General features: G+C 40.3%; 3 protein-coding genes and 1 long non-coding RNA gene across 15 annotated transcripts; 1 reads left to right on the forward strand and 3 right to left on the reverse strand.

Annotated features, from left to right (window-relative positions):
* Positions 1-607: 607 nt before the first annotated feature.
* Positions 608-6,049, reverse strand: LOC126042327 (uncharacterized). The gene is made up of 3 exons (XR_007507108.1): positions 5,905-6,049; positions 3,495-3,668; positions 608-2,101 (listed from the first exon to the last, which is right to left on the reverse strand). It is a non-coding gene; the product is annotated as an uncharacterized LOC126042327 (long non-coding RNA).
* A 1,490-nt stretch (positions 6,050-7,539) lies between these two features.
* Positions 7,540-10,638, forward strand: CCN1 (cellular communication network factor 1). Its single transcript, XM_049807489.1, has 5 exons — positions 7,540-7,773; positions 7,914-8,130; positions 8,491-8,838; positions 8,981-9,183; positions 9,294-10,638. Exons 1-5 carry the CDS (start codon positions 7,540-7,542, stop codon positions 9,591-9,593), a joined length of 1,302 nt encoding a protein of 433 aa, XP_049663446.1. The 3' UTR covers positions 9,594-10,638.
* A 193-nt stretch (positions 10,639-10,831) lies between these two features.
* On the reverse strand, positions 10,832-57,030 carry ZNHIT6 (zinc finger HIT-type containing 6). Of its 8 annotated transcripts, none has more exons than XR_007506904.1 (11): positions 56,909-57,030; positions 55,261-55,326; positions 55,067-55,173; positions 54,896-54,981; positions 53,449-53,552; positions 44,088-44,156; positions 43,205-43,285; positions 42,611-42,691; positions 36,755-36,840; positions 24,178-24,302; positions 19,132-19,908 (listed from the first exon to the last, which is right to left on the reverse strand). XR_007506904.1 is itself a non-coding variant. In XM_049807490.1 (10 exons), the coding sequence occupies exons 1-10, from the start codon at positions 56,974-56,976 to the stop codon at positions 13,217-13,219; spliced, it is 963 nt and encodes a 320-aa protein (XP_049663447.1). In that variant the 5' UTR covers positions 56,977-57,030; the 3' UTR covers positions 10,832-13,216. The 8 variants fall into 8 exon arrangements, 4 of the variants coding, with proteins under 4 accessions (XP_049663447.1, XP_049663448.1, XP_049663449.1 ...); XR_007506903.1 differs by having other exon boundaries at positions 36,719-36,840; XR_007506906.1 differs by lacking the exon at positions 19,132-19,908 and adding an exon at positions 24,899-25,004 and having other exon boundaries at positions 24,226-24,302; positions 36,755-36,796.
* Positions 57,031-58,278: 1,248 nt separating this feature from the next.
* Positions 58,279-210,174, reverse strand: COL24A1 (collagen type XXIV alpha 1 chain). 5 transcript variants are annotated; one of them, XM_049809384.1, is made up of 60 exons: positions 209,925-210,174; positions 203,189-203,250; positions 195,308-196,608; positions 187,227-187,280; positions 183,798-183,851; positions 180,183-180,236; positions 177,968-178,021; positions 170,954-170,998; positions 168,611-168,664; positions 167,349-167,393; positions 165,093-165,146; positions 164,347-164,391; positions 159,219-159,272; positions 156,626-156,670; positions 151,621-151,674; positions 151,485-151,529; positions 151,038-151,091; positions 150,381-150,434; positions 148,686-148,739; positions 138,839-138,892; positions 134,320-134,373; positions 132,888-132,932; positions 127,271-127,324; positions 126,150-126,194; positions 113,872-113,925; positions 111,929-111,982; positions 110,298-110,351; positions 109,477-109,530; positions 101,152-101,205; positions 100,814-100,858; positions 100,653-100,697; positions 99,370-99,423; positions 96,339-96,392; positions 95,366-95,419; positions 95,089-95,142; positions 93,711-93,764; positions 93,020-93,127; positions 89,940-89,993; positions 89,372-89,479; positions 88,249-88,302; positions 87,381-87,434; positions 86,056-86,112; positions 84,250-84,303; positions 83,662-83,715; positions 83,502-83,555; positions 81,308-81,361; positions 79,452-79,559; positions 76,805-76,912; positions 75,236-75,343; positions 75,095-75,148; positions 74,737-74,799; positions 73,453-73,506; positions 71,878-71,913; positions 66,262-66,297; positions 66,139-66,165; positions 65,009-65,074; positions 64,128-64,296; positions 62,654-62,763; positions 61,372-61,587; positions 58,279-59,692 (listed from the first exon to the last, which is right to left on the reverse strand). In XM_049809384.1, exons 1-60 carry the CDS (start codon positions 209,978-209,980, stop codon positions 59,546-59,548), a joined length of 5,073 nt encoding a protein of 1,690 aa, XP_049665341.1. In that variant the 5' UTR covers positions 209,981-210,174; the 3' UTR covers positions 58,279-59,545. The 5 variants fall into 5 exon arrangements, 4 of the variants coding, with proteins under 4 accessions (XP_049665341.1, XP_049665342.1, XP_049665343.1 ...); XM_049809385.1 differs by lacking the exons at positions 132,888-132,932; positions 134,320-134,373; XM_049809386.1 differs by lacking the exons at positions 150,381-150,434; positions 151,038-151,091; positions 151,485-151,529; positions 151,621-151,674.
* Positions 210,175-251,463: the final 41,289 nt, after the last annotated feature.

Below are 251,463 nucleotides of genomic sequence, written 5' to 3' on the forward strand. Positions count from 1 at the left end.
AGTAGCTGACTCTGTACAAAAGGATACAGACAAGTGCAAAGAGTTAGAAGAGTAACAACACACAAGCAAACTTCTCTGAAAGTAAATAGCCGCCAGCCAGCACTAATTTTCTTTTATGATTAACCTAACAGCTAGCTTTTAATGCTTGCTCCATGCAGAAGAGCTCCTGCTTTCATCTCACCACTGACACGAGGAGTCATAATTTCTGTACAACAACAGGAAAAGAGACGTTAATGCAATCATAAAAAAGTCTCCGCACCAAAGTAGTCTGCTGATAGCCCGTGCTAACCTTTTACTTCCTGAGGACATCGGTCCCTGGGAAAACAGCGGGCAGCAGACAGGTTTCCTGGCTGACACAAAGAGATGTCCTTCTCCCCGTGGGGCTGCGCAAGCCGCTGGGCTCCTCGCTCCTGGCTGCCGGATGGAGCCCACGCTGGAGGACCCTTTCGCAGAGCAGCCCACCAGCTCCCGCCAGCCACCTCCCTCCAGTTTTATTTTAGCCCCCAGCAGAGATAAGGTGAGGAAGAGATTCCATTCACATAGTTTCTTCTTCACTCCCCTAGAAAAATCACCCCAACCAGCTCGGCAGCACAAGACACATCTTTCAGATTTGGATGCTAATCAAGTCTCGAGACGGTTTAGCACTTCTCCCTAATCGCAGGCACGTAACACTGGGATGGGCAGCTATTTGCACATTCTTGGATCGTAACTCCACAAACATTCTTAGAGCACATACATGATCTGTTGGCTGCCTGCAAGTCCTCCCTATCTGCAAGGATGACATCGTGTCTACTTATTTGTCTGCTATTGATTTTTTCACTACACTATCATGGACTAGAAGCGATGGGCACAAGCCAGAGAACAGCGCAAGGAACTGATCTCTAGCATCAGAGTAGCCCTGGAGGAGGTCGTGGCTGGCTTCCTTGCATCGGTTAGCTCCTATGTGCCATAAAAATAAGCGTGCACAACAGAGAACACAGCTAGCTGTCACTGCAAGGTGCTCACGTAACATATCGATAGGCAAAGGGTAAGAGCCCAGACGGGACAGAATGGAAATGAACAGTAACACAGCAAACACAACTAAGGTCTCACCGTGGTTTAATAAGCTTGTGTACGTAGCAGAGAATGAGTAATGATTTTGGACAAAGCCAATAGGCACCTCAGGGGATTCTGAAATTAATCCTGTGACATTTCCAGCAGCTAGCCTGGAAAGCGCAGTAAGTGACAGAATTCACTGTGCGGCAGAGCACGTTCAGCATCCTGCCAAATCAGGCCTCCCCTCCTATTTGCATGCAAGGAAAAAAAAAATATTAATCGATGCTCATTTTTTTTTTCAAGAAAATAGCTACAAAAGCGCGTTCTTAAAATCAAAGGCTAGGCAAGTCCTTTGAATGTCCATGTATCGGTGACAAGAAACTGTTCCATCAGGCCATGAAGAGCAGGGAGGGAGGGAAAGCATCAGAGGGAAGGCAGAGGGTTCCCCTAGCTTTGACACAGGCCAACCTTAAGGAAATGCAGCTGTGATTATTAACTGTAATGAAACAAAACACACTGGGGGAAAGAAGAATTTGCCATGTATTTCAAATGCAGAAAAAGAAAACAAACAACCCAACCCGAACGTACCGAAGGGAGCGTATTCTGGGGCACACAACACAGATAAAAGCAGGAGGCAGTTGTCTCCGAGGTGCAGTTAAGCTGTAGACTGAGGCAGACAGCAGATGACAACCATTATGGACCACAGCCTGGAAATGTGCTTTGATCAAGGATTTCTCGGGCACAACCTGATTCACTGCAATCAGGTTCAGCTAGCTCCAATAACTCCTTGCACTCATGAGCAATTTTCTTTTGAGCTTGCTCATTTTGTCTTAACGGATGTCAGTTCGCATGCATTGCTCCACTGGGAAATCCTGCACTCTGAGGACCAAAGTTTAAAGTTAAGAAGAAGTTTCTACTGAGGTCATTTGGGATGATTAACTCTCTGGGGTGGGATCTCTGTCCAGGACCTTCATCTCCGCTGACGCTGGGAAAGAACCGGTGTATGCTCCTGATGCCTCAGCCTCCTTCGCAAAACTCAGGAGACACAGCTGCGAAAATTTTTTTTCTAGAATATATAAAGACATTTCAGGCTATATTGCTATCATTTGCAAGCTACATCACTGCATGGGATGAAAACAATAGACATGACTAAGAAATCCACGTGCGGCCAGGTGCTAGCTAGGACCACCTAATTTTTTTTTAATTTTTTTTTTTTTGTGGCATGGAGAGCCAAAGCCCATAATAGCCTTTTCATTGCAAACTTCAGCTATAGGGATGTGCTTGATGCAAACTGCATCTTCTGAATGTAGCCCAGTGTTGAAGGACACACGCATGAGAGTAGGTGAATATATGTAAGTAATCCACCTGCCTCACTGAGGAAACAGTAGTGGCTGGTACTAATGCCAGATCCTTGAATGACAGTGGCAAAAGTATTTTGAGTCTCTGACTGGGCAGGAGGAACGAGCAGGAGCTGGCTGTATCTGCTTTGCATTTCTGCATCCAGCTTGGGGTGAGAAAGCCATGCAGTACGTACTGCCAGTCAGCGGTTCAACAGGAACACACTGACCGTCAGCAGGGATGCTTCTTGCCTCCGTTATGCTGCTACATCCCTTTATATCTGTGTAGGGTGTATCTGCATAGCGGTGCGGTTCACACATGAAAGCAGCAATGAGCACAACTGAATACTACATCACATTTTCCTTCTCCGTTTCCCTGCAGGGTTAGTTTCCCCTTCCACTTTCACACAATGAGAACCTCTGCGACACCTTGACAGCAGCCAGAGGAAAACGCAGCGCACCGACAAAGCAAAGCGCCTCTCCGCGCACAAATACTGCAAACCAAAACCCCTCAAACGTTGGAAACCACAGGCAAGGCACAGACTGTACGAAAACTGACAGGCACAAGCATAGCTGAAGGGAGGGCAGCAGGGAAGAGGAAGAAAACAAATAGGAAATGCCATACTCAAAGGAATTCAGCATAAACTCTGAGCAAATCAAAGCAAGAAAAAAAAAAATCTGAACCCACTTGAATTTTAGCTGCTGAAGCCTTCTGGCTACTCGGCCGCTCTGCCTGTGCGTCGCTATGCTTAATTTGCCCCACTGGATTTGCACCTCCTGTGAGTGACTGAGAGGAGCCATTGACTCTGGGAGGACTGATTTAGAGCAGCAGGAACCAGCGGCCTGGCAGGGGCTGCAGGAGAGGCCCAGCCCAAGGTAGGTAAACACTAGAAGAGGGAAGGCCACAGGGAAAAAAGACTGCAACAGGGAAAAGAAGAAGAAAGAGGAGGAGAGATGGAAGAAACGTGCGGCGAAGGATGGGCAGAGGAAAAAGAGAACGCGAAAGAGCAAATTAAACATGGTACAAACAAAGGGCTGGCCGCTGGATTTAATAAGATCTTTCTCCAGAATCCACACGGTTGGAAACCTCTGCCGTGCTCTGGTTTGGTGCTGGATACTTACTGTCCGTGGGAGCACCAGTACCCGGAGGAGCCTCTGTCCTATACAGCACTTCACGCTGCTCCGCAGTCCCTATGCACAGCCACGAAAAACTGACACTGTGTGGAGGGAAGATAAACCAGGTTTTTTTCCTTGATTTGTTTCTCCGGAAAGCCCTGTCCCTGGAGAGACGCAGGCCTGTGAAAATGACAGGATATACTCAGTAAATCTGTAATACCTGCTACGCGAGCCAACTGTTTCAAATTCCTGCTTTGCATTAGCCAAGCTCCCAGCAGACTTTACCTGACAAACGGCAATTGCCTATGGGACAAGAAGTGAGGAGCCAGTAAAATACTCTTCATGACGCGAAGCGGGGAGTATTTCCCAGTTCACTTAGGACAACAAAGGTCTGGAACAGTACGTTACACTGAACAAAACCTTCAAAAAGGAAGATACTCCAAACTTCTTCCTGTTTCCTGACATACATGCAGGAGATGTAGGCACAGCCTGGAAGGTAAATGCTGGGTCACAGTTTGTGACAGGGAAACGTGTGCAGGGAAAGCCTATGAAAGGGTCACAGTCTAACCCGAACTCCAAAGAAACTTAACCCATCTCAAGTGTTGTCAGCTACTTGAAATTCAGGACAGGTTTGTTAAAAGGTGCTTCAAAGCTTTCAAAGTGACCTTTTTTTGAGCAAATGTAGGTTCAGTTACAGTTTCCCATCAAAGTTGTGTGAATGTGCGGTAGGACGCGAAACCAAGTGAGAAAAGGTGCTATTCATGGACTTTTCCTGTAGCATTTGCTGAATGTTGTGAAAGTCATAGATCAAAGCAAAACGCTTGCGTGCGTGTCCTTAAATTAGATGTAATTAAATAAATAAACAAGTGTTTGCATAAATCCCTGAAAAGCAGAAGTGGCCAATTTAACCACGCATCGGTGTGCTAGCTTCTTCCGCTTTTTCAACATTTTTGAAAATTTTTGAAAATTTTCCTTAATCAGGGTGTGTTGAATCACAAACTTGTTCCTCCTGATCACAATGCTGCTGTGTAAAGAGTCATCCCGGGAAAGCAGTACCGGTCAGATTCTCCATCAGAAAACCACTTTAGAGTTTTAAAACTGAAGTACCACAGGACAAAACCCCATCCATACACCTAGAAACCGAAGGGAAGCCCGGCGTACTGGATAGCTCGGAGTCTGGAAAGAGGACGGAGCCCTGCTCCTCCTCGTCACCAGCTGGGGCTCAGCCAAATCAGTAGGGATGGAAAGTCGTTACTAGCATTACTGGCAACCAGCGAAGTTCGCCGGTGGTCTCTGTCCAATTCTTAATGGACACATAAATACCTCCTGTCATCAGAAATGGCACTAAATGGTATACATTGGCAGTCTCGGGAGATAGCTGCGTGTAACTAAAGACCGAATTTCCCTTTCGGCTATTGTCCTTTCCGGTCAAATTTTGAGGCACACGAGCGACGAAGAAACCCACTGCCGCCTTCTGAAGAGCAACTTCTGGGCAAAGGGGCGCGGAGCTTTCACCCCATCACCTTTCCCAAACCACAAAACCGCCACAAAGTAAACCATCAGCCTGATTTACTTGAATGAAAACCACGAAGAGAATAAATTTGGGGGGGGGACGGGACGGGACGGGACGAACGCCCCACAACGGCGGGAGCTCTCCGTCGGGCCCGGCCTGGGGACGGGCCTGCCCGCTCCGGGGACCCGAGTCCTTCTGCCCGGCACGGCCACCGCCGCGGGGACATCCCCGGGGCAGCGGGAGGACGGGGCCGCGCTCCGCGGCCCGGCCCCGGCCCCGGCCCCGGCGTCCCCTCGGACGGGGACCGCCACCGCGCTGCCCCCCACCCCCCCCTCCCCTCCGGGGTCACGGCGTCCCCCCGCGCGGAGCGGCCGCCCCGCCCCGTCCCGCCCCGTCCCGCCGGTGCCGCTGCGGGGAGGGCCGACCCAGACGGGCTGTCTCCACCGGCCCCGCTGCCTCCCCCGGGGCTGGAGCCGCTCAGAGAAAGATGCACGTCGGCGAGGTGAAACAAAACGGTGTATGTTTTTGGAAAGTCCGCCGTAAGGGCGTCGGGCCGCCGCTGCCGGCCGAGGACAGGGGCCCTATTGTGCGAACCCCCCCACCCCCCCCCCGCCACACACACACCCCCCGCCCCGGGTCGCCTGCGCCTCCCTGGCAGCCGGCGTCCCCCCTTTCCCGCGCTCCTCCGGCCGCGGCCCCGTCCCGGAGCAGCGCTCCCAGGACCACAACAGACCCCCTTTTTCTGCGGCTCCGCCGAGGTCCAACAAGGCCGCCTTATTGTTCCTGCCGGTACTGAAACACGGAGCAAAACGCCGGGCGGACGGACGGACGGACGGACGGACGCACCCGCGCCCCCCCCCCGGCCCCTGCGCGGAGGGAGCAGCCCCCGGGAGCTGCACTTACCCGCAGCCGTGGGCACCGTCCCCGCGAAACGGTCCTTTCTGTCACCCTTTCGGCCGCGGCACCGGGCGGGCGGCGAGACGTCGGGGCTTCGCCGCTGCTTCCCCTCCCTCCGTGCCCATCCTTCCCGAGCGGCGCGCACAGACACTTGCTGTATGGAAATGCTACGCAGACAGGTTAATCACATCCCCCTCCTCTTCGCATCCCCTCCCTCTCCACTGTCTCCCTCGCCCCCCCCTCCCCTCCCCCCCCCCCGCTTTTCAGGGGCTTTGGAGGATTTTTTGCAAAGTTTCGCCTCTCTGAATCTGCTCCTCCACCGTCCGGCCTCGAAGGCGACCGAATTAAAAACAAAACAAAACAAAACAAAACAAAAAAACCCCCAAACCCAAACCCCAACCAAAACCAACCCCGAACTCGTCTTAGGGACAATAATCTCATTTGCAAAGAAAAATCCCTGGAATGGGGACTTATTGTAACGCCGTTGGGTAGCAGACTCAACTGCTGGGCTTTTTTCAATAAAGGAGCAAACTGCAGTAGAACGCCAGTTGGCTCCTCCAGCGCAGTTCTCCTAAATCATGATAGACAGATTGCGTGAAAAACAGGAATTCCAAAGAATTTCCTGCCCTGGGAACAGAAGTTAAGGCTATATTTAACAACATCTGAAGCTGTCAAGAATGCTTTGTGGTTGGATAACAGAGCAGAAAAATGTGAAAAATGCGGGCTACTGCTATACCAAATATGGAAATATTGTTACGTCTGGTGTCTAAATCCCCATCTGGAAACGCTTACGGCCATGAAAAGAAAAGACGCCACAACAGAAGCTAAAACTCTCCTCCCCGACCCCAAATCTTAAACTTCCACAAGGAAACACTACCCGAGGACGCCCAGCTCGGGCGGGGGACGCCGAACCCGGCGCTCCGCGGGCTGAAGGAGGAGGGCTGGCCGCCGCTGCCGGCCGCAGAGCCGGGCGCCCCGGTGCGCCCTTCGCATGGCGGGGCTGCCCCGTCCCGCCTCGCCCTCCCGCAGCGGCGGCGGCGGCACCCACAAAACGCCGGGCACCGCCGGGTCACCGCCCGCAGCGTGTAACGAATGTGACGCCGCCCCGCAAAGCGGCGCCGCGGTCGGTCTCGCAGCGGCTGGGGGAGGAAGGGGGGGGGGGGGGGGCGGGAGGGCGCCGGACAGATGTGTGCAGATGTGTGCAGATGTGTATGTGTACCTCCGTCGCCGCTGGCAGGGCGGGCGGGCGCTGGGGCCGCCCGCGGCCAGCTCCTGCAGGGCACCCAGCGGCACGGCCCCCCGAGGCGCACGGCTCCTCCGTTTCAACACCCCCGTCCTGAGGTGCACCTGCAGGGATAACGGGGGAAAACCCCACAGCCCGGCAGCCCCGTAGCGGGGAGCGGCCCGTCCCACGCCGAAACCTCCCACCCCCGCCCCGCTCCCCCCGGGGCGCGCGGGGGAGCCCCGGCGGGGCCCGGCGGGGGCGGGCGGCCGAGGGAGGAGGAGGAGGAGGAGGAGGAGGAGGGCGGGAGGCGGGGGACCCCCCGCGGCAGGGCCGCCGCCAGCGGCCGCCGTGCCGGGAGACGGGACGGGACGGGGCGGGGCGGGGCGGCCGCGCCGCGCGCCAGCCGCATTCCTGGGATGCCGCGAGCGCTGGACGCGGCCGCGGCCCGGAACGCGCGACGTCAGCGCCGCGGCGCACGCGGCGGCCCCGCGCCCTATATAAGGCGGTCGCGCCCGCCGCTGCCTCAGACCGCGCCGGCCCCGCTCCCGCTCGCCGCCTCCCGCCGTCCCTCGCTCCCGCCGGCGCTAGACATGGGCTCCGCGGGCACCCGCCCCGCTCTGGCGGCCGCCCTCCTCTGCCTGGCCCGCCTGGTAAGTGCCGCCGCTCTTGCCCCGGAGCCGCGGGGGGTGGGGGGGGTGTGTGGGGGGGGGGGGGAGGAGGCGGCGGCGGCGGCGGGTCGCTCCGCCCGGCTCCGCTCCCGGCACTCACCGGCCCCCGCTCCGCTCCGCAGGCTCTGGGCTCGCCCTGCCCCGCCGTCTGCCAGTGCCCGGCGGCCGCGCCGCATTGCGCCCCGGGCGTGGGGCTGGTGCCGGACGGCTGCGGCTGCTGCAAGGTCTGCGCCAAGCAGCTGAACGAGGACTGCAGCCGGGCGCAGCCCTGCGACCACACCAAGGGGCTGGAGTGCAACTTCGGCGCCAGCCCCGCCGCGCTGAAGGGCATCTGCAGAGGTAAGCGGCTCGCCCTCCGGCTCCCCCGGGAGACAAAAAAAACCACCCCGACACCCGGTCCCCGAAGCGCCGGGGTTCAGTAACTTCGAGCCCATGTATGGTTATGCTTTGTTGTCGGTAGCTTGGCAGAAAGGCACATGACTTCAGCGGTCTGGAATGCGATTCAGTATGTCTGGGCTCCGCGAAACGCACATAAGGAAAAGTGATTCCTGACTAACTTATTGTTCGGGCCCCGCGTCTCCGGGGGGGCTGTAGGGAGCTCCGCCGTAAATCGAGTTTAACAGACCAGCACGTACCTGTGCTTGAGCGAGCGATCCCCGCCGCTGACCCCCTCCTCTCCCTCCCTGTTGATCTCTGCAGCCCAGTCCGAGGGGAGACCGTGCGAATATAACTCCAAAATCTACCAGAACGGCGAAAGCTTCCAGCCGAACTGTAAACACCAGTGTACGTGCATAGATGGAGCTGTGGGCTGCATCCCGCTCTGCCCGCAAGAGCTCTCGCTTCCTAACCTGGGCTGCCCCAGCCCCAGGCTGGTCAAAGTCCCCGGGCAGTGCTGCGAAGAGTGGGTCTGCGACGAAAGCAAGGATGCGCTGGATGAGCTGGAAGGCTTCTTCAGCAAAGAGTTTGGTCTGGATGATTCTGAAGGCGAGCTAACCAGGAACAACGAGCTGATTGCCGTTGTGAAGGGGGGCCTCAAGATGCTACCTGGTGAGTATGGGCTAGTCTGTGTGACGGTGACAGCGAAGGGGAGGAGGCGGGAGGATGGCTGTGCGACTCCTTAGACCCCGATGGAAAGAAAGGAATGCAGCGAGAGGACACGGTTAGGCTAAGCCCTCCTTTTCTCTTCCAGTTTTTGGCTCCGAGCCACAAAGCCGAGCTTTTGAGAATCCCAAATGCATTGTGCAGACCACCTCCTGGTCCCAGTGCTCAAAGACGTGTGGAACTGGCATCTCCACGAGGGTTACCAACGACAATCCCGACTGCAAGCTCATCAAAGAGACCAGGATATGTGAAGTGAGGCCATGTGGCCAGCCTAGCTATGCCTCCCTAAAGGTAAATACAGACTCCTCCGGTGCTCCTCTTCTTTCCAGTCTGCTTCGGGTGGAGGGTGAAGGCTGGAGAAGAATCTCCTGCTAATGGTATTATTGCCTCTCCTTTTGCAGAAGGGGAAAAAATGTACCAAGACTAAGAAGTCCCCATCCCCAGTGAAGTTTACCTATGCCGGATGCTCCAGCGTGAAGAAGTACCGCCCCAAGTACTGTGGCTCCTGTGTGGATGGCAGGTGCTGCACGCCCCAGCAGACCAGGACTGTCAAGATCAGGTTCCGCTGCGATGATGGGGAAACCTTCACCAAGAGCGTCATGATGATCCAGTCCTGCCGATGCAACTACAACTGTCCGCATGCGAATGAAGCTTATCCCTACTACAGACTAGTCAATGACATTCACAAATTTAGGGACTAAGTTGTGTTGGGGGTGGGATGCTAAACAGAATTTTGAAGTAACCAGCCATGGAGGAAGGACCTTTGATGGAAATGGTGCCTTGCCCATTTGAGGGCAACAGTGACATGTTCCAAGAGTGCACTGTGCAACTGGACACTAATGCAACAGAGATTTAAGCATACTTAAAGCTTCATAGTACTGGAGCAACTTTACTGCTTCTTTTTGGAGCACCTTATCTAATTATGTACTGTTTTCTGTTTGTAAGTGATCAGATAAATGTTTTGTTCCGGTTATAAAAACTTCTTTTGATCCTGTTCAATTTAACACTATTGCTTCTCCCCTCTCCCTCCATCTTCTCCCACCCTTTCCCAACCAACTTGGAAGTTACATTCCTTCCTGAGGTGGGCACTTGTGGGGTGTTCACAGTGGCAGCTATTGTGTACCAACTGTAGTTTAATGGCAAACAGAAATCAGTTGTTTTAAAGCTGAGTATTTTATTTATCAAACTGTAGCTTTTTTTGTTTTTCCTTGAGTTTGTTTTGGGTTTTTTTTTTGTTTTTTTGTTTTTTTTTTTTTAACCCCTTCCAGCCCCTGTAATACTGGAATAAGTTGTAAATGATTTTAATTTTATATTCAATGAATTGAAAGATTTATTTATGGAATTAAGCATTTAATAAAGAAATATTTACCTAGCTACTCTTAGTAGAGCATTCTGATGGGCAACAGACTTATATCCAGCAAATGCAAGAGCTTTCTGTGAAAACTTTTGACTTCTGAAAATTAAAACAAGCTCTACTACAGCTGCAGCAATGAACTAAAAAGCTGAGTCTAATTCTTCGGGTAAATGACGTTTCTGAAGTGGTTGGTGTATGCAGTCTGCAACCCCATGCTCTAGAAAGTATTTACAGAAGAAGCTTCTCAGCATTGAAAGCAAATGTTTGATAGAAAGACTGAAATGTTAATTAGACTGTCAGATCACTCAAACTGTCCTGGAATTTGCAACATAAGGTACTTCATTAGAATGCAGTGCATGCACAGTGATGTTGAACATTGGGGTGGAAGTGGTCGTCAGGTCTCGCATTTTTTGGTGGCTGCTTTTTGCAAATTAATACATTGCTGTGGCAGAAGAATGTTTCCTACGGTCTGCAGGAGGTAGTTTGCTTTCACTAAATTCAAATTAAATGAGCTTGAAGCAATGACTTTTGTTAATCCTAATAACCCAGTGATGAAAAGTAAACATACTGTTAACAGGAGAAGAATGTGAGGAATTTCAAGTACTTCTCCAACAGAGTAAAAGGCAAAGCAGCTACTCTTCCTCACCTCCCCTTCCCACTTTTTAAATATGTAATTACACTTTATACTGTGGGACACAGATGACATTTGGCTAACCGAGGGAGTCGTAAGGTAGCTAGCTGGCATGCGGTAGGAAAATGACATTTAAAAAAATGGACTAGACTAGGATCTGAGAAAGCGGCATCAAACATTTGTATTATTCTGGCTAGCATAAAGCTGTGCTGCAGACAAGACCGAAAGGAAACCTGCACCAGGGTTGGGTTTTTTTCCCCTCCTCCTTGTGACTGGTTGGTTCTCTGGCAAAATACCCTCTCATAGTCTTTAGTAAGAAAGCTACTTCTCATAAAAACCAGAAACTGATTTTGAGGTTTTAGAATTGTGAAGGGCTGTCATCCAGTGTCAGAGGCAGAAGTGGTTAAGAGTCAACTTTTTATTAGATTAGACATAAATATTTCAATAAAATAAATGGCCAAATATCTCAGAAGCTTATCTCTGGCAGCTAATGCTTTGCCTGAGAAATTACAGCCATCTCTCTTCTGCTCAGTCAAGTTCTCTCCCCGAAGGCATTCAAAACTTGAGCTGTTTTGGAATTCACCACCTGGCCACCAGCCTCAGCTGTACCTAAACTTGTCTGTACAGTTATTTGTTGACAGTAAAAGTGTAAAATGTGGTGAAGCACTTCTGTTTGGCTTCTACGTACATTTAGCACTGAACATTTCACTACATCAGCTGCTCACTGAGAAATCATCAGGTTAACCTGTCAGGTTATTGCGTGGAGAGAGGAAGAGGAATACACTGCCCACAGACACACAGCAGCTGCATGCGCATTCCTCGCCATCCCCACTGTCGGTTATACTTGAGTGACACCCATCCTCAAACCAGCGTAAGTAACAGTTCCTCGAAAAATTACATATACATGTGACTATGCTGTGTGCGTAGACTCTATGTCTGTAATGTGCACACCGCATACAAACCGAAGTGGCTCTTCCAACTTCTGCCTAAAGTGGGGCTCTAGCTAGGCCCTGGATTTTACAGCCTGCACTTTGGGCTTTGCATGTTTCATCGAGTAGAGGGATGGTTCTGTAATCTGCTCAGTAGAAAAACGTGCTGTTGGGAGAGCAAGGGCTGCAGAGGCACATCAGGCAAACATAAGAGTAAAATATACTAAATGAAATTATCCCGCTGTGAAGAGGGGGAATGAGCCCCGCTAAAACGAACCGCAAGTCTTCCAGAGCTGGGATCTCACACCAACTGATCGTCGCCCATACAGTCCTCTCTTCACGTTTTCGCATTTCACAATTACGCGGCAAAACTACTAAACCCCACAATTCCCAATACCGCAAAAGCAATCACCGTCATTTTCTGTCCATCACCTTTGCGCTCGCTTTGAAATCTCTCTATCCTCTGTCGTCCCCGCAGAAAGAACCCTAGATACTAGGCACGAAAATGTAACTGATAAAAGCGTGGGTTCCTTTAAGCGCAGTCAGCAGGGCTTACAGGTAAGGTCAACGAGCACGACTATAATCTTATTTCTTGGCCAAGCCCTCCAACGTCGGTGTCTGTCCTCAGGAAGACCACGGGAAGATGAGGAGTGGGGACCGGAGTGAACAGCGGACGTGACGAGCGGCAGCAGGTTTTCAGCACGTCCCAACGCCCGGCCACCAGAGCGGTTCAGACCCTGCCAGCAAAGCCACCCGCGCCGCGGGGAGCTCCCCCGAGCCGGCCGGACAGCGGAGCACTCCTGGCCACGCCACGGGGCCGAGCGGCACGGTGCAGCCCCGGCTCCGGCCGCCCCCCCGGTCCTTCGGCTCTCTCTTCTTACGCTGCTCCCATTAGTCACGGAGCACCCCCGGCCCCACCAGCCGGCCTGGGGCGAGTGCCGGGGTCAGCCGAGGATGGGCCGCGGCGGCCCGGGGCAGCGGCTGTGCCACCGCGCGGTCTCTTAGGACCGGGGACCGCGCAGCCTCGTAGGGGACGCGCGTAGTTGCAGGGGTTTGGCGGCGGTCAGCTCTAGCTATCGGAGCGGGGTCACACACACAGGCGTCCCCGCTCACGCAGGCAGCGCAGCGACGACGACGTCCCTGCCTCCTCAGGCGCTGCACCACAGGAGACGCAGTAAAAGCAGGGGTATGCAGAAAAGGGACTTCCGCAACTGCATTAAGTCCTCGCTCCTGGGGTGCTGCTTGCCCACTCTTCTGAACGAGCAGCAGACGGAGCAAAGGCCAACTTCTGACCGACAGCGGGACAGCCAAGCTGCTAACTAACCCTCGCTGAGCTGAGCCACGAGAACCTCTACACTCCATATATAAACCACCGCCGAGCCCGCAGCATAGCAGCCCCCGCTGGGCTGGCTAACCCTCCAGGGGACACCTCCTGGGAATCAGGCCCGTCTCCCCACTACTGCGGGGAAGCCAGTGGGCTGCGCCGCAACAGGCAGAGACACCACGGATCAGCAGGATTGCCGCGGGAGGCCTTCCAGAGCTCACTGTCCACCGAGGCTGCACGAATCCCCCACAGGTCTTGAGGTCTGAAACAAGAAAGTTTGCAGTGAGCAGACTTTCGGGGCTGGAAGTCAAGCCTACCTACCTACCTACCTACCTACACAGAAGCAGTTAAATGTGTCACACCAGCAGCTTGCTCTTGCCAGATGCTTGCCCATCTGAGCTGATCCTGCAGAAAAGCACTTGGACGCACATGCGCATTTTCATTTACTCCTCTTTAATCAGTGGAACTATTTCCGTGCAGTGGCCAGAGTGCTTAGCACACAGCAAGCGAAGGCTGTGTAGTTTTACCGGCTGCTCTGCCTCAAGCCTATTTTTTCATGTAGACATGTCCCTGTTTCCATCATCACAATTTTTTTCTCCACATTACATAGCCACATATAAAACAGCACATAGAAACGTGGAGGTGCCACAGTGAAAGCAGTAACATACAAGCAGCTTTGGAGATACCTGTAAATACATTTCAATTCGTGAACAACTGAACTGCATTGAACTGCAGTTGAGACTTGGCATCTAGAAAATGCAAATGCCGTAGAAGACTTCAACCAACAAAATGATACCATAAGCATGTCTGTATTATCCTGTAAAGACCAAACACCAAGAAACTGAATAGATGGTATCCAGCATGCTATGATGATTTTTTTTTTCCCCCCAGAAAAACTACAGAGCTGTGACTCCTACATACACAATTTATATTGGAGAAGATCCTGAGAGACCCCAAGGCACGATTCACATAGGCAACTTCATCCGTCTTGAATTACAACCACTTACGGGCTGGAATGCAGCAACTGTCCAGGAGGAAAAGATTACACAAGATTTTGTAAGGTTTTCGTTTACTAAACAGAAGAAATTTAAAGGTAGGGTGCATAGATTTGCCCAGATGGGAATCTAGCTAGGACACACACATTAACAACTTCACCTCATGATGAATGGACGTTCAATAAGAATGAAGGGACTTCATTATAAATATCGGTTAAACAGTCAGCAGTGTAGTCCAGCAATATTTTGAGAACACGGGTTAAACACCAGATCAAAAGAAGCCCAGTATATCAGCTGAGTCAAAGACACCAGTTTCTCTGAAGCTACTGATTTCCTTCAGCATCTCAAACCAAGAAGGTTAGATCCTAATTAGTTCATGAATTTGACAAAATCGGACATCAAGACATCACGGCTGTAAAACCAGCAAGTCTATTAATGAGAACTTAAAACAGGAAAATACGTTTTGTTACACAGAAGCAGATACTTGTGCTGTAGTGGAACAATCCCATTAAAACCAATATGGATGACCAAGCACAGCAGCAAGTAGAGGTTGGGGAAGAAAGGTCAACAAAGAGACACCGCTGAGAGTTTAGATAGTGAAGGGGACTTCTCAGGCAAGCTGTTAATGCCACCCCATCTGCTCTTTTTCCTGAATATCTATATCTCATCCACCAACTTAATTTTTACCTCACTTGGGCATCTCTCTACTCCCTCTCGGCACTCTTGACAAAATGGACAAGTTCTGGGGCTACAATACGATTCAGTAGAAAACCTGGAAGCAAGGAGTGGAAAGGCAGCAGCAGCTTTCACAGTCACTTCTTCCTCCTTGAGGCAGAACTGGGATGACAGGAAGAAAGTGGCAATGTGATTTTTTAAAAACACTTTTGCTTTCTCTGCCAGCTGGAGTCATGCAGGAACCAGCCAGCTCCCAGCGTGGTAATTTGTTCTCTAAATCAAGACTCTCTCCCCCCTCTCATTTCTATCCCTGCTTCTTTGGCAGATTATTTTTAACCCATTCTGAACTGCCATGCAACCCTGCAAACAGCTGTACTGATGTAAGTGATGCAAAAAGAAGCCTAATGAAAAAGGATTAGATAAATATGAGGACTACTGTGCCAGTTTAAAAAATGACAACAACAACAAAAAATCCACTGTTGCTATCACTAGTAGAAGCCAGGGAGTCCAGAAAGACTTCCCCTTGCCCCAAAGGTAGGCAGGGCTCTAGTTGCTTTCCATATTTTATCACTCTATTGATTTTTTCTCTGCCAAAACGCCTACTACAGTAAGATAGCCTGGAAATGCTTTTCGGCAGAAGTTAGGAGTGGTGAAATCAGGCCAAGCCAGGGGAACTTTGCTTCCAAAACAAAAAGATGTTACAACGCACAGAGCCAGTGAGGGAAAGAAGCTCTTGCAATAAAAGCATCATTAGACCTAAGTCACTGTCCGATGGGTCGCCAAGACCCAGCAGAACACAGTGTGAACACATTTCTGTTATCAAATCACAGACAGGCAGGCAGCAAAATAACTATCCTTGTTTTTTTTTCCTGGTTGTACATGTCACCTGCAACTTCTCTTTCAGTTTCAGTATTTATTTCAAGTTGGTTTTGCTGCCATTTCTTGTTTGTCTTGCATACATGTGACTTCCTTCCATGTCACCACAAATTTCCACCAAATAAAACCATATGCACTGCCATAGCAACATTTTAATACAAACACAGGGTAATCTTTGTTCACTGAAGTACACAGTTGTTCTTTTTTTTCTCTTATTAACAGAACCTGCATCTGCATACAGTTTAACTGAATGTCATAGCAACAACATAAACACAAATCCAAGATATTTTTTCCTTTGGAGGGAGGAAGAATAAATGTTTTCAGGAAAAGAGCGTGGGACTTAAGAAAGCAGAATGAAATGTTTGTGACCAAATATGGCCTGAAGTTACATCATCACAGCTGTATATTTACTCTTTGAAAGCCTGCTCTTGCAAGGTGTTATACATTCTCAGTTCCTACAGATGTCAATAGAGAACAGCCGTATCTGCCTAGCAGGGCAAGGTCTGAATCACAGCTACACTTAAATGCAACACATAGGCGGGACTTGCTATCGGCACTATGGTGAACTGAGAAATTTATGTACTTTAATAGACTAGAGTACATGTTCTACACAGTAAACAGTTTTACTCCTAATGCAAAGTAAAACCGCACTGTTTGTCTGAAGTCACAAATATTGGTCCGGCATGCCTCTAAGACCTAACGCCAAACACACACTTTGCAGCATGACCCTCTTCTCTATGGACCAACAACTCCTAATGTGGAGATAAATACAGTAAAACCTAGACTTCAGATGTGTTCATTCAAAACTTAGCTGTTATGCTGACAGGGGGTATAATGTTGTTTACCAATGACAACTCAGCAACTTATGCCTCATACCCCCAAGAAGTTATACAAAAAAGGAAAAGAACCAAGTTCTCTCATATGGCTGACTCAATCCTACCTCTCAGCTATTGCTATGCGCTTAGCTATGCTCTATTTTTGTCCTTTATAGCTTGTGAAAGGGATGACTTCATTAAGCTTTTAATTTTTTTAAGCAGCATGTTCATTCAGGACAAGAGCCTTTATTCCTTGCTTTGTAAGCTGATGGTCCTTCAGCTCAAGCATACTGTGAGGGTTCAGGGTTTGAAACCTGAAAAGTCTAAACATTAAAAGAAATGCCATAACAATGCTACACACAAAGAGCTTGTTCCTTCTGTGACAAGTAGTTTATAGAGGAAAATAAGAGAGTAAGCGTAGTAGGCATGAAATCAAGCACTCGGCGCAAGCTGGTGTTGAATGATGAAGATTAAAACAACATCACACAGTTTTCATTCACAGACGTCATCTGTGCTGAATCAAGGCAGTCCTGTAGGGATCCTCGTATAATATGATTACAATAGTATGTTTTCAAAATGGACAGAACTGAAGTCTTCCAGGCAGCCTCAGCTCCATGTCTTAAATATCAAGTGCTTGACCAGAAATTTAAAACCACAGCTTTTAAAGATGCATTTTCTTTCTCCAGTTTATTACAAGATGCTCGTTCTGGGTTAAGTCACTCAGAAAGGAACTGAAAACTTCCCCTAACTGCCTATGAAAGCGTTAAAAACCATCTGCCTAGCCAAGAAGTGCATAAACTTTGATTAAATCAGTAACCTTATTATTATGAATTACCACTGTTGCAGCTGTGCTTATACACAACACATTCAGTGGGACTTGCTATCAGCACTACCGTGAACTTAGAAATTTATGTACTTTTTTAGACTAGAGTACATGTCACCTGGCAGCGGTAAGGCTGTGCATTTAGCCAGAGACCATTGTTTTGATTCATTTTTATAAACAAAAATGGAAAAAGTTTAGCAAAACTGCATAAAAATACCTGAATTCCATCTTGGCTTGCATTTGATGAATCACCACTGCTCAAACCAGTGTAACTGTTAACAAAACTAAATAAAAAGAGGTAAATAGTAACCTGGGAATGAATGGCAAATGCTACTACCAAGGTCTTTTACTTTCAATTTGATTAACTCTGGAAGATGACTCCCAGCTTTGGGAAGTTTCAGTTCTAGTAACCACCACAGGAATGCTCCTTAATTGTTTTTTAAAACCTTCTTTAAGGTAGGAAAAGATTTAAATCTGAAGGATAGATTTAACAGCATCTTGATTTAGAAAACAAGTTGCATTTGACTCACAAGGAAGCTTAAACTAGATTTATGTAAGTAAAAAAGGCAGACAAACCCTTTCATACAATTAATGAAAACCTCCAAGACTGTAGGAAAGTAATGCAAATCACTAATCTGTGTTCCTCAGCCAAAGACTAATCACACACACATGCAGATCAACACATATTTGCAGCACTCTCATTTCCACTGTGCACTATGAATCTTAACAGAAATGCTATGCTTTTACTCCAGATGAAACATTTTCTGGCAAATGAACTGTGGCAGTTTTGCTGTTCTGCTCTTTTTATCGATGTTATTATGAACGAGTTCAAGACTGGTTTAAAGTAATTTGTGGCTACCAAGTCAGCGTGCCGTAATCACTGATTAGGAAAAGCTTATTCACTTTCACTGAACTGAAAAAATATGAAAGCAGCACCTACAGCTAGGAATCCTGGTCCTTTAAAAAGGGTTAAAAAAACAAACATTGAAACAAGAGGTGGGCAGAGGACCAACAATGACTAAAAAAGAAAATACAGCCCAGGTGGCTACTGCCAGGCAAGAAGAAAAACTTCCCTGTTTTACCAGGGGTTGCAAAACACATGAGGGAAAGGACACGTGATACTACTGTGAGAAAAAATAGTATGTGACTACAAAAGTCTGATGCTCTTTTCAAACTTCAGTAGCTAGATGTCATTTTTAATGACAATTTGTTTGCAAAAGTGTGAAAAAAAATATTCTAAAACTCTGAACATCCAAAAAATCCTCTCCACGCAGCATGACTGGTAAGGAACCAACAGCCTGGTGCCCTGAAGCCTAGACTGAGAGTCTGGAAGCCCAAGCCCTCTCCCATGTTGGTGCCATGACCTCCTGTCACGTCAACAAGTTCCTTCACTGCTTTCCATTGTCTTTCTACCTGTAATGACTGAAAAAACACCTCCATGGCAGTTTAGTGTGCATCCTGTGCCACCAACTTTTGTCACAAAAGGTGCTAGTCTCAAGCAGGAGACAGACTGGGGTAACAACCTCACAGAGCTGTTTACAAAGCGATCATGTCCTTAAGACTTTACAGGTTCTGACTTAGCTAGACCCTTGCAAACTAACCCCAAGTGCCTGTGCTGATTCCTGAGAACTCCCTGGTGCAAGTGTGCAGAGCGGCCCACCTGTCTCACACCGCTCACAGCACACGCTGTTCTCATCCTCCAACAGACCCCACAGACACAGGGGACTTCGATACAGTGCTAAGTGGTCTGGGATCTAGAAATCTTATCAGAAGTTAGCAACAGATTTGTATTGTCAGCAGATGATACAGTACAGGACTTGTTTTTTAAGGTTTATTTGTTTTTAAGTAGGTAAATTTAGTTGATACTTCAGTAAATATTTACAATATCTGGCTTCAGCAGGTAAACTAGTAATATGAGATGAATAACAGAACAAGATGCAACCAAGTAAGAAAAAAAAAAAGCATTGCACCAGGCACCAAATTGTCACCACAGAATATTAAAGTCAGGAGGTAAGACCATCTGCAGCAGCTCAGCATGACAAAGAAATAACCTAAAAGAAAATTAATCTAATGAAACATCAGTGGTTTTTTCCAGTAAGTTTAAGCATTAAGACTCAAATCCATGTAAAAATACAAATATGTGATCAGATATTTAAACTCAGAAATCAGACACTCAGCTGTTCGGGTAAAAGGAAAAAAAGAATATTGCTGAAACTAACTTGGAAACTTTAAATTTGAGTCACCCTGATTTATTAAAGATACATGGACAAAAGGCTGCAATTAAATAAGAATATAATTTTTTCTGGAACCAGCAATTCCCCATCTCTTTATTTACATCTCTAAATATGCGTTTCTAAATCCAAAAATAGGCTGGTAGTTTGGAAGTGCTGCCTTTAGTGAAGGAAGCCAAACCAAGCCTCTGAATACACAGTTGTATAAAAAAAGATTAAATTAAATTAAAGAAAAAAATATAAAATGCTCATTCCACCCTCTTCTCTCAAAGAACCATCATGAACTGTCCCGAATTTCCCCTTCTTCCATAGATGAAAGGGATGAACTTTCACTGTCCGAGTTCTCTGTACGTTCACTGGCATCTGAGGGTGTAGGACACAAACAAAAAACAAGCAAGCAATTAGTTTCAGCAATGTTGTTTGCTCATCAAACAAAAGCAGTTTCGTACTTTCTTTTCCTTTTAATCACACTTTCCTTGAGGACAGCTATTTGATCAGACATAACCAGTCTTGTAACATGGGATAAAGCCCTAGGTAGGACCTTGTTGTTGAAGGAGAAAGCAAGACAATATTGAGAATTTCTTTCAGTTTTTAAATCTTGGTCTTTCAGTCAAGTAGATAAGCAGAGTATCCCACACAAAACTCTTAATCCACTGAGACTTTCAAACTGTTCTCTTGGCTTATTTGTTTTCAATGTTGTTTTCTGGGTTGCTACAAACATATATCACAACTGTAATGAATTACATATCATTTACACTTTTATTAGCATTTCAGTTAAGATGAGGAACTACTCAGAAATTCTAAACGGAAATGGAAAATTAAGATGATGCACCTATGTGCTCCTTCTACATGTTCCAGCATCCCAAAGATGGTGTTAAGCTGCGTGAATCCGTGAGCTAAGGCTGATGAGGTTAAAGGTGCACAGTAACTTCTGCTTTAAGACACAGCTGTCGTGCTCTGCTGAGATTGTATTGTGAAGCACTCATTTCCCAAACTGGTCTTGAGCCTCACACCCCGAGACTCCTTCTTTAACAAGCACTGACCCCAGTCACCTTGTGCTGAGGTCACCAAATGCCACTGGTCAGCGGCACTCAAGCACCACAAAAATAAACTACAGCAAAGTAGGCCCATGATTCACACTCTGCTCTCATTGTTATTTCCAGTATTTGATTTGACTACGAATTTAAAGAAGTTTTTGAGCATTTAGGAAACATTATGAACAGGGAGCTGATGAAGTATAGTTACTGTCTTGTCAAGATAAGTTCTACAGCTGGCAAACATAGATAACACATAGGACACAGTGTGCACCTGTACAATTTCAGTGGAATTTGTTCAAGAAAATAGAAGCATTTCACCCAGAAACATTGGAGGTCACATTTTGTCTACACTAAATCTAGTGTATAATCAATTAACATTTATATGCCAGATATGTACTGAGTAATGCACAAAGTAAGGATTGTTTTTGCCCCTAAGTCCTGTGAAAGCTTCTATAATCCCCTACTATCTTCAGCCATGACTGACCTTGTATGCTGCAATCGGAGCACCTGTAGTTTTTGCTATAAGCAAGTCAAGCATCAAAACATCGCATAAAAGAACATGGCAATCTTCTGACTCACAGCGAAGCTCAACAGACAAATTTTAGCTTTAGTTTAGTCTGTTACAGTAAGCCTTATTTAACAGGAATTACAGATTGTCTTCACTCAAAAAGAACATATTTTTGTGGTGTTGATAGCATTGCCTATAAATTAAGGTTGCCCAATCCTTCCCACCATAAAGCTGTCTGCAGTTTACTTATAATGTAAAATTTGAACTCTGTGTTTAAATTTTTTAGTGCCAGTTTCCATCCTCAATCATTATTTTTCTTATTTTTTGGAAAGTTTCAACCAAAATACTTCAGCCATTTCTGAGAACAAGGCTAGGAGAAACAGGCTTTGTCCTCATTATATTCTAGCAGTTTGTCTTTGAAGGTGCGCGGCTCTAGCTCTTCGCCAGTCTTTGGGGGTAGTAACTTGAACTGCAGGGGAATGGTGATCTTTCCCCAGCATGTGCCTATTGCTGTGGCTATGAAAACTTGCGTCTGTTCTTCCTGGGGAAGGGGGGAGATCTGAGATTGCTCAGTAAAGAAACATCATTTTAGCAGTTAAATCCCACAAGACTTTGTTTCTTGTACTAGCCTGTGTCCTTTGTAAACAGACCCTGGAGGGCTATGGTAGTTTGGAGCCCCCATGCTCCGGCAGACACCCTGCCAGACATCCACTCATCAATGCGGCAGCTGTTTGCCTGGAATGCAAAAGGGAGGTCAGCCGGACAGGCGCTCTGAGACAACTGTCCCTCTGGGTGCACATGCAGAAGGCAGAAAGGAAAGGCAGTATTGGTAGAGATAGGATAAGCAAGAGCAGGATGGATGGCTTAGGAGGAGCATGCAACTGATAGAAAAAGCCATACATGGTGAAGAAACTGGACTGCAAGAAACGCACAAGATGCTGCAGCAGAAAGGTCACTTCTTGGGAGATGGGCGTGGGCTGAAGTACCCCTCTGATTACAACAGACTTCTCCCTGGAGAGTCCGGAGGTGAACCCAAGATTTCCACTCTTAGCAATTATCTGTGAATGCAACTGGCACAGCAAACTACTCTTTTTTTCTCTTTTATTCTTTAAAGATGACACACCACAGAAGAGCACAATGATTGTGCCACACTTCAACAAAAGTGGTATTTTGTCTTCGAGTGGAGTAACAGCAACAAAAAAGCCCACCTACTTTTATATTAATGTTCTGAACATGCTTTTCCTGAAAGAATATGGAGTTACTGTGGCAGGCGTCCACTCTTAACAGAAAAAGCTTCAAGAACACAGGGTCCAAACCAAACTCAAAGCTGAAGTTAAGTGTTAATATGTTAGCTAAGAAAATGTACAAAAATAAATGATGATAAATGTTGTGAAAATCATGCTATTTTTGCTATTAGCTATAATCTTTTGCTATGTTATACCCAAGACATCTCAACAGGGAGCTATGCACTTGATTTTTATGGAATCTATAGAAACAGTTAAAAAAAGAAAAAAGATTAAGAAAATTAATGGTTCCCAAAACCTGAAATAGCTGCCAGCGTTCCCTGAATACCAGCTTCAGGGATGACTGCTAACTGAATGATCCCTGCAGCAAGAGGAAGGTTACCGTCTTGAAGATACACACTTGCACTGCCCTGTGACAGAGCTGTCGGCGCTTCCTCAGCTACTTCTACTCTGCCCTTTTACAGAATCAGCTAGTTGCTGCGGCAGCACAACCTCAAAACATAGTTGTTCAATCAACACTTACTTGAATCTATACTCTTAAAAGTACAACCTCTCTACTAGCTCAGAAGACAATCACAACCACTCTATTCAGATTAAGTCTATGAGTCAATCAATTTTAATTCCCTCCTGACATCTAAATCATAGCGGTAGGACTGACTACTGAAAAGCAAGGGACCTAGATCAATAAATAATGGACAAACTGTAAGTACCTAGTTCCCTTGTACCCCAGTATATATATGTGCACTCGTAGGGTGCATATCAGAGGACCTAGTTGCTCAGACAAAACTCCTACCTTCACCCCTGGCAGGGTGCCTCACTCCCAGGAGCTCTTGCAGTGCATAGCACAAGAAATGTTTGCATGCCATTTCTTTGAGAGCAGATTGCTCTAATGGATCACTTAGTGTCATCTAGGCAGAACAGCCAAGATCGATGAATGTTTGATATCACTGGCACAATATTCTCAGTCTCACATTTATTCAGCCAAATTATATACATATAGAGCCATGATCGAGTTGCCACAGGGCAATAGCCATTGCAAATGTATTTCAAAGCTTTTCCTCAGAATCTGTAAAAATTACAGACTGGCCCATCACTGAAAAGTATGGAATTTCATAACTAAGGAGGCTAGCTGGAGGACTATGAGACAAGGGAACGGATTCCCTGTATCAGCAGCTGCAGAAAGTGAAGGCAGGACATCAAGCCTTTATACTGGGGAGAAAGATGGAAGATGGAAATTAACTTCAAAACTAGAGTACAAATTCCTGCTAGACCTAGACTCTCCTGTAAGTTAACTCCAAGATGAAAGTTCTCGCTCAACTAAGTACTTTTTGAAAGATAACACTGTCCTTTTAAGCCACCTGAAAAGCTACCTTGCCATTACGATTTCTAATAACTATTCTGTAATTCAGAATTATCTATCCAATGTTAGGTGTTAGGCTAGGAAATAAAGGTGAATGATTCCTTTGTATGATTAGCAGGCTTACTTAAAACTCAACTTCCCCAGACAGCTTTGACCTTCTAGAAATAACCAACTCTGTCAAACTTTGCTATACACAAAACTTAGCTGAAGTCTGAAAAGTTGTTCTACCTTAGTGGCTAAAACTATACAAAAAAGGAATCAAGCACCCATAAGCAAAGTTAGGAAAAACACATACAATACAGCTTATGGATGTAAGCCATCAGAGCATTCACAACAGCTTTTTTTATAGCAATCTTTTAGATTCAGAGGGAAATAAAAGACATACTGCATATTCCTGGCATTATTAATAGGAGTATCCTTAATTATTGTTTATTTAACTAAAACATCTAAGTATAGCATAACAGGAAATAAATATATGCTTACCTTGGCCAAGAACCACCATGTCATTCTTCAATGTTTTCAAGACCACAAATAATGTTGGATACTCAATTATTACTTTGCCTTTCAAATTGTCCAGGAGGCTTCTACTGGCATCCAATTCATTGTACCTTAAAAGTAACAGGGAAATTTATTTTGGATTTTAATACTACCAAGGACATAATGTACACTTGGAGGCAGGGAGGGGGAACACTTTTGGGCAATTCACAGGATTTTCAGATGATATGATGTTCAGAATAATTACTTTATGATTCAAATTACATATCCAGTCTTATTATCAACTTCATTTTTTTTTAAACCATCCTCGCATCTAAGCATAAGAACAAGAGGAGAATCAAAGTCAAATATATGTTTTATGAGTTCTTAATGAGTATCTTTACCAAGACTGAATATGGACATAGGGTTATCAAAATGGATATATTTGCTAAAACCAGATTCTAAATTAAAAATAACACTTAATGTTCTACTTATGGGCTTTAACACTACAGGTTTAATTTACATAGTTAGTAGTGTACCTTATTTAACATGTTTGCTTATGAATTATCAGTGAAGTACTGGGAAGATGAAATAAAAAGCATATCTGAACAACTACTAAAGCAAAGGTATATTGGAAGCACTTAGAACTCTGGTTTTGTAGAAGGGTGGGCTCCGATACCCAGAACATTGGGGCAATAATTTCTAAAAGACTAAGCAAATCTCTGCTTACAGCACCATCTGCAAGAAACTCCTTGTAGAAATCTTGTATGTGTGTGCTACAAGGGGCGCATGACTTGGATGAGCAGTCCCTTCCCAGAAAAGGGCTCCTCTTCACCCTGGAGGGTGAAGCCAGGTACATAGCAAATGATGCCACAGTAATAAGAAGTAACTGAGCATCTTCTCCATAACTATTTCCTAGAACTGTAATATTCTCTCCCAACTCTCTAACTGGAAACCTGGACATGGGATTTTGGAGAAAGGAAGGGATATTTCAAAGCCCTCTGAAAGAGACACCCTGTTGCTTTCACTTGCTGTAACTGTGGCATCCAACAGATGCTCTGATATTATTACACTGCAATCTGAGTTATGCAATTCTTTCTGTAATCAGCATTATTAAATTACTACTAAGCTATTGTATCAGTTAAAGGCAAATGAAGTTCAAAACCAAAATAAACTGTAGGCAATAAGTGGAGTACTTCCCATAGCTGCTTTACCTCCTCTGATCATTAACATATTATGCAGTTGGGTTTTCTTTTGCCAAAAACAACACTGGATGGGTGAAGGAAATTATATACTTTATGATTTACAGTAATATGTGATTAAGAACAGTATATCAGAGGAGTCAGCACACAAGAATAATATTGAAGGTAAAACAGGATTTGAGTTCTTGGGATTTAAGGGAAACTTAAGTTTGAGCAAAAACTATTTCTCTCTCATATTCAACTTCAATCATCATGAAAATATTTGGTTTCATGTTTCTCTCAACCCAAAGTAATTATGACCTCTTCTTACTGAAATCCTTTAAAAGGGATAACAGTATATTACATTTCTTATTGAATGAATGCATTCATAACTTGTGGATTAACACACATGAACAGAAACATATTTACTTCTTTATTTACAGTACTCTAAATGCAAAGTATGGCAATACCTTTCCTTTGGCAAGGACCTCAACACATTCTTTTCTGGTTAAGCAAACATTTACCACCAAGAGGCTAAAGTAATTCACATGCCACAATACAGTTTCCATTATCTCATGTTTTAGACAAAACATCTTTAGCATCCAGCTTGGCATAAGATAAAACATTTGTACTTAAAACTATTTTATGATAGTAAATTACTGAAGTGTTAGATCACCAAGGCAGAGCTTTATCTTTTTTGTTTTTAAAGTAAATTTTATTGGCTGACAGTGACAGAGAAAATATCTAAACGTTTAGTGCATAATGTGGGCTGAAAACTTCAGGGAGAATATAACAAAGGAGCTTAATACTTCCCTTTTTTAAACTTTGCTGCTATTGTCTATGCTATCCAAAAGACCTCAGTCTACCACATTCCCCACTTTATACACAAGTGCAAGTTGAGGTTTTCTGCTAATCCACCTGACAACCTCTTCCTTGACTGTGCATGCTTAAAAGACCTCAAAAGAAAATTAATACTTGTCACTCAATTCCAAAGTCTAATAAAGGATGGCTCCTGAGCAAGACTCAAGGTTCTCTCTGAAAGACCTTGTCATGATAAAAACCTTCCCAATTTTATCCTAGACCCAGAACAAAGTCATACATCAGAGGGTGAACAACACAGACCTATGGGCAGTAGAAGGCTGCCCTGCAAGGCTTTTCCAGAAGCCTATATACACACACAATTTCAATTTTTACTTATGAAAAGGCTAGACCTGTTTGGAGAAAAATGAAAAGAGATGGTGTTTTTACAAGCCTTGTAACTTCCTGTATTGATTGTTCACCAGGACAAGCTAAGGATGTAGGGTAACACTGGAATGCAGGTCCTCCCATGTACTTGCGGGGAAGTGGTCTCATCACAGGTAGCAGACGGAGCAGGGAGAACCTGGTAATCAGATATTACCAGCTATTCCTTTACCACCATTTTTAGCTACTCATCCTCTATCACTGGGACTGCATAGCCTGCTCAGTAAGAACCCATAACTAACTGCAACCTTCTTGAGGCTCTTCCTTCACTGTGCATTTCAAGTGACAACCCAGTAAAATGAATGACAACCAGCGTAAGTCTGTTCTGTCACTCAGACCTTTCCATGCTCCAGGCCCAGTTGCAGGAATCAACTGAACCTGTGGTCCTAAACAAGCTCCTTCAGCCCTTCATGACAGGATGGATTTGAAGATAAGCCTGGCTCCAAATGAACTATCCACCCTGACAGAACCATTGCCTTAACACCCCATCTTCACATCTTTCTTTTAAACCCCCTGCTTTCTCTTTTCTCCCACTGCGCAGTTCATACATATTATCTGCGCTACAGCTTCCCGATCTCTGTATTCAGTGGGACTTCTCTTTGTACCCTTCTCTCTCAATCTTCTTTCTTCCCTGGTATTTACTTCCCACATATTTTCTCTCTCCCTTCCACACATTCCCTCAGCCTCCTTGTCCAACACCCACCATCTAATAATACACTTTCCTGATTATTTTCTTGCCCCAAGCAAGGCTTTATGCCCATGTCACGAAACAAGAAATAGGCCTGGATTTCTTCTTAATAAGACAACTCCATTTATAAGGACCACAAAGACACAATCTTGGCAGACAACAGCTTTTGATTTTAGCTGGAATGAAATAACAATAACTGCTTTTTAAAGGACAAAAATTAAATAAAATTTGCCTGCCAGCAGGCAGTTTAAAAGCCTACAAAAATTGTGACAATTGAGAAAATTTAACAAGATTCAGCAATCCCACATCAGTTCCCACATAATCTGTTACAGTCACTCTACGAATGGCTTTGTTACCTTTCACAAAATGCTGAAATTAATGTGGCTCTGCATTTCTGATAGCATCTATGAGTTTCTGCAAAGGCTAGTTTCACTATCTATAGTTATTCCACCACCTTCCAGGAATTCAACAATTCAGACTCCTAATCTGTCTCCCACAGGCAGGAATGCCGTATTAGGTCACTGCATCACAACAAGCTCCCCTCAAATGGAGCCTGTGGCTATCATCGCAGTGGCGTAACTTGTCTCCACGAATTCAGACAGCAGGAAATTCCCTGCTGATCAGGTTTTCCTGAATGTCATCTACAGGAACTTTGATTTTAATAATAATAAAGAAAAATTGGCAATCTGTAATTAAAGATAAATTGTAACCATGTTATTTAATTTTGTCTTCTAGACACCGAAAAGAGAACAAACAAGTTTTAACCATCTAAATAATTGTAAATATTACTAAAATGCATAGTTGTATAATGACGTTCATAATTTTCCTGTGAGAGAGATCAACTAAAACCCTTGCGCATATTTTAAACAAAGATGATTTTTCTTCCTAGAACTGAGTGGAAACGTCGAGGTATTTACTTGGCGTAATTCAGATACCATAAATCATGCTATCTATTTTGGGCCTCGTCCTAAAAATCCACAATCAAACTTCTGTTAACTTATGGGAAGAATGAAGATTTCACCCCCCACACCAACAAAAGAGGGTAGCATTTCTGCATTTGCCTAGAAGAGAGCAAAGACTGGGCACAGCATTTAAAGTCTCTCCCAAGCACTCATTCTGAAGTGCTGCAGCACAGCAAAGATAATAACTAACAGATGGACTTTCATTCCTAAGTGGTGAATAACCTCTTCGTGTGGTTATGATTTGGTGAACATGGAAGTAGTGAAATGCACTCTTGAATTAGGTATAAAACAAAAGTCGTACGGCAGAAAGTAAACACAATATATTGAAACAATGCATGATTTTTATATTTAACTTTGTCACTAGAATTCTGACATTCCAAAAATCTGGAACACAGTGAATTTTGATAGTCCGTATGTGCGAAAAAATTAGAAAATTAAATGAGCAAAAAAGCAGAGACCTTAGAAGCAAAAAAAGGAAATGACTTGCCATAACAATTCCTTTATAACTAATTCTTATCAACAGTGGAACAATATGAAAGACTACTCTGCCTGAACACTCTTTTAAGGAAGGGGGATGGGAACCAAGTTCAAGTTAATATTTTAATATGAAAAAAAAATTATACTACAGTTTACACAAATATTTTAAAACCTGCTAGCTCCTCATTCCACTCTCGGTCTACGGTTTTTCTCCCAGTCTAGGACCTCCATAATTTGCCTCAACAAATGCTCACGAACCTCTCCTCCATATTGTCGATAACTATATAGCTCAAACCATATCCATACAGACCAGATGCCTAGCCAATTCCTCTCCACGTCAGATCCCCATCTTAAGTAACACATCCATCACAGATGTCCTTTTTCTGAAAAAATGAGGACAAGAAACCTTCTCTTATCAACCAGTTGGCTCACAAGTCCTGCTAGGAACCAACTGAAAAAGCACAGGAAGAAAAGTTGCCAGCATACCAAAAAGCATCTCAGACATATCACCATCTCGTAACTATACCTACATACACAGAATCCATAAAGGTACTTCCAAATTAACAAGAAACCCATGAAGCTCTTCCTTTTCCTTGCCATATTTCAGCCATAGATCATCCTCAAAGAGCATATTAAGACACGCTGCAACAATCTGCAATCTCTTCTCTTTCATGGGCTGTAAGAGGCCCTTCCACTAGGGAAATCTAAGAACAGCTGAAAACTAAAGTGTAAAATGGGGAAGAAAAAAAAACAAAACAAAAAAAATTAAAACCAACCCCCAAAACACAAAACCCCTCTTCTCACAAACATATTCCAGAAAGTCAGAACATCCTGGAAGAAAAGAAAGTAACACCCAGGTGAAGATAGCAGGAACACCAATTGTCACCTAAATTATTTCACACAACAGTAGATGTCCAGAAAGATTTAATGGCTTGTTCACTTTTACCCCAGAAAATACACGAAATAGTTAATGGAAAGAAGAGATAAGCAAAATAAGACTACAAGTATGTCACCATAGAAGCACAAAGGCTGTCCCTGTTTAAACCTCTTGAGAATGAGGCAATTGCACAAAGAGAAAAACACAGTAAAAGTTGTTTAATGACAACCACGGAAAAATATATCAATTGATGGCAAAACCCATAAAGCAGATAAGGCATCTGCTGCAACAATTTAGAGGACTGAGCATTATGGGTGATGTGGTAAAAGGATTCAGGATGCACAATAATGATCTAAAGATTAACTGAAGTACAAACCATTCTGCATCTTTTAGTTATGGGAGAAAGTACGACAAAACAGAAGGAAAATGTGAAACTAGCAAATGTCAGTTTCTTGGATTTGGTAGAATTTGGTTCAAAGAATACAGCAGTAAAGTGATACTGAATTTCAAGAAAGCAAATACTTTCCCCATCTCATAAGACATAATGAAAAGAAGTAACAAAATCCGGCAGCAAGTAAAGATGCTATAATTCAAGTGTATCACGGCAATAGTCCTTTACACATGCAGGAATTTACTTACTTTGCGAAAGCCAGGCAGCTTTACAAACTGCTTAAAAGCTCAAGGTTTACAAATCTTTAAGTGCTATAGAGAGACATACTGAAAAAGGGTATACTACTATACGACTGAGATAAAAACCCCAAAACAGCCTAATGAGTTAACGATAGCCAGAAGGCCTAAAGGGAATATGAAATTGCACAAGGGAAAAGTTATTAAGAGAGTGGGTTGACTACTGAAGATGAATGCCTGAAGTTTCAAAAACTGAAAAGATATTAGTGGCATCTTCAGTACATGTGAAAGCTGTGGGTGGTTCCCCCAAAATACAGGGAAGTCAAAACATGTAACTGGTACCCATTAATAAGATACTGGCATGATCACGGAAAAAAAGCAAATTTCATAAGTCTACTTTAATTACAGTGTTCTGTTACACAGCCTCATGAAACTGTATTTACATTACTGTAAATAATTTTACAGGTGGGGGGGGTGTACCAAGGAATACCAAAGGATGCAATGAAAAACTCTTAATACACCAAATTCAGAAAACTAAAAGATCAAATCTCATTTGACAAATCAACATAAGTAAGCAGAGCACTGATAAAATAAACAAGAAGTATAAAACTGATGAGAAATCAGTCCTTGTAAATTGGCAATACTTTTTTTTAATACACTTGGGTTATTCTAGTGAACCTCCACTTCAGGAACAAGAAGGATTGATACTTCTGTAATTTCGGATCCCTAGATAGCAAATTATAACTTCTAAATTTATCTCATATGGAGATAGCCTGAATACCTCTAACACTCTCTACTAAATGGTGGAAACATAGCCACAAATTTATACTTATTTGCATGGGAATCACAGTGCCATAAACCTTCCATTAAGGGGTTACTAATGCTTTACAATGAAAAGGAAAGCTATGAAACAAAGAAAACAAATTATTTTCTTGGCAAACAAGCAGGAAGGTCAATTCCCTCCTTGGCAAGGTTGAAACAATCAGCCCTAGCTCATTTCCGTCAGGAAAGAGAAAAAACAGGGATTCCCCTTTGGCAGCATCAGGAGGAAATAACAGGTTTTCTCCTTGCTGACTGGAACATGAAGAGGTTTTCCTCTTGTATTGGGTTTGTACTGCAAGGTTTTGGTAAGTGGAGGGGGGCTACAGGGGTGGTTTTTGTGAGAAGCTGCTAGAAGCTTCCCCATGTCCAACAGAGCCAACACCAGCCGGCTCTAAGACGGACCTGCTGCCGGCCAAGGCCGAGCCCATCAGTGACGGTGGTAATGCCTCTGGGATAACAGATTTAAGAAGGGGAAAATGTTGCTGCACAACAGAAACGGCAGCCAGAGACAGGAGTGAGAACATGTAAGAGAAACAACCCTGCAGACCCTCAGGTCAGTGAAGAAGGAGGGGGAGGAGATGCTCCAGGCGTCGGAGCAGAGGTTCCCCTGCAGCCCGTGGGGAAGACCCTGGTGAGGCAGGCTGTCCCCCTGCAGCCCAGGGAGGTCCACGGTGGAGCAGATCTCCACCTGCAGCCCAGGGAGGACCCCACGCTGGAGCAGGGGGATTCCCGCAGGAGGCTGTGACCCCGTGGGAACCCCGCGCTGGAGCAGGCTCCTGGCAGGACCTGTGGTGCCTGAAGGACTGCATGGCATGGAAGGGACACATGCTGGAGCAGTTCGTGAAGAACTGCAGCCCATGAGAAGGACCCACATTGGAGAAGTTCACGGAGAACTGTCTCCCATGGGAGGGACCCCACCCTGGGGCAGGGGAAGAGTGTGAGGAGTCCTGTCCCTTAGGAGGAAGGAGCAGCAGAGACAATGTGTGATGAACTGACTGTAAACCCCACTCCCCCTCCCCCTGTGCCGGTGGGGAGGGGTGGGGGGGTAGGTAGAGAATTCAGGAGTGAAGCTGTGCCCAGGAAGAAGAGAGGGGTGGGGGGAAGGTGTTTTAAGATTTGGTTTTATTTCTCATTACCCTACTCTGGTTTGATTGGCAATAAATTGAGTTAATTTTCCCTAAGTCTGTTTTGCCCGTGACAGTAACTGGTGAGTGACCTCTCCCTGCCCTTATCTCAACCCACAAGCCTTTTGTTATATTTTCTCTCCCCTGGCCAGCTGAGGAGGGGGAGTGGCAGAGAGGCTTTGGTGGGCACCTGGTGTCCAACCAGGGTAAACCCACCACAGCTCTACTCCGCCTTTGTGAAAACCTTGATGCCTACGCTGCCATGTTTCACAGTGCTGCAGCTTCCAAGTTCAGCCTACCACTTCGACTGCCCACAAAGGAGTTTATACCTTTGCTCCTAGAAGCCTCTTACTGCAGCCTCCCCTTGCTGCCTGGTGCCCAAAATTGAGAAACACAGCTAACTTTAAGTCAGCATCTCACTGTGTCTTTTTCTTCCAAGAAATGAGCAGCAAATCCTCTATTTCTTTAAGAAAAATATTTTAACAGCAACCCTGACAGATACAGTTGAATTAAACCCCTCGATACATCTCACAACACTTATGCTAGATTGGAATAGGACAAATAGTTTGAACGTTAGTTTTGCTCTACAGCCCATTTTTACCAGCTTCTTCCCCCAGCCAAGGAGCAACAGATTATTCAACAGGGTTTTTCCAACTGCAGTCTTTTCTTGGACTTCATAGCCTGTCTTCTTGCCTTCAAGTCTGTCTTGTATGTGCATGCTATGCAGTACACGGACTTCCATGAAGGCATTTTCCACACTATGCCTATGGTACATAGTATATACCTACAGGGAACTTCCTCTTTAGTCCCTAGTAGAGATGGTGGGCTGGAACAAACTGCAAGCATTGTTCTTTAAACAGCCTTTCCTAGATGCACATTTCCTCAAAGAAAGGAGAGAAAATCTGCCTGTGCATATGCTGTGTATGCTGCTCCCATGCTTCAAACCCAGTTATGATGCAGAAAAGAGGCTACAGTTTTGTGTTTTAGAATTTGGGGTCTGCCTACCTGCTTAGCAAGCATGAAGGGTCTGAAGGTCTTCAGGTCTGCCTGTGGTGCTTACAGACCACCACTAGACAACTAGACAGGACAAACCACCAGCTGAAGCCAACACTAACACTTTTATTGTTACCTCATCCTCCATCTCTTTACTTACTCCCATATTCTTCCTCTGTAAGTGGTCTGGATCTAACTTGCTGCAATATAGACAGCAAAATTTTGGAGCAGAGGCTGTAATTTCAAATACATCTTTGTGCAATAGATGTCTCAGTCAGCAACTCTCTAGCTGGGATACTCCAGAAACCCTAATGCAATACCATTGATTATAAAACAGTTAATCCAAAAGAATTCAGCATGGGTTACAAAACGCTGAATTGTTACTTTAAAAAACAGGCGCCTACTGGTTCATAAAGGAATCTACTTCAAGAAAAAAAATGAATGATTGCTCAAGATAGTAAGATGGATAAATTCTGGGTTTTTTTGAAATCATCCCCAAAATCTTCTCAAAGGTCAAGTAATTGTAGTCAGACATCATCAACATTCAGCTATGCATGCTACAGATTCAGATCATACACACTTCTTATACTCAGCAATGACTAGTTTTCTGCTTTCCATCTATGTTAATACAGGATTTCAATGAAAAACCTAAGTAGACAGAAAGGAAAAGTAACTATTTTTTACAGTGAAAGCTGTGTATCCTGGCATCTGTTGCTCTGCATTGCTTTTGTCAGCAGAGAGACTGATGTTCAGATAAAGAAGGAGCATGTGAAAAATGACACTGAAATGGCTGCAGTAACAAAACTAGAAACCCTGAAATGACCTACAAGAAAATGTAACAAAGTATTCAGTAGGAAAAGCTGAAGTTTTAATAAAAAACCCCTCCAAAACAAAACCCAACACTCTGGGAAAAAACAGCAGCAAGTATTAATACACAGGAGTGCTGTGTTTAAGAAACAGACTACAGACCAAATTCTATTTCCCCTTGAACAGTACAAAGTCGCCAGAGCCTGACTACAGTTGTGCAGTGAAGAATGACTATTGTAAGCTAGCTCCCTGCTTTTGTAAAGCTGGCAGAGCTGCTTTTGTGCCAGCTGCTGCAAGCTAGAGAGGAGTAATGAATTCTACTGTCAATCTTCTGCTGGCACAGGTTAAAGCCAGTTTGGGGTCTGTTCCAACTCATGCCAAGGCCAGCAGTTCAGCCAGGGATTTGTATCCTTAATTCCTGTCTCATGTATACCACATACTACACAAATGGGAAAAGAAATTGCTTCTTAAGTAAGACTAGAGAATCCTAAATAAACCACCCCACACTTTTCAACATTTGCAGAAAATGCAGAGGAGGAAATAATGCTCGACATGTGCCAATTCTAGCGCATTTGTTTTGCTAGATGAAGTAGTATTTTTGAAATGAGGTTGTAATATGATGATAAAAAGAACTGATCCATGCACCACACTAATAGCAGTGACTTTTTAAAGCAACTGAGTTATGTATGAAAAGCAGAAAGCAAAGACTACAGGCTCTGTTGGTTTTACATGGAGTTATTCACAAATCATAATGCAGAAGGAAGTGCCCTAGGAAGACAGTATGAAAAATTAAGGAAAACACTAACACTATCAATACTTGAGGCTATCTGGAACATATTTAAATACAACAGTTTTTGATAATCTTAAAATCACTGACAAAACAGATATCTAATAGACATTTTTAATGACAGGAAAATAAATAATCCAATATAAATACTACATTTAAAAAGATTTAGTTCCATTACATTTATATTACTCTCTGAATTCCAAGATGATTTTCTAAAAGTCTGTTGGCATATTGGCACACACTAAAGCAAAAAACTTACTTCTTCCTAAGCCTACTGTGACTACTGCGACCTACTAATGTGATCTAACCCTTAGTTATTTAAAAACAATAGAGTACAAAAGAAAATTCTCTTTGAGCACAGAACTCAGTCATCCAAGGAAATAACTCTCATTTCTGCCAGCTGATCTTGAGACAGGGAAGTGCTCCAAAATTACTAACATCATCCAGCCTTCTGGGAAGTAACTGCATTGGATCAGTTAAAGCAAAGTAAGTGTTCACCACCATAAAGCAATGGCATTTAGTAAAGAACCTCTGATACTTGTTTAGGAGATTTTCCTCCCCGTGATCCACAAGAATTAAGTGGCAAACATGCCAGTATTCTCATGTGCACCAGCCAATGTCACCACAGAAAGTAAGAAGCCCCTTGATGTTGGAACTGGTACAAAAATGCTTTTGGTATTTTTGGCTGAGTAATTGAAGCATGAGCTGCATGAGTACTACCGATATAAAAAACAATGCTACAACTGATTCTATACGCATCCCTGTATGGCATGGCAGTTTTACAACAGGAAAGCTACAGGATACAGTCTGGTACTGCTCTGTACTCCAGTTCTTTGAAGAATATGGTCCACTGAAAGCAGTGGGCTTTGCAAAGCTAAGGCCTACCAGACTACATTTTCCAAGCACCTAAATATTCTATCAGTGCTACTGATATTTTCGAATCCCAAAAAGTCTTCTACAACAAATTATTCTTAAATAGATTCTTAAGTAGATTAAAATATCTACTATAAGTACAAGTCTGTTGCAGTTATTTCTCTTCTAGAAATAGGATCATCTTATATGATAAGGATGAGTAAATAACCTTTTCATTAAATACCTGTAGTTATGAAAAAAATAATAACTTTGACCATTAACCTACTTATAGCAAAGGATCTGTTGGATTTAGGAATTCTTTTTTTGGGGGGTTGGTTTGGGTGTTGTGTTTTGTTTTTTTTTTTTTTTTTTTTTTTTTTTTTTTACACAAAGCCTAATAAGGCAATTCTCAGGAAAATAAGAAGGTGTATTTCCCAAACCAGATTGTATAATTTGGCAGCTGCATCTTTCCTTTCCTTAGTGGAAAAAGCAATACTGTTACCATATGAAGTCACTTTGAAGGCATCCCAAAAAAAGGACTGAAGACAGTCAGGACACTAATTTATCCTGAAGAAAGAAAAGACTACTTTATGAAAGAATGTAGACTGTAAAAATCATCCAAGAGGCCAGCAGTTAAACCTTTCTTGGAATAGTTACAGCTGAGGAGAGAATGGACACCAACCACCAACTAAATATTGCGTAACAGGTGATAGAGGCAAGCACCACCAAACGGAAAACTATTATAACCTATTCAAATGCAGATTTTTTCCAAACCAAGGTTTTAAAGGAAGAAGAGAGTTGTGTAACACTCGTTTTTCAAAAACTCCTTCATAAGTTTCCTTATAAAGTAAGTGCAGTTAATGAGAAGACCATCAAGTGGTGTAGCAGTTACAGTGTTCTAGAGCATTAGGTGACAGGCAGGGAGGAGAGGACATGAAGACAGATTATGCTTTAGGTTACTCCAAGTAATTGTGGAGTGCTACCCATTCATACTGAAAGCAATTCTTAAAAGCTGGTTTTAGAGAAGACAGAAATAAGCGCTTATCACAAAGTTCTCTAAGAACCGTCACCACTGATGATAAAAAGCATGTAGCAAGAAGCAAGCAAGCACCATGTTGTTTGGCAGCTATCCATGATATCTGCACACCTGTGGATTTATCCAGTTGCTTTCTGAAGTTCTGCAGAACTCCTGTGAGGAAGCAGAAATCTGTATTACATGGCCAATTTATACTTCTGGAGAAAGAAAAAAGAAAAACCAAAAAATTTAAAGCATTCTGCAAAGGACCTTCAAACTAAAAGGGCCATTTGCTGTGAAACACAGAAAACAGCCAAAACTAAACCACAAACTCCTGTTTCATAAACAATTGCAGGAAATACTGAAATCCTTCTGTAACATACTTAAAACTAGAAGACTAACATTTTAAAACCCATAATAATCCTGCTTAGATGTTCTCTGAAACACCATTGCACTTCCTCAATAACACGTAATTGTAACTATGAAAAGTACTTTTTTCAAAAGGTTTTTACTAAGCCTAAAACCAACATCCGATTCAAAAACATATATTTACAGCCTTTCTAGTATCTAGTGCTTGTGGAGAAGGAATTTTTCTGGTCGGCACAGGGGATGTTTTGGATAACAGAACATTCATGTAGACTTGCATGTATTAGTAGACTACACCAATCCTACTCCTCCAGCCTGCCCAGACTGATGGAAGAGGATTTTGCCATACAGAAACATACAGTCTAAAAATCACACAGAATGAGGTGGCGCAGGATGAGAAATTACTCTGAGCTGACAGTAGCACTCAAGGCTACACAAACCAGCAGTTAACAGCTCCCCACTGTTAAAGAAATGTGGATAAATAAATGTGAGAGAGCTCTGTCTGTGCTCAGCTTTTGTTCCATAATGAACACCACTAAGCAGCAAGCCAGTCTCGTTTCAATTGCAAGTACTTCCACTGCAGTTCCAGGTATTGATTTATAGAATGAGAGCCATAAACCTCAAATTAATTTAACTGGGGGGAGGGAGGGAGCCAAAAGGAGAAGAAATCAAAATAAATTCTCTCTTACTTAACTGTAATGCAACTACAGTAAAAATTTAAATTCCCTCATAGAGCCTTTGTCACAACAACTACACTGTGCTGAGAGTGCCTGCTGGCAGAGACACAGCTTATGTCGACAGAAGATGCTTTTCTGCTGACATAGCAGCCCCATCATTTCAAACAAACTTTGTTCGTTCCTTTCAGAAGAGGTATTTTCTTTCAATATGCTGCTTCCTTGACCTGCCTTCACTGCCACAGCTGGGCCTGCTCCACCAACTTATATGAACAGATTCACATAATTTCCAAGTGATGAATTGCATTTCTCAAGTCAAAACACTTTTCTATTTTAACTTTGTACAGTTCTTTTTAAACTTCACATTCACTAAGTGGGATAAATACCAATTACTGTGACTTTGTTATCAACCAACATAGCTGATTCTGGGAATACCAATGAGGCTCAAACTTAAGGATACTTAATTAATATAGTTTAACTTCAAGAAAAAGAATTATTGTCTCAACAAATCTGTAAGATAAGGAAGCATTATGCAGATTTCAGGAGAGGAAAATGGTTAAGTAACAAAAGAAACGGATGAGCACAAAAGACAGTCCACTTTTGATATTAAATTGGTTCTTTCCCAAGCCACGTATGCAACTTACATACTCTACTTCAAAAGATTAAAAGGTGAACTTTACCTGCTATTACAAAAGCAATTTTTCCTTCTTTTCTAAAAAAGGAAGTATGAAAAACCAAGCACTAAAATATCACGAAAAACCCACCTGTGTATACTTTATTTTTAAAATACAAATGACTATTCAAGATCATTGCTTGAATACTGCCTTTCCTATCACATACTGCAAGATGATGTACAGCAGTAACATACCGAATGCATTTTCAGTTTTTGCTGCCATTAACTTGAGTTAATTACTTGAGAAGCGGACAGAGCTTGTTCATGCTCTGGGAACCTGTCCTAAATACCGCTTTTAAAAGATGAGCAGAAGAGTCTGCTAAAAATATTTAAAAAAATGGGAAATCATTTGATTTCATTTCCTGGAGCTCAGCTCTAGAAGGGCTTCTTTACGTGGGTGTAACAGTATACACAACCTGTATAGCTAAAGTGCCTGTGCTGAATAGCCCTTCATGAAGCAGTGGGAAATAAGAGTAGAAAGAGAACTGAGAAAACTTCATCTGCCCAGGTGCTTCTGCAATGAACCTTCCAAGTTAGCTCACAATACCAGTAGTCCTAAATTTCCCCCTTAAAAATTTGGCTATTCTTGAACTAAATGGAAATCGGTCCAGACATCTGTCTTTCAGAAATCTGTGTAAATGTCTTTTTAATCCCTACTGCTAGAATCAGAGAGCACCAGTAGGTCTTAATTACCTGGACCAGCCTCACCTGCGACTTCCACCCACACTCCCCGCCCAGTGGTCCAGGAATAGAATAGACTATTTTAGTTGGAAGGGACCTACAGTGATCATCTAGTCCAACTGCTTGACCAATTCAGGGCTGACCAAGTTAAAGAATGTTATTAAGGGCACTATCCAAATGCCTCTTTAACACTGACAGGCTTGGGGCATCGACCACCTCTCTAGGAAGTGTGTTCCAGTGGCTGACCATCCTCTTGGTAAAGAAATGCTTCCTAATGTCCAGTCTAAACTTCTTCTGGTGCGGCTTTGAACCATTCCCACATGTCCTATCACTGGATACCAGGGAGAAGACATCAGCAGCTCCCTCTCCACTTCCCCTCCTCAGGAAGCTGTAGAGAGCAATGAGGTTGCCCCTCAGCCTCCTTTTCTCCAAACTACACAAGCCCAAAGTCCTTAGCTGCTCCTCATAGGACATTCCTTCCAGCCCTTTGACCAGCTTTGTTGCCCTCCTCTGGATGCGTTCAAGGACCTTCACATCCTTCTTAAATTGTGGGGCCCAGAATTGCACACAGTATTCAAGGTGAGGCCACACCAATGCGGAATACAGCGGGATAATCACCTCTTTTGACCAGCTGGTCATGCTGTGTTTACACTGCTGACTCCTATTGAGCCTGCTGTCAACCAGCACCCCCAGATCCCTTTCTGCAGGGCTGCTCACCAGCCACTCCTCTCCCCGTTTATACTTGTGCCCAGCATTACGCCATCCTAAGTGCAGAATCCTGCATTTTGACTTGTTAATTTCATCCCACTCATCGTAGCCCAATGGTCCAATCTATCTAGATCCCCCCCGCAAGGCCTCTTGTCCCTCAAAAGAGTTGACAGCACCTCCCAGTTTGGTATCATGAGCAAACTTGCTAATGGTGCATTCAACTCCTGCCTCCAGATTGTTGATAAATGTATTGAACAGAACTGGCCCTAGAACTGAGCCCTGAGGAACACCGCTGGTGACCGGTTGCCAGCCAGATGTAGCCCCATTCACTACAACTCTTTGAGCTCTGCCCTTCAGCCAGTTTTTCATCCAGCGCACGTGAATCTCACAGTTGGACAACTTGTCTAGAAGGATGCTGTGAGGGACAGTATCAAAAGCTGTACTAAAACCCACAAAAAACTACATCCACCACCTTCCCTTCATCCACTAGGTGCGTGACCTTATCATAGAAGGATATCAAATTAGTTAAACAGGACTTTCCTTTTATGAACCCATCTTGACTGTGCCTGATTACTGCATTATTCTTTAAACGCCTTTCAACAGTACTCAGTATAATCTTCTCCATAATTTTTCAAGAAACTGCGGTTAGACTAACAGGTCTGTAGTTCCCTGGGTCTTCCCTCACGCCCTTCTTGTAAACTGGATTAACAATGGCTAGTTTCCAGTGGCCTGGTTTTGGCTGGGATAGAGTTAATTTTCTTCCTAGTAGCTGGTATAGTGCTCCATTTCAGATTTAGTATGAGACTAATGTTGATAACACACAGATGTTTCAGTTGTTGCTAAGCAGTGTTTACACTAAGTCAGGGCCTTTTCTGCTTCTCACCCCGCCCCACCAGCGAGTAGGCTGCGGGGCACAAGAACCTGAGAGGAAACACAGCCGGGACAGCTGACCCAAACTGGCCAAAGGCATATTCCATACCATATGACATCATCCTCAGTATATAAACTAGGAGGAAAGCTGGCCAGGGGCTGCTGCTCGGGAACTGGGTGGGCATCAGTTGGTGGGTGATGAGCAACTGCATTGTGCATCACTTGTTTTGCATATTCTAATTCTTTCATCTTTTTTTTCCCCTTCCTTTTCTGTCCTATTAAACTGTCTTTATCTCAGCCCTCGAACTCTACTTTTTCCTCCCAATTCTCTCCCCCATTCCACTGAGGGAGGATGGAGAGGGAGGGCAGTGAGCAAGTGGCTGCGTGGTGGTTAAACCACGACATCCAGCCAGCAGGGGCCTCCCCAGACTCCCAAGACCTTTGGTAGATGATCGAGAGGGGTCCTGCCATAACATCCGCTAGCTCCTTCAGTACTCTGGGAGGAATCCCATCAGGCCCCATGGACTTGTGAACAGTCAGCTGATACAGCTGGTCCCTTACAGTTTCAGTGTCCACAAATGGAACGTCACTGTTCCCACACTCACAGTACTCCGACTCACGAGGACGGGGCAGCCCAAGGTCTATCAATATTATTAAAGATGGAGGCAAAAACTGCATTGAATGCCTCTGCTTTTTCTTCATCCCTGTTAGTCAGATGCCCATCTTCAGCAAGTATCAGCCCAATGTTTTCTTTAGACCTCCTCTTGTGATTAACATACTTTAAAAAGCCTTTCTTATCTGAAACAACACTGGCCAGTTTCAACTCTAATGGAGCTTTGGCCTTTTGTGTCTTCTCCCTGCATATACAAACCATGGCTCTGCAATCTTCAATTTCACTTAAAACCAGGTTTCTAGCTGACAACTCTGATGGCAAATGTTACAACCATATTTCAAACAATGATTTCAAAGAGAAAAAAAAAAATCAAATCAAAACCACAAGAAGTTTGGGCTTGAATTTCTAAGTACATTACACATTTTTGAATAGCACTGGGAAAAATACAGCACAAACAGGAAGCTCACTTACAACTAAAAATCTTTTAATATACCTTTTTTCCCTCCTTAGAAATAATATACCATGCTTTAGGGAAGCATATTATTTACATTTGTTACATTTGAAGAAAAGAATGTACTTTAAGAACCCTAACTAGGAATCACTGGTCAACCACAATAAGCTATGATATTAAGCTGATACATATCCTTTTCAGTAACAATGACAACAGGGTGGAGTGTTCAAAATGGTATTTATACCAAGACAAATTATTTCTTTAAAGTTTAATTTTGAAGTTCAAGATTATTGTCTGTTCTGGAAACAAAGAAAACAATTCTGCACAAGTCTGAATTCTGGAGACTTAAAAGCCCACACCCAAAAATATGGTACCATGAAGAGTGATGAGCTAGTAACTTTGAGAAAAATGTGTTAATTCAAATGCAGTGACTGGATGCTGATAAGCACATAATTTTTGCGGCAGTGATTTAAGAAGTCAGCTCTCCTCAACTATCACTTCAACTCTCTTGGGGAGGTTAACATATCCACAGAGGAACTTGCAGAAGGGAATGGATGTCTACATTTCTGCTGGTCAACACAGTAATTTAACATTTTAACACAAACCTATCTTTGCTGCAGACATTGTTAAATTTGCATGGACTGCTGCTGATGCAGCTCAGGTACAGGCACACTCACTATTCCACCAACGTAGCTGTGAGTGCCCTAGCTTCTTCAATCATCCAAGTATAAGTCAGCTGAATTTACTATCCAATAACTACACAGAAATGTCAGCGTTAACATATTAAAAGACAAAGAAATAACATTTTTTCTGAATAATTTTTAAGATGGCTGGTAATTACTCACTGAAGAGATTGTGTAATCTTGATTCATAATATTAAAGACTAAGAAATGTATTATTTCTTTTTTGCTATTTTTAATTACTAAGCACACAAACTGAAGAACCGCCTTACCTGATAGAGTTTTGTTTCCTGTTTTCTATTTTCATTAAAATTTGTACATCTGACTGAGGAGACGCTGTATAGATTTTTAACCTGAAAAAGAGAACATGCAACAGAGATGAAGAAACAATGATGTACAACAACTTTTCTTCCTATCATCTGTAAGAGATGGGTACCTTTTGTATGTCAACAGCCAACAGTATTTATTTCTTCATAAAGACAATAATTTGCCACATACTATTTCCTATAAATGAGGGCTGCAATTACTAGTATGTTTTTCTAATTATTCTAAAGAAAAGGTTCACTGTCACCCCCACTGAGGTTAATTATGGTTACATTTTAGAATTACAGGTGCTTTATTTGATCTTTATGCCATGAGTCAATTTCTTAATATTTTTCTGGTTTAAATTTGGTGGCTATACTCCAGGGTTAGCTGGTTGGTGAATGTTAGGATGGTTTTCATCACAGGAATTAAAGATGTACTGCTGACTGGGAACTCAGATCTGCGTGCTGAAAGTGCGGCTAGTTTAAGCCATTTATTCAGAACCGTTCCCTTTTTTATTAGTGCATTAGATGAACTAGGCAGAAAAGTTATTCAATACACACCTTTGACAAACTACAGGATCTGATTCCACTGGATCAATGTATGGCTTAAGGATATCAGCGAGTGTTTTATCATCAGGCACCCTTTCAGCAAAGATAAAAATCAAACATGTAAAATATGGTTCATGATTTACACAAAAAATCTATTATCTGAGTCATTTGGAGGAAGCTGCGTATTTGCATGCTACAGTGGCACAACTGAGTAGTTTATGGGAGGATCATAAATGTGTATCAATACAGCATAAATAATTGACAGCTTTATCTCAATTTCAACACTGGGACTTCACTGGCATATACAGGGAGTAAACAGATGCGTATCTCTAGTTTCTAACGCTGCAGCAGTAACATGCTGTTCCTACAGCCCTAGAAGTAGTAGAGGGCACACTTCTCATCCCCCTTCAGGCTAGGAAAAAAGGAGAAAGATTTGTCAACAAAAGCTTATTTTTTGGCCTTTGCAAAATGTGTTTGTGGGCTTTTCTACAAAGCAAACAATGCAACCATTTCATCCTATGTCAAGGTCAGCTCCAGTGTGCAGGCGAGGAGGGATGGCAAATCTTGCTGAACATCTGCTCCATGAGAACAGGGTATGTTAGGTGTACGGGATATTGCTATCATTCATATACCAGCTCCTCTGTTTACACAGAGAAAAGGACTAACAATCAAACATTTTGCCTGATTTGAAAAGCCTGCTAGCTTCCAAAGAGGAAAGGACTACACAACTTTAAGGGTTTTTTTTGAATTTAAATGCCCTTTTAATTAAGACCAAAAATAATATTCGAGTTTACCTTGTATAATAGAAATAGATAAGAACTGATCAAAATATTTTGCAGTTCAATTTCAGCAGAGTATTTAAACTTTATAAAAATCTGTTTTTCAAGCTCTGTACCCTTTTATAGTGTATTCAGCATGACAGTGAGGAAATACGAGCTTCATATGCCAGTAGAACTTATTCTCCCTGAAAAGAAAAAGAAATGCATATTCTTAATGTTGGCTGTTAACTACTACTTGTTTTTTCTATGATAAAGCTCAATAGCCTGTGGCATGGGTGCAGAAGAAATATAGTCAAAATTTTGAATGGCATTTTCAAAGAGTAAAAGGTGCATGCAGAGAAGCCAAGATGCACTTTCAAAGATGCAATGCTCCCAGATCCTGCTGAATTTCAAGTCCTCATGGGACAAAAATATCTTCCTTACAAATACAGGTAATATAACACCAATTAACTGATTAACAGCATTTCACATTTTAAAAGGGAGTATCTTCCAGCTGACTTTCTATATGTATAGCTGCCCTTTAATTTCAGAAAAGGAAACTGCTTTTTGGAAAATCACCCAGGACAGATCGCCAAACCTGTGCAACAGTAATAGCCAGAGGTTCCAGCTGAGGTCAGGTTCTACACAAAATAGGGGACTCAACTTTTCACAGCAGTGATGGCCTCAATAGAAAACACGTCATGGGCAGGGAGGGAAGCTGCATTTTGGCATAACGTGGGTAACGGAATAAATCTTTTACAGAAAGATCAGGAAGCTTTTGGTAGAGACCAAGATTGATGTCATGTTCCTTTCTCCAGTTTGTTAGTTTTAAGAACCATCTTCCCTTTCCAGCTAGCATAATTAAACCCTGAGACTACATGTTACTGAAGCATGGTTCCAGTACAATGTCATCTTAAGAAAGGCCATATTACCTAGAGGATGCTTCGCTAGATTAGGAAATCTCTTTTTGCCTTTTTACTCAGTGTTATATAGCAATTAACATCATACAATTTAATTAATTGACTGTTCTCACCCAAAATTAAATCCCCTTGAGGTACACATTGGACTTCCCCATCCTCCCACATTACCTACCAAATGCACCCAGGTCCTCGAGCAAAAGCAATCCCATGAATGGGTTTGCCTTTGCCTGAGGCAGGAATAACCCAGACTGTTTTCCCCAGCGTATTTTTTATGTGCACTGCAGGGACTTTATCCCCTTCTAGAGTACGTAAAAGTTTTGATTGGGCTGGGCCAGCTCAATTGGTAGATCCTCTGGTGTTGACTAACAACGTGACTTTTACTAAACATGTATCCCAACGTTTGAAGGCCCCACCACCCATTGCTCTCAATGTAGTCTTCAGCAGTCCATTGTAATGCTGCTGGAAGTCAATACTGACTTAAGACAAAGTATTTTTCCTCTCATTGCTCCAAATTCTCCGATTCAGTATAGTGAGCATAACAATATTTTTCTAAAAGAATCTCCTAAGAAAAAGCACAGCTAAAAGGTAGGGGCATGGCCCTTTGGTCTGGTTCAGAATTTTACACTCATGACTAAGAGCAAACATTTGAAAGAAGAAGGAGGGAACTACTACCATTTAGAAATCAGAGGCCAGACATCTATGTGAAGCACAGAATGCCTAACAGTACTCCCCCTCCTTTTTTTTAAAATTTGTCTTTTAAAACACTGCTTAAGACCTATGAATCATTACATCCAGGATAATTACCCTCAGTTATGTAAAGATTTAGGTACTACAATTAGAAGTAAACACAGTGTTGTTCCAACATGTTTAATTTGTTTATCAGGCAGATGAAACATTATCCAGCAGGTTCTAGCTGGCTGCAGAGACAAGTGTACATGCATCCAGTAGCAAAACAGTAAACTTAGCTGCCAAGTTCAATTAACTATGGTACCATTTTTAAATGCAAGCACTTTATAAATAGTGCTCTTACCAAATAAACAATCATTCCCTTACCTCGTTATTCCTAGGAGAAAACTAAACTTTACAGCTGAACTATACTTCCTGTAGTATGAGTAAAATCTGAAGCGTTAGTGTTTATCAAAAAAAGAGCAAGCAAGAACCCTAGCTCCAAGGACCTAATAATCAGAATAAAAAGAACTAATGAAGTCCAAGTTCCCCAAAACAACATGTGGCTCAGCAGAGCTGTGCAGCACCCCTTGTGATTCTTCCCCTCTATCTGCTCATGTTAAAGCTGAGAATGAGAGAGCCTTCCTTAAATGAGAAGGTAAAGTTAGAGCACATCAGGTCTGAAAGAGGTAAGAAGATTGTATGACCAGAGCTGGAGGATAACGCAAAAAACATTATTAATTACACAGCATATATAACCAGAAGCTGACATAGTATCTTGCCTCATGAATTTTATGCTATTTTGCTTATTGGTATGATACCATCTTAAACTACCACACTGAAAAAGGTTTTGAAATAACTCAAAATCAGTGAGTGGAATTTTGGAAGTTTTTTGCAAGATGAGTGAAACAAGGTTTTGCAGTTCTTCATTCTGACAGCTGAAGGAATCATCAATGCTACCATAAACATAGAGCAAACTGGAATATTGATAGGGTTATGGAACCAGTGCAACTGACTTGTGATTAACAAGCTTGTGATTCCTCAGACATATGTTAATATCTGGTATTTAATATGGCATGGTATTAATTCAAAGCACTTTCCCAACCAGACTAGTAAAAGTTCCTAATCTTTAGACACAGAAATAGGGTCACCATCATTAGCTGCAGGAAACATTTATTAAAATACTTACAAGATAAGGACTGTTCAGATGAGGTTTTTGTTGTATGTTATCAACTAAAATGAGGCTTTCTGGCATTTTTTTCATTTAACTCATCATCTTTCACAATTTTTTCAAACAGGCCATGTTTATCTACTCTAAGTGACCAACACTTACTGTGATATGGACTTTGTTTCTGTCAGATTTTTAAATCAAGACAGCCAAAGCAATAGGAGTACTGCATATCTTCCTCTCCCAAGTGGAAACAGACAAACTGTGGCACAGCTCACAGAAGCATGTATGCGGCCTAGAGGGCTGTCTTTAACACAGGCACTTGGAAAAGAAATGTTCCAGAAGTACTTCTAGCTATCTGCTACTTGTTGTTAGGAATACTCTTTATGTGTCTGCTGACATGGTCTCACACAGCACATTCTGATTTCACATGCAAGAACAGTTCCCTGTGGGCTCACTGAGGCAGACTCAGCTCATCACTGCAGCTGTAAAATCAGTTTAAGAGGGTTCTTTTCAGACTTTCACCCTCCCTCCTCCTTCCAGGCACAATCTAGTCTACAGAATGGTGCACAGAAAGAGCTATGAATCAGGGATTCTGAACACTGAAGTTAAAAAGATCATTCCTTGTCAAAAAATTTCACTTTGGAAAAACAGAAATGTTGATTATTTTTTTTTAGCATGCCAATACCGAAACTGCAGTTAAGTACTCTTGCCTGAAAGTAAATGGCAAGCAGAAAGAGGTAAAATAGATTAAGAACAGGGTAGAAGGAGGCAAGGAAAAAAGCAGCTTATAATTGGAATATCCTGATACTCTTTGCTGTACCATGAAGTCTTGAAAAACAACCTGCTGGATGCCTGTTATTAACATGAAGCATCCCTCACCATCACTGATCTCTGGCCAGTTAGAGAACTTGATGTCAACTGTAGATGCTATCAAAGCTGTTTCACAACAAATTCTGATTAAAATTAGGTATCTTGGCTCCAGATCTCACTGACTTCATTTTCCACTATGGCTCACTGGGGTAGTATTTCCTTCAAATACAACTGACATATACTATGCTCATTTTCTAGAAGAAAATGCTTAATTGAGTAATCTGCAGTTGAGTAACAACTCACTGCATGAAGTGTTCCATGCCGCTTGGCTGCCATGGAACGCCACTCCACAGTTTTCTTGAATACCAAAGCACTGACTATAAAACTACCAAACGGCAGAGATCTGGATGAGGCACAAGCACTGTTGATGTCAGTAAAAGCAGCATCACAGCCCATCCCTGCATTGCTTGGCTTCACATCCTATTTTGGCTACTTCAGAAGCATGGAAACTGATCAGAGGGAAAAAGAGGAGCCAAGCACCTCTTCCCCTGCATGAGATGTAGCTGCAAATTATGTTCAGAACTGCACAGGCTGTTTTGCAATTACTGTTCTTCCAAAGCAAAGTAACTGTCTCCCTTCCATTTCTCCTAAAACTTCCAAAAAATTATTTTCTATTATCAACTGTAGTTTTCACAGAACTACATGTAAATGATTTTTAAATTTTTTGCAGCAACAACTGAAAGATTTTTATTTCTGATGTTACAAAGACAGCAACAGTATATACAAAGTGGCTGTTACCTCCAGCTACCTCTCAGGACAACTGCAAAAATTCTCACCATCTTTTATGGTTAATGCAGTACCTAGGAAGACGGTCCAAGTACTGTGGGGGTAGGCAGTACAGCTGCTTGGAATTAAAGGACATATCTACAAAGGATTCTGGGACTTGGACATACCAGTTAAATGCCTTGACAGATTTTTAGAAGTGTCCAATGTTTGTGTTATTTCTTAAAACTTTTATGAAATACCTCATAATGCTTAACTTTCTTACCTACATTTTCCTCTGAAGCCTAGATTGCAGTAGAAGATTTTGTGTGTGTGTGTATGTAAATGTGTGTGTAAAATAAAATATATATGTAGACAAAAAATTCCAAATTCAACCCATCTTAAGATACCAACTGCAGTTCTGGCCCTGCAGAAGTACTTCACTGCCAGCCAGTCAAAGATAGCGACTCACTGATGATTTTGTTTCTATTTATCAACTAATATTCTTAATATGTTTTAAAAATAGTATACAGGACATCTTACATCAAAGTGCAAATACTGTAGAGACCTCTCTATATTATTTTGAATTGATAAAAGAGATGAAAAGGACATAAGTAAGTTTAATGAAGGACCAGTTATCCTTTAATTTGACAATACCCAGTACTCTCACCTAATGCACTGAAGTTTAATTGAAATACTGGGCATTCAGTATTTACACTTTTGGATAATGCCTTTCTCAACTTTCTTAAGCAATGAAGATTCAGCCCAAGTAAGTGATTAGATTCTCTTGTGGATTAAAAAAATTAAAAATTAAAAATAAGAGAACACGCAGAGGTGTGATGATTTCATTCCCCCATCCCCCCAAACTCTGTGTTCCTAGTGCCAAACTGACTTTGTTGCACTTCTAACAGCAGCACACAAAAGTGGATGTCTCTGTTTCCTTGAAACTTCATCAAGCTAATTCCTGGATTTGATGTATGAACAGTAAAAACTGCAGGATTTCTACTGAAAGTTCATAAGGTTCCTAGTTACAGTAAACAGCAAAACAATCAATGAAGAAACTGAAGTGCACTTCCTTTGTAACACATATGGTCTTCTATCAAGGGGCCTCCCAACAGCAGGAGATGTTACTAACCATATGTGTTGCAATAATCAAACGTGCTGGGCTTGAACTGAGATTCCTGTGTAAATCAAAGTGACACCGTCAAGGCCAAGTAACCCCAACTGTAATAATCTTTAAAGAATAAAACTACTGTTCTCTTTAACTTCTGCAAATAAACAAAATTACCGTCAGATTCACTACAGAATGAAACATTTCAGTTGCTAAACAAAACAAAACAAAACAACAACAAAAAAGAGTAAATCTCAGGTACAGAACTCTGTCAGTACTCGTCTTCACATGGGGTTGTTCTGAAAAGCTACTGATTTACTGAAATTCATTAACATCCTGCTCTCTGATCACTCCAGAGTAGCATTCCTCTGCCTGGGAACTTACTTTGGAGGGTCCTAGAAAGCAAGCAAAACTATGTACCAAGTAACAACTATATTCAAGTTTAACAGCTCCAACAGTGTAGCATTAGCCCAAAACCCAGCTCAGATAACTCCTTGGTAAATTCTCAAGATCAGCAATACTTCAAACAATTTTAATTATCCCTACCTAGCTAAGGATTAGAGTTGACATTTTAGGGCTTTCAGGTGTACATCAAAGTAGCTTCTCTAACACCGATGATCTCTTAAATGATGCTAATCCCAATTCTCCACACTGCATTTTGTTCTCAGAATTCAATCAGAGAAGAGAGAGAATGAAAAAGATTCCTTCTTCTCCCACATATATCATCTGATCAAATGCTGCCAAGCTGCAGGCGTGCCTGCTGCCAGGGAGGAGACTTGTAGCCAGCCCTCTGGCCCCTCTTGGTGGGGAGGAGAGGTAAGAAGGATTTTGTCTGGGAGGTGCTGTGAACAGAGCGGGGAAGAGGCTGGGTGGAGATGCCTATGACGGTGTAAGCAGCAGGGAGGGTCGGAGCAGGGCAGCACAGGCTGCAGAGCTGAGAGAGTTGCACTGCCCCATTTCAGCGTCTCACCCAGGGAACCAGGAGCTATGGAGTTGCAAGCTCCCTCCCCTCTTCCCGTTTGACCTGCTGGCTAGAGCTCTCCAGTTGCTGCCCCAGCCCTCTTCCCAACCTGGTCACATTCTCTGCCCCTTCCCAAAGGCTCCCTACCCAGCGGGCCACCCCAACTCCATGGCAGCATGTGTCCACAAGGGGAACACCACTTCTACTGGAAAATAAAGGCACCATAGAAAAGGTAGGGTGAAGCAGCACATTAAAAATATTTTGCGAATAAGGTATCCTAAACCATCTCTAAGTCAGGTGTCCCATGAGTTCACAAACTGGACTCAGACTCTACTGTCTAATAACCCTCCATATTCAAGATTACAAGTTAAGTCTAATCCATGTGTTGCCCAGCATTGGCACGTATGCTTTCACACCACCAAATTTAGCAAACAGACTAACGGAAACCAGGAAATGAAGAGTCTGGTTAACACATCCAAACAACCACTTATCTGTCCTCCAGAGTTGGCAGGGGCAGGGGATGACACAAGAATACATCTTGTACTTCCTAGTTTTGGATTACTCTCATTCCTGCCTTGTACAGCCTAACAGCTTGGCTTGCATGGAGAGTGTGAAGAGGACATCAGAGAAGACTGCTCTCAGCTTTCCATGCACATGTTGAGCAGCTTCCAACCTCCACCCTCTGGAGCAACCCCTCTACAAATCTCGACTGACAAACAGCATGAGAAGGGGTTTTGATCTACAGAAAAGTAGACACAACAGACCCTAACCACTGTCAGGTGTTAAGCTCATGTAATGCAATTATTTGCACAGCCTTACCCCATTTGAATGTAATATTCAACAAAATGTTACGGGTGCCATGAAGTCACATGGGATTAAGTGTCAAATGGTTGATACTCACTGGTTCAATCAAACCTTAGGTTTGGTTCCTCAGGAGCCCATTTAAGGAGAGCAAGCAAAACATGGCAATTAAAAAAACCCAAACCAACCAAAACTAAAGGTTAATTTTTAATCTGCATCACTGAATTCAAACAGCCCATTGCTGCATGAACAACAGTAGCAGCAAAAGAGAGGAAACGTGTCCTTTGTGTACTACTTGCTGAGCACATTCCATACCCTTGGACAGCATTTACAGGAAAGAGATGGTTACTTCCTATCCTCTTAAGAACAGACAATGTTATCATGTTCTTTCTGATGGGATGTGAAAGTCTCAGAAAAGCTAGCATTCCAAACCAGCAGCAACAACAACAACAACAACAAAATACCCCAGGACTTTATGACTGACAAAAAACCAGTAAGGCATTCTCCCAGATAGCCTGTGAAATATTTCCATGTCTATTTGCCAATAAATCACCTTCCTTGCCCCATCCTCTTAGTTTTTAGATATGCTTCTGGTTAAACAACATAAAGCACATGATATGCGTGAAAGCATAATCTGCTCAAAGCTTAATTTGTTTCCAATGTGAGCTACACTTCAGTATGTACCCAAAAACGCTTTATAGAGAAAAAGAACTGAAAAACATGGTACGTGAAGGCAAATTTCTGTGAGCACAGCATTGTACCATGCCCAGGATCTTCCCAATAGTGACAAACCTCCCTGTATCTGTGCCTTTTCTGTTCTTCTGTCTTTCTCTTAGCTACTGATCCCACCACCCCTGGGCCTTCTGCACTTGCTCTGGCTCTTAAAGACTACTCCTTACCCTGTATTCCTTCAGTGTGTTTATGTTGTTTTATCCACAACATTAATGAAATTCCCCAGGAAAGATAAACACAGCTCTAAGAGTGAGATACTTCAACAGCATGAGCCTAGCACAAGGTATCTGTAAAAGGTAGAGCATGCGGCCAAGAAAAAGCAAGTCAGTGCAGAAGCAGACAGCCTCTGCTCAAATGACTAACATGTGCAAGGTTTGGGGCTACCACCTGGTCTGTTCTGAGCAGACAGTCTCAGTGATGTATAAATTTGGGGCAGAGGGAAAAGAAAATGCCCCAGATTTTCTTTCTTTCTTTCCGTTGGTCCACCCTGGGTTTTCTGTAGCAGAACCAGTAAAATATATAACTTTAAAAGGTTACGCTTCTACATCTATTTTATGCCCTATGTTCTACTAAACCAAACTCCTCAGCTTTTGCCCCAGAACAGAAGAAATGACAGAGGCAAGTCTGTGGAGGGGTTGGTTTTTCAGGCCAGTCTTTGCTTTGCCAGAGAGAGACACCTGGTGGCCAGTCAGCACCCAGCCATCGGCACCGCGCAGAACAGAGGGAAAAACCGGCCCTGGGAGCAGAACTTGCCACCAAGACCGAGACCATGAAGAAAACAAGCGGAGGAGACAGCAGGGGTAGCTGGTATAGCTGATTACTGTGAGGAGCCCGGGAGGCATTTGTATTCGCTCCCAGTAGGTCACCAAGATGAACTCCAGACCTGTTTCCTGCCATAATGAAATACTGTGTAATTTTTTTAATATATATTTTTTTATTTTTACTGTGAAAATCCTTTGAAATACAAACTCCAGATATCAGAGAAAACGCACAGAGTGGATGAAGGGAAGAACATTTAAAGTCTCCTTAGCCTTCTTCCTGAATTCATATCTGTCTGTCTGCACTTGTCTCTCTACACTGTGCCGTACCAAGCATCCACATCCTCCAGCACAGCAACACCTAACATGGCATGCAACAGAAAGAATTGTGTTGGAAGCACCTCTTCAGACTTAAAATCAGCCTTTTCAGAGACAGAGATTTTTGCAATCATTCTACATCAATCCTCTGTCATAAACCTTTAAAGAATGTTTTCTTTTCTAGCAACAAAAGTCAATGAAAATTAAAAGATAGAAGAGCACAACAGTGCTGATTCTTCCTCCTGTTACTCAATGCTGGTTGGTATTTTTCAAAATAAAGCATGAACTGCATAAGCTGTTCAACTGCGCTCAAAGAGCCTAAAAAATGAAAACCTGCAGCACAAAACGTTAAATCTAGATAGCTTTTGTAAAAAACCCATGCATCTAACAGATTTTAAAAGCAAGTATATTGGTATGAATTCAGATTCTCATCATTATGCATTCAGTGAAAGCAAAACATTGCTGACTGTAACCAACTGAAGACTCACATGCAATTAAAGGTGGTCGAATTTTCTCTTCTTTTTGTAAATCCAACAGGCAGCGTTCTCAGGTCAATATTACACTTTCGAGCTTTGTTTCTCAAGCAACATAACTAGGAAAAAATAAAACCAATTTTTAAAAAAATATCTGAATAATATCTTCAAAACCTGAAAGTTAAACAGTAAAAAAGTAATGTTGACAGGAATTATGGGAAAATTGTAGAAGAGGCCACATTTAATGAAGTACTTTCTTTGGCTTTTAAAAAAAAAAAACCCATCGCGAATGATGAAGTTAATAAAGTAAACCTAGAAACTACCTGAAACATTTTCAGGTGAAGTTTCTCCAAGGTTAAAAAACAACATGCCAACAACCTCTTTATAGTTACATATTGTGAAAGCCACTGCCAGCCTTTGTGGGTGTAATATTACCCACGGAGCTGTTTTTTGGGCTACAACCCCGCCAGCAGAAGGGATGCACATGCACCATGTCAGCCACTCTGACAAATTCCGATTTGAAGGTAGCACTAAGGGTATCATCCCGTAAACATGCCTAGTATCACTCCCTAAAACCTACTACCTATGTAGCATCTCACCATCTTCAGTGCACGTTTTCAAGGCATCACAGTGGCAAGTACACAGAGTGTGACCAGCCTGGGAGAAAGCTGGAGTCTTCTGAATTTACTTTGTTATCAACATGAGTTCTTGCCAACTAAGTTTAGTGCTGTATTTAAAGATATCTTCACAAGACTGGAAAACAACATGGCCTTGATGCCTTTCAGTGACATATCAATGAGTTGAAATATTTTGGAGCGGATTTTGTTTTTCTGGGTTTAGTTTGGTTGTTTTTTTTTTTAATTTTTCCCTTCTTGATCTTGGTCTTTGCAGTTTATCGTCATAGGACATTCAGGAAATGCCATAAATTTCTGTGATCTCATTAATGCTTTACTGGAATTAGAGGAGTTTCACAAAAATCTCCTCTCGGCCCTTAGAAGGCTGCCTTTTACTTCACTGTTGCTTAAATTTATTCTTTGCAGAACTCCAGTTGCCTTAATTTGGTACATGGGGAAGCACGTAATAATTTTTAGGCAATTAATAAATCCACTGTTTACGGGGGAATTTTGTAGTTAAAAATACAAAAAGGTTATGGAGGTGGGAGGAAACATTCAGGCTTTCTTAAGACACATCTACCATCAAACAGCAAGAGTGGTCATGCATCAGTTTTAAGAATGTACACTGTTAGCAATCTATTCTTCTAAGCAATTGGACGTAGACATTAATACTACTATTACAGAAACCTAGAAAGACTTCTTTTGATTTCTGGCCCTGAAATTCAGGGTCATTCACACTTTCATAAGAGAGGTATCAGCTCTGAAATCTGGATTGGGACTGCCTCAGTAGGAATTCAAAGGTAGTCAACCCTATCTCCAACGGGCCAAGCTGCGAATTTAAAACTTACAAGTTTTTTTGTTGTTGGACTATGCATAGTAGGATGTCGAGCAGCAGCATCAGCTGTCCTTCCTACATCTTCCAGGAAACGATAATCTGAAGGTAAAAAAAGAACAAGGAAAAACGTAGTGCTAACCTAGTAAAAGCAATGAATTTTAACGAGCACAAGGAATATTCTTACCGCTCAAAAGGTTCAAGTCAGTAAATTCATTTACAGAGACAAATGCTGTTTTATCCCTGACTCCATTACAGCTCAGTGCAAGCTTATGCTTCTTTACACACAATAGACTGAAACAACAAAAAGAAAAACATTAACATGCCATTCAACACGAGTGAGGAAAATAACCAAACCAATTTAATTCAGATGAAAGATACCTGCACGAATATTTCATGCATCGTGGACATCTGTACTTAGCTTCCTCTTTGCTGCATGTTTCGCATCTGAAAAAAAGTAAAAGGTAGCTCTTAATAAAGCAGTATCTTTGTGCCCGTCTGGCCTGGGAAGGTGCCTGCTCGACAACCAGGCGCTATGTCATCAGTCGGCATTTTCAGGAAAAGTTTTCTGAACCTTGAAAGAAGAAATTAAAAATACAAATACCCTAGATCAGATAAGGTAGCAGACAAAATAATGCAAGCTCTGGGAAACGCCTCCAAACATGTACAGGAGTCTTACCTATATTAAAACACAGTGCAGATGCTCTAAAGAAAGAGAAAAACCCCATACTAAGCACAGAGTTGGAAGCATAACAAGGCTATATCAGTTTATGCTTTGTGGCCTGGTTGTATCAGTGCTTTCCCCACTTACATCACCTGTAATGTGCATTATACTATGTTGGCTGACAATGCTCCCAGTTTTAGGCAGATAGAAAATAAATGTCGAGGATTCACAATAAAACCTGAAAACTGCACCCCATTTTTTCAACAAAACAGAAGAACCATGACAATATCCTCAGCAAAACTGCTGCTGGCTGTTAGCAGTGGAAACCCCAAAGTCAGGGAACCTCTCAGGCACAACATGCAAGCTTTAGGAATATAGCTAACAAATATTACCTCATTAAAAAACATTTCCTCCACAAATACAATCTTCTGCTTTGTAACTGGCTATTACAGCAGATATTTCTGCTATTCTTAGGAAACAGTTCTTCATACATTAACCAAAGCAACCGCCAATTTTCATTTATTTTGACTCCGACAAAGGGGGAAGGGAAATACGCCTCCCCCCAGCCCCATCAGTACAGTTTTCAAGAATGGCACATACCCACCACTTCCAACTGCTAAAGCAAAAACGTAAACCTCAAAGTATTTTTCTTCCTCTCCCCACCACACGCTTGCTGCTAGGGGACAGGGGGGGCGTGAAGGACAAGCTCAGCAGTACCATCTCCTGACGAGAAGGTGGCTCTGTACACCGGCAGGACGAAGCATTGTAAAAACAGAAAAATAGTGTTTCGCACACTGCAAAACAGAAACAGGAACGACTCCGAACAAGGATTCCTTTTTTTCCCCCCATCTCCACAGTGCCCAATGCACGTTGGCAGTTCACCAGAGAAAACTCCGCCACGCGTCACCCGCCTGCAGACCCCCATTAGCAGGCAAAAGCAGACCCTGCGACCTCGGGCAAAGCCCGCCCCGCGCCCAGAACAGGCCCCTCGCTCCTGAGAGAGCGAAACCGCCCCGTCCCGCAGCGCTAACGCCCCTCGCGGAGAAGGCTGCTCCCCTCCACACGCACAGAGCAGACAGACGGCGCGGGGGCTGCAGGGCAGCGATGCCGCGCGCCTCGGGCGCCTGCCTTCCCCAGGGCACCGGCGCCCCCCCCCGGGGTGGGGGGGTGCGGGCCCGGCCCGCAGCGAGCCCCCGGGGCAGGCCCCCGGCGGCGGCGCTGTGCGAGGAGGCCGCGGCGCAGCCCTCCCCTATCGGCGGCCCCGAGTTTTGGCGGAGCCCGAGGAAGGCGCTCCCGAAGCCCAGCCGGCCGCGAGCCTCTGCAGGAGGCCCGAGGGCGCTCCCGCACCCTGCCCCGCGTCCCTACCTCTGCAGGGACATCTTCCGCCCGCCCGCCCGCCGCCGAGGGCCCTCGGGGCCTTCCTGCTCCGCCATGGCTGCGCGGCGCCGCCTCCCCGCGCGGTGCCCGACGGGGCCTGGCCGGGGCGGGCCCGGCCCCGGCCTTTCCTGGGCAGCGGCGCCGCCTGGCGGCGGCCTCAGCGGGCCGCGGGGCCCTGCCGGCGCCGGGCCTTGGCGTCAGGCGGGAGTCGGCCCGCTGCCTCCGGCGCTGAGAGCGTCGTGTAGCCTCCTTCAGGCTTTGTCCCTCCTGCCTTAGACCGTTCCAAAGCCCCGCTTCCCAGGTGCTTCTTAATGGATTTTTAACCATCAAAAATGACAAGAAAAGGAAAAGGGATAAAAGGATTCTGACAAAAACTCTTGTAATCTAGCTCAGGGCTTGCTCTAAAATGTTGCTCTAAGTCTGCCTTGCTCTAAAGAAGGGTAACAAAGTACGCGACCACCTAAGCAACCATGAAAAATTAAGTGCAGGGTACAGGTACTTGTTAACATTGTGGGACGAAATTGGACGACATCTGCGAATGCCTATGGGAGCTCCAGTAGAGATGCCTGCACACAAGAGGCTTTCCAAACCACACACTGCGCTGTATACAAGTATACTGTCAATCAGGATGCTTTCAGCCAAATGTTTCTGGCAACCTCCAACTCAAGTGACAGCGTCCCACTGCACAAATTCATTGTGCTGTCTGCATGGGCTGTGTGTTTTTACCTCAATTACAGAGATGCAACATATTTACATCTGAGCAGTCTCACGATACTTTGAGCTCTTTGTTTTTAGGAGAGAGAATTTCTGAGACATGCTAATAGAAATCATAAATATATGCTATAAAGCACTTCCAAAAATAGGGCAATGAGACTAATAAAAACATACATGAAGCAGAACATTTTCTAAAAGATTACATTCTTACAAAAAAACCCCAAAACCAACCAAAACAACCCCAAACCCCCAAAACATTTGTCACAACATCAGCTCCACAGCCAAACCAAGAGCAAATGTCAAGTGATACTGTTAGAGTGTAATGATCTTGAAGATGCAAAAAGCGAGACATTTTCTCTAACCTTTATCATCACTCTGTAATCTTGCTTTGCCTTTAGTTTTACCAGATTTCCTCAAAGGGAACAAAACTGATGCTTTGATATAAAATGTAAAATGGGATGTACATGTACATTACCTTGTAAAAAGTAAACACTGTCAATCTCGCAATATTCCACGACATTGCCACCTAACAAGTACCCTTCTAGAGGACTTTAGTCATTACTAAGAATGAACTATACAATACAAAACAGAATAGTAAAAGACAAACAGATAGGTTAGAAGCTCATTTTATTATACTTTGGTAAGTGTGGTTTCCTGCGGATCAAGACAGTTAAACAAGTTGTTTGAACACTCCTCTGCTCCCCCATATAGTCTGGTATCACCTTGCCATGTACTACTGAGCACACTTTGGATTGATAATAGAGACATATTGTTATAAAGAATGCTTTTCCTAATGGTAAAATTGTTCTTTTTTTTAATAAAAAGATGGTTGAACATTTTAGGCTTAATTAAAAATAACCTATCTAATAACTTTGCAAAAATGGAATTTCTAGGTTGATTAAACGCTGATTATAATTTAACAGCAGCCATTCTGAAGACATACTGTAGTAGATTTTTTTTTTTTCCACAAGGTACAAAATATATACAAAATGTATCATCTTAAGATGCCTTTGGCAATAGAATTGTTAATTAAAATAAAGAATCTAAACCTCAAAACTACTGCAGGAAGCTGTTCTACAACAATTTTTACAATGGCTGTAAAGCTAACTGTTCTGACTATATGCATCATATACAATGTGCTGTCTCGTATACCATTTCCACAACAGTACACAAAAATATTTTAAACAAGAAATCCACATAAATAATGTTTTCATTGTAGTGAAATATGTGACCAACGATTTAAAATAAGTACCTTTACAACAGAAACATATCCTGATGTAACCAGCACATACAGTCTGAAAGATAAAAAGGGACTCAAATAATGTCTGCTAAGGCCACAAGCACCTTGTGTTATGAAGAGCACCAAGGCAATACGGACAGGAAACACAAAAGAGGTAGTGTGCCATCTGTTAAGATGTATGCGTCCACACAGGACTATAATAAAACAATGTTTAAGAAAAGAAGATGTATTGTACTGTGGCATAATTTGCTTTTCATATACAAGCTATTGCACGTTTAGGAGCATTAGCCAGTATTGCTCCTTAGTGTTGTATGTCTCCAGCTTTCCTCAGGATGTTGTTTTTTTTTTTTTTTTTGCAGTGCTGTTAAAGACATTGCTAAGAACACTAGAGGTCCTGAAAAATTCCATGTTCAGATATTCAGTTCCAGGAAATTATGTAAGAAAGCACCAACAAATTACTTTATGAAAATTGTTGTAGTCTTGTCTGTCTCTTCTTTTTCAATGCCATTTCTCCATAGGAGGAAGTCTTTTTCTTCCTGAGGTTCTTTAACCAACACTGTTTAAAATGATTCTTCAGTTTCCTAGTAATTTTGCCTGTAATGGGTCATTACTTTTGCATTCAATCTATGAAGCAATTCCATGTGGATGCAAAAAACCCCAGGATAGAAACCTCAAAGAAAGCACACGGAACCACTTTCTATGAAGTGCTGCTGTCCTGGTTTGAGATGAGGAAGTGCATTAACTTGAACAACTGGAAGCTGATTAGTGTCCTGAGTGTGAAAAAAGAACCGTGTCTTATGCCAGCTGCCATCTTCAATCTGCAACATACAGGAACAGAATATTAGATTCATATCAAAGATAAGCTTCAAAACACAAATGGAAATTGTGGTTATAGAGTGAGAGGAGGAGGAGAAGTGTACAGAAACATTTCTTCTCCCAGCAATTCCTAATGAAACTGTGTAATTTAACAAATGTCATTTCTCCCATGCAATACCATGCACACTCCTGGCAAAACTGTAACTGTAAAAAAAGCCCAGCCTGGAATACAGCTGGAACGGATGCAGACACAGTGCAACACAGCTCAAAGCAGAGTGCCTATCACTTTGCAAGCAGTCCTGGGCTTTTATAGACTCTTAGATTTCTTGCTAAATTCACCTCCAAATCTGAACAGTAGGTCTTAGGTTATGAACTCCACAGGCACTTGAATGACTTTGTAGGCCCTTGAAGAATAATCACGGGGAATGAGGGCTCCATTTTTGCCATGAACTTTGTATTGTTTATTCTAATCCTTTAAAAATTGCAGTAAAAAAATGATATCTCATAAAAATTATAAAATTACGCTATAACACTGTCTGAGGCTGGGAGTGTCTTGATGTTTGTAATCACTCCATTCTTAAAAACCATCAAGTACAGTGGACAGCACTGAAAAGTGAAACCCTTGCAGAGAGGGAATTGTGTGAGATTCTGCAGCAGATCTGTACAGTGCATAGTTTCCTACAGAAAGAGCGACAGATCTCGTAGAACCTTGCAGAAAAATGGCACTTCTCAATAGCCATCACTGTATGCCTTAATTTTTCTCAGGGATTAAAACGGTCCGAAACAGACCTGGGAAGCGGGGAGAAGGGGCTTCAATGGGCATACTTTATCTGCATGACACAGGCTAGAGCATCTCACTAGCATGACAAGCTAGAAGCATAACAGCTTCAAAGTGTCTCAATAAAACCACTTTCTGTCTTGAGATTAAAAATCTCACTTGACACCCCCACATCGTATGGAACCAATGTCACATGTTTGACATTATTGTAAATGAAAGTAGAGCTATAAAATACTGAAAGTGTAACATGCTTGGCTGCTATATTTCATAGTGTTCTACCAAGATATTTATCTAATAGTTCACATCTTGGTGAGTGGAGTAATCTAATAAGCATTAGAAAATTAATAAGCTCTTCCATTTTTTCCTAAATACAAATATTATTTAATGTTTTAGCCATGGAGTCCATTTCTAATCATCATTATTTTATTAAAAACCAAACAATTGACTCATAGTCAATGAATTTAAAAATATTTAGTTGTCAAAAAAAAAATATAAATTCCAGCCTGACTGAACCTGAGATTTTGTGTTAGATAACCTCAACAGAACTCTTACTGAAGCCTGAATTTTCATTTTCAGAGTAACTGTTCCTAAAGTTTCCTGGAGGACCTCCTTATTTCTGTTTCTGATCTCTCTCAAGTGTCTTAGTAGAGTCTTGAAATACATGACACTCAATGCAAACAGCAAGTATAGATACCCTGTATTACTGCAATTGCTTTTACTTTTGGATAGATGTTGAATTCAATATAAAAAGTTTGGCATATAGAGACATATGCAGAACAAGGTAAGAAGTAAGCTTCAAGGGATGTGAACCTGAATGATTGTTATTTATTTGCAGAAAGTTAATAATGCCTAAACAGTAACTCCATTATGGCTTTAATAATGCTAGTGCTAAAAAGTATTTACCATGCATTCATCCGTAAGCACCTTTGGTTCAAGTAGCGTATTGGCTTTAAATATCTGACCATTCCATCCTTTGAAGCTAACAGATGTTTTCTGGCCACCTGCTTTATTTAATCCCCACATCGGTGTGTTCAGACAATGAACTGTGATGCTATGGGTTGCTTCTGAGCTCAGTAAATGAAGGAAGTTCATCTGCACTTTTCCGACGCCAAACTCCAGCTAAGTTGCAAGAGAAATGCATTGTTAGACTTATAGCTGGACTATGCTGAATGGCCATAGCAACACAAAGTGACATATACATACATGTGTGGTGTTCAGGCATGGGACCATGTATACATGTTTATACATTGGGATCAGTGCCAAAGAACACAATTTGTATTTTTCAGGAGAGCTGTTAGGTTCCATTATAGTGATTACTATAAACAGAAGCTTTCATAGGACATTTTCAAAGCTTCAGTATAAATATTTGCTAATGCTTACAACTTTGTTGAAACACAGTTGGGCAGAAAACACTATTTTTAAGTACGGAAACCAAAACAAATGTTTTTGTGAGTCAAACAAAGATATTATCAGCAGCAGTGTTTTAACTGCAGCCACATAATCCTGCTGTTTAGTCTTAGACCACAGGTTCTGGCAATACCTACATCCCATTAAAAATAATAAAAAAAAATCATGAGCATACTTTGATTTTAGACAGAAAATATATAGTTACTCATTACTCAACAAGAACTTCTCCAAGACTAGATCATATTCAGGGATCTTCCAAATGTACGAATGTGTATGGGAACTTTATGGTATTTCTGATGCTCTTCAATGACTACGGTCTATATGCAAAACTCCACAAACATAAAACTTCTGTTCCCAACGGTTTAAGAACTACATGTAAGGAGGAGCATGGACTAATGACACAAAGGAAACCAGTCTCTGCCTAATGACATTTAGAAGTAACCAAGTGTTGAAAAACAGTCATAATTTTCTTCCTTCCCATTGCAATGACCTCAGCATCTCTACACTTAGACACCCTGAGAGATGAGTTACTAATGTAGCTTAGAAGCATTTCAGGCTTATTTTTATGCCTTGTATAGGAAAGTATAAAGCGTAACAAAATAACTCTATCAGCATGAAAGGTGAGTAAATGGAGTTACACTAATATTGTCATGTCCTTCCACAAAGATGCACAACAAAAAGCCCAGGAAATCTAACATCTTCTCATGAGTTAAGTAAATAAGCATTCATTTGTTCAGAGTTCCAGCACAGATACAGTCTCTCTGGAAGCAATGCATACCTTTGTCACAGACAGCGGTGTTAAACATGTCTGACCACCTGCAGTGAAGTTGCAGAAAACTTCAATAGCATCAGAAGGACATCCAATATTTGGATCAATCCAGTATTTTCCTATTAGTATATAATCCCAGATGGTAAATAAAACCAAAATACAATTGTTACTAAACAATTTGCTAAAGATATTCATACTTTTTGGCAAGTAGTAGATATATTATCACCACAGCTTCACTAGGAAATGAAAGAAAAGGAATATGAAAATCTTTTCACTATTACAATTCTACTAATAACAGATATTAAGCAAAATTGTCATAACCATTCAATTCTGATTACATATACAATGACTTGAATACTGTCATAGTTTCAAAAATGTTTTCTCTTTCCACAGCTAAATAGTGAGAACAAATGGTATTTCTTGTCTGCTCTTTCTGTATTAAAACTTAACTTTTTTTGTTTGGCTTAGTTTTATACAGCTAATATTTTCAGGAATGAAAATATCAATCTAAATTCTCATCCTCTCACAGCATCCTGAAGACCCTTTCTTTCTCCACTATCTTTCTTCCATCAGACATTTCTACATGACGTATCCTAATGATGGTAATAAGGAGTACTTGCCATTGTGAATCCATGGGATTTGGTCCAATAAAAGAAATAGGCCACATGCAAATTATATCGGGATTTAGCTTCCCTTAATATTAAATATGGGTAAGCTTGTGCTCTACAATTTACATGGGTGTGTGTAATCTTCTGGAGGACTGTGTCAGTGACCTCTGTGGCCCTAAAGGATTGACATTTATTTACGACAGCGCAGTTCTAATAAGGGTTAGGCTCATCTCTGCTAGAGTCTTAAAGAATTGATCCATCCTTAAATATGCCATGGAACAGTAATTTCCCTGTAACCTCTAACTTCATTTCTCATTTCCTTCTCAGCTTCATAATGCTAATTCTTGAAAAAAGGGATACTTACAGGTATTTTTTATTTCATTAGCCACTCAGAAACTGAATTATGTCACAGTATTGACATTACAGGTTTAAATAATTATTTTTGATTTGAAATATTCATTCAGGATCTTCTGGGATACAACTGTCAGTGTATCTGACAGTGATAGTGTATTGTATACAATTTTCTCACTAGGAATCTAGAATCTGATCCACACAAAATTCATTGCAAGATTAGCTACAAATACTTGGGAAACTTTTAATCACAAAATTGGATTCAGTTTCAATTTTTCTGGATGCTTTTGTTTACTTACATACACAATCTGTCTCTAATAGCTCTATAATATTAGATAGCTACATACTTTCATCTTTAAAATTCAGAAATTTTATCTTAAATAAAGATAGCTGTGACAGGCACACTGCAATAGAATATAATAAAAAACCCTATACATTAGAATTTTTATGTAGACAGTAACATTTGGAAGCAACACATTTCAAAGCCTAGTTGTGTTTAAGCTTTAATGAAAGTGGACACTTACCATCTGACACTTTACGTTCACAGTTAAGCAAATCCCTGCAGATGCGTGCTGGGTTATCCCGTGTGCCAAGAGGGTTCTTGATGCTGTGCAGTAAATTGCTAAGGTAGTGTAGCGTTTTGAATATCTCTGTACTGTGATCTAGTAAAGTTACTTCAGTATTCTGGTATTTCTGTCAAGGGCCATTAGCAAATGTGTTACCACAAAGAAGTATCACAACAACAGTATATGCAGTAAATGTCAAATGGCCTTTGAATAGCCAGACAGAAGCAAAGTATTTATAATGCGTGCAATCAGCCACATAAAGCAGGGTAAAAATAATATATTCCAATAAACAAATTAGTACATTTTATTAAAATTATCAGAGCAGTAAAGTTACAGGCAGGTTAAGATCATGCAAATACGTCATTATGACATGTTGACATAAAACGTGGATACAGGATTTTTATCGTATACTTAGCAGTTTCAGATTTCAAACAGTGAAATCTACTCTTACCCTTAACCTAGAAAATATATGCAAATGTATTTGACTTCATCCATGTAAGGAATTTTCTTGCAATCAATGGGACCACACATTTGCATATATGTCAGTATTTTTTGGATCAAGGCCTAAATGCCACTATTATCTGTGGCTGAACAGATACAGTCTGCTATGTGTGGTAGTCAGTAAACTTCCATTACTGCCAATGATGACAAAAAAAGTTGAAATGCTGCTGTTTTTCTTAACTTCATTTCAATTGTATCCTATACATTCTAGCATGTTTAATTATATTCTGCAGTAATTACTTGCTATCCATGATTCCTTTTAAATTAAGTCTTTGTAAAGAAGCCCTGATATAATTGCATATCTTGTATGACAATATAAATACATTCAAATATATTACCTCCATCTGCAGTGCAGCATTTGACTCAATCAAAGCTTGAACAGCAGCATTGATGTCCACTTGTTTCTGAAAAAAAGATATTTCAGAATATAAAAAGATGAACAGGAATATTCTAAAATGCAGGTGGTAAATTCTTTGAGCACTGTAGCAACATACATGATAGCTTTGTTATTTTGTCATTTTCGAAAATAATTCATTGTAAACACTTTTAAAATAGGATCCTCCCTTCCATTTCCAAAGAATGCAAGCATGCATACAGAAAAAGCATATTTGATTTTTATTAGTACCCCCATACCCAATTTAATGATCTTACTCCTGGAACAAAAATATTATAATAGTTGTCACAGACCAATGTCCCAACTTATTTGTCCCAGCCATTTAATTTATATACTTAAGTAAACCAATCCAGGTAAGTGTGAAAAGGTGTTATTCCTTTACAGAGAAGCACACAAAGAATATCTCAATCAGCCATCAGCAGCTGACAGATCAAAGTAGTCTTCATGATGCATGAACAAATACCAAGACTGACCTTCCTCTAAAGGAGGAAGCCTGTTTCTTGCGTATCTTCATTCTCTGCACTTTGTGTGAGGGATATACTACACCCAGACAACAGGTTTGTTTATTTTTAAAGAATTAAGTCACCCACACAAGCATCTAGTTCTTGCAATTTGTTCTCAGATTACATATATCATTACAGCTTTAGGACATGTCAGATATTGAGTCTGTCCTAACTGGCACAATCCCTTAACAAACAAAATCTCTGTGTGTGTATATATATAGGGAGAACATCTGGGCCAGAAATAGCACAAAATTTTCTGTTGCTATCTTTCAGAGTGTTCAAGTACAGAACAGGAGAAATACCTTTCAGAATGTGATGGAGTTAACCCATGTCAAAAGTATGACCGTATCCATGAGCTTTGCCTGTTGAGGGCTCAACAGCATGCAGAACAGAACTGACAGTGTAAGATGGAAGGTTCAAAAAATGTATTACTGTAGTGATTGAAGTTGTAGAAAAATGTATTTGCATTTCACGTGCAGTAATGGAAGAAGCAATGCATTTGAAGAGGATCCTGCTATTTTAACTTTCGAAAAAGGACTGTATTGTACGTTATGGTTGTTACAGAACTTACTCTTGGTCCTGGTGGTCCAGGTGGTCCCTAGAGAATGGGAGAAACAAGATATTAGGTGCTTCACATGTTTATATAATGCAATCACAATGGAAAAATATAGGCATTTTTTTTTTATGCACTTACAGGTGGTCCTGGCTGGCCCTGAGGTCCCTGAGGCCCCTAAAAGAAATGGAGATAAAATGCAACAGTTATAGATGAACATCTCTGCTTTTACATTTATGTATTTTTTAAATCACAAAATGCCGCAATACATACATAGAAGAAAATGTGATACTGGTTTTGGTAAAGCTGTAAATTATTAGTTATTATTGTTAAAGTACCATACTCTGTTAACACGTGAATATTCCTGTTAGAATTGTGGGGTTGTCTGGTTACTTGTTTCTGCAATTGCTTTTGATGTTAAGGGAACATTAGAAGTCACACAAAGTATTAATATATAATGTGCTATACCTTGTGCCAGCATTATATGCATGTTACAAGTACTACAAGGGATGAACAATCATGAAAGCATTGTAAATAATGTTATGGGTGGTTGTAAAAAACGAACTGATCCACTTTAAGAGTATCTGCTAGGCATTTATTAGCTCCATTAGAGCAGTGTAAATTTTCAGCCAGAACATGTTATGCTCATTGTTTAACAGTGATAGTGCAGGCTTCCTTCATATTCAAGAAGTTATGCCCTTATTTCCTCATCATAAGCGGCATCATTCATTTTCATGTTTAGGATGATGCAGTGGAGAGGAGAGGAGGAGAAGAAACAGCTGCTTTTCCCCAGATTATAGTGTCTACAATGCACATAGTCTTAAATCTAAGTTTTAGGTTTGCCTTGTGGTTGGACATGGACCCCGCCCAAAACAATAGCCTCATCTGAATTATCCTTTCTTTTAGCAACTATTCACATTAAAATGGAACAATTATGAATATTTATTAATATACAGCGATACTTGTGTCTCTTAGATTCTCTTCATTCTCTACATACTCAAAGCCTCTAGGAGCTGCTGTAGCATAAACAATAGCAAGAACAATGACAAGGAAAAGAACAGGTGTCAGTGCCTTAGTTCGAGCAAAAGAGAAGAAGGAGGAATGAAAGGCATAGGCCAGACCTGCACCATGTATTAGTAAAACCTTTTAACATAACTGAGTTAATTTAAGCAAAACATTCTTTAGCCAGTGCTGCTTGTACCAATTACTCAAGCACAATAAGCTGTTCCAGCAAAAGCCCTCTTATGCCAGTACGGTCACAATAGTACTAAGTGTCTGCCAAAAGAGAAATGATATTATCTGACATGGTCATGCTGGCAAATATTGTGAAACTGATCTAGTTAAAGAGCTATTAAGTTGTAAATCACTTAATATAGTAATAAGAAGTATTCCTGCTGTGAGATTTCACAGCAAGATCCGTGTGAGTGTCACTGCATGCTACCACTGCTGAACTTGAGCTGTGCTTCAAGCGGCCACCAGCAAGGACAGCTGGAAATGGTTAAAGAAAGATCAGATTCAATCTAACATTAATTCAAGTATATTTAAAAAAAGGATCTCAGAGCAGATGGGAGTGATTTACTTAAGTCACTGAGGCTCCAAATTTATCAGTTCTTAGGAGAATACCAGCTGCATTTCTTACTACCTCTAGACATATTCATAAGGCAGAGCACTTGGTAGCTACTGGGGAATGCATCTGTCAGGGGTTGCTACGACCTCCACAGCTGCACAAGTTACATGTGCCTTGCACATCACCTGCCATGGCCCATGCCAGAGGAGTTCAGGTGCTGGATTATGAAGGGTGTGAAAAGCGGGGGCCATCATGTAGTTCCTAGCACCATATCTATAGCAACAAGGCTATGCTGTGGGACTACAAATGGCTTTGAGGCCAAGACCCATGTTTTACACATGTTCTTTGGAGAATAGGGGAGAATCAAAACTGAAGCGATTTCTGGATGTTTAGAGAGATGGTCATCTGATACTTAACTAAGACGACCTTAATGGCATAAGCTCTAGGGACTGTAAACATCGTCAGGTTTTCAACAGAGGCATCCTGACCCTATTTATTTATATTTCATCCACTTACACCTATAGAAGGGACTGTAAGCCATCTTTTAGGTAAATATTTACCGATATTTTATAAAGATGTTAATGATTAATGTTGGAAAATGGAAATCACAGCATAAGTCATTTTAGCACATATTGTAGTATAGAAATCCCAGTGGGTTCTGTTCAAGTACCTAGCTTCCTTTTACTCTTCTGAGTTTGATTATTGCCCAGCTTGCAATTTTCTTTGAAATCCTATTACTATTGAATAGGCATAAAATATTATTGTTGTTATTCATTATTACAAAACTGATGAGAGATGAGTTTGCAGAGATGACATACACTGTTTTGGGGTAGCCCCTCAGCTGCTGCAAATCAACTAGGTTTCACAGAGCTACACTGTTGTACACCAGCTGAGAAGACTGACCTCCACATTTAATTAATCAGATCAGCAACTCAGGTGCTGTTAGACTGCTGCAGGATACCTTCAATCCCATGTGGATATATTACTGGACTGTCTGATCATGCTTGGTGAAGTATGTTTAGTATAAAATGAAAGAGAAAGTGTGAAAAAGAAACTTGAGAAATTAATTTGACAGCGTAAGGATGTCTTTGTTTATCTTGGTTCAGGACTTGATTATGCAAATACCAAGTCAAGGCAAGGCACAGTCTTCAACAGTTTATCCCTAAGTAACCACTGCTCTCTGATGAATAGATGTCCTTGTTCTGAGTGCTGAGATTTAGACATTCCAGTAGATTTTTCAGATGACTGAATGCTTCATTTAATGTTCTATGTTTTTGGCATGTGTCGCAATTTTAAGACTCAAAAAGTCTTGGGACAAGAACAGTTCAAATTTATAGTGGTTTCTGAAATAGAACTGAATATTTTAAAAATCAAAACCTGCACTGTTCCAATGAATTTAAGGTATTTTGCAAGAGAGGAATGTGATTTGTCTTGATTCTCTGTCTCCTTTCCAATAAAACCCATGTGAAAAACAGGTAAATATTGAATGCTATTTGTTAACTATAGAGAACTACTTTTGGGGTTATTATATTTCTTAAATGTGTTAAAACTTCAGGGGGCTATATCAATTACCGTTACAAGCCTTTAAAATATAATGAAACTACACAGAGCGTGTTGAAACTCCTGTAGAGATGTTATAAAAATTCTTTCTTTCTGTTGCAGAGCAACAAAATAAGGTTAAATTACACTTTTCATGGATTAAGTTAATTGCTAAATGTTTTACTGGAATGTACAGGATTACCTTTACAAATCTGCTTAATTTACCCTTTGATCACATTAGAATTTAAGTGAGAAAAGTGCAATTCCAGTTCATAATAACAAAAGCAGAGAATAGAACAATTAGTTTTAGTGTGCTCTTTAATTCTTTAATCACCCAATTTGATTGCTGGCACAGAAGTTCAAAGGCCAAAACACCAATCTTTTTCTAATACTGTAAGGCCCTGATTTTACATGCAATGATACATATGCTTAACTTTGAAAGCATGAACAATCCCAAGGGCTTCCATATTTTCCATGACTTCTGAAATTTTCCAAGAAAAAAATGATTAATGTTAAGCTTTCCCTGACCACTTTTATCATTTTGATGTCACCATATCTCATAAAGAGTAAAGCCTAATAACATCCTGCAATGTAATAGTCTGATGCACAGTACAGTGTGGTAGCTGCCATTAATGACTGTAAATCTAAAATAAATGATTATAATAGAAAATTATGGATTATGCTTTATCATATCACATCGTATCTTTTTTCACCTTGAGGACAGTCACACTCTGGAACACATTGCCCAAAGAGATTATCTAATCTCCACCCCTGGAAGTTTTCAAGAGCCAGCTGAATAAAGCTGACTCTCTTAAACAGGAGGTTGGTCTAGAAATGTCTTGAGATCTCTTACAACCTGGATTATCCTATGACTCTGTATTATAATTCATTATGTGACACGCCATGAAATAAAAAAAAGAAAATGAAAACACACTTTCAGAAATGTCAGAATTCTGAGACAATATTCCAAAATTTATTCCATGTTTTTCTAAATGTTTAAATCAGTGATATTAATATTTTGAATTGAAAAATAATTTTAATTAAAATTTTTCAAGCAACTCTGCTTCTGACACTATCAATTTTTCCTCTAGAAATAGCCTACAGGACCTGAACTTTGGTTCACCGCTGACCTCAACAGGGAGACACGATTTTACATTCCATGTTTTTCAGGGCATAAAAAGACATTTTTTTCTAGTAATGAACACTGTATACCTGACAGACTAAAAACTGTAACTAAACCTTGGACTGCTACAAAAAAGTTAAAATCTTTGTGATTCTAGGAAGAATGCCAACATCAGTTTTAAAGGTATAAATTAAAACTCAGAATACACAGTTGGATTAAAATAATTTTCTCTCCTTTGTATCTGAAAATAGTTGGAAATAAATCCTTTTCTTGGCTACATAATATAAACTAATGCCACTGTATATGATTTAAAATTAAACATTCTTCTGAAGACAGTCTTAGGAGATTAATTAATCTTGATTAAGTCAAGAACTTTTTTAGGAAATAACTTCTCAAACACCAGCATCAATAATGGAAACGGGTGTTTCTTGTTCACCATTTTGGATGTTGTTTATTATTATTTTTAAAGTCTCTGCATTTTTAGCTCTATGCTGTCATTGCAATTCTTATGAACAAACAGTAGAAAAAACCAGTTAAGATGGTTAATAGCAGCATGAATTAAGAAACTAGTTTTCCTCTTATTCTGAGATAGCAATTGCCTCAAGAGCATTAGAATCAAAGAGGAAAGTTCCCCAAGACATGTACAGCAAGCTTAGTTCCAAGCCTTAATACTTTAAGCAATTTTGAATACTTCTGATATATTTTTCAGAACTTTTATAAGGCACTTAGGTTGGAATTCCACACAGGTGGCTGCTAAAGGCAAAATACAATAAGACAAGAGAAACTAAATGACCAAGTGAAGTGGGCTGAAAGGCAGGGTAAGAGCAACAGGAACAAGATCACATTGGCTAGGTACTGGAAAAGAAACTCATTGTAAACCTGACATATGAAGTAATGTCATAGGTATCAACTATCGTTGTAATCACATTTGCTGTAAATATGATAATTTAATGGCTTTTCACACAGCCATTATTAATTGGAGATTTTACTAATTCTAACAGAGTTTTTAAATCAAATCCAACATTTATTAATGCACAAAAACTGAAAAATAAGGCAACTTCATAACCTATCAATGCTGCCTACTGCTACTCGAGCTGGCATACACAGCATGGAGGCTCATCCTCAGCTCTAGGCTTCTCCTTGAACCTCTCCCTCTCTAGACAAGATGATATAGACATATGAACATGCGTATGCATGCTGTGTTGTGAGGCTCTGGAGCACGACAACAAATGTGACAAAGGATTTTCCTTTCAGATCTGAACTGGGACAGGTTTGGAGTATGTGTCTGCTATATGATCGGGGCCATACTGCCCGACAGCACACACCCACTGGGCATATCTACATAAGTCAACCTGAACAAGAAAAGGTCAGACTTTTGACTCATGCTACCAACTTTCTTGGCCAGCACTCTCCAAGAGCACAACATGACCATCTGGCATTCAGAGCATGCAAGAGTACATTCAGTGTAACACAGGAATAGTTTTTACATAGCCAAAAAAATGAAAGCATAAAAGTTGTTTCATCTTACCATTTCACCCCTTGTGCCCTTTTCACCTCTTGGTCCCTGTAAGAAAGAGAAGCTGTTAATCCAATGCCTAGGATTGAAATAAGCAGATTAATATCCAAGAGACTTATACTGCTCACATGAAAAGCCAAGTATCATCTGTGGAACTCTGGGGCTTTAATTTTCCTGTACTACTAGAAAACTAAACTAGTTGAAAACATCTTGTAATTCCTGTATGTGGAAAGCTATTGTTTTCTTCAGATTGTAAATATGGGGTTTTTTCAGAAATTTTAATTGTCAGGGTTCTCCCTGTCAATCAGCTGTATTCTCTATAGATTGATCCACTGTAATACATCAGTGCTTCACCATTTTAGGAGTAGAGAACAAAACTCAGTACTCTCCGTCACTGAAGAAATCCATTGGTTACATATCTTTTTATTACCCCATTAGTTCTCCTCTCACAGTCAGATTAGACACTGTTTTTCTGTCTTCATGGCATTTTTGGCTAGTTTTGCACTTAAACTGTGTTTCCAAAGATGGTAACAATCGTACACTTCTTCTCTGGAAGAATTTTGCATTTTGATACCAGCATTTCATAACACATAGAAGTAATCTTCAACTGTAATGCTTTCTTAGTGATAATGGCAAACTATTACATTCAATATGAAGTCTATTAAAAGCCTTCATACAAGTATATGCAACTGTAAATTTTTCTTCCTGAGTGGGACTGAAAAGAATGCAGAAGACAAAGTACTGTCTTCTTCCCAACAAGTGGAAAGAATAGTCTAATTATAGAAGGAAAATTTCCCTTCTCCCTTCTTTTTCAGTTGTAAATATTTGTATTTATTGCTTTTATTGTATATTCCTGTTATTTTTATGACTATTATTTCAATTTTTAGACAGTCTCATTCACTCCAAGTCTTCTTGAACAGACAGAGGAACTTGGGTGGTACAAAGAGCTTCTAAAACTACCTTATATGGCTGGGTAGTCTGCAGACATGAGCCAGAGGGTGCCCTTGCGGAACACTGCTCTGTCTCTGGCACAGGGAGTGCCACGACAAGGAATGGAAACAGGGATGAGTGCAGAGCTCCCCCACTGCAGGGAATCTAGGGTGCACTGAAGGTTGCCAGAAAGGTCAAGAAGATGTTCAAGTTGTAACGGGGACCTGACCAGCACCTGGAACACCCCAACAGGGGCTTGTGGACACTCTCAGCGTGTCTAGAGGGGTACTCCAAACAGTTCAACCCAATCAACACACAAAAAATAAACTACATTGAAACCAAGTGTGGATACTCTCTAAATATGTCTTAGACCTAAGGCTGAGAAAGAATATCCAGGTGGTAGTTACTATGTACTATTTTACACCTTGACTTGCCCACTACCCCTGTAGGCACGCTGTCTGTATACTGTACTTAGAAAGCCACTGCAATGAGTTTTGTGTCATTTTTTTCTTGTTTGTATTACAGGTGCTGGAGTCACACACGTTAGCTTACCAGCATGGTATAACACAGTCCTGTTAGTTGCTATTTGCAAAACAGATTATTAAAAATAAGGGTAGGTGAAATAACCAAATTATGCAAAAGAGAAGGGAAACTTACAGGCCTGCCAGTTGGGCCCGTTATGCCTTCTTGACCAACAGGGCCAATATATCCCTGTAAACAAGCAAAGAATTTATTAGTCCACTATGTTTTCAAAATGAAGAAAAATCCTCATGACTTGTCCTAGTTTAAAGTTGCTCAGCACACAGCCCTGGCAAATATCCAAAAGATCATGGTGATATTCTCTTTCTGAATATTGAGTACACATTGCTACAAAAATCAGCAAGGTAATTATTTTAATAATTAGTAATAGTTTTTCTTGGAAAGCCCACACACATTCTTTTATGTGAAAGTTGATGCCCTAAAACCAGTGGGAACTTAAGTACTCTCATTACCAAAGACCACATATTTATTGACCTACAATCAACTATATCTTGGAACTATATTACTGCCCACAAGTCCTCTTGTGTGGCTGCCGCTAAGTGCTGCTGAAATGTTACTTTCCTGTTCCATTTCACTTAGAGCAAACTGCTCACTTCCAGTGTTTATCTTGTATAGGAATGTTTAGAAAAAGAAAGTAGTTAGAAGAACAGGCCCCTAAAGCTGCTGCTCTGCATCTGGTTAACTGAACTGATACAGTTCTGTGATGGCAATGGCAGCAGTGAGAGAAGAACATTTTGTAGTAAGGCCTTCCATGCTGCAACCTTTCCCTCTTTATCACTTGATGCTGTAAACTGGATGCACACTCCCCAATATTACAAAATGCTGAAGATGCTTCCACATTTTTGGTGAGTTGCAAAGTAGAATGTCATGAAGAAGGTGTCATGAAGAATGAGCTAATGCAGGTTAGTAACCTTATAGATAAAAATAAAATATTTATTAAAAAGAAAAGACTACCTATTAATCAATAACGCCTGAGCACCACTTTGTCTTACTGCAGGCAAAGTTTGACCCTTTTTTCTTTTGCTGTAGGACAGGGTTATACAATCAGTATTGTTGCCAGTAAGAAGAAAATGTTCAACCCCAATAGACAAAGATATGACAGCGATAAGGCTACTTGTGTAGATTAAATTATACTAGGAGAGCCACACTTTGTCAGCAGAGCTTGCATTTTTCCTTCAAGATTAAGTGCCCAGCTCTGCTTGTGTATCTGTACACATGCTGCAACCAGAGCAGTGTTGCAGTACAAGGGACGGGCTTCTACTGGAGTCATAGTCTCAGAGAGAAAGGTTCGGTTAGAGGGTTCTGGCCTTGTTAATAAGAAAAAAGATGATTTCCTAAATTAAAAACATGTGCCACTTGCAAGTCATCCTGACAATGCCCTTCATGGAGTGAAACACTTACAACTTGGCCTGTCGGACCTTTGGGGCCCAGAATTCCAACCAAGCCAATGTCCCCTCCAGGACCCTGAAAATGCAAAGGAACAGTTTAATCAGACATGGACATCAGCTATCCACTTGCTTCAATCTCTTGTAATCAGTGAAAGTAAGATAATTTCTAAGAGCAGTAACAGTGAAAATACCAAGTGCACTGACCCAAAATGTTCATCCTTGGAGATGGAGTACCCAGTTCTGCCTACAATGTTCCAACAGTTCAGATAGATTTTGAACAACTTATTGTTAAAGCTGATTAATTGTATGCTTTCCTAATGTTCTCACTCTGTAAAAGGCTTAAGATCTAACAAAAAAGAATGAGCACATACTTTTGGACCTGGGAATCCTTGAAACCCCATTAAACCTTGATCTCCATCTTCTCCCTGTAATAGGAGCAGGCATCCTTACTATTATTTCATGTTGGTAACTCTTGGACTACTTGTTTTGCATCAACAGCTGTGATTACATACAGTCTGTCCTTTCAGCCCAATGTCTCCTGCTGGTCCTTGATCACCTTGTGATCCTGGAAGGCCTCTTTTGCCTCGCTTCCCTGGATGACCCAGAAGCCCTTTCTCACCCTGTCAATAGGAAGATAATATATCCTTTATTACAATTAAGACAGTTATAAATGTAAAGATAGGTTTCCTGGCAGAAGTGTGGAATGTGCTTTCTCTCTAAGAAATAGACCTACTCCATTCACTTTATTTCCATCAGCAATGCTTTCAATAATTATACATTCACTAAAATGCAAATGTGACTTGACTGTTCCTTGACTTGGAAACATGCAAAAACCATACATGTTGGATCATTTCCAGCATGGTATCTCCCAGTGCAAGCAAAATTCACAAAACAAAATACAGAACAGGCAGGTTAGAAGTAAATTTAAAAAGTAATCCTCTGAGCAAGGCATAGTATAGTTGTGGAACTCCTTGCTGTTAGACTAAGAGTTTACAGCAATTCAAATGGAAACTAGACAATTCATGCAAGAGAAATACTCTGAGGACAACGAGATACACGGAAACCATGTCTAGCTCAGGAGGTTACTGAACTGCAATTAAGGCTGTGAATATACACCTTTCATGCTTCCTTTGCGCTTACACTCTTTCCTATGTATTATCTTTCTGCTCTAACAGACTTTTGGCCTCAGTATGTCGACTCTTAATGTTTATTTTGCACTATGTGTAACAGCTTTCCATCACCTCATCTATTCCAAGCAGGAACTACCTCCTATGGCTCATTGTTGAGACAAAGGCGTCTCCAGACTGGGAGCACTGGCAATAAACACTACAAATAGCGAATGCAGTTTATACTAAAATATTTCAACAAAAAGGTAACAAAGACAGTATTTCTGCCCCCAAGTTTTCACATTTTAAAAAACTGCTTACCAATAAAATCTCACAGTGCACTGCAAATCATGATTTTAGATGAAAAATCCTATTCTAAATGGAGAAAATTATCTGCAATGTTTCCACTCTTTGCTTCTTTTACCACTGAAATGAGTCTAATTGATATGAGGATATGCTTATGTCAGGTACCTGGAACCGCCTGGAAACCAGAGCACTCTCGGATTTCTTTTTCTGACAGTGTTGAACAAGAACAATTTAAGTCCTCTGATAAATGGATATCCCAGACATGCTTGTTAGCCCCCAAACTTGGGACTTATGCTTGAAATGACAGTACTTCTCTGCTAATAGATTGCTTAGATGTTCAAATCATCCAAACTGTTCTAGTAGTTACAGGAGTTTAAAAAGAAAAGTCAGGAAACATTTGGCCCTAAAGCTTTGAGTGAATAAATACAAAGTGTTTTGAATGGCTTCTGGAGTTGGGAACAGCATCCAGATGGATGGGACCTCTGTTTTCAAATTATAGTTTATAGAAAGAACGTCAGCAGAACTTGCAGTCTTACCCTTCAAATAAGTTTTGATATCAATTACTCATATGATTAACAGTAGCACAGTGTTTCCACAATCACTGGATGCAGTATGAAGACTAAGCAGTATCAGTAATACTGTACTTAAAACAAGATCCCATGTGTGTACCTTTAGTCCAGGTGCTCCCATGGGCCCTGGCATGCCTGGCAATCCCTTGGGACCTCGAGCTCCAGGATAACCTGCCAGACCTGGCAAGCCTGAGTTTCCTTTATTACCCTTAAGAAATTGAAAATAATTGATTACAAGCAGAATAGCCAAACTTGTTTTTTCATTGTATGCTATAACAGGCACATAATATAAAACCAATCAAAGCCACTTAATGCTTTCTGTGTATGTGGACACACATTGACAGTACAACAAAAATATATGGGAAGACAATGATCAGCAGTATCATCTGAATTTCTGCTAATATTCCAAAAGCAAAACGCTATCATACTTAGCAACAAAGCTACATGTGCTTTAACTGTGGGGTGGATCGACGTTTCTGAGGAGTCAAGTTGTTATAGTTTAACAAGTCACTGACTGTCAGCAAAACAAATGCTACCCATGCCACAGCCCATTGCAGTTGTTCAGTTCAGTGCTCGTCTTAAACCTTGTTCTGTCCTACCCTAAACATATCCTGATGTAATTTGTATGGGATCACCTACCTAGACCTTCTGAGAACATTCAAGAGTATCAGCTGCCTCTTTGGGCTTATGCAAGGCATCTTCCCTATTAGCACCCTCCTAAAGAGGAACAGTTGCCCAGTTGGATCACCAGCTTAGGTACCAGTGATCTAGAAATACTAAGTAATCTTCTGTCCACAGTAATTGTGCATTCAAGTATATATGGAAGCACTCATGGGTATACCAGTGACTGCTTTTACCTCCCACAGGGAATTATACAGAATAGTTTCTGTGATACCTAAAATTTTTCCCAGACCCGAAAATTTGCATGTTCAGATTAATAGCCTTTAGCGCTGATCCCTATTTAATTCTTTTCTAACTCTGTTTTGAAATATGCAGGAAGAGAGCACTAATCTCCGTTAATTATAGAAGATGACTCCTTGAGATGGTTGCTGGATGAGTGTTGCGTGATGTCTGAGCTTGTCATAAGGAGCTCCTTACGATGAAAAGAAGATGCTGAATTCATTCATGACAGGTGGGCTGAAGATATAGTTGAGATTCACAGTAGTCATACTTTCAGGAAGAAGGAACTCCACATCAAGAAACAAAATGAGACTACCTTCCCACAGAAGCATGCAAAATTCAACATGCTTATTTATAAATGTCAGACATATTGATAATACTAGTATGATTGTGTACACTCTTGTCAGGATTCACATACAATAACTTTGCCACATGAAGAAAGATCAGAACATTTGTTATGAAAACATATGAGAACATCAGACTATAAACAAAAGCAACTATTTTTAATGGAAAAAGCTGTTACTGAGTACATGGAGTTAAGCCAATTTTGACATGTTAAAAAATACAAAATGGAAATCTGCTACCATCCAAATGAATATTTCTGTGATGTCATTTAGTAGAAATATATACATACATATAGATATTTATCTTCTTTCTTATTTCATGTGACATTCCGTTAAGCATTCATAGAAATAAAAGCGTTATATGAAACAGGATTTTTATATTAAATGTGATTTTCAGGGCTTTTGAATATAGTACCGTGGTTCATAGCCTGATGGACTGATAAACTTACATAGCAAAAGTTCTGTTCTTTTTATCCATTGTGGCAAAAATCAGTTACAAGCCTCTCCTTATTACAAATTATAATGCTACTATATATTTTTAATATGGAGTAATGGAGTCTTTTTTAATATGAAGGATGACATTTTGAGTGGAAAGGCAAAAATGTAAGAATTCTTTGGGGTAATACTCCTAAATCCAGCTCCAACTAATTTTAAGTACTTGGAAGAGGTTCAGTAGGACATTGCCTGAAACTGAAGAGGCTCGAATAAGGTACAACTGCCCCCTACGGGTAGCTTGTTTAATTTCCTCTTTGTTCAACCAGATAGGAAATTTATACTTGTAACAGCGCCTCATTCGGCACCTTGGTTAATTCCTAACACAAAATCTAACTTGGCATCCTTTCATAACAATTACTGGTCTGTCTAACTAGAACTACTGAGAAATACCATACTTGAAATCAAAGTGATCAGACTTTCAACAGTGAGAACAACTATAGGAATTTTCTCCCTCTTCTCTGAAGTGAATAGGCAAAGAGCTTCGTCACTGCTCCCAGAAGCAGCAGGTCACCACCCTTGGCCCACAGCAAAGAACAGACATACAAAAAACCTGTTTCCAAGAATGCTTCCGGGTACCTCAGACACCTAATACTCTTTTACACTGGGCAAAGCTTTAGAATCGCTTAGGTTGAGAGACATAGGTTACAGTTCAAAGACAATAAGGAAAACATGGGATTATCTCAGAGTCTGAGAGGAAACAGCCTCAGTTGGGGTCTATGGCTTGTTTTCAGGAACAGAACTGTGAAGCCTCTCCAATTAAGAAAGCACTTTCACTTAGTTGTAGTTACTACTAACATATGCTAATGAAATAGTTCTCACAGTACACTTATGCTAACTTTAGAATCCGACTAGAATATCAGGAGCAAAAGAGAAAGAAAACAAAAGAATTGGTCTAATTTTCAAGATACTCAAGGAACTGAGAATGGTTCCTTCTGTTTAAATACCCTACCCTTAGAAAATCTGTAATGCAAAATGACATGAAGAGAGGCAATGTGGAAAGCAACTTACCTTAGGGCCAGGCTTCCCTGACAGCCCAGGCTTGCCAGGGTTCCCAGGAATGCCTTCTGGTCCAGGGTACCCAACTGCTCCTTTCTGCCCTGCTGGGCCTGGTTTTCCCTTGAAACAAATCCACATCAAACATAGCACCATCAGCTCTCTTCATTTTCACCATCAGAGAACTAGATTTCAGTCACAATATTTCCTAAACCCTACATAACAACAGACCCAGTGACACAAATGAATACTTGTAGAGGGAGCTCTGAGTTAGGATGTTTGGTTTAAAATGGTGTTGGCTTAACCTTAGACTTCTTGTGTTGTGGGATCTGAGCAACTTCAGCTGAAACCATGGGGCTGACCCCTCTGTGTGCCAGGCCTGGAAGATGGTTAAGAGTGTTGATTTTTAAACTGAAGCAAGGAAACCTGATAAAGTCATCTATTTAACCCTGTAAAAAGCTCAACTGTATACCTTTTCAGCTTTCCTTTTACTAGATACTCTGTACTGTACATTTGCAAATATACACTGTTGAAATTTGAACATATCAAAAATACATACAAACTTCTAATAAGGCAAGTTTGTGCTAACTGTTGCTATACTTGCACAAAAAAGTTTCATGTCACATCCACCAGAGGAACGGTGATTTTTTCTTCACAGTTATTTCCCTTTAGACTGAAATACACTATCTTAAGGGGCTTGGAGTTCTGCAATTACCTCTGTATGAATGCATTTCTCAGAAATTTTAAATATGCTAAGTACAACACATCTTGTTTGAAAAAGCGTGGTTAACAACAGCTGTATAGAATGTAAGAAGCTTGCCATCTTAATCTTTTTTCTAACTTCTGGTTGCTGAAGTATCTTGCACTTGGGATGTGCTTTGACACTTCCTCAAGTTCTAGTCTACTGTCTTCTCCACGCTTCACCATATGTCTTGCCTTTTCCTCTTTTCCTTTGTCTGCTGAATGTACACTTTCTGCAGTCCTCCAGAGGAAAGAGCCAAGTATTTACAGAAGACACACAGTTCCTTGTCATCAAAAGGCCCTTGCACTTTGCCCAGCAGGTACAAGCTCTATGAAGCAGCTGCATTTCTCTGGTTACTGACAATGTTTTGATGCGAGGTAGTTATTTACATTGTATTTATTTATTTATTGTATTTATTGTTATTTATATTGTTATTTATGTATTTATTGTTATTTATATTGTAAAAGTTATTTACAATATGGGCTTGTGTGGTACTATTTATTAGGGGACCAAAATAGCCTTGATGCATTTTGTTCTTGGTTATGTTTACAGAACACCTACTGCTTCCTGCTCTGTCTTCTCCCTCATGGAGACAGGGATGCAAGTTAGCTTCTCTACAGTAACTCAAGAAAGAACATAAAAAATTTCAGCTCAGGGCAAGTGAGTGAAAGAAGTAAACCTGAAGGGATCTGCCAGCCATATCCATCCTGAACGTATGGATCCACGCTTCTGCCGACTGCAGCTGTTCAAAGAACTGATGGGAGCCAGGAGTGAACAGTAGTACAGCTCTGTGCAATATAATGTGATAACTTGCACATGGACTACAAGCCACAGGCAAAAATGATCTAATTAAGTAACTTTACAAGCAGGAAGCACCTTGTTGTTATATTAGCTGCACTTCACTTCCATGTGCTGAATAACTGAGCATAATTCAGTATAATTTAACATAACTTAAAAAATTATTCTTATTTTCACAGGGGTTCCTTTACACTTCCTGGATAGTAAGAAGGTTCTTTAGAGTGAACCTAAGACTTTCTGGTACCACTGGCATGACTCTATTTTGGTTTTATTAGTTGTTATTTTCTCTGTTTTATAACCTGAAGATAGACTGTAGAATTTTGTTACTTACAGAAATTCCAGGTTTGCCTGCCTGACCCGTTGCTCCTTTCTTCCCTGTGGGTCCCTAAAAGTTACAAATACTTGTGAACCGACAAATGTCTTAAACTCAGTCCCCTAAGAAGAGCTGAGAATTGTTCCCCTCTAGTACACATGTTCACATTGCCTGGCTTTGGACCAGATTATTTTCATTTCAGGAGACAGGAGAAAGTTTTTCAAGTAAAAGTGAATACATTTTTGGTAGAATTGTATATTTTTCCCTTTCCCAAATTGGTATAGTGCAGTTTTCAGAATTTTTTCAACAACAATAGGCATAAGAAGTTTTTCACTATGAATCTGGCAATTTCTCCTCTATTGGCCACACCTCTGTAAGTAAGTATGCTTTTACAGCACTTCCCATGCCTTTTAAAAAGGGAAGTCATGAAAAGTAGGCAATGTAGATGCACTGAGTGTATGTGGAAAAGAATACTAGAAAACAATAGTGTCACATATAGGAACATTCTTTTTATCCAAGATGTACACAACATAAAATTTTCTTAAAACCAGACTTTTTTTTGTCTTGACTGATCTAGAAATCTGTAGTCTTAGAAAACTGAGTGATAATGATAGCAGGTAACATTCTCATAAGTCGTTTAGTGACACAGGAGGCCAAGCACCAAGGAAGAAAAGCTCAGAATAGGTCAAAAGCATCTCAGACAATTTGTTTATAGGATATTCTTCACAGAATATAAAGATCTATGTCATGAATTTTATCCTACCTCTAAAAGATGCAACCATTTGGACAGCAGGCACAAGAATAACAGTTGTTAGCACAAATCAAGTAGAAAAAAGCTTCCAAGATTTTCTGGATTAATTATTTTAAATGCTGTTCTTAAAGCAAAAGCGATGCTAAACTACTATGCTGCAATATTACATAACATGCAATAAAGTGAAAAAGCTAAGGTCATTGTAAAAGTAAATGTTTTATAATTAATGCAAATATGATAAAAACAGCAAAATTTTGTTCTATTCATTAATTTAATGCCTTTTTGTTAAGAAAGACATAAAAAAAGGTCCACAATCAGAACTGGAATGTGTATATTCAAAGAACTTTATATTGCTTTTATTAACATTTCTGAATGCATATAAAGTAAACCCAGATGATTCAGCATTGCAGTTTATGGGATTGGCTTTGCAAGGCTTGCTATAGCAGCACCAGTCATGCCACTGGAGTTAAGACTCTATGAATGTTTTCACTATTAACATTTTTGTGTAAACCTTTAGGCTCTTAAGGGTCCAGGTTGGATATTGGTTCCATATTTGCAAATAGTAGTTTTAATCTGAGGGGCATTTGCAACACAAAGAAAACATTCTCCAAGGGAAAGACAAAGGAATGACTGATTTTATCCTGTGCTGTGAGTAGTTTGTCAAAGGCAGCATATCTAAGTGCATGGCTAGAGTACATGCTGACAATGTCTTTGCATCATGTTTCCTTTCTGTTCCTAAATGTCCTAATTTTCTAATCTACTACAGATTCTAGTATTTACCTAGACAATTTTGAAACTCTAATGGAGTTGCACTATGGAACCCCTCAGACATATCTCATTTAAGTTGCAATGGCAATTGGTATTGTAAGAAATCCTTTACTGTAAATCTTTTTAAATCTCAAAAGCCAATGAAATTCACCCCATGGGAGAATATAAAATACTTTTGGCAATTTTCAACACACCACCAAGATGAACTATTATTTCTAAAGTAAAAGATGTAGTCTTTGATCTTTTTCATTACTTGCTCTGTCATTATTCCTCTACCATTCTGTAGCAAATTCCTTAACTTCCAGGACTGTGGACCTGGTGCAGTGCAGTACCAGAAGGCTAATTTACAGATCAGAGCAGTAAAATCCTGGATGTCTTCCAGAGCTAGTTTGCCACAAGGAACTCCATTTAGGGGTGTAATTGAATATTATTCAAATGTTTCCAAAACAGCCTCTCATAATGCTTTATATTACTCCAAAGTAAAACCACTTACCTATCAAATAACACATATTTACTATCCTAGATCATTATGCAATTTTCCATTCTATATTTTTATTGTCCCTGCAGGTATGAAAAAGAAACCCAAACACTGAGTTTTAGCCTTATATAACCGTTTTCCAGTGATAGTCAGTGAACAGTAAAAACATACGAACTCCAAATAAGTGCAGTTTTGCTTTACATTTTTCTACTTACTTCAGAACCTCTTTCTCCTTTTGGTCCTTGCTCTCCCAATTCACCTGGCTCTCCCTTTGGAAAGAACATATATTAAATAAATAAAAAGAATCATTTAAATGTAGAAGAAAACACATTTTCAACAGCCAATAGAGAAATCTCACTTGTTTGAAACACTTACTGGAGGCCCCTGCTGTCCAATAGGTCCTCTAAGCCCTGGAAGACCTATATGACCCTGGGAGGCAGAAAATATAACATTGCAATACAAGTAACTCAGGATGGCATGTTCAGTGAGCTATAGATTTCCTTGTAAAGCCCATCTTGGGAGGTATTGGGTGGCCGCAGATTCACTGATGTGACCTAAATAAAGTAGGCTTAGCTCTCCTGAGATCAGACCTTAGGGAGCTTTTCTTTAAATTCTCTACTCCAAACTGCAAGTGGGAATTACATATTGTTTAAACATTTCTGCACTTCTGTAAGCATAGATTGTATTCAGTTCATTGATTTATTACTATGTCTATCTTTATTATCTGTGTAACTTAAACAGGATATTCCGTGTCAAGGACTGTCTCTCTTGTATTTCAGCAAACAAACTGCATCAGTGATTAGCATGAGTTACCATACAACTTCTACATGCTGAAAGACTGAATACAATTCATGAGTAATTATTAGGATTAAGTTTACAACGAAATAGTGCTTAAATTTCAGAGAAAAATGTTAATTCATTCAATATTCCAGAATCACAGAATTGTTTAGCAAGAGGTATTACCTGATAGCCCTCATCACCAGGTTCTCCTCTATCTCCACGTTCACCACTAGGACCCTAGAGAGAAAAATAAAGAGCAAAATATAACAGCTGAACTGAAATAATGCTGCAGTGAAGTACAAAAAGAAAGCTGGGATTTCTCTCAAAACAGACTAACAGACGAGACGGAACTGAGGATTACAAACATTAAAGTTGGCTTGTCTAAAGGAACAAACACAATTTTTTCCTAAATAAAATGCATTGCGGTCAGACAGGAGCCACTGTCTAAAATTTTTTGTAACTGAAGACTAGAAGCTAGAAGATGGATCTTACATGGACATAAATAAAAAAGGAGTATTGACCTCAGTAGAACTTCTCCAGGTTTATACCTGTATATGTATGATATCTGAATTTAAAATCTCCATGAATAAATGAAGAGACTTTGTTTTCAAGACATGGGAGGAAAACTCGCTTATGGTTTCTGTAAGACAAAATTGGGTTGTTCTCTGAAATGCCTTGCTGTACTCAGAATCTGCTTTAAGTGCATCCTAATAAAAAGGCAATTTCAATCCCTGAGCGTGCCTCACACATATGAGAACTGCACAGGAGCAGAGGGAATAACATGATTTTTGTGAGTCATGTGGTTCTTCCTGCTATATTCATACACCTCAGTAGCTCTACTTTAGGGAAAGGCCCTACTCCAGTCCCACAAGAAATGGGATTTTTCCCCAGAATTTTAACTCTCATTGCTGCAAATGGACCAAATCTCAGTCAAAGGAAAAATGATGGGATAGAAAATCATGCCCATAGAAAGTAAGAATGGCCAAGACTTTCCAAAAGACATCCAGCCAATCATTAGATGAAATAGTAAGGGACTGCTTTTTTCCCACCTGTCTTAAGTAAAGGCACATAATGAAAAGTTGGCCAGGCATCACTAACTGGCATGTGTCTTTACAGTTCACAAATGAATAGATTAGCCATTTCTAGTGCATATCCACCAACAGATACTATTATGCAACTGCTTGTATACTCTCCAAGGTTTCAGCAGCCTCACGGCATGTTTCCTAGAGGCAATCTACAAGGTGGAAGGGCCCTGCTTGCAACATTTAAGCAGTCAGCATTCTAGAGCCAGTTCGGCTACAACAGAATTGGCTGAAGTCTCTTCTCTCATGCATTACCATAATATAAGAACCTAGTCCTGACTCTGTCTTCAGTTACATCAGGGTCTTATAGTCTTGCCTTTTGAGGAGGTGAGGTGTAAATATTAAGGTTAATCTGAAGAGAAGTAGACTGTACAAGTATTACTTCTGGCACAATCAAAGCCTGAACATGAAATACTTCTAATAAGATTTTGAACATGTCCAAAAAAAAAAGTCATCTCGTAATTGCTGCAGAGAGATATCCCACGATATCAAATCCTCACGACTATGAATTCAGTAAAAAATGGTTACAAAGTGCAGCGCTCTCTAAATCAGCTAAATTACTTTTGTAGTGATAATGAAATAAGTCAAAACATATTTCTGGTTAGTAAAGCAATTAGGTATAATTCAGGATAAACAGAGAGGGTAAAATTCTGTTCCAAAACGTGCTGGTCCAAACACAGACTAATGGCATTAGTGTTACTGAACACAGGGCACATACTCTTAAGCAGGAAAGAGCACATGACTGCATTTTTCAGAGAGGGATTACCGACTAAAGGACCATCATTCTACATTTTTGTACAAGGGGGTACTGACTCCTGAGACAGTGATATAAAGTTTCAGAAAGACCCTGCATTGTCTCCTGTCTTGAGAGGCATTAATATAACTTTTTTGAGAAAGAAAGACCTACTGGTTCACCTATGGGCCCAGGTGGTCCAAGGACTGTATTGTCTTCACCTGGGTAACCCTAAAATGAAGATAAATATTAAAAGATATTAACTTAGAAATTCAACCTCGTCTACAATGCACACATGTTCAAATGCTAATAAACACCCAGAGAGCATACTGTATAGATGCTAAAAGTGAACATAATGCTTATGGTTTTAATACAATGGAAATGGTAACTCAATTTTAACATGCACCTAAACATCTTTGAGACAAAAAAAACCTATTTGCATTATTCTCAAAGGCTGCAGTAAAACAAAAAGTATCTGAATGATGTCCATGTAATCATTTTTTTATTTAATGAAAAAAAGGATAAACAGGATATTTGACAAGAGGAAAAAAGAAAGTTTCTTCCACTGTTTTGAGAAATATACCTAATATAGACAAACAAGTGTACAGAAGACTCCAACATTCAGCCTGAACTCCATTAAATTTTAAATATGAAACAACTGCCCTCCAAACTAATAGACAAAAAGTTATCTATTCCAGATATTTACCAATATTTAATGCAAAGAAGCTCACATTTTAAATTCGATGAAGACTTTCCTAAGCGCTTTTTCATTAGTGACCAAGCAAGCTAGACACCTAGCTCCCAACAATTTAGTTTTCAGTTATTGTTTCTGAAAATTATATCAGAACCTATTTATAACATCAACCACTAATTGCCTATTAGTAGTATTCATTGAAAAACTGGCCCTAATGTTAGACTGTATTTCTCTGTCAGGTGCAACTCCAAACTGATCTTCATGAAGGGAATCCCTCTACCTGCTTGGGGTCACACAGACTTCAGTCAGCATACAAATCTGTTTGCAGGATCTGAGGCTTAAAAGAACAACAAAGAATTTGACACTAAAATAGCAGCACTGAGGCAACATCCCGCCCCTTATACTAAGCACAGACTTTTGTCCATCTTAGCTGGACTTTCAGCAAAACCCGTGGGTGTACTCACAGGCTTAGAGCTCAGTAAATGCTTAGCTGGTTCTGCACTGATTATTTCTGTCAGAAGTGCTCACTAAGGGCAGTGGTGCTATCGGATACAATAGAATGTGTTTCTTACAATGGGTACCTTGTGTTTTACAACCTGAAACATTTAAACTGTATAATTCAGAACTCTGCCTCTGAATGATCTGTTTTCCCAGTTTTGCATTTCTTTTCATATTCTCTCACAATACTAATAAATACCGCAAACAGTGGCTTTTGCTGCATGCTGTGGAAAACAGTGAACATGAAGTAACATTTCCTCCCCTTATAATTACTCAAACTGTAAGACATTATAATCGATCTTCATACCTTTTCTCCTTTGGCTCCTGGGGGCCCTGGGGGCCCTGGAGGACCCTGGTGACCCTAAAGAAACAAACAAACCAAAAATTACTTCCAAAACAAATAATTAAAGAAATAATTAATTCCAAACTTTCTTTTAGCTGCTTGTTACTACTCTTTTTTTGTTGCTCACTAATAATACTAAATAGTGATGTGGCATAGAATTAAAGGGCCCAGGCAGAAAATGTGCTGTGTGCAGGAAAAACTCGATGCACAGTGGGAAACCAAAGGTTCTGGAAGGGCTTGATGCAGGTGAGGGGAGCAGGGCTGGTTCTTGCTTCAGGGTTAGGGCCACTGATGGAAGTTTCTGTTCAGAAAAATGGAAGTTTCTGTTCAGAAAAAGACATGGCAGTCTGATCTAAGAGCAGGACTCAATCTATCTATGATGGTGATTATAATTATTTTTCAGTGAAAACCACAATATCTTCATGTCCTTCAACTAACCTCATTCAATCAGTTTCTGTTACTGCAATGGAAACTGCCTGGCCAGACAGTAAGCAGAGATGGTGGTGTTTGCTGAACACGCTTTATAATGAATAGCTGTAGTAGTTTTATAGGAACTTTATTCACAAGGGGTGAGATACATTGGACAAAGAAGGGTTTCAAATCTGTGGTAAAAAACCAACTGCTAGTGAACTCACAAAAACCAGCCATCATTGCTTAAGGCTAATACTTCTGAGTAGGCAATCATGTGTCTTATAAACATATGTGAGTATCTGACACTCCTAAAGATATTTGTGTATTCTAGATACAAATACCCATGATATTTGAAATTATTTACAGTACCACAGACTACTCAGGGATGTGTGCGTACATGAATTTGGTAAAAAAACCTCACCCCATAGCCTGTGATTCCTGGCTCTCCTTCAGGTCCCATTCCTCCTAGGTGTCCCTGTTAAATGCAATAATCAGTGATAGAAAAATGAACTCTCTTGTAAAATGTTACAACAATGCCTACTTTATAAAGTGATCACTTCGAAAAATCTTCAAATATTGAGATTTGAGAACCACACACAACTTCCTTGTTAGGTCCAACTTCATTTGGTAAAGAATACTGGGCTTTTCCCTGTTCTGTGGAAAAAACAGTCAACATTTTCAGTCCTAACTGTACAATCCCTGTGCATAATTAATATCAAAAGGATTTGAGCTTTCAGAGGTGTGGAGGAACTCTGTTTATAAATGTGAAGTATGCCAAGAGAAGCTGAGGGTGGTCCTCACCTTTGAAATGGAGTCCTTTCTTGAAAATACTGGCCATTAGACAGTTACTTTACTTCTGTACTTCATGTGTTCAGGGACACAGTGCTGCATTCAGTGGCCACAGAATTGGGCCCTGGAGCAGTGAGATGGGCAAGTTGCCTCACTAGTGCAAAGGCTGCGCGTGTCTGTGTATCTGTCATACAGTGTGGAGCAAGCTTGGGGAGCTTGTGATGAAAGGAGCTCAAAATTAATGGAAATACACTTAATTCAGTTAACTTTGGATCAGGTTCCCATTCAATAAGAGTAGCAGTCCTCATCTGAAATGCTTTGTTTCAGCCATGGCTAAGGCTTATTTTATATAATAGCAAACCCCATGGTTTCTGTTCTTGGAACTGGAAAGGTTTAAGAAACAGCCACAGCAGTGAGGTTATATGTGGACTGTGGGGCATGAGTATTCCATGGCATGCCCTGCCATCCTGCTCCTCTGACTGTCAGATCAGGAACCTGACCAGAGCATGAGATGACTCCTTCCAGCTCCATGGTTTGGGTTTCTGTCTGGAAAGGTGCACAGGTCTCATTCTGATGCTGAAAGACTAGGGCATGCATCAGGATATACATGCTGGGAAGGACATTGCCTGGATCTCCAGCTACCTCAAAAAATTTTTATATGTGCTACAGCTGTGACTTGCCTCTTCCCATGGAGAAACACGATTCTGCTAAAATGGAAGTACATGAGCTCTTAAATAAGCATGTTTTCTACGAACCAAGGGACCTCGAGTTCCTCTTGCACCTTTGGGACCAATTTCTCCAGGTTGGCCAGAGTCACCAGCAGGTCCAATTTCTCCAGGAGGGCCAAGCTGCCCCTTTTCCCCCTGTTGGTGTTATTGTATTAAAAATAGTAAGAGATCGATACTAAGTTTCAAAATGCAGTTTATTGTTAACCAAAGTATATAACAGCATTATTTGATAGTATTACATTTACATATGTAATTTACTGTAGTTCTTAGAATGTCTGAACACAGAACTCTGCAGTGAAAAACCCCCTCTGCTAAAGCCTTTCTATTATTTGTTTTGTTTCAGGCAAAGCTTAACATTTTTTGAACAATTCTGAGTTGCAAAATCACATCCTGATACAAATTTAAATTTCCTAAGGTCCTGAACATTATTGATTGCAGAATGATGACAATTCTAATTACTATGGCTAGCAAGAAAAAAAGTTGGCTTGAAGCATGACATAAAACAGGGATAGACTTGGTTCAATGGAATTATTTTGTAATGTAAATTCAAGTTTCAGATAAAAGAAAGGGAACTGGGAAAGATGAAAAATACTACCTTCTTTCCTAAACGGCCCCTCTGACCTGGATTTCCTGGTGTTCCTTCGGGGCCCTGTACATTTATTAGAGAGAGAAAAAGAAATGATTGGGAAAGGCCTGGAAACATGTTTGAAGTGTGCTCCAAATTGGATAACTAAGGAGGCTTTTGTAATGCAGAGAGGTGGGAGGAAAAAAATCTAATTAACTGTGGCTGTGAGCAAGTTAGTAGGACTGTTTCAAGTTACAGCAGAACCAAGTGGGCAAGCATCAGGGATCGCTTATTGAACTAGTGAAAATGCACTGACAATAGGCGGGAAAAAAACCCCAATAAATCTTGTCCACACAGAAAATAATACTTTAGGAATAAAACTGGTTCAAGACAACCACTGGATTTAGAGAAATACAATACTCAACCAGAGGAAAACTAAGAAAACCTTGGGACTGTCAAGTGTGAAGAGCAGGGCCCTGACACAACTTGCTGTAGAGCAGAGACCTAACTCAGTAAGTGCTGGTACCTACCACTGCCCGCCTCTTGGTGACTGTAATTGGGTGTGCTGCCTGTAGATGAAGGGTGCTATGGAGCTACAGCCCTGCTGCCCTCTAGGTCACTTCAAAAACTGACCCTCCCAAAGGGCTGGATGGGTCCACTGCTCACTGGTTTCAATTTACCCCAAAGCACTGTGAGTTAGAGGAGGTAATTTAGCCTCGGTTTTGGATAAAGGGAGATATATTTGGGTTTTTTTGAGTCATTGTAGTGATAAGCCAGGGTAAATATAGTTTAAACTGATTTGTGAAGCTTATTTGTTGCTTTTTAGCTTTTGTTTAAGGAAAATGTAATATTGCCCTCACCCCCAATAAAACCCTCAGACAATTCATTATAGGAAACCAATTTCCATGTTTAGACCAGGATGCTATGATCTGTCCGCATCCCTAGAAGGAGGTCAAACCAAAACCACGATGTGAACACTCACCAGGGAGGATGAGTGGGGAGGGAGGCAGATCTGCAGCCACCCTTGGAATATGTGGAACAGAAATGTGAAAAATCCCCTGCTAACCTCATCGTCCCAAACATCAAATTGCCAGACCTGCCTGTCTCACTGAGGCACAGCAGCACTGCTGATGTTTATTTTATACAAGTATAATTACATACAATGTAGATATGCCAGGGCTGAGCTGTTTTATGACAATTTCAATGTATGAAACACAAGCTTCTCCAGAATTGCCACCCCAAAACAGAAAAAAAATAGTCAGGGTGACATCATTGTATCAGAAACAAAAATTGTTCTGTAGCACACTAAGTGTGCTAACAACTAAAAGAGCATTTTTTTTCTTCACTAAGAGAGTAATTCACTGTGAAGAAACCAGGACTAAAGACAGCAGATTGTAACACTGATGCTTAGAGGACAGAGGGGACAGCACTCACAGCTGTTGACAGCTGGCCCTCCAACTAATGTTTACTCAGACTTCATCAGCACATAAGAGCTACAGAGAAGGCAGCCAGAGGGCTATGAATGAGAACGTGATGATTTTTGGTAAGGGAATTTAATCTGAATTCTAACTTGAGGCTATGTACTTGCTTTGGAAACTGTGCTCCAAAATATTAGTTCACATTAAGAAATTGCATAAAACTTCAGCAAAATAGATTTTATAGATGGATTTCAGCTGCTAGGAGTGATGCCAGAACAGATACGCGAACTGATCTAACAATGTTGAAGATGGATCCTAAAGTTAATTTGCTATTTGACCTGTGTATGTTTGCTGCCATTTCTCTCCATCTGCAATCTCTGTTTCAGTTGTCTATGGCAACTGGTGCTCTCATGATATGTTTATTTAATTCTTTTCACAGAGGCACCAAAATTAAGTTAGTTAAAGAATAAATGTCTTTTAAGAACAAAATGAAATAATGAAGAAATTCCTTCTTTCTTCTCTCTCCTTATTTTTTACAGTATATGCCTCATTACAGGGTGATTGACAAGGTAGGAAGAGAAGGTCCAAAGAAATGACATCACACCACAGCACAGAATCATGATCTGAAGTAGTGCCACCTGGCATGATAGAACCCTCATTTCTGGAAGTCAGTTCCAGCACAGGAGGGACAGCATCCATAACATCGTCTTTACAACACCTTGTGTAGAAAGACCACTGTTAGGAAAGGCAGGCCGTCCAACTGACCAGGAATCAACAGCAGGAATAATTTGGATTATCTGATATCTATCTTGTGATGCTGGTTTTAGGTTACTTTTGACCTGCCTTATATTCCTTACCAGAGAAGGTGCTATAATCCACACCAACACTCTAAGGAATCCTGTGCTGTTGGTGTCTGTGCTGCAATAATTTTGTAACTAAAGAAACCTTAATGCTTAGGATATCGCTTTTTCTAGAAATGTTATTTTTAGACGTTCCTTTTGTTGATAAGGTTTATTAAAAGGAATGACAGCTAAGCATGTATGTGGTGAGAACATTAGCACAGAATCTTAAATTGGACCCAAATCTTGCATGCTCTAAGGTCTAATGCTTCATCATTTACAAGCTGCTCAAAATGGTAGTTCTTTGCCCCAAGCAACATTTAATCTGAACTAAAAACTAGATAGACCTAAGGCAGTAAACAAAGCCATGAGTAGGGAAAGTGATACAAAACAACAGAAGATCTTACAGCACAATTTATGGTAGTATATGCATCTTGCCAATTTCTCGGGCGTTTTTAAACTTTAAAGAATGATCTAACACCTTGAGATTGCTCAGAGTCTCCAAATGAAGGTGAGGATAGAGACTAATGACAGAAGGTTGTCTGGAGAGGAAAGATCTGAAGTGAGAGGCTCCAGGTTGTGTGGTGTATGCATCTGAATGACAAGTGGTGAGAAATCACTATGCTAAGAGGTACCAGATTCAAGATAGGAAAAACATTTCTCTCCTCTCTCTACCAACCCTGAAAAGCTGAACCACATAGAAAAGGAAGGCAAACTAATTTAAAGATGGTCATCTCTAATTGCAATAGTAAATCAGAAAATAAAAAAATAAAAGCAGCAAGCAAAATTACAAAATAAAATAATTACAAAAAGCAAATGAACAAAAAGACTACTTAAACCTGAAAACACTTACAGGAATGCCCATTATGCCAGGTTCACCAGGGGGTCCAGCAATTCCTGGTAAGCCCATCTCTCCTTTTTCACCACCTTCTCCAAGAAGTCCCTGGTCTCCAGGGTCTCCCTAAAACAAAGCAAAAAATGAAGCTTAGTCAAGCTGCTGCTACAGAATTACTTATTCTTGAGAAAAGCAAATTCTGAATCTTCAAGTCTGACAAGAAGCAAAGAACTAAAAGTGACGGAAATCTTACCAGTCAAATTCAGATCAGGCTCCAAGTTATGGTAAAGCCCTTTCTATCTCATCCATACATTCCTACAGCCAGATTTTGCCTCATCCATCACCAACTACCTGAGGGTATCCTCTGTGACACCCCCTATCCTGGCACCTGCCACAGTCCCTGGCAGAGCATTGATCCAATGCAGGGAATGGAGCAGCCCTGGGCTCGCGCTCTCCAGCATGATAGTCACCACAGAAATAAACTGTCCTCAGCTCTCCAGCTTGCATTTCTCCATCAAGCCATTCAACTTTGCAGCCCTTGCAGACTAGGTATGTGCCTAAAAGGCACAGGAAAGCCTATAATATACAGGCCTTCTTACATCAAAACTAACTGGGCTCTGTTGACCTGATGAAATAGGAGAAAAAAACAGATATTTGGGTCCTTAAGCTAGTATGACTGCTTTACATCTGCTACAAAAACTGAATGTACCTTTGGGCCATCTTTTCCTTGAACACCGTCTTCACCTGGAGGTCCCGGTTCACCCTTATAGAAGGGAACAGTTGAAAACAGAGTTATTGCCTAAACTTCTCAACATAGCAGTATTGCCTTGGAAGAACTCAGGCTAGTTTTACACATGCTTATTATCTTTTGGACAACTTTTATGTTGCTGTTATAGTTTGTCTTAATTTTTCACTGATTTGCAGTGACAGAGTCACAGCCCTATGAATCTCAAACACAGGAAAACATAAAAGATGATCAACTTTAGAAAAATAAGGCAATACTATGTCCATATAACACTGGAGATTTGGACAGTGGCACTGAGATTGTTTGGTTTCAGAGTATGGAACACGTAATTACAGTAACCTCAAAAATATACTTATTCTATCCTGAAACTTTCATGTTTATGTGGATAACTACCACACTGGTATGTTTAGTGACTCAGTTTAGGGCCATGAAAAACTCCGCATTTACCAACAGTATTGGCACCATGGCATTTTAGAATATTTGCCTTTCTTAGGTAAAGGCAGTGGTAACTTGCAAATTTTGATGCAGGTAGTAAAAAAGCAGATACGAGCTGCCCTATACTAATAACATAGTATTTCAGACATAGTGGTATGGAAGTCCAGAGCACCCACTGTGGACCAGTATCAGGAATTACTCTTCTCCAAGTACAGAGAGAATTGTAGAATGCACCCCACTGGAGATTTTGGGCAGGAGCCAAAGATGACAGCAATAGAACAAGAGAGCTCAATGGTATGACTTAAGTCTGAAAGCATATAGTTTATGCTCTTTTAAAAGTGTCCTGGATAAAATCTGTTTCTTGCACTTTACAAGGTTTTTTCAGCCTTCAAAGGCAGGCAACTGTTTGGGTCAGTTTAGGGGGGTAAGATGCACAGGAAAAATAAGCAGGGGCACAAGTGCTTGGTAAAATCTAGTGCCAAATGAGCTATCCACAGCACCAGAAGCAAATCAGCTGCTTTAGATGGTGGTACAGCGAGATACCCTACTCTGCTGAGATTATAATGTTCCCATTATCTCACCTAGAGTGGGTATCTGTACAGAGCATTATTGTGTGCTGTCATCTTAATAGCTGGGCTGGACACCCTAGGATTTACTTTCATGCTCAAACCACTAATTTATGTCTCTCAGTGACATAAGACACTTGGGTAGAAATACTTCAACACTATAATCAATACTCTTTTTAACTTGCTACAATATTACAAACTTTAATTTTTTTAAAAAAGAAGTTATCAGAAAATAGCTTCTTATTGAATTCTTCTGATAAATTGAGGTTTCTCAACCTGCATTTCTGATGCATTCATAACATACTTTCCTTTTTGGAAGAAGATTTGCATCCATAGCTTACCCTTAAACCTTGGTCACCTGGTTCTCCAGTCTTCCCAGCAGGTCCAATGTCTCCCTGGAATACCACAATAAAAGTAAGTAATTGGATTTTAAGGGACAATATTCCTAACTATGACGGGGTTTACAGATAATGTAGTCATCATGACAATAATGATATTTCTTAATGGCGCATTTCCTCTATCACTACCTACTTGGCTAATGAATCAGATCACTCTGATTTGCTTTTATGGAAATTTGAAAATTTAAACAGCACAGGAGAGAATAATTTCAACATTCACCTTTGCGCCTGGTTCTCCCTGCAGGCCAGGTTCTCCTTCAGGGCCAGGAGGTCCCTGCATGGTACAAGAGCTACCATTACACATGACCACCGATAATAATTTTGCAACCACCAAATAATACAGCCAAAATTGAAGCAGAAAAATGGCATGAGACACTGGGAAAGATGCATGTCTGAAAAATCAAATTAAGACAACACAGTTCTTTGTTCTTATTAGAGCCCAACAGAAGAAGAAAAAGGAGGGTATGGGAGGAGCTCAGGCACTGCACTGTGGGTTAGGAATGTATTGAAGGCTCAGGAGTACCACTAAGCCAGTACCTCTCATCATAAATTACTAGCAGGCTGAGCAATCACCTATCTTTTGTAAATCTGACAACTTCATCACTGTTTAAGCTTGGAGCCAAGTAGATAGAGCCTTTGGAGAACAAAGCCCTTTTTGGAGTCTTCATCCCTTAAAGAGTTAATGGTATCAGATTGCTTCTTGAAAAGTTTACATTTAAAACTTTCTTTAATAGTCAGTAAGAAGACTGGATTTTGGGTGACTGAGGAAGCACATTTCTTTGAATTAGCCAAATCCTTTCTGTTCTAAGTTAGCTCATCCCTCAGCTACTTCATTGCAAATGTGGCTAATACATTCTGTCATATTTCTTTCAAAGAGATATTAAAAACAAAGCAAAAAATAGAAGCAAAAGTTAGCAAGACAACTGCTTGCAGCTGCTTTTCTTCATCTACCATTTCCAAGGACATATGATTAATGCTGTTCTACTGTCTAACTGCAAAGAGAATGGTGCTTCCAAAAAAAAAGAAAAATTTTCTTTTTTTTTTTTTTGTAACAGCTTTAAGAGAGCCTCTCAGCAGCTCATGGTATTGAAGTCAGCTACAGGTAATAAAAAAAATCATTTCTAAACACATTGTCCAGGCTTATTCAGTTGCTTGAGTGTTTGTAATTACTATATAAATGATTAAAAGCCTACCTCAAAACCCATTTCTCCAATAGGGCCAGCATCCCCTGGTTGTCCTCTTGGACCCTGGCATTAAACAGAATTTTGGATGCATCATTCAATTAACATTAAATTACATTGAATAGTCTTAACTTTGTCTCTTCAGAAGTCTTCCAGTTGGCATAAAGAAGTGCATTTCATTGTCTTTCCTCCTGAATCCAATAGTGTATACAAGTACCATGATGGCATACAGTATTGCAGACCTCATTGCCATTCTTGACAGACTGAAATAACAGATTTCACATAATAGCACAGATGTTTCTTCTTTTAGACCAAAAGTAAATTGTTATCTAAACTAAGCTCTCCTCTTGATTAACTGAGACTTTGTTTAATTAAGGTTTGTTAGACTGTCTGGTTTGCTTTGTGGAAAAGCCTACAGTCTGATATGGAATTAACTGAAAACAAGTACTATGTGCTTCACTATGGATTTAGCAGTGTTTATACAGGAGAATCACTGAGGTATAATGGGCTAAAAGCTGGAGCCTTTTCAGTAATATTAGTAACTATACTATGAGCATTTTCTTGTAAGCCCTACCATAAGTAATAAATTTATCGCAGTAACATGTAGGGATCATTTCCTAAAGCGGCATGCTCAAATTCTCTGCACATGTTAAATTGTCCTTCTCTGCCCACAGAGAAGGATTTGTGTGCTGGGGGGGTAGAGGTTGCCTGTAACAGATTACAGCTGATTCCATAGCCACTATGAACGTATGTCAAGACAAATCAACCCTCTGGATGTATCCAGGCTTTGAACTTTCAGAAAGTTCATATCTATTTACCCCTTTGGGACTCATCTACATTTAAGTACATTCTAAATTAAAAACATTTTGTTGATCTATTATTCTCATGTAAAAGAAAGATGTTACTACCCATATTTATGATAGAAGCCTTTTAAGCAAATATTTACTCTTTTTTGTTTCACTTCCTCTTACAGACTATGCATATGGTTTTGCTCCTCCTGGTAACTTGGCAGTGATAATGCAATTATATTCTTCCCTTGGAACAACAGTGTAAACTGCATATTACTGAAGATTTCAGCAGATGCATGTATTTTACACCATAGCTTCATTTAAGCGTGAACAGCTTAAACTGCAGTTAATTTCCCATTGAGAATTCACTTGTCCTAAACTAAGCCCATCAGTTTTCATATGCAGCAGCTCCACGGCATTCACTAGGCAAGTGTCACAAAGCTTAAGTTTGAATCACAAGTCAAGTATTTCTTCATAATATTACTATGGAGCTAAGTCTGCTGGACTGGTAACGTATCGTTCCCCTGAGACTTTCAGTGAATTTCAGAAGCCAAAAATTTATAGCAATATAAGGACTCCTTTTAACCATTAACAACAGGGAATTTGCAAAGAAGGATTTTACTGAAATGTCTGATAAGTAGGTAAAGTAGAAGTGTAATTTAGATCAAGCCCATTACTACAAATAGTTCTAATTGCTTAGGTTTCTCTGCTCCTCCACCAACAATTAGGGTTTTTGTGCTCTGTGCAGAACTAATGACCGGGCCAGAGAAACTGCTTCAGCAGCTGGCTTTCATGTAGCGACCAGCTGACAGAAGATGAAATCAATCTGCTTGGATGGGCAGTTAAAAAGAGCCACAGGTTTCATTTCGTAACATCTTGTGTCATTTTCATCGCTAGCTCCACAGACTATTTTCCAAAGACATTTTACTCTTTCAGCACTTGAAAGAAGTGGTACCCTGTTCACAGTATAAGGTCTTCTTACTTCTGACACTGCATGTGTAGATTCTACGATAATGAGAACAGAAATGTACATTGCTCAAGAATAGACCACTTAGATTAGATAAGGCTGATAGTCATTCTATATAGATGAAAATTCAAACTTGACCAGAAAGAGGTAGGAGCTTTATGTAAGCCTTGCTTTGTAAGGCTCTCACATGTCACAACCTGAAGATTAGATAAAATAAATGAAAGAGACGAAGTAACAGGAATCCAATAATAACTGTTAGAGAATACATTTTCTGTTGAAACATTTTGCCACTCCTACAAGTTGGGAGCTCAAGTAGGCAATTATATCCAAAAGAAAATTTACCAAAATAAATGTTGGTGTTTTTCTAGCCCCCAAAAGTGTGCAATGGCTTTCTGTAAGCATGCCAGCCTATAGATTAGTAGAAATAATGTTTAATAATATTAGAAATAATAATAATAATTAGTAGAAATAATGAAAGTGAACTGTTGACAGAAAGTACAAGATTTAAATTAACTATATGTCATTTGAGGTGCAAAATAACTTTTCAGAAGCAATGAAAACACACAATTTTTGACAACTCCATTAGATTTCTGCAGCCTTCTCCCAAGTACCCCTAGGACACCACACACTCTTCCACTGAATTTATATAATCTGATTTACCCCCAGAGATGGTGATGCAATACTATTCCTGTCATGGCTACACCTTGCAGAACTTCGCATATATTTGCTGCAGATACTGCATGATCTTCTGTTACAATATTAGCCATATAAAAGTGAGTATGGCTTTGAAATAATAACAATCAGAACAAGAATCCATCCAGCAGAGGAATGTCTGAGGTTTATTGTAACAGTCTCTTTTTTGTTGAAAATTTAACCTGCCAAATAGATGCGGTCCCCGAGTTCCTGAATAACTATTCTAAACTTTGACTGAAAAAAAGTACCACTAATATCTGTATTGGCACATACATTTACATAATCCATAACATAGATGTCTACCTCAATGCAGTGTAAAGCCACATAATATTGTGGTCCAGATTCTGTCATGCTCTCTTATGTTGTGCACCCCTTACGACAGTGCTTCCCAACATGATTAACAGGTCTCCTTATGAACAAGTTACATTAAGCAAGGGAGGCAGACTCTAGCGCTGCAGTTTTGGAACTGTTACCCCAAAATTCCTACCTAACCACAGCTGGCAACACTGAATCTTGGTAAAATGGAGCTTGAGTTACCAGGGAATTCAGTACAATACATGGAAAAATTTTTAAGCGGGCATAAGGGTCAACTTACTGGTTCTCCCATTGGTCCCCTGTCTCCTGTGGTTCCGGGAGGCCCAAGCAAACCCTGGAAGATTAAAATAAAATAAAAAAAATCATTGGAAACAAGCTGTTTCATATTCTGTGAAAAGCCACTTCCTCTCTTATTTCTGCTGACTCAATAACTTGCTCAGAAACACCCAAGAAATATGTGCAGCTTTTTCTTCTGGTTGACATGCATTGCCACATCACTAGATCCTGTGGCAGGTGAGGGAGCCCTGAAAAATCCTTCCTCAGTGTCTTTTACTTAGGGATTGATCTTAGGTGACCCACCATTTACCAGTTCCTCATCATTCTCCTTAGACTCATGTGCTGCTTTTGTGCACAAACTGGGCCTAAACACAATGTTATGAGTGTCCTGCCCTACAAACTCTATTTGAGATGGTCAGTAAGGCTCACAGCCCACTTTTCTTTCTGCTCAACCTGGCTCATAGAATGTGTCTCATACTCTCTTCTAGAAACTGTAGCTGAGGGAGTAATAGAGCAGTATCTTGTACTTTGCAATAAATGTACTAATTCCCATCATTTCAACCTAACGTGGTTTTGATTCATTCATTTCTGTATATATAAATACATCTAAAAGTCCTAGTGAATGAGCAGGAAATGAAAACTCATTGTGTCAAAGGTGAGAGGCAACAAGCTCCTAAATCTGAGCAGAAGAGGTAAGAGAAGTACAGTGACAACCAACATTTTGAGTCTCAATTTACTGCTTTGTTTCTGCTTTTCTGCTTCCTTCCTTATGGAAAATCCAATACAATTTGGACTGACTAGTAACCTTCTTTGTAAAAGAAAGCCTCAGATAGAACATGTTAGATTTCCATTGAAAGAAGCCCTAAAAGGAGGAATTTTCTTCTATACAGGTGGCATACATTTTACACATTTTTCTACATTTGTCCCAACATTGATAGTACACATCTACTCTAAAATCTATCAAAGAATTAATTTTCTATGTCAAAATGACTTTCTCCCTTAAAACTACAATAAAACTAAAAAACCCAAAGCAACTTCTAGGACCCCCATACTAACTACAAGAATAATTTCTTCTGCTGCAATTTGCTGTCATACTGTATTCTGTTTGCAGCAGACTAGACCATGTTCACACTTACTCTTACTTCTGCCCAATTCTTTGTATGAGTAAATACAAACTGTACTGTTGGAGTTTTCCAGCTGCTCTAAAGTAGACAAATACCCTCATATCCAAGTGTGAAACAAAGCATGAGATTTTGTGGAATTTTTTTTGGAGAATTTCATACTCACAAGTACACCCTGATCTCCTCTTTCTCCTGGATTTCCAGCTTTACCCTGGTCAAAGACAAATATTGAAAGACAATGCTGGCTTCAGAAAATTTCCAAACATAGCTCAGAAATTAGTAGTAACTGTGTTAAGGCTTACTACAAAGATTGGCTCTAATACTTACAATGAGCCCTGGAACTCCTTTCTTTCCTGGATCACCTCTTTCTCCCTGATAAATAACCAACAATGTGTGAATTCTATATGCATTTGCTAGATAAGCTGCATACAGCTGCTATCAGTTTAAATGCTGGGTAACTGCAGAAAGTGCAGATTCAGGCTTAGATGGGCTTGTATCATAATAAGAAAGTACCTAAAGAAGGCAGAAATTTGCAAATATCCTCCTGGATTAAATGGAACTTTATGGCTTCTGACATGCTAGGTTGTTTTTTGTTTGTTTTCTTTTCTTATCTGTTATGGTCTGTCTCAATGTTTTGTATAGTACTGAGCAATGCAAGCACTCACCTTAATGCCTGGTGTTCCTGGTTCTCCTGGAGGACCGTCTAGACCTCTTGGCCCCTGAATATTGAAAAAGTGATTTGGAATATTAGTTATGCATTATTTTTGGTTATCATCAGGGAGATGCAACATAAGCTTTAGGAGAGGGGAAACATGTTTTGTTAGAATGAAAACCAATTTTCATTGTATGTTAAGCGTGAAATAAAGCTTCAAAGAATGAAATAAGTTTCTGGTTTGCTGAAATATGGATTTAAGAAGAAAGATTTTTTGAAAAATATGTAAACAAAATACAAAACGTTCAGGGTCTCTGTTGGAGCCAGCTTGCAGGCTGATATTTTCTGCTCTCTTTCGATCCACTTTATATTCATGCAACAGACACATATTTAGAAGAATTTAGATGAGCAGTGGTTATATGGAGTGCTTGCTTTTGAGCGTATTTTAAGTTGTATATGCAAGAATCCAGCTTGCTAGTAAGACTCTAAAACAGGTAAAGTTCTTTGATTAGTAAACCAGTTTGAGGCAAGATTAAAAGCAATTTATAATCTTGCATAGTGAACTGATCTATTGTTAGACTAAAATGTCTCTTGTTAGACTGAAGCATCTCTTGTAAATTGACTTTTTATAACCACTCAAAGATAACCTGTTATATTATTGTATTACAGTATAGCAAATATTTATTGCCAAAACATTTGGAAATGATTATTTAAGATTGGAAATCTAAATGCATTAGTTTACAAGCAAATGAAAATCCTTAAAATAGATCATGAGCAAAATAGAAAAGAGTATTTTATCCATGCTGACTTCGGAGGTTATTTCCATAATTCTAAACACCATAACTGTTCACCTACGGAAAATAAAATTAAAACCAGTTAATAACAACCTGAAACCAATGACCACTTTAAAGCCAGAGCTAGGTAAGTATGAAGACAGAGCCAGGCTCTTTTACAGCAGTATGCAGTGGGAGGATGAGACACAACAGTTTTCCTGGTGGCATCTGTGCTGGGCTGGCATCAGAGGAAACTCGTACACTGCTATGGCAATGCCTAGAGAAAAACAATCTGCATTTTCAGAGTGCATTTCTGAGTTATAGGGAACCTTACATCTTGGGTGACGGTTTATAGTGCAGGGCATGCAATCATGACTGATTTCCAGAGCGTTGCAAGATTACTTTCCCCTCAAAATATGTCTGTGACTTCCATGTCCATCTTGAATTTTTTTGAGACAAAACATAGCAGAACTCTGTTCTCTCTGACATGGATTTACTGATGCACATCAAAACCTCTGTCTGAACAGATGGTGAGCACCCACCTGCTTCTCTCTAGAGCTACAGGGAAAATGTCTGACTGGTAATTCAGGAACAGTGTGTACCCAGAATCATTTAGGCTTTCCTCCTGAAACGGAAATCTCTCAAGAAAAGGCCTTTCATGTGAGCTGATATACAGTTACAACCCATGGCAGAGCCAGAAATAACCCACAAGAAGCTTATCTGTCAGCATTTCAGCACTGCTGCTTCTGGCCAGCACAAGGGAACACACAGAAACCATAGGAAAAGGAAAATGAACAGGCAGGGAAAGCTGTTTGAATACTTTTGATACCTTGGTAGTTTGGGACAGCTTTTGTGAGGCAATCCCTGGGTTATCCTGGCCAGCTTTCTTGTTCTGGTCTAAGCCAAGACTGAGTATTTACAGGCATTTTTTTAAGGTAGAGGAGAAAAGAGGCTACAGAAGACGACACTCTGGGTTGCTGCATGGCTCTCAGTGAGAAAGGTCCCAAACCAAAGGATACTGAAATCTGTGGAAAAAAACTCCTCATGACTCCCCAATGCACTTGGAGATCAGAACCAAAACACTAATGCTGTTTCCAAGGGTGATAGCGGCCTTTATAAGAACATCAAGACTCAGCCTCACATTAAGATTATGTAACTGTGTAAGCTCAATTGTTGAACTATTATATAGCATAATTTAAAAGAGAGCTAAACATCTTGATCAAATTAATGTCAGGTTACTGCTCTGCAATTCTTCTGTAACTGCTATCTATAATGCACACAAAATGGGTTGCGATGAAAAATCAAGGCAGAGTAAGCAGGTTTAGAGTCCTGTAATGTGTCCTTTCAGGTGAAATGTCTCAAAGAATGGGAGGAGGACGGACACAAGGAAACTTTGAGATGGAGTGAGGACAGGTCGTTAAGTTAGAGGGTAGAAGGGGAGAGAAGGTCACGGAAGACCTGCAGAGGAATCACCTAGGGCAACATACGAATGGGGAAATTGAGAGTGTTAAGCTGAGCAATTGCAGGATAGTTTTAGTGCTTCTCAGACTTTTTAGATACATGACCGGTCACTTGTCTTTCCGCATTCTCCACAGGGCTGATCAGGGGATAGAATCTCAAGATGAAATATTCAAGGAGGAAAAAGGACACATTTGGATTGTACAGATTTGTGTAATAAAGAAATTTCTTTCTAAATTTTATCTTCTATCATTAATTATACTAACAGATAAATTCTTTGAACACTTGTGACTTCCTTTTAATCATAAAGGGGGTCATAGCCCATAGTTTGAGAAATGGTCCTGTCAGGAGACTGCACAGGATTCTCAGTCTGTGTTATGTGTGTAACACACCAAAACCTTTCTGCTAGTCACACAGATCTCCACTTCAGTGGAGTTCGCATCAACAGCCCAATCATTAGGAAGATAATGACAATTGATTTGATCACTAATAATCAAGTGAAAAGGCCTACCATTCAAAACACCACCTTCCTACTGCGTAATTTTGAATCGAAACCAAAGTAACAGAAACCAACATGATGCTCAGCTTCTGGCTCTGGGCCGCGCCTGCCTTTAGCCTACCTTTAGCCAGCCACAGAACAGAGTGCAGAAATCCAAGGGAAAGGCAATTTAGTATTCTAAGAAAAGCACACCATAACATTCCTATAAATAGTATGGTGTGACTCATTATTGGCACAGATTAATTGGATCTGTATCATTTCCTACTATAGCTAGTGCAGAATGAGAGATACACATGATTTGCCTGCTGTTATTTAATTTAGGTTTGGCAGCCTTACTCGCTGCCAAACAATTGCTACTACTTTTTTCTTTGGCATCGGTTCAGCTTTGTTTCTAAAATGGAACATATTACATTGAAAACTCTAGGATGATAAGCTGAGAAAAAGTTCATCTAAGAAGGCAAGAAGCACCAATTAACTCTTTGTGTTCTTTCTCATCCTGCCTCCTAAATATAAGAGTGAAAATAACATAGACTCACTATGTAGCTACTTCTCTTTTTTGGTGGTTGACACGGACGAATATTAGAAAATTACATCAATTTTAGTGTCACTTCCTTTGAACAATTAAGACAGATAAACACACTCAGCTATTGATGTATCATAAAGCACACTGGCCACTTGTTTCACATAACCCTGCAGCAAACATATTTTTCTACGTTCAATATTCCCTGCTGTGAGCAGTACGAAAGCTATCACTCATTAAAACTGAGCACTGATGTCCTAAGGTAGCTGAGGTTCTTCATGCCAGTACAGACATAACTGAAGCAGAGATAACCCTACTGGCTGCTACAGACATAAGCTGCTGCTGTCTGACCCCAACTTTACAGCACTTCATTATGTCATTTATCTGCATTTTCAAAACTGAATTTCATGAACTGCATTCCAGTAAAGTAAGAGAAGAAAAATTACTGCTTTTTAGCTTTAAAACACCAAATATCAGCCTGAAGAATACTAACTGCCAAGAGCCTTAGCAGCTATTAAGAATTTTGCTTAGGTCTCACTCATTAAATGAATCTAATGATACAGGACATCTTCCTCTCAAATTAAAAGCTACAGTTGTATTAGTCAGAGATTATGGTATGAACTAAAAGCAGAAACAGTCTCTGACATTGTGGTTTTCTTCTCCGTACATTAGCAGACAAGTACAACAACAACAACAACAAAGCAACAATGGCTTCATGGCTGCCTACACTGCTACCAGCATGTCTTCCAGACTAGTGTATTGCTTCATTCTGGTCATGGAGAGAAATCCCTTCTCTTAGATACAGATATTCCCACCCCCCAGACTGTCATTCTGCCATTGAAGTATCTACAAAGCGGGGTTCTCCCTCCGTGTTTTCATGAGACTAACACTAAAAAATGAAGTGTGGCTCACAAAAGGACCCAACTTTCCACATGTTTCCAGCTGAAGTGCATCAAGTTTTGAGCGTGAGCTGAGGAAACTCTGTGCTAGCACTATGCTCAGTGGCATACTCCCCAAATCCCCTGACAGGGAGATACTCCATACACTCCTAGACAGCCTGCCTCCAGCTGGCCAGAATTCTCAGGTGTACCAGAGACTGAGCAGCTGGATACTCTCAGGCAGAAGTAGGCTGCTGGGTAACCTTGGATGTGAACCAGTTGCTGAAAGGTCCAGAATTTATGAGATGAAGGAATTCTACCCTGTGACAGTGCAGAAGTAGAAGGTCACTGCTCCTGACTTCCTGCAGATTCCAGCTGTGAGGATGGGATACACTTTTAAGTACACAAATGGGGAATTTCCATATGCTTCTATTTAATTTCTGTATGTGACTGTGGTATGCATTTTTCTCAGGCCTGCCACACAGAGCTCAGGGTTCTGACACTGCTCTTTCTGAATCCAGTGACGACAAACCCTGGGTTGCAAGGGCCTCCAGATATTTTCCTTATGTGAGATTCCACTTTGGCTCTGATATTTTGATCTTGAGAGCAGACAAAATTCTCAATGGCTTCAGTGGGAGTTTGTTTGCAGCCTGAAGACCTGGGTCCACTCTGAGACCCCCTTCCATGAAGCATTCCCAGTCATGCTGGGTGGAGGCAAAGGCATAAACCACAGCTCCAAACTGGGACTTCCACAGAGCTTGAGACGTTTGGGATTTATTTTGAGTGATCTTTAATTATAACCAATGTACTCCATGATGTGCTACCAAAATCATAGAGACAAACTTCCCTCAAAGATTCCTGTCTCAGTTGGCAGAAGATGTGACACTCCTTAAATAAAAATTATCTTCTACCTTCAAAATAGAATCTAGAGTAAAATAAGTCATTCCCCAGAAAAACAATCACCAGGTAGCAGATGCTGCTGGGAGGGAGGAGATCCTGCAGGTGAGGTCTCACATTCATGTCAGTAGCTTGGCTCTGACTCCAGCTCTGGTGATGTTGGCAGACAGACTTGCCAGGAGGGAAGGATCAGAGGAGGAGTTTAGAGGGGAATGCTATGTCCAGAGGAATTAAAATGTACAGCCTACAGCAGTTCAGTACCAATCGCAGAGACAGCTATTTACACCAAATTACTTTTGGGCTAGCCTTCTAACTCACTGCATCCCATAGGCCACCAGTCAAACTAAAACTCTGGTGTACCAATAAGGCCCAAGGGATTTTCCTTTTTAGACGAAGCTCAAACATCAACATTTTACAGTGAAAATGACTGCATATGTGTACTCATCTGATGCCACTGGCTTGTGTGTCCTGATTCAGCATAACACTTCAGCATGTATTTCACTTTCAGATATGCTCCTACTGAAATCACAGAGAGGCAAGGCACCCGTTTGTTTCATTGAATCAGGCCACTGAAGCCAAAGTGGTACCAAGCTGCTACTTCTTTTCAGCCTCACAATTACTTTGCATTTCTGTTTTGATTTATATTTTCAAACCTGCCTGTGAAGCAAAAAGGATGTTTTTCCCTTCGCTCCTCTAAACCAAAGCAAAGATTCACACTCCTGTCAGAAGGCTGCCTTAGTTACTAACGTAGGGGTCCCAGGAGCCCCTAGAGCCTCTCTCCACTCAACACATTTGCATGAGCACCTTTTGAACACTTCAGGAGCTACTTCTCCGCTAGCTGATGCCTGGGGTTGGATGCTCCTGCTTACACCAACTCTTGGTAATTCACTGTGCTTATCAGCAGGGGTGGATTCACGCCCTCTGCAGCTAATTAAGGTTTCTCTTACAATTTTGTTAGATATGTTGCATAAACAAATATATCTGCATTTCAGTTTTGCCTGACAAACAGGTCTCAATAAACTCATTTTTCTGGGCACTGATAGATTATGTATGTGTGGCATATGCAGTTCAGAAAATAAGCAGGTGACCTGTGAGGTGTGGGAAGCAGTTGCTATTTCTGCAGGTAAAACTATCAAATTTTACAGATAATTCATTATTAAATTAAAATATCTATTACTAAATTAGGAAATTAATTCCCCAGAAAGAGATTTTTACTAATATATCCTTTTAAATAGGCTTTTAAAAAACACATATATTGTAAGGGAAAAATGAAGACTATTTTCAGAACACCATACAGATTCTCTCTGATGATGGTGGGTATGTCCTTTTTCATGAGCTGCTGAGATAAATTCCTTAATCCTGAAACCCAGACTCAGACAAATCTACTGATCGGTACTTCAGACAAGCAAGCACAAGAAGTTCTAATTGTATGTAGATAGATGGTCAAATCTGCTTCACCCATTTAAGGAAACTGAAGTCTGGGATGAATTATATTCTCTGTCTGAAAGTAAACAACAACAACAAAAACCAACCCAAACACTTGGCATTGCCAGCTGGAAACCTCTCTAATACAGGGTAAGCCAGAACAACTATTGCAGACTTTTAACAGAAATTATGCATTTCATATGCTACATTTCACCAATTGTTCCTACAAACTGCAACATGAACAAAGCAGTAAATTAAAACAGATTTCTTCTGAAGGAGGAGGAAACCATACTGCAGAAGGCAGACTCATTTGAAACATGTGAAGTGTCTTATGAATAATCCTGTGTACTGTGTGTGTTGTGTACTGTGAAGTTGCTGAGCATTGCAAACTTTGAATATCTAGAATATTAAAAATACTGTACATTTCAAAATATTGCATATTTCAAATAGAATGAATATTCAAAATAGTTTCAAATATTCAATATATTAATACTCAAATATATAATATATTCAGATATATTATTTTGAATATACTGAAAATATAACTCTGTACCCAATCTCTTATTAGTTTAGCAATCATGAAAAAGTAACACAGAAGAATATATAGTTAATAAACTTTGTATTACAAAGTTTGCTAATCACAATATTTTCTAATGTAAAATATTACTTAAAATGCAATGTGTGCTTCTCAAGTATCTATCTTTCACTGGAGTAAAACCTCCAGATCTTGGAACTTTTCAAATTTTACCATGTATTTTCTTAGAAAACATATATATAGCAGTAACAAAGGGGGGGATGAAATGAAGGAAGCCTATAATTGTATTTTGCTGTAGCAACAAATGTTTCTGCTTCCTATGACAGAAAGAAACCAACAAAATTATCTCACTGACAAGGATTCAGGGACTTTATCAGGAATGAGTGGTAAGGACTGCCCGATGCTAACACCGCCTCTGAAGACACACTGGTCCAGCCACTGGTATGAGTTGTACAAGTCTCATAGGAAGCATGGATCTGCTGTCAAACTGTTAAGTGAGACTGATGTTAGAAGGGTGCCTCTTCACTTCTATTCTCGACAAGCTCCATAAATCCAGTGAGAATACGCTTGCTCATGCTGCAACCAAACCCAACCATCTATACTAAGAAGTGGCAGCACTTCCTGCATGCACCTTGAGCTCAGACTGCAAAAACTTGACGAAAAAGACTCCAGACAGGAAGTGCAAGTGACTGGTGGGGTTTATGAAAACCATGTAGCCAACCCTCCCCAGGTAACAAAATGCAATACTTTCACTGATACTGATTTTATGCATTGTCATCAAATGCTCATACAAATTGATGTGGACAGATTCCCTCTTCACTTATGTGGGCTTTGGATACAGTGGGTTTTGTATACAGTGAAAAAATGGTTCCCATTTCCCTGATAAAAATGCATGAAATGGAAATGATAATCTAATCAGAGGTTTGGGATTCTAGCATATAGTATCTTCTGACTTTGCTTCTTCCTCTCTCAGAACTACATTTGGGTGATTTTGACATGCAGGTAAAGAAAATAGTCCCTAAACCACTGAAACAGTCCAATGGTAGTTATAAATGCCAATGTTTGCATATTTATGTATACAGAAGATAAGGCCAGTGATCATATTGGTTCTGGTGCTGCACTCAGCTGAAATCAATGGCAAACCCCCATTTAACTGTAATGTGGGGAGAAATGAAGATTCATATCATTTCCTACATGGAAATACAAGTATCATCTGTCTGATTTCAGTACAAATGGCTTGAGTCTAGAGTCCAGAGTTCAAAGGAAGCAACTGTACATGGGTTACTCATCAGATTCATATGGGCAACGCACCACTCTCTGCTCTAAGTAACATGAAACAGCAATATTACTTACTCTCCTTCCCTTAGGTCCCTGTGGCCCTGGTGGTCCTCTTGTCCCTGAAGTTCCCTACATGTCAAATAAACTTATTATTCATTGTCTTCTATACCAGATTTCTGAAAATTACAAGGCTCGTGCACACTGAGCAATAGTCAATGCAACCAATACAAATCACTGTAACTCATAGTTCAAATTCAATTAATTGTGTTAGTACAATTTATCTAGAAAAACCTAAATAAGAGACTCCATGTAACTTTATTCTGAATAAGAAATCACGATGTGACTGTTGGATAAATTACTTCTGTCCAACAGCCCAAAATTGCTGAAGGATACTTGTATTTCAGCAACATTGTATTAAGAAACCCAATAATTTCTGATAGAAGATTCAATTTTAGTCTGTACTGAAGACCCACAGTAGCCAAATTATAACACAATTATACGCAGCAAATTAGAATATAATTATTTGTGATTAACAGTAAAAATAAACACATAATGAATATATTTAAATTATATTAGGCATCAATGAATTAAAAATAAAATTGTTATGCAATTATAAACCATGCTTATAAAATTCTATTCCCCTACTTGTCTCAATTGAGTGATTTTTAAATGGGTGAGTAAATGACATAATTAGTTTTCCTGTCTCTCATGGATCACACTGGTAAACAGCAGGTGAACAGACTTTGTGTCTGGATGGGTAAATTTTCATGACAGTTTTATAGACTGAAGTACAAATTAGAAACCATTCCTGGCTTCCGCAGAGTAAAAAGTCAATTTGAAAATGCTACATTTTATGGTTTGCAAAAATGTAAACCAAAGCACCACTCTATACTTACAGGTAATCCTTCTGGCCCCACAGGTCCAGAGCCTCCTGGAGGTCCTGGGTAGCCCTAGAATTGAAAGAGATGTAGAAAAGACAGAACAGTTTTATCAAAATTGTTACTATAACAATAATAAATCCAGTTACTTACCTCAAAAATTGGAGGTAAGTTTATTAATAAAATGTTTAATCTTGCAAAATTTAGTCCCAAAATTTTGTTTAGAAAATAGATATTTGTTTGGATGTACCACAATAATTATTAAAGCAACCTAAGAAGTTTTCCCACACAGAGGCACTCACTGACAGGGATGTACTGGAACAAAAGCTGCTGAGTTCTAAATGAGTTTCAAAATCCTCACATCAAGGCTGTGACAGTGGAAAAAGAAAGTGGATACATCCTGGTGTGGGGCAGAACTGGCCAAGACAAAATGCCAAGAACAGCTCTTGTCTGAGGGCTATGATGGCTTACTACTGCAAAGGGCTCTCACTACTATGACTTATGTGGATTTACCTATGGCAATATACATTACTAATAGTTAAAAAAAGTAGTTGGCAAGATTGGATCCTATATTAATAAATCCTACTTTATGAATTTCACCAGTAAGATTTTTTCATGCATCAAAAGCAGCTGGTTGAAGGTAAATCTAAATTAGAGAGATTTAATGAAGCACAGAATGCTTCAAAAATTATTGTCTTGTGCTGCATGGATCATTAAGTTGGTCTGCAGTCTGAGGGTACTTGGTCTCTTCCTTGTCAATGGATGGCCAAGGAGTAATTACTGCAAATATTCAATATTAATGTCCACTTCCATCACAAGAACATTCCTCACCACACCACACTCAGGCCCACATCTGCAGCCTCTATGTAAGGCCGCTGAGATTTCATCACTGCCTACGACATTAGTGTCAGATGATGTAGGACACAGCATGCAGTATGTGGCTTATCAGCACCCTGTCATCTCCTTATAAACAGTTAAGTCTAAGTATTCTCTATACATTCTGGAGCCATCACAGTACTCACTAGCAAACACACAATCAAACCCTAACCACTTTTGCTGGAGAACTTCAACATGAATGTGACAACAGGCACACGCGTATAGTTTTTTACTTCTGTGCCCCAACAACCTACCTAACATGACAGGGGCCTCTGGATTGCCCAATGCTGCACGAAATGCTGCATCCTGATTTAGGACAAATGGTATTGTCACAAAGCCAGTCCTCCCACAAAAGTGGCACCCAGGGGCTGTTTGGGTATTGCTGTGCAGTAGAATTAGAGGTGATGATAGTTACCAGTCTATTAGAATAACCTGTGTTACCCCAGTCTACACAGGAGATCATTATTTTACTTTCCCTCCTTTATTTATCTCTTTTCAATTAATTAAGTTTATTTTTTTTTATGCAAGGCTGCTTAGAGCCATTTTTCAAAAATGCAGTTGCTCTGCTACTTCATTCAGCAGATCACTTTGCAATGTCACTTCCACAAAGGGGTTAAAGCTGCTAAATGAAACTTCTTAGGAACAACGCATCATAAATACTACTCTTCCATAAGGCCTGCACAGTCAGAAGGGTGAGAATTCGTTACTGTTTTGGAAAGTAAAGTGCCTTTGTAAGTAACATAATTATGGATTCTACATTACTTGTGACTCACCATGACACCTTTCTCTCCAGGAGGACCTACCGGTCCTGGACTGCCTCGCTCTCCCTTTAACATAAAATTAAAAAAGAAAATTAATGGTGAGTGCTCTTTCCCTGACTCGTTTCATATCCACTGAGCCAGGCATATCTGGCCAACAAAGCCAACCTGCAATAACAATACCACAGCAATCCAAGGGGTCTTTTGTGACGGTTGTAGCCCATACTCTGCAAGAGATTTGGTTGCTAAAGGGAACCACTTTTTGCAGTGCATACCACCACTGGTTCAGGGACCGCCCTTCAGAAACAGTGCAAAGACCGTTTTTCACTTTTGTGGAATTTCTGCATTCCTTCCTCCTACAAGCCCACTCATATTTTGAAACAATGATAAAACTTAGTTTTTCTGTCTTCCCTTTTCCTAGAAGACTGAAGAAGAGATTTGGTACTACATCAGTCTGCAAACTGCAGCTAGCACATCCATTTTCTCTCCGTTCAGTGCATCACACTTACAGTTACATTCTTTAATACATAAAATTCACCACAGCAAACAAAGAAAAACCAAAATTTTGTTCCTCTCTCCCTCATTCTTCAGTATGTGTTAGAAAAGCACAGATCTAAAAGCAAGGCCAGCCCTTCAGCAGCTGCAGAAGCAACTGGAGTAGGGGAAGTAGGAAGGGTCTCTTTCTTGTCTTGCATACTTTTTCACCTTTTATTCATATAACATCCAGCCCAAACATCAGGCTTGGCTGTAGATTGTTCTCATACAAAGACTCTTTTATTGCAGATAGTACATGTGACATCGTGATAATACTCTATTTTATGTTGCGTACTGTAAAGACACATTTCTTTAAAATAATTATGCTGGAAGTATGTTTGTCATTTAAATCCACATAGCATGTTTACGTTGTACTTTATCCATAAAAGAGGAAGACAATAAATTCCACAGAAAAAGCATAGCAATGACAACAATTATTGTACCATGAAGAAGCTTGCTTCCATTTGCTGATGATAGATTAATTAGTTTTTTACTGCCTTCTCCCTCCCAGCTAAACTAGGAGCAGTACCCCAAGGTAACCCTTGTTGGGCCAAGTGTACAAGAATCTTTTGACACTGAATTCTAAGACAATAGTATGATTAAATGATATGAGACTTGCCTAAATTTCAGTTTTAACAAGCAGTGCTTTCCATTGATGTATTTCCTTTCCTAGATTATATAAATTATAATCAGATTTTCATGGAAGTTCTAATACATTATTAAGACTTTCTCAATAAAATATCTAAATAGCAGCCACCAGTCTAGGTGAAATAATTCAGCCCTGCAGGGAAGAAATACAAATGGTGCTAGATCATTCTGACAAACAATTATGCTTTTATTATAATTGAAGCTGACAGGCAGTCCAGTAATAGTTTCCTGTTTTTCAGTTTTAAAATACTTCACCTAAATAAAACCATGTCAAATATGCTTAAGCTATTTATACTGTTCTAGTCACATTAAGTCTGCCAGACTTTGCTTTCATAAACACAACCGTTACGGCACAGCTGACAAAACTAACAATGTTGTCTTCTTTACTCAGTTAATGCGTACAGCCAAATTTTACCTTTCTACTTCTGTCTTCATTACATAGCAGTGCAAAACCAGTGACTACTGTATAAAATGAGTATAACTTATGCCTGTTTCTGTGAATCAACAGCAGTGGATAGTAAAGTAAGTGCTATAATACGAACAAGTTATCAAATCTATCAGCTTTAAATTAATTGCCAAGTAAAATCAAGGATACCAGATGCATACCTCAAATAATAGCATTTGGATTACCGTTTATTACATCCCTGTGCTCTGACATAACTACAGGAATATTAGCTTTGTCAGTGGTCAGTAAATGATCTCTAACTGGTATTTCATCACCCCAATGGTTTTCAAAGCTGATTTTTGCTGCTAAGTAGTCAGATACGTTATTGTACCTTTTCACCAAGGCTTCCGGACAGCCCAGTTTCTCCAGGTAAGCCAGCTGATCCCTGTACAAAAAAGTAAACAGACTTATTAGTGCAATGTCTATACTACTTAATGGTTGGCAGCTCCCCAGCAACCCAGCAGCAGAGCACAGCACACTTCATCCCAGAGAACCACTGGTCTTTTTGTGTAAGTGCTCCTGTGGGGAAGTGAGGCCTGCACAAGCTAACCTAGGTTCCAATCCATGCGGGAGGATCGCTGCACCTGGACACACCAACAGTAAATGGCTACTGCTAGAAAACAAATTACATTAATTTAATCATCATACTGTGCTACCACCTAAGAACTGCCACTGAGCTCAGTCTTGCAGTGCTAGAAGCTTTACAAACATACAATTAAAGGTGATAATTGCTCTCCTAGCACTTCAGTCTGACCACAAATTTCAAAGGGAATAAATTCAGTGGAACAAAGTAAAAGCCAGTCAAAATAAAAATTATACGGGATCAGGTGTTGTCAGACTTTTCCCTTCAAGAGTTGTAGCTTCAAATGCCTTTGAAGTCAGTCAGAGTTTCAGTCCTTTGAAAATGAAATAACTCTCTCCTGAGGCTCTTCCAAAAACTTCCACTGGATAGAACAAGTACCACCATATGGGATGGGAAACATGAGAGAAAGTACTTCTTAAAGGTTTATTCCCAGTACTTGAAATACCCCCTTTATTATGAAACTAAAAGAAAAATTATTATTGCGCAAGGTCCCGATTGAGAAAAGTGTGTCACAGTAAGGTTGAAGAAAAAGCCATAGATGCCGAGAGTACATCACATGACTGCTCATAAAAGATGGCAGAAATGTGGAAGTTCCTAGTAGCAACGTAATACACAACTGTACCACATCTATAACTCTTTAAAAAGCAAAAATTATTTGCACTTCAACAAGTGCAAATAAAATGGTAATTCACACATTGGCATTGCTGTCTCTATACGTATAGGAATGAATGTACTAACTTAAGTAGCAGTACAAGGGCACTTAAGTGAAAATTTTTTTAAGAAGTATTACTTCTGAGCTCACTAGATTGCTCATATTCCTTTCAAGACCCTAGTAGTAGTTTATTCCATAGAAATAATTTCATAGCAGAAAGACAACATTCCAAACTCAGATCTCTGCCTTTGGAAAAAAACCACCATATTTTTTTGTAGGTTTTACCTGTATAATTTCAATACAGTTCAGTCTCAAGTACTTTAACACAACAGGTGCAAAGTAACTAAGGTTTTATGATTGCTTCTTATTTTCATGGACTGCTAGCTACTCTGGAAATCTCACCATTTAAATATATTGCAATGAGCCACTGATACAGCACAATACCAGCACAAACTACTTTCTGGAAGGGCTAAAGGGATAAGCAGGCATCTCTGTGGCTGCTGGACTGATGTATTATGTGTGAGAACTTGTGTATTATATGTCAGAACTGATTTGTCCTGGTGATACTGGCACTAAGGTGATGCCTAGACGTCACTGGCAGGAATGAAGGACTTGTGTGACGAACTCTGAGAATGAGAGCTACCACTGGTACCAGTCATGGCCAACAGTGAGCCTCAGTACCAGGCAGAAAACTGAGACAAATAATTACCTTGTACTCTTGCTCATCAAGATAAGGGGTGTGGAGGTACAGTTTCAAAAGACTAAAGACTAATCACTTTGATTCTCTTATTCTAGAAAGGACTGAAGACATAATCAGAGCCAAGATGTAACTCAGACCTATTCTCCTTCCACAGAGACACTCCTGATCTCCCAGCCAATGCCACGCTATTTACAGGACTGAAGACACTGATTAGAAAGATGGGTAGCTGTTCCTTGCCCCAGCAGTGAATCATTTACTATACAGCCTCTGATCAAGTCCCCTGATGAAATCCCCTTTTCAATTCAAAAGTATTGTCTTTCTGACTCAGTTGCTCTAGTCTGAAAGGGAAGGAATGACGAGGAAGCAGTGACTGTGAATGTGCTGTTGTATTACCCAGCACATCAGGACTAGCCTGCAACACCTTCCAGAGCGAGGACGAAAGTTGGCTATTAAATAGAAAGTTTCCTAGACACTGGCTGTTCCTCAGAAGAAAGTAGTTAAGAAAATTTACAGTCAAACATGAAAAGGAGAAAGTGAATTTTTGTTGATATAAAAGATGGAAAAGAAACTGCATGAGTGGAAATGGATATGTATGGAAAGCAAAACAATAGTCAAGATGACAAAAAGAACTGAAGCCAGTGAAATGGTAAAGGCAATAAAGGGCTTCAAGAGGAATCAAGGGGAAAGTTGTTCATGATGTTAACTAAATGCTCTTCCACCCCACCATTCAAAATAGAGGCCAAGTGTCTGAGACTGAGATAAAGGTAGGGCAGGCATGTGCAGAAGGCAAGAGAGAAAAAAACCTTACTTAAGAATGTAATTTTGGTGCTTAAAACAATTAGTAACATACAGTGAAGAGAAAGTGCAATCAGAGCGCTAAACATATTGTTCCATCAATACATTAGCCATAAAGTGATGTTTTCCCTATGGACCTTCTTAAAGATCACATGGCTCCTTAAATCCCAGATTTGGATTTTCTTATTATAGAGACCAGCCCCTATGACTGAATGGAGGTTTCACCTCCCTTTACTTCCTACGTAAGAGGATGAATACAGTCCAAAGCAGGTTTGTTGAGTCAGTATCTTCCAGCATCCCTTCAATCCTTTGGAGAGCAGCAGTGGATTCCAAAACTCAAACTGAATTTATTAGACAACAGAAAAGTAAAGCAAAACCCCCTGAAATGTTTTTTAAAAATCACCACCTTATTAAAAAAAAAAAAAAAAAAAAAGTCATAAACTTCCATTTACAAGGATTTGTGTAAAACTCTCCAGTGACAATAACAGCATTTTAGAAACCTTCTTGACAGGAACATTTTTGTGGAAAAATTAATCAGAGACCAGATCTCACAACTAGCACATGCCTGAGAAAGACAAAAACATCTTGCCAGGGCACATGCTCTGTGTTAGAAACTGGACGGTAGTTGAATAATTGAAAACACATTGTACGCTTATTGCAAACCCAAGTATGGAGTAATCCATTGAAAAGCTTTGTACTAAGAAATGAATATTCAGCTGGTTCCAAACACTCCTGTGGAAACAGTTACCTATCAGGTTGTATGTGAACATGTTCTTCTGTGATAATCGAAAATTTTCCAATCCAACGTTATTTCATTTAGAGTTCAGCATTTTCAAACTTTTTTATTCAACATTATTTTAATAAGATGACATAAGTAAATTTAAAATACTATCTTGCCACATTATAATTTTTCTCTGAACTTTTGTTATTTCCAATTAATTTTCATTAAAATTTGTCCTGAATCTGTGCTGAATCACTTCACTCCAGATCCAGCATTCAGCAATATCATAGTCTCTGCCTGCTCATTAAGATTCCCACTTAAACATTTCTTTAAGACCCCATCAGCTTCGTACTTCACGAAAGACTTCATATGTTTTGGCATATTACTCAAAAAACCCCAAATGAGCCAGCATTTAGGTTTGATTTTAAGAGATCAAAATCTACTTGAGGATCCTTGAAGATTCAAGACAACTATCTATATTAAAAAGACAACCAAGGGTGATGGACAGGAGGAGGAAGAAAAGTGGCTGCTTTAACAGTCAGCTTCCACTATTTCATACCCAGCTCATAGATAGAAAAGTACCTCTACAACTTGTAATATTATAAAAATGAAGTTCTAAGAAATAATAAATAACCTAAGTTCTGTTTTGCTAGCCACACATAATGGCACTAAAAAAATATTTTTAAAATCAATCCATCTGTGTGACCCTGGTATCATAGGCACTAATACTGGATCTGTTCATGCATGCTTCTAACAGATGTGACCCAGGTCAGGCCTGGACAAAAATTAGGAAGAAATCATGATGCAGGGTTTACCCTGGCTGCTATTTGGGCTTCATAGCATCTGCAGTAGAACAAAAGGTAGCTGATCTGTGAGAAAACAGGTGTCATGGACAGTCGACACCTGCTTTGGAATAAAAAAACCTGCTAGTCATAGATTTCTGGGTGAATTTGTATCAGATCAGTGTTTTCATAGGACTCAATATATTGCTGAACCACAGACAGGCTTTTGAAACCAAAGACTTACAATAGAGCCTTTGTGTAGAACATTTGCTTACTACTGTACCAGTATCAGGTATGAACTGAATGGAGCAGCTGTTAATAGCCTGCACTTAGAGCTAAGAGTAACCTGAAGTTCTAAAGAAAGCCCCATCTCCAGATAACTAGGAAAGCTGAATAAAACTAACCAACACAGAAACCAGGAAAATAGTTCTGAAAATTTCACCTAATTACACTCTAGTTTCAGCAGGGTCGTCTTCTAGGCCAACAGTCTGGGTTTTTTAATGTCAAGCAAGACCTGGGTACAAACTGACAGCATCATGGGAAAACAAAGCTTTGGCTTTTATCACCCCCCCCCCCCCCTTTTTTTTTTTTTTTTTTTTTTTAAATTATTGAGATTTTAAAAGGATTTTCATGTTTGGGGAACAGAATGGAACAGGATCAATTTTGGAGGATGTATTTTCTCACAGAAAGGAAAAACTCTAGTAATCTGGGTTATCTGAAAGGCCAAATAAAGAATATAAAGCAAACTGATGCCAGTTTACTTACAATTTACTGCCAGTTCAATTACTGAATTAGTTACTTTTGAATCCCTTAGTGACTAATACACTTGCCCTCTAATGGCACCTTAGTTTGAATTATCAAAATGCAAAAGTAGACTAGAAAATGGCCCTAATATTAGACCTTGGCATTTGAGGAGCTCTTGGCTGACAGCTGTGCAAACTGTTGTATGTATGCCACAGAGCATTACTGGCTTTTAGTTGTGTGGTCCTTTTTTATTATTATTCGAGCTGGTGGTTCCACCTCTAAACTTTAGAAACTATTTCCTACCTCATAACCACAGTACTAAAAATGTTATGAAGTGACCATAAGATCTGTAGCTGCTTTACCCAGGATTATGTTGGGAAGCATGATATTTGAAAGGCAGATGCTATTTTTTTCTTTTTGACACTGAGATCTGGCCATCTGTTTCATTGGCACTTTCCATCCGTTGAGAAGGTTACTTGGTAATCAACCAGAGGCGATAAGCTGAGTGAAAATCTATGCTTTGTTATTGCTAGTGGAGGAGGTGAATGAAAGCAGATATGCACTATATTTGTACCTCGCATCTGATGTTTCACTCAATTTTTTAAAGGACTCAAAACTTCAACTACCTGAATATTTGAAAGGCAAAATGTACTGGCACCACTGCTTAATCTACAGAAGTTTTAGCAAATAAATGGGTTAAATATTGCTTCCAGTAACACCAGTGTAAAGTAGGGTCATTCTGTTTGACAGCATTATGCAGAGAAACACTTGCATTTAAAGGAAGCTAGCTTATGAAGTAGCAGCAGGATGTGCCCACTAGCAAAACCTTGGAAGCTCAACTGCAGATGCAATGTGCAGATATTATTCCTCTATATTTTTCTTCCCAAACCACTAGAGTACATGAAATACATCACGTAAATTCAGACAGACAGTAAAAGGGACGAACAGTGAAAAGACTAGATGTGTGCCGATACGTACACTATTATTGATTAAGTTTAATGCATGCCAGAACAACTTATCCTTGATTATTGCTAAAATAGCCTTAAACATTTTTCCTCATATTTTAGTGCTGCAAAATCACTTGGGCATGCAAATAAGTGTGGATATAAAGCTATATATAGGGTGGTGGGAAAACAACACCACAGTTGCAAAATAACTACCACACAGGTAGCATCTGACTTCCCAGAAAAGCTAATTTCCTCTCTTGGTCTGGGAAAGAGTGGAGGGCTGGTACGCTTTTCTGATGTTCTACTAGATCTGCAAGGGTTCCACCTGTATGTGAATCTTTTAAATGACCATGAGAAAAAGGCAGCCTGAGGTCAGTACTATAGTGGCAGTCATGACACAGTTCACTTGCTGGGAAGGATACTGCATTTTACGCAGTCTACTTGCCATAAGCAGCTTGGAGATGACATGAAGTGAATTGGGTGACACAAACTCCATTCAAATATGAAGCATTTTCACTTTATTTATAGAAGTTCTTGGTTTTGATTGTCAAGTTCACACTGGTAGCTTTTTGTAATCTGTGCAAAGGGGAAAAAAATATTCTGAAGGTAGATATTACTCTAGAGAGTCATATCTTGGCTAAACTGAATTGGGATAAAAGTTATTTACATTCATGCATCTAACTAGAGGCTTTTTCTCTTGGGTAACAAATCTTACATGGAACAGATTATCCTTCTCTTTGACTGTTCTCAATGGTACAGGGAGTGTTAACTTAATTAAGATGTTAGCCCTAACTTGCAAAACCACAAAGGGTATGGAGCTGTGGGTATTTTGCAGGGTAGCACGGCAACTTAAACTAGCTGATGAAGAGCTCTACCAGCAAAAAGTCCTTCAAGAAAAAAGAGCAGCAGCTTGGAAAAGCTAACTCCAGATGTTGTAACCGGTTTCCCCACCCTTCTTGAGATAAAGACCTAGCAGCAGTGATAGTGTATCTCAGTTCATCTTGGGTAAAAACAAGAAGCACAACATAGACACAGAAGTATCATTATTACCACTCACCATAAGAGCTTCATAGAACTTGCGTTAATCTGTATCCAATAGGTTTCTGAAAGCAGCTGAACTAGTTTCTTCTTCTGAAGCCCTTGGCAATGCCCCATGCATTTACCAGTCTTTGAAAAAAAAAAAAAAGGGTTTCCTCAACTGACTTTTCTTTTGGCCTACGGCTTACAATTCTCACTTGCATATCCCCAAAGCCCAGACTTCATGATATGTCAAAGAACTCCTTCTATTGAGCATCCTGAAAACATCAGTTAAAGCTCATTTAATCTTTTCTTCAAGCAAAAGGAATTGCAGTTTCCATTCACCATGAATTAAGCATCCCTGGTGCCTAATCCAGCTAATTTTTACCTCTGCAGGAGACGTCGTAATTGCTTTATGGGAATTCTTCTCAAAGGCAACTCAACTCCTAGGCTCATAGCCTAACTGCAGCATTTTCTTGCCTTCCCACAGACTCTCACAGGCTGACCATTTTCAGCCTGCTATGGAGCTGCCATTGACAGCCCGAATATAACTTTCTCTGCTGGACTGTAACTTTCTATTCTTTTTAGCTTTTTTTTTGCCTTTTTTTTTCAGGGGGAAGCACTTCTCATTTCAGCTTGGTTTGTCTTCTACTGTTTCAAAAACTATTTGCAACTGGGCAAACTTGCTGACATGTAACTTTTCAAAGTCTTTGAAGATTATTTTTCCAGGATTTGTGTTCATGAACTTTGCTTATTTTAGTTTGTCCTTTTGACACCATTTGTACATGTTGCAGCTGACAGTTCTACCCTTGTACTCTGTCTCAATATGTGAATAAATGTCAGTGATTTCTAATTCAGAAGCATATGGGCCAAGGGCTGAATTTCTGTAATGGAGCTGGCAAGGAGAAATTTGAATTAACCTGCATTTAGTTACTTGGTGTGGCCCAGTCTGGGTAAACACTAGTGTTACCAAACAGTAACACAATCCTGACAAGCAACTGTTTTAAGTTCAGATGAATTCAATTTTGTGCCATAAAAGTTGGGCAATAAATAATTTTCTTAAATCATTGCTGACACTTTAACACAGACAGGTCACTTGCATGAAATGCTTGAAGCTGGTTTCAAATATTTGCTATCCATCACTGGATAGCATCTGATCTAAGCATACAAAATCCAGTTGCACATGTCAGCAAAGTGAGATTTTCCTCCCCCAAATGTAAGGGCAATTTTCTCAGTAGCTGAAGTCATTGTTTCCTTTGGCATGACTTCCAAAAGAGTTTGTCTCATCAGCAGTGTAAATTTGCTCTGCCTGCTGTCCCTTACCTCTCACTATCTTAACCAATCCCTCTTCAATTGGACCTTGCAGTTAACCGAATATCTTGCAGCAACGGAAAGCTGCTGGGTCCTGCTGCAGCTTTGGGCTCTGCTTAGCCAAGCAGCACCACCTGAACCTGCCCACATTCCTCTTTAAACAGGGCACATGCTGTAGCCAGAGAAACAATTTTTGTTGTAGGACTCGGTTAAGGACTGTCTGAAGTTTGATCTTGGGCACATTCCTGATCTAGTATTCAATGCGTATCATTTTAAGCTTATGAGCACAGTGAACGTTTTATAAATTCAGTCTACTCAGTTTCCATGCTGGACAAGCATACAGAAATACTTCGGCAGAAATGTGCTCTGAAGAGTCAGCAGCTTCATGTGACCTAAGAAATGTTGGACAATATGGCTTCTAGCCTATTGACAAAGCTGTACTTCAGCACATATCGCATCTCACTAGACTGAATAATGAAGCATTATGGTCCAATCTCCTGCTGCTGAAACTTCCCTGCTTGTGCACAGTTGCCATCTGTATTTTTCTAAGCAGATATTAAGCAGTACTTGACCTGGAAAAGCTGCCACAGAAAAGCAATAATTATTTTGGCACTTCAGGCAGCAGTGACAGATGTACTAGTAAAGACAGAAGATGGATGATATCAAGAAAAGTAAGAAAATGGAAAGAAACAGAAGAAAAATATTGGTGCAACCCTTCGGTATCAACAGCACACGCACACGTGCTTCATGTCATAGTTTGCTATGAATTCAAGATTTACAGGATTTATTATTGCAAAACTGCTTCTTTTGACAGCTTATTCAGGAAATGCACTAGTTTTCTTTTAGAGAATTGGAATACTGTGATGGATTCCCCACTGCTAAAAAACCAGTATCATGTATTTCAACCTTGAGCTTAAAAAAGTATGCATCCTATTCTGTAATTTGAAAAACTTAGACAATAAAGATCATGAATACACAACAAACAATATATAAGCCAAAAAGGAGGGGTGGGGATGGTGCAGAAGGAAGAAACCATACATAATTTTATTAGACATTGGACTTCCTATCAACTTTTTAGTAATTTCTTTTTCCCTTTGCCTTTACTATTAAATAAATTGTACCGTAATTGCACATTGCTTAGTGCTATTTGTACAAATCCTCTTTGTATTTGGTGTCACCAACCATCTGGTAACACAAACTTCACAAGGCATCAGTAAGGACAAATGCCTTACTCCATACCTTCTTTTGGGTTCCATCTTAAAACCTGTCACAGCAGCTAGTAGCATTTGTACTTTGCCTTTTGTTTTTAAAACTTTTTTTGTGTGTGTGTGTGTGTGTGTGTGTGTGGTTTGATTCCAGAGATGTCCTAGAGTCATCATATATGCCACCAGAGCCAATATTGAATATCAGGGAGTGGATTTATCTGTGAATTAAGAAGCTTGTATTCTCTCTGCACACCAAGGAAAAGAAAAATTGTTACAAACAGAAGCTGGTGAGAAGCTGGAAGTAATGTGTCCAAAGTGTACAGAAGTGAATACTTTGCATCAGGACTAACATCTGGAAAACCATTTTCTGCATGAGAAAACCCATCCTTTTCCTGCCAGTACTTTTCAATTTACTTAGGAGAAGCTTAACTGTTACAGGTTACAGTAGTGAATAAAGTGAAGGGAAGGGATTTTGAAAGGTCTTCCTGTGAGTTCTGCTGAGTGCGTTTGAAAGGCTATCTCCTGCTCTTGGTGTTTTACCATTGGCCTTAACCCCAAGATAATATACATTATCCCCCTAAAAGACCATGTAGTGGACCTTAGTCCTCTGCTGCCAGACAATATAAAGGTAATATAATGGGATCAAGGACCTATGAAGCTCATTTGATTAAAATGCATGTACATAAAGCAGAATACATTCCACAATCCACAAGTAAAAATAAAGAATATTTATCAATACCTTATAAACCACTTCAGTTCTCAAGTATCTCATGTCACCTTGTATCATATGCAAATTCTCCAAACAGCAAGAGTGGGAAGTGGTAATTAATGGGCCATAATCATCTGTCTTTGTAACACTGTAACAGGGCTGCAACATCCCCTCTTTTGACACAAAGAATATTTTTTGTTATTTTATTCTTGCAGCTTGTCCCTGACCAGAGTTAGGTAGTTAGTATGACTATTTTATTAATCATCACTGCAACATATAATCACTGATTATATATTTGAGCTACTGAATATTACATTTGTATTAGAGTTGGAGCTCATTTAGTGGTGAATGATATTATGTTCATACAAAACATCTGAGCTGTGGAAAACATGTGCACTGAACTCAAGTTCACTGAGCAGCCAAACAAAGCCCAAGACAAATGCAGAATCTTAAGGTTAAGTAACTAGCTTCTGTGACTGTTCCATGTACTATTATTAATGTAGTGATTTAAGATTGAGCTTAGCTTTGTCTTTTGTTGAGGATTTTGGTGCATGTGGCACTGTACAACAGAGTAAATGCTATCAATTTTCCCTAACATGTTACAGGGTGAAGAACAGAATTCATATGTAACAAAAGCTCCATTTCCACTGTTGGGAAAAAAAAAAAGAAAAAAGGCAAGTGTAACATTGGCAGAGGAGTGCTGGTTGTATGGACAGGAGATTATATTACTGTGTCCCAGCAGAGTAATTTCTGCATGTCTCCATAAAAGCAATGTAGTATTATGATGTCCCATCTGTTCTCCTCTACCATGACATCCTTATTTTCCAGTACTCATCCATGTTTGCCCTAATCATTCAGCAATACCAAACTCCCCAGATTTTCCAAATGGTATCATACGGAAAGGAAACTGTTGCTTTACAGCTCTGATTACAACCTAACAAAATGAATGTTTTGCTATGTATAAACTGCTGAACAAAGCTACAGATCAAGCTGCTGCTAAGTATACTTGCTATGTTTAGAGAGATGCTGGCTGACAAGTGGACCTTATGGCATTATATGGCAATTATCAGTTCCTGTCTAAGCAGAAACTTTAAACTGACAGAGTCCAGCTTCTCAGTCCCCTTCCCTGGAGCACAGAATCTTCAGAGTGCACAGAGGAGCTGGACTTGACTTACAAGCAGTTTGGAAAATTTCAGCAGTAACCGACCATTTGATGAGCTGTCTGGGGTACATCTGCTTGGTATTTTGCAGACAATGGGGAGCTCACTATAACTGCCAAGTTGAACAGGGTTTATGTGAGTAGTACAGCACTGAGCCCAAACCAGTGTATGGTATCTCTCCTTGGCATACATTAACTCAAGAAACAAAACCAATTTAGTCATGTTCTACACAGCATCTGGGTAACTCAAGCATGAGATCACAAGCTCACACCTGCTCATAATTCTCAAACGAGTTAAAAATACAAAAGGGCAGGGAGTGAAATTAAGCAGGGAGAATTGCAAGGCAGTATGTTTAAGTGATAATTATCAACTAAAACAGTGCCTACAATAGAAGAACTGGGAAAGAGAATGACTTTAAAAAAAGAAGGATTGGAGACTGTGGATCACTAACTGAATAACAACACACTATTGCAAAAATGGGCACGTGTATGCAAGAATATGGCTTGTAAGAAGCAATTTGTCCTTTCTCTCAGTAGTCTGAACAGTTTGAGCAGTAAGCTGGAGTCATACAGATGTTTAGATGAATTGGAAACAGTCTACAGGAGAGTAAGAATGTGACTTAAAGGCTAAGTGAATGGGACTGTTTAGCCTGAAAAGAAAGAATGAGGAGGCATGCAATGACAACCATCATTTGTAAAATGCTGTTTCCAGCAGAAGAGAGTCAGGTTACATAATTGGAAGCACTTTTTAAAAATAGAGAAGCCCTGGGCTGCCTGCAGGTCACAAAGCCTTCATTTCTTGGAGCTTTTTAATAACTGGTTAGCCAAATATTTGTCAGGAGTGATATAAAGATAAGTAATTCTGTCTAGGCAGCAGAGGATGGACTACGTGCCACCTCAAGGTCACCTTGAGCTCTGTGATTTTATGGAGGGTAGACGGAACAAGTCTGCAAAATACATCTCAGGCTAAATGTAGCCTCTCAAATGATTTAAATGGAAAAGGATCACTCGTTCACTTACTCAAACGTGCTTTGGAAGATACCTACAACTACCTGTAATGTTTACTCAACCTATTAGGAAAAAAGCAGAATTAACTCTGGAAAATACTTAAAATGGGGAATTTCTTTAAATAGTATGAGTCTGAAAGACCACAAAGGTATAGCCAACATACTACAGCTTCAATGAAAGGCAAACTTCATCAGAAAGTTACTGCAACAAATTACTCATTCACTCTCAAATAAACATAGAATGAAAAATAAAACCAGAAAGAGAACTCAAGCTTACTGCTTCACCAGTTTTTCCAACGTTTCCTTGGTCTCCTTGTTCTCCCTGTTAAATGTAGAAAACAGATGATGTAGTTCATTAGAAAAGTAATTTCTTTAATATGTGTATATTAATGTCCTCTATTTTCCTAGAAGCCTCTTTATTTTCTAAATTACATCTACCAGTTAAAATCTAAAATTAAGCAACCAGCAAAAATTTAATTTTGTCAGCGGCTAATTTTGATTTTGTAAAAAGATGTCCTAATGTATTTAGGACTTGCCTGCAAAAATGAAAACTATGTATTAAAGGGCTTACTAAATACATTAATTCAGCAAATACTACAAATGAATTATTTAGTTTTTATTTAAATCTTCCTTTCAACAAATTACCTTCATTATTTCACAACTGCTTCAAAAGTAAATGTTACATTTTCATACTGCTGATAACTTTAATTTTGTTACGAAATATTAGAAAAATTGACATTTAAATGGCATTTTAACAAACTTCTTTCCCTCGCCCCAAGAGCTTGAAACTGGCATTAAGTATTAGATTAATTAATCCTGTTCTCCTTAATAACGCTGCAAGTCATGCTATGTAGCTCCAGAACATTTTGTTATGTATTTTACAAGTTGAAGCTGGCTGTATATGCACTATTAGTTATCTGGCTACAACTATAATCTCAGTGCCCTGATGAACAGTGGCTTGAGTACTGTTTACTCAGATTGCAACTCAGCACTGAGAAATTCTGCTGCCACAAGCTCCTCTTTCAAACTGCAGCACTTCATCTCATCTGTCCACACACCCCCGAAATCTGCCACTGCAGAAACTGCCCTGGGTCCTTTGTTGCCTCCAGGCCTAGGCACCCTCACATCCCCAGCAGGTATATCTCATTTTAGCAGGTGCTGTCTTTGCTCACATGTTCCTGTCTCCAAGAGCTGCATAATTTTCTTCTTTTCCAAAATGGGATCTTGCAAGGAAGCAGAATCACCAGTATTACATACTGTACTTCCATACATTTATATTATATGGAAGCATGTATACTTATATCCTTTCACTGGCATGCCACTGTGTATAGCAGTGTATAACTGTACACAGTTGATACTCCAAACACATTTTATTTCATACATAAAACCATCACTTACCTTTAAACCTTCTGGTCCAGGATCACCTATATACCCTTTCTGTCCTGGCTTTCCCTAAAATAATGATTAGAATAAAATATTGTAAATATTTAATTTTTAAAAGATAATTTCATCCCAATTTCTGTATTTATCAAAATATGTGCACTAAAAAATGTACAGTTAAGTAATACTTAATACCAACATTTGAAGCAAGTGTTTTTATAAATCTACATCTGAAAATACACTGTTGATTATTACTGCAAATACTAGCACAGTAAGCAGAATCTGTATTAACTCTTACAGCAGTTAACACTGAGGAAGAACAGTCAGAATCCAAGAATCAAACATTCCAATTTCACTTTAAAATACATACTAAGGAGACAAAGAAAAGGCAAGGTCATGGTCTCTCCTGGCTAATTCCAACAGAACAGGGACTCACACTAACAGAATTTGACGTTTAGACTTCAGGGACTGGTGTCATAACTGTCCTTCCCCAGCCAGACAAAATCAGCTCAACTATCCTCTCCACTTTGTTCATCAAATTGATTATTTTAAGCCTCATCTCTCTCCACTACTATTTTGCTGCTGATAGATCTTGTTGCTATGATACTCTGTTAATAATGTTGTTACCTGGAAGAAATACAGCAACATCAATCAGAGCAGGAGGCCATGATGTAACAAGATCTTTGAAGCATTTTATAACATCCCTCCCTCTGTTGTCACTCACACAAACCCATGAAGGCATACAAACCAGAATGCTTTTCTCCTGAATTTTCAATTAAATGTTTGTAACTTAATTATGTCTCACTTTTAGGAGGTCATTCTCCCTCCAGGTATACTTTACTTCCTCTACAACATAAAACATGGCCTAACCACTTGGTTATCTGAACAGCATAGCCTTGCCTAGACAAATTCTCACCATCTGCTCAGAGGCAAAGACCCTAGTCCAAAAGTAAAGGTCCAACGGACCAGATGTGGCTCTTGAGCAAGTTACTGATGCGATTACAGAAGCCTGACAACTGGAGAAAGAAAATTAATTCAACGTTTTAATGATTCACTATCAAAAACATGCAGATTTCTGCTAAAAGGAAATTATCAGCTGTTGTTCCAGCAGACTGAATAATTGCAATCACAGGACTCTGTAATGAGAGCTTCCCTTTCCACATCAGCTGTCCTGGGACAAGAGCAACTAAAGCAACAGATAACAAACAGGTTTCTTCAAAAAGGATGGGATTTTTCCATTTGGCTCTTTTGCTCAGGCTGCTCTGTGACTGTCTTTCAGAGCACAATGTGTTTGTTAGTTTCTGGGCATCTGAGAAATTCTCTATATGGCTTCAAATTATATTGTCTTAGTAGGTTCCATGACTTCTCATATTAATCCCTTTTTATCTTTCTTGTTCTCTCTCTGCCTGCCTGAGTGATTTCATTTTGCCCTACAAGTTTTAACAAATATCACTGCTTTAGGAACAGACTTTTGGTTTTGCCTATGGATTAAAACATGGCACAGCCAGGAATGCCAGGAGAAAAGACCGTGAAGAAAAGTTCTGAGACACCCAGATAAAGCAAGTCATGTCTTTCCACACGGCTTAGCAAAGAACAAGTGTTTGGCTTCTGCAGGTTACTACATGCTGTTTAACTACTTTGCTGCAAAGAACCTTAAGGTCTTTCTAGAGAGCAAGACTGTAACGTAAAAATGTTTTAAACAAAATTCATTGAAAGAAAACTACTGGCCAGTATTAACTACCTTGATAATTTTAGTCCTATCAAATCTGAATTGGGAGTTGCAACTTGTAAAGGTTTCTTGGCTGTAGTAGCCCAGCTATGTACTAGCTGCAAAGGACACACAACAGAAGCGAGTTGATTATAAAACAGAACAAGTGGATTTAACTGGTTAAGTAATCTGAAACATACAGATTTGGCTTTAAAGAGAAATGCAATACAACTGTGAATTACACATGGAGGAAAAGCCAGTGACAGAAGGTTAAAGTAAGAATGGCTCCTTTTCTGCTTGCAAATCCCTGAGAAAATTACTCTTCCAGGGCAGGGTAGACCCAAAGAAAATGTCTGTTTCCTAAAATATTAGCTGAAAGTTCTGCCCTTCCCTTGCAGGAAACGGCAACCACCTGTACTTCCTTTCACCTCACAATGGGTTGATACAGGTGTGTATATTTTAATATACATATCTCTCACTATCACTCTATTCCCATCCCTCCACAAGCTCCTCACATGCCTTCAGCCCACAGGAAAACATATGACACCTTCAGAAAATATTGCACTGGGGGAGTGGAGCAGCTTTGAGAGCATTTTCCCCCATAGTTAGGAGGAACTGCTCACCTTATGACTATATAAATATCAGCTTTTGTTTTACACATGTATCCCAGAAAGGAATCAACTCACAACAATTCCTTTTTATATTCTGGTTTAAAACAATCTCCCCCTTTTTAAAGGCATTTTCTGCTCCAGCAATCAAGATACAAAAAAAAAAAAAAAAGAAAAAAAAAGCACCAATGCTCGCACTGACTGAGCTGAGCTACACTGACAGGTACAGAGTTAATATTTGGATAGCGTTTGAGAAAGAGTTAAGTTGGGAGGAAACTGAATAAACACAGTCACTTCTTTAATGTGGCATCTACTGTATTTTCACAGGACAAATAAATACTAAAAAAAAATCAGCATTTTTTGATTTAGAAGGATTAATTTAGAGAATGTAAATATTTGACTTTGGAATAGAATGGCTAGGAAGGTTTGAAAAGGAGTGAACGACAAAATCATATCGTGTGATCAGATTCAGCTCTGTGGAACCTGAGATATACCCTGAACAAATGGGGAAGCATCATCAGTTTTGGCTCCAGTTCTTTTAGACACATGGGAATGTGTTTCCAAGCTGGGACCTGAGAACCAGAGTGCACATTCATATTCACCTTCTGTTCCAGCAGAGGATGATCTGTTTTACTGGCAGCATTGGTCAGGTGGGTCCCAGCGGTTTTTGGTCTCATGCATGTTTTTTAAAGCAAATGTTAGAAACAAGGGGTGGGGGGCAGGGGGAAGGAGACAATGGAGGTGAAAATTTATGGCTGCCTGCTTGGTACGTGCCTAAACCTGAATTGGGGGCTGAACATTTGACCTGAAAACTTCACAGTAGAAGAGATGAGGAATTCCAGATGCACTAGAAACCTGCTTCATTACTGTCCAAGAGAAAACTAGAACAGTTTCATAAGAATAATCAAAGGTTTAGAATATATCACCTACAAGGATACTTCACCTAGTTTAGACAAACCCTAAGAAAGTGAGGATAACAGTGGCTGAGAAGAGGACTAACCTATTAACCATGCCTACAAATAAGGTCTGTAGGACAGGAAGCAAGGTTGCAGTGAGAAAGACACAGGCAAGACTTTCAGGTAGAACAGCTAGACATTAGAAAAACCATCTGTAAAATAGGCAAAGGACTGAAGCAGATTGCCAAGGCGAATGAAGTATCACCACCCCTGGAGGCTGCAAAAACCAAGTTAGAGACACATCTGTCAGCTAAAGGCATAGCTGACAGCTGATGGTACCTCAGGGCCATGCATGGCCAGACCACTTTTTCAGGTCCCTCTCGGAGACCTCCCCTGCCCCCATGGCTATTTAATTAGTACAGTGACAACACCGTTTTGATAGCATTTACTTTCAGATGTAGCATTTACTTTTTTAAACTCCTTTCATGGAAAATGGAAACAAAGCCAGTTTTTCACAAAGATGTGAAATTGCAATCAAGCGAGCATAATTTAAAAAGACAGATGCATTCAGCAGCTTACTGACTCAGCTAAACTATATCAGATTTAACAACTTCATGACTGGAGCGCTCTCTCTCTCTCTAATGTAATGACACAGACTATGCTACAGGCGGGAGTGAAGAAGCAAGGACAAGCAGAGACGGGAGCAGAGTTCAGAGCAGCAGTGTGAACAAGTTGGCCTGGAGCTGTGCAACAGCTGGAGCCAATAGAAGCTGTAGAATCCAGGCAAGAGCAGATTGGGCCCTGGGATAAGGGGGGAAAAACAGGCAGGGCTCTCCATCAAGCAAAATTTCCATTTCCCCTACCTCTCATTTCAGAAGGGGATGCTAGCCAGCAAGCTACTAAAATATGCCTGGAGATGGGAACCCTGGAGGCCACATCAGATCCACACATTCTTTTCTCAACAGCTTGTTGTGACAGAGAAAAACGAGGGAGCCATAAGACAAGCCAATAGTGTGCACATTTCCCATTGAGAGAAATCAAAACCAAAATAATTTAGGTCAAACTGACCCAAAATAGATTAAAAATATTTGAGTTTGCTAGGTTACACAGAAATTTTTTCTCTTAGGTCACTTTGACACCAGCTGATGGTGGCCTGTGCATGCCCGGTGATGCAGAGAATGTGAAGGTAGTTGTCTTTTTGCCCATGAGTCACCCATGGCAGCACCTTCTTTTCCAATTGCCACAGCACAATATGGAGATGCTGTCCAGCCATGAAGCCCTGCCCAAGAAGAAAACTCAAAGTATGATGCAGCCAAAATAAAAATTTCCACGAGGCTCTTGGCAGAAGCTCAGGCAGATTAAACTGGATATTGAACTGAGTCACAAAGTGTTTTTGAAATTCTGTTCAATTTTTTGCATGTTTTCCTCAGCTGAAAACAAAAGAAAAAAAAAAAAGGTTTTGGGGTTGGTGGTTTGTTTTTTTTTGTTTGCTTTGGTTTTTTGTTTTGTTTTTGTTTGTTTGTGGTTTTTTTTTTTAAGAACACCTAATCCATGTGGCAAAGAAGTATTTTAATATTATTTCTAACAGAAAGCAAATTCCCAGCTTTGAATAGCTAATGAACAGGAAAAATTATGTAGGACTATATCCACTCTAGAACCAGGAAACAATGGTACAGACTTTCCTAAGTTCATGCAAGAAATGAGAAGTCATTCAAAATGAAGACCAAGCCAGTAATTACCACACATAAGCAAATCAAGTAAAGGCAGAAGATCATATTGCTTTCAATAAACTTAGTGACACTCCTGTAGTCCCTAATGCAGGCTAGTATTCCTTTTTAGTTTAGAATTTTTCTAAACATAAGCTTCAAGTCCACTAAAATACTCCTAGACACTAGTAAATTTTTATAACTAACAAAACTGGTTGTTAATTTTAAACTTTTGTCTTTTAAAACATTTCACCACAAACACCATTTTGGCATTCCAGCTTTACTGTTTTCAGCAACTGTCTACCAGATCAGTTTGAAAATGATTTCTTAAAGCATCAGTCCTTTATATTTCTCTTTGTGAGTGGAGTGTCATGGCAGGTTCCTTCCCCAATTTAAATATTATGATATATCAGCTGGTTCAGTCCCTAGGAACTACATGGTGGTTTCATCTGCCTCAGGGGAGCACCATAAGCAGTTAGTTATCGACTCTTTCCTTTCCAAAAATTTTATTTTGTGCACCATGGCTATGATTTGTTTTCAAATCCTTCATATGGAAAACCATTTCTCCCCCCAACTCTGTTTTGAGTATGTGCTGATGGAAGAGACGTATTTATTCAGGAGATGCCATTTTAACGCAGTCATTTCTCACAGTAAATTTACCTTTTAAAGCAGTACTTCTGCTGAAAAATAATCTGCCTTAAAATTACTTATACTTACTCTTGGGCCGACTCCTCCAATAGGTCCAGCTGGTCCTACTTCTCCCTAAAAGAAATCAGGGCTCAAAATCTTGATGCCAAGTCTAGCTTTAAAAAAGAAAATCTGCAGATAACTGTTTGTATTGATTATATCATCTTAAATTTGCTTCAGATGTGTTTGTATGAGTCCAAGTCTGATAGCAACATTACAGAAGAGACTAATCTCATTTCAAACAAATTCATTAGCCAGAAAGCCATGCCCTATGTAGCCCCCAGATGCAGCCAGAAAGGCTGTTAAACTGTTGGTATACCTACCATTATAGCAATATTTTCACAATTTTGAGCAGGGAGAGATTCGGCAATGATGGGTCAACCTCTCTGTCTGCCCTGCAGGTACTCTCTTCTAGCAACATCTGACACTTCATGAATACAAAAGCAGTAGGAACATCCTGCTTTTCTCTTCCATGTTGCTGTGGCACAACCACCAAGTTAGCCAAGCCATTGTGCTAGGGTTTAACCTTGTCTTTTCTCCGGCATGGAGGGAGGCTCGGGGTCAGGCTTGTCAGGTGTGTAAGAGAAGAAATGAGACACTGTGCCTGTGCTACGCAGTGCACTGATATAATTATGCATGATGGGGAGCTGTAGCATTAACTCTTCAGGGTTCACTCATTACACAGTTATATTAAAACATGGACTTGTATCAGTGCTGTGCCAGGATGTCATGCTGTGATCATTTTATGGTTCACTGACCCTCTTCAGTATGGAAGATTTTCTCCAGGTTTTGGAGGAAGTGGTACACCACCTTTTCAATTACAAGCCATAGGAAATGGAGGAATTAAGAAATCTAATCTGCAGCTTCATGGCTTCTAACTAAACAGATCATTTTGCCACTGTTAGCTTTTACTCACTCAATATTTGTCATGGAAGCCCATAATTAAGCTACTTAGAAGTCTAGAGGTCTATCCCCAGAATCATTGATTAAATTATTTCTAATGTTAATTACTTTTAGCCTAGGAGACATCAGTTTTTATTTTCATGATGATGAATTAAGAATACTCAATAAATTTATAAGATGAAGAGCTGCCTTCCTCCTCCTTTAATTAATGGGGTCTAATGGTTTACTTAAGTGCATCTAGGACACTGTAATTTAATTCATATATGGTTAATATCTCCATACTACACCCCCATCTCCCTAGTTTAACTATAAGAACCACATCCAACTCTGGACACGTATTATCTGAGATTCCACTGAAATAACTAAAATAAACCATATAATGGATGCACAGCCCCATAAGGCTGCTAAAACCTCTTTGCAACACCTGCCAAAATGCAAAAGAAACGAAATTTTGCACACCACCACCATAAACACCTAACCATTGCTGTCTAACCTTGTTAACCCTCACAACTTTTTCTTTTAAATATAATCTCTTGATTGGATAATATTTCCATCTTACCTCAAGTCCTTTGGGGCCTTGTGGCCCTGGAGGCCCTCGGTCACCCAGAAGTCCCTACACATCCAAACAAACACAGTGAGAACTTATATCAACCAACAATCAGGTTGGTCTAGTTTCTCTCCTCTTACAAACCTGGAAAGAAATGCAAAACTGAGGAAGCAGACCTCTTTTCTTACCATTGTTATTTAGATTTCCCTTAGGAAGTCAGGAGAAGATGCAGCAGAATTTTAAAATCTGCTGGAAAACTGAGTATCTTACAAACTTCTACCACACAGATTTTTCTAAAGCTTTTTTCTTTTGTCTTTTTGAAAAGGAAATAAAAAAATATTGGAGCTCACAAAAGAACAGTTCCTCTTTTTTGAAGACATAAAGCACACCACCATATTAGGATTAAAGCAAAACCAATGTAACTCTTATAGATCTTTAATTCAGGTAGTCTTTAGCATAACATGTGATCAAAACATTGCAATGGAAATGAACTACAAAGTTAATTTAAACTACTAGCTTGTCCAGAACTACTTGTGCTTTTCAGCCCTTACTTTTCTGTCAGGATTATAATCAGCTTCCCAGAGATAAAGCACCTTATCCTCTGCCAGCTCTGAGTTTTCATGACTGCTCGCACCAACATTTTCAAAACTTTGTTAAAATGACTTCGCAGCTAGCAGTGTCAAAAATCTCAGTCATCCCAATTACAATGGTAGTAATTGGGAAAAGCACTTGACCTGGCGTAGGACAAAAAAAAAAAAAAAAAGAAAAAAAATCTGTGTAAACATATTATTAATGTTCTGGGAAAGCTAAGCTTAACAATATCAGATAAGGCAACAAGAACAAAGAAACTGCCCCTTAGGAGAGACATGATTAGCCTCTGAAGAAAGCAATGGTGGGAAAGTTCCAAGTGTAAGCCTTATTAGTTGCTTACTAATTAAGCTAAAGTCTAGACAGAAGATGCAGGCATTGGTCCAGTAACAGTTTACTTAGCACACAAAGTAAAATGGAACAGGCCACCTCAAGGTACTGAGTTTCATCAGAGCCCATCAGTCTGGGAAAGACTGGGTGGACTGCTGTTTGACATACCAGCCCAAAAGTGACAGGAGGGCTTTTAGTAGCACTACATAAGTAATATTCTTGCGTGGTTAGTCATGAAAATTTTTCATTGACAGTACTGTTGTTTTATTCTAATAGCAAAGCACATTAGGAGATATGGCTTTCAGTAAAATGTAATTGCACAGTGGAAACATTAGCAACACTGCTACTGTACACACCCTTCCACTGCACTTAAATGAATCCAGAAAAAAAGTCCCAGACTGTAAAATTAATATTAAGACTAAATGAAATTTCCATCTCCCCTTTGAGGTTTCAGGCAACAAACAGAAAATGAAAGTAGTCATTAGACATGTGCCAAAGTGTCTGGAAAAAACTGAGGGAGTCAGCAAATGGGGGTATCCTCTATTTCACATATATAACCTCCCAGTTGACCATCCCTTCCAGAAGTGGTGAAACTCCCAATAGCCACTTCTGTTGAATGCGTTATCCAAACAAACATAAATGAGCAGAGGAAGGAAGTTCTCAACTACTTCCATGGTAGAACACACACTGCTGGAAAAACTACAGTTATAGTCAGCATATTCTGACCATCTTTTCCACTAACTTTTCTCGGTTACAGAGCATAAATGATTGCAAGACTAACATAGGAAACAAACTAAATTATTTCAGAAATTCTTAAAGACATTCTTCTTCCCTTTTTAAAAATGTAAGTGTGCTTTTTTTTTTTTTTTTAAGAAGTGGTGGATCAAGATCAAACACCTTCTAAAATATTGTTTCCAAGCTGAGTAATGTGCTGTAGACCAAATTATGTAATGAATCCTTTGATCATTATTTCAGAGAGGTCAGATTTGCTGATTACTGCACTAATTTAGGGAAAATTGACAATCCAGAACTTCTACTGGTATTTAAAGTTGGCTGATCACACTCACAGAGCTTAAACTTTCCACCAAGAGGCTGAATTTCTCCCATGCCAACTGCTAAAAAATAAAGCCTACCCTGCTTTCTTGGCTTTTAAAATGGGTATTGCTTCTGAGGAAGCATAAACAAAAACATGAGGAAGAGAGCAGCACAGTGAGAACAGTTTTCTAAAAATAAAAGCTGGAGGAATTTTTTAAAAATTGCAGTCAACACAAGACAGCAGGGAGTCCCAAAAGCCAAACATTTCCAGTGTTATGCAGCCCTTCTCCCTTGGTATGAGGAGCAGTGTAAGAATTTTTCCAGTTTGGTAATCTTTCTTCTCAAATGCAAGTCATCAATTCTCCCTTATTAGCGCAGGCTGTCTAAGCTTTTTGTCTCTAAGACCAAATGTGCCAGAGATCATGGAATCTTGGTTAGCTATGTAATTTCTGTATCAAAGGAATACAGAGTCTTAAACTCCATAGGCTACCTTTTGGTACTTTTTTTTGCTGGAATCTGTGAAAAGGCAATACATCAGTAATCTATGTATTAAACATCAACCCAGTTCTAACAAAAACATCTAATTTAACACTTTGGATACAATGTGGAATAACTCTTACTGAAGAAACTGGGCAGCAGGGATTAGATCTCAGTGACATCATTCATGTATCAGTTTGGAGGACTGAATCTGATCTGCAGTTCAAGAACTGATATATTTTTCTTCTACTATTTCCCCTAGATTCTAGACACAGTGTTGCATCAAAAGGTTTTTTTTAAGTGCCCTGGTAATTCAGAAACACAGGAGCAACTGCCACTGCAATGGTCAGATAAAATTCATTCATATAAAGCTGCTAACATTATACATACATACAAACAAGTTAGCAAAACAATAAATCAGAACTGAAGAAAAAGTCCACACCTGTCTCGGGAAATGTATTTTAACTTCTCCCCAATTTGCCACATCAGATAATGAGTTCTCAGCCTTCCTAGTAAATTCATGTCTGAGCTATTTTGGGACAAGGCTCTTGACACAGTTGAAAGATACGAGATGCAGAAAAGATTGGCTATGGCTTTGGCAACTGGATTATTTGAGATGTTCTCAAGAATTATTAACTTTGTCATGGTGGGATTGTTACAATCTTCCAGGTACAAATAAGACTCTCTCTTTAAAGTATTTCCTATGTTTTCTTGAGTAGTCTGCCACAGAATTTCACACCTTGGTTGATGGGAAATCTTGTAATTTCCATCTCTGTTTATTCATGGACAACTTGCATGTTTTGTCCTTGGACCAATGCTGTTGTTGGTCTTGCACAGTTCTTTTGCCTCACCAATTTCTGCCCTCTGGTTTACTTACAAAGCTCAAAAAGCCCCTTCATTTTGGTAGGATAAATAAACTGTCTCTCAGAATACAGTCATTCAAGTATCCTTTTCTGCATCTAGTCTGACTTGATTGAGTGCTTCTGGAATACAAATGCCCAGAACTGTGTGTACTACTTAGATAAAGTCTTCTTGTGCTTTGTGCAGTGGCATTAATAAGACACCTTGCCTCATGTGTTCTAGAATTTCACTTGATTTCTAACCACCTTATTGTGCTTTCATTTCAGAGAGATCTGGCAGTGTCTTTCCTTCTTGACAGGTGTGAAGCTCTAAGATTACAGTAGGATTTATTGTTTTAGTCCTTGCATGCATCAGTCTGAAGTAACACAAGTGGGATGAATTAGTACAAACTGCAGTTTTTAAGATCGTCTAAGATGTTCAACTTTGTTTCATGTACAAATTTCATTCCATCTTACTTGTGCCTATTTATTAGTGAAAATACAATGTAAGAATAGTCCCAAGGCTGGTGAGTGAAGAACTTTATTGGTACTTGCCTTTCAACAACAAGTAGTCAATCTTCAGATATTATTCAATCATCTTACTCTGGGTTAATTTCTGATCCATCTGCACTTTTTGTGCTAGCCTCTACCTTTTCCATTTTAAACAAAAATTTCCCATATGTGCTTTTATCCAAAGCTTCATTGAAAACTCTATACCTGTGAATTATTGCCTAAGCTTGGTCTAAAATATTAGTCTACTAAAGAACAGAGGCTAAGTTAATCTGGCACAGTCATTTTTTGGTAGATAAATTGTATCCATTATTATTATATATATTATTTTATCCATTATTTAATCTTGTGTGTGAATTTTACCATTTCTTCCATATCTTTAGCTACTATTTCTTTCAAAATTTGTTAAAAAAATTTCTGTACTACTCAGGTGAGACTATAGAGATCCGCATGCATTTTATTTAAATATAGGTGAAACATATGCTACTTTCTAGCTATATAGCATTTTCTCAAAATTTCTTTGCACTTAACTTGCCATCACATGCTTCCATCTAACACAGTAATTGCCCTCATAACTGCACAGATGGCATTAAACATTAGATTAACTTCCTCATATAAATACCTGAGGCAAAGTACCTGTATTTTGACAGTAAGATTATCTTCTCATAATGCCAGTGTCCGTCTCTTGAAGCTTTTCCTCAGAGATTTATACTGTTTATTGTTACTATGAATAAGTTTTCATATAGTCTTACCTTAGGACCTTCAGGGCCATTTAATCCAGGTACACCAATATCTCCTGGAAAACCCTAAAGAAATCATACAGACAAATGATTTACAGAGTAGGAATGTTTCCAATGTACTTGCTTTGATTCTGTTCATTCATTTAACAAACCCGAATCACAGAAACAAGAAATAAATTTGTTCTACCATCCCCAAAATGCCAAAATCCATTAAGTTTCCTTGAAAGGACTTGGATAAGTGACAGATTTTAGGCAGCTTTCATTAAACTCAATTTAGCATATGTCAGTATGGGTTTCATTTCTCTTAGCATAAGACTTTTTATCCATTAAGCAACATTTGAAATTAAACCACTGGATTGGTCTTGATGCACAAAAAACCCCCACAAAGCAGCCAGCACCAGGTCCTGTACTCATGAATTCAACTATTTTTTTAAAAAAAGCTTAGAGAGCAGCTGAAACCCTTTAATCCTTGGCCTCACTTTAAGGATGAGATCACTGCAAGATTAAGAAAAGAGTAGAAAGCCTTTTGCCTCCAAATCAGCAGGTGCTAATCCAGGTCTGGCTGGCAGCAACTGAAGGGCACCAGCATGTAGCTTTATTCAGAATAAGCCTTTGTGAAATAGTGTGTGGTACAGGTCCAGCTGTTGGTAAAGAAAAAATGAAAATGCAAAGGAAATGAATCAATTAAAATGACAACCCCACACCATCTGGCCAGTAGGCAGAGTGGTACACTATGAGGATGCTTCTATGTCAGATGAATCCAGTGCTACAACTAGATTGCTTTATAAGGAATGAATGTATTTTAAGAAAACAAAAATGATGCAGCTAACCCTTATGCAATACAGTAGTGAGTTAAATTTCATAAACATCCAGTGAAGAAACGTAATCTTTATATTTGTAGGATAAAGTAAAGCATTGGTAATTGACTCTTTAGTTAGCACAGGGCTCAGTCATCTGCCAAGATAGTATTTGATTTGTTATTTTTATAAACTTCTACATTTCATTAATCTTGCCTATGTGAAAATAGAAAGATTGCCACTGAAAAGTTCTTCCTCCGAGTAAAATATTTATTACTACATTTGTGCACATCCATCACCTAACACTAGTAAAAACAAGTTTTCATCTTCCTTAACAGAAAATCACTGCAGATTAAAAATTATAAATATCAATCTTTGCATGCATACTTTTCCAATAATGGAAATGAAAGCATCATACATGTTCAGAACAATTTAAAGAACATCTCAGCATGAAAGAACTTCCAGCATGAAATTCTCCCTGGCATCCTTCCATACTAATGCAGGCTAATACATATCATCATTAAAGTTTCAAGAGTCACTTTTCAGGTTCTCTAAGCAGGAAAGAAGAATTTTTAAAAAAAAAATAATAATTGCCTCACTAGGTGGATAATAGTTAATGATACTCAATTCTTCCAGAACAGCTGAGCTTCAAATACAGGCAATAATCATTTCTAATGATTATGCATAATTAGCTGACATTAATCACAAAAAAACCTTACCAGAAAGGTAAAGAGAAATCATCCTAAAGCAAGAAATGTAAAAGAAAACATTATTTCACCCTCAACTACCACATTATAATAAAATTAAGTATTTAAGGCATCACTGTTCTTACTTGAAGGGCTTTCTTCTGTTTGCTTTCTATAACCTGTTCTTAACAGGATGCAGAGAGACTTATAAATAGAGATTCAGATGGCATGCAAATATTTTTAGGTGTGTTTATATATTAAAAACATGTATATATTACACTATAAAAAAGAATTATGATTTCTTTAAAAAAATCGGGGTTAGCACTTGAAAGCTAATGACTACTAAAGCAAACCACTAAAAAATAAAAAAGAACTGATCTGAGTTTTCAAAATAAGTGGAACAACCCTAACACACAGCATTTCACAAAACATCACGGTAGTAATTTCTTTTTGCCATAAAGCAGTACTAGTAGAGCCGTGCACCAACTCCAACATGCCTCTAGGTGGCACATAGCATATTAGTCACATGTGACCAAGGCACCCAGACTGATACCTAAAGTACTCACATCAGCCTAGATTTCTATACGGTTCATAAGCGGATTTTTAAAAAATCCTGACCACATTTACCTACTGAAATACACTGAAGAGTTAGGTCAATTCTTTGGGAGTTGCTAACTCATCCTTTCTTGATTCTAAATCTGGTTATTTTACAGGCCTTAAATAGTTACCAAGGGGTGGGTTGTTTTGTATATCTGTGAATCTTTAGCTAACGTGTGAACAAGTGCTAAATGCTGACATAGAGACAATTTCCCTCATGGCAATAAACATTCCAGAAAACAATCCGCAAAGAAAAATGTGTATTTAGAAAGATTCTTATACTCTTATAGAGGAATACATCTACTTTATTTATTTATTTGCATAAATACTTCTAAAAGGAATTCAGTAAGAACTACGAGATGTAAGCATTGACAAGCACTATCACAGTTAGAACATCAAGACATTTGGAAACCTTTCCATGTCAGACAAAGTCTTAGGATGCAAGAGGGCTACTGGCCTGAAAGCATCATCACTAGCGATGCATTTAAAAGTTTAAATATCTTTTATCATTTTTGTCTTTGCCGTAAAGCTGGATTTAAGTCTTTTCTTCTCAAGCACTAGCACAGAGAAAATGCCGATGCTATGGCACTATTAGAACACTATTTCCAAGACATTGTCACATTAATAATCCATGAGATAACTGTAATAATCCAGAACACACATAATCACTTAAGACAATTCCAGAAAATGAATGAACCAGAAAGGAGTTCTTAAAATGCCTGAGCAATGGTGTTTGCCATTCAGATTCTGAGTAGTGAAGTGGTATACATTTCTACCTATATCTGAATTTGTCATGAGTCATTCAGCAGCCAGCTCCCTGTGAAGCTACTCAAGGTTAAAAATTCAGTATTCTTCCATAAGTGAAAGGCCAGGAGATCAACATATAATTAGTTGCCAGCTGCACCCTAATTTTCAGCAGAGACTGTTCAGAACAAAACATCACTCAGTATCATTACTTCTACTAAGGAAATGCAAAGTGTAGATTCTTATCTTCCCATCAGCCAGAAGCCTAGCAGCTAGTACGTTACAAATTATTTTCAAAATCTTGTTGCAGATGTGGCCTTTCGCCAGCGAAGTGCTTTAGAGTTCACTCAGTTTAATCAAACTAGAGGTAGTGTCAGAAGAACCTGAAGTACCAGCTATCTCAACACAAATGAACTTTAACCTTGCTGTGAAAGTGTTGCTCTTTGTGCTGAATACATTTAAATATAAAATTAACATATTTATTGCTCTCATTTATCTATATAATCTTTAATTAACAAAAAATGCAGAGATGATCAGACTGTTACTATGTCAGGGCATGACTTTTTGTACTTAAGTCAGTGCTTCAGAGATGACGGATCTGCAAAAGCTGCTGCTTTTCTTTTGTTTGTTTTCCTGTGTGGCTGCTAACAAGGAAGCAGAGTATCAGAAATGTTTGGAAATTACACTCTATTTCCACTAGGAATTCTCTTACATTTGCAGTATCCCACTCACTCCAGGCTGTTGCCACATGACATTTGCCAGCATTGTATTAGACACTGACCCTCATGCCCTCTAGCTCCTCAGTACCCCTCAATGGGATTGGGACATGAGCACTGGTGGAAAGGCACCACAGGGCAAAAACCTCTCCAGGGACTGCGATAGTCCCTTCAGGTGCCAAGTTTCCCTGCTCCAATATTATTTCATTCAATCACACGCTGCGTTTCATTTGAATGAGAAATTAGAATGAATTTTCAGAAGCAATACTGACTGGATGCAGCTACTGAACTTCAAGATACCTTATTAGAGCTTTATTACTAATTGTCATCAAATTACAAAAGGAAGATTTCTGCATAAAACTACAATCTCTCTAAACTGAGAAAACAAGCTGTGATTTTGTATTCTGAAATAAGTATTTATTATTCTTCTGACAGGACATGCTATGCAATTCAATTTAAAAAAATCTATTTTTTTCTCTGCACAATTTTAGAAATGTCAGTATTCACACAGTTACAAGACTTTGCTCTTTGACATTTGTACAACTGCGTGACAGTATCAATAATGTGCCAAGTACAAAGAGGAAAATAGTAAGGAAAAAAAAGATTTGAAATGAGCTTTCTTCTGTGTGTGCCTATCTAGCCAAAGTTTAATGCCAGCATTTTTAAAGGGCAGAGACAAAACTTTAATTTTTTCCTACAAACTTTCGATTCCGATTTTGGAAAGGGTGGGGGGAGGAATCTAACAGTGCAAATTACAACTGTACAATTGCAGTTTGTCAGAGAACAGAAAAAAGGTCAATCATGGATTACAGCATACAATACAGGAAAGCTTTGCAATTTACTGTTGCTAAGATGTCAGTAAAACAATGCTGATGTTGCTTTGTGCTTTTGTCTAATTGCACATGGCAGATTTATTCAGCCACGCTCACTGAAACCCTAGGGATTGATGTTCTTGTGAGAGACTTAAAGTCACCAGTTTTCCAAATGTGATGCATCATCCTTTAAAGCCATCTAGTGCATCTACATATTATATGCAACACACATTAGAATCCTTGTATTTACAACAAGGAGTATCTAGTGTAGTCTTTAGATTGAGCAAGGCCCTACACCAACCCTTCAAAACATGTCCTTCACAGACCTGCTTGGCTGCTTGATGGCCAAGAAGGTGGCTAGTGATTCACCTGAGTGACCAACATAGTAGCACCAGCCACCAATCAACATATTAAGGACCAAGTCTTGAAGTATTCTGTAAATCTACAATGTGAAAGATGAAGAGCTTTGGTAAGAACTTCAGCGCAGACCCACTCCAAGGATCAGACAGGATTTCAGAGGGAGCTTGGCAGTTTGGTTAGAGCTACACTTGCTGTTGAACACTGTTTAACAGTCTCCATGTCTGCCCTGAAGACTTCCAGCAGTCAACCTGCAAGGTGTACCACAAAAGAGGTGGTCTGTTGGGCAATCACGGACACCTTAGCCACCTGATCAATTGCTTTCACAAGACTCAAAAATCAAGCCAGACATTCAACATTAACAGCTACTTTTGTGGGACTTTCCAATACATATAACAGTGCTAAGCAGAGAGATTTAAGTTTTAAAATTTTGTTCTGACTTATGGTAAAAACAAGCATCAAATTTCAGCATTTCATAAGGGACAGAAATACCAGATCATGGATTTATTTTAAAATATTCAGGCTCAGTTTTGTGTTACAAGTCCTCCAATAACAGTCAAATGACTACGGTCTGAGGAACAGGTCTTCTTTCAGGCATGCTTCTAATGAGACAGTGGAATTTGGCAAAGCCTGAATGAGACGCAAGTCATCAGGAACAACTCTGTGCATTTTGAAAATCAAGTATCCCTGCCCTTAAACCTTAGAAAATAGACTAGTAACTAATAGTCAGTGAAATAATCCTTGTGCAAGAGGAACTCTGCTCTCTTGCAGGAGGATTATTTCACTGTACGTTGCTTCTATGCTGCTAACAACTGCGTGCCCATACATATCAGACCACAACTAGACTAAGGCCAGACTGAAAAAGTAAGGCAGAAATTTCAAATTTATTTGCAAGACTACTGTTTCTTCTAAGATCAACACCAAAACCCAAGAGACAAAGCAGTGCAAGTGTTCAAAATCAAATAGAAACCATTTAAATATTAGCTTGCCTTACTCTAGCCAGATTCAGAACATTAGGAGTTAAGTAACACCCTGGTAAAGCAACACAAATCAAGTTTTGTTTATCTGCATGTCCCTTCTTTTCCTGTGAAGTCTCACCACAGCTCTGCCTGAAAAAGGAAAATCTCCAAGATGGCAAATTCTATGCAAAGTACCTATGAAGGTCTGTGGAAACAGACTAGGACCTAACAGGCACAGACTGAATTATCATAATCACTCTGAAGAAAATATAGAACACAGGAGGGTCACATGAACAAGCATTCTTCAACATTATTAAAAAGTCAAGGTAAATTGAATATTTCTGCAAAATTAATACCTATTTCTTGAAAAAAAATCAGAAAGATGTTTTATGTCAAATAAATATAAGAAAGGACCAGTTAAAGATTCTGCGCAAAGGCAAGCAGAAAGTATAAGCAATTCTACAAGAACAGTTCTTTGGATGTATGCCAGAACATACAGTTAATTCAGCTATAAAATTGCCTTTATTTCTATATTTCCTTCAAGTCATTTGCATGCAAGTTATTTGATGCAATATTGAAACAGAAGGCTGTTACCACTGCACTCATGGTATTGTTTGCACAAGCTCAAAACATCACGTGATAAACATGCATTAAAAATACTTTTTTTTTTTAAATGAACAACTGAAAGCAGCAGTGATTCACTTACAAAATACGTGCCTTTTTGACTGTTAACTATTATTTGAATGTATCCTTTTCCTTTGTAATGTTATTGCCTTCAGCATGATACATACCAGCTGAATCCCATATGAGTACCTTCCTGAAAGAATAAGCTAACCACTTCAGATCAAAATACTGCACAGATGAAAAAAGTTCTATTGAAGATAATGACTAATGCTCCCTCTGCTCCAGATGAAACCTATTTATAATACTCAGAGCACATCTGAAGGCACATCTGAAGGAAACCATCACCCTCATTCTTAGGGGATAATTAAATGTACTTCACAGGGCAAAATTTAACTATGAAATATTCTGAATACATGTGGAAGCCTGTTAAAACCTTGCCTAATTTCATTCACATTAACAATAAGCATTACATACTTCATCGTACACAGTAAACACAGGCATTGTGGGTTAAAACAGTCAGACTAGCACTTTCCACTTGTCATGCTGATAAAATAAAGCTCTCTAGAAAGTTGGAATTTTGACTGTTCAGTTTTAGATGCACGACAAAGCAGGAATATGTGTAAACTGATGCAGAAAATACTCCATAAAGCGCTCACTAAAGATATGCAGTGCTTTGTGAGCAGCATGTATTCAGGCACGCGACAGCCCCTGGCTCTGCAGCGACATACCCAGAAGAGAATTTGGCTTGACACTGCGGGACTTCTGCACTGAAAAAAATGCACTTGGCTGCCAACCCTCATACGGCTGCCCAGAGAGCGAGTACAAGACCTCTGTCCCTCCCTCTACTCGCTCCTACCCATCAGCACTGCAGTTCTCAAATGGACCCTGGCTATGAGTGGGTGGCTTATTCCAACTCTGATCTGGTGTACCTAGGCTGCAGAGGAAAGATTGAGGAAGCAATTCACTGCTGACCTGCATATAAAAAAACAAAAACCCAGGAGGATAAGCGAAGCCTGCCAGGCCTGCTCCCACTGCTGTGTGCAGGGATAACTATAGACTCCAGCTGCTGTAGTCCCTGATTTACAGAAGTTTACACAGGAAAAAAGTTAGGGATATGACTGTTCATTCTTTATACTGGAAATGAAATACATACTCAAATATGTAATTGGAGAGACCAAAGGATGCCCAGTTTCTTATTTCACATGTACCAAAACCAAGCTTGAGCATGGGGACAGGGCACATTTATAAATCCCACTGTCTTAGTGTTGGACAAAAAGAGGAGAGGCAGTTTGAAGTAGGATCTGACAGGTTCTGTCACTGGTCAGACACAGCCTTGTTCCTCCCACTCGCAGCAATGCCTAACAAATTCCAACTTCCCCCCCCCCCCCCCCCCCCAATAAAATGTTTCCTAAAAGGCATATGGTATGGGTTGTCATGTCCATACCAAATTCAAAGTACACCCTTGTAAGACACTAATTCATCACATTCTCCTGTTTCCAGAAACATCAAGGGGAACACATAGTATAGGATGTAATGTCTGTTTTCTGCATGGGGTCACGGGAAGTCTGACCATTCACATAATGAAATAGGAACAAGGAAAGCAGCCCTGTCTGACCGGCTAGCTGTCTGGTTTTGGAAGAAAAGACATGATCAGATATATGACAGTAGGCTTTTCTTGTAAGAAAATCTGCAGTAATTGCTCATACTTCATATATCCACTTGCGTCTAAATAGCTTCTGGCAACAACTACCACCTTATTTTTACATGACAAAGTAACAGGGAGAGTAAGATACAATCTTCACGTTTAAGCTGTTATTTTAAATTCCTTTTATTGTAGAACTTCTAGAATTTCCAGTGTGTTCAAGATGCTGGTGTACTGCTGTACTACCTCCCTTCTATTTCTGCTATTTTGCCATATGGTGACCATGTTTTTATGAAGTAAAAGAAGGCAAAATTTCTTTTACTTTACTTGGATGTCTTGCGTGACTAAAGTTATAAGAAACATTGTTTTGTAGTTTTAAACCTGACATTTTGCAGACAATTATTCAAAGAAAACTACCTGGACACTCAAGCTTTAACTTTCTAACATGAAGCACTTTATTTTGCCTTCTAAAGGCTGAAGTAATTTCTGCAAACCTGAGCAAAAGGAAATGTTGAGCTTTCCAGACAGGAAGTTCTCCCACCCGTATCTGCCCTGAGAGTACTAACCCCAAATGATGAATTTCTCCCCAGGCCCAAAGGAATAGTATGCCTTGGTTGGAATAAGGAACTATGAAGAACTACCAGGATAGGCATCAGGGTCATCAGGACACAGGCTTCAAGACCAACAATTTGATATTAATCTGCCACAGGTCTGTCTCCCTTGCTGGAAACTATAGAAAGAGAAGAGACGATACAAAGATCTCTTTTGCTAACAGTGACGAGGCTTACAAAATCTAAAATCCTGAGCCACAGAGGGAGGCAGTTGTGGGCAGCAAGCACAGGCTTTGTGCCTTTTTCATTCTGACTGAAGGGGATGAAAATACCTTCTCCCCATTGACTAAAACATACTGGCTTATTCTGAAAAGACCATCTTGTGTTGCTATAACACATTTCCCAATGAGTTTTATCTCAATGAGGACTCATCTCCAATAAGAAAGTGTGTTCTTTAGGATTTAGAGGAGCTACAACAACAAAGTAATAAAACCCAATAATTTGTTTTTTTGAGGAGCAAGAGGCCTTGGTCTCCCTTTAAAAAAAAAAAAGTAGGAATATAGAACCTTGGTTTGCGGAGATATGCTCCCAGAGTTATTATATCTTGTAAGGCCAGTGCAACTATCATTGCCAATATGTATCTTCCAGATATATTTAAAAAAAATACATCCATTGGAGGAGGCTGATTAAAAAGAAAAATCTGCAGTTTTCGCTTTCATCTTTCCAGTAAATATATGTGTGTCTGTGTATGTGTATGTCTTTCCTGTACAGTCTACAGCATTTTCTCTACAGCCCATGGTATAAATGCAAAAAAGCACCAAAATGGAACAATTCAGAGACTGACTTAGTTTCTGTATAAACTTCCATAGTACTATACAGTTCTTAGGCAACTACACTGCTACATTCAAGTGCTTGGCAATGCTTCTATGTAACTGGTGTTTATTCTTTGTGTTCCTTGCAAATAAAGCTGTTTTGTAAGAGATAAATATGCAACCAGGCTTGGAAAATCCCATTTGTAAACATGCTGTAGAATTAACGAATGGAAGTGTGCCCGAGAAATCACATGAGCCTCATTCAAGGTATAATCCATAACACCTGGATTCAAAAGAGAGCAAATCCTAATCACATAGGCAAATGACAAACTACTTTGTATTCAAAGGTCCTGTATGTGAATACTTTGCATTAAAAAAATTATGATCTAGAACCTTTTGTACTTCATGGAGGTGAATGAATTCATTGGATATGACAGAATAAAAAAATATTTTCTAATTCAACTAAGACAACAATCTTCTGTGAAGCAAACCGAGCTACCTCTGATTTTTGTAATTTAGAACTAAATGACATTCAATTTACCTCTATCAAGCAATTTCTTACCTCAGGTCCTGGAGGACCCAATGGTCCATGGGATCCAGGATCTCCAATTTTCCCCTTAAAAAAAACCCAAACAGTTAGATTATTTGTGATAATTTATTTTTTTACCAACAGATTGTTATGAAGATTTTAAAAACATTTATCAAAAAGAAAGCCAATAAAAGCGTTGAGATGACTTTTCCACTAAACAGGAAATTTTGTAACTGCCTCTCTTTGGATTCAATTAAAACTAGTTCTTCATATCTCTTTGAAGTCACAACAAAAAATGCAAATTAGCTTTAGACAAATGAAACTGGGAGTTTTGGGATGATCCAAATAGTCACATAAAACCCCCCTTGAAGTATATAGCTGTTTTCACAATAAAAACTGCGTATTATTTAAAAGTCCAGGAAGTAACTGCTCTGGGTATTGGTTTACATACTTACCTGTATATTTTAACTATCCAATCACAGCCAAAGAAATGGCAGTTTTGTCATTAATAATAGTAAAATTAGGTCCTATCCACATGTTATAGTAACTCCATTATATACAAATACTGACACAACTAAGAACTGACCAAAATATTTCTCTAAACTATACCTGTTCTTCCACATTTTTAAAAGTTTGCTGCTGCCATAACTAGGTGTTTCTTGAGCAAAATTAAAGCCTGACCTGGAAAACCTTTTATAAATTTTTAAAGTAAATTATTTTATTGTAAATGCATTCTACAAAGTTAGATCTTATATTCCTTGCAGGACTGAGGTCTCATATCTTCATTTAACAGAATTCAAGAAATAGGTCACATTCAGTTTGTGCTTAAAATCCACAACTGTTCAGGAATGGGCTAATTCACATGCTTATCTTTAAATGAAAATGTTTATATCTTTAAAGGCAAAAAGTCTGAGTTTTCCCATCTGAGCCTAAGCAAATTTGAGTAAGTTTTTTGTAGGATTAATGTTTATATTATAAATTCTCTGGGACAAAGAAAGTATTTTTTTATTGAGTTTGAGGGCCTAAGACGTTCATGAGGTCTAAGGTTTACCAGATAGTGGCCTGACTGCACATAAGAAAATTCAGACTGGAGTGATTAATTCTTTAACAGTGTTAAGTATTGGCTATTATAATTATACACCGAAAAGAGGCAGATAGTAGTGCTAAAAACAGGTGAGGAAAAAGCCAGGTAACCCTGTGCAATGCCTTTTCTGTATCAACATTTACAAATGCAGAAGGGCAACACTGCACAGATGCCTTTAAAGTTGCTAAAAATCAGTAAATACTGGAATTCATGACTACTCCCATCCCCAAGAGAAATGACTGGCCATTATTAATGAGATTTTCCACACTCTCTCCAAATCCAGCTAGCCCAAATGGTCATCTTGGCAGCTCCCAAAGCTCTCAGTGGATTTATTTCAAACATCACCAACCTGTCTATTCTGCCACAAAGTGACTGTCACAGAATACCTAATATCCTAAGCACTCCCATGTTAAAATCTGACACATCTGACACTGATCTCTGTAATAAAATTTCACACATTAGGATCTGACCCAGTCACTAACCAGTCACTAGAAATAAAAGCAGCTTAGACCTTATTCTTTGTGCTTCTTGAATTAGGTAGCTTCTGGAGGATTACATGTAGCGTGAATGTAAGATACAAAGAAGCATCAGATGTAACAACACATAGTGATATATTGAGAGCAAAAATTGATGTTTAAACTTACTGGAGGTCCTGGCTTTCCTCTGATCCCTGGGGGCCCTGGTAAACCAAGAGCACCCTGAAAAAAGAAAGCTATTAAATACACATGAAAATGTATTGTTGTGTTATGTTGGAAGCAATAGATTGCTACACTTTGCCACCTCAAACAGGCTTCAAAATACTCCTGCGGGATGAGAAATGTCTTCTAACATCCAACTTTCATCAAAAGAGTTCTCAGAGGATGTGCTATTTCAGTGACTTCTGATGTACTAGCCAAATAGGAAAGAAGATCCTTATTTATCTCAGTTTCACGATATGAAGGAGCATGCCAGACCATGTGCTGCTGCTAACCACAGTTGGTACAGGTGAGCTGCAGATGAACCTCAAGGTTATAGGGAAAACCATCTTTTACAACAGTTTCATAGCAGGTTTCAGATCACACCATAATTCTTTTCTTGTTTGATGCATCTCTGAACACACAGCAGCCAGAATTCTGCCCATGCCCTTTACTTGTCTTTGCTCACTACTTTCCATAACTAAGTTTTAATTAGCACAGCATTTCTTAAAGATATGTTAATTCACTGGCATCCAGTAACTGATTTGTTGCATATTAAGAGACTCAGAAGCCTCATGAAGTTGCTGATATTGGACAATTTTGTAAAACAATGCAATTATAAATTACCTTGTCTCCTGGGTAACCCTGGTCTCCTGGCTCTCCTGCAAGGCCATGTTCACCCTAAGCAACATATTTTATACAGACATATGTATGTGGCTTAAAATGGGGTAGTTATCAGAATTAGAGAAAGATTAATTCAATATTTAGTATTTAAAATTAACACAGATCTTTGAATGACAATGCAAGATGTTGCACTGAAGCACCCCCTCCAGGAAACCCTAGACACACAGCACTGGATATTGTTATGCCCAGTATTAAGTGCTGTGTCCACAAGTAAGTTTGTATAAAGTACAAGATTGTGAGACTGAAGTAATTTTAAAAAATAAAAGCCAGAAGAGAAAAATCAAAAGGAAAAAGGGAAGGCTTTGTCCAGTATATTATGTGGCTCAAGATTTAATGAAAGGAGTCTGAAAGAACTATATATCTCTAAGATAACGGAAATATTTAAATCACCTTATCACCTTTCATTCCAGGCTGTCCCACACTCCCTGGGAGGCCCTATTAAAATAAAGAAAACAAAAATCCAATGTTAGTCTATAATTTGGAAACCAGCATAGGCACCGGGCTGTGGGATTGTTTAGCACCATACCATGGGCCCTGGAATTCCTGATGGTCCACTCGGTCCTGCTGGCCCAATGCCTCCCTATGAGACAGCAAGAAAGGTGACTGCATTAAACATTTGATGAAATGGAGTAACTTAAATACTGGTACCAGAATGTGGCATTTTCTGCACCACAGAGAGAAACCAAAATCTTTTTTCAGGCTAATTTCTTGGGGAAAAAAGTATCCATATTATAAGCCCTCCATATTTACAGTTCCCAACCACATCAACAGAAACACAAGAAACAGAATTTCCCTCTTTTCCCATAGGTTCTGTATTCAAGAGAAGATAGTGTATTAGGCAATGCAGAATAAGGAAGCTTTCTTTTGTACTGCAGCTGCACATTCGGTGGCTATTCCCTCAGTCCTTAAGGTTACATGACATCACTGCTCCGGTAAGCATCGAATTTGACTTAAAGGAATTATTCCACCATAAGTAGAACTTACGGTAGAATAAGTACGTAAAAGGTGACTTTGACTAGAATTTCTCATCTCTCAGTGACTTCTACAAGTTAAAAAGAGATAGGATTCTTCTAAAATACAAAGTGTGCAAACTTAACCTAAGTTCTGACAGGCATGCTCGCTTTTTCTGTTCTCGGGTACCTTCAAAGCCCTTACTACATCTCTCCTTTCTGGGACTTATATGGACTATTTTATGACTTGAAAAGTGAACCAGAAATGAAGAAAATTAATCATCTTAAAAGATCAACACAGCAACAACAATAATATTAAGATGATGAGCTAAACATAAGAAATTATTTAGCAATAGTTAAAACTATATTACAGAGGGAAAAGTCTATCTACTTTTTGCCTATTCTACCTCTGGGAAAAAAAAACCAAAACCAAAACCAAAAAAAAGGCAGTGTTATACCTCTATGGCTATGCAAGAATTTAGCAACAAATATGAATACAGAAATCTTTTGCCACTTGCTGAGAGTGACATGAAAAAGATAAGATGGACACCTACTGATTTCCAGTTCAGCACACTTTCATTATTCTCTGGAGACTCTTTCAGCAATGTTAGCAAAAGCATTCTTCTACAGCCATCATCAGACTCATGGCTCACTGAAGAAAAAGGAAGACTGATGACTTAGCGTCTCAATGGTGCTTGGTAAAGCTCCCAGGAAAATTGCCACTCTATATTGCTTTAGCTTTCCATGACTGCTCAAATGATATATTCTGTCATGTTAGCTGATGCCAAGATAAATTGTTTACACTGCTGTCTCTTGCTTGTGCTATATATTCTAGTTCAGCAAGGCATTTCTGTATTAATAATACTGTATGTTGAAATGCTCCTTATGGTAACAATAGCATTGGTTGAAAACTCAGAGGGATACTGAGCTGGGAAATTTAGCTTAAAAAAAGCAATGGGAAGAAGTTCCAAAACAGCTTTACAAAATTCAGGTTGATGAAACTCCTATCACAGTCTCCAGAGATATTGGCTGACCTAATTAACAACAAAGAACTTGAACTATACAAAAATAAAACTGAAAAATGATCTCACTAACATGAAAAGGGTTGAATTAGTAAGTCTGTCAGTTTTTTAAATGGTCCTCCATCTATAAAAGCCTCACTATACGTTAGCATATGCTTATCAGTTTGGTTAAAACATGCTGATAGATAGAAAACAAAAATTACTTCAGCTACATAAAGCATATCTTTTCCACCATTTCTATGTGACAAGAGAAACTAAAACCAAAATGCTTCTACCTGTCAAAAAGATAAGATACCAGAAAAGGAAAACTAATGCTTCCTGGTATTAGGTTTGGGGTTTATTTTAAGGAAGGAAAAAAAAAAAAAAAAAGCAAAGCTCGCTCTGATAACTGTAGTCGTTAATTTTCTGAAAGTCTTCATCTTATTAAAACTCATGGCCTTGCAAATCTTGAGAGATTGACTGCTCAGCCAGCCAAAACTCTGAACTCGGCAACAGCTTTGTATATTGAAAAAATCATGGAAGGAAGAAATTCTTGGACTCAGCTTGCCAATGCCGCTCACTTTGCCATTGTTCTCATGAACAAACACAAAAATATAATTAGCTCTTGACACTGCATACAGCTGGGCTGGACAAGCTACTTGAATTAATGCTGTTGGTTTCTGCCAGAATAATATATTTAATCTCATGTTCAATATTGCATCTTATAATAGTATAATATGTTACAACTGACTATTTTAGAAGAAACACTGAGATCTCTAGTTCTTTACTCAGTTTTGGATGACCACGAGCATCTGCCTGAATAAGGGCCATGTGAAAACAGAGGCCAGGGTGCACAAGCCCATTAGGAGAGCAGGCGTGGTCAAGGAACAGGGCTGCACCACAAAAGCTGTACTTGGGGATGCTGGGGTCACCTGAAATTCCCCTGGTGTCTTGGTGAAATTCTGCTACAGTTTAAAAGAGCACAATGGTCCCTTGTAAAGAAACTCTGGAACAAAGTGCAGCTCTTCCAATTATCTTATTGACTGGAAAAGTGGGAACCAGAGAAACTAATATGATGTAATGCAGAGACACAGAGGAGTGCATAATAGTAAATTTTAATGATGATGCCTGTACACTGTGTTAGTATCCACAGAAGACTCATGCCACTAGATACTGCAGTCCTCTTTAGCCATGTTCCAACCTTATTTCAAAACCCCAACTAGATTTGCTGATGCTTTGGAAGCTTCCAAAGGGTGTTCAGAAATCTGGAGGAAACGTTGCTGGGCCATTTTCCTTAACTGCAAAATCTTACTGTACCAGTAGTAAGGTCTTATCAACCATGGAGAGTTAACTGCCCCTGAGCAGCAATGCTAATGTGTCTTGGCTAACTAAAAGAAGACACCTTTAAAAACACCCTAATATATCCATAAGATCTATTAAGCTGTTGGAAGGATGTACAATGATCCTACCGTTATGGAGCTGCATTTCTACATCATAAGCACTTGTCCACAGATACTTTTGTTCATGTATTTGTCATCCCAAGCACTAAACTCTTTTAAGACCAGAAGCTCATCTGCAAAATTATTTCTGCCTCCAAAAGTGTCATTGTTTTTCAGCATATATACATACACCTCAGCTGCAAACACACAAGTGTAGAGGTCAAAGGAGCTCTCTGCTCCATGCAAGACTCCTAATTCTTTGCAGTCAAATGGAGCTGCAGCAGATGATGTTTCCAACAGTTCTGGGGGTCAAACTCTAATTCCAACAAAAGATGTGAATATCAGTGCACTCCCTGTAAAAGTCCTGTCCCAAATTGTCACATGGCAAAACTAAAAACTACACACAGGAAGAATTAGCTTAGCAATTGTACATAATGAAGAAAGAAATGTCAGTTTCAGTTTCTATGCTTTACTTTCTTGTCTTTCCTTTGAATACAAATTATGTAGAGCACATGGGCACATAATCAGTGCTCTTTTACACAGCTGGAATTGTGCAGAAGTGTCCCATGTATAAACAAGAGATAGCAGGCCACTTAAATGGGGTTCACAGGCAAAACAATTATTGACTTCATGCTGGTCAAAATTTAAGTATGCCATCAATTTAATTTTTTTTTCCAAGAAATAGCCAAAATATAACCATAATGAAAGCTATGTACAAGTGGCAAAGGTTTTGGACTGGTGGTTGAAAATAATTACTGTATTTCACAAAAAATTACTGATACTCAGACTCTCTGTGTAAGTGACTGCAACTCGGCAACATGACAAATGGAGCTTTGACCATGCAAATATTTATGCTCATGGGTTCTAGGAAGGGCTAAACTGCTGACCAAGATTTAATCAAAATAATCAGTACCTACCTTTTTAGCAGGTAGGCTTTTTAAAAAAAACCTCAGAAACATTTGTACAATTATCAAAATCCTTGAGATAAAATTCCAAAGATGGTCATGTGAGAAAGAAAAGCAAACTATAATTCAAAGCAAATTCTCAAGAGTGCAGCCTCTAGTCTCATGAGTGGTTCAATTGGCTCAAATATGTCAACTGACAAGAACGCTATGAGTCATGTTTGCGTGATGAAGGCTGGAAGCCACAGAGGTTCCTTGACCAAGCTTGTGTGTCTTCACAATAGCAATGCCATAACAATCCCCATCAGGCAGCAAGGGATGACTTACAGGAATATTTTTGTTACGAAGATACCATTAAAAAGATAATAATAATAATGGAACTCAACTGTCATACTTCAAAATAAAAGTTAGATGACCATCAGTGTAAACTAACAAACTTATCAAGAATGTTTCAGATCTCCAGATACAAAAAAAACAACAAAAAAAAGCCAACACTGGAGACAATCAAATCATGGCTTTCTTAATTCAAGTGTAAACATGCTATTTTCTCCCACACGTTATGAACTATGAACACGGCTGGGTAGCCAGCCTTGACTGAGCCAATATCAAGAATCAAAACCATGTCTTTGGTCAGTAAAAACATTAATTACTTAAAATAAGGGAGTAAGACTACACAGTATGAAAGTATCGGTCTTTCCCACCACCTGCAGGGCTCATTCATGTCACAGAACTTCTCTGGCACAGCTGTATTTATACAACTACAGCTTACAACTCCATAATGAGCATCACAACCTTATTCTAAAAATGTAAAAAAAAAAGAATATGATACTGTATACAAGATAAAGTAATATTGCTTAGGACTTAATTCTACTTAGAATTTGGTAGCCATATACAGGAATGAATGAAGGCTGTGGATGTTAAAATGTTTGAAAGTATCGCACTTTTTGAAAAAGTGACACTAACTTTAGGGGTATAAACTAGCAGACTTGGCTATTTTGAAGAAAAAACCCAGACACACCAGATCAGAAATAAGCACAGAAATTCAAACCAAATATAGAAGTACTCCATACCAGCAACATGACAGCAGTTTTGAGAGTGATTTTAATTAAAATCATGACTAACTAAAACAAAATTTGTTTAAATCCCTGGATTCTTATGTTTGTTTTTATTATTTCACAAACAGACAAGACAAATATTCTAATGAAGCCGTATCAAAGTAAGTAATAAAAGCATACTCACTCTTAGTCCTGGAAATCCAGGAGGACCAACACCACCAACGATTCCCTTCAAAGAAAATTAATTTTAGATTATCTGAACTTTACTATTTTACAAAATTCCCAGTGATAAGGTAAACAAACATGATCTGCAAAGCAAGTCAGCTGGGATTTTTAGAGAGTTCCTGAAGAATGACACCTTATCACTGTATAGGGGCACATGCTTAGTAAAATCCCTGATTGTGGAATTAGATTTCAAGATATTTGCATCATTAAATCATTCCTGCATTACTAAAGAATATGAGATTTGTTACCATGATACTTAAAGCGGGAAGAAGGAAAACTATTTTTTGGGGGTGGAAAAAAGACACTTCAAGAATTTATTAGGATTCTTTTGAAAGATATACAGAACACTGGCTCAGTCCATAGAAAGACCTTTGCAAATTAAAGGTCTCTATGAAAATTTGGTCTCAAGGTCTCAAACTCTATGAAAAATTGTTTCTTGATACAAACTACAGTGTTTGTACTTTATGTAGAAGTAACAAATTCAACTGTACTCTACTACTGCCTCTGTTGCACTCAAGCAGAGGCTAAAATCTGAACACCATGGGAAAAAAGTTGCCAAGTCTCTTTGCCCTGCGTGAAAGGGGTATTACAGCCCTCCAGGTCAGCCTGCTTCGCGCAAACTGTCCCAACACCTGGGACCTGCTACTCAATGGATATCATACATAGGGTTCGCTGGAGCCCATCGGCACCCATAGTGAAGGGGAATTTTTATGCAAGCAAATGTGAGCCCTTTTCTGAAGCTGTCCAACCAGGCCTGCCTGCTGGGCATGGCACAGAGAACACCTTCATGCTCTCCTCCTTCCTCCGGTGCCTATACACCTTCTCCAACCTGCTCCAAACTAACCACAGAGGAAGTCAAATGCTCTAGCAAAATCCTCCAAGGCAGACTGACATCCTCAGAGGATTGAAAGGGTGTTGTGGAAATGAAGAATGGCATTACTCTGTTAAGCAGAAGAAATTAGGCATGGAGACAAATGTCATTAGTGTCAAGTCAGCACATGGGGAGAAATGTCTTCCCTTCAAGTTCCTGCCACCACAGGCCTCCCAGGCAGCCCCCACTCTCCACTGCCAGCTCACGAACAGGCTCTGTAAATATCCCGTTAGCATTGCAGCCCCCTGCAGCTGCAGCTCTGGCCCCTTGCCTGAACAAGCCCTGTAGGGTGAGTTTTGGGGGAGGAGGAGAGAGGAGTTGCTGCCTGTCTGTGAAGGCAGTAAGATCAGCAGCTGTCTTGGCAGATTAGAAGGAACTCGTTTGCAAATGCATGCATTAAACCAAGCTTCTTTGTAAAGCCCAAGTCTGTAATTTCAGATCCAGGCCTTCTGAGCTTGATTCTATTAACCTACTGTTGTTCTGCAGATCTTGTGGAAAGACAATATCTGCTTTATCAGGAATGGAGGGAGACTTGGGAGTGCCGGGAGGGGAAGGAAGAACTAACCTTTTTGTATCATTTGCAAAGCAGCTGGTGACACTCACAAACCCTCGGAGGGCTTTCAAGATGAAAAGTACCATACTGACATCACCTGGCATTCCCACAAGGGGACCTTTGCCTCAGGGACCAGAAATGCAAAATATATTTTTTCTATGTTCCAAAATGCTGACACCAGACGTTGATAACCCACCAGCAAAAATCATGTAAGCTTTTCTAAAATAAGTTTCTAAGATGGGTGTCAGGAAAGGATAGGCCTTCAAAAAGAGACCATTTCTGCCCAGTTGCTGACTCTGGTCCGTATCAGAACAACCTTTAGACACAAACTGACAGCAGTTTCCAAAGGAGAATCCAACAATAAAAGCAGATTCAAATCAGCTGCTCTTTTGCCCAGCACTTATCACTGTTCCCTTGTCTGGCCCAAAGCCCTTTCACTGATTTCTCATATCAAAGGAAACCCGAGTTTAGAGTCTGCAGCCAGAGTTTCCCTACAAATACTGCAAGACAGCAAAGCTCCTTTGAGGGCAGCCAGTGAAGCGACATGACTGTGCCACAGTTTGAATACCATACCATGAGAGCATTTTAGCCTGCACACACTGCCAAGGACAAAGCTGTTATCATACTGATTATAACGCACTAAATGACATACTAGCATAATTGTATTCAGTAACAGTTCAAAGGATGAAATCAACTATCAAATGCATAAGCATATGAAAGCTGGGGTTTTGGCATGCATGCAGAATCCCATTTTGTTAAGGTGATCTTAGAATAATGGTTTAAATAAACAACGCAAAGTCATATCCAATGCAAGAATTTCTGAAGACAAAACATTCATCAGTAATGCAATGAGGGCAGCAAGACATCTGATTCTCAAGGTAGTCAGCACATGCAGCAGTGGCAACTGTGCTCTCTCAGCAGCTTTCTGGTTCTTTTCTTTCTTTTTTATACCACTGCTTATTACAGTACTATCCTAGCAATTTCCATGGAAAAGTAACAGTCCAAAATTTTCCAGTGGACTTCAAGACATTGCTTTTGATGCAAAAGTCTCCTTTCCATTTGGGAGGAGAGTTAATGTTGAGTGGTACCAATTTTACCATATTAATCAACACACAATTTGATACTTACAGGATTCCCATCTGGACCAGGGGGGCCTCTATTTCCAAAGTCACCTGGAAACCCCTAAAGCAAAAGAGAGAATGCTTGTTCTTTATTATCCAAGACATTAAGGTTGGTCTGAACACTGAATACCTATAGGTATTAGAAATTAGGACATCAGCAAGTGGATTCAGGGAGAGAGATGGAGGAGTGGGAGAAGCAGAAAGTTTCAGCTGCACAGTTCAAATTAATAGAATAGTATAGTGGTATTTGTTTGTCTCCTAAAATCAGATGACTGAATGCTTTAAGAGCAGTATTAAACAAGTATTACTTGAATTGTTTTCTTGGAGTCTCTTTTCCTATTTAGTATTTTCACTTCAAATATTTTTTTTCCTGTTACCTACAGCATTCATTAAACATCTGTCTTTTGTTCTCTTCTTACTCTTCCCCAAATATTAATGGTTGCAGTCTCAGCGTGACACATGTTCATTAGAAATCAAATTTTTCATCTTTCTGGCACAACACTGTCCTTAATGTGAGCACTTGCCTTAGTCTGCATCTAGAGACTGAAACAATAACTCAAGCAAGACATAGAAAAGCCTCATTCATTTTATCAGTTTTGACTTCAGAGACTGGATTATCAGGACAGGGAAGAAATCTGCCTGGCCAAGTCAGGCGTTGAAGCTTAAAACAGAATTTCCATTTCTTGCTCAAGAAGCAAAATGAAATGGAAATCCACCACTTCACTAGCTCTAACCTTTCTTGCTTCCTCTCAGGGTTTTGCAGATTGTTTTGCTTTTCTGATGTTGCCCATGCAGAAGCACATGAGTTGCTCAGGAAAAGTGATTTGGTTTTTGGTTTGGTTTTTTTAAGTTAATTTTTTCAGTGTACTATTGCCAGCCAGATCTCACTGTTTCTCTGGAAGAGCCACATGAAGCTAATAGCTAACTTATGCTATTAGTTTGAAACAGCACCATGCAATATTTTCATGATTCCTATCACTGTATAAAATTAGGAGAAAGGATGGAGCACAGATCTACAGAGAAGTCAAAATCCTCTTTAATTATATTGCAAGGTCCATAGAAAAGCCTATCATGAAATTTGCAAAATACCAAGCTGGAAAGGGATCCTGCCTGGAGGAAATCCAAGCTAAGGTGCTCACAGGAAAGAGACTTTTCCTGGAACTGAAAAGTCTCGCACAGTATTAGAGTACTGAGATAACCGAGAAGTGCATTGACCTGAAGAAATCAGCCACAAAGCACCAGGGCATTACTAGTCCATCTCCATGGGGAAAAGCAGCAAATTCCATCTTTACAATAATTTTTACGTGAAATACTCTTCTTTGGCTTTTCAGTGTTTGAATGTCTTTTTACCCCTCTCTGTGTGTCAGGAACAGTACTTTGAGGCATTAACCTTTCACCTCTGTAAGACTGTTCAAACCTGCTGCAGGTCAAAGGTACAATTAATTTGGCCTTTGTAATCTACCTTGTTTGGAAGACATCCACATAGCTGTCCAGCTCAGGACTTAGTATAGCAGTGTCTTTCCTTAATGGAACGGAGGATATGCATCATCATACAATATTATACAAACAGCAGTCAGAAAGACAAAATAAAACTGTGGCAAGGAGGTAGAAAAATCATATCATAAATCAAAGTAGTTTAAGCACTGCTTAAGCCATATTTGGCTTTAGTAATAACTTAAACTAAAATTCTATAAAAGTTAAGGCAACTTTTAATGTGTACCTATATATATATACACATACACAGTGCTAAAAGAGTATGTTGAAACAACGTAATAGGCTCTTAACTCCCATCATAATGCATGACATTGTGAATTAATCCGAGACATGCTTAACACTCCCTGTAGCATCTTTAGGGTTGATTTTGGTTGGAGTTTTTTTCTGCATTCTCCTGCAAATTCAGGAAAGCAAAAGATAGAAACACCTCTCACAACAATGAAATTTTTATTCAGGATCTGATCATGGAACTCACAAATAAGAATCTATAGCCATAATTGTAAGATCTGACAGTACAGCTCTTTATATCATTACTGTCTTATCATTTAAACAGTAGAGGTTCATAGGTTAATGGTCAATAAAGCAGATTTCATTGATTCTCAATCTGTACACCATTGGCCAAATTTTTGCACAACTCTGAAAATGTACTGTAAAATTTCACACATGCAAGTGGGTATTTCACAGTGCCTATGTTGTTAAAAGCTACCAGCTGATAGGATGTAGACAAAGATTAATTTACTACCCTTTCCTTAACAGTATAATATTTTGGTTGTACTGCCTACCATTGGTAGGTGTTGGAAGAGGCAGAATTGCCATAACACACATGAATATGATTTTTTTTTTAAAAACACACAAATGAGGCATCAAAAGTGAAATGGAGGACACAATGGGACAGTTTTACCAGCCACCAGATTATACATGCAGGTCACAGATGATGGTTTATATACAGCAGGAATGCAGCATTGCACAAATTATGAAAGGGACAGATTACCCACAGTCATCATAATCCCACTCTCAATAGCATGTGTCTTCTAACTGATGCCGATAAAACTATCTTAGTAAGTAGAAAAATGAAAGGAAAATGCAACATAGGAGAACAGGCAGAAAAGTCTAAAATTGGATGTAATATAATAATACCACTGTGCAACAAGTGGTTTATTACATCAATATTAACATTTAACATTACCATAAAGCACACAAAGGACAACTCTGCATAATTTTAATATAAAACAGAGCCTGAACTGTTTTTACAGTTACAATGGACCTGATTAATAAATTCTTGGTATAATTTAACAAGGTCTGTTCTGTCACATTGATCGCTGGTTGTAACTAATCCCATATAGAAGAAAACTATGTAAAAACATTCCCTCAGATGTGGTCAAACTATACATGTAAGTAAAAGCACTATGCATCATACTAAAAGGACGATGATTAGAAATACTGCAAAACTAGCCAAATTTCATATTACAAGCATACAATGGAGAGAAATTGAATACGTATACTTTTACTATGAAATATTTTCTTTAAAGCGTATCGTATGCAAAACTAATCTCAAATTCATTCTATAATCTTCACAATAGAGATTTCAGTAATTGAATATTTTGCTCCATTTCAGATATTCCAGAGATGTTACAAATATGAATAACTATTCAATATACTTGCTAAGTAGTAGCATTTTGAAGTGTACAGTTCCTTGTACGATCCACCTTCCTTATACTTCAATATTACCTTCCAAAAATGAGATCATATTTGGGATCTGTTTTCTTTCAGAAGGATCTCTGCCAGTCAGACAGGGTTTTTTCCCCCCTATTATTATTGAGACAACTTTTGTCCAAAGAAATAAGCTGCATCCTAGAACACAAGGTGAGGAGCCTGACTTCAGGCACTATGCAATTCCCATGCCAAATTCCCTTTAGTGACTGTGCCCTGCCCCAAAGCACCAATATTGTTAACTCCGGTGTTGAAAAACGTTGTCATCACAGCTATCATTGTCTGGGGTTAAAATAATACACATTCTCTAAGCTTGTGATCCAGCAAAGTACTTCAAGCCAAGTTCCCATGCGACTGCCCTCCTGATTTGGTCCCTATATTAGTAGCCTTTAGTAAAATAAGTACTTTATAGATCATAGAGAGGATTTGGAATGAACCTTAGGATTGAGGAAATGACAACATTACAAAGGAATCAGTACTCAATGAAGGTAATCATGGACATTGTGCAGAGGTGCTTCTGGTGCTCTGTCACTTATGGGAAACCTCTCTGAATTGATTTATATAAATAAAAGTCCTTACCAGACCATAGCCTGGCACTGATAGAAGTTGTGCTCTTATTGTAAATGAAAAATACCTGCTTACCACAGCATGCACAGCACCAACTGTTATGGATTGAAACAAACTACTACACTGGCAATCAGAAGCCTCAGTGAAACCTGCCACTGAGAATGAGATTATAATGCAAAACATGTTTTCAGAGTACCCTTCTGTCACCTCCTCTTCCTTTTCCACACTGAGCACAAGGCTTTGCTTTCCGTCCAGATTCTCCTTCTTAAATGCTGCATGTGACTCACCAGCAAACCCACTGCCAACTATTGCAAAGTACTGATGGCACAGACCCCTTCTTGCCCAACACTCAGATGCACAAAGTATCATTTTATTCAAATTATAAGCAAACTACAATATGGTCAACGAAGCACCCTGTCCTGCCAGCTGAATAATTAAAAAACAGAATCTTACTTTTATTTTATACCTTAACAATTTGATAGCAGCTTCAGAAAGAGCAGAATATCAATTTAATGACACTCTGCTTGCCTTTCTTTACATCAAAAGGAATTCTGTTGAAAGCTAGTGCCTTTTTTGGCTAGTGTTAGATCACATAGAAAACAAAACATAATTAAATGGAATCCTCCATAACTTTCATAGCATACATCAAGGGCCAAACAATAGTAATCACATCGGCACTGCTGAACAAGCTTATTCAACATGCTAGATGAAAGTCATCTGAACTGCTGATCACAACCGAGTGAACAACTGGAGAATGCTATCACAGTTTCTAATCTCAAACCACAAGCAAGTTAAAATTGGGAACTCCTGGATAGCTTCAAAGACCTAAAATAATAAGGCTGCAGCAGAAAACAAAACACTTGGCATTGAAGATACACCACAGGAAATATGTAAACCTTGATAATGTATACTTGGCAGATTTGTGTTTATTCTCAGCTGTAGAAATATATGTTAAGTAGAGGACAGGTTTAATTTACCATAGTCCAGAAACATCAGACATTAGAAGCAGCTGATTTGCATTCAGACCAACACCAAAATCAGACTTACGAAACTTGCATCATATCTATACCTTGTGCTAACACTAATTTTACATAATATATTTATGCGTTTCTGTCATCAGAAGAAGTAGCTGCTATCAGTAGCCAGCCACAAGGCTCATCGTGTTAAGTCTTCATCACTTCAGATGATCTAGTAGTCATAACCTGCACAGAATTTGCAGTACTGCAAAGTACTAACTGGAAACGATAGAAAGTCATCTATGGGAAAAAAAACCAACTAATTTTTCAGCTAATTACAGTTAGAGAGTGAATTACAGGTGCATTTACATTGGCAGCAGAAATTGTAACAAGTGTCAGAAGCATTACCTGTCTCCCTTTGGGACCTCTTTTTCCACGGAAGCCTGGGATGCCCTGAGAAAGAAATAACCCATCATAAGTAGGTTTTCTTTTCTTCAATAGCTTAAGTTCAAGTAATTAAACCTGCATTTGATTGGAAAAGTCCGTGTGAGAGGAAGCACCATTAAAAAAAAAAAAAATTTGAGCAAAGAATCATACAGACAATGTCCTTTAAGAGAGGGGCAGAAACACAAGTTTTGCTTATGTTTACTGTGGCCACATCAGAACCGCTATGAAGAAGGGCCATAGCCTGCTTCCATCAAGGTACATGGCCAGACATCCTTTGTGCGCAAGAGAAGCAAGAAAAAGCTCAAGCACAGAGTGACGGAGATTAAGACTTCCATGGCTGGTTTTATTATAAACATAATCTGACAAATGACAAATATTAATTATTGACTGAACAAGATTGCTTCAATGAAAACTACTCATTATGGACCTTGGTAGTAAGAAAAAAAATACTTCTAATCCTTGAAGCTCTAGATTAAATGCAAACAATAATTTACAGCTGCTCCCTACCTAACTTTAGCACCAGTACATTTCATTGATTACACTAATCAGATATGACCTATTTATTTAATTTTGTCCATATCAGTTCTGCTTTTAGACAAAGACTCAAATGAATACCTGTACCTTGTACATTTTCTCCATTCCCATTCTAACATATATTGCATTACCACCCACACAACAATATCTTATTAATTTTCTATTAAACCTACCCTTTCTCCTTCAGGTCCTGGTTGTCCTGCCACACCTGGAGGTCCAATGAAACCCTAAAAACATAAGAACAATTCTTGATTACAAGGCTGCTTCCCACCAACACTGCTTGTCCTTTAGTATTGGCCAGCTGTGGGTTCAAGATCCAGGGATTAAATTCATGCTCATTTGAAATCACCAGTGAAGCTCAATAAACTTAAACATGACTAGAATTTACTCTCTAACCAAGACCAAAAACAATTTCCTATTATAAGGGTACAGAATCATTTAATAAAGAAGTACTAAGAAAGTGTTCCAATAAAAGTTGCATCAGAGACCTTATTTATTAGAATAAATGAAATACGAAAAAGCTGAAGTTAACCTGATGTATGAAATAAATCAGAAAACATGTTCTCATCTTTAATAGCACTGTGTGATCACCGCTATATGCAACAGTCCTAGAAAGTCTGGATGTCATAAGCAGAATGTTTTTCTTAAAGTTCAGTCACAATGCATTTCTTTCCCACCTTCCTCTCAGAAAGTCAGAAAACAATCCTATCATATAATGCATTGTATGGACAAGCTGACTCAGCAGAAATGATAGTACAATTTACAAAAATAGTAGTAGAGATGGATTCTGCACTACCAGATTCAGACTGAGATTGGAACATAATTATTATTAGTTACTAAAAAAGAAGCCCTTGCTTTCATCTTCCCCCCCCCCCCCCCCATGTCCTCCGATTGTAATGATTTGGGTTGCCTTTTTTTTTTTTTTTTTTTTTTTTAAATTATGAAAGATAGTGCCCATCTTGTCATCCAGCCTAATGAAAGTAAGGAAAACAAAGGCAATTCTTTTTTCTACAGCTTCTTAAAACAGCTGAGAAGCAGAGTATAGTTAGATTGTAGGAATGTTCTAAACTTAAAGCTCTAAAGATACTTTGAATCATGTTTCCATGCGCCTCCATGGCACAGTAGTATGTCTCAACAGGCTGTGTCATCATTTTTATTTGAAGTTGCTTGTAGAATTCATATACAGGACTTAGCCTTAAGACCTGACAGGTGTTTTTCCCTAAAATTACTCATATGTTGGCCATTTTTAGTTTTGTGTATACAGAGTAGTAACAACTTCTCAGGAAGTGACTGGGATCACTTAATGTCTTGTCGGTTGAGAGGAGAACGAGACAAAATGCATTGAGAATCTGAGCAAAAATAAACCGAAGAAATGTAAAAGATACAATCCCTGAGGGTGCAATATCTGTTGGCACTTGGTCCTGATGAACTAATTTTTCCCATCACTGTAATGAAAACTGACATTAAAACACCCCACCCCCCAAAACCAGACATATGTTTAAGAAGCTGCTGCAGGTAAAGGCTTTTAGTAACTACATTAAAAAAAAAAAAAAAAGACAAAAAAAACCAACAGGACAAAAGCAAATCTAGCAACACAATAAGATTATTTTAATAGATACTTGAGAACACAACACACTGCTCAGCAACCTGTACAACACAAACTGAAGGCCTGAAAACATCTAGCAAAAGGCTCCTTCAAATCCTAGGCAGAACCAGCAACATGCAAGTTTCTGGAAACCCATGTCTACTGCCTGATGGTGAGAGACAGTCTGAAAAAATACTTATACACACACAAGCATGTATAGGCATGTACATGTGCCTATTAAAAACCCACAAAATATAAACCAAACAAAACCAGAAAAAAGCCAACCTACTTTACCTCCAAGAATAATCAAAAGCAAACCCTGAATCAGCAAAGCATTAAGAGCCTTCAGTCCCTGGATTATACACGACTACAGCTGAATCATTCTAAAATCTCAAGTTCACTTTTATGTTTTTTATGTGACAAGATGGTTTCCCTTTATCAACTTCTGAAGCTGTTACAGATTGCAAATGCCAGGTATGTCTCCCTTCTTGACAGCTTCCATTATGGAAATAATGCTTCAGGCAGGAAATGTCCGTTCCTCTTCACTCCCAGCTCTCACCCCCATATTCACTATTGCTTTCTTTCTCTTGCCTACATGCATTCCAAGTGCGAGGAAGGGCAACAATGGAAGACTGCTCTCTGTTGCTCACCATGGAAAAAAAATTAAATCCTCACATATACTTTGAAAGAAACACTATGTTTTCTCACTTGTAGGTTCTGTAAGGACAGAGCAGTTCAGTGGGCATACAACTGGCAGAGCTGAATGAAATTCCTCATCCCTTTCTTATCTACTGTATGGGTAAAAATAGACACGCATGCCAAAATGCTTAAAATGCTTACTTACTCTTACACCTTTAGGACCTGGGTTACCTTCTGGTCCAGCTAAGCCCTATTACAAAAAGACATGAGTTGTACTTCATTTTAAACAACCAGATATGCTCTACTTAAAAGAACTGTAACAGCATTTGTTAACTGTAAACTGGCAACACATCCTTAAAATGATTAGGATTGAAGAGGGTGTAATCAAGCAGTCCCCTGGGAGCATGTTCAGAAAGGTCTCCCATTAATTCATGGCTGAACTTAGACAATGACTGAAACTTCCTTTACATTAAAATTATTTCTTCTGGGAGGAAATTTTTTTCCAGACTCAGTGATCTGGCATTACAGTGACATAATTTCACCGGATTTTTCATAAACTTCTATATTGGGACACATTTCCAAGTATTTTAAATCTAATGTCAGATTAGCATACGTAGTCCAAATGCCCTAAACATTCTATGTGATTCAACACAAACATGTTATCATCCACTACTATATAAAATATTGTAATGCAATTTTAAAATATATAGCCATTACAAACCTAACCCAATAAAACACTGAAGTATTTGGTCAAATTCACCCTTTAAGCAGACACAAAACCACAAAGTCAATTGTTGAATTTGGCTCATATACCTTTATATAGGGAAAATAATGAATACTTCTACTTTTTTGAATGAATACTTCTTACTTGTTTTACTGGACTGAGGTATCTGTTAGCTTATATGTAAATTTAAAAAAATAAAATAAATATTTATATAGGTGCTTGTTTTTATAGAGAGCTGCTTTCTGGCTTTATTGGTTCTCCTTCTCAAATATCTGAATGGGAAAAAAAAAAATCTTTTAATGTTCTGTTTCCTTAAAGGGCTGAAGAAATAGTTTCAGCAGCGAAGTAAATGCATTGGTGAAAATCAGGAGGAACTATACTACAACAGGCAGTTTCCTATTGTTTCTGGACTTGAAATATGAAGAAGATAAAACACATAGAACCACAAGAGGCTTATGAAGGAGCATAAAGTGTTTGGACATTCAGTACTTTGGTAATGTCATTTTCGTATTCCAGAAAGGTACAGCATTACTGCATCTAACCCATCCAAGTTTAAAAGCCACGAGACTCAACATTACCTAAAGGGCACTTCGCGTGAAAGAGGTTTCTTTCAACAATAAGTGACAGGACACAACAAATACAGTTATACTATTAGTAGCTCTAAAAGAGTTAAGATGGTATTTTTAAACAGAACAAATGAAAAAACCCCCCAAACTGCAAAGACATTAGTATAGTTACTGCACCTGCCTGCCAGGGTAACCAACTGCCCCAATATTGCCAGCCATTCCTGGAATTCCCTAAGTGGAAAAAGAGGTAGGGAAAAATTAAAAAAAAAAAAATTAAAAAAAAAAAGGAAAGAAACGACAAACAGCTTTAATGTCATGCTTTGGAGTTTATTTGTTTTATCATGTCTCTTAATATCCAGTCATATGACACAGCTTAAGCTCATGGAAGAATTGCTTTTTAAGCAAGCTACACAGCAACACCCTAAAATTTACTCATCACACAGAAGTAACTCCACCAATTTCAGTTACATGTGCTTTAAAAAGCATTACAAGAAGAGTAGTCTAAGATTGTGAAATACAACAACACACCCCTTATTTCCACACTAAAAACATAGATGCTATTTATAAAAAGTAATTGAGGAGGACTATAGGAGACGGGTCCTTCTAATGAAATAACTGCGGTGGTCTCAGCTGTATTAGAACAGATGTGTTAAATGCTTCATTAAAGAAGAATCCTTGTGTCCTTATAAAGACAAATATTTTTGTTTATTTCAGAATCAGGTCAATATAGTACCAGATCAGTCATGAATGTATAGAACTTCTCTCCATCTTCCTCCTCCTAATCAAATCCAGGTAATTTTTGTTGTTGTTTTACTACTTAACAACTGCGCATCTGACTGTTTATTTTCAGAAAAATGTGCTTTTCTGAAGTGGTTCCAAATGCCATGGTCCCACCACCAAAACATAGGAAGCTCCACCTACCTCTGTTCAATTAATTTCATTTTAAACAAGCCAAGTCCGTTAGTTGGACACTCTCCCAGCCTGACCATTCCACCCACTGTCATATGTCAGTGTTACCATAGCAACGGATGAGAACTTCCTCTCCGAGCTGTTCACAGTTGATTTATGGTGAAACAGCAGTCTTAGGAAGCAGAACTCAGGAGTGCAGATGCAAAAAGGGGTTGCAGTATTTTTTGTTTAAATGAGCTGCCACTGAAATGCTTCTGTCACCTGCTTTCAACCGGTAGTGATTCATCTTCTGACAGATGTTCTGTCATGGAACTAGGATCCATGGTCTCCTATTTTGGCACAGCTGTACCTCAAAATATGCATATATGAAAAAACTAAAAAAGCAGTAGAATCATTGCATTTACAACTTATCTTTTAAAACTTTTCCTTTGTTACCAGCTGTTCAAGGAGTTCCACAATTCACAAATTCAGAGGAATGTCTGTCCTCGCTGTACAAGCTTCTAAAAACTACAAACACAGGTATGTGCTACAGATGACAAGTAACTGGTCTAACTCATCACCTTCACTAGCCAGGCCTGAAAATACCAGCAGTAAAAACTACGTGCAAAATAGAACTCTCTCATCCAAAGTGTTCTCTTAGAAAATACTCTGACATAACTTTTAAGTGATAATAACAAAGGAAAATATTTACAGCAGCAGTATGAGAACACTGAGATATCAAACAGTTGCACATCACCAGTTTTCGTGTTCTTGAACATGAATTGCCTTCAAAGGAACTATATGCTTGATTGCATGAATAATGAGCAGAATTACTTTTCAATGGAAGCTTCACTTTTTCCCCTCCGTGGTGACTAACTGGTTACCTTTCACCTGTAACATCTTCAAAGATTGAGACACACTTCTGATGTTGACTGACTTTTTTTTTTTCACTGGCTATCTCTATCTCACTGCTAAATTATAGTCATCACCAAAAAATGCCTGTGGACCTATAATAAACATCACCACTCATTCAGTTCAGATTTGTGTACAAAACTCATTAAAGTCACGGATGATATTCATGAGTTTCCATCTCCCTTCGGGTGTCTATCATCTGTTACCATCACAGTTTCCCTTTCAGTCATCCAAAAGGAGACTCATGCTTCCATCTATTCTGCCATTAGGAGTTTCATTAACGTTAACAAGACGCATCAGCACTTGGAGGTCTTTGAAGCTTACCATTCAGATTGCTTCTTGAACTGACATGGAAGTGAGAAAAAGCACTGAATAACCATTTCATTTTCTACATGCTAGGAGATTCAAAATGCATTAAATCCGTAGAGGTTTTGACAGAATCCAAACTGTGCCTCTAACAAGAATTTTACACCAACCTCTGCTAAGCCAGTGTGGTAGTTGAAGAAAAACAAGCTGGTCTTTACCATTTCATTTAGACCATTTTTTACCACACTGATCTCTAATTAGGCTGAATTCTTGGTCAGGAACTATCAAGTATTTCCTTAAGCAGTCAGTAATTTACACTGATTGCTTATATTGAACACTTATATTGGATTACGCATTCTTCTGTCCTCAATTGTTCATCTGTATGGTATAGCGTACTGTGCTTTCATCACTTACCTGCTCACCCTGTGGCCCTCGCAGTCCCAGATAACCCTTAAGACCCTACAGGTAAAGAAACAGATATGTGATAGAGTTAAACACACAAAATGGACCTTTTTTCCCTACTCCAATCTCCCTTTATCAAGAATAAAATTATCCAAACTTGTTTGCCTGGAGCATTAGTATGGTTTACATTTAGCAACTCATATGAAAGCTGAGTTAGAGGAGTAAGAAATCTTCATGGCAGTTAAGACAATTTCAAGATATCAGCATGCTTAAAGACAGTTCCAGACTTGTACTCTTTTCAACAAATGAGTACATGGGATGCTTTCACCAGTTACTGCTGAAACTGAAGAATTGGATTTGGTAGGGTGCATTTCCCCGTTCCAAAGCCTTGTCAAGATGTCGTTTCTGAACAAGGCAGTTCAGAGGAGGGGTATAAGTAGAGGGTCATCCCAGACTATTCTAGGAAACTCTCAAGACAGACAGACCTTCCAGTATGCATGATATCTCTTCTTAAAATTAACATAGAAGAAATTCCAGCCCTTATATTATGGAATTTATATTGGTAAAGAGAATAGCCTGTTCCTCATCCCAGAAACGGTGCTGGAATCATGAAGCTGTCAAACTTTACTCCCTGTGCATTGACCATTTCATGCATATTTTAGCACTTAAAGAAAAAAAGAATTAAAAATAGAGCTGGAACCTGCCATCTGCATTGGTACACATGAAAGGGGAATCTTCTTGGCTGTCTTTACACTGTACTAAACATACACAGACAAGCTGGCCTAAAAAGGAGGCTTAACAGTTGTATGATTGATGCAGAAGCCAAGTGTCTGGTCTCCACATCCCTTGCAAGAGGTACTGGGAATACGGAAGTTCCAAAAGCTGCAGTTTGAAAGAGAAAGACCAAAACAATCCTTATTCTGGATAGAAATCTATCATAAAATTGGCCTCAAAGACATTGACTGAGTAGCAGGAGTGTCTTGGCTGATGTCAAACATCTGGCTGCCTTGCAGCACGATGATAGTCATTAGTCAGGAGAGACTTGAGACCCACTGTAACAAGAAGGAATTCTGCGACTGATTTCACCAGATCAGGTATCCGAAAGTTTTGGAACAGCTTCTGTGTGACCACAAGAGTATTTCTGCATGAAATTAATTTTATTATCATATACAAGATTAAAAGATGGAATGATTTGGCTTGGTGATAATTTTAGACAATAGAAGAGAATGACATCTGTAAGGCTTCAGAATTTGCAATTTTGCTATTATAGGCTTGCTTGAGGAATCTTGATCCAAAAGATATGTACTCATTAAGAAACCCAAAGGCCTCATTTTCTCAAAACCCAACACAGCAGGTGTGTCCTTTCATTTTGCTAATCACACAGAGTGCATTGCCAGTTTGCAAAATTAGAATGTATTCTGGATTCAATCTTCTCCCACAGCTTAAGTTTAAATAATTTATATATGTTATCTTGCATCTAAGGAAGCAGGTCTGCATTGCTGTCGGGGAAAAAAAATAAATCTGTAGCACAGGTAGCCAGAAGCTGATCTTGGACAAACCAGTTAATATGAAATATCCCAATTTACTATATTAATGCATGCCTAAACCCAAATTTTTTACTGAATTGCTAAAGCAGAACTAAACATGCCAGCATAAGCTGGTAACTCATCTTTAGCTTTCAAAATGTGCCTCAGAAAGCCATATAGTTTTACAGTCCCAGCCCACTCTGTATTTCATGTGTTTTATCCATTTCAGAATTTTATCCTCTCCTATGCTTAAATGATCAACTAAAGAAGGTGTTGCTAGAAGAGATCTTTCAGTAGTTTATTATGTCTGTACAAGGAGGAAAGGAAAGCAAATGCTGCTATATACAGAAACACTCAAAAAGAAATTTATCATGATTTAGTTTCAAAGTGGGTCAGTTTAGCTGATGAACACCTGCATGGACAGTCTCAAAAGAAGGCACACAAGGAACTGTGAGATGAAGAAGGAGGACTGATACTGGTGTGCATGTTTCTACACAACAGCACCTTACTTCTGCCGGAGGAAAACTGCTCTGAACTCATATTTTAGAGTAGCATGCCCATATTCTTATTCAGAGTTAATATGGCCTTAATTTATTAAAACTCACTTAATGCTGATTGGGAATGAAGCTAAACCATGCTAAAATTAATATAATTCCAAAGTGAGAGTTTTGACATAAGGGTTTCCTTTCCTGTAACTTAGCTAATCCTCAAAATTCTTAGGTTTTTATTAGTTTGGGTTGTATTCTTGAGCTTACCCATGTAAATTAAGACCAAGCTTGCTCTGAGCTAAAATGAAAGTAAACAAGAAGAATACAAGTTCACATGCACTGGTTTGCAAAATGCAGTATCTCCCAATTTCTAATGAAGATTAACACTCTGATTTAAAAGCTCAGTGTGGAAGAGAAAGGTTTGACGCTTCCAACTACAGCAATACAGCCTTCGAGCACATTTCAAAAACACAGCAAGCTGCAAGAATACTTTGGTCTGCGTGAGAGAAAAATCTTTACTGCCAACTAATACAGCTCAGAAAAGACTTCATAGCAAGTTTAAATGTCTGACTTCTACCATATGCCTAGCACAGGGGGACTCAGACTGAGTGAAGTCTGTATATAGAAAATGTAGATGTTAAATCATAACAGCAAGAACTGTTCAAGCCAAATCCTTCCATCTTACTGGTGCCCGTTGTGCTTTATTAGAATTTCTATGCATTTGTTATTAAAATACATCTGGCATAACACCAGCAACTTTGCTAGAAAGCCAAGAATTTTCTGTAACCTCTAAAAATCAGTAGGTGAGTTGTTATACCTAATGCTACAACTGTCAGCTACAGAGAGATACTAGTCTTTCAAAAGTGCAGGAAAAAAAAAATTTCTGGGCACAGGGTAAGTCTAGCATATAAACTGATTGCTATGCACTGTCACATGAGCCTTTGCAATGCTTCCTTATCAGCTCCATGTTGTCACCACATGGCATCTAGTTTTGAAAAACTTCATCGGCAAACAGTTTTTGTGTTTTGGGTTTTTTTCTTCATAGCTCCATTTTATCTTGTTTGCTGATGTTTATTAACACAGCTAAGATTTTACCTAGCATCTCTTAGCCCAAATATCCTAAGGAATGGAAATATCACTAAAAAAAAAACAGCATACATTTAGAAGATGGACCTTTTCTCCATCTAATTCAGTAGAGGAATTTCTCTCACAGAGTTGAGGTTTCCTTCCACTCAAGGAAAATTACACTCTCTAGGAGAAGCAGTGGGAGACACTTGGTAGCATAATGTTGACATCGCCACAGCTACTGCTTTGAAATTTATCTATCTGCCTTACCCCTTACAGGATGCAAAAGTAAAGACAAAAGGAAATATGAAACCCTCTCAGGTTGCAACCTATTTTTTTCCTTCAATGTATCTTACCATATTATACTTTAGTATGTGAATTTTATCAGCGTTTTATAGATGCAGATTCCCGTGATTTACTGTTACACACATATTAAGGAATAACACTAGCCCAAAAACGGTAGCCAAACTTTTAAAAAATCTTTTCCGATGTCATTGTAAAGTACCTGCAACCACACAGGCTCTGCAGTCATTCTCGTACTGGCATGATACCAGGCAAGTTACTGCCCAGGAGTACTGTCCTATGGCTGACAATCTACCCCCCCAGTACTCTGACTAGCAGAGGTAAGTCTGTACAGTGAAGTAGGCCCTTTTTGGGGAGAGGGGGAAGGAGGGTGCTTCCGCTCTTTGAGGTCTCTGGACTGACATAAGGAAAGTTTTGAGTGCTGATTTAAAGATGGTCCTGTCAAGACAGCTCCAGAAATGAGATCAGACAGCTGCTCTGTAAACAGCACTCTCCTCAAACTAACCCTCATCTCCTGCCATTGCTTTTCTGCTTCAAAAGATGCCTGAAAAACAGGCCTTTAAACACTTCATAAACATGCAATTTTCTGTTCTTAAGCTAGAAGAAATTTGGAGCCCTACCCCCAGCAAAACTTGGCTTTTTATAGTGTGTTACAGGCATGAGAAATATGTCATATTTTATATGCAACCACAAGGACACATACTCCAGCACATGGCATATAATGAAAAATAAAGTCAATCACAATAATCTGTTCCCAGAGTCCTGATTATTAACATACATTTGTTTTACTAACTCGTTAAAAAACTTGTAGATTCTCAGCTTTATAAAAAGAAGCACGTCATTTTATAGTTCTAATCCAAAACAGTAGTTTACTAGTGCTGTTCTATTGTATCGAGGGCTTCAAAATCTTCTTTTGGGGGCGGGGGTAAAATGAATCTTTCCAAGAAACTCTCCTAACATAATCTCAGATATTCAGAAAAATAGAACCAAAAGCACATGAATTATGGCTTCTCAAAGTCATTCTTGTCAAAAAAAGTGAAAATAACATGCACACTTGCCTCAAACTTCCACAACACATGTTTTTGTATAAGGACCAAATAACTTTGCACAGGAAGTTCAGAACCAGGCAAATTGTGGTTAGAAAACTTGTTAAACACAGTTTCTTCCACAGTCACCCTGGAATGGGGCAATCACATGCAGTGGAGGGCAGCTAGCATTGCAGCATTCCCTCCACTTCAGCTCTCCAAAGCCACAGCTCTAGCTAATGGGAAATGGATGATAAATTCCATATAAAAAAAAAACCAAGCTCAAATTTCTAGGTCTTTCAGGAAAACACTGACAAAAGTCAATATGACAAAAAGTAATTGCCATGAAATGAACATAGATTTGTATTACACTATTAAAAATATCTGGAAGAACATTACAGTTTTTATTCACTATCAAATAACTCACTGTTTAGAAACTACTCAGTTAACACAAGCTGACTGTCAAAATCAAATAGAATTTGGGACACCATTAACTCATATGTAGGATTTTTTTATCTTCCTTTTTACCTGGATGAGAAAGAATATTGGAAATATGCTATTTATTAAATATTATAGCAATTCCCCAGTAGTACTGGGATACAAAACAAAAATGGAGGTATTTGATTTTTCTGCATTTTTTTCTTGTAGCTGGTTTACTTCACATCTACTTGTGCTCGCATTCCTTTGAAAATATTTTCTGGAGATGACAATGAGCTAACAGCGTGTTTACGTATTTACATATATTGAAAAGCAATAACTAAAGATCAATTATTTAAAACATAATAAATTTGGGCTTGTCATTAAAAAAAACTAAGCGTGAAATACTTTTAACTGTTTACAGGTGTAGTGCTGTTCAAAAGCTGGTATTCTTACAATCTGGGTCAGACAGAAGTTATCTTAAAGATGGTTCTAGTTAGTGTCTGATGTGTACAACATGGCAACAGAGTAAAATTTCCAGTGATGAACTAAGCACGATTCTCTAGAGTCTCTAACCCTCAGATAAGGAGTGAATTCTTGTGGCAGGAAGAGAGCATGATGGCCATAAGATTTTAATTTCCTTGCCCCCAAATATCAGTCTCATAATCCAGAACAAGTGACATCTGCTTCCCATCTAAAAAGCTTTAAAACAATAACTACTTTGTTTTCAGAGCAAAACTATAAACCTGATGAAATAAGAAAGCACAATATTTGGGGAATCTCAAGGTGGGCCAAGATCAGCAGTGACAAAAATTATCAGTGTCCAGGCTTGTACATTAACTCTCAACAGAGGGGCTGCAAATTCTTGTCACAGCTATACATTTTCTCAGTTCACAGAACTGTGGGCCACATGTTTGGCAAAATAAATTTCCACACTCCTCCTGGTGCTAATTCAGTGATAGCTTCCTTTTCTGGTCACATTTTTACTATGTTTTGGTCAAGTCTAGAAATGAATGACTAGATTTAAAAAAAAAAAAAAAAAAAAAAAAAAAAAGACAGTCATACACTTTAAGATCAAGACAATGTTAAATGAAGCCATCTTAAAACATAACATTGAGCATAAACTTTGTTGCAATGCCATTTTTCTTTAGTTTCAATAGCAGGCATGCATTTAATTAATATTCCTTCTCTATATATCAAAACTTAATGCCAAAAATAGCAGGGCCTACCTTACTAACGATTCATTCCATCCTTTCGATGGACACTTTACAGCTGACTTCAGTGTTACATACTAATTCAAAATTCTGCTGATATCTGTTGTCGCTATTTTTCTATTACAATTGCAACACCAAACTATCTTCTGCAAAGACAGCATTTAATAGTACTTTTCCCCCCAGTTTTCTTGCTGATTTTTGCCACCTCACCAGTTTGTCACCATCAGACTAATCAGAACAGCCTACTGGACCTATGTCAGGTGACCTCTCCTTCCACATAAACTATATTCACTCCCTCAGTCTTCTGTGCTCATTTTCTTAAGGTCTCATTTCGTCTATCGACATCCTTCATGTTCTCTTCCCAAAACTATCTGTCTGCCTTATGCTTTCCTGTATACATAGGACTGCCATAATTTGGATATATTACTTAAATGTAGTGTGTGGCACCTGGCATTTCTCATATTAAAAACCCAGCATGTTATGTAGCATCCAAAATTGGAATTTATTTCACCTGAGCTCTATTTTAACAATTCTGACACACATTTGGAAAAAACCAAGTAATTTAGTGCAGAAATACTGAGCACATGACCCCATGGAGCTTCTTCTATACTACAAAATATACAATATAGGAAAAGAAATTAAAAAACTATTACTGAAAACTGAATACAACTGATTTAAAAAATGGCTGTTATCTTGCAGGCAAGCCTATCTTCCCTAGCACCTATTCTGTTTGAGCAGGGGCACGCCATGCCTTTTGAAGAACACCAATCTAAGCAGCTATGATTTACATTCTGTTGCGATGATCTCACTTAGTTTAGTTGCAAGGGAAGGTTTTGCACTGTTGGCCCTGGAGCCTGACACAGTAATCAGTCACAGTACCAACAGCAGGCCTAAAGCCCTTCTATCGCATCTCAACCACCAGACATCCATCTGATGGCCATTGATTTGAGCCAGGGAGGTTTACATGAAAATGGAAACAGAATCTTACCTTCTGGCCTTTGATCCCAGGTGGGCCTGGAAAGCCTATGGGCCCTGGATCACCCTGTACAACAGAAACATCCAGAATCACTGTGTTTCACTGGAACATGACACAGGCCTATAAACATGTAGGACTTCATATCTTCTCTGCATTCTTGCACATTTGGTTTGAAGAAGTAGCTGATGTTGTTTTATCAGGCATAGTTGTTTTTGGGGGGGAAGGTTTTGAGAAAGAAAATTGAAAAGGCAACGGTTCTTCAATTGCAGCCACCTAGTGCAATGCGTATGCTCCTGCATCATACAACATGGCCATATCAGGGCTGGAACAGACTTAGTTCACAACCTCACAACATTTACTTTTGGCCAACGTAAATGGGAATGAAGAAGCTATACAATTCTTGAGGTAACTCTTCCCTCAGAAGTGAGTGGTTTCACCTCAAATTAAGATATATATTTAACTATTACAGTTTATTGTTTGTGTTACTGTTATGCCAACAATCCTCAACCAGGAATCAGGACACCATTGTGCTATGTGCTGCATAAAACATGGCATAAACATAATCTGTGTAAAAGACAAAATGAAAAAATGCATATTGAAAAGGTGTTATGGTGGCATATGGCTATTCTCATTCAAGTTCTTTAAACTTTTCAACTATGTGATGGTACATGTGAATGAGAATTAGAGCATCTCAAACCCTAGGGAGATGGAAAAATATACAGTATTTTAGGGTTGTTGCAGATGGGGGAGGAGGGAAGGTTGTTCCAGTTCTCTTTTCCTTGGTCAGGACTGACAGTGAGGAGACTCACTCTTTCAGGATTAGTGCCCAAATTCAAATTTAATGAGTCAAGGAACAGATCCTGGAAGTGAGTTAGCATCAAAGTAAATTCAAGTCCATTACTTAAGTTGAGCAAATTTGACTTAGGTGAAAAATTAAGAACCCCAAATAGTGAGAACTATAAAAATGCATATAAATCCCCTATTTTTGGATTATAGATGCATTCCACATATGTTTAGGTGTAGGTCATACATATAAATGGGTGGGCTTTAAACTGTTCTGTGGCAGCCTGGACTCATGCCAAACAATATACCTTGAGTTTCAGGTAGATGTGTATAGTTCACAGCACTATGATTAGACTGCCAAAAGCAAAAGCTGGTTAGATTAAAATAATGTTGCAATTTCTACAAAACTGCCCTTCAATTTCTTATCAGTGCATCAACAGACACATTTCTGAATTTTGCTCAGCAGCCATTTAACACTGAAAATATATATTTGTGAATTTTAGGGTTTGACAGCATGTATGCATTAAAATAAAAGTTATTTTATGTACACACCAGCAGTTAGTAAACAATAGTTATTTGCTAATACTTGCTTCATTACGGAGAGTGGTCCTGGACTCCTACAGTGTTTTCTACTTAGCACAAATGTTCCACAATTGAACAACTAACAAATGCTGTGAAACTTAGCATAAATAAAAGATATTCTAAAAGATATAGCATAGGCTAACACATAAGAATACAAACATGCAATTACCTTTTCAGTATTATCACACTGATTTTAAATTTTCATACATAGTCACTAGATTTGCAATCTAAAAATGAAATAATCCCAAGCTTTCAAGTCCACAATTTCTACGAGGAACCATTTAAAATAATTATACTCAAATATTTTGGGCAGAGAGAGCAACCAACCACTAGTTTGGCTAAAGCAGCTTAGGAGGAACTAGCAGGAAAAGCCTCTGAAGTGAAACGACAAATCTTAGCATCAAGAGTCTGTTAAAAAACGTGGTTAAATACAATGTGACATGCAATAATGTGTGTGCACTTGTCATCACCAAATTTTGTGTGTCTTGCACAACTTACTGGACTAATGCAAGGTACTAAAGAAAACTGGAATCTGTACTTCATTAATATCAGAGTGAACAGAATTGAAATTCATTTGTTCTAGAAGTCCTTACCTTTTAATTTTTTTTTAATTTTATTTTTTCAAATTAAATCAAATATATAGTTTAAGTTTCAGCTTTGAATATGATTTTTTTATTTGTCTTTGGTTCATTACATCACCTGTATCTGCACTGGTCAGTCTCACATAATTAAGTGTCAAAATATACCAGTGTCACAGTAAATAGAACAGCACAATGCTTTGTAACTTGTCTGAATGTTAAACAAGACTTCAACAAAAGAATGGGACAGACAAAACATTTTTCTGTAATTAATAAATTATTACCTTTTCTCCATGTTTTGCCTGTCCTGGAGAGAATCCTGGGTCTCCTTTAGGGCCCTGTTGCAGACAAATTAAGCTCATTAATATAATCAGGGAAGAGAGTTTTTAATGATATATGTGGAGACAAGTATTTTCAACTGTTACAGCAGGAGAAGGGGGAGTGTTCACATAAAATGCACTTGTTATTACAGATTTTTCTTCTCATAACTTTTTCAATAAAGAACTACAACAAAACATAACAGTGTGAGTTCACATCAAAATGAGATTTACACTTTCCAAATGTCATAATGTCACAAAAACTTTTGATAAGCAGATTTTATTGGTAAATCCGAGCAGGATTACAGCAGACACCTCAGCTGAAATGCTGTCTCCCCATGCCTCTACCACTTCAGGACACCACCTATTCCCCAAACACTGTGCAATATTATCGGGCTGTGTTACTGCATTGATCATAATCTTGTCCAGACTTCCTCACGCTCAGTACCTGCCCCACACCGCACAGACTGGGAAGGACAGAGCTGTAAACAGGCAAAGGCCTCTGTTTAATTACAAATTACTTCCTAGCAGATGAAACAGCTCATCATTCTTGGCCAGGAATTACCATCCGCACCCAAGGGTCTGCCACACCAATCTCTCCCATTTCAAATCACCGCTGCCAGAGCCTGCAGCCACACGAGGCGCCAGGCATCGCAGGCAGACGTGCACAGAGGCCCGGGGCCTGCAGGGCCCAGGAGCCGGGGCTGGTCAGGACCAGGCGGGCCTGGCAGCCGGCCCTGCAGAGCTATCAGCTTACAGGCAGCTCTGCCACCACAAACCCCGCAGAGTCAAATTCACTGTCCTTAAAACCGGAGTCACCAGCAAACGGCACCTCCTGAGAGGGCGCTGGGTGAACTGCTTCACGATGACCGAGCAGCCACCCACTCGGGGAGTTCCCGGAGCTGTAGGTTGAAACCACACTCATGCACTAATAACTGAAAATACAGTAATTGAAGAGGAAATGGGGAACCCCCTGGTCTAATTCATACTAAAAGCTGCATGCAAAAGGCACTGTAACATTTCATTGAGCTGTTCATATAAATGGCACAGGCTACAATGGTGCTCTTGATTTGAAAGCTGTAGAGTAACGCGGGGCGTTACTCATAAGCATCAAGATCTACTCTTCTCACTCAAAAATACATTTTACGTAGCCAAGGAAATAAAAGTTGCTATTAAAATTATGCCATAGCAGTGCTAGATTAAAGATGATATGTGCCCTTCATTGAAAGAGAGCTGAAGTTGGGAAAAACATTTGCTGGCACAATCCCACTCTCAGGGGCAACGCTGGATGCTCAGAGGGACATACAAAACAAGCAGCATGCGCCTCCCTGATGGTCAGCCATTTTAGATCTGTAAGATCCAGGGCCTTCACTTTAAATGCTAACAGGCCTGGCCCTCCTCTTGTGTATGGCACTGCAGATCCAGGGTTATCCTTTCCTCTGCGGTTAAGATTTGTACAGGTGAGGCCACTTGAGAAACTAAACTTGTTGAATACTAAAAGACTGGAAATACAGCAAAATGAATCTGTTGTATTAAATTGATGTGTCAGGTCACAGAGAACACAGTTCTTCAGCATGGCAGGAGTTATCAGAGTATCTTCCAGCTGATTTACATTTTGGAAGGTAAATAATTATATTCCTTGAACATCTCCAAACTGTCTTCCTGCTTCCATTTTCCAACATGGGCATATTGGACTAAGAGGTGTAATAAAATTGTGATCAGCTCTCCGCTAGTAAAAACACAGGCCTTCTGATAACTCACCCATCACCTTTCCTTTCCCTTATAAGCACAAATAATTCCCCATAATTTTTAATCTAAAAACCAAACAGCCACTGTCATGCACAGCCTTCAGTTGTGGATTAACAACATGTTACCACAGATCAAGATGTGAAGATAAAATAAAGCACTTCATTATTTAATCTATGTAACATTACAGTGTAGTTAGAATAGTGCCAGGATCCACAAACTAGATTTTCTTAACTAATCCATTTTTCAGAGAGCCAGGAACACAGCCAAACCTCATGAATACTTTTAAATGACTTTAAAAACACACATAAACTTTTTATCAGGAATTAAATGCAGAGGACATCATCTATCAGTTGGAACTGCTAGCACACGCTCAGGGCTGGGTACTATACAGTAAGGGTATTAGCTAATGTCCCATGCTTCAAAAGCAAGTGCATAAAGGATGCTTCAGCACAGGAGGGAAAAAACGCATGTATCTAAAAGGCAGAATAAAATTCTGCATTAATTTACTGCCAGAAAATTGTTGCAATTTGTCTGCAATGTTTTAAGATCAAACAAAAGTGTGTTTTGTTTCAGCTTACATAGTCAGTGTGGGTCAACTGGATCTTCCTAGTCAAAACTTGGTGAGCACCTGGCTAATTTTTATTTAAAGAAAAGTGTTTCAGAAGATACTTGTATTGAAAGGATAATTTATAGTCTAACAAAAATGAAAGAGATCACTAAGCACGTAGTAATATATACATATATGTATTTTTTATATATTTATAAAATATATATAGGTACATGCACACATATACAATTCCTTCTATTCTTAAAATCATGGAGACGGCTACAGAACGGATCAGAATTATGATCCAGTGGAGGGGGAAAATACATTATAAAACAAATCCTGGAAGTAATTGGTTATAATTATTTTCCTAGCAATATATTCTATTAGTCAGCATAAATATGGTAAAAATTAATTGTGACTCTCTAGGTTTAACTGTTCCTACAGAACTACATAATAACTAAAGCTCACACAGACAAAAAATAGAGTCACTTGGTTTCACAGTGTTTGACACTGAAAGCTTTATTAAATTTCTTTTTATGTCCTCAAGCAGTTTTTAACGCCTGTCATGACTGGTCAAATTCCTGCCATTAGGAATCGCACTAAAACAAATCATGGTTGCTGTTGTTTTTTTCCTAACATATCTATCAAATTGTTCAAACTAAATATGAGTTGAAGGCATTCTGCAACTGCACAAATCTGTCAAATCTATTTAAAGGGCCTATGTTACAGAAATTTGAAGGGTTTTATTTGAGCTTCCAGTCTCGTATTTTGTCTTTGGTTTTAAATATCACATCCATAAATCTTCAGAAAATTATTCTAGCATATTAATAAAGTGATGTCTGAAATATTAGAATATTTAAATATCAAAGATTAGACATTGACAAAAAGAGGAATTAATAGAGCATGACAGTCTATTTTTCTTCCTTTTTTTTTGTTAAAAAAAAAAAGCAATTAAATGTTTATTTTCACTTAAGTTCCAGTTTATCAAAGAGGCTGAGCTGATTTACAGGAACTCTTTTGGGAAGCACAGACTACTTGCAGGGATAAGTTTCCAAGTCACCATTCTTCACACACAGGGGTTTTTCCTCTGAATAAACTGCTATTTTGTTTTGATTTGAAGTTCAATTTGATTGATTACATTTAATTAAAACATGTTTATAGTAACAGTCTCCATCTGTAAACCAAATGAGGCCAATTGCTCCTATTATAGGGAACAGTTCTGGGGCTTCCAAAAAGTCATTAAGAATTTTATGTATTTACATGGCAAAATGGATAAATTAACTCACCTTTGGACCCGGCAATCCTGGCAAACCTGGATTACCATGTGGTCCTGGAATACCCTATAAAAAAAACAAAACCAAAAATGAGTGGGATTATTCAGTACTCCACTGAAAAAGAGTGAACAGTTTGCAGAGTCATTTTACTGCATCATTGTTGCTTTTAGAAGCACTCGTTAGGATTTTCAAAGGATTTTCAAGAAAAAAAAATGCACATCTTCCTAAAAAATTGAAAGTGAAGCTGAGTACTTCCCTTTCTTTTAAACATCTCAGTTTCTATTGTCCTCCCTAATAATTCTTAACAGGTATTTGTCACACAGTCACTGCAATATTGCTCTCCAGCTACAAAACTTGGAGGCATGGGATAAAAATCAGAAAAAACATATTCTGTGGTATCCAGCTATGCACTGCAAAGAGAAGGAACTGGATCAGTTCTTGCTGACTTAAAGGATGACTCAAAGCAATGTATTCTACCTCCTCTAAACAAATCATGGACAAAAACCCTTCACCAACCTGATTCTCCCACAGCCAGTGTAGAAAATTGGCTTGTTACTAAAAGAGTTGGACTTAAACCATTCCAGGAACAGCACAGGCTATCAGTACAATCTTTATCTTCCAGGATAAGTGTCTATTCCTGCAACATGGTCAACAATCCTCACTCCTTGACAAACTGCACATTAGGGAAAACGCTTGTTGCAATGGCTGTCAGCAGCTATTCATCTTCCAAACACTGAAGGACCAAACTGGTGAAAACCTATCCCTGGTAAACTGGCAACAAAGCTTTTGTTGAATTCACTAAAGCCAAAATTCCACCCAAACAATTAATGCAAATACCAAAAAAAATAAGAATCCTTTTCAGCTTTCTCATATATTCAGTGGTCTAACAACAGATAAACTCAGTGTGCGTCCCCCTCACATGAGACTGAATTTACTGATTATACCTTGCAGTAACACTGAAAGCTGTATCTGTTAAGTGCTCCCTCTCACTAATGACAATGCTGACATAATTCCACAGAAATGCTAATCCCATGTGCTACTTAAGAGGTCAATTTGCACACTGGCAACTTTGGAGGGTCTCTCAAGGATTTAGGAGAAAGGAAACAAATAGAAAGTGCCAATATAGCTGCAGTGCTGAAGTGGCTCTTAGCTTTTGCTGCTTGCAATGTTATTATCTTGGGGCATAGTACTGCAACACAGAGATGCAAAAGCATCCTCATGAAATGAGAGGCATCAGGGGAAATTTGTCTGATCACCAACTAAATTCCAAAAATGCTGAAATTTCATTATTGAGAAACTCAGAACAAGCCCAGACACTTAGAAAGTCTTAACTGTCAGATGTGGACTTCTCTACCATAGAATTAGAGAGATCAAAATCAGTTTTTAATGGAGATCTCTAACCATTAATCAGGCATTAATACCATGCCCAAAGTGCGTGACCCATGTGAATCTTTGTCAGGATCAGGTTTGGACACACAGCCGAGAGACCCTGAAGGCGGCCCAGGCAATGCAGCTCTGCACTCTGCTGCTTCCCTTCAACACCTCAAGTCACATTTCAGGATCAAAAATGGCAGTTCATGTGAAGGAAGACAGAAGTCACAGGGCAAACTGGTAGATGTGGACATGAACTTTGCATCAACAAGGTTTTATGTGCTTTTTGGCTCAAAAAACTTGTCTATCATACCGTGTATCTTCACTAGCTGTACTTGTTTGAATTTATCAGTGTTGCACAAATTAAAGAGCACTGACGTTTCAAAAACATTTATTTCTCTTATCAAATGGTTTTATAGACTTTCTTGGCCCATATAAATGTGTATTTTAAACTCAGAACTACTGGTAAACATTCATCTCAGCCTTTTCCATACTTTACCAGACATGCTACTGTAAGCTGTCTCTTCACATTGGAATGCGTCCTACTCAATAATTAATCCAGAAAACTCACACGGTAGAGCACTGTGCTCTTAAGTACTCTATACCTGTAAAAAAAGACCTGCAGAAAAAACCAACCAACCAAACAAACAACTGAGCAAGAGAGATCTCCCTGACAGGCATGGCTTTAAACATATGGGCAGCCTCCTCTAAACCAAAGACAGGCTTCTGATTGTGAGGATCTACTTGAGTATGTGGGATCCTGCCTCTGATGCCAGATGTATCCTCAACAGAGGCAACACAGAAAGCCAAGTTGTTAGAATTGTCAGCTCTTACGTAGGAGGATAATTTGAAAAAAGGATCCAAGAAGTCAGGAAGATATGGCTTTGAAGGAATATTTTTCATTTTATACTTTTAAACGTGTCTCGTCCACTCCCTTGCCTCCAACTGCTCTAAAGCATCAGTTTGGTTTTCCGCCCCTTTGACCAATGCACTTTCCTACTCAGTCAGACCAAGTTCTGAAAGCCAGCAAAGCACAGGATGTTCAACACATTATTGAGCAGCAGCTTGTTTAAATGTTCCTCAAAGGCTGAGTCAAAACTCCTCCCACACATCTGCTGAGCCTTCATATAAACTACGCCCTTATCTCCCACTTGTGATTTGCCTAGATAAGTACACTCCAGCCATTACCACTTACATACCCAAATACCATGGCCCAAAATCATATACACAAATCCTCACCTGTTTCCTCTAGCTGCCCTTCTCCTAAAACCCCCCAAATCAACTATGACATCACGGACTCCTCAAACATTTTTTTTGTACACAATTGTGCAAACACAGATTTACCCTCTTTTGCCCTGTCAACTAGTCCTTGCAGCGGCACAGGCTTCTCCCTTGCTCTCGGCAGCTGGGGCACAGGTTTCTGCTCACTGTGGCAAAGCCTGTGCTCTGTCCCTTGGCACAGGGCAAGGCTGCTGTCCCTGCTCATGTTGGGGTGCACTCAGTCACACAAAATAAATCAATGTTTGCTACTGTAGCTCATGTCTTGGGCAAATTACCCAGATATCTATCACCCCTTTTATCAAGCTGCTGTAACACAAGAGACTAAAACAGATTTTGGGGAGTATTTTTTTTTCCCTCCCTCTGTCTTGCAGTGGTTAATTTTGTATCCACTGCCTGCTCCTTTGTGGCAGTGACATGCATTGCTCACTCCCCCTCATTCCAAAAACAAATTAACATGACCTTAGATTGCAGCAGATGGGAGCAGCATGGAAAAACTAAAAGTTAATATTGCGAGCAGCAAAAGCTAGGTACAAATGAAACAATGCTCTGTGTATGCACCCCATACATGGAATTATCTATGCTGGAGGCTCACAGCAGAAAAAAACCCCAAAAAACAAACAACCTGTTTGCTTTGCCTTACTTTAATCTATCTGCCAAATGTTAAGAATCATACACTTTCATAATCACCACGCATATGAATAAAGTTGAGAAAAACAAAACGATGCAAACTCCAGTTTGATTATTGCTGACCTGCCTAGAGCTACAGAACAACATAGCCATTTTACTCACCCGAGGACCTCTCTTTCCTGATGGACCAGGTAAACCTGGAGGACCTGGAGGACCCTGGTGATAGAAAATGAAAACTATTGAGGCTAAAACCTGATACAAGGACAGTATCACAACTCTGAATCAGACCAGTTCTAACTGATGACTTTCTGCTCATGCAGACCTTCTCAACTTGAAAACCAATTCCCAAACTACAAGCATGTGTGTTTTTAATCTGCCTTTAAATCAGATTTCTGTTTAGAAAGTATCTTATGTCAGAGGAACTGGAGCTTACAATCTAGATAGCAATTTCTACTTAAGTGTATTTGTATTAAAGGAAGAAGAGATCAATTCAAGAATTAGAAACAAGCAAGTGCAGTGTATTTCAAAACAAAGAATGGAGAATAATTAAGCCTTTTGAATAAGCATGCTGGCATGCCAAACACATTTTAGAAAAGTCAGGAGTAACTGAAAAAATGAGATACTACCTCGCAGAAAAGACAGACATGAAACAGAAGAAAATAAATGTGGACAAATGGTTATTCAGTTTCCTATTACAAGCTTCTGATAAGAATAACTGGTAGCATGTTTGTCCTTGTATATAATAAATATCATTCTCTTTAAAGAAAATACAGATTATTTTTTTAAATGCTAGCATATAACCACATGTATCTTTTGCAAATAAATCAGATTATTAGTCACTATAAGAATATTAGACAGCATACCACCCTCTGTATATCTAGTTTTGACCATAGAAACCTTTCCTTTTCTGTATGTGATTGCTTCACATACAGGATCTACTTCATTGTACTTAAATACGAATGAGAGATCTAGACTAAAATGTGCACTGATTTATAATATATTTCATCTATCATGAGTCCTAAGGAGGCATGGGCTAGTCTTAAGGGTGAATTCAGCTGCATCCAAATGTCAGCACGGGAAGTCCCAGCTTTTAAAGAAACCAAGTACTCCCGCCACAAGAAAAGATGGGCATCAGGAAAGTCAGATCTCATGAAGGAGGTCAGTCAATGATAGATAGCACTCCTGTGTTCTGTATATACTACAGCCTCTCAGCTGAGGCACTAGGCAAAACACTGAGTATCATACTGCCCATCACCAAACAACACTGCTGAAAGCTGGCAGGGATATCAGGGAAATCAGAAGGGCAACTACAGTGGCTGAAATGGCCAACTCACAGGCTTTGCGAAAAAGAGAGGGGAGCGAGGGAAGAAAAAAAAGACAAACACCCTTTGGGGTTTTATCAGCAATCAATGAATCATTAAGACAAAAGTTGCATTTTTAAAAAACTAAAGTTTTGTGGAAGTGCTATTTCTTTTTCCTTGGAAAGATAACTTCACTAGCACAGAAGACAGTGCTGATTACGAACTTTAGGCATTGTCAAGCCAATTATATTCATTTGGCCAAAATACAGACCACTTTGGACAATTTTGGGAAAAATGTTCCGAGGAGAAAAAAAAAAGATTTTCCTCTCCAATTAATCATAATAATCTTAGGAGTTTAACTATAGTGCAACTGCCTGGTTATAGTTGGGAATATTCGTATGTCAATACATACTGCATTAAGTCATGCTGAAACCCATACCTGCACTTCCCTCTCTGTGTAATTTAGAAGACAAATCTGTGTACCAGTCCTGGTCTTTAGGTCAAACTGTAACTTGTCATACTTTTACCATGGGAGGCTCACTATTCACCCTGATTGCATAAATGCACACTAGCATCCTCATATTTTTCTAAAGTAAAAAGACCTTGTGTTTATTAACAACAACAAAAAAAAATACGTGGCTGACACATGGAAAGCTCTTGACCTGGCATTCTTGTCCAGGTCTAAAAACATACCTGAAATGGCACAGAGCACTCCTACCCTGCCACTGCTGAAGCAGTATGCTTTCTAATATGTCCTCTCAAATTCTAAGTTCAGAGATGCACTTTGCTTAGAAAATTATCCTGGGACTACAAGGGGAGACATATTATATTTTTTATTAAGTAAAATCATTGCAACTGGTGTGCATTCTTTTGTGATTTGTGGTACAAAGTTCTTCTATATCCCTGTTTCAGATGCATTCTACATTTCCTTAAAAATACGTTAATAGCCAAACCCCAATTTTCCTATTAGAAATCTTAATGAGTATTTATTAAAATCCCTGATCTTTGCTGCTGATTTATTGAATGAGGGCAGTGAGAATATTTTTCCCTATGTGACTTTTTAATTTTTTTTAAGTAGTACCCATTTCCTTTGGAATAATAAAAAAACAAAACAAAACAAAAAAAACACCCAACAAAAACCCCACAAAACAAGAAACCAAAACCCTCAAACTCCCCTCACTTTGATTACACTAATTCATAAGTAATTATCTCTCAATCTAAAAAACACAAAAAGAAGAAAATACAACCAAAGCCCTCAGCAACCCCTAAAAGAAGCAATAAAATAGATTTTGAACTATGCAGCCAGAGATGAATAATGCTTTCTCAAGCTTTCTAAAACAAAGTCAACCACTGTAGATGAAGTCTCTGGTAAACAATAATAAGCAATTAGCACCAGCAATCCAGGTGTTTGATTAAAGTATTAACAAGGACTCTCCTTAACCAGAGTATGTTACTCCTTAACCTCCAGCTCAGACTCCTCCCTGCAACTCAAGCAACAGCACTGCTGACACCAGACTTAGACATGTAAATCTTCCTGAAACCATTTTTCCAACTAGTTCTAAGAAGTTATTCCACTCTATGTACTACTTCAACCTGTGAAAGCAACTACAACTTCAAACCAGCATGACTGTTTTTATACTAGCTAGGAACCTTTTATGCCTCTTAAGCATCCATGTAAGCCACAGAAGTCAACATCTGAGAGTGAGCCAATCTCCTTAAACCAAGGAATTACTCATTTGTTTGAATAGCTCTTCCTCCAACTACTGGAAACAGTAATTAAACAAACCTGAAGCAACTAAAAGTGTTAATGTGTTTGGGGTTTTTTTGCATTTCACATTTTAATCACCACCAAAAAAACCCCAGTGACTTTGTATAAATATTACTGACACAAATTTAAAATTTATTTATTTAGTAAGATCAGTTTGCTCAAAAGAGATCACGGGTACCTTAAGAAAGGTACCACAACTTATTGTCCTTGGAATTGTAAAAAAATTATTTAGCTATTGAAGGGAGAAGCTCAAGTTCCAAATAATTATGGCTTAATCCTGAAATAATAAAAGTAGATGTTACTCTTCCAGAAATTTTCACTACCTTTCAAATGGTCATTGGGATGAATGTAATGGTGAACTTTCACAGACATTTTCTAGGATACCGAAGCCCTTCTATGGATGCATGTGTTTTAAACTTGCCCTATGCCAGAGGTAATAGGAAGCATTTCAATTACATATAAGAAGTCCCTAAGATTTCAGATGCACAGCCGTAAATTCTGCATTAAGTAGTTAAACCTTCTGCACAGGCATATGCTGATCCTGTTGCCATTCAATACCTAAATCATATTCACTAAAGTTTCTCTTGCAAAACAACTATGAAGTTTCTCTTTAAAAGATGTTTGACTATACCCCAACCACTCAACCTCAGCTCACCTCAAACACTTTTAAAAGACTAAGTTAAAGAAACATACGAGTTTAATGCTTGATCCATCAAATACCTAAGGCAGGTTGTCCTTCAGCAAAACAAAAAAACCCATGAACCTTTCTGCACACCATCACCAAAATACCTGACATACAGCAGGAAAGTAAACACAAACATCAGGCTCCAAACCTAGTCTGAAACACTCTCCATGAAAGGAGATTCCACTTCTAACATTGCTAATATCACTTCTTCTGTTGTGCAGGTATCACTGATTAGCTATGTTTTCTTTATGTCCCACCTAAAATTTTGTATCTTGCCACACCTTCTATGAAGTATTAACTCACCCTTTGCAGAACTGCAACATTTGTCCCTTACTTTCATTACTAAACAAACTTTTGTTTTAACCTTTGCTCAGAATCATATTTTCTATGACTGCGCCACTGTTACTGTAACCTTCTGCAATCCTTCCAGTCTGTCTACATCCTTTTCAAAGCTCATCATCCAAAACTGAGGATGCTTCTTCAAACTGCAGCCTCAGCGTACCCAAGCCAGTAGAAAAATGGCCTGTCTCTGATAGTCGCCACTCCTGGTAACGTATCAAGCATCACAGTGGCAAGATGCGTTTATTCTCTAGTGCACTATAACATCACTCTATCACACTCATCTGACTACCTAACCAATCACTGCCCCATCCTCTATTTTAATTTCTGTACTATTTTACTAAGTTTCATCCCATCAGTTTTAGACCACCTGGAATTTGTCGACCTCTTTAAAGCATATTACCTCATACAGATATCAATTTAATTTTGCGCAACAAGGATCCTACCAAACATGAATGTCCACCTATTTTTTCTTCTTGCTTCATTTGCATTTCACTGGAAACGATAGAAAACCACACACTTCTCTTTCCAAATGCCCTAGAGCAGGCAATCATTTGTGTATGATTAACCTCCTTTCCTTACAGCTGTGGAAGTCTTTCTTTTTGTCTGTCAAGAATTCCTACAACAGCCAAAGCAATGTCATCAACATCAGAGGATATATATGGCTTTGGTTTATGGTTTAAGGCTTTTCAATATTGTTGCGCAGAAGATAGGGAAACTGCATCAGTTTCAGGTGAATTAAATGAACTGTTTAAATATTTAAGACTAACATTATCTTTTTGCTACTAAAAATAAAACAGCAAGAAACTTAAGTTTTTGTCTGAATCAGCAGATACTGAGACTGATTTCTCAGCCTGGGCAGAGAAACATGAGGGTTACCTGCAGACCTAAAATGCATGAAAGTGATTAACTGCCCAATATATCCCCTGTGGCGGGGAAGAGCCTCAGAAAGCAATTTTGTTCAACTGAGAAACATGCTAAGACTAAAATAAGCTGACATGTGAAAGGGTAGCTAAGAGTAAAGTAAGTGAAATAAGCCAAGAGTGAACAGGTAGCTGAAGCTACCCTTACTGCAGTTTATTTAGCACCACATTTAGGATCTCTGAACTGCCCTCTCAGGGTTCTCACTCTCACACCTCTTGGTTGGAATAACACCATCTCATCCAGGACTCAATTCTGCATAATGCAGGGCTTGCATTTCCAATTCCTCCTGGCAATAACTCCAGACTGCTTCTCCTTACCAGCCAGATAGACTAAGGAACACCACCGTTTGGCCTTCTACTATTTCTCCTCCTGGCAGAGTGTCTTCATAATCCAGAAAACTTTTCCAATAGAGGAAACTAATTCCTAGATCATTTCTTAGGGGAAGCCAAATCCTGTGCACATAGGCATGCAGATGCAATTACCTACCAGCAAGCAACCTAAATCAGCTCTTCAGCTCACATCAACCCCTCCTTCTACCAGTGTGGGACTATGTATCACATTGCTACAAACTGCTTCAGGACTGCACAGTGAAGAATATCAGTTTGAAAGTTAAACAGTTAAAAATACACAGGATATTTATTTTTTTAATCTTTATACAGTGCCAACACCATCTGCAACACAGAAAGGAGTGGCTCACTCAGATGAACAGAGCAGCTTTTTCCCTCTAAACCAGTGGTTAAGGAGACCACACTGCTCCACTTTAAACTCACTTTATATTTTTGTAGGGGATTTTGGTCATAGGAACCGATAGAATTTTAATCAGGGTCTTAATAGCTTTGAAGAAATAGGTGTCCTTTTCCATACGCTATCCACAAATGAAAGCCTGAATTCTGGAGCCCTGCTTTGCAGCAGTGGGTGAATTCCACAGCTGTGGGATCATGGAATACAAGGAGCCTAATTATACAAGGCAAGAATCAGTTCTGGTAGATGATTAAAAGCTAAAATGAAGCTGAGGAGTTTAAGAACCACAAAAGCTAGTTCTTGCCTGTCAACTCCAATAGAACGAACGTTATTTCTGTGTTGAGCTCTTGAAAGAAGATTCAAACCAACCACAACATAACAAAGAAGAAAAAAAAGGGGGGGCTTTCATGCCTCATCAGGATTTTTTGCTGCGAGGGAAGTTTGCAAGTTCTTCAATGTTGCTTTTTTAGGCTCCCCATTGATAAGACCCTGTGGGTACTTATGTATTAAAGTGTTAGAGCCAGATATATAAAAGCTGGATTATCTCTGGTCTTCTCTACATGGGTGTACTAGACTGAGAAAGCAAACCAAGATCACCTCTTCAAGTCTGAGGCCAACAGCAGCAGCAGGTACTGTGCCATGCAACCTCCATGAAGCACAATTCTTTACAAAAGCTTGCATGAACAAGGCCATGCAGAGGCCTCCTCTCCCTTTGGCATCAACCCCTCTGGCAGCACAGTGCTTTAGCTTTGCCTCTGTTCCAGTGGGTGCTGCCGGCTCTTTCAGCCAAATTAGTGCTCACAAAGGTCTAGATTAGCTCCCCAGCTCTGCCACAGATCTCTAAGACCTTGAGCATGTTATTTAAATCCTGACCCAGCAAAACAGTTCAGCACAAATGCACCATATTGATTGCTACAGACGATACCAAACACAAGGTCTCTTCTAAGCCTTCCTGGATGATACAAACTTCTGTGTCCCCGGTCTGTAAGACAGGCATAGAAAACGGTAACAGAGACATCTTTGAACTCTCCAAATCAGCTGTCATCTTTGACACTGTATGTATAGTGTCTGTGTCTAGAAAAAAAACCCAGAGCATTTGCTTGGTGTTTCTTAGTAATGCAAACAACCAACAGCATCATCAGCAACCATTTCTGTGCCATGTAAAAAAGAATCGATTTAACTTTCTTGGCTGTAACTGACTGAAATCACAATGTACAAGCTATGTGCTAAAATCAAAAACTTCCATTAGTAGTTACTAAACATCCTAAGCTCCACAAATGGAAATTGATATCATGTTGATAACAGCTACATATTTAGTGATATGTCCCCATAAATACTATCATAAGGAACAAAAAGAGAAAAAAAGACTGACTTCACATTCAAAAGAGATTAAGCAAGAGCACCCCTGGACTAACGTGAATTACTTGTTAACACATTTTTCAATTGTATAACAATCCCTTTGCATCTGGATCCTGTTTAGAGCAAAAAGTGAACTTTTAAATAGGTTTTCAGTTGCTGACTACCTTAAGAAAAAAAATATTTCAGTGCTGAAAGAATACATGCAATAAATTTATGGGCACATTCAAACGTATGGTAGGAGCTGCTTAACACATATCAAATTGCTTTCCAGTAATAACCACACAAATGCACACACACACACAAAAAAAAAAAGAGCAAGTGGAATTATCCACTCCATGCTATGGTTTAAAAAAGTTAACCAAAAACTCAAACAAGCACTATCATATTTCCCAGGCTAAGCAGGAACTGCTGTTCTTTCTTGTCTGTAGCTTCATATATATTGCTCCCATTTTTACATATTTAAAAGTTTATGAGCCTTGTGCACAAAATAAGAAGGACAAATGGGTTTCTATTAAAAGCACTACTGTGCATTTGCAATTGTTTCAGGCATCACTTACTCTGCGAACTGAAAAAATGCCACAGTCTTGTAAGACTGTTCTAAAAATCATTTTACATGCAGGTTTGCATGACCCCATAACCTTGGGTTACGAATGGTTTTACCAGGCTAGATTCTGCAACTGGTCTCTTTCTACAGTTACTTATTTTGATAGCATTGCTCAACTATGTCAGTCTTCCAAACAGCCTGGTTGTTCTTTTCATGGATCAGTGTCTACATTTGTGTACTGTATAAATTTATCCTGTAATTTTATTAAGCAAGCAGTCTCCATAATTAGCAGTTACAAACACCTGGCTGCACTTCAAATTTTAAAGTCTGGGTTGTCTACCACTTCACCAGAATGTGAATGTCTTGAATGTCTTTGTATTCTGCCAGTAAATAAAAATATACAACACTTACACCAAAATCACATGCGGGAAAGAGACATACTTAAGGCAGACAAACATTTGTATAGTACAGCCGGGAGAAGTTGCAGTCACAGTTTTGGCATGCTTTGTGAGGTTTCTTTCGAAGCCTCTGTTAAATGTATGTTGCTGCATTACAGTAAAAAGAGTAGTAAAGATAACTTACAGGAGGTCCGGTTTCCCCCTTTGGACCTCTGACACTTCCCATTTCAAACATTTTGTCAAGATCTTCATAGTCATAAGCATAATTATTAATACCAATTTCATAACCGTTTTCCATGTGATAAGTCTCATCAGCATCAAATGCACCTTCCTGCCCTGGACTGAGCTGATTATCCAGAGAGAGGTCAGCCGGCAAACCGTACAGGGTTGTGTTGAAGATTTGCTGCTTACTGTTTTGTTCATGTAAATGCTGTTTTGCTTTGTCCATTCCCTTGCTTTTAGCTTTACTCTGTTTTACAGGGGAGATCAGAAAAGGCTCACTTTGCCTGCCTGCATCTTCTGTGGTATTATCTAAAGTATTTGGATATGATCCTGTGGGGTTTTTAGTGATGTTTCTCTTTTTGCTCATCTCCTTCTGATGAAGAGGCAGACTGACATTCTCCTGGAGTTCTGTTTCAGGCCAGGCTTCCAGCAACAGAGGTTCAGCCTCTGCCAACTCTGATGCAGAGACATTTCTTGACTCAAAGTATTCTGGTAGAAAGTGAATCTGAGCAACACTGGTAACAGGAATGTTTGATGCTTCTTTCCTTCTATAAGCTGATATGCCTTCCGACTGTTTTTTCTCATCAATCATCATCTTTGAAAAAATATCCAGCCCATCTGACACACGTGGAGCTCCTAGCAGAGATCGATATGTTTCAGCCTGGCGACACTGCTGTTTCACATATTTACAATAGTTTGCAGAGGCTTCTGCAGAGGGAATAATATCTAGCTGACATATAACTCCTTCAAAGCTGACAGAGTGAGAGTTCATCCTTCCCAGGGTAAACAAACCATCCAAATCAAATGTCTCCACATCAGAAAGTACTTCCCTGCTATAGTACTTCTTTCCACATTCAGCAAATATTGAGACAGTCTTGTCTCTAATGCCAATGGCAAATGAATGCCATTGTTCATTGTGAACGCTATAATCAAAGTATACAGACTGCTTCCCTCCAGTGTACACCACTACCTTTCTTGGTAGCAGCTGAACACCAAACTGCAGTCTACTTTTGTTCCTAATACTGAAAAGGAAAGCATTATTTACGCTGTAAGAGTACAACCCAACCAATATGGTGAACTGATGCCCTAGATTTGATGGTATGACTTGAATGACGGGGAACTCAATATGTGCATCACTAGTTAGTACAATTCCTGATACGGTTAGACGAACACCATAAGGTAACTGAGATGACGAGGGCACTGTCGTCTCTGAGGGCTGTTGAACATCTTTCACAAGGCCTAGTTGATGAAGAACATCTATTGCTGTAAGAAGAAATAAAGGCATACTGTTGATTTTGTTTACAAGCTCACAAGTTCAGATCCATATAAACAAATGTACACACAACATCTTAACAAATCTGTACTTCCCAGAGCATATATACTGCACACAGCAAGGCAAGGCCACCAAATCTCTGGTGTGCCTTACACTAATCTTTTACATAAATTGAACAGATAATTAAAGCCAGAACAAAATTTCCGTTGAAAAAAACCCCCAACCAAAACCCAAACACACAGAAAGGCCCCCGTAATGTCCAGTGTAGCTTACTTCATTTATGAAACTGAAAAATCCCCTTTGCTATTTTCAACCTTTTCACAGTAATCAATGAACACACTTTGTTATTCAGCTAATCCTGCCTACTCTTTGAGCAGATAATTTTTTCTTTTAACCTTTAACTTTTTCTTCTACAAAAGCCTTCTGCAATAAAGCCATGCTTTTCTTCTTTATCCGAAAAGTATAAAGGAAAGCATTTGAGGGGAGGGTTGCTTTGTTTTTAAGAAGGGACAAGCTATTTATAACACAGTAACACCTCAGCAGAGCACCAAAAGAGTCACTGGCTTAAAGCAAAATACAAAGGTAAGCCTTGCTGAGGAGCTACTATGTGCTGCAGAGGTAATTCAACTGCTCCTTGGAAAGAACTGCTGTGCTTCCACCAGGGAGCTCTCCTCCCACCAAGCAAGGCCCTGGGTCATTACAGAGCTGGCTTCAAAGGGAATTGTTTTCCCAGCGGGATCACCCTTGATTGTATATATCTGTGCCAAAGTTAGTCAGCCTAAAGGAAAACAAGTATCTTTCCAAGGGGACATGCAATAGAGTATGCTGCTGCCACCTCCTTTCCCTCCACACAGTTTACTTGTTAGGGCCACAGATGACACGAATTCTGCAGAAGCAAGTGGCAAGGAGCAAGGAAAGAGGCAAAATCTCAGGACCCAAGGGGCAGCGGTCCTATCTTCTGGCTCATCTGGCCTCCTAGAGAATACAAGGCTGCAGCTATGCAGACAAGATAGCGAACTAAGAGTGCACTCCGCAGCAGGAGACAGAGAATCTAATGATTTATGTCCTATAGATTTGGCTTTGGCATATCAAGTCTGGATAGGAGATCTTTCTACAGGGTGGAATGGGCAGGGGTGTTTTCACTGTTGGATTCTCTAGTGTCTTATATAATGTGAGCTTTGTGTTTTAGCCCTTTCCTTAGCCTGGACCTTACAGTATCTCCATCTTTTACCTGGCTAAATATCTTCACCTAATGCATAGGAACACAATTATCTAGCCTCCTGATAATCACATCTGACCTGGGGTAAGAAATCAAAACCACTTTCCTCCTAAAGGCTAAATCAACTGTTGAAGATGACCAAATTCATTTGGTATTGCCTAAATCAGATTAAGGCGTGGAGTTTGTATGCATAAACACCTTCTTGCTTCAGGATGAATTCAAAGACACTGTTAGATCCCTTATGATGCAGCTGAAACAGAAACATTACAAAGGCTTGAATAGGAGCTAAACCACACATCCCCAGCAGTCTTCCTGTAGGGTCACAAAATAAGAGAGCACTTATGGCATTAATTGGTAAAACTGCTTGTCTGGGTGTTTGTGAAAGGTGCTACAGAAATACTGCAGAGACTGAGAGAAAACGCAATCATGGAAATAACAGACAAGAAGGTTGGGGGTTAACACACATGACATAAGAAAAGGCTGAAGGAGCTACATTTGCTTGGCCTGGAGATGGGAAGGTTTGGGGGAACCTAATTACCCTTACCTGAATTGGGGTTACAGGGAAAACATAGAAGCTGAGGAGTAATGGGCACAAGCTGCAACACACGAAATTCCAGTTCCAAACAAAGAAAAAGCATTCTCACCGCAAAAGTGGTTAAGTGCTGGACCAGGGGGCCAGAGACATTGAAAATCTCCAAGAACGGAGATTACACAAAGCCCAACTGGACAGGACCCAACGACGTGAACTAACTTCAACACTGACCCTGATCTCAGCAAGAGGTGGGACCACATGAATTCAAGATCCCTCTAACCTAATTCTTCCAATTCTCTGCACAAGGGGAAACTGAACATTGTAGTTTTCATAAACTGCATTGCACAGAAGCATACTATATGATCTTTTTTTCCCCTAACTGGAACAACTGGCTGGACCTAAGCTTCAGTGAACTGCCTATATTAAAAATGACTAGTAGTATCTAACAATTGCACTGATCTAATAAACCTGACGGGGAAGAGACTGGCACTTGCCACAGCATTTAGCTGAGGGTACTTTTACTATTCACATTGTGCTTATATTAAAGCTATTAAATGGCATAACAAAAATTTGGAGTAGCCAAGGAAAGTTAAGGATTCACTGCTCTATTAAGAGGAAAGAGCAACTGAAACAAATGGATGATCACTCTTTTAGTGGAAAAAAGGCCTCCTTTCCCAGTCTTCCCTTTCTCTGTTGACTGAGTGTATTCATAGCAAACTTTAAGAACAGACAGATGTTGGCTTAGTTTCAGTGGTAAATTATGAAAAAAGCCTGAGATTTCCTTGAGAGTGGTTTATAAATTGGAACCAAAAGCATCAACCTGAATGCACCGTACATCTTGAAAATTAATTATACACCTTGTAGTGTTTCTAGTCATGTTTGAGATTCACAGACATGCCAAGATTATTCTGGCAGGTAGCCAGTGCAGACAGAGGTATGGAAAAAGCATATCTTTGCAGAAAGTCATGAGTACGCCAATTTCTCAAGATGTTTTGCCTCGGAGCAATTAATTTACTATGGCTGTATTTTTATCTGTCAAACTGATAACAGGGGTCAGATTATAGTAGAGCTTCGAAGCAAGCACAATGCATCTGCTAACGAACCACCACACTTTCTCAGGACCCCAGTCCTGCGTGGTCTGCATGTAGTTATGGAGGAAAAAGCTGTACTTGTATTGCCCTTGTGAAAGCTAGGAAGAAACACGGGTCCTGAGCTCTGGGCAACGCAGAGGTCTTGCACACGCAAATAATTCCCCAAGGCTGGAAACACTGCTCCAGCACTTCTGTGCATTGGCTGGGCCAGCTGACCTCACAGAGGAGACTAGCTAATAATCTAACCTAAGGTTGTGCCTAAATATCACATCCTGACCTGAAATATTTGGCAAGTACTTGTATTTTAATATATTTGTAATTATATATTTGTATTTAAAAATAACAATGCACGTGATCTGTCCAAAGTAGTATAAAGTACAAAACAAAAAGCTTAAACTTCAACTGGCTTAAAACAATTAAAAAAGGACATTCAAGGAGTATTGCTAGTAAATCTCAAGCTGCAAGCAAAATTGCCAAAATTTTGGCAGTTGTGATTTGAAAACAGCATATTGTTTAAAAGTTATTAAAAAAAAAAAAAAAAAAAAAAAGGAAAATCATCTGAGAGCATGATGAGAAATAAGACACATTCTCCACATCCTGCAGACAGATTTCTGCAAACAATGACAGGTCCCGAGAAAGCTAAACACAAATAAATGCTGTGTGAAAAATGACAGCAAAAGATTAAGTATCAACTAATTATTCCTTGCTGACTTGCTGCCTATTAACCCACCATCAAGCCAAAAGGCTATTCCAAACTTTTTTGGCCCGTCATTTCATTTCTGGTCCAACATGTATTTTTATTTTATTTTAAGGCCTTCAGAAGCTCTTGGCAGTACACAGGGTTTTGGGAGCAGGCAACCCTCTCAACTCTTCCTCCCAGCATGACAACCACTATTTTTTTACCTATCAGTAGCCAGTTTTCTTTGTTTACCGAGGTCTGTACAACATCTGTCTTCACTTACTGTTTACTCAACCCATTAGTCCCCCAAACTGTAACAGCTCATTTTCTTGAAGGAAAAGTTGTTTGGGGGTTTTGGTGTCAAGTGCTTTCCTTCCACCTTCTAGGAGGACTTGAAAAATTCACAACCTTACTGCATCATGAGGGGAGGGAAAACCTAACATGGGCTTTGGCAAAAAAATCTTTTGACCCTCTTGCAGCACAAAAAAAAAAATCCTAAAAAGGAACTGGGGAGGGATGAGGGGACTTGGCTGCTTGATTGTTCCACACTCCTCTTCTGTTCAGTCTCTCTTGTTCATTTTGCACATTCCTCCATACTCATGACTACTCTGAAGGCAGGATATTTGGGTGTTCTCTCCACTTCAGCAATCCTAGTATACACATTACTGTCTTTCCCTTACCCATACTGGTAAAGGGAAAGCAACGGGTCATTCATCAGTCAGCTCCACCATAATTGAGAGTAATAACTCATCAGGCTGCCCGCTTCGTAGGCGATGCTGCATCTGCAATTGGGTAAATTAAGATACCTGGCTGCAACAAGTGCTCTCCCGGACACCAAGCTGAGTGACTGGCATACGAAAGCCAACCAGATTAATCGATTCTGTATGTCCTTAAGCTGCACTCGAAGTACTATTCCTAAAGGCTGACGCTGTATCTTTATATATATTTCACTGAACACAATTTATAGTAGCCTACTAAAATGAACAAGGCACAGCTTCTCAGGTAAAGCATGCACAGGCTGTCCCATCAGCTCAGGAGAGAAGAAATGTTAATGACCCTAGCTAGCATCTTCATATTTGGCAGAACACTCTTTTTTCAAAAGACAACTGCCAAGAAAGTTTTAATAACAACTTAAGTGTTAACATATTCCTAATGGGCAGACAATCCTCTTCCTGGACAAACTCTAAGCACTGCAAATGGAATAGTGCTAGCTCTGCAGATTATATACTGAGACTGAAGGATACACTTGAGCTGCTCTTTTTTTTGAGGAGGTTTCCTCACTCTGCTGTTCTCTGAACTACTTTTTGCACACTATGCAAGTGCATGAGGGACCAAATTAACGCATGAACAGGAAGTTGCACCAAGGTTCAATGCATCATTTCCATCCCAAGCAAGCACTTAAAGAAAATGAAGTTATGTATGGCATCTGTGCACAGGGGATAAAGGGGCGTTCTCATTCAGTAAGGCTTCTCATACACCTATCTAGAAATGATGTTGAGTAATTTAAAAAAAAAAAAAAAAAGGTAGGAAAGTTCCTTCATCTGCTGGTGACAAAAAAAAAAATTAAAATCAAATGTAAGCATGTCAAGACTGGAGGCTTTACCCCATTTCTGCAAGGCTCTGTGCACAGAGGTACTCTCAGCCAAGAGGCAAATAAGCCTCAGACTGCACCCACTCCCCCATGTCACTGCTGCCCTCCAGTCCTGTAGCCTTCACAGTCCTCACCTGAAGTTTCATTAGAAAAGTAATTGTCAGGCTGGGGCACGGGAGAAGTGAGAGAAATTGTTTATTTCTTTGCAGAAGAGGAGGGTGGCCTGGAGTGATGAAGACAACTGAAACCATTGCTGCACACCTGTCTCTGGCATCCCTCACCTGCTCCCGCTACACTGGGAAAGTGCAAACTGCCTCCCTAAAACAGCCTCTTCCCTTTCCATCCCTGCAGGCCTGGAGCAGGGCAGGCCACACACATCTTCAGGTGCTGCCCCTCCTCTGATGAGAGCTTGGCCCAGCTGTTAGAAAAATCTGGGAAAATCCCATCATCACAAAAGCGTATGTCCCCCGTTGAGCTGAATGTGAAAAATCAACAACCAATCTTACCAGGCAAACAAGTAACTAACAGAAGGCAAAACTACAGAGAGAACAGGGGTGTGTGCAGGGGAACCAACTGCAACCGAAGTAAAAACCAAGCTTTGCCAGTTGCAGTCGATGAGAAGGAAAAAGGCACTGGTGAGAATAACAGTGGGAGGCTGCCGAGATATCCCACAGGGTTCTAGCAAAACGTTATCAGGAATGAGTCTTGTCTTAACCATGCAACCCAGCTGTTTGTATTCAGCTGAGTCTTTGCAGTTAACATACTTACCAGACAAGGGTGGGTGACCTATTTCTTGCTTCACCTGTGAAGGAACATGGCAGAGAACCGATGCTGCCACTCTCCTGGCAGATAAGAAATGACTAAATGGCATGTTAGCCTCTACCACTTTGGGACACTAATATTCCCACAGCAGTCTCTAGCACAAGCTGCACATCTGGTGCAGTTATAACAGCTGGCAGATTAAAAAAGAAACTAAAAACAAGGCAACTCTATTTCCTCGCTAACATCTGCATCTGAATGCAAACCCAAATGAATACACTATTTCACTTTTTGCTTTAGTGATGCCAGCCTAGACTAAGCCTTTATTATATGCAGTGGTTTTGCTTGCACAGCCCTAAGTGCAAAGGTAACTCAGTCATAGCTTGCCACCCCCAAGGACACCCACTTGCAGTGAAGACACAATCAAAGCCTTTTCACTGTACAAGGCTTCTCTTTTATGAAGAGCTTGCTTAAATATGTAAGCAATTTCATAGACAGAAAATCTGAGTAATTTTCAAAAGGTCATCTTTTCCAAACTGGTTGCTTTAAACTTTTGCTATCACTATGCTGTAGCTGGTACTTTCTTTAAGTCACCATTAAGGAACTGAACCCAAGGTCACTAGTAACAACAGCCATTTACTCTTTTCATCTAGTAACAGATTATACAAATGTCCTGTTATAATAAAACAGCGTTCTCACCTTGTTTGGGTCCTTGTGCAACACCCATAGCTATACATATTGCAATAAAAAGGAGAGTTTTCCTAAAAGAGAAAGAAAGAAAAGAACATGTGAGAAAACATCTACAGTTTCAGAACTCCAAGGAATTAAGCTTGATTCAACATCCAAAGTCAATGGCAGGATACCATTAACTTCAGCAAGTCCTGGATCAAAGCCATCACATTGTACAACTTTCCACTGATGCTGAGAAGGCGTTTTACACAAAGATCTAGGATTATGTATGCCCTCATATATAGTACATATATTTTACACTGGCTCTTACTAATAAAGTAACTGCATCTGGTTTGTATTTTCTTGCAGCAGCCTTCAAATATGAATGCTGCTATGTAGTAAATTTCTTTCTGGAACGAAAAAAAAATGTTAATGTAAAGAAACGATAAAATAAGTGACAAGTTAATGCCTGTAGAGATCACTAGATACTTTTGACCTGCTATCAGTCTTGTCACTATATCACATCATTTTACCATAAATGAAAATGTGGCACACTTCTGTTCCTGTATTATAAAATTTTGTCATGTTATAAATAAGACATGCTCTTCACAAAGTAAAAAGATTCCATCACATTTTAACTTAAAACTTCATGCTCAGGTAGGAGAGTGCAATACTGATATGTATCATAGGCTTACTGATTGCAATGAACATATATAAGGTTGATAGAGGTTACATGCTCAAAATCTGCTTTAAATGAAAAGTGTTGGATGTGGGGAAAAAAATACATTTTTTTACCATGGCTAAAAACAGACTGTCTGCTGTTTTTATTCAATTACCATATTAGCTAGATTAGCACCTAATCACACTCTTATCAGTGACTGAATCTTTAGCAGAGAATATATTTCTCATTTATTAAATGTTGGACATCCAGGCACAGAAACAGATGTATGTAACGATTATAGTGACCTATACCTGTTCAATTCTGAGAAGAAATATTTCTAAAATATCAGACATATAGTTCTGATACCAACTACTCAACTCACACTCAAGCCTCAGCTCAACCCTCTTGCTTATTAACATATGTAACCGCATTGATTTCTCATAACACTAGATTGACTAAAAACATTTGCTGGACCATGCCAGAGAACACCTGAGTATCTCGAATAAACAGTATTTGAAAGGAACACAGTTGCAACTAAACACCTGTAACTTCATGTGACCTGACTTTGCCAGCTAATTTATCAGGTTCGCACAGCAATAAAAAGTGCAGGAAGAAAGCTCTACCGCTTTATATAGGAGCATATGGTTCAAACAGCAATGACAGACAAGTTCCTCCCACTGCCAGGTTGCCTTCAGCTCAGAGGATAACATATGCATAAACCAAGTATTAGTAATGGTATAATGAGAAATCATGCTATGATTTAAATATTTTTATATATATGTACGTACACACACACACACATATATATAGAGCAGTATTTAGTGAAAAATCTTAATATCCCTTCCAAGGGTTTGCAATTCAAACATTCCAGAAACATCCAAGTGCATGAAAACCACAGAGCAAAAATCTGGTTTTATCAATTTGCTCAGTGAAACAAAGGAAAAAAAAAGAAAAAAAAAAGTATCAAAATTCATTGGTGTAGCAGAGGATGGGTTTGATTACTTACTCTCCTTCCACTTAAGCAGTTTTACTGGGGGGTTTCACCCTAGTTTTCAAACCAAGTCCCCTTTAGGGGAAGGGGGTACTTCACAGCTGATGCCACTGCTTCTTGAGGGCTCCCTCCCTAGCCCAGTCCAACCCAGGCAGCAGACAGTTCTCAACTGCCCCTCCACAAGCCCAGCCCTTGATAGACACTTGCCAACCAAAGCCCGCTGGCTGAGCCTTCCCACAATTCCTGTTAGGAGGGAAAAACATTCACGGCAAATGGTGGAAGGAGAAAGGAAGCATTATAGACCCAACCAACTCCCATTCCTTACAGGTGTGTTGGTTCAAACAATAATTTAAAAAGTGCACTATCCAGCACCACCCCCTCTCCAGCTGGCAAACCTCTCTGCTGTCCTTTTCTTTTCCACCCGATCAGCAGCCTGGACTGTATTCACAAATTGCCCCACTGATTTTCAGGCGAAGCACTTCTTTAGACAGGATTCCAAACTACAGGGGCATGGAAAAGAAGCTTTATAAAATTGAACTAAACATATTATTCCTGCTATGACGTATCTTAAAGAGTCTCCCACAGCATTCTTCAAAACATCTGCTTGAAGTTTTCAAAGCAAATAAGTGCGCAGGATCTTGGACAAAATTAGGTCCCTTGGTTATACACCTACATGTGGATTTGTATATTGTCAGAGCTTAAGTTTTGGCAATCAGAACAAATGAATAATTTAAGGAACAGTAAGGCATGATAATGGTAATATTTTATTATTGCTATTGCTACTGTAAAACTGTAGATACATCATGCTTCTTAGAAGAAAATGCACAGAATGTACAGAATATTAAAAAACATGCATCATTGCTTCAGTTCTGATCACAAAAGGGGAGCGGGGTGGAAACTACACCTTACAAATCCCAACAGGCTTGTAAGGGCACGCTTTTTAATTAACCACTGCAGTCCCTAGCTACTTCTCTCTTCAGGCTTTCTCCTGCTACAGCCACGGAATGTCTACTGGAGCAGCTCTGCCACTCCTGCAAAAGACCTAATACTGACTATTGTGAAACAGTAGGTCAGCTATGGGATACTCACTTTGGTTTTTTCAGCTTGTAAGACCAGAATTCAAGCTCATAGTTTCTGTGTAACACAACACGTCATCTTTTGATCTAATGAGATGCTCAGTGACAGGAGATAGCCGTGTTAGGAAGAAAGTCCATGCATTGCACTATCAGCTAAAACTCAGGACAACTCTTTATTTATTTGACTTTCATGGGCGCAAAATGGATTCACAATTAAAAATAGCATAAAATATTTTAGTTAACTCCAAAGTCAGGACGCTCAAAGAACCCCAGAGCCCAAAATGCAATGACTCCTCTTAACATTACAACAGCCTCTTCCACAACATCAGCCAGGGACAAGCTGTGTGTTAGGTATCTGCCTCTGTCACCTCCCAGCAAACATTGTAGGAAGGCAAGAAATTCCAAAATGCTCCCAGGGCTGTAAATTAGAGAGATGTAACTAGATATACAGAAACATTTAGTGAGAGGTAAAGACAAATGTCTGGCTTACACAGTGCTCTCCAGCTAATGTCAAGAACAGATGAGAGATCAGCTAAGAGAAAAAACAGGGACCAGAGTCAACCATAGGGCTGGAGGTCCTCTACCGCGTGGGAAAAGTTAGTTTTCCTGCTACCTTTTTTCACAACAAGTAAAACTTTTTGTAAATGGAACCATGTGCAACCTAAAGTGAACTTGTACAAGGGAGCCCTCCGCGGCCAAAGATGAAAAAAAAATTAAATTCTGTCTTTCTGAGAGAATCCATTTGTGCAAACCCTCCCTTCTCTGTCAGATCACTACTCCTTGCATTTGCAGCTTTTAAGCTGCAGAGCAGCCCAGTTCTCAGTCTCCATTCTCACACCAGCACTGCCACTAAGCCACCAGGCTCCCTCCTATGCAACACGTACATGGCTTGATCCATCATCTGCCATAGGTGCAAGGAACAAAGCAAGCAGCCTGCAGAAACCCTGGACAGCATGCCTTAGCTGAGCTCGTAGCTCCCGAGGACACTCGCCCCGATGGGACACGACAACAGAGAAATGCAAAAGCATGTGGCAGGGAAGACTCCAGCTGACTCAAATGCTGGCTATTTTTCCCCATTTAAGATCACACGTGAAGCTGTTCCAGTACCCCTTGGCTATGCCCTGTCCTAGAGTTGAGGTATCTCTTGAGCTTCCTCCCCTCCTCCTACCCTTTCATCCTCTCTCCTATTTTACATGCAAGCACAAGCTGAGGCCAACTATAATTGTTTGGAGGAAGGTACTATCAAATGCGGTTGAGCTATTCTACCACTTAAAATAGAGCTTCTCTTTCTGATAATCTTTGACATCTTGCAGCTGTTTGTCTCTTCCTATGAGTGGACAGCAACTATCCATATTTAATTTTTTTTCCATTAAGGGTGACAGATGGATGAGGACACTGATAAGCTTCAAAGTAAGTTGTGGCAAGCAACGATGAAAAATTCCACCCTCTGAAGACTATTCAGCGGCATACAGAGCTCAGGTTTGGTCAAGTGCACATCAGTATCCTCTTCATTCCAGGCTAGTTTCCTAAACCTCAAGTTTAAAGGAAGAAATACCCCTACCCGGCTGCTAGAGAAGGCAGGGAAACCTGTTCCCAATGTAACTGGCACAGGTGCATTCAACCCTGCGCTCATCAGTGATGCTGGTTTAAATACCAGCACCTGCCCCACGTGCATTGCTTCACTGGATCTCCTCTGAGGACTGGTGAGGTGAACGGCTGAGTTTGCATCCATCATGCCTGTGGAGGGCTTTGTGAAAGGTGATAGCACCTTGTGGACAGAGATGCCCTAGGTTATTAAAAGCCTTATCTTTCAAGATCTGAAAGGAAAGATATCTTCCTCTGCTGCTATAGTGAGATTAGCCAGCAGGTCCAGTGCTGCTTCCCAAGTTTTAAGAGACCTACTATCAACATGGCTTGAGGGGACACAGCAGCCTCCAAAACCTCTCCCCCAAGTGACAGTCACATGCCCTTTGGGCACAGATCCTTTGCTGCAAGTACACAATTTGAAAGAAGGGGAAAAGGGAGAGACGCAAGATGAGGTGAGATGTAGAGGATCAAAAGATGTATCGCTCTTTCCTTCTGAGGAGCCTAAGAGGAATCCTGAACAGTGCCATGGTTCAGAGGAAAGGAAACTTCCTGCCTGGTGGCCCAGTCGCTCTGGACAGCATTTGGCTTAAGGTGAGAAACTGCCACATCCAGATGAACAGTCAACTCTGTTAGTATTTCTAAAAGGAGAAAAATTAATGAAAAAGATATGATTTTAGAACCGGTTTATGAGTACATCCCTGATTTCTTACACTAGTTCTCTTCTCTAGGTAGCGTATACTAAGTGTTTTCCTCTGTATTAAGGCAAAAGTACACAGCTCAAATTCCCACTCCTGTGAAATTCTCTCTTCTTTCGGGGTTTGTCTCTGTACATTTTGTAGACCACTCTTCAAATGCTCTACAACTCAGTGCTCGCAAGAGACAAGGGTAACACAAGGCTGGTCATGTTTTAAAATTAAATATTCCATCAACAAATTTGGCGAGAGATTTAGGAGTCATGCAGCTGTAGAAGTTTTCTTTATTTAAGCTGTGGAGACACCCCTATACAGGTAGCAGGTCTGACCTAACGGCATTTCCACAAAAAGGGGGTCTAGGTTGCAAGGGATTGACTGGCGTGATATATGCTAAGGAAACCCGATCCTTTTGAGAAGAATTCTAGCTTCTTAACACAGGCAAGCAACCAGGTTGCTCTCTCTCTAGTGATGTAAATTAGGTAAACAGGATAGAAACATATAGATACATATCCTGAAGCTCTCTCCGATTTTGAACTGGGGTAAACTGCATCTTTGCTACTGTACTACTTTACTGTAATTCAATTTATGTTTCTCTATCAGCAACATCCCTTTACAGATATCAGATAAACCCCTTTTTTTAATTGCACTCAGACGCTTCCTGAAGAAGTCACCCCCCCCAGCCACTGAACACACATCTCCTGGGAAAGCCACCTTCAGGCAGCCACGTAACTGCTCATAAGCATTCAGGCGCACCCAGATTACACACCAGGCACGCTTTAGCAGCATAATCCTCGCTACAACTCAAGACAAATCCTTCTCCGTCCCGCTCGGAGCTCTCAGTAAACTTACTTTAAGCAACAGCCAGAACAAAACAAGCACTTTACAGAAAGAGACACGTACTGGCAACCTCTATAATATCGTTACAGCTACCAAAAGTTCACATCATCTCGCCTGGGCTGCTTTTAGGCAAACTATGGAGGAGAGCGGAGCTCTACCTTTGCATCGCAGATGACGATGCATTAGAAATACCTCAGCCTACGGCAGAAGCCTGTAAATACAGGGGACCTCATCTGGTCCTCTCTGCTGTTAAGAGAGTAGCCTCACCTCTCAAACCTCAATTCTGCAGGTTTTGTTTGTTTGCGGTGTTTCAACAGCTAGGGAGGACGAGCAGCCGCGTTACTTGTGGGTGCAGAGGCACGCTCTCCCCCGGCACCCCCATTCCCCCCGAGGGGTGCAGGGGTGTCCCGGCTCTCCGGTCAGGCTGCCCCCGCTCCACGGGGAGCCACGCACCCGCGCGACCCTCCCCGGGCCGGGCTCCCCCGAGCCAGGCTGCCTGCCGGGCCGTGGGCTTGGACGGGGGGGGGAAGGCGACACGAGGGTGCTGGACGGGACCGGCAACATCCAGGAAAGCAAGAGGGAGAGACGAGGGAGAGGAGCGCGGAGGGGAGAGACGCACGGCCGCCGGCACGGGCGGGCTCCGTCCGGGCAGCCGGCGCCCCGCAGCCCCCGCCGGTCCTCCGGGGGCACCCGGGACATCGCGGGGCTACGGCTGGAGCTCGGAGGGTAAGGGCGGGGGGACAGCCCACCGGGGCGGCCGTCCTCCGCCCCCGGCAGGGGAGCTGAGCCGCGGCCCCCGGGCCCCCGCCCGGCCCCGCGGCCGAGCCCCGAGCCCCGCGGCGGGGTGGCGGAGCGGGGCGCCCCGTCGCCGCCGGCCGGGGGAAGCGGAGCCCGCCGTCGCGCCGCCCCGGCTCCCGCTTACGTTTGCGCCGCGGGAGAGATGCGTCCTCGCCTTGTCCTCTCGGCTCCCAAATGCATTTGTATGCATTTGCCCGGGCAGCGGGGATCCGAGGGAAAGCCGGAGCCGAGCGCCGCGCCGCCGCAGGGTCAGGTCCTGTCCATGAAACCCCGCCGGCCCCGAGGTCTCCGCCGAGCTCCGCGCAAGCCCGAGGGCGGCCCGCGTACGGCCCGCGGGGGCGGGCGCGGAGGGAGGGAAGGAAGGAGGGAGGGAGGGAGGGAAGAAGGGCGGGGGGACCGGGGGGGGGGGGGGGGGCGCCGGGGGCTGGGTGGCGGGGGAGCCCCGCGGCTGCCCGCGGAGTCCGGCGGCGGAGCGGCGCTGCAGCCGCCTGCCCCGGCACCGGCGGTCCTCCCCGCCTGCCTCGGTGTTAGATTTCAGCGCTGGCTGCCCGGCGATTACATCAGCAAACGCGGCCCCCGGGGCGGGCCGGACCCCGGCCGCGCATGGTGCGCGCTGCCCCGCGCAGGTCCCCCCGGGCGCGGTAGCCGAGGCCGCCGCCGGCCGCCCAGCGCCGAGCCCCGAGCCGAGCGCCCTCCGGCCCGGCACCGGCGGGGCCCGGGAGGGAGAGCCGTGCGGCGGCCCCAGGTGCGCCCGGTCCGGCTGACGGCGGTGGGATGGGAAAGGAAAGGAAAGGAAAGGAAAAAGGAAAAAGGAAAGGCGCGGGCAGGTGGTGCGGCTTAGCGCGTCCGAGGGGCGAGGAGAGCCGTCGGTCCCCGCTGGGCTCCGGCTGGGAAGGCTGGGCTGGAAGCTGCAAGTCAAACTGAAAGGTGGGGACGGAGGTAGCGGGGGAAGGGAGGGGACGAAATGGTATAAAGCTGGGTGTGCTGGGGGCTTTGCGTTTTGAGTATAGTTGGAGTGGGGTCCAGCAATCCTCCCTCTGGAAAATGTTTGAAGAGCAGATGTCATCTGGTAGCGTTACAATGCCAAGAGAAACACGACACCTTTCGCTGTCTTCTTCCTAAAGAGGCTAAGGCCTTTTTTAGCTTTAATTTCCAGTTTTCTTACCTTGTCCCACTAACGCAATCTACACTAGCTTTATCCCGTAAGACATCCTTATGCAAACTGCCTCTCAAAACAAACAAGGTAGAGTTAAACAGTACCAGACGTCGCAACAGACAGGCCGTACAGCAAACCCATGCTCAAAGCCTGCAAAGCTTCCATTGACCTAAGCCAAAATTTGATGTGAGTTAGGACCGTGGTATTTGGCTGTTGCTGGGTGTTACAAGAACGAAGATTTCACATCAGACCTGCAGCAAAGACCTTCAGGTTGTAGGTAAGATGGAGGAAGGTGGCATGAAATAAAACCAAACGTGTTCCCAAACAACAGAAAACAAGAGAAGTGATAAGGCACAAAGAAAGGCTGTACAAGACAAGGGGTTTATATTGTTATCACGGAGGATTCTCCGCGTGGCCGAAAAGGACTTTTCGGGGTGATCCAGGTAGCTGGGAACAGGCAGAAAAATATGGGGGGGGGGGGGGAAATTGTGAGGGAACCAAGAGCAAACCTAGACCGGTGAATTTTCTTGGGCATAACAGAAGCCAAAGCTATAGCGGAAAAAAGTTATTCTCAGGCAACGCACCAGAGTGTTTTAGTGTTTAATTTTACACTCAAATTCATTTTCAATACCGTGACTTATTCAGAATCTATATAGTCTCACTGGCTACCGTGGGATTTCCCATTTACTTCACTTTTTGAAAGCCAAAGCTGACAACGCTTTGCCTTCCTGTCTGTGTACCTTGTATTAAACACAGTGACAGCAAAATGTGAAAAAGTATTTGTTCACTGAAGAGAAGACAGTGCCTGCCCGGGGAGGTATGGGACACTGCTGCAATGAAGTCTGGGTAAGCATTGCTGTTTTAAACCACACTTGAATTGTGTCCAACAACTACAGTGTTATATTTCATTTAGCTTTTGTTTATTAGCATTAAGATAAACTAAAATGTGTACGTTACAGATTGGGGTGGGAATGGTTTGGTGCCATTCCGTGAAATCTATCAATCCCTTAAATAAGATGTTTTGTATGCAGTAGACATATAATTGATTTCTTAACCCTTTAGCATCAGCATTAGGGCTATTATTGAGAGAATTCTGCCCCAAAAGTGCCCCTGGCTAAATCCTGCCCTCACTTCAGTGTACATGGACAAGTACAGGAGGCCACCTGTGGCACATGGCGAGATGGGCTGGGGGCATTATGTGTCAAGACCTCCCTTTCCAGCAGTGTTTGCACTGAAGAAGGCACAACTTGAGATTCTTGCCAGCTGCACATCTTTGCTGACCCTGATCACGCAGTGACTTAAACCAGTATAAATTTTTAAAAAATAGCATTGGTTGGCCAGTTTTCTGTACTCAGAACTACAAAATTAAGTTCACAAAGTAGGACACCACTGCCATTCGTCGCTTTGTTCTTTAGGTCCTTGTTACGGCCCCTGCTGTGGTTTGAACCCTGCCTTTGGGCTGTGTGGGCAGGGTTCTTGGCTATTCTCCTGTAAGGAGCCCAGGGGCTGGTCAGGCCGGGGGGAGGCATGGGCCAGGGGAAGGATTACCTGTGCCCTTCCATTTCCTCACCGCACACAGCTCGCACGTCTGAGCCATGTGTCCACAACTCGGTTGGGAATGTGCCAGGGAAGGACCTTGTTCTCTCCCCCTGTCTCTCCTGGCAGCTCTTGCACTTGCTCTGCAGCTTAGTTGCTTTCCTTTGATATTAACACCCTTCAGAGCCGCTGAAGCTCTTAACAGAAGAAGTGAGCACCATCTAATGCGGATGAAGAAAGCAAATGAAAAAGCACAAGGAAATCAAATTACTTCGCCCATGTCAGACAGTGAGTGTGTGGCACTGTCAGAAATAGTCCAGCAGTCCCCAACTTGTTGCCCATACCTTGTGTTTTCGATCAGCTCCAAATCTCTTCTAAGCTTCCTGGCAAAAATCAGTATCAGTTTTATCCTTACACTTGCTTCTTGCAAGTGTTCTTACAGCCTAATAAGTAAAACTTACTATGTTTAAAGCTATCAGATTGCGTGTGTTTATTTCCAGAGCTATATATAGCCATCTGTATACTTACACACACCAAAAGACATGGTCAAGCTCCAAACATGTTAGCACTCATTGCAATATAGTGGTGCTGGAGTTTCATTTCCTATAGTGAATATCCTGAGATCCCGTTTTTCCATGTCTGCTATCTCCTGCTTGACCACAGCCTATCCCTGATTTCTCTTATCTCTCCAACCCAGGGATTACTGAAATACAAACTTAGTTCTTTCAAGATATCACTTCTTGCCTTTCTGACATGATTGCAAAGTCTTCATCTCTTTGTTTTCTCCTTTTCCAGCAGTTGTTTTCCTCCTTTCATGATCTGACTTGCTCATCTGTCACTCCAGATTACAGCTGCTGAGTTCCAGCCACGCTTTGGGGCACAGAACAGGAGCTCCTGTTAAACAGTGTAAGAGGCGAGGAAAATGGTTCCTATCTGTGATTCTCCTTGCAGAAAACATACAGGGGAGAGCAATGGTTAGTATATTTCCAGAGCCTAAAAATAAATTTTAAAATGAATAAGAATTTGAAGGAAAATGTGTGAAGCGGGAATGTGAGGACTGAGTGTTCGAGCCTGAGCCTTATCCCACTGCAGTCAGTAGGAGCTTTACCTTTGATTTGAGTAGGAGCAGAACGGGACCCACACAAGTTTCCTGGTACAGTCCCAGAATTAGGAATTTTTGGCCGAAGTTCCATGCTGCTATTGAGTTCCCTTTGGAGAACTGATTTTCCCCGCACACCGCAATATATGGTGTTAGGCTATGTACCAAAACTGCTGGAACCTAGTTCAGTAAAATATTTATTTAGAATTCTCTCTGTGGCAGCCAAAAGAAGTTTAACACATTGCTCTGGTTAAAGAAAGTTACCAAGCTATCAAATATGATTAAGAAATACAAGAAATGGAAAGGATTACAGCATGTCTTTGACAACAACTGGCTAAAATTGAAGGAAGGGGAACTCCAGGTCTGACACCATTAGACGTGTCTATGCTTTGTAGAAGTGAAAGAAATTGTAACGCCCAGCGTCTGCCTTCTCTCTCTTACTTGTACCTGTTACCTTCTGATAGAAGGAATTAGTGAGAAGCAATGTTCTCCAGTTTCGAATGTGTCAAAAATCTGGAAATTCCTTTAAAAGGCACAGTTGATGACTTTTTTGATTCATTCCATCCCTTCCAATTTCCTACCAGCAAACTAAAGATAATTCTTATTAGAGATAATTAACATAAAGTTACATTCTGCAGAATTCGGAGTACAGAGGATTTTTCTGTCTTACAAGACCAATACACAAAAACCTGCGGGGGGGAGGGGCTGAGAGAGGAAAGGAGAGATGCTGTGGGTGCAGGGGACTGAACTTCAGAGGTCCTGGCACACAGAGCAACAAAATGCCACGATAGAGTCAGGACAGACAAGAATGCCAAGCCACAAATGACCATATAGACTAGTGAGATTCCTTAAGATGCTTAGTTAAAGCAAACAAGGCAACGTATCCAGCTAGGAGCGAGGAACAGAAGAGAGCCTCAGTGAACCGCAGGACCGAGTAGAGGCTCCAGACCACAAGGCTGCAGCGGCTCCAACTGAGAAAGGTGTCTCACTGAAGCCAAGATACTTGCAATTGTTTGCAAGACCAGGTATCATCCATTTAAGAAAGTCACTGCTATAGCAGACACCCACCATAAAGCAGAGTAAAAACGCTCAAGGAGAGAGCTGAAACGGGCGACTGAAGCCAAGACTTCTGGAGCAGCAACCCCACACCCAGCCGCTGAAAAGCTGTGACGTCTTGTTCCAGTGATGGCACATCGTATGCCATACCAAGAATGTGGTGAAGCCTAGCCAAACACACAAGAAAATATTAAAGGAAGAGAGAAGCCTGAGAGGCAGTTATTAGGAAAGTAATAAGGGAACGGAAAATACGAGAGCAAGAGCGAGTGCAACGTGGGAACCATGGGAACAACTCACCAAACGAGAAGACTCCAATTACCAAATAGGCCAAACTGCCAAGAGAGAAGCACAGTAAATTTCCATCTCAAAGAGGGGCTCTGGAGCCTAAGAGCAACCGGTGAAAGAAAAAACAGAGAAGGAATTAGAGAAAATCCAATGACTTTCGTTTTTAGTTAATCTTTATCCCATCATCGATGGAGTGTTTTGCCATCCAGGCAGGAAGTGGAGACACCCACTCTTACGGGTGGGAAGATGTATTTGACATGAAGTATTTTCTGCGATACTCATTGAACTGAAAATCCCCTTGTAGGTGAAGTCCATAAATACGACTAAGAGTCTGTATTCCCAGGACCAAATTGCTACCTCTGCCGATATGTGCCGAGAGACACCGAGAGAGCAAGACAGGCCTCAGCAGGTGTGTTTAACGGGCGTTCCCCCACCGGAGTGGTGGCTGTGACCTCCTGCCACGGGCATTCAGCAGCTTGGTGGGGTCCCCTGCACCAGGGCTTCCCCAGCAGGTCTCCCCAAAGCCTCCGGCCCATGGCAGGAGCCCTCCCCGAAGGGTCCTGGCTCTTTGTCGTTGTATAAAACTCGCCCTGCCTCCATCCGTAAAAGGAAGCAAAAGCCTATTTTTGCAAAAAATAAAAAGCTGTGGTTGTCCTATGTGAAAAAACACTAGCTCATAGCGCCCAAGGACACTTACTTAACCTCCTCGGTAGTGCTCCATAGCGCCCTTTCACGTTGGAAGTATGGGTCAAAAAACGCTTAGAGACATCTTATAGGACACCTTTCTGCAGAATAAAATCTGCAGGTATTTCCTGAAAAACCACTCTCTGTAAAAGAATAAAAATGGAGCCCATTTGGAGTGAAACTGTCCACACTCATATGGTGCTCTCAGACTGCTAGCAAAATCTCATCAGCACTAAAAATTGCTCACACATCTGGAAGAACCAGCGCAGTCATCTGAGAAGTATTTCATCCCTGAGCCGCAGAGAGCTCTGCATTAGGCCAGTCCTTTTTAAAGACATTCCCTTTCTTTTCTTAGCAACTGTGGGAGATGCTTCATTCTGCCGTTCATTAGTCCTAGAAAAGTCTTTCTTGACCGTCTCTGCTTCCAGCCCTGGGGCTGTGCAGGTTTTCACAGTGCTGCCCTGCAGCCAAAAAAACCCGTGTTCCCAGATAGTCCTTCTGCAGTAACTAAAATACAGGTTTGGCTTGCTTCTGCAAAATTAGCTTCTGGCAACAGCAAGGGGAGTTTGGAGAAGCCTCAGTCCTCCACTTTCTCACCTGATGAGAGGTAAGCTACTGATGCTTCGTGGCTAACACCACGTTAAATCTAAGAGGACTTGTTCTCATGTTAAAAATCTTATCAGAATTTTCTCCACAATTATAGAAGCAGAAAATTCCATGAGACTCCAGTTTATGACCTTCAAAATAGTGCAAAATATAGGTTTTTGTGGCAGCCACAAGAACTCCATTTTTCCCTGCCCCAACTTTGGAAGAGAAAAATAATGTCATAATACTATGAATACTTATGAACTCCATTTCTGAGAAGAGAGAAATTTAAACACAAACACTTAAATAATTTGACCAACTTCACATAGTTATCTCAACCATTAACAATAAATTATTGCTCTGATATATCAGAAAGTTTCCTTCAACTTCCCACCAATTCTCTCTAGTGGTTTTTAAATATCCTGAGTCTCTTAACACACAGCATACCTAAATCAAGCAGAACAATGGAGTAATTTAAACCTGACAACATTTGTTGATGATGTTCATCAAAACAGGATCTTCCAGACTCAGTAGGTATTAACAATATCAGTGAAAACGGAAATTGCACTATTTCCCACTTCTTTTTTTTTTCACATGAGTAAGTCATCATGGGACTTCTTCAGTACTCTTTAGCTCCCAATAAAGGAAAAAAAATGGGGCTTATTGTTTTTGTTTTCTTGAAATCTCTGGATTTAAGAAGAAAGCCAAAAGTATTGTCAAGTACATGGTATTTTTGTATGATGAACATTTAATTTCCAAATTAAGAATTCTAGATCAGGCATGTATAATGGCAGGAAAAATTTTCTATAGAGAAAGAGACTTTAAGTAGATTACTTTTTTCTGTAAATACCAGACAGATGAATATGTGGAATCCAAGACCAAAATACATTGGCACTAACTTCAATGCTGATATTTTTACAATAGTAATATAATTAATTTTTGTAAATCCCTTACAGCTGTACCACCAATATAGCATAGTATTTTTAATAGGCTACTTTCATCACCTTATTTTTAGAGATGAAATTTTGATCCTTTTCTACAGTTATTTAAAATTGATTAGATATGTGAGCGAAAACTACTGTTGCAGGAAAATAAAGGACTAGGTCTTTTACCAGGCACAGAATTATTTCAGAGCAACCCTTCCCCCCTCCCCACTCATGTAATCTAAAAAAGTAAAACTAAATAAAATCCTCCTATAAACACTGATAAAAAAAAATAGAGAAAAACTATGCATACATCTGAAAGATGAGACTTTTTTTCTGCTTGGATCAAACAAGTTCATTAAGCCAGACGTGCCTGGATTATTCTTATTAGAGAGAGCCATAAAAACCTCATGGTGGTTTAGTTATCTGGTGTTGGCTTAGACATAGTCAAAAGTTGAAGAACAGATGATAGGAGTAATGGCACCATGTTGACCCAAACACACACGCAACAGTTTAGTGAATGAACTTCATCAAGGTTGAGAAGTCCAGAACCTGTCAAAGTACCAGCATTAACTTTTGTTTGCAACTTTGCATTGCACACTAGAGTCCTTACAGGATCGTGGGTTATTTTTCACAGGGCTCCGACCTTCTGGTGCTCCAGGTCCTGTGTGAATTGTAATGGCAAGGCAAGAGACACCAGGCTGGCACAATGATCTTCTGCACTGCCAGATTTTAGCCATTTGCTTTGAAGCAGGAGATGCCACATCTTACCTCAGTCTCTATTTTGAAACACAGGCACAACAATATACTTTTTACATCCCTTCAGAAACTACTGGGGCTGTGTAAACATTTCTGAAACCATCCAGCCGAGACAGACGTTCACACAGACCAAAATATAGACTTCTCTAAATCCAGTAAGAGGGGAAAAAAAACCCCCAACCATAAAAATTCTATAGTTTGCTGGTTTTTCTCTTTTATAGTTTGGAGATCACAAAAAAAAAAGCATTTGTGGTTATCAGTTGTTTAGTTTTGCTTTAAATTGGTCAGCTAACACATGTAAGCTAGCTGCTCTTTTCCAAAGCAAAGTATTCTCTCTTAATAGCTAACTTGCAATGATTTCAAAGTTACATATGTAAATATAACAGCATTCTTATTTGCATGTTGGAACAAGATGGATTTTAATAAAAATTTTCAACAAAATTAATTTAATTCCCTTACAAAGAATTGCAGCTATAACCTTTCTTATCTCAGAAAGGACTTTCATAGTTTAAATACACATTAAGAAGTTGGACAAATATCCACAAATGTTTTCAGATTTGCATTATACTTAAAGTGACATTATTTATTAGAAAATTATTTCCCTAAGCTCAATATTCTTCACAAGTTTGGGCGGGGGGGGGGGTTAGGTGGTTTTTTGGGCGGTAGGGTGGGTATGTTTGTTTTTGTTTTGCGGGGCTTGCTTTGGTTTTGGTTTGGGGCTTTATTTTCTGTCATTCACTGCGGTAGCTGAGGCAGTATGAGGCTGATGATAAAACAGAGCCTTCATGTTAAAGTCTGAGCAGTCCATTTGGAGCATTCGCAGGTCCTAAACCACCACATTTGTCAAAGCAGACTCCTGAGGAAACAGTGACAATCAAAAGGTGTTAAATTTTCCAAGACAAAAGCCTCTCTTCAAATCCATCTGGATATTTCAGTGACACACTTTTCTATATGAACATAACCTTCATTTTTGGCAATATCATCTCTGTCGGGTCAAGTTTACCTTTGCAAAATCCCAGTTACTGTCAAATACACCCATGGGTTTTGTGGAAGAACTCCAGATTTCAGGAACTCAGTCGCATGGAAGGGGAGAATTTCACACGTGCCTCTGACAGCGAGCAGCAACTCTGTGCCTTCACAATGCCATTTTCTGCACTTTGGCAGAAAGAAGAGATTCTGAAGGCCTTTGGTTTAGCAAACTTGGGGGTAGGAAAACTCCTTCTGGGCTTCATGCTGATTGCTGGAAGAAATGGCATGTACCAGCTACAGCCAGGCAAGCATGCCCTTGTCCTACATGCAGAACTGGAGACAACACATTAATCCATACAGATGAAGACATGCATCTATTTTAAGATAATTTTATTATCTTAATGATACTTTTGAGGAAATGCTGGTGCCTGCAGGAGCACTGAAAGACTGATCACTGATGTCAGACCATCATCAAGTAATGGGAAGAATCCCAGTGGCACCAAAGCTGCTTGTTCTGCTCTGTGGGATTTTATGCACTGAAGTTACTCCACTTGGCAGTCTGATAGGAAAAGAACCCAAATCTTCATTTTGCATAGCAGCAGGTAACATTTTACACCAAATTTGTAAATAATTTAACAGAAGAGTTATCACAGAAATATTTGCTAACACTGACAATCACTTCCTTGCTGATGTTAGGGGATTTATTTTCCATTCTTTCCTATGCCTCTCCAGTTCAGCTGCTTCCTTCACTTGACAATCTTCTGTAACGACTCTTCTGTAATGACGCTGAAGAAAATGATACCACAAAGCATTTGGAAGAGGGAGTGTTTACAAAGCATATAAATAGACTATGCCGTATCCAGAGTAATTAGTTGTAAGCAAAGTAATAAAAAATGTGGAGAACCTACAAGTATGCCAGATGACTGAAAAGCCAAGACTTATTCAGCTGTGAGGGATAGGCTGCATGCTATATGCATATAGGATAAATGCCATTGCATAATCCAAGGGCAAAAAAATAAGCAGTGGGCTACATTCAGACCAAATGCATGTAATACGGCTGAAATATCAATCGAGCCAGATGTTAATTTAGCTCATGACCCTAAAAATACACTTCTGCAGTCTTATGTGCCAGGCAGCATGTGTTTTTCCAGACTATTTACTGAAAACTGAATTATTCTGAAAGAAGAGCCTTAAAAACCTTAGAATTCTTCAGAACTTTGCCATTGCAAATACAGCTTCTGGGGAGAATTACTTAGAAAAAGAACAGTAAGCACTGAAAACATACCTTGTTCCTATTGTGTAAGCAGCTAGTTTGCAGTGAAAAACCCTGGCCCTCCTTGCCCCCTGCTGTTATGTTTTAAAAATTAATGCAGGACTCCATCAAATCAATGTTTATTTCAGACAGGGAGTTCTTGGCTGAGCTGTAGCTAATGTCCTTGGCGTGTTTTAAGTAGCATATCAGAATGAATCATCTACTTTGGTAATACTGTATTATATTTCCGTCTCTTGTTTAGAGAAGTAATGTGTAGCAAGGGAACCTTTAAGGATTCAGTCTCCAGTTTGGGAGACAATTACATGCACACATGCTGTGATACGTGACTACAGTCCATTAAACAGCAGCAACTCCGAACTTACACACTCTATACACACCTCTGTCTTGATTTACCTCTTATAGTCCAAAATACGAACTAAACCTCCCACCTTGTATTTCCCAAAATAAATACAACACAGAAAAACCCCTCCTATCATTCAAACCATTGTGTTTTTCTAAGGGTCTAAATGCCTGACGCTAAAGAGGAGCCTGCAGTGCTTTCTAGCCACAGATGCAGGAGCTGGTTGCAGAGGGGAGCACGCACAGCACAGGGGGTATGTTATCCTCCAGACCTCAGCCCCACTTGGTTATTTCTAAGCAGAGTATCAAATGCATGCAAAATATAACAAATGCTGATAGTTGCCAAAATATAAGGTGATCATCTTGGAAACTCAATGGCTTTTTGGGCCAATGAAACCCCTTCTTGCTCTCAGAAATGGCACTTCTTGCAGAGGCATAGTCAGAGCTTGAGGTAAATCTGGCAGCTGGAGATAGATGCTGGCTGTGCTGTCAGTTGCTCCCCTGAACTGCTGGCTTTGGTTAGGCACCAGCAGTAACACTGGTTCTCCATGGGATGCAAGACTCATGGTCTGGTTTCATCTCATCTGTGGCTTCCTCATCTTCCCCAGGAACTGCTCTCCCCAGTGATAATATGAGATAAATATACTGTAGCAGAGTCTGGCCCTTTGCAACTTTGCCTCGGTATTCTATCTCTACCACAGTGCTGTAGCGTGGAGTTTCTTCACACAAGACTGCTTCCTTCTCAGTCTGTTGTTGCCCGGGTCTAAGCGCTGTAAATGCAAAAAGCTTGATGGATGGTGGCGCTTCAGACTGCATTGGGCTTTTTTGTCCAGTAGCACATAAGCCTGAAGGGATTATCCTCCCAAACAGTACCAGCTGTATTATGATGACTTTTTTAGTTATTTGGCTTGACATTTCTACTACCGCACCAGGCTCTACAGCATAGGCTTGCTATTGTCTGCCCGAGCTCATGCATCCTCATGGTATTCCTGCTCAATTTTAAAACAAAACGAGGAACAGTCATTTGGTTTTCCCGTTTAACTCAGCCGCACCTCCTGACCATGTCCCAGTAATCCCTCATTCTTTTGCATTTTGCTTCTCCTGCGTGGAGCTTGGACCCTGCGCCTTGTGCCTCTTTCTGCTCCTTCCCCCTCTCTTCGTGCTGTGCGAAGTTGTAAAGCCAGGTTGTTTGGCATCTTGTTTGTTGTTGTGCTTTCACCTACAGCTGAGCTTTCCTGTGTTCCCTGTAAGGGGAAGAACACACACAGAGGTAATTATGGGAGCCAGACAATGCTGTACATCTGCGCAGCAATTCATATAGCTGCATCTTGTATGTGGCTTTGTTTTTAAGTTATGTAGTCCTTATGCAATAGCCTTATTGGAGTACTTTGATAACCTCTCAGGAAAGATTTCAGCATAATCAGGAAAGGTTTCTTTGGCAAACCGATCCAGCGTTTTATCTCCTGATTGTCTGCAAGTATAGACTTCATCTTTCTCAGACTCTAATGATGCAGATAATTTTTTTCCTCTCCCACTGCCAAGTCTTAAACTATGTTGCATACCCATCTACCTTAAAGTTTCTTTAATATATACCAGGCTATAGCCCTACATATAGAGATTTAAAATAGAGGGGCAAAATAATTTTTAGTAATTCAATAAAAATATTAATTTTAATAAAAATTGTTGAACTTACATGCAACCCAACGGTGTCATTCAGAGGCTGAAACATGCCATGGCTAACTCAAAGGGAACCATAATAACATTTTTAAAACATGCGCCCCCCCCCCATCACATTGGGGTGGGTGAATCTTTCTTCCCCTTTACCCAGCCATCATATTTAAGTCAGCTTAGCCAGCTGGATTATCGCTGCCCAAGATGCTTTAAGAGCGTTAGAAACAGCTCTCTCCCTTCGCTGGTTCTCATGACAGATCATACAATAGCTTTATCCTGCCCTTGTACTTATGTGGGGGTTTTTTTCCTTTTCTTTTTTTTCCCCCAAGATGTTCTGACATTTGTTAAATTACTTCTATGTGGTTTGTTGACAGCATAATTTAGCTCAGGAAATGTTATAGCCAATTGTATGAAAATCTTGAATTGCTTTCCCAACAACAGGTAATGACATCTCACACCAGGGGTTTATTTTGGTCTGCTTCCCTTTGTCATATTTTCAGTTTTATTTTAGTTTGCAATTGTGCAATCCTGAATGTGCTACAGTAGGAATTCGCTGTGAGAGAGGAATAGCAAATCACTTACAAATTTTCCACCAGACAACTTGTGTTGTCTGGATACTGTTTCATATGTAAAGGAGCAAAATAAGTACTTACAAATAAGTAAGTTGTAGGGGATCGGTTTTAGTCTCTCAGTAAAGCAAGTCAAGCCATGCTCTGGAATGATACTCAGAAATATAGCTGATACTTTGGAAGTCTTCTCTTCAACAAGAGTGGTTTGGAAACCTTCATTTTGGCCCAAGCATGATATATTCATGAATCCCTTGTTCAGTGATGAAAGATCAGATTTAAGTTGGCTCATTTCAGACTCTCCTTTCCAGAGAAAAGCCTACCACAAAAGAGATGAGGAGAGGCAACGGGAGAGTAAAATTTGTATGTTTTGATGCCCCAGAGAAGAGCCTGGCTGTGGTGCGGAGCCAGAGGCACCACGTGCTGCCCCTGCCTTGCCATCCCCACGCACAGGCTGTCGTGGGGTACCCACTCCTTGCCTCTCCAAGCAAGGAGCCAGGACAGGTAGCCATCGCTCCCCACACTCACCGCCTGCCCCCCGACTCTGGTGGCACCCTCGGACAAACCTCTGTGCCAGCTCAGCCAGGAGATACAGATTGAGGGACTGCATACAATACTCCAGCATCCTAAGCTGGCAGTAAAATACTTCAAGCTGCAAATTTATTAGCAGCTCCAGCTCCTTGTAAGCAGCTACCCTGAAACACATTATCCTGCGTTACTTGAAGTTTAATCAAGCTGGGTAAAGGCATCCTCTTTTCTCCAGTATTTCTACCTGCAAAAAGCTACCTACTGCTTTCACAGATAAAAACATTTAAGGAAAAAGTTGCTGTCTACAATGTTCTTTTTGAAGAGACAGAAGATTTTAACTTGTTTTCTCCAGAGGCATCTCACAGGGTCACGTCTCGGCTCTTTTGCAGTTTCACGTACAAATACAATAAGCAGCAAATGCCCATGAAGGGAGTGAGGGGTCAGTGTTTCCTGATTGTGTTTTGGATTTAACCTCAATAAAACCAAGGAGACTTAACTACTTCTTCATTTCTTGGTGCCATCATGACTGAAGCAATAGCTGCCAATATGTTAACAGCCAGCTGATAACAGTTTTTGCCTAAAACCAAATGCATTTCAGGGCAAGAAGATTCATAGACCATTTTGGTGAAATGTTTGTGTGCCTATGATAGGAATAGGAAAAAAATCCTAAGAAACTGGGGGGGTGGGGTGGTCTGTGTGGAACTAGCATGAAAGTGCTAGCTGTTGAAACAACTTCTTTGGGAAGATCTCAGAGATCATCCAAGTATGAATATTTACTGAAAAGATACTACTACTTTGATTTTTCAGGTACTAAGACAAGATTTCATAGATATTACTGTTAAATGTGACTGCTTTAGAGAACTCTTAATTCCACTGTTAGGTGTTACTCTGTACTAAATAACCTTTCAGACCTTTTTTGCAGACTTGTCATGCAAGTGAAGAAAAATTGTATGAGTATGTTTGCCCCAAACCTTTGTAAGGTTAGTTTATAGACTCCATAGCTTTATACAAACAACTTCAAACTCTTTTAAATCTGGAAGAAGATACATGCCTAACTTGGAAGTTAGCAATGTCACATGTATTTAGGAGGACATCAATCTCTTTATGAAGAAAGAGGGTTTCTCACCCTGAACCTGACACTGTTTGGTTTCTCAGGGAGAATGAAGCATGGGCAATTTACTTCCATGACCTTGCAGTCAGGGCTGCTTTACAGCCGCCTTATGTGAAGGCCCAGAGACAGATGGACTGCACTCTGCAGCCTCTGGGCTGAGCCGTTTTCAGCACAGAAGACTTTTGCCTGTTCCGCACCTGGAGTCTGAACTGGGACCTTCCCTTTGCTGAACATGGAAGTTGCATATGGGAAAGAGCATGGAGAAAACTCCACTAGTAACCAAAATACCTCAGTCTTTAAATATTCAGAACTGTATCGGGCTGGCATAAAAGTCAAAATGGGAAAACTTGAGGTATCAGCCTGTCGCACCTTCTTGCATCATGGGCTGGCTACTTTGCGTGAAAGATTCGGTGGGTTGTTTTCAATGCCAGTCTGCAACTGAAGCATGTTGCTATGCCATCCTTAGGGTAACAGAGGTCAGCATCGTAAGGAGGTCTGAAAACACCACCAGGATTGCAGTTCTTCAAATTCAGCAGCAGATGTCCTGCCTGAAGGGCCACGTTATCTTCCCCAACATGTGTAGTTCACTTGGCCTGACCGATGCAAGCACCAAGCAGCTGTGCTAAAGCATATTTTTACTGCTGGATTCTACCCTCATTGCAATGGAGTAAGCCCTGGGGCACTACAACAGCATCAGCCCTGATGTCAGAGGCCTGAAGGGCCAAGGCAGGAAGGTGTGCCGACACGAATGGGGCAGAGGAGACGGGGTGGTTAGTTGAACAGGGGACTGCAGTTCATGCCTTGCTCTGTGGGACAGGTCAATCAGCTGCCTTACAGGTGAGCACACTGCCAATATAGTTGCAGTAGGATTCATACCATTGCTTAATGAACTTTAGAGGATTAGTCAGTATTGTCGTCACACATAAATAACTACTTCTAGGAAAGTGAGAAATCCCGGAGCTGGAAGAGAAGAAAAGTTTAGGATAGTTTCAGGTCACCATCACACCTTCCTCATTCTGGGTGCTAAGGGATCCCAGGTGCCGCAGGGACGGCAACTCCCTTGGGCTGCCCGCCAGCTCCAAGGCAGCCTGGATTCTTGTGCAGCATGGCTTTGCCCTCAGCAGCCCTTCCCTAGACTTGCAGCACTTGCTCTGGGACCTGAGGGACCACCCTTGGAAAGAGGCTTTGGCAGGGCTTCAGCAGCACAGGGGTCTCCCAGTTCTGCAGGTCACTCATGACAGTGCAGTTACCTGGGATGAGGATCTCCCCTCCGATCTGCAGGGCACAGTGGCTAGCCAGGAGTGACCATGGGTAGGACCAAATCTTGCTGCACCTCAAGTGCTACCGCCAGGTGTGCAGGGCTGGTTCAGTGACATCACTTTGGACACCAGAGTCGAAGGCAAATGTGATCGAGAATACAGTCACTACTCAGTTCAGCTGCTTATATTTCTCGTGTACATTCAATCAATTCTGTCCTCGCTTAGATTTGTTTTCCACTAACTGCACTGATTTCCATGATGATATACTTGATTTACACCAATGAGAAGAATAGAATCACACCTGCTGAATTCCCTGGCATTTTTCTTCATTTTTTTTGTTGGCTGGTCTTTTGGGTGGTTTTTTTTTTTTTTTTTTCAGCTCATCCAGTAACAAGGCATGGGACAGACTTACTCAGGAACACTTCTTTGGCCAACAAGTGACATTAACAAGAAAAATCAAAGGAAGTATTGTCATTCTTTACAATACATTTGTAAATGAACAAAAATTCTTTGCATCTGGCCTTTTCATTTGGCCAGCAGGTAGTTCTCATCATTTGCTAGGATATTATGTCCATAATAGAAGGGCAATAAACAATCCACAAAAGCAGTTGACATCTATAAAGCAAATTAAATATTGATGTCTGGCTTGGGACTTAGGCAGAACTGAACTGGTGACAAAGCAAAGGAACCGTCTCCCGGAATGTTACATAGTGAAAAAACACCAGAAAGTATCTAGCACAAATTACTTTTCCGTTTCATTTCCTGATTCAACAACCTTTTTTAAATGAATGAATGCATCTTCTTGATGACTTTTCCAGCCTTGTTTTAGAGGAGGAAATGGAAAAGACTGTGGTTGATGCATTAAAAGCAAGGAGAAAGCTGTGTAAGCTTTGTCATGTTTCCTCTTCATTCTAGTTAAGGTTGAACACTGACTTTCTCATAGGAAGCTTATTGGAATGGGCAAATATTACAGATATTCTGAAAACAGCAACAGTTTGTGTCCGGTGACCTTTGCACAGATTATTTATGGAAAAACCTAAAAGGAAAAAGTATTTGTGCAGGTACGATAAGCAAGCCTGTGAAACATGGCATGTTTGAGAGGAACATGAAGAGATGTTTGACTAACAGTACACAAGACTAAGCCACATCTTATTGTGATACTTTTTGCACGGTCAAAGACTGCTCAAAGGGCCAGGTACAATAGGAAGCTTGTAACAAACAATGAATAAACCCTTTACAGCAGGTAATTTCTACTGGTTTGTGTTTTGGGGGGTAGGGGGTGTTGTCCCCTTTTATCCCTCTCTCAAAACCAGGACAAGCAAGAGGTCTCCTTCACTGTTACAAATGTGACTTCCATGAGAAGCACATCTGAGCACCCTGTACAGGGAGGGTAGAGGTGGTTCCGGAGACCACAGCTCAGAACAGGGCCATTGCACTCAGACATTGGGATTCTGACGGGTTTCCCTTTTCTACCAGTTCCCCAGCATTGCTTTAGCAGAAAACACCATTATTCATGCTTCAAACTCCCTTTTGTATTCATGTAAAGCAGCCTTACCATAAATGAGAATCAGCCCCAGATGTTTTTACAGGAAATGCTACATGGGAAAAATGCATAGCCCTATAAATATAGAAACCTTTCCTCTCTCCATCCATTTTCAAACCTGAAATTTTCCTTAGACATATAAAGACACATATAATTAAGGAGATTGAGCTGGCTGTAGGGATGCAAATTTGTAGTCCTGCTCTAAGTTAGGCCATTGAAACAGAAGTGGTAAGACAGACCACTAATCAAAGAGAAAACCATTTATAGAAGGAAGGGAGGAGGGGGGACGGCACATCTGCCCACAGATCAAGCAGAGGCCACGCACCTACAACGGGTCCCATTACAAAAGTGACATGTTCTCCCCCTCCCAGCATCCCCGCAGCCTTTGCCCAGAGCCTGCCTTCACCCAGGTGCCCTTGGCAAGGATGGGAAGGCAGGAAGAAACACCTTTTGCATTTGGCTAGGATGACCAGGGGCTTGTGTATTGCCGAAATGTCATATCCACAGCTTCCCAGAGTCTTACAGGCAGCGAGGAGATCACAGACAGGGTCTACACTCAAGTGCAAGGCTTCCCGAGTTCATAGAGTAGTTTGGGGGGATAAAAGGGGATCACTGGCATATACATTTTCACTGCAATACAAACTAGTATCAGATTACTTCGTGTTTCATTGCAGGACAGGAGTTTGCAGAGTAGCTGTTCCCCACGTTTGCTGATGAGCAGTAACCGGCCCCTCGGCGTGCGGTTGCGGGGGCAGCGGCGAGGCTGTGACCTGCAGCATGGTCCCACTCAGCACCTGCACATCTGCCAGGCTCCACACACACCCACTGTATCACTACTTTTAAGTGACGTTCCACTGCGTGGTAGTCGCTATATGCAGCGACAAAGAAACTGTGCGTGCAGCCCTTCTGACACTTACAGACCTGACAAGTCTCACTCAGTGAGAAAGTAGAAATTGCAGATATTTGCCATTTTCCTCCTTTACACAGGTGTCGGTGTGGGTTGACTGGGCCAGTTGAAAGCGTCAAAGCTGAGAGAGCTTTCAGCAATTTCTCTTACATAATAACCTCTATTATGCAGCTGTCCCAAAGCTTGCAATATTTGGAGGAAATCGCTTCGGATGGAAGAGGAGCTCTGGGCAGGTTAACCATTTGCTGCGAGTCCTGGTTTTGCTCCTGTTCCAAGAGTAAATCAAACACCTGTGAGTGACACACCAGGCAGCTCCAGTTTGCCACAGAGTACTAGTTTCGGTACACTGGAGCTTCTGGAAGAGCCCATCTGCTCCCGCCAATGGCACAGGGGACATGGGCATATTGGCTCCCAAAGCATTTTTAAACTGGTTAGATGTGAAAAAGCAGGCAATACCCCTGCATAAATAGGGACAGAGGCACACTGTTGAATTGCACTTAAAACCTTTTGCTCTCTTCTGTACGCACTTTGCCTCTTCCTGAAGGCTTCGCTTTTTCAAAACGCTCCTTTAATTTGAGGGCAGTTCTAATTAAATCAAAAGCAAATAAAAGTTGGGTTTCTCCCCTGCCTGAAGCCTGACAGGGAGCTGGAGACAACCCCATGGGGGTTCATGCCTGCTCCTGTGCTGCAAATGCTGGGCAGTAGTGGGGGAGAACTCCTGCCCCCCCCCCCCCCCCCCCCCCCCCCGCCAATCTCCCCACTCCCGGGGCTGCCCCAGCACTTGCCCACAGCTCTGCACATCTCCCTGCACTCACCCGAGCCTCTGTGGTCCCCTCACCCAGAGACCACCACTGCCAGACGCGGGGGGTGGCACAGAGCAGGGCTGAAGCCCCACCGTTTGGCTCATTTCTTCCTACACCCGGGGCAGGTAACGCTGGGTCAGTCCTACACGATCCCCCACACTGCAGGGGAGAATTAAGTCGCATGCTTGGACGCCTTCACGGGAAGTAAATAGAAGGCACACATTACTTGCCAAGAAAGGCCATCTTTAAGTAAACTTTTTATGATGCAAGTTGTCATGCAGGACAAAGCTTCCTTTCACCAAAACACACCATTTAAGATCACTCCCCTTCCCTTAGAGTTCCTCTTTCTCCAAAGATCACACTCCTCCTTTCTCATGTTACCAAAATGATACTCCCAGAACCAGCAAGTAATATAGCAGCCATGCCAAAACAGTGGGAATGCTTTCCTATAATATAGTTTCTTCCTGAGGGATGAATTTAAAGGAGGATGAGGTAAATTCACCCTTGTTCTATTCCCTGTAGTAGGGGCGGATAAATAATGTTGCCACACCAGAGACAGAAGATTAGTTATTTTGCAGTTCTTCATTGATTGTTTCCCTTGCCTTCCCAAGGCCATGAGAGATCTTTTTATTAGCGGCTCAGTGAATTGAAATACTGCCAGTGGTGAGCAGGGATAAAAGTTAACACTATTTAGCGAGCAATCCCCAAGATTATCTCAATGCACCTACATGCCAGTGTTTCAACTCATCTGCTACAGATTCACTGGTGCAAGTCTGACTACGCTGCCACTGAATGCTGCTTATTCTGTTGCAACAGTATGAAAGAAAGCTAAAGATGTGCCTCACGAGGCCATGGTCTTGGGCTGTCTGTCCCTCCGCAGTAGACGTGACATGAGATGGGAATACTCTGCAACATGCCATACTCTCACCAGCTGCTCTCACAGAAGTTTCTGGTCTAAAATCTAGACATGATCCTGAGAGTTTTCTGTTGAAAACTGTAAAAGCTCATTAGTATTTCTTATCAGTTTGCAGGATAAAGTTTGTGATCTTACTAGCGAGTAAAATTGCATTAAATAAAACAACTACTCCTGTGCCTGCCTCAGCAGCCAACTTGGCCCCACATGCCTATCAGGTTTTTGAAGCAAACCAGGAATACCTTGCCTTTAAAGGCAAAAAAAAAAAAAAAAAAGGTGGTTTTTTCCTAATACTGTATTCACTCAAATATATTCCATATTTTTAACGTGGCAAAGGAAGTCCTTAATGTATCAGAATGCTCTCAGCTCCCAACAAGCTGAGCTGCTCAGCACCCAAAAATGTAGCCGAGATAGCGAGACGTACGTGGAGAAAGCTTTAAATTATTTAAACTAATTCTTACAATGATGCAGGTTGAGGCAAAGGCACTTTGGATGTGAAAAATGAGGACTTACTTCAGCAGGCAAAAGTCCAAATGCTTTGCCTGTTCACACAAAGCTAAATCACTCAGATCCAGGAGGATCAGGGGGAATGGCTCTGACCCTGCACATCCCCCTCAGAGCATGGAGTCTGTGCTGGAGTCACAGACACACCTTGATTTATCCCATCTGAGATGAGTTTCAAGACAGATTGCTGGGTTTTAGTTATAATGCAGAACATCAACTCTGTGTGGTGTAGCGCGGCCGATTTCAGTGGTGGAAACTCAGGGTACAAAGCTGCCCACCACTAGAACAGGCAGAAAAAGTTTTTCCCTTTCGTTTAACAACCATTTGCCACGTGTTAAGGTGGTTAGTGGGACAGATTTGGAAACAACCCCGCATGCAGCGTATTTTACCTATTGGACCATTTTTTTTTTGCTTTTCACCAGCTACAGAAACCAAAGTTTATATTTGGATTTCCTTTCACAAATATCCTACAACTGACAGAGAGGAATAAACAGTGCATCACACGAGCGGTGGCACAGTAAACACAATGTAAGCGTACCACTCTTTCAGATGTTTTCCAAAGCTTTACAACAAAGTGATAACTCTAGTTTTCTTCCCTTATTCTACACCAAGGCTATAAGAGAGAAAGGACAGTAAAAAAGCTCAAGGATGCATCTGCAATCACAAGTCTATGTACAAACCTTTTGCAATATTGATGCATATGACTGCAGCTACAGTCACATATGGTGGCAGAGCACTGAGATAGCAAAACAACCCTTTTAACTACATAGAATAGGTTTCTAGACATACACGTGAGTATCATAGCAGAGAAGAGAAATAGTAGAGATGAACTAAATAAGGACTCAAAGCCCACAGCCACATGCAAGATCTGCATTAACAGCTGCATTCAACCAACCACCAGAAACAGCAGGATGAAGCATACCATTTCTCCCCAAAGGGACAAGAGTAACCCCAACATCATTTTACAAAGAATCAGCTTTGTTAAAACATATTGACCCTACCAAGCATGACACTCCAGCCACAACATGTAATAACAGCCTTACTTACGTATTGCTTCCTACAAAGACACCCAAAAGAGTTGCCCAGGGCCAGCATTCACCCAGCTGAAGAGCAGCAGTTCTACAGAGGAATATCTCAGCAACCTCCCACCACCAACAAAGCAGACTACCTCAGGCCTGGGGGGGATATAGGGAAACCAGCTGATTGTTTGGGACTGACCATTGTAATTAGAGACAATACATCTCAGCTGGAGCTTTACCCAGGCTTCTGCTGAGGCTCTTTCTCGCACAGAGGGCCACAATGTATTTAACCATCAGTCTATATTTCATGTCTTATTCATATCTGTTATTTACATTTTTCTGGCTTATTGAACAGCAGCCCACATACAATGGGGTGGGGGGAAGACAGCCCTACCTCTTCAAAACCATAGCACCTTCAAAAACTGCTAACATGGGGTTAAAACCTTTACCCAAGCAGCCAACTTCCCTTGTCCCAGCTTTTGTTGGGGGGGGGGGGGGGGCGGCAGAGGGGGTGGGATATATATATTTACATTTCTTTTGAACTTCTAAATCAAGCTGGAAGGGGTTCAAGTGCCCAAAAGCAAATTATTGTAGCTGCTGGGAGATAGGATATTTGCATACACATTCCTGTTAATATGAGTAAGCAAGAAAAGAAGGCACAAACTCCATTTCTGCATAAAGCACATCCATCTTTATGCTAAAGTGATTTATGAGGTAAAACCATCTGCCTGTAAGCACCTTTTAAAGTAGAATCAACAATTGCTAATAAAGCAGCTATTTAGAGATGGATAAATACGTCAGTGTAAGCAGGTGCTGCTCTGTTTCAGTCCACAGCACGAATACATACTACACCAATGGTGAACGTGGGTCATTTTAAGTGGCATGTTTCAAAGTAGGTTCAGAATTACATCCGATGTCGGGCATCACCACAGTATCTTCCAATATGATATATGTTGTGGTACTGGTGGATTTCTGGGACCTGCAGAAATCAAAGATGCTTCTCCTGAACGAAATACTCTGTGCTGCGCTGAATGACAGCAAAAAAAGGTCCTGCTGCGTGTTGTCCAGTCCTGAATTTGCTTAGCTAAACCGAGTCTGAGGCTGAACTAGGACAACTGGTTGATAACCCAGTTTTGTCTCACTAAAGGTGACATTGTTACTCAAAACATAATTTATTGAGGAGATTCCTCTACTGACAGGCCAGTGTGGGTGTTCAGTAAAACCTGTACAAGAGAAGCTGTGCCCAAGCTTTGTTTCCTGGATCTTTTTGCACCCGTGCATTGAAAGAGCATGAGAATATTTCATGCCAGGACGTTACTATGTTCTCCGCAGACAGGTCGTGTATCTGTGCGAGTCCTCCTCCTGGCGCTGCCCACCCTTGGGGTCTGATGGTGCTGAGCACGCACCGGCATCTGCTGGGCTCTGCGGGCTGCCCTCGGAGGATGCCTTTCCACGCCAGGTGCCTCCAGTGTGCGGAGATTTACACAGTGTGTATATGACTGCCGGCTACAGACCTGATAATATCTAAACACCCACTTTTCACCTCTTTAGGCGAAATGGGTTAAGTCCATATGTTTAGCTTTTACTTTTCCACATTCTAGAGCACATAAATACACACCAGATGTGCACGAGAGGGGATGAACTCCCATCAGACGGCAAAAAGCTACATCAGAGCCTGCCTTTACATTTCCAGCTGCTTCTGAGGATGCTTTTGCAGTGGCTGGTACTGGCGTGGTGGCTCTTGCTCATGGGGCCCCGGGGTAGCAGCTCTGTGTCGGGACCTGGTCAAGGGTGGACGTCCGTCTTCGCACTTCACCATCATGGACTTGAGAGCATCTGTCCTAAGTGTGATACCCCAAAGATGTATTTCACCGCAAGCTGTGCCCTCTGGGACTCGATCTGCTAGAAGTAAAGCACAAGTAAATTTAAAAAGTCAAATACAGAAGATAGAAGCAATATGAACATTTTAACCAAAGTGAAGAAGAGATCAGTCTTGCCTCAGCAAGATGTTCATGGTAATTTCATACATCATTCTGCTGTCAGTAATTATTAATGAATAGTATGACGTATGTGAAGTTTTCACTTGTTTTCTCATAGTCTTACATTTCTTTTCAGTGAGCTACTATCTGTCTATTGAAATTAACTTTGTACTCCATATCAGAGGACTTAGCACATTTACAGTTATTAATGTCTGTTTGGAGGACCACGTTTTTAAGTATCGAAAGATTTTAGCTTAATTTTTCAACATTTTTTTTAAACACTTTTTTTCAACCTCAGAAATCAAATGGTTTTCTCTGTTTATCTTTACAGACTACAAAACTCTTAAGGGATTCCTTCTGCTGCAAAGTATTTTTGTCAAGGAAACATGTGTCTTTTATTTTCAGAACATTATATAGAGGTATTGTGCCATGCATGAGATTTTTATTCACAATAGATAGTAGTTAATAAAGAAGAAAGTGCTCTAAACATAAAATTAAACCATTCAAGTCAGTAAGAGCATCAACAGAAGCTGGTTTGTGCTGTTTATTAGAGAGATGTTACTAATACTAAATGATCTGCAAAGATATCCCAGAAAAATTTTCCCTGAGCTTAGTAAATTTTAATGATGATTTTGCTGAAAATTGAGTATATTCAGAAATAATGCCCATGCAGATAATGATCCTGCTTACCATAAGATACACTTAGTTAATCAAAAGTACTCCAGAAACACTATCAGAGTGCCTTTATTTGACTGAGTCCATCTGGGAACTCCACATATGTTAGGAATAAGATTTGCAGTTAATTGGCAACAGCTTAAAAAATTTGAGAAAGGCTCGTCTGCACAGAAGGACAGAATCCATGTCCATAGAAAGTCATATTTGACTCACAGATGCAGCTCCATCTTGACGACAATCTCCTGCTGACTATTTCCAGCAGAGCTGGAGCTGAGGCGTCTTCTGCTGTCACACAACCAGCCGTTTGCTTGAAGCCTTTCAGGACAGAGACTGGGCTGGCCACTCCTACACGTGGGGACGTGCAAGTAGTGCCACTGCCGAGGAGCTCCTCACAGCAACCAAGTCACTTTTCTTTCGTAAATCTTCTAAACAAATTAAACTCTCTTAGTAAAATAACACTTACTGGAGCCATCAGCTTATGCCAGAGACAGCAGAAGTTTGCGAAGAAGGTCTAACCCAAGAGGATGTTTACAGTTTAAGATTTGTTTAGCGCTTATGGTATAATTTGTGCCATATGTTCTTTTATTTACAGTTCTCCCCACAAACCATTTTCTATTAGATGCGGAGCACAAGGAACTTTCTAGCTCTGCACCTTCCCCCATAACATACCCCTTCATTATAGCTGGGATCCTCCTTCTGAGGCAATTTGTAACTGAGCAGCACGCCCCTTGAATCTTTTATCTGGTCTCTGGCAGTGAAGAAAAGTTGCAGCTGATGAGCCTGATTTACTGGAACCTAATCTGACGGAACACATGGAATATGGAACATTAACCTGGTTTTCCAATACCTTTCTGTATTCATCTCGGGAGAAAACCTCCTTGGGAGCCTGTTTCCAGGTGATAGCCTGGGACACTCTGGAGTGAATCTTTTAGTAAAAAGCAGCATGTTTTCCGTTATTAATCATACTGAGATTGCAGCAGCAGTAGTAAATTAGTGAGCATAAATTGTCATAAGTAGTCTGAAGTGAAGGGCTGAAACTGTCAGCCACCACAGAAGGGGTTTTACATTTCTCCTATCCTCCTCGAAGGGACTGAGTGTCGTTATTTCGGCAGGCAGTGGAAAATCAGGGAGTAAGCCACAAAGGCACAGGGAAGAGAAGATCTGAAATGGCTGAAATATCAGATTGACCAAGGAACTGCTTTTCTTGCATTTCTGAATGAGATTTCACTCCTGCAGTACAGCAAATATTTGAAAATCCTTCCTGTGTCCGAGAAGAAGGAGAGGCTTTCCCTTTACTGACAGAGGTGTATTTCTACTGGTCCTTTCTATTATTTGATGTATTATCAAGCGGTATCTAGGCAGCATAAATAACTGTGGGAACTGAATGACTCCTAGTTTTTTCTAAAGTAGTTCTTCAGGCTACCTCCATGGTGAGTGTGGATCCGATGCTTGATGGCAAGTGTTTCTACACAGCTTCTGCTGTCTTCCCACTGTACCTGATGACGCTCTTTCATCCAGCGAGCAAAGAAGTGGCACTTGTAATGGCCAGACATGTAACATTCGGTTTGATTTTTCTGCTTACACTATAGCTGGACTTACTTATTGCTGTTTATACATCACGTCTCTGTGCAGAGCTTGCTTCCTCTGTACCGTTCTTGCTCAGAAAGAAACGGGAGACTGTTTGGACTGGCATTGTCCAGAGTTTTCACTTTTCCAGGCAGTGCAGTGCTTTGCCTTATTGTAAAATAAATCTTTTTTTTTTCCTCCTGGTGTTCTTGAGAGCAATGTTTGTGAGCTAAGCAAAAATGAAAGATGTATTGGTGGGTTTAGGTCAACACAAAAATGCAAAACAAAAGATAAAAACAAGAAAAAGGTTGTCTCAAAGTCCTTTGCATGGTCCCTCTTCTTTGTCCTGTGACCAAAGAATATATATAGTGGAAGCTACCTCTGGGTGTGAAGTTTATGTTTATTTCTCTCACATTTTAGCTTTGCTAAAAGACTAACCATGGGCTGGAAAAAGGGAAAGGTTCCACCTGAATGTAACTGTGGTTATACCGGAACGGCAGAGGTCTGTCCTCACGCCAGTGCTGGGTGCACTGGGAGCGCTGGTTTCTCCTTGGTGCCTGGTGGTGCATCGCTTCGCGCTGGGGCTCTGCCTTCCCCCTCCCTTGCCCTGCGCCGGCTCCTGGGACACAGCCCTGCTCCACGGCAGCTGCCCCTCACCCTTGCCTGCTTCACTGCTGGGCATCATCTAGGTCAGCGCCATGTGGCATCATCACCATCATCGGCTGGAGGACTGCTAAAAATCCCGTGCAAATGATCCACAAGGTCTCTGCGGCACTGCCGTCACTGCAGATGGGAGCCCACACTGTGCCAGTGTCATCTGCACCCTGAGAGGTAAATATTTATTTATTGACCAAATTTGACATTATTGACCATATTGACAAAGGTCAGTGGAATATGATAATATTAATGTAATACTTTTATTTCAAGTATCACCAAACATAAGTGGTAGGCAGGAGAGAGCACCTTTACTCTAGTAAAATAGAGTCAGTCATGCTCAGCTTAAAGTGCAGTGCAGTAGTACACCTTACTAACTGTCATTCCTTTTAATTTTATCACAGCCTATTTTTAACTCCCTCTTGCAAATGTTCATGTATTTTTTAAAGATCCTCACTTAAAAATAGATCAAGGGTGCTAATTTAGCTGTAAACATAATCCATCTGGCATCTTTGAAGTAAGTTGTTTAATGATTTCACTGAAATCTTAGAATCATAGAATGGTTTGGCTTGGAAGGGACTTTGAAGACCATCTAGTTCCAACCCCCCTGCCATGTGCAGGGACACCTTCCACTAGACCACCTTTCCTCAAAGCCCCATCCAACCTGGCCTTGGACACTTCCAGGGACGGGGCATCCACAGCTTCTCTGGGCAACCTGTCCCAGTGCCTCACCACCCTCACAGTGATGAACTTCTTCCTTACATCTAATCTAAATCTACCCTCTTTCATTTTAAAACAATTACCCCTTGTCCTATCACTACATGCCCTTGCAAAAAGTCCCTCCCCACCTTTTCTGTAGGCCCCCTTTAAGTCCTAGAAAGCTGCTCTAAGGTCTCCCCAGGGCCTTCTCTTCTCCAGGCTGAACAACCCCAACTCTCTTAGCCTCTCCTGATAGGAGAGCTGCTCCAGCCCTCTGATCATCTTTGTGGCCCTCCTCTTGACCTGCTCCAGCAGGTCCATGTCTTGTACTGAGGTCCCCAGAGCTGAACGCAGTACTCTAGGTGGGGTCTCACGAGAGCAGAGTAGAGGGGGAGAATCACCTCCTTGACCTGCTGGTCACACTTGTTTTGATGCAGCCCAGGATACAGTTGGCTTTCTCGGCTGCAAACGCACATTGCCAGCTCATGTTGAGCTTCTCGCCAATACCCCAAAGTCCTTCTCCGCAGCACTGCTCTCAGTCCACTCATTGCCCAGCCTGTATCTGTGCTTGGGATTGCCCCAACCCATGTGCAGGACCTTGCACTTGGCCTTGTTGAACTTCATGAGGTTCGCACAGGTCCACTTCTCAAGCCTGTCAGGGTCCCTATGGATGGCATCCCTTCCCTCCAGCGTGTCAGCTGCACCACACAGCTTGGTGTCATTGGCAAACTTGCCGAGGGTGCCCTCAATCCCACTGTCCATGTCGCCGACAAAGATGTTAAACAGCGCTGGTCCCAATACTGACCCCTGAGGAATGCCACTCGTTACTCAGACATCAAGCCATTGACCACAACTCTTTGAGTGCAACCACCCAGCCTATTCCTTATCCACTGAGTGGTCCACCCATCAAATTCATGCCTCTCCAATTTAGAGACAAGGATGTCATGCAGGACAGTGTCAAATGCTTTGGACAAGTCCAGGTAGATGATGTCAGTTGCTCTTCCCTTATCCACCAATGCTGTAACCCCATCGTAGAAGGCCACCAAATTTCAGGTGTGATTTGCTCTTAGTGAAGCCATGTTGGCCATCACCAATCACCTCCTTATTTTCCATGTTCCTTAGCATAGTTTCCAGGAGGATCTGCTCCATGACCTTGCTGGGCACAAGGGTGAGACTGACTGGCCTGTAGTTCTCTGGGCTTCCTTTTTTTCTGTTTTTAAAAATGGGGGTTATGTTTCCCTTTTTCCAGTCAGTGGAAACTTCACTGGACTGCCATGACTTCTCCAATATGACGGATAGTGGCTTAGCCACTTCATCCACCAGTTCCCTCAGGACCCACGGATGCATCTCATCAGGTCCCATGGACTTGTGCAGCTTCAAGGTCCTTAGATGGTGTCGAACACAATCTTCTCCTATGGTGGGTGGTTCTTCATTCTCCCAGTCCCTGCCTTTGCCTTCTGCATCTTGGGTGGTGTGGCTGGAGCACTCGCTGGTGAAGACTGAGGCAAAAAAAGGTTGTTGCGTACCTCAGCCTTCTCCATGTCCTGGGTAACCAAGTCTCCCATTTCCTTCCAGAGAGGGCCTACATTTTCCCTAGTCTTCCTTTTATCACCAGCGTACCTATAGAAGCTTTTCTTGTTGCCCTTGATGTCCCTGGCCAGATTTAATTCTGTCAGGGCTTTAGCTTTCCTAACCTGCTTTCTGGCTCCTTGGACAATTTCTCTATGTTCCTCCAAGGCTATTGCTTCCACCCTCTGTAGGCTTCCTTTTTGTGTTTGAGTTTGTCTAGGAGTTCCTCGTTCATCCATGCAGGCTTCCTGGCATTTTTGCCTCACTTCCTCTTTGCTGGGATGCATCGCTCCTATCGCTCCTGAGCTTGGAGAAGGTGACCCTTGAATATTAACCAGCTTTCTTGGGCCCCTCTTCCCTCCAGGGCTTTATCCCATGGTACTCTACTGAGCAGATCCCTGAAGAGGCCAAAGTCTTCCCTCCTGAAGTCCAAGGTAGCAAGCTTGCTGTGCACCCTCCCCGCTGCCCTAAGAAGCTTGGACTCCACTGCTTCATGGTCACTGCAGTCAAGGCTGCCCTTGAGCTTCACATTCCCCACCAGCCCCTCCTTGTTGGTGAGAACGAGGTCCAGTATATCACCTTTCCTCGTTGGCTCCTCCATCACTTGGAGAAGGAAGTTACCATCAATGCATTGCAGGAACCTCCTGGATTGCTTATGCCCTGCCATGCTGTCCCTCCAACAGGTATCAGGGTGGTTGAAGTACCCCGTGAGGACCAGGGCTTGAGAACATAAGGCTGCTCCTATCTGTCTACAGAGGGCCTCATCCGCTCAGTCTTCCTGGTCAGGTAGCCTGTAGCAGACCCCCATTACAATGTCACCTGTCCCTGCCTTCCCTTTAATCCTGACCCATAAGCTCTCAGTTGGCTCCTCATCCATCCCCAGGCAGAGCTTCGTGCACTCCAGCTGGCCATTGACATAGAGGGTGACACCCCCTCCTCATCTCCCCTGCCTGTCCTTCCTGAAGAGCCTGTATCCTTCCATCCCACCACGTCTCTGTGATGGCAATAAGACCATAGCCCTGCAGGTGTGTGCAAGTCTCTCTTGTTTATTCCCCATGCTACGTGTGTTTGCATAGAGGCATTGAAGTTTGGCCCCCGATGAAGCTGACTTACTGACTGGAATTCCTTTGTGTTGCTGTTCAGGTGCTCTCCTGCTGACCTGTGATCCCTCTCCAGGCTCTGGGCATCTATTGCTGGCACTGACCCTCCCACAAACTGGTAGGAGTGGGAGGGATTGAGGTGCCCCTCCTCCAGCAACTTTAGTTTAATGCCCTCTTCACCAGCTTGGCAAGCCTATGACCGAAGATGCTCTTCCCCTTCTCTGACAGATGGACCCCATCAGCCCCCAGTAGACCAGGTTCTTCAAATCAATACAGCTCAGTAACTGTTAATTAAGCATCTTCATCCGGTGGACCACAGCCTATAGAATTAAAACTGTGAATAATAAAATGAAGGAAACATAAAAGAGTTTCTTTTGATCTGGAGTTTTTCCCCACCAGAATGAGATCACAAATGCTTCATTACGTTTTATAGGCTGACGGAAGTTCAAAGCTAACACTACACAGAAATTGGTTGTCATCGCTGGATTAAATATCTATGATTCAATCAGATATGGTTATTGGTTATGATAATTCCTGCAAGAGTGCCTCCGTGAATAAAAACAGCAAGTATGGTAATCATATATATTCACAAAAATATTTAGGCTTCCCTAGGAGCATCATTACTACCTGTGGGAATAAGAATCAGCATTTTACTATGGAATGCTAGAAACAAAATAAGCAGCAAGACATTGGGGCCGTTTTAAAAGATGCAAGTTTCATCTATTATGCAGCTGTCCCCAGCTGGTTGCCAAAGGACCAAGGATGTGCCTCTACACTGATCGGATGTAGCAGCAGAAGCCCATTCTTGACTGTACTTCCAGTCAAACACCTCTGCAAAAGCTGCCTGCAGAGAGGAGCTGGGGATTCATGAACAAACCAAAGCACCGGTACAGAACCAGATGTGAGGGAGCCACTCGCTCTGAATGCAGAAACCTCCATGGCTGAGGTCTTGCTGTCACGCTGCTCAGATCCGAGACTAAAAAGATCTGAGAGAAATGAGTAAAAAATAAGGAATTGGTCAGCACTATACTGATTTCCAATGAATTCGGTGTAAAAATATATTCTTCATGGCTCACATATATCTTCAAAACTTGGCTTCTGCTGAAAATACCTGCAAGTTTTATAGCAGGAAATGTGTAAAAGCTCTTAAAAATACAACACATACGTGAGCACTTGCTTTTGAATACTAATCATAAATGGAGAGCCTACACCATCTTTGGGAAGTGTATTTAATACAACTTAATATAGTTGTATTCTCTGGACTTCTTGGGAGGATTTTTTTCACATCAATGCATTCTTTGTTTTATGTTGGGAAACATGTGAATGAGCTTTGAATATATACATATGAAAATATATATAATTGCATATGATGGTTAAAGGAAGTCTGCAGGAATCACTTGTTGATATTAAGCAAATGATTTTTTTAAATTAATGTCTGGTATAAATGAATATGACGTAAATCACATCTAGCCTGAATCAGCTTTAACTTACTATAGAAAAGGTATTGATATATAGTGTAATGCAGAATGGAGAATAATCAAGCTTTCTTCCATTTGCCCCAAGACCTTTCCACAGATGCTACAGCTGCCAAACTTTTCAGAGCTAAGAGTTGTTATGGCCATTTTTGGTACCACTATGATCACAAATTATTAATAATATGGGACTATAATTAATTTCATTGGATACCGTGATACAGCAGCCTAGAGTTTAATTGTCATACCCATAGAAGAGCAACTATGTTTTAGAAATTTGAACAGAATCAACCTGATTTGAGAGTTCATGGAGATAAAAGACAGAAGTAATACTGTGCTTCATTTAATTTCCTCCCCCATATCCAGTGCTAGTACTAAAACAATACTATCAAAAATATTCCTGCATAAGCCACCATAAGTATCACAATGACGTAAACCCTTATATTGTGCAGAAAAATGAGAAGTATGCAGACCAAAGACATAATAAATGCTTTCCTGAAACTGAATCAAACAACTTCCCTTTGGAGGTATTCTGCTGTCATTCCTCTATGGTGAAGTTGGTCGTTTTCGTTATTCCTGCTGTGAATACATGCTATTAACACCTCTCGAATGATTCTGCCCCATGAATATTTCAGTAAGAACGACGACTGTGGAAGAGGCAGATGGTAGAGCTGTCTAGAAAGCAATAGTAGCTCTTTAATGAGCAAATCCACACCAAACGACATTTAGGGATGAGAGTAACAAACAAGCAGCCACAGAGATTTAATTTAATTCCTTGTCTGCTGTATTTCTGGTTTTGTATTATTAGAGGTACATTTTAAAGAGAGCTACTGACAGTAGCACACAGCTGAAAAGATCATAGAAACCATTCACAAGGTTGTATTGAATGACAAATTGTTTTTTAAAAAAAGTTATACCAACACTTTCTGAGGTATAAACTGGATCTTGTGTGTGTGCACTTGTATGCCTACTCAGTTCCTATTGTATGCCTGTGTTTGGAGAACGTAAAAATTCCTCAAAATCTGGGGTTGTTTGGGAGCGGGAAGGAAGAAACCAAGGTTCTAGGTTCAGCCGGGTGCTTGGTAGTTATTCCTGAGGACTGATTCCCGGCCTTATTGACTGCAATGAACTCCTTGTCTCCGAAAAAAACAGCAGAGAGAAACACCCTCTTTGTCCAGTTTCCTCCAGTTCACAAGTTCTCCAAGCTCTGAAATTCTGTTTGAGAGGAAGGCAAAGAAGCCTTTCAGTTTCAAGCAAACTATCCTCCCCTGGGGAAAACTTCTTCCCAACCACCACCAAAGGTACAAGGGAGAGAATATCCTGTGCCAAGAGCAAAGGGTTGCTTAGAGGGTTCCAGCTCTTATTGATCCTCAAGGCAGGAAGAAAAAGAGTTGACTTTTCTTGCTTACCATGGCTGGCTGTGCCTGGGTCTCAGAGCATCTCTTTGGTGGGGCAGGACGGTTTCTCAAGGGTGAAAGAGTTCACCAAGTAAATGAATATTTATGCCTCTCACCAGCACTCTTACTGGACCCATTTCAGTAGATTGACAAGAGGGCGTTTGGTCCTCTACAGGATTTTCTTTTCTTCTTTTTGCAATACTATAGTCCCATTTTTCCCCATTATTATGGTCTACTCTGATGCCCTGCTAGGGAAGACACAGGAGATGGCATGTGCCTCAGCTTGCTAACATTGAAAGATGCGCTAGATGCAATTTTGCTAAAATTAGGGCCTGTTCACTTGCAAGCACAGCTTTATAAGAGTTTCTTTGTCCAATATATGAAGCATAGATTGTCTCAAAGCAAATGGGGCAAACGAACAAAATCTGATAAACAGTGAGTATTCAGAAACAATAAAGTAAAATAGCAAAAAGGTAATTTCTTCCAGGGTATTGGCCATGAGTGTTGGGATTGCCTGGGTGCCTTAGCATCAAGTTTGATGTGTGAGTAGAATTTTCATCTAATTTTACCAGTTTCAATTATTATCTCCTTTCTTTTATAAAGTCAATATACTCTTTAAGAAGAAGGGTTTCAGCTAAAGAGGTCAATACAATTGAAAGGCTACTTAGCATCCTTTTTTTTGAGCGGATGCTCCAGAGAGTCAACCCCAATTTATTATTTGGTTTCACAGAGTTTAAGGTTATGTTAAGAACTACAAACCCCCTGATTATTTATTTAAAGGAATCTAAATATAGCTTCTTTTAGTGTTTTAGTACCTAGTGAATAAACCAGCTGCCAGCAATATGTTCTTCTGAGAGGCGTTCATATGAACACTAAGTCTGTTGTTTCTAATTTCAAAAATATGGCCATGGTCAATAGTCACCCGCAGACAGGTGTGCAGTTCAAATATAAACTTTGTATTTGCCAGCACATATGCACATTAAATATGAAGATGGTAATACTGAGTTTTACACAGTGGAACAGTAAGAGCTCTAAAATTAATGTCAAATGCCTTGACACTGTCAGATGGTTAGCAGGTGCCTTGGCTTATGAATTTTACATCATTAGGGACATATTTAAGAAACACGATTTGTGGTGCAATATGTCACTGAAGTTGCCAAATTCAAACATTGAATTATGTTAGGTAAAATAATTTCTCAAGTTTGACAGATTTAAGTGGCTTAACGTGTGGAAGTTATTTTTGTCCTATGGGCTCTGTGAGCAGTTAATACAGATATTTTCAAGTGGGCAAGCTAAGGATCTGGAACAGGATCACTGACTAAAAAGGTGCTGCACTTGTTTATGGCCAGATTGAACCGGTCCACATTTCTCTATAGTTCTGAATAAAACAAAAATCCCAGCTTCAGAAGCCAGCTACAGACTTTTACGTCATGTACAGTGAGTAGAAAAGTATATGACAAAGTCCTGCCCATGCTGATGTCACTGGCAAAACTCCTACGGAGTTTTAATAAAGCCCTAGCCATTGACTCTAACAGGTACTATTGGAATATCAAAAAATGAATTAGATAGAGAATGAGTATAGGAGTAGGAGTTGCTTCATTTAATATAACACATTGTGTTGTGTGAACTAAAACTTAGTTTTTGTCTTTATTTCTTCTCAACTAAGAACAATAGCAAGTCTGAGGATGTGTGGAAAACACTGCATGCAACTTCTAAATAAAGATACTGAAGTTCACAAATTTGTGAGTTTCTTTTCCCACAAAATTGTGCGCAAACATTATTTTTAAAGGAAAGGAGGGCAAGTAGAGGAATGAAACCAAGAGTTCTAAGGTATTTCTGTATGAGAGTATTATGTCATTTAGCTGGGAATAGCGGGCATGCCAGACAAAAGGAGCGTACTTTGAAATGAAGGCACAATAGCTGCAACCACAAACATTCACACTCTCACTTTGCTCACAACCCCCTTTTCTTTTTGTTTGTGTGCATGCCTGAAATACGTTACATGTCCACACATTTCTCATACAAGTGTGGGACTGTGAATCACCACCACGTGTGCATTTGTCTCTGAGCACTGGAAACACGCTCTTTACTAACAGGGGTCAGGAGCACCTTCCACGAGCAAACAGAACAGCATCAAAAGCCACTGCGGAAGCAGAATAAACAGAGAAGTTTACTGCTTTGAAGGAAATGTCTGAGACTGGTACGGACCCAGAAAGCCTTTATTAATGGCCTATGGATTTTTAGTTAATAAAATTCTGATAAGTCTAAGTTAATCTTGAGTTATGTATTGGTATGGAAACAATCTAGTTCAAAGGATGATTAATCCATTCCAGTGTGATAAACATTAAGCAAGGATAATTAATTCCAGATTTTTAGATTCAAGAACTCAAGCTTCCGAATGGCTAATCAAATACATACAATGGTAAGATAATTCAAGAAGTCTGATCACATCTCACATGCCCCACCAGAGGCCTCATCTATCATAAAAGAAATAATCTCATTCTCAGAGCAGTTTGACAGCACAGTCAGACCTAAAACTATCCATCCCACGTCTAGCCATCCATCCAAAACAAACTGCTTGGGCATTCACCTTGGAAGGGCTTCTGTAATCCATATGCTCTTTCACACAACTTTGCAAGTGTATGTGAATCTTCATTATGATCTCCTGTTGGAAGCACTCAATTTATATCATCCCAGACCAAAGTAGATGTTAAATCACTAAAATCTGGAATCAAGTCTGGCAACCTTGGACATACCTTTAAATAATTCATCCATGTGTACAGTTCTTAGATGCATCTCTTCACACTTTGGGAAGTGAAGTCTGACATGCAAAATGAAGTATGAGGTTCGCTATTATAAACCAATTTTTATCCAGGAGGTAATAGTTACAGTAAAATACACTTTTCCCCTATTTAAGTAAATGATACTGCGACGCTAATAAGATTTTAAAACATAAGTTTTTGCCAAAAAAGGAAAAAGCAGCAAATTTAGGATGGTCCTGAGCAAGTAAGGGGATTCCTAGAGAATATATTGAGGAGGGCAGTTGCTGTTACAGTCTTCCTGTAAGATTTGGGCTACTTGTGCTAAAGGCAAACAGAAAAAGTAGCACCAGAGAATAATTACTGAGGTCTTTCTGGCATGATTGTCTTGTTTCCAGTACTTGATTGGCCAAATTACAGCTGTCACTGAAATGTGCCTTTTGTGAGAAAAATAAAATGGCTAGTCAAAACAAAGTCTTCACTGTAGAGTCATATAATCCCTGGGAAGTACATCATCCGGAGTTTCTGAAACTTCCACAGCTGATGTAAATAGCAAGATATAAAGCAAAGGCAAAATGGAAATGAGCAACAAGTCTTGGAGCTAAATTACATCTTCACTTGGAGTGTTGCAACTGCAGTGAAAAGAAAACTCAGGCATTAGACTCTAATGTGTGCAAAGGTATTTCTAACATAACTCTGATCTAACTTCCAAAATAGGTTTTAGAAAATTACTAAAAAATGTGTTTGTTTCTGCCTGGAAAAAAGCTTGAAGGAAGGAAGTCACTTCAAGAGTTTCAACATGGTTCAAAGAAAGGACAACCAAATCATCAAGGTGTCCTTTCAAAACTGTGGAGAGTGATTAGATCAAGTAATGTGAGTTTGCCAAAAGGCACAATGAGAAAGGCTGCTTAGAGGGTTTGTGAAATACTGGGTGCTTGGGCACTTGAAGTTTTCATACTTTGTTTGACTGTTCAAATAAAGTACCTTCACAAAAGACACCTTCAAAGAAAGAGCCACTGTTTTTCTGTTATGTGATACTGAAAAGTGCTCCAAAGGGGGTGGAATTGGATGGATGGAGCAAAGTTCCTATTTTAACACTGAATTTTAGTTCATTATATATAGTGAGAAGACAGAAGGGAAAGGAAATTCTTGATATTCACCATTCAAAGCCAGATATGATGCCAAGAACTGAGAAATGATTAGGTTGCTAGAAAGAAACAACACTTGTTATATAAAATCAAAAAGTTGTCCTGTTTCCAGACATTAGCTTGGCAACCGAAGCCAGAAGAGCTGAATCCTAGCAAGCAGTATTTTATTAAAAAAAGGAACTGCAGTTGATATCACTGTTCCAAGTACCCCCAGCAGATGTGAGTATTGCTTAGGCACGCTAAGTTTGGGAGTGGAACCATGCCAAGAATGCTATCAACAAGCAATACCTATCAGGAATGTCATCAGTAAATGTCAGAACGACATTTGAACTCTCCATTTATAGCATTTAACTCCCTTTTTCTCTATAGACACACTATAAGATTATATCTCTTCAGAAATATCCATGTGAAATTTCTCCTAACCATAATCTTAATAAAACAAGACTTAATAAAAGTAGGAAATTTATTTGAAATAGAAAGAAACTGGATTTTTAAAAATATATTTGGAGTTACAATTCTTACAAGATAAACCAGATCATTCAGCTTACACTTAATTCCAGAGAAATGCAAGCATCTAATTTTATGTTATTTAAAGGCACTCTCCTCTCTCTTGATTGTTCCTATCAACAGCAGGCAGCCACCTACAGAGATGCTCTCTTCTGTTAATTCCAGGATCTTCTGATTCTGCTGAACCTCTTCCAGAGCCACCATCCTTGCTTTCTAAAACCATCTCGAGCTCTGAGGTTTCATAAAAAGGTGGATGCCAAAAGCTGCCAAAGAAAAGAAAATTTATCAATCCTAGACCACTTTGCCTGTAACAATTCTCAACCAGGTCTCCACACAAGCTTTCCCAGTAGTTTAATGATTTTCAAGACTATCCTAGGCAAAGATCTGATCCTTTATGATAGCTTGGCTGGTTCTGAAATTTCATTTTGACACTATTTGCCTGACATTTTACTGTCTTGCAAAATTAAAGTAGTCTACATTGTGGGCAGACAATGAGCACCAAAGGTAGAAGAGAAACAGGCTATTTAAAACCTTATGTGACATACTTCTGGTAGTTGCTGGCTTTAAACAATTACACAGCCTAATCACTTTGAAAAAAATAAACCAACATTACTTATGACTCAGTATACTTGACAGCTTTGATACGGTACTGCAGACGTGAGATAGATTTTATGTTTTACATAATATAATTGTATCGATTATCAAATCATTTGCAAATATAGCAACTCATGAAGTATACTGTTTATCTCTACAAAGTAATCTGTAAGAAAAAAAGTTGGCTTCTGAATCACCGACTGGCTCAAAGGGGTCACTTGTGTGCTTCAAGCTAAGTACACGTAAATGACTACCAGACTGTGGGTGAAATTTGCTACAGCAAATTCCACTTACGTTCAAAGGTCATCTCATGTTACCACACGACCCAATTAAAAAAAAAAAAACAAAACAGCTAAACAGTGGCATGTAAACATTGATGTCATTACTGTGTTTTATGTGGTTCATAAAGCATAGGACCTAATAGTCTACTGTATGGCAAGAAATTCAGAAACAAATTGGAAATAAAGCCTAGGACAGAATCAGGAAAGTTTACCTACACTCTGGCAAAGGATTTGCGCAAAGACTTGAAAGCTCCTAGGTTGGGCTCTTTCTTCAGATTTCTTAAGATTTTTCCTTCTAGAAAAAGAATGAAATGTTGGTACAAAACAGTTTCTGTTTTGCAGCATATTAACGTACTGATTTTCTCAAGCGGAGAAAGGAGGAGGAAACCTTACTGTGGAGGAACAGCTAACGTCCTGAGAATAACCTGAAATGCCAACTTTGCATTTTTGCACTTCAAAAATGTCTTTGACTTTTATAAACAGGCATGATGGTAAAATTGAGGCTGTTAAAAATACATGGTTTACTTCAGTAGTTTATAATTCACAGTGGCATTTAGTGGGTGGAGTTGTAAATTAGTAAGTGGACTGCTGCCACAGCAGAGTAGGCTGCTGCTCTGCAAAGGAGAATCTGTGCTAAGAATAGCGATGTGGTCACGGTGATAATGAACAAGGGCTCGGCTTGCCTGAAACACTGATGGGAGAGCTGGAGATGGTTGTTGGATGGGTAACAGCAGCTCTAGAAATTAGATGTTATCAAAGATTTTTTTGAAAGATTGAATTAGATGAAAAGCATGCAAAGCCTAACCAACAAGACCTGGTTTCAATTTTTAGTAGTGCCACCGAAAGGAAGAGTGGCATATGAAATATTTATGTTGTCAATGGATTGGAAGATACAGTTTTACAGCCAACAAAATGCTATGTTTATTCTGCCAGAAGAGGGAGGCAAGATTGCAGCAGAGTCTCTACACATAAAACCATCCTTTTCCCTATTGCTTTTAAATGAAGTAGATTAACCTGCCATAAAAGTATTATGATATGTTAATCAGGTATTTGGTCTGGTCTGTCAAACACTCAAACAAAAAAGGCCTGTCTATAAGTCAGTTCCCTCCTGGAAACAATATTATCGTTCTCAATAAAACCAGAATTTTAAAGACACTAGATTTCTCTGAGCGGGAATGATTTACTTATTGCTAGGATGATACTCCTTTGGCCTGTTAGTAGCTGTAAAAGCCCTTATCCAAAGGTTGCAAGCCAACAGCATTACATCAAGAATCCTGAGTGAGGGGTGCAGATAGGTGTGGATGGCAATAGAACTTCACCTTCAAACCTTTGGAAGATTTACCGCTGAGTGACAGCTGTTACATGATTACCATTCAGCCAGAAGTACACAATAAAATATTCTGAACCCAAATGCATAGCAGGGTGACCTGCATGACTGCAATAAATCAATGTTTTTGACTGCTTGACTTCCCCATCAGTGGACATCAACATAGTGTTCTCACTTCTCTGGTCTTAAGTAACATGCTTGGGCTATGTCAGCCTTAAAAAGATCCACAGGAAGCTTTCACTGAAAAAGCAAAGAAATCTGTATGAAATCATTGCATCTAATTCACGCCCCACACAACCCTTTCCTATCAGGCTCTGCTTTGATCCCTGTTTGTGCTGGCCAGCTCTAGGCCTCCCAGCGCAGTGAGGGATGTACACAGATGTTATGCTGCTAAACAGCGTGTCAGCAGAGGAAGCCAGGTCACTTTTCCTGTAGGAAAATTTTCCTGTTGACAAAATCAACAAAGTGATTTTGTCACAAAAAGTCTAATCTGGCTTTTTTCCGAGGCAGGATGCTGGACACTACTCTAGCAGAAGACATTTTGAGCTGCATGATAATGGTACCTCCTTAAACTTTTCTCAAAATTCCAAGTGTTGATTTCATTCACCGTTCATTAGATGAAAGGACTAATCAAAAGAAATGCTGTGCTAGCAACCTACCACACCCTTCCCTGAGGAAGCTCAATAGAAGCTATGTGTGGAGCTCAATGACTGCTACGCGTCTTCTATAAAGATATCCCTTAAGGAGGCAGGTATCCAGAGAGAAATTTTTAAGTTCCTGTGCTCTTGCTGGAAAGACTCCATCGTACAATAGGATTTATAGCAGTTTTTGCACCACAGAGAGGAAACAGATAAAGTTCTTTGATCAGCCTTAAGCCGCTAATATTAAGGTACTTGGGAGACAGGATTAAAGGGGGTAGGGCCCCAAGTAGCCCTAAGACTTAGGCTTCTGCTTTAAATTCTGTGTTCCCATACATTAACAAATCTAAAGCATGTGATAAGATAATGATCTTCGACTTCAAATCCTTTCTTTCTCAAAACCAGCAAGATATGAGGCACTGATGTGCTACTGTCCGTTTTATTACAGATAAAGAATTGCAGGAGCGGGAGTTCAGGTCAAGTCAACTCTTTAAGGTCTGCCAATTTCAGGACTCTACATGCTTACAATTTAACCTAATTAAAGCTCTGAAATTATGATTGAATATGGAAATGCACTGGCTAGGAAGTGAATCTGCCAATCTCAAAGCACTTCGTTTCTCATAACTCCGAAATCCTGTCCCATTAGGAAATGCATGCAGCGGTATACACCCCACTGACAAGGAGCACCATACAAATTTAAATGCTGTCTGACTGCTAAATTGCATTTTAAAATGCGATTTGGAAAGCACCACTGAGGGCAAAGCTGGTGGAAGAGAGGAAACCAGCGACAGCGGGATCTGTTCCCCGGAGCCCGACTCCTCCTGCCTGGACAGCCAAGGCTCCTCACATAGCACACAGCTTACGAGGGGTGGAGAGCATACTCGTCCCTAGCCTAATAGTTCGCTAAATCCGGGCTATCTTCTGTGTGTGCTAACCAGTAAATAACTGCTGGATGCATGTTAAGTTGCACATATCCTGCTGGCACAGCGTCTCTGCACCCAGCTATAAATGACAGAACAAACCGATCCAAAAGCAGGGCCACAGCAATCACACTTAAGCCATTCCTGGAAAACTCCACAGAAAAAGATCTAATTCATTATTTAACAGGGGTAGCAAATAAAGCAATATACAGATACTGGGGAAAAACGGGACCATTGCAGGTGGCTTTGATTTGATTTACAAGAAGAACACTAGTGTCAGTTCAGCCACAGGCTCTCTTAGGTACCTTGGATCATACTGAGTCAGCTTTCGTGAAAAATGACCACAAGATCTCATCAAAACCAAAAAAACCTGCAACACATACAATGTGTAACATTCGGCTACATACCTTAGTAAGTCTATGGTAAAAAGTGTCTTCTTACTAGGAAATCTTCTACATACAGTGGGATAGAGAATACTAGCATTTTAGTCTTTATTTTTTTCTCTACTCTGTTCTTACCCAGCTAAAAATCTCTTTAAGACTTCCTACTGGGTGAGCTCATCATTGAAAGCATGGTCAAACTTTTACACAGAATCTCTGATTTCTACTGCGCTCCTGAGCAAGGACCTTCTGAGCCGCAGAAGAGAAACCTTCCTGCTTGCTAAGGGTCCTGTGAATGAACACTGCCTGACTGGAAACATAATCACGTAAGCGAGTGCAGTACAGACCAGTAACTGTTGTTTTGATAGTCTTTCTGTACATATTTGCAGCAGTAAGATGTTTCATCTGACCATCTGTATTTGAAAACTGCAACAGCACATTAAGCATTTTGGGGGGAAATGCTAAATCAAAATCTCATTTGAAAAAAGGCTGAGAGCTCAGAGGCTGGTA

This window comes from Accipiter gentilis, chromosome 8 (genome assembly GCF_929443795.1).
Source record: "Accipiter gentilis chromosome 8, bAccGen1.1, whole genome shotgun sequence".
Lineage (NCBI taxonomy): Eukaryota > Metazoa > Chordata > Aves > Accipitriformes > Accipitridae > Astur > Astur gentilis.

What these genes read in the sequence shown, in the direction of transcription:
- CCN1 (XM_049807489.1), top strand. Translation starts at nt 7,540, where the DNA reads ATGCCGCGAGCGCTGGACGCGGCCGCGGCCCGGAACGCGCGACGTCAG. An exon ending in GGGCCTCAAGATGCTACCTG is followed by an intron (nt 8,839 to 8,980) that starts GTGAGTATGGGC and finishes TTTCTCTTCCAG; the next exon opens with TTTTTGGCTCCGAGCCACAA. An exon ending in CTAGCTATGCCTCCCTAAAG is followed by an intron (nt 9,184 to 9,293) that starts GTAAATACAGAC and finishes CTCCTTTTGCAG; the next exon opens with AAGGGGAAAAAATGTACCAA.
- ZNHIT6 (XM_049807490.1), bottom strand. Translation starts at nt 56,976, where the DNA reads ATGGCGGAGCAGGAAGGCCCCGAGGGCCCTCGGCGGCGGGCGGGCGGG. An exon ending in TGCATGAAATATTCGTGCAG is followed by an intron (nt 55,174 to 55,260) that starts GTATCTTTCATC and finishes TTGTTGTTTCAG; the next exon opens with TCTATTGTGTGTAAAGAAGC. An exon ending in GCTGAATACACTATAAAAGG is followed by an intron (nt 43,286 to 44,087) that starts GTACAGAGCTTG and finishes CTTTGCTGAAAG; the next exon opens with GGTGCCTGATGATAAAACAC.
- COL24A1 (XM_049809384.1), bottom strand. Translation starts at nt 209,980, where the DNA reads ATGCATTTGGGAGCCGAGAGGACAAGGCGAGGACGCATCTCTCCCGCG. An exon ending in TGGGGCCAGAAGGATTACCT is followed by an intron (nt 109,531 to 110,297) that starts GTAAGTATAGAG and finishes TTTGACATGTAG; the next exon opens with GGAACTTCAGGGACAAGAGG. An exon ending in TGAACGTAAAGTGTCAGATG is followed by an intron (nt 62,764 to 64,127) that starts GTAAGTGTCCAC and finishes ATATACTAATAG; the next exon opens with GAAAATACTGGATTGATCCA.